General features: G+C 39.1%; 25 protein-coding genes and 2 pseudogenes across 38 annotated transcripts; 7 read left to right on the forward strand and 20 right to left on the reverse strand.

Annotated features, from left to right (window-relative positions):
• Positions 1-12,361: 12,361 nt before the first annotated feature.
• tyw1 (tRNA-yW synthesizing protein 1 homolog (S. cerevisiae)) lies at positions 12,362-63,803 on the reverse strand. The gene is given in 17 exon segments (XM_040037777.1): positions 12,362-13,927; positions 21,226-21,393; positions 31,626-31,736; positions 36,027-36,162; positions 38,267-38,444; positions 44,126-44,235; positions 46,275-46,354; positions 46,356-46,394; positions 46,514-46,566; positions 49,619-49,751; positions 57,373-57,489; positions 59,648-59,926; positions 60,092-60,286; positions 62,281-62,382; positions 62,993-63,125; positions 63,261-63,376; positions 63,646-63,803. Coding segments are annotated over 15 exon segments (2,040 nt in total). The 5' UTR covers positions 63,110-63,125; positions 63,261-63,376; positions 63,646-63,803; the 3' UTR covers positions 12,362-13,705.
• Positions 63,804-64,842: 1,039 nt separating this feature from the next.
• sbds (SBDS ribosome maturation factor) lies at positions 64,843-67,479 on the forward strand. The gene is made up of 5 exons (XM_040037785.1): positions 64,843-65,069; positions 65,237-65,366; positions 65,457-65,657; positions 66,624-66,788; positions 66,925-67,479. The coding sequence occupies exons 1-5, from the start codon at positions 64,942-64,944 to the stop codon at positions 67,048-67,050; spliced, it is 750 nt and encodes a 249-aa protein (XP_039893719.1). The 5' UTR covers positions 64,843-64,941; the 3' UTR covers positions 67,051-67,479.
• Positions 67,480-67,825: 346 nt separating this feature from the next.
• On the reverse strand, positions 67,826-69,794 carry LOC120737212 (claudin-4-like). The gene has a single exon (XM_040037787.1). The coding sequence runs from the start codon at positions 69,584-69,586 to the stop codon at positions 68,900-68,902; it is 687 nt and encodes a 228-aa protein (XP_039893721.1). The 5' UTR covers positions 69,587-69,794; the 3' UTR covers positions 67,826-68,899.
• A 257-nt stretch (positions 69,795-70,051) lies between these two features.
• cldnj (claudin j) lies at positions 70,052-88,204 on the reverse strand. 2 transcript variants are annotated; one of them, XM_040037789.1, is made up of 3 exons: positions 87,758-88,204; positions 87,456-87,569; positions 70,052-72,702 (listed from the first exon to the last, which is right to left on the reverse strand). In XM_040037789.1, the coding sequence occupies exon 3, from the start codon at positions 72,694-72,696 to the stop codon at positions 72,061-72,063; it is 636 nt and encodes a 211-aa protein (XP_039893723.1). In that variant the 5' UTR covers positions 72,697-72,702; positions 87,456-87,569; positions 87,758-88,204; the 3' UTR covers positions 70,052-72,060. The 2 variants fall into 2 exon arrangements, with proteins under 2 accessions (XP_039893723.1, XP_039893722.1); XM_040037788.1 differs by having other exon boundaries at positions 87,456-88,204.
• On the reverse strand, positions 74,466-75,699 carry LOC120737217 (annotated as a pseudogene).
• Positions 77,636-78,834, reverse strand: cldne (claudin e). Its single transcript, XM_040037794.1, has one exon. The coding sequence runs from the start codon at positions 78,735-78,737 to the stop codon at positions 78,105-78,107; it is 633 nt and encodes a 210-aa protein (XP_039893728.1). The 5' UTR covers positions 78,738-78,834; the 3' UTR covers positions 77,636-78,104.
• cldnf (claudin f) lies at positions 79,542-80,770 on the reverse strand. The gene has a single exon (XM_040037786.1). The coding sequence runs from the start codon at positions 80,656-80,658 to the stop codon at positions 79,912-79,914; it is 747 nt and encodes a 248-aa protein (XP_039893720.1). The 5' UTR covers positions 80,659-80,770; the 3' UTR covers positions 79,542-79,911.
• LOC120737214 (claudin-4-like) lies at positions 83,048-83,907 on the reverse strand. The gene has a single exon (XM_040037792.1). The coding sequence runs from the start codon at positions 83,714-83,716 to the stop codon at positions 83,081-83,083; it is 636 nt and encodes a 211-aa protein (XP_039893726.1). The 5' UTR covers positions 83,717-83,907; the 3' UTR covers positions 83,048-83,080.
• On the reverse strand, positions 85,517-86,639 carry LOC120737215 (claudin-4-like). Its single transcript, XM_040037793.1, has one exon. The coding sequence runs from the start codon at positions 86,539-86,541 to the stop codon at positions 85,909-85,911; it is 633 nt and encodes a 210-aa protein (XP_039893727.1). The 5' UTR covers positions 86,542-86,639; the 3' UTR covers positions 85,517-85,908.
• A 4,689-nt stretch (positions 88,205-92,893) lies between the features above and the next one.
• Positions 92,894-95,299, forward strand: LOC120737025 (claudin-4). Its single transcript, XM_040037463.1, has one exon. The coding sequence runs from the start codon at positions 93,165-93,167 to the stop codon at positions 93,831-93,833; it is 669 nt and encodes a 222-aa protein (XP_039893397.1). The 5' UTR covers positions 92,894-93,164; the 3' UTR covers positions 93,834-95,299.
• A 1,304-nt stretch (positions 95,300-96,603) lies between these two features.
• Positions 96,604-98,196, forward strand: LOC120737023 (claudin-4-like). Its single transcript, XM_040037445.1, has one exon. It carries the CDS (start codon positions 96,710-96,712, stop codon positions 97,352-97,354), a length of 645 nt encoding a protein of 214 aa, XP_039893379.1. The 5' UTR covers positions 96,604-96,709; the 3' UTR covers positions 97,355-98,196.
• A 1,138-nt stretch (positions 98,197-99,334) lies between these two features.
• Positions 99,335-101,298, forward strand: LOC120737270 (claudin-3-like). Its single transcript, XM_040037879.1, has one exon. It carries the CDS (start codon positions 99,495-99,497, stop codon positions 100,140-100,142), a length of 648 nt encoding a protein of 215 aa, XP_039893813.1. The 5' UTR covers positions 99,335-99,494; the 3' UTR covers positions 100,143-101,298.
• Positions 101,299-104,931: 3,633 nt separating this feature from the next.
• Positions 104,932-124,488, forward strand: gipr (gastric inhibitory polypeptide receptor). Of its 3 annotated transcripts, none has more exons than XM_040037630.1 (16): positions 104,932-105,111; positions 113,360-113,438; positions 115,586-115,681; positions 116,273-116,369; positions 116,574-116,681; positions 117,938-118,056; positions 118,326-118,432; positions 118,742-118,895; positions 119,235-119,394; positions 119,543-119,603; positions 119,921-119,990; positions 120,219-120,307; positions 121,143-121,281; positions 121,390-121,431; positions 121,927-122,019; positions 122,830-124,488. In XM_040037630.1, exons 3-16 carry the CDS (start codon positions 115,628-115,630, stop codon positions 123,013-123,015), a joined length of 1,479 nt encoding a protein of 492 aa, XP_039893564.1. In that variant the 5' UTR covers positions 104,932-105,111; positions 113,360-113,438; positions 115,586-115,627; the 3' UTR covers positions 123,016-124,488. The 3 variants fall into 3 exon arrangements, with proteins under 3 accessions (XP_039893564.1, XP_039893563.1, XP_039893565.1); XM_040037629.1 differs by having other exon boundaries at positions 113,360-113,433; XM_040037631.1 differs by lacking the exon at positions 113,360-113,438.
• Positions 124,489-125,224: 736 nt separating this feature from the next.
• LOC120737130 (THAP domain-containing protein 5-like) lies at positions 125,225-129,502 on the reverse strand. Its single transcript, XM_040037633.1, has 5 exons — positions 129,298-129,502; positions 127,245-127,428; positions 126,028-126,845; positions 125,724-125,910; positions 125,225-125,609 (listed from the first exon to the last, which is right to left on the reverse strand). Exons 1-5 carry the CDS (start codon positions 129,369-129,371, stop codon positions 125,490-125,492), a joined length of 1,383 nt encoding a protein of 460 aa, XP_039893567.1. The 5' UTR covers positions 129,372-129,502; the 3' UTR covers positions 125,225-125,489.
• Positions 129,503-130,691: 1,189 nt separating this feature from the next.
• On the reverse strand, positions 130,692-138,137 carry ppp5c (protein phosphatase 5, catalytic subunit). The gene is made up of 13 exons (XM_040037632.1): positions 138,011-138,137; positions 136,051-136,292; positions 135,281-135,428; positions 135,045-135,166; positions 134,870-134,935; positions 134,562-134,660; positions 134,310-134,415; positions 133,559-133,701; positions 133,159-133,246; positions 133,014-133,054; positions 132,716-132,894; positions 132,547-132,628; positions 130,692-131,831 (listed from the first exon to the last, which is right to left on the reverse strand). Exons 1-13 carry the CDS (start codon positions 138,105-138,107, stop codon positions 131,769-131,771), a joined length of 1,476 nt encoding a protein of 491 aa, XP_039893566.1. The 5' UTR covers positions 138,108-138,137; the 3' UTR covers positions 130,692-131,768.
• A 14,482-nt stretch (positions 138,138-152,619) lies between these two features.
• tgfb1a (transforming growth factor, beta 1a) lies at positions 152,620-163,283 on the reverse strand. The gene is made up of 7 exons (XM_040037611.1): positions 162,928-163,283; positions 161,267-161,685; positions 155,696-155,980; positions 155,330-155,561; positions 154,774-154,924; positions 153,959-154,069; positions 152,620-153,859 (listed from the first exon to the last, which is right to left on the reverse strand). The coding sequence occupies exons 2-7, from the start codon at positions 161,589-161,591 to the stop codon at positions 153,812-153,814; spliced, it is 1,152 nt and encodes a 383-aa protein (XP_039893545.1). The 5' UTR covers positions 161,592-161,685; positions 162,928-163,283; the 3' UTR covers positions 152,620-153,811.
• Positions 163,284-166,986: 3,703 nt separating this feature from the next.
• Positions 166,987-171,650, forward strand: LOC120737174 (cyclin-dependent kinase-like 1). Of its 6 annotated transcripts, XM_040037729.1 has the most exons (12): positions 166,991-167,112; positions 167,248-167,300; positions 167,385-167,473; positions 167,639-167,828; positions 168,019-168,140; positions 168,878-168,950; positions 169,877-169,967; positions 170,287-170,487; positions 170,813-170,895; positions 170,980-171,036; positions 171,215-171,367; positions 171,537-171,650. In XM_040037729.1, exons 4-12 carry the CDS (start codon positions 167,661-167,663, stop codon positions 171,630-171,632), a joined length of 1,044 nt encoding a protein of 347 aa, XP_039893663.1. In that variant the 5' UTR covers positions 166,991-167,112; positions 167,248-167,300; positions 167,385-167,473; positions 167,639-167,660; the 3' UTR covers positions 171,633-171,650. The 6 variants fall into 6 exon arrangements, with proteins under 6 accessions (XP_039893665.1, XP_039893663.1, XP_039893666.1 ...); XM_040037732.1 differs by lacking the exon at positions 167,385-167,473; XM_040037727.1 differs by having other exon boundaries at positions 166,998-167,300.
• A 956-nt stretch (positions 171,651-172,606) lies between these two features.
• On the reverse strand, positions 172,607-176,773 carry LOC120737181 (annotated as a pseudogene).
• Positions 176,774-180,293: 3,520 nt separating this feature from the next.
• Positions 180,294-182,234, reverse strand: LOC120737180 (cytochrome P450 2G1-like). The gene is made up of 3 exons (XM_040037740.1): positions 182,066-182,234; positions 181,775-181,924; positions 180,294-180,406 (listed from the first exon to the last, which is right to left on the reverse strand). The coding sequence occupies exons 1-3, from the start codon at positions 182,202-182,204 to the stop codon at positions 180,348-180,350; spliced, it is 348 nt and encodes a 115-aa protein (XP_039893674.1). The 5' UTR covers positions 182,205-182,234; the 3' UTR covers positions 180,294-180,347.
• A 1,165-nt stretch (positions 182,235-183,399) lies between these two features.
• LOC120737171 (cytochrome P450 2G1-like) lies at positions 183,400-190,011 on the reverse strand. The gene is made up of 9 exons (XM_040037723.1): positions 189,821-190,011; positions 189,489-189,651; positions 189,198-189,347; positions 186,200-186,360; positions 185,215-185,391; positions 184,873-185,014; positions 184,541-184,728; positions 184,273-184,414; positions 183,400-184,100 (listed from the first exon to the last, which is right to left on the reverse strand). Exons 1-9 carry the CDS (start codon positions 189,986-189,988, stop codon positions 183,919-183,921), a joined length of 1,473 nt encoding a protein of 490 aa, XP_039893657.1. The 5' UTR covers positions 189,989-190,011; the 3' UTR covers positions 183,400-183,918.
• A 6,279-nt stretch (positions 190,012-196,290) lies between these two features.
• Positions 196,291-217,174, reverse strand: LOC120737166 (cytochrome P450 2F3-like). Of its 3 annotated transcripts, none has more exons than XM_040037719.1 (9): positions 216,726-217,174; positions 216,383-216,545; positions 216,103-216,252; positions 202,448-202,608; positions 202,109-202,285; positions 197,471-197,612; positions 197,161-197,348; positions 196,913-197,054; positions 196,291-196,770 (listed from the first exon to the last, which is right to left on the reverse strand). In XM_040037719.1, the coding sequence occupies exons 1-9, from the start codon at positions 216,894-216,896 to the stop codon at positions 196,589-196,591; spliced, it is 1,476 nt and encodes a 491-aa protein (XP_039893653.1). In that variant the 5' UTR covers positions 216,897-217,174; the 3' UTR covers positions 196,291-196,588. The 3 variants fall into 3 exon arrangements, with proteins under 3 accessions (XP_039893653.1, XP_039893652.1, XP_039893651.1); XM_040037718.1 differs by lacking the exon at positions 216,103-216,252 and adding an exon at positions 203,043-203,192 and having other exon boundaries at positions 216,726-217,172; XM_040037717.1 differs by lacking the exons at positions 216,103-216,252; positions 216,383-216,545; positions 216,726-217,174 and adding exons at positions 203,043-203,192; positions 203,323-203,485; positions 204,064-204,549.
• A 192-nt stretch (positions 217,175-217,366) lies between these two features.
• Positions 217,367-225,365, reverse strand: LOC120737170 (cytochrome P450 2F5-like). Its single transcript, XM_040037722.1, has 9 exons — positions 224,537-225,365; positions 224,195-224,357; positions 223,915-224,064; positions 221,563-221,723; positions 221,207-221,383; positions 219,832-219,973; positions 219,517-219,704; positions 219,269-219,410; positions 217,367-217,993 (listed from the first exon to the last, which is right to left on the reverse strand). The coding sequence occupies exons 1-9, from the start codon at positions 224,705-224,707 to the stop codon at positions 217,812-217,814; spliced, it is 1,476 nt and encodes a 491-aa protein (XP_039893656.1). The 5' UTR covers positions 224,708-225,365; the 3' UTR covers positions 217,367-217,811.
• Positions 225,366-225,510: 145 nt separating this feature from the next.
• On the reverse strand, positions 225,511-232,959 carry LOC120737167 (cytochrome P450 2F5-like). Its single transcript, XM_040037720.1, has 9 exons — positions 231,885-232,959; positions 231,542-231,704; positions 231,262-231,411; positions 229,336-229,496; positions 228,980-229,156; positions 227,632-227,773; positions 227,317-227,504; positions 227,069-227,210; positions 225,511-225,805 (listed from the first exon to the last, which is right to left on the reverse strand). Exons 1-9 carry the CDS (start codon positions 232,053-232,055, stop codon positions 225,624-225,626), a joined length of 1,476 nt encoding a protein of 491 aa, XP_039893654.1. The 5' UTR covers positions 232,056-232,959; the 3' UTR covers positions 225,511-225,623.
• A 107-nt stretch (positions 232,960-233,066) lies between these two features.
• On the reverse strand, positions 233,067-240,947 carry LOC120737172 (cytochrome P450 2F5-like). The gene is made up of 9 exons (XM_040037724.1): positions 240,638-240,947; positions 240,295-240,457; positions 240,015-240,164; positions 236,700-236,860; positions 236,344-236,520; positions 234,986-235,127; positions 234,671-234,858; positions 234,423-234,564; positions 233,067-233,151 (listed from the first exon to the last, which is right to left on the reverse strand). The coding sequence occupies exons 1-9, from the start codon at positions 240,806-240,808 to the stop codon at positions 233,096-233,098; spliced, it is 1,350 nt and encodes a 449-aa protein (XP_039893658.1). The 5' UTR covers positions 240,809-240,947; the 3' UTR covers positions 233,067-233,095.
• Positions 240,948-241,595: 648 nt separating this feature from the next.
• Positions 241,596-248,198, reverse strand: LOC120737168 (cytochrome P450 2F3-like). Its single transcript, XM_040037721.1, has 9 exons — positions 247,925-248,198; positions 247,571-247,733; positions 247,291-247,440; positions 245,386-245,546; positions 245,030-245,206; positions 243,675-243,816; positions 243,360-243,547; positions 243,112-243,253; positions 241,596-241,907 (listed from the first exon to the last, which is right to left on the reverse strand). The coding sequence occupies exons 1-9, from the start codon at positions 248,093-248,095 to the stop codon at positions 241,726-241,728; spliced, it is 1,476 nt and encodes a 491-aa protein (XP_039893655.1). The 5' UTR covers positions 248,096-248,198; the 3' UTR covers positions 241,596-241,725.
• Positions 248,199-250,122: 1,924 nt separating this feature from the next.
• LOC120737175 lies at positions 250,123-254,807 on the reverse strand. Of its 2 annotated transcripts, XM_040037734.1 has the most exons (6): positions 254,514-254,572; positions 254,018-254,039; positions 252,330-252,588; positions 252,044-252,077; positions 251,713-251,899; positions 250,123-251,032 (listed from the first exon to the last, which is right to left on the reverse strand). In XM_040037734.1, exons 1-6 carry the CDS (start codon positions 254,514-254,516, stop codon positions 250,677-250,679), a joined length of 861 nt encoding a protein of 286 aa, XP_039893668.1. In that variant the 5' UTR covers positions 254,517-254,572; the 3' UTR covers positions 250,123-250,676. The 2 variants fall into 2 exon arrangements, with proteins under 2 accessions (XP_039893668.1, XP_039893667.1); XM_040037733.1 differs by lacking the exon at positions 254,018-254,039 and having other exon boundaries at positions 254,514-254,807.
• LOC120737165 (tyrosine-protein kinase receptor UFO) lies at positions 251,289-283,165 on the forward strand. 3 transcript variants are annotated; one of them, XM_040037715.1, is made up of 21 exons: positions 251,289-251,299; positions 258,304-258,896; positions 262,045-262,255; positions 262,660-262,760; positions 262,851-263,033; positions 265,799-265,879; positions 265,984-266,099; positions 267,873-268,068; positions 272,319-272,458; positions 272,559-272,703; positions 272,867-272,887; positions 273,676-273,805; positions 274,071-274,162; positions 275,939-276,034; positions 276,306-276,383; positions 276,832-276,924; positions 277,358-277,479; positions 278,052-278,161; positions 278,730-278,889; positions 279,516-279,652; positions 280,404-283,165. In XM_040037715.1, the coding sequence occupies exons 2-21, from the start codon at positions 258,734-258,736 to the stop codon at positions 280,849-280,851; spliced, it is 2,823 nt and encodes a 940-aa protein (XP_039893649.1). In that variant the 5' UTR covers positions 251,289-251,299; positions 258,304-258,733; the 3' UTR covers positions 280,852-283,165. The 3 variants fall into 3 exon arrangements, with proteins under 3 accessions (XP_039893649.1, XP_039893648.1, XP_039893650.1); XM_040037714.1 differs by lacking the exon at positions 251,289-251,299 and having other exon boundaries at positions 258,258-258,896; XM_040037716.1 differs by lacking the exon at positions 251,289-251,299 and having other exon boundaries at positions 258,258-258,896; positions 272,870-272,887.
• The last annotated feature ends 106 nt before the right edge of the window (positions 283,166-283,271 follow it).

Raw genomic sequence — 283,271 nt, forward strand, 5'->3', positions numbered from 1 at the left:
TGCCAGACAGTCATCTACCATACAGTATAATATGATGTGAAGAAAGAAAGACCCCTAAAAAGCCCATAAGAAACCAAATGGATGTATTTACTTCACATTGTGTCATTATTAGTCTTTTTTTATGATGTGTCTCATTAACTAAAAGGCTTCCCAGATTTTTTCCACCCCTCTGTTTATCACTACCACCACCACATTCCCAAATTACTTCTTTTTCACTGCACGCTGTTAAATGTCCATATTTGGTGCACTGATCATGTATATGATATATTGCCTTAAGGATATTTTGTCTTATTGGCGGACATGCAGGCAGATTCAAACAGAAACAGGGAATTAGTTTACCTTAATGAGGAGAAATACTGTGAGAGAACAGCCGTGAGCAAACCACGGACATCTCCCAGAAAGTCTGAGAGTATCTGGTACCTAATATGAGAAAGGAAGTTGTTTACCTCAACCTCCTTTACTATACCAGTTTGAGCGGAATACACTGCAGACCTCATTAGATAGGTGTTTCTCATGTTCTCATGTCTCAGCAGGCCCACGTGGCCCTTTGTTTAATATTGGTTGGGTGTGTCCTTCAGTTTGGTTGCTTTTTGTTCAAGGTTAACGTGAGAGTGATATATGTTTTACTTTTCAGTGTAACCAGTTCACGTTTTAATAGTTAATGAAAACTGTTCCCAGAAAATAAACTCTTCTTCAAAGGAATCAAAATACAGAGAGGTTTAGTATTTAATTGGTGATTTGCAGGTGAAAATACTTTTCAGTGTCTGTGTTTAAATATGAGGACTTTGTTTGCAATTAGCCAGCATTTCAGCAACCGGAGGCCCCAGCTTTGTTGCAATACAGTACGTGAAATGCTTTTTTGATGATTATTTGCAGCCTCTATGCATACAAATACAAAATTCTAACCAAATGTAATTTTACCTTGACATTTTTTTCAGTTCTGAGGCAGTGTTTATATACAGAAAGACTATAACAATGGGAACTTATCTCCAAATGAGTCGCTAAAGTCATTTAAAGAAGCTGACCATTAATGAAAATAATACGTGGTTTTCTGTTCAATAATGATTAGAAGTCAGCGGCTGTTTTCTGCTGAAGGCTACGAGGCTGACGGCAGAGCTCTTTCCACACACCCACTCACTTTCTTTATTCCTATTCCTGTCAGTTTAATCAAATGAATGCCTATGTCTAACAGAGTATTGTATGTTTAATAGTGGTATTCTAGATTCAGGGTAATGTGCCCACTAGGAATGCCAAAGGACAAAAAAGGTCCTGCCAAAAGTGCCACCCACGTTTATACTGTCAGGGTTGCAACAATTATTTTTCACATTTTAAGGCATTTGGAAGGAGTCACCCGGTCTGACTTGGAGTGAGTCAGCAGGCAGACAATTTGGTTACGGTGTAGTCTGAGAAACGCTGGATGTACTGCATATTGACTAATAACAGTTTTCTCCAATAAACATGAAATTCCTTTTATCAAGCGAGCACAAAACCCCGTGCGTTGCAAAGCTGCCACGCACTGCATGGGGTTATTAGAAGCAAGTGTACATGTGACTCTTGTTCAAGAAGGTCAAGGCAAAAACAAAGGTTTTATACACAGTCCATGATCTGTTACAGACTATCAAGAAACTACTTGTGAATATAAAAGATGGATGAGATCAACACATCTGTTAGTGAATCCTGTTTTCATGTCTTACGTTGAGTGGTTTCAATGTTGCCATATTGGTGTTTTGAATCCAGATGTGATGAGGGAGGAGCAATGTGAGGGACAGTGCTTGTTTTTAGGGTCACAGCTTGTCAGTAACACAGTATACCTGCCATGACTATAATGAGGACCAGAATTTGTAAAATTAATGTCTCATTATGTTCAGTAATGTTTCCTCAACACATAGCTACTGTGTTGCTGCTCTGGACTCTAGACATCAGCAACAGGCAGAAATGTTTTTATGAAACAGTTCATTTTTTTTTTTTTTTTACAGTGTCCTGTACATTGCAATCAGAGTAGAGAAATCACCCTGATCCAGCTGATTGTGGGTTCCGGTGAGGTCTATTATTTACCTGCAGATTGACTCTCATGCTGTTAGAAGTGCATACATAAATACTCTTTGGTAGGAACAGCCTGTAACTCCGTAGCTGCTTAAATACACTGTGACACCAGCATTAGAGGGTTACTGTTTGGATTTACGTGGATGTTGTGACGAAAATATATTCCATTGATTAAAAGGAGCTTATAGGATGGGAGTTATGCTGGTTCTGTGAATGTAAAAACAACAAGAGAAGACAAACAACTAATCCAACTCAAGATTATCTTTTGTTTGTCTTATAACTACTTGAAAAGGAGCTTCTCATTGAGGCTGTGCTATAAAGAAACCCCTATAATAGGTAAACAAGTAAGCTTGGTAGGTCATTAACCAAGAAATTTAGAGGAAGTATGTTTGAATAAATTGCAGTCTTAGCAGTTTTTTTCAGCTCTGGGCTTATGATACACCTCAAGCAGGCAGCGTTGAAAGATATTTTGATATTAGCTTTTCTGCACACACACATCCGAACATGCACATACAGCTACCATGCATCACGAAACCAATCTGTGCTTAGTTCAGCCAAAGAAAGCTCATCACCATGAGGTGTGTGTATGTGCATGTGTCAGTGGGACAGCATTTCTGAGCCTATGTGTGTGTGTGTGTGTGTGTGTGTGTGTTCTTGATGGAATGAGTCACAATGTCTCTGGTTTTGCTGTGGCTTCATGTAACTTTTCAAAATGGAATCTAATGCGTCAATTCATCTGCTCTGGATTTGCTGAAACAAAATTAAAGTCCTCAATGATGAGGCTTGACAGCAGCTGAAGACCACAAAGCTTCTCCCTGCTGCTTATCTCTGTAGGGGACAAAGAGGAGGACTGTCTTTTTAGAACTATGTGAATACTAAATGGCTATTGTCAGAGGCATGATTCTGAATATCTCATTCATTGCATTATGATTCGGTGAAATGGGAGCTTACCATCCATGTCTTTAAAGCAATGGTATGAGCTCTGGTTTAAAACCAAACTGAAATAACCAACGCTAATAACAATCCTTATGAATATGATTTTGGACTTCAGCACTAGGGAAAAATAGAGTTTGATCAACAGTATTTCTGTGACAATAATGTTATGACACGGTGGCAAAAAGACTTTCTCTGAATGTATTGGCAAAAGGCAGAGAACACCTAGAACAAGTTGCTGCTCCATCACACACAAGCAGTCCAACACATTCACACTGAGATTCACACTTCTGGCAGTTTAGAGCCTTTAGTGTCACTTTCCTCCCACAGTTCAAAGACAGGACCTGTTAACTAGCAGCTTTTCAAATTGCCTGCTTTCCAATTGTTGCTGTGAGGAAGTAGTACAAATAAATCTGATTAAGTAAATGCAAAAATACACCCTGGCGATTTTTATAATTCAGCAAGAGTTTAGATATTTTATTTATTTATTTTTCTGGAGAAAAAACCTTTCAGTTCAAGTTCAAGTCCTGTCTGAGGAACATAGTGCAGTCAGTTCACGGTTACCATGGTTTAGCCTGTTATTGACAGAAGGAGCTGTGGCTAAATATAATTGAGCAAGTCTCTTCTTCTGCACGGAGGTCAGATCCATGGCTTCTGAAAAATAAAAAACCATCACGCTGGGTGGTCAGGTATCTGGAGAGCAGACGAAATACAAATTTCAAAGCTGTGCTGTTGTCATGGATCAAGTGAGAGACAAGGTTATTCTAGTTAAAATATATGTGAACAAATGTTGTAGTTAACTAAGATTTAAAAAGAAAGAAAGAAAGCTTCTAAGAAAACGATGAAAAACCAACTAAAATTACTTTTAACTTGGAAAACTAACCAAAACAAAACAGAGGAAATATTCTTAGTTTTAGTATTTGTTAGTTTAGTTAGTTTTTAACTCAGATTTTTAAACAATAAGAATTAAACTAAAACCAGAAAACTTATTCTGGAAACTAAATGAAACTAAACTGATTTAAGAACAAAAGAATACTAACCCCGGTGAGAGACTGTGTCTGATTTAAGGCAAATGTCCTGCTTTAACAGACATATTTTAAAATAGCTCTACAATTGTTTACATTACATTAATATTTTTCACATTAAACCGATTCACTTACTCAACCTCAGCTTCTTAATCACCAAAAACTGCAGTGAACAGGCTGGAGTTACACATCACAGCAGCCTGTCTGTAAATGTGCCAAAATAACCTTATTGGATATGAATCATGAATGAAGGAGAACTGATCTAAAGAGAGGTGATTTAAAAAGGAGAGCATTTCATACGGTAATCTTCAGTTGGTGGTTACAGTATAAGAATATTTTAGAAAGATTTCTGTCCTAGAAATCTGTGTCTCTCTGTCTAAATTTTTCAGGGATATTTTGTTGCATTTTTGTTGGTAAAAGTTGCATTTGCATGTTTTCATTAAAATAGAATTATTTTCAGAGTTTGACAAAACTTCGTGCAAGTACTTCCAGAAAGTTACTACAGTGCCAACACTTCGGGGGTGGGGTGAAACCGCTGTGAGATCACTGAGGTCACCTGAGTCATCAAGGTGTGAGTTGGGTTTGAAGCACCTGGGATGGGATTTTAAGACTGCATTGTAGTTGACTGATAGATGGAGATGTAAGCCGACACCTCTATTCAATGATTATTCACAGCAGACATGCATGGCCTCCTTTGCTCCTCTTTCAAACCATCTGTCTTCTCACATGGCACATCATGGTAGAACCACCTCCACAGAACAAGACTCACCTGCATTTAAAGGACAAAGGAGACAGTGTTTAATTTTTTGGGCAAAGCAGACAGACTGTTAACACATTGTTAGCTAAAAACCGTCATCTTAAAGGTCAGTTTAAAAAATATCTCTCTTTAAGGGCAAGCACAATGGTGCAGTGGCCTCCCATTAAAAAGGTCCTGGGTTTGAATCTACCCGCCAGCTGGAGGGCCTCTGTCCAAGGCATGCATGGGGTTAGGCTTACTTGTGATTCTGAACTGGCCATAGGTGTGAGTGGTTGCTTATCGCTTAGCTTTTGTCTTATGACAGCTGGGAGAGGGTGTCAACTCCCCCTCCTGACCCTGAACTGGTTAAGCAGAAGAAGATGGATGGATGCTCCCTGATGGATGGAGCAAGTATCACAGGTCTTTATTTCAGTCACCTTGTGCAACCCAGGCTTGTTGTCTGCTAACCTGCCTCTCATCCATTCATCAGTCAAACTGAGCAGCAGATAGCGAACCACAGGACTTAAAGGTTACAGAATAATGTGCTCTAAACCCACCAATAGGCTCGCTGAGACGACACACAGTCTCCATGAGACAGAAACATATAAATAGCATATGACAACCTTTTTGAAATCCAGACTGTTACTGTGTCTCTCTTTCTCTCAATTTAAATGATAATATATTTAAAAGGAGATGTACTGAGAGCATTGTGTGCTCCCAGTACATGTACACTGACTCTTTGTTGCCACGTTGTTTATTCTAATGAGCATCCTTAAAGTCTTAATGCAAGATTTAGTGTACATACAGACACAGCCACCAACTGTAAGTGGATGAAAACAGGATAGAGCCAAGTCAATTATTCTTACATGAAATTGTGTTACATATGCTTCCTGGACATAGAACATTGAATGAACCATCTCTGGCTTTCTGGCTGAGATTGTAATTTAGCATATTTTTATGATGTGCACCAGTTCGTAGAAACTTTCTTACAGTGCCTTCAACTACAACAGCATCCTAACTTAATACATAACCATTTAAGTCACTTTATATAATGAAGAAGGTTTTGATGCTCAGAGAAGGAAGTTCAACTCTTTACAAATTGGATTTGCTTTTGATAGGATCTTGGAAACTTATTCTTCAGACCTAATCTACTCTGGAGCAGATTAGTTTAAGATAAAGGATCTATACATATAAAACAAAAACCTAATAACCAATAAAGCCTTGCACTGGAAGTCAGTCTGTGTTATGTTTTTAGATGTGCTTATTTTTTGCTCTCAGACAGTTTAACACTGATAAAGTTGAAGCTGAAAGAATATCTAAGAATAAGTTTTATGCAACATAGGAATTTCTTCATCGAACCAATTCATTAATTCAATGAAATACAGAAGTAATTATAGACGTCATTATGGCACCTCGGTGATGGGCAGTGAAGTTTGCTAAATGAGACGATCTCTTTTTCCTTAGATTGCCTTTTTTGGATTTAATTTTAGATTTTTTTTTTTTTAATGTAGAGCTTTTCTATTATTTGTGGCCACTCAAAAGTCTTGAAGTGCACCCATTAATACAGTGCTTTTCATACAGAGCTTTTACATGTGCACAGTCCCTCTTTCTGCTCTGCTCTCCTCCGCTTTAGCTCTAGGAGCTGTGTTGCTTTCAGACTGTATTATCAGCTTCATATTTTTCTAATATTATAGTTTCCTTCTTGTTTTTATGTTACTCTGTGGATTGGGCCTGCCCATGTTTGTGACTGATCATACTCACGGGTAGATTGATAGATTGATAGATTGGTAGATTATAGATTCCGGGTTATGTTAATGAGGTAACAAGTGGTAACCTCTGGAGCTGAAAAATGAAGCCAAGGCTTAAATGACGCAGTTCCTTTCATGGGACTTGAGGCTGGCTTCAAAAAATAAACAATCCTCATAGACTATCACATGAAAATAACAAACTTTACAGCAGAGAAGTTCATAACGTCTGCATATGTTTACATACTGGAGTGAGGGGATTGCTGTCTTAAGTGACAGGTGTGCTGACATGGGTAGTAGTATGAAATTTTGTTGAATGAAATTCTAGTATTTTATTATTTTGTTACCATCCATCCTCTTCCGCTTATCTAATTCAGGGTCACAGGGAGACTGGAGCCTATCCCAGCTGCCACGGCGTGAGAGCTGATATGTGTCTCTTGGGTTGGTACAGTATATGAATGAAGGTGACTCATGTGACTCTTATATTACAGTAGGTGAAGCCAGAAAAGGGAGATATAGCCTGGTCATTTTGTACTTTCTTCATACTTAATTTTGTGAAATTAGGTATTTTGACTTGGATACAACTTATTTTGCAGGTCAACATTAATGGTGCTCAAGAAAGCAAAAAAGAAAGTAAAGAAGTTTAACCTTCAGCTTGATTTTGCTAATTGCTTTTGATGGTGTCAAATGTTTGCATGGACGTTTCCCCTTTTATTCACTGAGTTGTGAAACAGACCATATGACAGCTGAGCCTGAGGAAAGAAACAATGATCCAGGACACACAGTAGGCAATTAGCACCTATCTCTCCTAATCAGTCTGCGCCCTGCATGCATTTCAGCACTCATTATTGAGACAGATTTTCTATGATTCATCGCATTGCTGTGTGATTTACCACCACTCAGCAGTCAGGCGAGAATTCATTACACCATTAGAATGCAAATCCTCCTTTGAAAATAAAGCATCAATATGCGGGGCGATGCCTTCATTAGACGGTCATTTGGTTAATTGAGTCACTTTGTTTTAAGAGGGGATTAGCATATGAGCTAAATCAAGGTCGTTCGCCCCACCTGTCTCATACAGACACGACACGCTACAACCAACCAATACAGCATCCCAATACTTCTGGGGGCAAATGTCAGTTTTTAAGCAGTTGCATCTTTGAGTAACGCACTATGACGACCCAGATGATAAATGAGTGAGCAAAGTTAATTTAGTCAACCAACAGGAGGTCAGGTGTATGTGTTGATAGAGCATTTGTGGGCTTGTACTAACAGTTGAGCTTCACTGCTGCTTCAAGTGATGTGACAAATGAATTTGAGCGCACGAGAAAGAAGCTGGAGCAGAACGATTCCCATCACACATTCTCGGGGTGTGATCTGTGCTCTCCTGCCACATTTGAACCACAGCAATCTGAACATGTAACATAAGAACTGAAGGAAAATGCATTAGCTTGTAATAAAGCATTATAATACCAGATATGGGTCCCTGTTTCAATTGTGCGAGGCTTTTATTTTTTTTCAGCAGTTTCCTCTTTGGCAGCAGGCATCTTAACATTTGGCTCCTGCTCCCTTGAAATCTGTTGATTTGACTGAGTGCCGACACACTCGCCCCTGCACGTCTGAATTCATTTATGTACAGACAGACAAGCAAAGCAGTCACAGAAGCTTCTGAATGTACAGGTACTATAGATATAAACACAGCTGGGTGTAAGCAGGCTTATAGGTCAGCCTTTTCAGACGATTTAGACCAAAGATGAACAATGAGCATGTCATTATTCAAAGCACAATACACCAAAGAAAGTATTCAGTAGAGTACACTATGTATATTTATTCTTTTTTTCATTTCTTGTCACAGCCCCACTAGAAAACCCCCCCACAAAATAATATTTAAAATAAGCCTCAGTTCACTCACATGACTCTGTTAACACTAATGCTGACATTCACATTACTAAAAAGATTAGTTTTGTTATATAATATTGTCATAAATCATGAGGAGACATACCTAAATCTACTGTCAGCAGGCAACTTAAAAGTGCGAAGGGTCACCTGACAACAGGAAGTCAAAGATTTGACTTACCACAATCCAGGAGCAGGTTTTTGAGACAGGTAAACCAACTAGGACTGATGGTCTGTTGCACGTGGACACAGACTGGATTAACTCAGGAACAGGAAGCTGCTTATAGTCCAGGTTCTTTGGACATCTGGCCCAAACAGGAAACACACAGATGCACAGTTATAAACATTATCTGCATATACCTACAAGTCTACACGCTGCCCACAAACGCTGAAGACGAAGAAGGGGCACTGAGTAATGGTTTGAAACAGGCTGTGAACACTCGCCAGTGAGGCAAACAGACATTTTTCTCTTCTGAAAACACGCAATCATGTCCTCCAACACATTTACCAGTCATCTGCAAATATCATTATCACTTTCACATTCCCATGAGGTCTGGGCACATTAGTTTAAAGGATGCTTCTAGACACACCCTTAAAAATGCCACCTTTATAAATACACAGTTTACTCCCAGGTTACAGTGCTGAGTGGATGCTGAAGGCAGAATGATCCATGGACTTGAAGACAAAGTGTTTACAGCCTCACAATCAGAAGCTACCTGTGAGCTTGTACACACTGGCAGCAGCTTTAAATGGATGTCCCTCTGAGACATAAACAGGAGAAAAAAAATGAACACCTAAAACAATTTTTAACCACGGCTGTAAAGGAGATGATTCATTGACAAATCCCCATAATGACCCTTGCTCGTACTCTTTTGGGCTCCAAAGAGACAGTGGACTCCACACCTACCTGGAAAATAATTAAAAGTGATTTCCTACTTGCCAAAAATAATATCCCTTGGTAGCCCCTGCTTTAAAATGGCACTTTACATCTGAACCTAACAAAGCATTTTGGATGAAATAAGTTGTGATGGCTGCAGTTACAGCCACACAGTGGTAATAGCCACCAAATATTAGAGGCTTACACATAACACTACACTCACATTTTTCTTTCTTTAAATATAGGATTTAATTTACAGGATAATAAATAACTGGTTTTGGTTTAGAATTAATTTACATATTCACATAATACTGTATTCTAAAATAAGTGCGCACATTTTAGTTTAGACTGTTATGTATGATTTAATCTTTGTTTTCTGAGTGACCTCAGTTGCAGCTGCTCCAGTCCCTTGATTGATGAGCCAAGAGGTGGAAAAGGGGAGGAGCAAGCCTATATGGAGACCAGCAAATTGGCACATACCATAACTCTGGATCAGGAGGGGAATTGGAAATTGTTATGCTAGTTTCAGTTAGGTTGTTTGTGTTCTACCCCTTTTTTGTGTTTTTGTGTGCTGATCAGCGACTACCGGTATTTAAATTTCCCCTTTGTTTAGGTAGGTCAGTTTGTTTGAGTTGCTAGTATTGTTTGAGAGATCAGAGCAGAGATCATCCTCCATCAGTCCTCCTAGAGCACATGGACACGACTTCTCTCTCATTTAAAAATGCTTTCACATTATAACAACAATAACAGTAATAGTAATAATAATAACAACAATTTCTCCATGCAAAGAAATACTTTCATTCAGTTAGATTTATCCTTGTGTATATTGGAATGGCCTTCTCTGGAAACAGTCTTGAACCCAGAACTGTCACCTGCAACTGCAACAACAAAAGTGCTTCACAGTATTACTGGATAAAACTCTTTTGGAGACATTTCAAAGTTACACTGACATTAAAGCTATTTGGTAAAAAGCACCCCTGAATCCAAAGTGACTTTGAGAGTGCACCAGTTTCCAGTCTTAATGGCAATAAACATTGCAAGCACACAAGGGGGAACGTGTCAGTCATGGGGAAATTATTATTTTGAATCCATTATTCCACTGTGGACGTAACAACATGCTTTCATTATGTTCCTTTTGACATTAGACATTTGTTTGCTTAATCACACAAACTCTTAAGAGTTGGCAGGAGGCAGTGCTGGTTAAATGTGTTGCACAATAACACAATAAAAATAACGGCCATGTTCGGCGGATAAATTTGCAGATTTAAGATTATATAATGAATAAAAAACTAAAATACACCAGTCCAGCCAGTAAGTGAAATGGGAATTTTTAGTATCTTGCCTATGGATATTTGGCATGCAGACCAAATATGCAGCAAGGGATCGAACCACCAACCTTCTAATTATTAGATGACCTCTATCTGCTGAGCTATTCTCTATTCACAAGGTTGTGAGTGAATCGATGATGAATAATCAATCAATCAACTGAAATTAGAGGTTTTAATAATCACCTTCAAATGAACCTTTGCCTCAATACAGTCAGACTTACCTACTGCACATAACACTTCATCAACCCAATGATGCATCAGTATCACGTTCTTTAAATGGGAGCTCTGTCTTCAAGGAGGCAAATAACTTAACAACAAAAAATGTGCATATCCTGCTCTCTTACCATGAGTCCCCTGTGGAAAAGGAGCTATTACCAGTAATTACCAGTCACTTAAACCGCAGGCAGGCAGATTCCCACTCCTGACGTGTCTGAGATTTCACTATAAACTACAGAGACAGGTACAGTTAAACCAATAAAGCCAGAAATAACCGTAAATTTGCAATGTGCTCTCATGCTTTACATGCATTCGGATTAAAAGTCACGTATGGCATTTTTACCTCAACTTTGTGAAGGACAGTATATATCGATTACAAATTACTGGTGCTTATTAATGTTTTACAGCTATTTTTGATATGTGCCCCACTATTTAAAAAAGAAAAAAAAGGAACTGCTTCTTGTTGATTGCAAAATGAAAGGAAAAAAAAATGCTATTATCTGTGGTAGAGCCATCCACCTACTCTTATATAGAAGTAGACAACCAGACAGCTTTCTTTTCTTTTGTCTGTGGTAATTGCAGACTGAAATAAAGATGAAGCCATGCAGCTCTACTTATTTAACCTTTCAGTTTACCCCACAATCTCCACACTCAAGAATCTCAACATTTCTTGCATCAGCAGGAACTATGAAGCCCTGCTTTCTTAGAAATAGCTAAATAGTGACTTTATGCCCGACCTGGCCATATATAATCTTAAAAACCTAACAATACTACAGCTCAAAGAATTTTCCAACTGCACGAAGACTCACAGTTTACATAAATTACTCCACACCTTGTGGAGTAAAAATGAGACACACAGTATTTTGAAAAGAACACAATTTCTGAACAGTTAAATGCCACCGTGAGTTTTATGTCCCTTGCTTCTAATTTATTGAAGCAATAGTTCCCCAGTCCCCAGATTTTGGACACTGGCTGCTTTTTGACTCATTTTCAATCCAGTCCCTTTTTGTTTTTTTGCTTGTTTGTTAAGCCACTTAACACTTATCTATGAATCATTCAAGCATAAAAAAGCCAATAAACTCAAGGGACAAATTAGTTTTGTGTCTACACATAACAAAAAAATAAAAAAAATAAAAAAATGAAAGTCCCCAAAAATACATAGCATTTTCTCTCTCTATTTATTAATATAAAGAAATGAAGGATGGCTTAATCCTTCATTTCCTTCACTTAATAATGCAAGTTTTCTGTAGAGGGTAGAGGATAATGTGTTTGTAAAAATGCCTAACTCACCACTACCATCACCTTTAATATTTTTATTTCTAAAGTGCCAAAGTTACATGTAGAAATTTAAAAAAGGGGCTACTGTATGTCTGAATCACTTTTGTTCGGATAGTGCTCTCCTTGTGGCCTCTAAGTGCAGCCTAGAAAGCTTTTGCCACAATCATTCCTTTGTTAAAATGTCAACTTCTCAGTACTGCTGCAAGTAAAAAGTCAACAAAAATCTGCGAGAAGTACAGTAAGTTATTGTTATTTGCTTTAAGATCTCGTTGAACTGTATGAAATTCACGAGTGAGAAAGAACTTTATTGCAAAGACATTTATTACAGTGATACATTAACACACCGCCACATCAGAGACCTGAGAAAACAAACCAAATTCATGTGATTCTGTAGATTTTCATCCATGTAAGAAAAGTTTTTTTACATATGGACTGAATAACAAACTAGTAGAGGTTCTGCATTGTTCTGACATGACAAACATTTGATGGTACATATGAATTTAACCAGCAAAAAGCAGCATTACAGTACCAATCCAATCTAAACTTGAACCTTAATCTGGTTCATCTTTGTACCCAGTGTTGTTTAAATTAAGCTATGACCTGTTATAGACTAAGATTCTGAGTTTTTGATGTAAAACAGTAAGAGAAGCATGCCTGCTTTATCATATTAAACATTTTAAACATTTCTTAGTTTAGCTCAAATGATCAAACACAAAATGTTGACTTTTTTTTTTTATGACTGCGATACTGAAATACTTCAAACACATGATTTTGTTTTTAATAAAACAGTCACATCATATGTTTGAAAAGCTACATATTTTCTATCATCCAGATACGAAGTGCTGAAACCAGTCAAAGGTGACAATGCGAGAAAAGAGAGAATGCAATGCATTGGAAGAAAACTGGAAAAAAAGAGAGCATCAAGAAGCATGTGCTGTAAAAAGACTCTCCCATGGAGGTGCAGCCTTGATGCACTTCTCTCACTGCTCAACTCTTTTCCTTCTAAATAAAAACAACCACAGTCCTAATGAGTAGGAGGAAGAGCAAAGGTGCCCGGGAAAGATGCGGCGCTCCCAAGGACAACATAAGGAGAAATATAGGCACTACTCCTTATGTGCTAATCTTGTCCTGTGCTGTGCAGTTGCATCACTAAAACCTGGATTTAAAAGCTTTAGAAATGAAGATAAGATCGTGCGAAAAACCCGTCAATGGCTTCAACAAAGTAAAATATTGCCACTGCCTTATTACAAGGATCAATGCCATTCATATTTATAATAATAATTTCAAAAAGTGGGGTATTTTAAAGATCTAGGCACACCTATGAAGAAAAAGAAGCAATAACCTGATGTTCCGGCAAATTCCTAGAAAATAGGAGTGAGTAAATTTCTTCTGGTCCATGGCTGATTTTAGAGGTTATGTCAAAAGAAATGAAATATAAGAAAAATTAAACCAGGGAGTCCACATGACAAGGAAGGCAGCTGTGGACATACAGACACACAAATAACTCTGAAGCTCCAAGAGGATAGCAATAAAAACAACAAACCCCAAATTTTCCGTTTTTTTATTTAAGTATTGGCGCTCACTATAGCAACTCTACCTCTGTCTGGTTTCTCTCGCTCGCTCATCTATCAGCATCCTGAGATGTCTTTGCTTTTGTTGCGTCGTTGGAAACGTGTCTCAGCAGGGTCGAAACCTTGTTCTTGGGCTCCAAACAGAGCCCAGCTGGGAGTCTTGGCTACGTAGTCCAAGGCAGAGAAAGTCTGCTGTCCTCCACTCTCATCATAAGCTTGGACCAGTTCCTGAAAGCGTTCGTAGTCGATCCATGTCCACCACTCGCCATCCACCTTGAACTAAAACCACAGAAACAAAAAGACAGAGAAACAAGGTTGCAGATGAGCAACAAGCAGTAATCCAAGTGGAGTTTAGGGATCTGTATGCGGAAACTCTGTGCTTTTGCAAATCTTTTGCTAAGCCTGTTTGCAATTCAACACTAATTTAAGGAGACGTCCACCTGACACCATGTCCACTGATGTCAGCCGTTTCCGTATCAGAAAATAATATCACCCATCAAATTTCATGCATCTGTCATTTCATGAAAGTAAAACAAGAGATGCACATATTTCATTTCTACAGGATATTTCACTGGAACTGAAGCAAAGCAGAAAGCAAAGGCTCTCAGCAAATTACCACACAAACACAAAAGTGTTGTGTGCTGTAAATTCAACAATAAAGAATTCACAGGTGTGAATTAAAGAGCTTCTTCCTCCACATTCACCACTGGCTAGAAGTTGAGCCTTTCTTTAAATGGTGTGGGATTCATCAACTCCACCACTTCCCTTCCAATCCCATCACTTGTTTTATCAATCACTGCTTCTTTCTTCGTCACCCAATTTGCCATCCATCTCACTAAAGAGAAAAAAAGAGCAGAGATAAATGGGCAGTGGAGCGTGGAGAAAGAATATGTGTGTGTGTGTGTGTGTGTGTGTGTGTGTGTGTGTGTGTGTGTGTGTGTGTGTGTGTGTTTATTGAGTGGGGCACACAAACTACCCGGGAAAGAGAGAACAGCTTGTGTGTTTGACAGTGAGGGAAGAGCCTCCATCATCATTCGCTAAGCCTGCCTGTTTTCCCTGACGAGCACAGTGGGTGAAGAGCGTGACCTCTACTTTCCCAGCATGCACCAGTGCTCTCTAGTTGATACAATACGATGTTTTCCTTGTTATCAGCAAAGGTGGGAAAGACTGAAAAGAAACAGGGGGCAGGCAAAGAAGCAAGCGTGTGTTATATAAACCAAACTTCTCTGAAGTTTGATGCTATTTATAGCAAACTCTACAGCAAAGCTTGAATTTCAAAGTGGTCCCTGAAGACTTGGAAGTTTTCTATAAGCTGTAACTGGATGCAAATTGTCACCATGTTGTCACTGGGGACAAACATTGTGCTTTTAGCATTTAAAATTAGTTTCAGGTTCACTGCTGCTTTAGCCTGACCCCCCCATGAGTGCACTTGGGCTCACCACTTTAATATTTTCACGCACCAAACTGCTTCTACCACTTTATTCATAAACAAGTGGAAAAGAGAGTAACATCACATCACTGACTTTCTTCTAAAAAGAAAAAAATATAGCAACTTGATGAATTTCTTTTTTACTCATGAATGCTGATTTGCCCCTTTAAAGACTAATGATGCCTCACTGAGGGAAAATGGCTTTTGAACGTTAGCCTGTTGATGACCCAGTGCCTTCGTAGGTCATTAGAGAAAATCTTTTTGCCACTTCTAACGAAGCCCAAGAAGAGTCAAAATAATGGAACCATCACCTGTTGGGAGTTGATGTTTGTTGTAATGAGGAAGGACTATATTTGCTTAGCTGGCATGTCGGTAAAGAATTACTGTCTCTGTGAGAGCAAAGCTGTGCCGTCTTAGAGGAGAACAGGCACCCAGTGGTTTTAACTAACTAAATGAGCTACTTTCATGTCAGAACATGTCACTGAGCTGTAGCTCTCAGCAACTGGATGGATGGAAGACCGCTCCAGCTTTTCTGTCTATAGATTATAATCAACTGGAGGTACAGTAAACTCGAAATAAGCACAGTGCTCTGAGTAGAGGGGAAAAAACAACTCTTCCAAGTTATGCTGGATTTACGTAGCTCTTTGGCTTTGCAGAGGGAGGTATTCAACCAGGAGAGGCACTTGTGTGCAGTCCTGTGTGTAGCCTGATAGAAGCCATGTAAATGTCAAACGCTAATATGTTAAAAAGTTATCTTGAACAGAAAGGAAACAGCAGAAGTTAATCACAGAAAGGAAAAAGCCTTAACCCTCCACCCTACAATGATTAAAAAAAAGGTATACATGAGATGCCGCGATAATAATTGGAGTGAACAATTTTAACACCTAACTACAAAGAAGTGCTTTGTCTATTAAGATTTAAGATTTGACGTTGTCGTGGGGCTAAAAGAGCAAAAACACCAGAAACAAACATAGCTCTTCATAGCACCTACAGGTTACCAATGCACTACCACGCTGAGTGCTTTGCACAGCCCGGTGCAAAAACAACCTTTCATAAAAGCAATCAAACGATAGCTTCAGGGCAGATAGTTAAAATATCTCACTCTGTGAGATGGATCACAGAAATGTCAAAAGACTACAGCACTGTCATTAAACTGGTTGAAAACTTGCAAAACCAAAGATAGAAATATTGAGGAGACATACTCTGCAATGTACCTGGCATAATTTGTATTAAAAGTAGACTCAAGATCTTTGAAAAATACATCTCTATGCAGGCACATGTAACACATACAGTAGCCCAGAAGGGACAAGGATGTTTTTGTTCCTACATTTATAATAAACGTTCAAACATTTGATGTAAGGTTTGACTTAATTTAGGCTTTGAAACAAAAACTAAACAAGTCTAGTGAAAGCACTGATGTGCAAGTCAGCTCGCCTTTCATAAAAACAAGGTTGGGTCTCAACTGTTTTTTCATTGCACCGTGCTCTTAGAGAAATGAAACCGAGAAGGATGAAAGAAGACTGAAAATAACAGAGAAAAGTCGAGGGAAGGGAAAGAGAGAAGAGATAAAAGAGAAAAAAGGGTGGCAGGAAAAGTAAAACGATGGATGAGAGAGGCAGAGATTCAAAGAGAAAGAAATGCCCAGCTATGGGAGGATCCCAGCAGTTGAAAAGTAACTAATGATGATGATGATGTGTCAGTGCAAGGAGGATCTATTGCTAGTTGCTATAGAGAAATAGACACACTCATAATACACACATCCACAAAATGAGACTGATGTGCTTCCCTGTGATGCATATTAAATTCTGCTGTTATGTAAGTTGACATAAAACCTGAAGGAATTCATATTCTGATTTCTCTTCCTGCTGCACAAAGACATTCAAAACCCTGAAGACCTGTAAGCAAAACAGTCTCATTCACAAGAGGAACCTAAAAGTGAATTCAATTCCCAAAGTTGCTGGATTATTGATGAATGCCCAAAGACAGCAGTGTGCCAGCACGCACACATTGGTAAATATTTACACAGAAATAACTGGGAGGCATTCAATCAGAGGTTCAAGTTTTCATTCAATTTTGATTTTCCTTTTATTTCTTTACTTTGGTCTATGTAGTTGCTCCAGTCACACTTTGGCATTGGCGCACCAATAGCGATTTCTTTTCCTCTGCCTAAAACTATAAATGTTGATGAACTCATCTATAAAGTACCAACTGAAACGGTGTAAATTTCACTGACCAATAATTTGTGTCACAGTCTTTGTCAGGGACCTTTATTTCCTGACCATAACTAGGACGATAACTAAATAAAAACTAATACACCAGGCCAAAAACTGATGAAATGCACTGACAATTTTGTTAAAAAATGAAAATGGGATGAAAATATCCTGGAGCAACCAGATCCAATCAGAACTAATTAACTTGTGTAAAAAGCAAAATGTCAACGTTTGGGTGGAAGAGAAGATTAGACATGCACATTTCACATTTGATGCCAGTAAAAGCATGACAAACTTTCAGACTTTACATTTTAGTCAACTAAATCAACTTTAGATTTAGTCTACTACAGTCTTATATTTTGTCGACTAAAACGAAAAAAATCTCGATGTCTAAGTTGATGTTTTATTCAAAAGACTATAGTTAAAACTAAATCAAAATTTGCAGTCGAAATTAACACTGCTCTGAGCATGTGTTAACAGCTGAATCACATTTCAACTTACAGTTAACTGTTAAATAGCATAACAAAAAACTGCATTATGTTTTCATGAGAAACTACAAAGCTTAAAGTAGCAAAAGGAAACATTTCACTCTGACTTCAGGGCACTTTTGGAGAGCACTGTAGAGATATATCTAAGGCAGGTACTGGCTTTAAACCTCTGTCAGTGCGCCCCAGGGCGGCTGTGGCTACACTGTAGCTTGCCATCACCAGTGTGTGAATGTGTGTGTGAATGGGTGGATGATTGTGTATAGTGTAAAGCGCTTTGGGGTCCTTAGGACCAAGTAAAGCGCTATACAAATACAGACCATTTACCATTTGGTGCTTTGGTATATTTAGAGATGATGGTGATCATCATCTCCTATGAAGTTGAATTATTATTAGCTTTAGATTTCATAGGGTGAATAAATAAAAGGCTTTACCTGACTCTTTTTGGTTAAGGAATTTGAGGGATTACTCCTCTTACTGCGGTGACCTTTCAATTAATGGTCCTTGACAGCTGAGTATTTTAACTTGTCGCTCAAATTTGAACATTGAATAGTATTTATGCACAATCAGTTTAAAATTAAGTGCTTCCATATTTGATTTTTCTTGCCTTTCTTGCTAATCCCACCTAAGATATAATTCAGTTTCTTATTAACGTTGCTCATTAGTTTCATTAATAATAACAACCTATAATAATCCAATTTCTCCCTGGCAGTTTTATAAATTGCAGTATGGTCTTAAATACAGACACAAAAACATATTCACGTTCTTTCAGTATGTGTGAGTTCAGGTGGATACAGACAAACACACAGATGGACTGTGTGATACAGGAAACAACATACTCGTGCAAGTGTGTGTCCGAAGAAAAACAGAAGAAAAAGATAAAAAGACACAAACAGCGAATAGTTATTGTGCACTTGTACCATCTATGGGCTTACATTCCAGTTTATCTCCATAAAGTCAAAACGCTTGTCTAATTATCAATAAATCTCACACGGAATTTGAGAACAGAACGACAGTCTTAACATATTCATATTATTAACATTCAGTGTCATGAGTACGCATTTTAAGATCCATCCAAAATATTCTAATCAGCAAAAAACACCCCAAACCATTTCTGCCTGATATGGCATCATATTATTATTCCTGTGAAAAATAACATGGAAACAGTTTCTGAAGAGCAAACATAAAACTTGTAAACCGTCTCCTGCAAGTGAATATACAAGTATTGCAGTGTAATTAATGTTTTGCTTTCTACAACATTAGAAACTTAATGATAATACGATGAACTACAAGGTCCACTAGATTCCCAGACCTAATAATTCGTCGCTAATGTTAAATAAACATTGCACCTCTTTGCTATCTCCGACAAGTTAATGATTGGTTACAGTATGTGGCATGGCTTCGATAAGCCTATGTAGTGTTACAATATTTATTCCCATCCAGAGTTTTATTAATTTTTTGTCAGGATCTAGTGCTGTTGGTGGGAGAGCTGGACCACGGCACAATCCCAGAGATTCTCACTGGGATTAAAGTCTGGACTCTGTGCTAATCTGTGTGAAAATGATGTCTCCTACTCCCTGGATCACCATTTCACAGTTTGAGCCTTATGACTCCTGGCATCGTGATGCTCCCACAGGTCAGTACTGTGGGCACTAAGCATGACGGCTCCATCACTTCATCCAGCTCTTTCCCTGATCATCAGTCAGGAACAGAATAAATCTGGACCTATCAGACCAGATGACCATTTTCCATTGCTCTAAAATCCAGACTTTATGCTATTTAACAACTGAACCTTTTTTATGACTAGCGTAATTAATAAGTGGTTTTCTTAAGGCTAAAGTGTTTAGTCCCAATCCCTTGAAATCCCCTCACAACACACTGTAGAACTGAGTTCTGAGTTCTACTGTTTTTCTACTGATTTTTCCAAATGTTTAAGTGACGTCCAATCATGATCATTCAGGATGCTTTTCGACCACATTTCTACCACAAAGATGATCATTCACCATTAACTTTCAAGATTGAATAATGTGTTTGACAGTTCTTAACTCAGTTTCAGTACTTTCAGCACATAAATAAACAATTTTAGCATTTAGAAATGCAATGTTTTCCACAACCACCATGATGGTATTTTAAGAAATGAGAAGCTATTCACTGCATCAGTTAAGGTTAAATGACCCGTTGCCAGCCAAAACACAATCACTGCAGTAATTATTCAGTGGAAGTCTCTAATCCATTTGCTTAGTGCAGTGCACATATTAAAAGTGTGTTTACATATATCAGTAGCGCTACTGATATTCAAGTCTGGAAAAGAATGGTCCCCATTAGCCAGGCTAACGTTTCCATCCACTCCATCCTTTGTGCAATGCTGCCAGCACTTCTAAAACTAAAGCTTATTTAGAATCATATCTCAAATCTTCCAAGACTCAAGAGATATGATGTTTACAGTATATGCAGTTTATATATATAGCTTCAAGCAATTGCATTTAAATGAAAAGAAGAAATCGGCAGTAGGAGTCAACAAACACACCACAGAGAGAAACACTTGGACCGTTGCCCCCAACCTGAAAAAAAAAATGTAAAAATGAAAATGAAAAAAGGAGGATAAGGAGCACTGGCACTCCCATAAATTGTGACTGTACATCAAACAGAGTTCCTACTATGTGTGTATGTGTTTTTGTGATAGGCAGGTGTGGGTGCCTTGCTTGCTGGCTGCCTTGAATTTCTCCTGTCAGAGAGAGCCAAGATGGCAATTAATCATCATTCATTAACTGCTGATGGACAGTCGCCTTGGCAGAACCCAACACTGACTGGAACTTTTTTGAGGGTTTGCCTCTGTAGAAGTAAATTCCTGCTGATGCTTGGACGTTTTCAAAAGACAGCAGACTAAACTATCTAAATTATGAAACAAGATAAAAATCAAAAAGCCAATTTGAAAACTAGGAACCTGCACTGGGCTGCCTGGAAAACAACCTTAGAAGAGAAAACAGATAAAAAGGCGTGTGTCTGGAAAATTCTAATGATAACATTAATTTTTTTTATTAATTTCAAGTTCATAGTTTTTACAAGGAATCAGAATTTTCCATCAGATGCATAGATGGTACTAACTTCCTGAAAATCTATTTCTTGTGGAATAATGTTTAAAAACGTACGTTTTCTAGATTATCTGTCAAAAAAGTCATATAATCTTGAGCAAAGCACGAGAATTAGACAATTATCTTCCTCACATTAAGTGACAGACCTTACTATAAGTTTAAAACCTTGAACCGACACTAATTGCATCAAATGTGTGGAATTACTTGGATCCCTGTGAGATCCAAGTAATTATCAATGATGAGAAGAAACTCCAAATAAATAATAACTGTGTATCAAATATTCTTTAGTTGTCAAAAACTTCAGATGTGCTACATTATGTAGTTTTGTACAAACCTTTGGAGGCTTAGTAGGAGTTATTACCTTGGTGTGTGCAATGAGCAGACAGTTTGAGTGCTCATGTTCGCAGGCAATCTCATATTCAGGCAACATGTCAGCTAGCTGCTGAACGAAGGTGACCACTTCCTGGTGCCAGGGAACATTTGCCATTGTCAGGCTGCTCGCAGAGCTTTCCCCGCAGTATGTCACCCCCTGGAGACACATGAGCAGACAATCAGAAACAGAGTACAGAAAAGAAAGATTTACAGATTTTAACAAACATATTTTTACCCCACAAAATACAGAAGAGAAACGATGCAAGTAAAGGACAAATAATTTCCTACACAAACTTCAGCAAAACAGCTTTTTGTCTCCATACAAAGGCCTTAGTTTGAGTGACAGAGTAATTTTTTTAGTGCCGCAGTGTCTGTCAGCAAGACTGCACGAACTACAAGGCCAACATTCATAAAAGATTTTTGAGATGTTGAGCAAAGGAAGAACTAGTTCGATTTTTAGATCATATCTGAATCGGTGTCTTTAAAATAGCAAAACAGCCATTGTAGAGCATTAAAACACATCCACTTGTAGTTGCTTAGTACTCCATTCGTTTTCTTTCTCTCTTTTTTAAACACATAAATAGATTTTCCAAGAAACATATTTTAACAGAAGTGGTTTTTTGATTGAACATCAGCTATTAAAAGCATAAATGCTTCTGTATTCATGCCTTCATCAAAAGATCAATACTGGAAAATGAAACTGAGTGAAATATCTAAGACTGGAAAATGCAGAGTCTTTTCTGGTGAGCTTGTACTTTGGATACTATGGACAGGTATGACTTTCAAATATTTACCAGACCAATAACATGTGTGAGATACTGTAAGATTAGATCAAATAATTTCCTCTGAAAACAAAGTATTATTGCTTAAAATTCTTTAGAGTACAGCAATCAAAAGTAGATTATCCTGAGGAGAAACTGAAAGACTAGACAGAAGTCCACAAAAACATAAAAAAAAGAAACTGGTAAACTAAACCAATATAGATCTAAAGGAACCACAAAGATGTTCAATGTAAAGCATAAAAATATCCAGATTGTAATTGATTGATCAAGTCAATTACAATCTAATTAAGCTGCAATGAGTTCCTTTTGTTGGCTCCATGAGGGCAATGACTGGCAACTGACCATTCACCTTTTACGTAGTGACTTTTATGATTCATTTGACCCTGATGTTTCTCACTCTAACTAATGCTCATTTTGTGAAATTGTTAAGACTTGATATACAGCAACGACTCTTCTGATCAATAGTGGCTCTTACTCTGCATTTAATCTTTAGTTGTTATTAATCACTGGCTCTGTTCCACAGTTTGTCATCCTCCCCTCATCTCCAACCAGTCAAGGCAGATGCCCACCCCTCCCTGAGCCTGGTTCTACTCGAGGTTTCTCTTCTGTTGTTGCCAAATTGCTTGCTCGTAAGGTTCATCTGATTGTTGGTGTTTTCTCTGTATTATTGTGGGGTCTTGAACTTGAACTGTTGTGATTTAGTGCTAGATAAAGAGAAACTTTTGCAGAGGAGAAAGCAATAAGGTGAATACACTTTTCACGAACTTTTGCCATTATCTGAAAGAATCTGCTGCAGACTAAAACCCCGTGTCAGACTGTCATTTGCTCTTACTGGAGGAGGCTTTGCATTATACACCAAAAAGATTGTGGAGGTCACAGACAACTGTTTTGTCGGAGCTTGAAGTTTTGGTATTTCTTAGTGAATAATCACTGAGCCAGCCTCTTAATAGTTCACTAAACCTCTCAAAGCAGTACAGAGGAAGAAGAAATCAGTGTATGCATCAGGATTTAAGGAATGTTTTCAGTAATACCTATTCAGATATGAGATTTTCAGAAAAAAAAAAACAAACAGTCCTGTACAACTGGAAAAATAGATGTATTTACACATGATTATTGATATGGCAAAAACTGGAAAGAGTCGGGGACCTTCACAAACAGAGATATTACCTAAAACCATTTAAGAAAACGATTTTACAGAGGAGTTAAAAGTAAGAATCCACAGCACACGACGTAACTGTCTTTTGAAGAAATCTTTACACAGACCCAGTCAGCCATTGCTTATTTTAATTAAAGCTTTACACATGAACCACTGCATCATGTTCCTGTAACGACTAACTGCATAAACTTTAAATAAAAGGTGTGATTCACAATAATCGTAATGTTTCTCACAAAGTTTAGTGACAGGCAGTGAAACCAATAAAGTTAATGCCTAAAGATAAAAATTTCATTAGCCACAAACCTTTGAATGGTTTTGTTAAATATACTGCTGTAGGTCATCTTCACAGCATAAAGCACACCTGAACAGTATTTTATAAGTTCTTATAAGCTTGAAGAAAATGAGCTGAAAGACCCTGTTTTACACAGTTCCTTCAGTATGATATATTGTTGTCAACATGTATTTCACAGTTTTCATTTTTCAGTTGTTGTTCCTTTAGCGCTCTCCTCATCTGCCTCCATCTCAGCCTCTCCCATCATCCTCCTCTATCACACCAATCCTCTGCTTGTCCTCTTTCACTACATTCAAAAATGTTCTCTGTGGTTTTCCTCTTTTCTTCATGACTGGCAGCTTCATATTTAACATCCTTTGCCCACTATATCCATTCTCTCTCCTCTGCCCATTACAATGCTCAATCCTAATCCTGTCCATAATGGTCACTCCCAATGGAAATCTTAACATCTTCAGCTCTGCCACCTCCAGTTTGGTGCCCCTACTTTTTGCTAGTGCCACCATCTGCAAACCATCATAGGACTCACTAAAAACTCAATTTGGCTGCTCAGATAATCACAGTAGATGAATCTGCATTGTTGATTTTTTATGTCATATGCCTTTCCTGAAACAACACTCCCAGGGATCTATGTCTCCTCTCATTCTCAAACGGAGGATCCTTTGCTTTTAGGCGAATACATTAACCACTGCACCACTAAGCACTGTAACTAAAGCTGTGAAAATCATCTCTTTCACTCTTGGTACAATCCACTATTTAAATACTGTACTGTGACTCTTTTTTTCTGAGTCTGCTTTTGTTATCTTTTAGATTCTTTGTTAAGTAAGACCCAAAGAAAAAGCCCCAAGTACTAATTTGTCTGTTAGAAATAATCTATTTGGCTTCAAACTCTGGAAGTTTGAAGACATGACATGTCCAGGGAAGTAAAAATAGTTGATGCTTCACCATTTCACAGAGCCACATTTAAAAAACAAACAAAGACAAAACACAAATCTGACAGATGAGGTAAAATTTCTTAATCCAATAAAAAATCATTTTCACCTAAGAAAGAATTGGTTGTCAAATGAAACAAACAGTTTCATTTCTCTGTTGGAGAATTTACTCCACTCCTCAGAGAGAGGCTACCCAAACAGCAGTTTTACAACTGATCTCTTTCTCGCACCGGTCCACCCATTTCAAGACTGCCATTCACATTTATTCTAGTCAATCTACTGAGGAGCTGTAGGGGATCTGTGAATCCAGTTGTGAGCTGCAGCCATTTCTACACTAATCCAACCTCATATGTCTTCTAAGACTGATTGAAAATTCACTGCACCAAAAAAAAAGTTAACACAGAGTGTAAAATTTCTTTGGGTTGGGTTTGAAAAGACAGAAATTGGGTGGCTGAGGGCAAACACAGTGGGAGCGCTGTACAAAATTGATGGGAGACCTTGGAGTTATCAGCCTTGCCCGGAGGCCTGCTGAATAAAGATCAACCATTCAGGACTCTGTATAAATCATCAGGAAGGGGCCTGGGCAGAAGGAGTGTGCAGCAGGAAGAGATGGGGAAAGATCTTTGAGATATATGGTAGAAGATATTGTACTATGTGGGAGAGATGGAGCAAAATAATAAGACTCCCTCACCTGTTCAAATAATCTATGTCTCTTACCTTTAATGGAAATCATAAATGTTGGTCATTGAGGCCTCACTCACGCTGTGCAACATATCCCTGTGATAAATTTTCACCAAATTTATCTCAATACGCTTACATGCTGGCCTGGCTCTTCTCTTTCTGTGTCTCTTTTGCTCTCAGTAATCCATTTCCTTTCAGACCAAGTGAGAGACTGTGGCAGAGTAAATGGTATTGATGCTGGACTAAGATGATAAATTAGGCACTGGGCAATTGGACAGAGGATGGTAAACTGTACAGGCAGAATGTGTTGTGCCACATAAGATGACGAACTAGTTATTAGTGGGTCAGTAATAAAGGTCTTGTTGCTGGTGATGGTGGACATGCACATAAGCATGCAATTCATCATTCTTAAAGAGCCACAATTCATCTTAATTAATGGATGCTATACGTACACACATACAGACTCAATGAACACTGAAGCTGTTCTGAAGGCTCATTTTTAACAACTGTTGAAAAAAAAATTGTTGTAATATACCACTGGGAAGGTAATTAAGTTGATTTTTTTCAGGTTTCCAGATGTTTCTGATCATAACTATGGTAACAATGTCATAAATTTTCCCACTTCTATATGTTCCTAGTCTGCTACCCGTAATCTCTCAAAAAAACTCTTAAACCTAGCATTTTGTCCTCATCCTATCCGCAAACCTTTGGACTTTTAGACTGAAGCATGTTTGTTAAGCCATTTATCACTGACCTATGAATTTATTCATGAGGAAAGAATGGCACCTAACTCAAGGGTTAACTAGTATTGTGTCTACAGATAACAGACAACTCGGGAAAGAACCAATTTAAAATACATAAACACCTAAGATAATTTCGTTTGATAATAAAATTGTATTTTTTGCTGAAACAAGGTGATTTCAAAAAAACTTAAAACTTGGCATATCTTGGCATGCTGTGCAGTGTGTCCTTAAAGATAAAATGAGGAAACTGGACAAATAAAGGACAAAAGAAAAAGAGAGTTCAGTCTTGAAGAATAAAGGTGGTCATACCAAATACTATTATTTTAATAGTATTTGGTATAGTACATGCAGACATAATATTTCCATGTCTGCATGTGTTTCAGTAAATCACTGCAACTCTTTCCCAATTTTCCTACCAAAATATAAAGAAACGAGGGGTGGTTTAAGACTGTTGGAAAGTACTGTAAATCTTAAAAAAAAAAGGACAAGTTAAGATTATTATAACTACTAAAGCCATTCACAGGCCCAAGCAACCCCACCGGTCAGCAGTAAAAGCCAATTTGAGAGCTAGCGATATGATGACAAAGGAATTTGCTCTATCATACTGTCATTAATCCATCCTGGGATGTACTAATTACTGGACCCATGATGCTGAAGTTGATAGCTTGCCCAGAGCTGCCAGTAGCCAGAGAAGTTTATCTGTTCAGTAAGGGACAATATACTCTTCATTGTGGAAACAGGGAAGAGGAGGACAAAGAGATAAGAGGGTGACAGAGAACGATAATTAAGGAAGAAAAGACACAAAAGCCTTTATAACATGAAGGAGAGTTCACCCTGAGAGTGACCTGTGCAAGAGAGACAGCTTAAATTATTAACTGTCAAGATGAGGCAGAGATTTCACTGTGATTTTCAGTGATCTGAAGGTCAGACTTTGAGAGACCAAAATTGTATAAAGACTGATAGATATATAATTACATATGTACAACTGAATATTGGACAAATGCTAGGGCAAATGTGGGCATTGAATAAAGCAATAAAGTACCGCTGTTTCCGCTACCACATAAAATGTGGCTGTATTTGTGAGGAAGTAAGCTAAAATTAGTGCTGTAGAAGTTATGACTTTCCAATATATTATTAAAAATATTGCTTAAATGTGATCAATAACAAAGAATTGTGTAAAATATCCTTAATAATTTGTCAGAGACAAAGTCATCTATGTTTTCAAATTAGTTTTGTCTTTATGTACCTTTGTACTTTATGGTAATCACTGTGCAGATACACTGCTGACAAGGAAACAGCAAATTGTACTATTTACAGCACAGGTGTGTATGTGATGGTCTCAAGTCCGTCAAGACAAAGCGGTTTGCTTATCATGCATCACATTTTAATTAAAGCCCTAATGCATTTACATACAGTATATCAGTGGTATCAATCCAACTGCTAGTCACTTCAAATGCTAGCTTCCAAGTTGAGATAAGGTCTCTGGATGCGGCATCGCTGTTAGTCTCCTGTACCAGAGGATGTGGTCTTTTATTGGCTGATGTTTTTACACACTCCAGAGCACAGGCAAAACTGTTAATGTGGGTTTGTAGTTTGCCTTCATTAAAGAAAGGCATATAAGAAAAGACAAGCCAAAAATATTTCAAGGTCTGACGTCCCATATTTGGTGGTTTCCTCTCCACTACAATGCTCCCCACTGTCTTGTTAGTGTTCTGCCTCTTCAATATAATAAAATGGCATGTAGTGTTGGGTCAATACAGAGTCCTGTGAGAGAACGTCAATAATAAACTGTCTCAGTAGACAACTTGGATTGAAAAAGGAGCACATCATAAACTCGATCAAGCAAAGACTTGCTTGAAGCACCACGCCGATTACTTGAGAGCAATAAAACACAGCAAGCAAAGCAAACTTAGTACGATGTACATAAAAGAACTGGGGGAGATACAGATGGGGATCCATTAATTACCACACAGGCGGTTGAATTTTTGCACACATGGCAAATTAAGTCCTTTTTCTTCTACAGCACCTACAAAGCAAGCTATAAAGGTATGTCACTACACAACTTTAGTAGAAATAAAGATCAGGTAAAAGGATGAATTGGTAACAAACAACTACAACTCACTATAAAGAATAAATTGGAATACTTCTATGGCTTAACGTGTGAGTATCTAGACAGGTAACTCAGTACATATGCCCAACCCTGCTAATCCCCAGCAGCTCTGTAAAAGACTACATTTAAAAAAGTCTAAGTACCAAAGTTGCATGTCATAGTTGAGACATCAAGTATTCTTTACAAGACTGAAGTCTTCCAATGTTATGGTAATTTTTCAATGCTCCCTTGGAAACGCTTGACAAGCCCGACATTAATGCTCTTAACCAATCCTTGCCATGCAGCCAGTTTCTAAAAGAGTCAGATTATAAGCTCAGAGCAAGACATGTTTAGAAATGATTTTTAACCTGTTGACAATTTCCATATGGCAACTTACTTCAATAGAATCTAGCTAGACACACAAAAAGAAAGCTCTACAAGGTTCAGTTTAGGTGAAAGATAGCTTATCCTACCAAGTTCTGTGCCAGAACCTGAGAGAAGTTTTGTCTTCCCAACCTGTCATCTAAATACAGAAAAAAGTTGATTTACCATGAAAGGATCCATGTTGTATTTGGAAATGATAAAAGACACAGTAGAACTACAGTGATTGATTTTGCTATGTTGAAAAAATACTTAAAAAAAAATTTGAAACAATATGTGCTTTAAAGTTACATAAAAGATCAAGGCTAAAGACATTTAAACTGAACATGTAGAACGCACTTGTGCCTTTTATATACTAACATGTTTGAACTAATGGCATGACATCCAGACAGTGCTACAATGTCTGGTGTGAACAGCAAAATGAAAAGACTGCTCAGGTCAACAACAATCTTACTTGTGGTCCTGCATAGATTGCTTATAACAAATTCTGTTGTGCGTGTCTGTGTGTCGTTGCACATTCAGCAACATGATGCAACATCAGAAGAGCAGAACATGAATGGGGAGAGGAGATGATTGCTGCTGAGTTCTGAAAAGTGTCATCTCACTTTCTCTCTGTGGAGTTTGCAGAAGTCAAGACTGTGAACCGAGATAGCAAAACAGGCACATTTCTACGGTCTTTTTAAGTGTCAGCAGTCTGCTCAAATATGCTATGGTGGGCTACAGAACACCTCAGTAAGCAGGAGCAGAATTACAGCAAACTATAGTCTAGAGCAGGGACATATAGTGAACAGGGCAAATCTTTGTGAGCATGTAGCAACAGTGAGCATGGAGTTAATGCAGGTGGGCAGAACAAGTGATTTAAAATAAATAAATTTCCACTTTGTAACTTAGATTAAAATTGCCATTAAATGTGTATAATGCAAAGGGAATGAACTAACAAACAAAACCTAGGAATTTCATTTTCTGAAAACACACAGAAGACAAACCCTCATCTTTAACAATGCTCTTGATTAAGACTTTTAACCCCCAAATGCTCCTGGCTGGCTGATAGATAACATTGTGCTTGTACAACTCAGCTCCCAGGTATGATTCAGTGTAATTGTGGGCAGCCTAGTACTAAAAAAAACCCTAAACTTCACTTCAGTAAACCTAGCCTGCGTGAACGAAGGTTAAAGAAAGTAATAGCTAAAATAACTGTGAGCAGTGAGATCCCAGCGGACACTGTGTCATAGTTGGACTCCTAAACTGTACTCTGGATTATGAATGAGAGGATGTGTGGAAGCATTGCCATGTGAGGCTCCGTGAAGACAGAGGCTCATGGTGAATATTAATTTTGACTTTGGAAACCTTGCACCTCTTCTTCTGCCTTTATATCAGGACACTGAAGATAAGGGACAAGTAATGGTGCACATGTAAGATGTGTCATGATGATGTGTCATTTATGTGTAAATGGATAAGGAAAGAAGTAAATGGTAAATGGCCTGTATTTATATAGCGCTTTACTAGTCCCTAAGGACCCCAAAGCGCTTTACATATCCAGTCATCCACCCATTCACACACACATTCACACACTGGTGATGGCAGCTACATTGTAGCCACAGCCACCCTGGGGCGCACTGACAGAGGCGAGGCTGCCGGACACTGGCGCCACCGGGCCCTCTGACCACCACCAGAGTAGAGCAAAACACTTCAGACCAATCAGATCACACCTCCACACTCAAGTTAGAGTAGAATCAACACAAGTAATACTCAACTTTGGTTTACTTTTTTAAAAATCTCTGTTTGACATAGTGTTTCTGCTGGCTTACTATTATAAGGAATATAAACTGTTTATAGTGTTATATTTCTCTTATGTTTCTCTTTTCTCTCTACATTATTTTTATATAGAAAGAATTAATTTAGTTAATTAATTAATCAACTAAAATTGCACAAGTCACAAAATCCTGTGTTTTGTCACTAAACCTGCCTCATTTGTCTATGTCTACATGTATGTACTTTTATAATTGACAGACCCTAAAAGAAATAATGAAATAATAGTAGAAGTGACAGAAGATGTGAATAAAGAAGTGAATATTTACATTTATGGTGTCTTTGCATGACAGAATAATCATAAGGCATATAGTGCTTTAATAAGATTTGTGTTTTTTGGGGAATATGGAAGAAAAAGAATTGGGAATTAAATAAACCTGCACTACAAGCGTGTGTTGACAGATCTTAAGACGCAATCTGACACAATAATTACAATTTAATGATACAACACTGACAATTAAGAACTTTCCAGTGGGACATCCCCTAACTAAAATGTCTGGACACTCCAGTCCGGAGGTTAGCAACCTCCAACCACAGGTTATAATTTGGATTAACCGTAATCTTGCTCTTTTTCTCCCATTGTTTGGTAGGAGGAGCTAAAATAGCTTGTTTGATGTTGAAGGTTGCTGACGCCTACCCCAGTCAAACCAAAAAATTTATATTATTATAGATAGATTCTATGTTTTATTTGGGAATAGAATGGTGTGTATGTGTGAGTTTGGTGATGGAGTTTTTATTATGGATGAATTATGATTTTTTTTATGAATTATTATGTATTTTTTTTATGTTTTATGGACAACAGATGGAAATTAGCCCTTGGCTATAATCTGGTATGTTTACATTCATGTAATTTTTTTACATTTATGTTCATTAACATGCACTGTCCTAAATAAATTAAATTAAATTAAATTAAGTGGAACAGTTACAATAGGAGCATAGAGCTGTCAAAAACTCTGATTATCATTAAAAAAATCTAAATTCATAGTTGTAGATTAACAATTGAGACAACGACTTTTTTTCAACATACTTCCACAAAAGCCTTCCTGTCAGGCAGGGGGCTTGTTTAATGTTAAGCATTCTCCAAACCTTTTCACCGAAGAGCAATATAGAAACTTTTTGGAGTCTTCACTGACAGAAAAGCCCCTTCCGACTACCTGTTAGTGTCTTTCTGACATGAACGGGAAAAAGACATCCAAGATGGGGCTCTATCACCAACACTACTTGATGTGGTGCACTTCATAATGAGCTCAAACTCTTGCACATTTTTCACTATGACAGCTGTAGCTCAGATTGCCACCAGGTGTCCCCTCCCACACTATTAATACCATATCCGCCAAATGACCGAGGATAAGGTCAGTGAATGTGGTACACAGCCCACCAGTTCAGTGAATTTATCCAATATATGTAGTAACAGGAACGGCACAAATGTTTTACACACTTCAGGCAATTAGGCAATCATGCTACACCACAATGATATATACATGAATATACATGCTGAGATAATAACGTAATGTTGTTAAATCCTACCTTGACCTCAATGAAGTCTGGCTGGCCCAATGCTATGAGCTCTGAGTAAGCCTGCATCTCCTCCACATTCCAGGATTTGACCAGCGTCAGTCTGTACACCGTCCTCTGTTTCTGTGGATGAATAAACAGATTTTTGGGAGTGATGTAAGAAGTCATAAGGTGTGGGAATAGCTATGATATCCAATAAAGAGATGCCATATGTATCAATCTTTTAGTTTACATTTCATCAGTAAGAACTTATAAACTTAAGTTCTTATTGCTACTCAAAAGATTCTGAAGTGACAATATATCTGCAAGACACTTACATATAGATTACAGAACACTGAAGGAAAAACTTCATTTTTAATTCGGTTTCTAAGCCACAGCTACCTTTGTGACTTGTGTATTATATAGAATATTCGTTCAAATTAGAAAGGACAAGCATGCATTATTTTCCTCTGGCACACATTGGTACACAAAGCTGATGAGTCATTTATAACTTTTGAACTTAACCACTTCGTTTTTTTTTTTTTCCAAATCACTTCCAGTGACAGTATGTCATCACCAACATCTGTTCACTGGAGGCAACACAGCTGCTCACAGATGTCAGCTGCCGTATTTCCTCCTAAATCAGTTAGCAAATGGTTGCTAACCCTCTGTTACAAAAGAGCTGCATGTTATATTATTTACTGTGTAACACTTTTTCAAATTCAATACTTTGCACTACAGACACAACACACAAAAATCTCCACAAAACACTGGGACTCCAGCAGCACTGTAAGCCAGTGAATAGTGGAGGGAATTGTGGACTGCATGTGGACTTTTAATGAATAAAAAGCTGCCAGCACCTTCAGTTGTTCGGCTTCAGTAAGCATAAGCTATGTGAGCAGAGGAGATAGAAGTATAAAAAGAAAACAACCGTGAGGCACACTACACAAATGAAATGATGTTTCGGGTAAACATCTTAAAATTTTAGAACTTTTTTTTTTCCCCTTTCAAGGATGAAGGAAGAGAATGACACAGTTCAGTGGTGTAGATACAGTAGAAACTGAATTGTTGTCAATATGACAGAGAGGAAGAGAAGCAAGGAAAGCCAAGAGATTGTAAGAACAGATGATATGACAAATGGTTGGTACAAAGACTCAAGCAAATAACATCGAGAAAAGAAAGCGCACTCTTTCCCTCATTTCCTCTCCATCTTCCTCTTGCACTCGAAGGTTATCTCTAACACTAGGTCCTTTCAGCCCAATAGGGAAGGGGATAATTGGCCAGTGGAAGCAGGGAGGTGAGGTATTTCAAGCTGTCTCTATTCCAAATCCAACACGAAGGCACAACTCTATCAATCCCAAGTGCACTGGCAGGGAGGCCAAGTGGGGGAGAGGAGGAGAGCTGTCAAACAGAGAGCATAAAGGATAAGCGCTCAAGAGGATGGAGAGAGAGCCCACCGTGAAATGAAGACTTACGAACAGGGAGGTGAATGGGATGGGAGGGGGATTGGCAACAGAAAGGTTATTTCTGGACACTGCACACAGACATGCTGTAGTGTTACAGTCAGATGTGCATATGCAAACACAGAAGTACAGGTACAACATCCATATTGAAGTGAATCACATGCCCTCTAATGCTAAATAAACATCTGTGTTCATGTACTGAACCATCAACCTTCCAATTAGTAGATGACCTGTTCTACCTCCTGAGCTCCAGCCAACCCTATGGACACACACACTACAATTCAAACTATTAAAAACAAACAATATGCAACATTCTCATGCCCCCCAGAATAGCACGGCATACTTAATTGCAAGGTCTGCAGATTTGACTTTTGCTGACATTTATGCAAAACAGATTGTGCGCATTAGGTGACATCGCTAGTATCACTAATATGCAATTTGCAAATGAAAATGCTTAGCCAAGAAAAACTGATATCAGATATTTCTGACAACTTCAGAAATAATTGTATTGATTGATGCCTCATCCGACTATCAGACAATGGAGCAATATTTACAATAATGAGATTGCAGGCAGAAATCAGTAAATATGCCACAGGGTAAAATTGTGTTTGCGCGTGTGTGTGTACATCTCATATGTGCAGTTACAGCACGTTCATATTTTCCTGCTGTGGTCAGGTTAAACTGGTGATATAGATCCAAATAGAGTGTGATGATCACTTGTAGTTTGCTTCAAGCCAAGCACTGAAAAACACCTCAAGCTGGGCAGCATTAATGAAGAAGTCCCAATATTAAAGGATTAAACATGAGGACACAGGCTCATCACAGATACAGCTGAGGAAGTATTTTTCAAATTTGTATGTTATGTTGCTGCTCCATAATAAATACGTTTTGATTTCTTTTGTAAATGTATTTATAATTCTAACCTGAAATATGTATATAATATTTTATATCAAAGCAAAAAACAAAAGTTTCACAGAAACTGCCTGCAATGCCAAGACACAGCTCCGTGTTGGGAATAAAAAAAAAATAGTGGCAGAGAATAAACCATGGTAAGAGAGCTGATGACCACTAAGCTTCAGAGATCCAATTTGGAAATGAAAAAGCTCCAGGAAAACAATCATAACCACACCTGTACAATACATTGATCTGACTTTCATGGTAGAGTGGGCAGACAGAAACCTGTATACAATATATAAGGGGCTATAATGGGCAAATACTGGCAAATATAAGCATGTTATGGTATCAATGAGATGTCGTAGGGCATCTCATTGAAAAAATAAGAAGTGTGTTGCAAAGCTCACTCCACGCCCTTTCATATGATATATTACTCAATGTGGTTTCTTGAATTTGAAGGTCAAGTTTGATCTTGGATACTAACAATGGAGGGGTCAAGGTCAAATGCTTAACCAGCCTAAGTACTCAAGACCTAGTGTAGTTTTAAGACTATCCATAAAAACTGTGGGTAATATATTTGGTGTGACCTTGACCATGATGCCATTGTCACCAAAATTAGATCAGCTCGAGCTACTATTGGGATCTACCATCACACAAAATTTGGAAATGATATCATGAAAACTGCATGAAAACAAACAGACAAACAAATTGAACCGATTATATACTCCCTTCCTTTTGGGGGGAGAAGGAGTGATTGCTCATGTCTTCTGTACAGTAATTTAATTATAAGTTAATATACAAGTTTAAAAAAAACAAACAACATAAATAATTCAGTGTTAGCTGAAGGAGGGTTGACATTACCAAGATGCTGCAACATAAAATGTGAAGAAAAAAAAAGTATCTACATACTTATTTAACAGGTTTTATTTGCAATAGAGACACTGCAGACTTTATCCTTCTCAAGGTCATTTGGTGGTTAATAGACCCATTTATTTATTTGGGGGGGGAAGCAGCCAGGTAGCAAGGTGGAGGTTGTGATAATGGATTTTCCCTCTTCTTGGAATGACAAAAACTTCTAAAAGCCTATTGAAAGCACTTTAAACCTGCTGAAATGAATCTATGAGCACAGATCACAAAGACAAGTCGATAAGGTCACTGTCACCACAATAAGAATGAAAACATAGGTCTCTGTTTCTCTTAAAGTTGCAAAAAGAACAGGCAGAATAGCAAGGCGACATTTCACACTTGAATAGCTGCTCCCTGTCATTTGTTGGGATCTCAGTGTCAATATATGGAAATGGGTAAACAGAGAAGACCCCTCCTTCTGAGGGTTCTACAAAGGTCGATCAAGCCAACAATCTTTAATTGCTTCTACGAGTTTAGCTCACAATCTGAGACAATGTTGTCGCAGGCTTTATTCTGTATACTAATGTGCTAGTGAATGTTTGTGAATTAGGTCCACACTTACACTAGGATATTAAAGCTAAGCAGTATTAGTCAAAGACTGCTGCTGTAAGCTGTTATGACCTGGGAAAAAAACATATCAGCAACTGTTTTATAGGCACTAAATTAATCATATTTACAGTGACATTCAGGTTAGTGAAATTCTGTAGGCTTTAACAGCAGCATAACATCCACTCATTAAAACTTTAATTGTGACTGACACAGTATAAAACTGATAATTATCACATCTGCGTTGCAGGTTTAAGAATGACTTCTTTCGTTCTTTTCAATTAAAATATGGTATTAAAATACTACATTGCCACTGCTAATTTTTGCTATATTTTTTTATGTAACCCAGGACAGTTATGTGGTTTGGCTCTGGGCCAAGATTTTTAGGACAGGAATAACAATGTGTGAATGTGTGAAAAACATTTTTACTTTTAATTTAGCGTCCCAATGGAAAGCAAGCACATTCTTTTTAGGGCTCAATACCATGCTATCGTAAAAGCCTGCAGATAATTTAATAATGCTAGTTTTTATCCAGTTGAATTTTACCGAGGAGTCAGATTCTTTATCAAACTGAACCCCACAGCCCAACCTGATCACTTGTCTAAGATCCTGGATGAAAGCTTACTTTTTCTCCCAGGGCCTTGAGGCTATCCAGGAAGCGCGGCCAGAAATCCTTGAAAAGTGGCCGGTCGATCTTCTTCAGACTGTCTTGGGTGCTGGCATCCACACTGACATACAACTGAGTAACTGGCACCAAACTCCTAAAAAGAATTTGGTTGAGAACAAAAGACAAGAATTATGTAGCTGCTGCAAAGTTTAAGACGCATTTAAAACAAAAATTACATTCTCCTAAGAATACACAGTTCTTTGATGCAGGCACTTATATCCTATTCAGACAACGTGATTAATTGCCAACTTGATTCAGTGACAAGAACATCAAGTCAAATACTCATTGTTGTTAAAGGAAAGGTTTTCTTTCTTTTTCTATAGATAATCAATAAACAAGGAGAATACTGAGCTGGAGCTGAGAAAGAAACTGTAAAAATAAAGAGTACCTATTATAAATATCAAGTAAGAAAAAAAAAACTTATTTGGGTGAAACTGAACTTTGGTCATATAAGTAATCAGAAAAGAGTAATAGAGCAGAAAGTACCACATGAAGAACGTTTATAATACTGGTGAAAGAACAAAAAATAAAAATAAAGCAAAAAACAAAAACACATTTCCCCTTGTTAAAAGAGCCGTGGGATAGATTCTCCAACCCAAAGTGCAACAGCTCATCTCCTATAAGGTAGCTCTGGCAGACAGGATAAATGGCTGATGCCTGGTGTCCTTGCCTTTAACTTGCTCGATGACTAAGCTTGATGTGATAAGCCTGTGACAGGCCAGTTAGCCACAATATTGGATATGTCAGTGTGTGTCGTGAAAACCGGTAAGTGGTTCTTGATAGAGAGGTCAATATCCTGTTCATTTCAAATGGCTCACGCAGCATTCATCCATTACAGTCTAGACTTATAGAAAGTGGCAGCAGTATTCTGTGTACTAAATGGGAACACATACAATATTTTTTTTCTTTTTTAAACAAGCAGCAGCATCTTCACTAAGAGTCTGTGTGGCTACAAAACCACTGAAAGATTAAAAGGCAATGATAAATTTAGTTTGTGCAGAAGTGGTAACTTTCCTCTTCGGAGTGAAGAATGACATAAAAATACAATAAAAATTTCTGTCTGCTGATCTAATCAAGAATTTAGCAGATTTATTCAACACTCATAGAATGGGCAATCGTGGCTCAAGAGTTGGCAGTTCGTCTTGTAATCGGAAGGTTGCTGGCTCGAGCCCCGGCTCCGACAGTCTCGGTCGTTGTGTCCTTGGGCAAGACACTTTAGCCGTTGCCTACTGGTGGTGGTCAGAGGGCCCGATGGCGCCAGTGTCCGGCAGCCTCGCCTCTGTCAGTGCGCTACAATGTATCTTGCCATCACCAGTGTGTGAATGACTGAATGTAGTGTAAAGTGCTTTGGGGTCCATTAGGGACTAAGTAAAGCGCTATACAAACAGGGCATTTACCAGTTACCAACACTCAATTGGAAAACTTATTCTTGAATAAAACATGTCTGCAAACAAAGTAACATTTGTGTTAGGTAACATTGTTAATAATACAACAGATGTGCACTTCAGCATGCTTTTTTGTAGCATGACAATGTTGCCCTGACAAAACCTTTGGTACTTCGTCTTACACTTCACATTACACTGAGTGTGACTCACAAAAACTTTTCATGTTGATGCTTACAGTCCTTCCTGAATCTAAGGCACATTTCACTTACTACACTTAGTATCTAACTGTGTTTGTGGTGAAGCTGTAGTGAAAGAAACATTAATAAAAACAATCGAGACCTTGATTCTTATCGTGGTTAGGAATTTTTTAGTAGGGGAAAAAATGGGTTTGGAATCTACAGTATGTCTTACGGATTAACTACAGAGACCTCACCTTCATAAGGAAAGTCAGAAAATAATATATGTTTACACACTCAGGCAAAGGTACCAACAATCAGCCATTATGGTTTAAATGGTTTTTTTTTAATATAATTATAGAAAAGCGTTCAAATTATCCCAGTACATGCAAACATTTAAGGTTTTTAAAAATCCATCAATTTAATGAAGGTTAATTGAAATTATGTGCTGCTCAAAGCACTGAAAAATGGATTATCTTCCCCCCCCCCCGCCGACTGACTCTTTAATCTTCTTGTTAGGGTTAGGTATGTTATTAAAGTATGAAAACAGATCAAACTTATTTTAAGATTACTTTAATAGTAAGAACAAAAAGATCATGTAACACACAAAGAAGATATTTTTTCATTTTGCTTGTACCTGATTTCCTGGGGGAACTGCGCATTGGTTACCAAGAAACTGGAGATCTGATGGTGGTGGAGGAGGCGAATGAAGTTGTTGATTTCAGGATACATGATTGGTTCACCAACCAAGGACAGGGCGCAGTGCTTGACTGCTAGGCCCTCCTCATACCTGTCAGGCTTTACTCCAGGGACACCTAGCAGGAGAGACATCAATGTCTGAGCAGATCATAGTTGTCAGACACAAAAAACAACTGTGTGAAGCAATAGACTGAGGTGAGGTTTTGAACTGAAGGCTGTTTTAGTGATTACCCATTGTAACAGGGCAGCCCTTAGCGGCTGGAAACACAGTGAGATGGACCAAGGCAAGTGTAGTGGAACAAAAAGTATTTATTTGCTATACAGCTCTCCTTACAACAATTAACTCGTCGAGCTTCTTCACAGCACAATCAACCCCTCTAATGACAACTGGCAGCCTTAAATATGTTCAGCTGTCACAGACTAAACCATTATTCCACTCTCAGGTAAATTATTAAATCCCAACCTTCCACCACAGCACACAATATATCAATTAGAATACATAAATACATAAATACATTTCACATTTTCATATTAATAAATAGTTCACACTTTAATTTTACACCAAACCCAATATTATAAAAACCCAGAAACCTCAAGCACAAAAAGATTCACCACACTCTCTTAACCCATGGTCTCTCCCGGAACCTTTAAATGGTGTCTGGACCCCTGGGGAAACATTTGCCCAAACACCTTGAAGAGGACACAGGCAAGAAAGGTGAGTAATCATTATCTTACAAACACTTATTTGCACCAGTTTTATTCCTAGATTTCACACACACACACACACATTTGCATTAGTGTTCCTTACTGGTAAACTTTAATCACAATCTCAATCACCATTCTTCTCTCCTCACAGACAACCACCACATTCCTTGATGACGGAGCAGCTGTGCAGGATCTGAAACAAGGCTACCAACTGATTTTAAAATTCCCAATAAATAGTCAATAAATAATTAAACTTCTTGTGTGTAAATGTTTTACTGTGCAAATCCAGGCTTAAAGTGCAATGCTAAATAAAGTGCTTGATAAGGTGCTTTTAATAAAGTGAAAGGTGTGCTCTAAAGTGCTATACAGATAATATAATATAAATAAATGTAGTAAGGGAGTCCTCTTCCTTACACCCATAACCAAAGAGTCACAAGAAATAGATGTGAAGATGAACAAGAGAGATCTAGGGCTTGACACATCTTCATTTCAACTCTTGATCCTAGGCTCTTAAACAGTTAATCCATTTCCTTCAAAGTGTTGCATAACAGAAGATCCATAGAATAAACTGCAAAAAAATAACCACAGTAATGGTTTTAAACATTCACCCAATAGACAGTTGCTCATTTGGTGTTTTGAGAGCATGGTGGAGAGCATTTTATAATAGATGGATCTAAAAACCTCCCATTCATTTTTCAGCTGTGTTGAGATCTCGAAGGACACAAACCATTCTAAAATCTATCCATCCACCTATTCATCTAAAATTGAAATAAGAATGTTAACGAATGAAATCAAAAACACTGAAAAGAGCAGGAGAGATAATGTGAAGTATGTAGGTATATAAATGATTTAATCAGGCCAAGTTTGCTTTTGGGATTCCAGACTGGAAATGGTATAAAGTATTAAAAGCAGTATGACACTGCAGGAATTTGTAATAAAGGGAATAAACAAACATGAAAATGGTATCAGAGAATATTCAAAGGGTTTAATGTGATATTTCTCAAGCCAGAACAGAAGACATTTTTTAGACTAAATTCAGGAAGTCTTACAGAAGATTTTGATATATGAATTATGAATATATATATATACACACACACACACACACACCGGTATATATATATATTTTTTAATAACTTGGTAGCTAGTAATGCAGAGAGCAAAAAAGAATCAGTATTTGTTGCTTTTAAACACTAATATGTGTGTCTACACACACTTTTTTTTTCAAGAGCTTTGAAAGACAGAAGATTCTTCAGCAGATTTAGGAACTCTTAGTTGCTTCTGTCTCTTCATGTAGCCTCAGATTGACTTGATGATGCTGATATCAGGTCTAGGGGGGGCACCATCTGTTCTAGGACCTCTGGTTATTCTTGTTGTTGAGAATAGTTTTTATGAGTCTGGCTGTATGTCTGGAGTCAATTTTATGACACTGCACAGTATCATATGCGAAATTCCATTAAATTCTCACATAATTAGAGAATTATGTGGATCACTCAGATTATAAAAAGTATATATAAAAATATATAAAAATATTTATAAAAAAATATATAAAAAAGTGGCATTAGCATTACAATTTAATTTGGTTATCTTTGCAGGCTTCTTTTCTGAGTTCAATTTGCATAAGAGTTGAGTATACTGAAGACTTTGTCATGATACTGTCCACTCAAATCAGTGCATCTGCAACTTTACATTATGAAAAGGGGTACAGGTTAGTTCAGTATGCATGAATGAAGAAAGACATTTCATGTACTGAAAGTGCCATGCTGTTGTAACAGGGAATGACATTACAAGATATTTAATTAATGTGCTGACTTGTCTGCCAAAGTAAACTTCACCAAGCTTCTGTTGCACAGTGACATAAATAATTGTGTGAATTGTAACAAACTGCCTAGAGTGTAGAATTAAGTGGGACAGTTAGATAAATACTGAATACAGGATACGTATCACTAATAGTTTGGGGTTCATTATGCTTGGTAATGAAAATGATTGAGATTAGATACTCATTTGCAACAGTATCTATATGAAAGTGCCCTCTTTGACTCCTGCAGTTGACACACAGCTTCACACAGCACTTGCAGATAGACAGTCACATAACCACTCCCCTCACTACTGGCTGAAGCAGTTGACATGAATTTTGAGAGGTCATCAAAGCTCCTACTTTAGAAACACTGAAGAATTAAACAGTTGTCACAAATGTTAACTTGCCTGGAGCATACGTAAATGTTAGACGCTTAATTATCGTCAATTACCCAATAGCCACTAACCTAGCCTCAGGGGGGTCATAAGCTAGTAGACTATGCAACTATGCATCCCATAACTGGGATGGTTGCATCAGGAAGTGTATCTGGTATAAAACCTTTGACAAATCAAAGGTACTTTCAGAACAGCCTTTGTCAAACAGCCACATAAGCTTCCTGTTAAGTCATCATTAAGGTAACAACTAGCAGCTATGCTCATCCATAACGTTATAATTAACAGTGTTAATTTAACAGCACAGAACAAATATTCGTGTCATGCATAGGTTGAAGCTGAGAAGCCTACCAGGAAGGAACTAGACAGAAATTGTTGCAGCCTACCTTTCTATTTGATCAGCAATAAAGGTTTGGTGCAACGCAACCAGCAACAGCACTACCTCAGACAAGCTAAAATGTTGGTGTCTGTTTGGGTTTTTTTTTTTTTTGGTACTATGTAAAGTAATCTTAAAATATCCCATTTACACACCTTATAGGTGTTTTGTTTTTTCAAATGGTATTGAGTATTTTCCTGGGTACTGATATCAAGCTTGAGATTCTAGTATCGTGGCAATCCTAATGCGTGAAGAACACAGATTTATTCCTAGATGCAGTCATCAAGACAACATTACAAAGAATACAAACAAATTCAACAAGCAGATCCCAGGGTAATAAGCTAACGTTTATGCTTTTAAACTACGAGTAATAGCTTTCATTATAAATTCATTATAAATTGTGCCTGACATTAAACTGCTACTTGAGACCTTTTATTCAGTAGCCCATCATGGAGTCAGAGCAGACACCAAGCTGCTTAATCACACTGAAGGTTTTGTGAGCCACTGTCTGGGGACTTCATTGTGCTAGAGAGAGTAAAATGTATCACTGTCAATTGTAAAAGAAGTTGAAGGCTGCATAATGTGGTCTTACAGTGCAACTGGAAAGATGATTATGGATGATGATGACAATAGAAGCTTGTGCCTTGCTTTAGTATGCCTCTAATTAGAATTGCAAAGTTGAAAATATACGTTTTCTATCATTTTACTGTAATGTCTTTTGTGAAATATTGGGGGGGTTAACTCTAAGAGAAATATGAAGGTGGCATTCAGGACAACCATTGGTATGCCATTGCTCTTTTGCAACCACATCAAGAAAAAAAATTATTAGATTTTCTATGATGATGTGCGTTATATATATCCTTAAACTCAGCTCTGAGAATCATATTAACTATAAAATAGCCCCTTTGAAGAAGATACGTCTCAGAAGTTTTTTGCATTTATATCATTTCACCAGCACAATGTCTGCAGTGTTTTATAATGGGATCAGCAGCAGCTTTGAGGTTAGAGAGGCAGCTCTCTGACCGTAAAGTTGCAGGATCAGGCCAGGCCTCAAGAATAGTTGGCTGGACCGAGGTCCTACATGCCGGCCTAGCAATCATGTGAATATTTTATTTATTAGCCATATAATATCATATTACATAATGCAGGTAAGTGTATGGTGTCAGTACTGACTTGTACATGAGCACAATAGAAAATAAGATGAAGAGTTTAACTGGAAAGATGCTGGTTTGGGCTTGATGGGAATGGTCTCTGCAAGTGTGTTTATGCTAACTAGAGTCACAACAGGCTGTACGGACAGAGTAACATCCAGTGTTGAGCAGAATGCAGTTTGGAATGGAATAATGTAAGACTGTATTTCTGTACCACAGCTGACACTCGAGAGCAAGAGTCTGAAAAACATTTGAAAACACTTTTGTCTTTAACAATATGGTAATGAATTTATCCGCATTTCTTTGAGCTTGTCACAAAACAAAACAGATGCAAACACATTCTTGACTATTAATTATTCACAATTGTTTTATCTAGAAAAATATAAAAAACATTCATACATTTAGCTTCTCAAATTGTTATTTTATATCACTGTAAATCAAATGGCCCACACATACATGAAAAACTTAAGACATCTTTTTGCTAGGCCTTTCCACTATATTTTGAATAATAAATAACTGTTTAACACAGACAATATAAAATATTCTTACATTTATGTGTAAGAACATTGCAGTATAAGCATTGTTTTATTCCTACAACTAATTAAGGAGTAACTTAGCCTGAACTCTAACCTAATTTTGCTGATTACCTTTAAATCCACACGAGGAACAAAATATTTCTGAATTAGTTTGCCTTACTTAACGTCTGATAAATTTGTCACCACTATGTTTTGACAACATTTCTGAAAACCTCAAAGAAAATCTGCTTGGGGCATACACACAGGATCAGTAAATTCTGTTTGGACTGAGCTTTGAGTGGCCAGCCAGCCGTTCTCAGCCAAAGCTGGTAGCAGCCAGAGAAAAAGTCCCAAATGCCAGCAATGTTAGTACAAGCAGTAGAAGCATAGTCCAGAAAACGGGAGTACAAATAGGTTTAAATCTTTGATTTCCAATTACTAACTTAGATACCTCAAATGTTGATAAGTTTTAAGAAAATAAAGAGTGGAGTTGTTACAAACAGGACTTTGAGGAGGTGGAAATCAAAGATTGCATGCACTGTGTGTCTGTGGATCTGCGATTGAAAAGTGATTTATGAGCGAGGAAAGCAACAATGTGATGAAACAGCTCATCAGCCCCACAGATCATCAGCACTTGCATGTGAACTTTACTTCATTAAGTTTAAAAGAATTCATAAGTTCCAAGCTGAAGACCTTAAGGAGAAAAAGTGCAAAACGGCTTATTCTTGCACACTTTTTATGTGACTATGTTCATTTTAACAAAGAGAAAGACAACCCAAACAGACAAATAGCCAGACAGACATTTAGAAAAAACATGCATGTTGCTGTTCATGTTTGCATGTGTCACCTGCTCAAAGCCTAACCTCTGAATTGTCGAATCATGTTCTGGTGCTTTTCCAGGGCATCCTCCAAGATTTTCTCTGCAGGATCCATTTTCCAGCGCCATTCAGTGCCGACAGGGTTGGTATGATGTCTGTTAGTGGAGCACAAACATGAATAAATAGGAACTAACAGCAGTCAAGATGTGACTGCTTCAGCAAGCACCAACCAAATGTAGCAATACAGCAAACTAAATATTAATCAAAGAGCAACCACTGTAGCCTTAGAGATGGTATTACCTTCTTTGGAGACATGCTTCTGGAGCATAAAAGGGAAAATGAACACTGCTTGTGGCTACAAATGGAATAAATGGCCTTAACAAACTGTAAATATGGGCTCCAAACCAGCTTCAGTACAAACAAAGGACATTACACCTCATCGGTGGTATTACTCCATGGTAATTCTGATTTAGAAAGTCCAAGACTATTAGACCGTTTGTTCAACACAAACATCACTTAAAAAGTTAAAGACATATTTCACTAGAATAAAAGGAGCATTTAACGAGGTGCCAAACACAGATTGAAAGTGAATTATGTGGGCGTGTGTATTATCACCCTATAAAAACATATTAAGTGAAAGAATGCATGCTACTGTAAAAAAAGTGCTCTCCCTTTGGGTGTTAATAACACGTTCCAACTATCCAAGTGTGATGTCTATGTGCAACACCAAATCCTGGGGCATCACAAATTTCTGTCAGATAAGTATGCACACTCTAACGTGACATATACTGATGGCGTCCATGAAAATCTTGATCCACCTGTTGCCATAAAGAGGTGGATGGTGGGGGCAGCAGGAACAAAGCAGCTGTGCCCCGAAATTGCATATTTCCTGTCATCCCACATAGCTGTAGTAAGGGAGACGGGCAGATCTGTGTTGACAGGGCAGCAGTTCACCACAGCACATTCTGACAGCGACCTTTCAGTGCTCAACACAGTCGCCTTTTCAAATGGAACTTGAAGTTAGTAAAAGGCCCAATCTCTCACTAATGCCATGATGAATCAGTGTCCACATTTAGGCCTTGCAGCTATGCAGACCATTATCCATCTGCACATAAAACATAAACTTCTATGGAACAGCGAGATCATCAACAGTGACTGGACTAAACCCTAAATGGGTTTGGTTTAAAAAACAAAACAAAAACCCTACAAGTTAGTAACCAAACAGGCTAAAACTAGTTAATATATAGCAAAATAAAAACACTCCTAAAAACAGGAAAACACATGTTGGAGTTATACCTTATATACAGTTGTGTAGCAATGGACAGTTAAAGTGATGGGAATAGGGCTGTTCAAAACGTCTATCGCTTCATTTTATGCTATCGTTTGTTTCGTGGTTTCGCAAAATAAACTGTTTACAGCAATATTTTTTTCATCGTTTTGATGTAGTGGCTATATTAATTTCTTAAAGTTCTCTCTTTCTCTTATATTTAATATAACCACACTACGGATGAACAAGCGCCTGTTTTTATGCGTTGTGGTTAGCAACAAGGACGGTAACAGCATCGCGTGTCCGCTTGTTTATGTTCCACATAAACCTTTCACAATAAAGCTCAAGATCCTGTTGAGACTTTTCAAAATAATCACAGTGAAAGAGCAGATTATTTACGGATGAGAATTTAAAAAAAAGAGCCGCCAGGTGCTAAAAAATAAACCTTAGACTCAAATGTTAGAACAGGCTTTTCCCCGCAGCACGCCGTGTAATAAATACTCACAAAGAAAACGGCGGCCTTTACAACTTATGTCTAAAAATGTATAGTTTCATGCATCGGTTAAAACACTCGACTCCAGCTACATGACGCGCAGCTGGAAACACTTCACGCAAGTGGAGCTGCCCGAGATTCACAGAATATGTTATATTTTTGTGATTTATATGGTTATCGGGACGATAAAATTCTTATATCGGGATATGAGATTTTGGTCATATTGCACAGCCCTAGATGGGAAGCATAAAGCCTGTACCCAGAAGGACTAGCATCTTAATTAAATCACAGTATAAATAAGACATGTACTCTACTAGGGTATTAATATTGAATCAATATTAATTGATAGGCTGAAAGATTAACTTTTATTTGGATCACTTAAGATTCTCCTTAATGATGGCAAACTAAAAGAGAAGAAGTTGAGAAGCACATACCTCCAGCAGAAGACACACTTGTTAGCACATGCGAGGCTGGGGGTAGTCTCCATGCACCGGTGGGACTCAATACCGTAGAAAGGTGTGCTTGTAACAACCTCCCCTTCCTCTCAACATAGACTAAAATAAATAACTGAATTACAATTCATGCATTCAGTTTGTCAAAGCTATAATAGAAATTTGAGATAATTTAAAGGAAGTGTTTTAACGGTTTATTTAAAAAGGGTTGATTTCGTTACCTTAGTCCATCGACAAAGCTTCACTCCTGAGTGACTCCCAATCAGTTTATATCCTTCACAAAAAGGTAAAAACACAACGTGTTATAAATACGGCATCAAATCAGTGAAACACTTCACAATGCAGAACTGCACAAGTCAAATTAAGCTGAAAGAAACATGGACAATATACTTTTTATAGCTTTACTTCAGTAAAGCCTTTCAACATTCACAAAGTCTGATTTTTTTAATGGCCCCATGCTAACAGCCACTGAACATCTCCAGCAAAGTGTCTACTGGCAGCTTGAAGCCATGTCATTGGGAGAAAGGAGAGAATGTTTCAGATTCCCTTTTTGCACAAAAAGGTCTGTGAGGAAAGTGTTTCAAATGCCCTTGAGGTGGGCCTCTCTATCCCTTTTAACACCATGGCCTCAAACCACTATGAACAGCCGGATGTGGATTTCTCCTCATTCTCCCTCATTAAAAAAAATAGAAAAGAAAAAAAACCCAGTCCCGCTCTATAATATCTGTCAGATGGAATCCTTTTATCCTCATGACTTGATGCATTCATGAAATCCCAGGAAAAAACACAAACAAACAAAAAAAAACGTGATAGATTAAAGAAGAAGGGCTGCCTTTCCTTTTCAAAATCATTTAAAATAGCTTTCTAGTAAGTACAGCAGTACAAAGCCACACAAAGAATGTAGGCAGCAAGTTTAAAAAACAAAGCCTCCTATTTTGGAAGCTTGTGTGTGTTGTAGCTGCTATTAAAACCTTCATGAAATATCTAAAACACAAAAACACAGCAGGACATCTGTACCGGGGTGTGTTTGTGCTCGAACTGCTCCCACAGATCTCAGGTTTGATGCAAGATTAGTCAAATACAAAATGTTCCTCATCGAGGCTGTTTGTGGGTATATTTGCAGGAAAGGCTGAATGAATGAAATACACTTTTTTGATTTTTACACTTCAATGTAACAGCTTACCACTGAATCATCTTTTCACAAGTAACAAAAAAAACTGAGTGCAGGTCTACAAGACTCTGGACAACACAGTAGTGAATCGGACCTGCTATTAGTGACTTTAACAAGAACAATGATTATCTTTGTGTTTGTGTCATCTCCATGCACTGGATATAAAAGATGGACATGTCTTCTGAATATGAAAAATGAAGTGATGCCATGTGTGCAGCGTCTCTCAGTTCTTCCAGTGAGAGCCTCCCCTCGCCATCGTGTCAGGTTTAAAACACAAGATGACGACGCTGAATATGCTCAATTCACATTAGACTTCACAAACCAACAGTTGATGTCACTGAGAATGTGTCCGTCTTTCTAATACACTCTATGATAACTGCACCATTTCAGAGAAACAGCATCGGAGAATATGAAAATTATAAAAACAGTTTACACTCATGTGATACTCTGTCTTTCACTCTTGAGCTGCTTGAGGGGAATGAAAGGAGCAGGGAGACAATGGCCTAACTGGTCTTCCACCAAGTAATGAAAGAGACGACTGCCAATTTACATATTAGAGTGACAATTGAAGCACAAAGATACCACAGATATCACCCCCACAACAGGTTTCACACTCTTGACTTTGTGCTTTTCTTGTCTGAACCAAACAGGCAAGCTTTACCTGGTGTGTGGCACAAAGAAGAAGCCAAACTCTGTGTGTTGCACACTACCGGAACTGACTGAAAGTGACATTGGTAAGCCACTTTAATAATTAATAATAATTTACTAATTAACCTCTACCTTCTAGTTATGACTTTCCCTGTCACTATTTTCTTGAAATAGGTTTCTCTTGAACCTCGCTGATGGAAAACTATTTTGCACACTGTGCAGCACTGTGTTAAAACTTTTTTGGACAATGCACAAGAGCAGTATGTGACACTGGCATCCAATCCATGCCAGGAAAAGACTATACAGGAAACATATCCTTCCAAGGCTGAAAACCATGAAGACAATGCCAAAACTTTCATCCTTCCTTCTAAATAAAACAAACTGCCCTCCAGGACTAATTGTTGCCAACATAAACACCATGAAATAGGTCAACATTTGGTCAAATGAAGTGAAGTCCTGTGTTCAGTGTCCTATTTATAGAGTGTTGTGTAAGCTAACTGTGGGGGGTATTGGCTGAAAATGACTCCTGGCTTGTGTTTTAATAGTGGGATAGTAGAAGAGTAGAATAGTAAAATCCAGACCTAATGAGTAAAAAAAAAAAAAAAATCAGCACATGGTGCACAGTGGAAAAAAATAGCAACAATATAAATAGTGATGGATTCACAGACCTTTCAAACAGAATATTTTGATGTTATTTCTACTAGATAATGTTAAACCTTAATACAACCGTCCAATTTTCAAATAGCCTCAGTTAAAAAGGACACTAGTTATACATTCATATTATTATTTAGACATTAAGTTAACATTAGATTAACATTTTAAGTTAATCTTTAGTCCTGAACTTACTATCTTAAACAAGCAACTGAAATGCACTGCACCCACCCACAGTTTCCATGTTGAACCTTTAAATAACAGCTCATCAGCAAGGTTAAAACGTAATGAAATTTCAGCAACTGATTAACCCAAATATACTCCAATGGTTTCAACTAATTTCTTCTTTCTGCATAGTACGCCAGAGCAATAAGCACTGAAAGCCATTAAATACTTAATGAATTGCAAAAAATACATCTTTAGCCATATGAGTTACATTAAATTGTTATGCAAATACCTTAAAGTACCACATAAATTTAAAAAAATGGCATAACTAACAATTTATGTTTAAAGTGAAAAAAACTTTGCTGCCCTCTGTGGAAAGATGAAGGTTAAACATATGCTGAGAGCAGCTGGTGCACTCTGTCTGTAATGAGATTTCTTTGGTTTACAATGCAAAGCAATGCAGCTAGATAACATGCATATATTATTCGCAGTCACAAGTGACACCCACCAGCTGTTCTTTTAGAAAGCGATATATAATTTTACAAATACACCTTGAAGAACCATAAAACTACCACTGACTGAGTCAGTAAGCTATCAGTGCTGGTAATTTGGCATTTTTGGTTTCTAATTTGCTTTTGTGACTTCTCTTTTGCTAATCCTCAAATTTTTTTTCTGAATCCTCTTTCCTCACCTTGCTTTGTCAGTGCTTCTCTGAGGGCAGGGGTGATCATCTCCCTTCTTTCCCCTTCGTCTTCAATCTTCTGCACTCCGTTTAATTTGGATAGCTTCACCATCTGGCCGTCTCTTTGACTCTCCTCTTTGCTCTGAGGCAGAAACAAAACTTTCAGTCTATTCTGGTCTACAGCCATATAAACATTTATATCTATACTAGGTAACAAAAGGAAACAGCTGGAGGGACATTTTGCAACTAATCAGGTTAACCGGCAACAAGTCCGTAACATCACCGAGTACAAAAAGAGCATCTTAGCGAGACGGGGTTTCTCAGAAGTAAAGATGGGCACAGGTTCTGCAAAAAAGGGGATCTAGATCTGCAAAGGATGACAATGTTTATTAATATTAAATTGTGAAGACTGAATGCAATGCTGTAGATGAGCCATCATCAAAAGATTCAGAGAAAAAGACATAATTAAATGATGTCTTATTTATAGTATTTGAAAAAGTTTTTCTGTTATGTTCTGTTGTGTGGGTAAAGAACAAAGTAAAGGCCACATAAATTGAGCATTTTGTTGTAAAGATGATCACGTCATCTTTTGCTTTCAAATGACCATCACAGGCTGCTTAAAAAGATGGACACTGCTGCAGACATCAACTGTTGTCTAAGAAAGTTGACTTTTGAAAACATGTCCAGGATCCATTTGGCAAAGTGATGACCAACTTTTATACAGCTCTCTGTATCACAACAGCTATTTTTTTTCTTTTTGCTGCATCATCATCAACATCTTATTTCATGCCAGGATTATAATACTGCAATGCAGTGATTTTGTGTATAATGCTAAATATCTTAGATATATTCTGTGGACAAATACAACAAGATTGATTAAATCCTGCAAGAAAACTTTGCCTGGGGACAGAGAAACAGGTGTTACTTTTCAGAAAGACGTGATGGATGACCAGCCTTTAACATTAACCATGGTAAATGACAGCTTCACCCAATTACTGCACCTTTGCCACTTCTTCAGTTTGTCTATAGGGATCTATATGTCACCCTGTCAGCACACCAGGGCCCTTTAGGTGCTAATACAGTGTCAGCAAATGCTGATAAATGTTCAACACACTTGTATTCTTCAAGAATGTACTGTAGATAGTTCACAGATTCCTTTGTAGCTCACCGTATGGTACTAACCCCCGTAGAACTGTGTGAAAAATACTTGTTAACATTGCACAAACCATTACTGCAAATCAATGAGATTCTTATAGAGTCCATTTTAATCTTTCCTCTCTTATCTCTGGAGTCAGTAGTCTTGAGAACATTTGTACTCTCTCTTACTTGCAAATTTGCAAAAACTTTGATCCTGCAGTAGCAGATTTCTTGGTTAAATGGCTCCAAATAAATGAAAATATTGCGCTATACCCAGTGGAAATTTAATTAAGTCCAGTACTCACTCCCCTTTTAACCCATATATTTGCTTCTTGCAAGTGTAAAAGGAAAGATCATGCTCTTTAAATGCTAAATGTTTTACTCATTTACACCAATTTGTCTCTAAATATGTCTGCTGCTTGGTGCTGAGCAGATAGAATACAGTGGGCTTCCACAGGATATAGCCAATTACTGCAGGCAAGTTTTCACCTCATGATAGTAAAACATCATTTGCATCAGGGCTAGAAATTATTGGTCAACTGCTATTTCCAATGTGGATTGTTACATGTGCTTCAGTGCACCAGCTTTTCTTTCTCAGTCATCCTGAGTAACCTGCTATCCAATTTATCTCCAGTGCTGACTGGCAGCAGAAGGCTCACCTGCACTCATATGACGCCTGAGAGTGGTTGTCAGGCTGATTCCTTCTCACTCTCCCTCACCTCCATCAGCACTTGCACTATTCCTCACATTTATTATAGGCTGAGTTGGGAATACCGGCATTCCAGATTTCAGGTTTGTTTTTTGTAGTCTAGTTTACTAACAGTCTAGTTTGGGGAGAAGCCTGAATATGACAGTCTATTGTGTCTGATTCATGATCTTCTTTCTCTTTTGTTTGGTGTTGTTGGTGCTCCCATTTCCCTTATTCAGGTCTGTTCATTGGAAGTAATTATATTCCAGTATTAAAAGCTTGTGAAACTATGTTTTGAGCATCTTTGAGCAATAGATTTAGAAATTGTAACATATTACCGTCCAACCCTCTTCAAGGCCTCGGTAGCTCCCAGCATGCACGTCCATGCCTTGGTGCTTCCCAGCCAAGTAGCTACCCCAGTATGTAACAGTAACACAGATTAACTGTTAAACTTAGAGTCTGTGTGAATTTTGCTTCTGTTCTTTGCTTTAACGTAGTTGCAATTAATGTCTTTGGGTGTGGATAAGAAATTATGAGGTCTGTTCTTTGTGAAACTCTTCAGTAAGTTTCTTGTTGCAAGCCTAGAAAATATTTTAATAACTATCTGATCAACTGGAAAAGAAACAAGACAAAGTCAACTTTTCCACAGTCTGTGAGCAATTGGTTAAATTATAATTGCCTCAATATTAATTCTGAATATAATTTTTGCCAGAATTGAGCAGCTGCTAATCCGTTTTAGTCTCCTAAAACCTTTGTTAAAAAACAGAGAGCAAGCTTCTCTCTAAATATACTGCCAATTTTATTTGTGAACCTATGCTTCAGGTGTTCACAGTCATCTGTATAAAACGGCACTCTTTCAACTTAAAACTGGAAGAATGCAAGCCCTTGTAGCTATCTAGTAGCACTATTTGCTCTGTGCATTTCCTCAACAATCATAGCCCCAAATACAGAGGAGGTTTCTCACACCTGACAGCAGCAGTGGTCCCCTAGAGCTCGGTTTTGATAGTAGATGCTGTGAACAAGGAAGCCACGCTGCTTTGTCAGAATACTGTCACATTTCTTTCTTAGATGGAAAAGAGATGGTGCTTGATGATATTTTTACGCGTCATTTATATCACTGCAAAATGTGTGGGTTGCATGTTTTACTCTGAGTGACTTAAAGCGATGATTTATTCTATTATAGGTGACTTTAAACTATGATCTATTCCAGTAATAAAGACAGGAGTACAAAAACAACCATACACTGTAAATCAGGGCGAGCAACAGCCATCCAGTGGTTCAATCATCGTGTGAATGGGCCTCAAGTCATTCTTAAAGTTCACCAAAAATCTAAACTGGGAGTGAAAACATGTACAGCCTACAATTTAACACTCAAGATTGGATAAGACTAGTTTGCCACTCAGCCGGCCCAAATGTCCACCTTCACTTAATGCATCTGTGACTCGTACAGTTCTGATAGCATACACAGCACGTAGCCAACGGTGAAACAATCTGTCCCTACGGTGTTTTCATGCAGCCTTGAAAATTTATCTGGCCCTAGTCTCTGGATCCCACTGATTGGCTTTCAGCCTTGACACCCAGTCATGCTTGGGCCAATCTGGGCTAACAGAAATGGGACATCTCACAGCATCGTGTTGTGCACGGGAACCATGACACAACATGGTGCTGCTGCAGATGAATGATGCAACAATAATACACTGATTGAGTAGCACATGTGAATAAGGGAAAAACATAAAAGTACGGGAGGCAAAAAAAAGCCCAAACCATGAACAAGTAGAAAATAAGAAAGACAAACACTCTAAGCTGGCAAAATGAATTCAATATTTTAAAGCTTAACCTTATTATCCAAATATTTTAATATATGTGAACAAGAGAAGCTATTTGTTACCAGTGTTTGCTCCGGCTCCAAAAGAGGATTGCACACCAAGAAAATTAGTCTATAAGTGCACTACTCTCTATACTGTAAAACAATAAAATAACAGTACTTGCTATTATTTTGTGCTTATAACAAGTGTAGTCATATTGTAACAGATATGTTGATGGAACAGCATAAATTCTAAATTTCGAATATTTATTTTTTTCTACATTTCTGTTTCTAAAACAGTTAGCAGACGTTAAAACTTAACAAAAAAATGTGATGATTTGCAAAAAATAAAAAATAAAAATCGAAATAAATAATAATAACAATAATAATGATAAAAATAAAAATTAAAAAGGCCTGCAGATGAATCAAAACTCCCCTGCACCCCTAAGAGCTCAAAATTGTTGTTTTCACTATGTAATCTGCCTGAGGACTTTTAACTAGGGTGCATTTTGCACACAGGAGGTTTAATAAAGCTAGTCCAGTCCAGAATCTGAACATGTTAATTTATGCCAATCAATGTTTCTGAATATATAGAATATACCTTAGTAGTAGTTATACTGGCATCTTATGTGTGCTTTTTTCCTTTGGCTAGTGAGCTGAAAACATAAAAACGGAGCCAAAATTGCTGCGTGCCAGCTCAGGTTAATGATGCGTTTTACACTAACTCCTAACTGGCAACAGTCCCACAACGTAAAATCGACCACTCTGGCAGAAATGGAAGACTCTTATGACAAAGTTTAGATGCCAATACTATAAACAATTGTACAAAATCAATTTAGGACAACAATGCAAAATGAATTTTGCAGGCACTTGCTAGAATAAAAATGGAACTACAGCCAAAGACTGATATAGATTAAGGCCACAGCCAATCACAGCCTGTCCATCACTGAAGGAAAAAAACAAAACATGTATTCATGAAATGTTTAGCAGTGATCAAGTCATCCTGATTCCATCTGGGATACAAGCCACATGGACACCAGTACAGACAAATCCTTCCAGTTTCAGTTTTTATCAGTCAATAAATGCAAACTTATATTTACTCTTACTGAGCACTCAAAGCTCATTTCACACTACAAGCCAAACTTACCAATTCACACAGTGTTTTATTAGTTTGAAGAAATATTTGGTGTCTTTAAACACCTTTTACCTCCCATGTCCACATTCATAGGTCAGTCAATGCATCTAAGGGGTAATGTGTGGTTTAGTATCTTGCACAGGGGCACCTACATCAACTTAATGGCAAAAAAAAGAGAAAGACAGGTTGGGCGAGGTAACCTACTTATCCAAGCACGAGGTGATTTGTGCGTGAATTATTCAGCTACTGACACTACACCATAATTGTAAACTAAAAACGAACAGGAGACTGATGTTTATTTCAGTGTAATGGGGTAGAGAGCATTAAATGCCACAAGGAAACTTGTGAAATCAGCGTGGGATATAAAACCTGTAAAAAACGAATTGAAAAAAAAATCCTCCCTTTCATCATTGTAATGGTATTTGTAAATCTGGTCCTCTTACAGTATTACAGATGTCAAATTTAAAGAAAATGTAATGTTTTACTAAAAATCACCATAAACAGCCAGAATTAAGCCTGAAGAGTGTAACAAGCCCCACAGATACAGCATTTTCTAGTCACAGTTTGATTACTCACAGAGTATTCAGCTTGGCTAAATACCTGCTGTCTCTTGACAATATTAATGCTCAAACTAATTACATCTTACACTGCTCGCTCTGTGTGAACAAATTATGCAAAAGCAACATAAATTTGTTACTACAGGAATCCAAGTCATCTCTGGCATCCACGTGTGATGGCACAAATCATCCCACAGCAGTTACAATTAAATCTTACATGACAGGTTAGGAATAAAGAAGACTGCCTTGGGTATCATAAACAAATAGTCTATGGGTATATCTTTGGGGAAAAGGACAACAGCAGCTTGATCATAAAAACTACATGAAAACACCTCATGAATTTAAAAAAGAAAAGAAAAAAGAAGTCTGACTCTTCTTACTGTGGAGGGCATAACTGAAGAGTACTGATCAACCCAGGCTCCTCAAGTCATAAACTAATGTCTCTTTAACTTCCCAGCTGTGCTGTATAAACACATTTGTGCTGTCCTTACAACGTAGCCTGTCCTAACCTCCAAGAGCGTCTACACTGTAATATTACTGTCACACAGGAAGAGATGAGCCTGGGAGAGCATGGACAGCACGAAGCATTTTGCATTCAGTGCATTAAGTCTCCTATGAACCGCAGTCAAATGAAGCATAATATTCAGTAACCCAAAGGAGCACATACAGCGAAAATAATAATTTCACATCTATCAAAACACAACAGAATAAAATACTTGTGTGCGTCTTCAGGACAGGAGCTGCCTCCACACTAAAAGTTTTCTGGATGTAAAGTCGACCGAGACAGAAGTTTGTGTTTTGACTGTGACAACATTAGTAAATAATTCTGTGAATGTCTTTTTATGATGTAACATTTCTGGTGAAAGAAGCTTAAAGTAGAGTGTGATCACTTCAAAATGTCAAATACTATAAAAGTAACAGTAAATGCATGGCACAGTAGTGCCGTGGTTAGCACCACGTATTAGAGCAAGAATGTTCAAGTTACCAATTAGTCGTCTGCCGCTATACCCAGGATGGAGGACCGATTTGCACATCAGGACTGCTACAGATCTTTACGACACTTTAAACACACAGCTCTGCTGTTAAAGCGATGAATGTATATTGTCTGCAAGTGACAGTCTATGGCTGTCTGTGTTTCTGTGTTAGCCCTGTGATGGACTGCTGATTTGTCCATCGTTTACCTCAATTCTGTCCCAGTCCCCCTGTGACCCCTCACTTCAATTAATAAAATGGATGTATAGAAATGATACAGTCACAACAACTATCATTATCAATTTAAAATAATAATAATGATACTTTCAGTTGCTCCCTTTTTGACAAAGAGCTGCCACATCGAGTTGCCAAATCATGTTGGATTTGATTTGGCAATTTCTTATTTGGAGGTTTTACACTGGATGCCCTTCCTGATGTGACCCCAAAGGACTTTGGTGTAGTGTGAATGGGCACAAGCGGTGAAACTGAAATTAGAGTTAAAAGTTCAAAATCTATGCACTCATTCACATTTTCTAAAGTGGGCCTACACTATGGAAAATTCCTGTACTGATACCAATCTATCTTGTGTTGTTGTTGTGTATTATGAATTTCATCTTTATCTGCCAACAAGCAGACTGAAGTCCAAAAAGGCTCATTTCTGCAGTGCATCAGTGCTTCCTGAACTGAGTACAGAGGTTTTAAGGTAAAGCATACTAACAAAAATGTCACGATGTACATAAAAAAAATAAGAGATTTATATCATTTGGCATTATTCATGATTAAAATCAATAAAAATGAAAATCTGCAATTGAATAAAGTAATTTCTCTTTTCTTGAATTTCCAATTTCTTCCATTTTTTTGAATGAAACTAATGAGCAGCTTACACTAATCTGCTACATTCAAAGAGGTACATTACAGGGTACTCGTCTGTCCACCTTATATAAGCGGTCATAAGATCTTTATAGGACAGCCTATAACAGCAGAGTGATAATGTCTCTTCTTTTTCAATTTTTTCTTGAGTCACTCATCTCTCGCAAGTCTGTGGAGTGGGCGTCCTAACTATTACGCAAGCCTCCACTCCTCGTCTGTCGGGGTCTGGTGTCTATCAAACCATCTGCCATTTCTCCTTTAATGATACCACTCTTATCTCTTTACTGAACGCACTTACACTGGATGAAGGTGGTGGGAGCTTAATGCCACAGTGATGCCTGCTTGCAGACCTTGAAATGGAAATGCTGAAAATAGAGCTGCTGGATGATGACATTGGAGTGACAGTTTAAAATGACTCAAGAATAACAAAAATGCAGGTTTATGAGGGGAATTGCTAAGTACTGTATACACAACTCATATTTACAAGTACAAATACTAAGCTCTGCTTAGTTCTAAGGGTTTCTGCTGTCAATGTGTGAAATAACACGAGCATATGTATTGCAAAAAGTGGTGCTAACATGTTGGCGGAGGAAGCCTGACCTTTGCTTTCTTAACGCTGTTCATAATATTTCCCAGATCCTCCACGTCGAGCACCGTTTTTTTCTCATCTGGCAGACCGGACTCATCTTCATCACTGCTGGATTCCACTAGATCATCCTGGGGAAAAAATGAAAGAAGAAATAAAGAAGCACAAAAAGTGGTTAAAAAACAAGGTCAAAATGGAAAGTCGGGGACACGGTGATAAAGATGAATGGCATGTAGTAAAGAAAGGCTCACATATGGTCCAATCCATAACAAATTAAAAAAAACGAAGTTGTGATTGAATGAGTGTGCTGATGTGGAACACATTTATTGAACATCGTTATGTCCTCCTGGGCTGCCTGATTAAATAAGAAAACTATGTACGCGTTTATGGCATTTCAGCAGATTTATCACGACACATGGCCGACATGTGCAGCAGGAGAATAAAATGCATGAGTGGTACAGCGGGTACATAAATCACCACGATGGTCCCCTCGCCACAGTTCTCAGCTCCTCTCGGTTCCGGCTGAATGTCACCTCTGCTGAGTGTTGCAGACAGAGGGGAGGAAGTCTCAGCTAGAGTTGGCTCTGAGGTCCCCGCTACCATGACAACTGATCATCTGTGTGTGCTGTGATGCATATGAAGGCTGTGTGCGCATGTGTGTACATAAAATGTCTTTTTGTACTTGTGAAATGTGTAATTTTAGAGAGCGGTGGGGGAAAAAAAAAAGTGCTATTTTCATATTTTCACATGATAGACCGGTGTTAAGTGAAATACAACAATTTTCATGCAGAACATTAAATAACGCCACGCTGCACCTGAAAGTGCACATCGCTGCTACTAAATAAGGACCTAATAAGCCAAGTATAACACTCCTGAGAAATTCAGGCGTCTGATCTGATTTTAATCACATTGTTGAACGAGTGCAACATGAAGCCATTAGCCTGGCCAGTCTGTTTCAGACTCCTGCTTGGAGTTCTAAAGTGCCCGTGTAATGTCATATTACATTATCCTAACCCAAAGGACAATTCTCCAACTAGATGTAAGCTGGACGCTTTCTCTATCTTTCTTTCTCCAGTTCTCTTTACCTGCTTCATTTAGAGTCGGTGGGACAAGCCTGGAGTCAAATAGTGAGGAAATAATATTACAACGTGTGGTATCGTATCCACAAAGCTGTTCTGATGATAGTTAACATTTTTATGTGGGTGTTTTTACTTTTATTTGTAGGCTGTCTATAAAAGATGACAGAGACACCCTGATGTCACCCATTAATTTGTGAACTCTTTTTTTTTTTTTTTAAAGCATTTTGGGCGTCCATCATAGCCTTTTGGTGAGAGAGAGAGAGAGATCAATATCACTGAGACATCGAGGACAGTTGTGCCACATGTACAGCAGTGGCTTATAAATCACATGCTAGGCCCACCCGAAAGCTTACCCTGGATTGATCCCCATTTCTTACTCTAAATGTAAACAGAATGATTTTCATGAAGTATTCAATAAGATGTGAATCACCTCTTGCTGGCCTTTAGAAACCACTTGGACATTTTTAAAAGCAGAACCCATGGCTATATTTCATATTCTGACTATAGTTTATAATCTCAGTCAGAAGCCAGAGAAATCAGCATTTTTTCACTCAGAAGCTTGCTTTCACTATTATATAAAAATAGAGACACGCTACCAAATCTTGGACAACTGGTGTGGACCAATAAATATTTTTTCTGTCTGTCACACAGCAGGTAGATGTTTGCTGTAAAATTTAAGAACAGCTGAATGAATGTTCAGAAACTAAATGGCTTATCAGCTAGTCATTTTAAGCACAAGGCCAGCCTTCACCCACAAAAGAACAGATTTGGTGATAATTAACATCGAGTATTCACAGCTTTGCCCATCAGCAGGGGCAAAAGGTGCGTTTGAACTACTGTTATAGATAATAATATTAAGATATACTATCTTAAAACAATCGCTCGGAGAGAATGACAGAAGCAAGAGGATGTCTCCTTTTCTCTGTCTGGGTGCTGGTTCCCTTCAAAAGTACAGGAAGAGACGTCCAATGGCAATTAAACACGGCTCCTAGAAAAGTTGCTAAACGTTGATACAAAGTTTAGCAAGTTGGCAATAATGAAGCGAACTGATGCGTGATAATGACAGCTGGAAGTGAGAGGCGTGTCAGGCTGCCAAGCTGAGACGGTACAGGCTCAAACATATTTAAAAGCAAATATCTGGATCCCAAAAAATGTGAATAATTGAATATTTTGATGAAGACTTTAATAAAAACAACTTTCCTGCCCTTACCTCAGAGCTGTTATTCTGTGGAGAGGCCTTCTTCTCTTCTTCCTGTCGCTCCTTCCTCTTGTTCTTACAGGAGCCCTCAGTCTTACACTTCCCACTGCAGCTCTTTTTCTCGCCCTTTGCCAGAGTCTTTAAGCGGTTCAGGAACTTGACCTTCCAGGTCAGGAAGTCTGCCTGGATGCTGCCATTAAGACTCTTCACCACATTACAGTCGCCTTCTCCCCTGGTCATGATTCGTCTGCCACTCAGCATCCACAGCCACTTGTCCACATTTTTACACACCTGTATGAAAAAAGCAGGTTGAATTCTTAGTAATTACTGAAAGCACTGAAGTGATTCAGGCTTAATAAACTGCTGAGCTACAGCCTTGAAGCTTTAGACATCCTCTGAATAGCTGACTATTATCAACCAGTGTCATTCTTCTCATTTTGTGAAAACCTTTCATACCGTGTTGTAATGGCCAACATAGACAGAGTTTCCAAGGCCAAACACTGCATATCTGAGTCCTTTCAAGTAGGTCTTCCCATATCTGAAGTCAGTGGATGCCTCTTCGAGCCACTTGCAGAACCACTCAGCATTTTCTGTGGGCTGTCCATCAGTGTAAGTTGCCACAAGAAACACGCACACCGACTTACTGATGCACTAATGGGAGAGGTAAACACAGCATGTAGGAAAGAGTTAAACAGGAGGGAAAAAGCTTAGTGTTTCTTCATTCAAGACTTTTTTTTGTCCAAATATGGAAACACTTGTCTCTGGGACTAACTAGGGACGAAATGCAGTGAGAGGTTGAGACACTAACACTGGACACTAACTGGATGTACTGCTGACACATAATTATGTACCAGGTAGTCCTAATTAATTAAGCAATTACTAACACCCTACTCTCGCCTGTGGCTACAAACTAAGCAGCAGTAGATGCAATAAAGAAGCCAGTTGAAGTGGTATAGGCATTCCTAGGTGTTTTCAGCATGTCCAAATGGAAGCAAACCCCAGGGCAGAACACCGTGAAGATGTTATTTTTCCCGAATGGCTTGGGAATCTATGTATCTGCATCTGGTGGAAGGGAAGTGCCAGAGAGAGAAGGAAGTCTGAGCAAGTCTGGTTAGACTGCTGCTGGAGAAGCAGTGGACAATGGATGGTGGATGTTTTTTGTTACTGAACCAACAGTAGCTCAAATCCACAAATAATGCAGTCATCTATTTTCTTCCGTTTACGTAACTCAGGGTCACAGATGGGGAGGAATCTATAAACAAGAGGCAGAGTACACCCTGGACAGGCAGATGGAAGCTGGAGTATCCAAAAAGGTTCATGGTACTCCAGGCACTCCGGCTTCCTCCCATCTCTCCAGGATGTACCCTGCTTCTCGCCCTATGACAGAAGGGACCGGTTCCAGCACAACCATAATTGTGTTATCTGGTGATGTGGTGCTGATTATACATAAATCATAAGCTAGCATATTTAAACTGAAGTAAAGTGTTTCATATTCAGTTTCAGCATTTTAGGCATTATGTTATTACATTATTTTGTAATGATTGTGAAAGCATATGTTTGAAATGTTTGAAATAAAATGAACTGAACTGAAACAGGGTCAAATGTGCCAAACAAAAAAGTTCCTTCCTCTGATGCCTGACCAGTAAATCAGTCGCACTGAAGGAGAGATGTCTGCAGACACATTTCACGTAGAGCTTTTCTGTCACTGAAAACTGCATCACTGTCCCTTTGAATAAATAGTTATTTTCCTTTTTCTGCTGTCAACCAGCCAACCAATCTCCTATTCATCTCGAAATGCAGCACAGAGGGACTGTGCTCACAAAAATAAAAAGACTGATGACAACAATCCATCTTTCTGCAGATGAGCAGGAACATGTTTGCTCTCTGCACCGGCCGTTTGAAGGCTCAAGCAGAAATGAAGCTTAAGCTGAGCTGGCAGTAATAGAACTTGAGGCTTATCACGCCAGTGTTTGCTGTCAAGCTTTGAAAATAAGAGTAACGATTTTTATTTTCCTTTGATTAATTCTGTTCTAATCAGGTCTTCCCTGGAAGTACACACAGGCAGGTCTTATGAGCTCACAGTTACATTTTAGAGATTTAATTAGCACCCAACAGCTGCTTCTGAGCATCCTGTAAACAGCATTTAATTGCTTACAGAGTACCCATCTGACAGCTGCATTAATCTTTCATTTATTCTCTATGATGCCACAGGTAGGGGTGATAAAGAAAAGTTTGCCAGGTCTCCTTAGAGGATCTGTGGAACCACCCTCAGTTATGCTGCCAGTGGCTCTGGACCTCTTGTGTTTTGTTGTGCAACTAGCCTCTGGTCACTTTCCCTCCATATGCACTTACATATCAACACCTTCTCCCTCCAGCGGTGTCTATGGTTTCCAAGATGCACGGTCCCTGTCTGGCTTCGCTGGTCCATCAACCAGCCAACTATGTCACTTGTGTGTTGTTTGTCATCTCTGTGCTAACCTTCTCTGTCTATACTTCCCCCATACTCCCCAACAGGACTTGGCAGACACCTAGCATTCCCCTGAGAAGTGTTTGCTCACAGGGTGAAACAGTACAGGGTCTCTACCTTACAGTATAAAGCAGTCTAATATGAAACTGAAGAGCATATTCTGCTTTGGTTGGCTTACCTCATCAGCAAGCTGATCATCTGGATCGTAGTCCTTCATGTCAATCACCTCGGCTGGTAAACCCAAAGACTTCACCTCCTCTGACAGCTCGTTCGCAAAGCCCTGAACATATGGAGAGTCTCAGATGGTGCTTTTAAGATGTCAGTAAAGACTAAATTACCACGTGCTGAGTACTTTTCAAAATACTATCGATTTAAATTTGAGTTGCGTTTAATGTGCTTGATTACATGTGTGTAAAATTTAGTGCTCAGAGTTTTTGACTCAGGAACTGGTTGATGAAATTTAGCTTAGCATTGCTGTATGCAACAAAAAGCTTTACTACCACTGTGCTTTGTGAGATGAGGAGTGCTACTGATGCATTAAAATGCAGTAACTTTACCACGCTAGAGCAAAAATATGCACAAGGGTAATGAATTGTTATTGCAGACTGTGAAAGTTACACATGAGCCTTGATACAGAAACTGATAATTAGTGTAGTGATTCAGGTTGTCAATGATCTGTAGAGTAATTATAATTACTAGTATTACTATTTTGTTTTATTTTTGAAAGGGTAAAGGGGTTTGCGTGCTTTGCTTATGTCAGTGGCACCCTGTGACAAAAGAGACAGGCTGGAAAACCAACAGCAGGTTTCTGATCAGTCGCTTTCTCTGTGTCTCATATTTTCTCTGCTCTCATCTGGTCACTTTAGATTTGCAGGAAACAACTTTTGTACCTTTGCAGTCCCGGTTTGTGAGCCATAGAAGATTTTGACTCCTGACACATGAACCTCCTTGGTCTCTCTGTCGTTCTTCTTTGCAGCTTTGTCAACTTTTCTTCTCTTTGCTGGCATCTTTAGAAACGCTTTTCTGAAAGCAGATCAGTGCAGAGATAAATGGAGCTGTTTCCGGTCAAGACAGCGAGACCTTAAGAAGCACTGCAGAGACCGTTTCGAGACTAAAACACATACACAAATTAGAGTAAGGTATGAGTAAGTGCCTCACCTTCTTCAGTAAGAACCAGAGCCCAAAAACAAGTGCAGCAGCTGAGTACAGGTATAACCTGCTGTGCCATAACCACATGAAATAGCTCTCAGTGGGACTGCGGGCATCCTGAGAGACTGGAGGGAGAAAACACATCAAACTGAGTCCTCAGATCCTGAACTGCTTTGATGAAGAAAACAGCCACATCATATATGTTTCTGCCAAACCACCGCTGACCACATGCAACAACAAAACAGAATTAAATCCCAACCTGAAGCTACCTGCGAAAAATAAAAGTCGGGGGACTGGCGAGCAACGCATGCTAGCTAGTAATGCTACCCTCCTTTAGCCAAAACACAGCTTGAAGAGAGTTTTCAGTTGCTTTAAATATTTAAAATAAACTCACCTTTTGAATCCGAGGCAGACACGCTGGAGGCCAAAAGCAATACAAATACGATAAAAGTTGGCATTGCTGCAAGTAACTACTTGCACACAGTCTTCAGCACCTGAAGCTCTGCGCAACCATATTCTTTGCCGATATGAATGCTGGGAAGTTGAGTTCGGATCGTCCAACGGCTTGAGTTTGTTTGCTTATGGACATTCAGACTTTTTAAAAAGCAGCTGAAGTTAAATTAAACGATGAAATTCATCTTCTTGGATTTAATTTTGAATATTTTACTCATTCATACCTATATGCTTTATTTTGAAAGTCTATAGAGGAAGTGGTTCTATTACACTATGTCTATTTTGATTTTCTTGTTGTTTCCAGAAGGATTTTTAATTTGTCATTTTTATTTTAATTCCTTTTAACGTTTTGTAAACTGACGCCAGATGAGGGGACCCGGACATTAAAAATAAAATGAATGCAATGTCAATTGATATTGAACAAATAACTGCACTTGTGCATTCTGGTAAGCTAGCTCGGTTACAAATACCCCTAGTCGTTTTTGTAGATCGCCCTCTTGTGGCCATATGGAGGAACTGCAATAGACCGATTAAAATATGCTAACGTTCAAATTAATTACAACACTGAGGCTTGAGAAAAGCTGTGAGCTATTTTCTGGTAGTTGTGTTAACTTCCGTGATAATGTGACAACTATTGTTAGGCGAAATCACTAACGTGCAGAGAAAAGTATGATAATGTAGGAAGAAAGAACTGCAGGTGGCTTTAAATTGAAACGGAATATTTTCTGCCCTCCAGTGGTCACAGCGGCGAACTGCACATAGAAATTCGTCAAACTTGCATTAATGCAGGCATGACAGCAGCATTAAGCACGTCCGATTATTCATTTCAAAATAAGACTTACACGTAGTTCAAAATGTTTTTAATACTTAACGCTGTCAATAACAATAAATAAGAATAGATTGTGCTGTCAGACAATTAAATATGATGTTATCTCATAACTCTGCAACCATTAATCTAACAGTGCCCAATTTATGTGGCGTTTTATTTCGAAAATAATAACAGTTTGAAAAGTTAAATTTCATAAATATGTATTTAATTATGCATATATGTATTTATTTAATTTATTAAACGAATAACAACAAAGGAAACAAAACTGACTCGGAACTGATGTTCGAAGTCACAGTTTCATACCGAACAGCCATTTAGGATACACTCGAAGAATACGGGTGGTGTTGTGATAGCGTACGTTTCTTGTCAGCGGCGCTTGCTTCGCAACTGTTTGTGGTAATCGCAAATATGTCGATATTTACGCCAACGAATCAAATCCGGCTGACCAACGTAGCGGTGGTGAGGATGAAGAAAGGCGGGAAGCGATTTGAAATCGCCTGTTACAAGAACAAAGTTATGAGCTGGAGATCAGGAGCGTGAGTACCAGGAGATGTTAACGCCTCCTGTGCCTGATTGCTGTTTTACTTCGTTGTTGCTAGAGGAAGCTTTGACAATTCATTTATCTTCCACTTTAAATCCTCTCGATGGTCGTTACATGCTAAATCAGCCAAAAATGCTCCAAAACGTCATGTTTTCATTACAGAGAGAAGGACCTGGACGAGGTTTTGCAGACGCACTCTGTTTTCGTCAATGTTTCCAAAGGCCAGGTGGCGAAGAAGGATGACTTAAGCAAAGCTTTTGGGACTGACGACCTTACAGAAATCTGTAAACAGGTATAAAACATCCCCATACGTACACATTGTAAGCATAAGCCATGCTATTTACTGCATGTGGGCTTGGTTGTTTTGTTTTTTCTCCTGAAGATCTTGGCCAAAGGAGAGCTCCAGGTGTCAGACAAAGAGAGGCAGACTCAGCTGGAGACCATGTTCCGGGATATAGCTACTATTGTGGCAGAGAAGTGCGTCAACCCTGAAACCAAGAGGCCGTACACAGTCAGTCTGATTGAGCGGGCCATGAAGGACATCCACTACTCTGTCAAGCCCAACAAGAGCACAAAGCAGCAGGTGAGGAGGATACCATGTGTTTCCCTTTCTTGTGTTGTGTTAGTAAATGGGCTGGTTCTTATTTAGCATCTTTCTACTTTACCTGAGCACTCAAAGCCCTTTAAGCAGATATCTGGAGAGCTCAGAGTAGAGGTGCTGCTCATTCATGTCAAAAGAGCCAGTTTAGATGGTTTGGTCATCTCAGGCCTGCTGGGCACCTCTATTTGGAGGTTTTCTGGGTATGTATGTATGGAGACCCTGTGGGGGGATGGAGAACCTGCTGCAGAGCTTAAGTTTCTTATCTGGCCTGAGAGCACCTCAGGATCTCCCAGGAGGAACTGGAGGCTTAGCATGGAGCCAACAGCAACTTCAGATGGAAAATAGTGCACGAATGGGTGTATTTTCCTGTAAAGTCATTAAAAATAATGTTAAATATATTTAAAAAAAATTCTAATTCATCCATCCATTTTCTTTAAAACTGGTTATATATACGGGTCTTGAGAGAGGTGGCTGGCGTCTACCCCATAGCACTAGGGCATTAGGGCATCCTGGCTAACACAGACAGATAACCTCAGGCTCTCATATTCACCTACTGCCAATTTTGAATCACCAGTTCCTCTGATAGTCCAAAGACTACGAGATGAACCTAGAGCACTTGGAGAAAACCCACACAGACACAGGAAGAACAAGCAGACCCCACTAGAAAGTTCAAGCCAGGAAGCTTCATATTTTTTCAGTAGTTTGAGTTTTGTGTCTAAAACAAATAAATAGACGAGAGTGAATTCAAAGTCTTTTGCCGGTGACAAGTAAACAAAGAGCAACTAAATGTTTGAAGCTCGGTGATCACGCATACTCTGCCCCTCCTGACTTCAGTTTGTTGGTGTGGAAGTTGTTGCAGTTATAATCTGTGTATTTCAGGCCTTCTCTGCAGTGAATGATGATGCTTTTTTACATCATTGATAAACAGATGTGTGCTGTTGTTTTCAGGCCCTGGAGGTGATTCGGCAGCTGAAGGAGAGCATGGAGATCCAGAGAGCCCACATGAGGCTGCGGTTGGTGCTGCCAGCCAAAGAGGCCAAGAGGCTGAAGGAGAAGCTGAAACCGCTCCTGCAGGTCGTGGAGAGTGAGGATTTTGATGAGGAGCTGGAAATGGTGAGCGGCGTTTAATGGTATTTGTGGTTGTGACTGAATAATCTCTACTTTCATTCAATAATATGAACAATTCCATGAAGCTCTGCAGATCAGCTTTGTGTTTTTAAACTGAAATGTGTGGGTGTGCGTCTGTCAGGTGTGTCTGGTGGATCCCGGCTGCTTCAGGGAGATCGATGAGCTGATCCGCTGTGAGACTAAAGGCCGAGGCTCTCTGGAGGTTCTCAGTCTCAAGGATGTGGAGGAGGGAGATGAGAAACTATAGTAACCCTGCCCGTCAGAACTCTGCACCTTATCCACACTAACACGCTTCATTAGGGCACACAGACTGCAAACTCATGAAAAAAAATCTATGTTTATGGTCTGATTTATCACAATTTCAGCCACTTTCACCCTGTAAGGATTAATTTGACTGAAAGAAGTTATAATTTGCTGAGTGGAATATATTTTGAAAGCAGGTTTGAGAATTTATGCCTGAACTTTAAAGTCGGTGCTTATTTCTGATGTTTTCTCTTTTATTTATTCACTTTTTTTTAAGTCGATTACTAATTTAGCAGAACGTCTACACAAAGTCGTGTGCCATGTAGTCGCGCTCAGTATCCCATCCTATTATCTGTGGATCATTTCTTTATCCTGGTAAATTCTATTTTATTATAATAAGTTTGGTCTGTAATAAACACTATACAAAATATTATCTCTTGGGGGATTTTTCTCATATACGCTGCTTTGCAGAGGCAGCGCAGTGGTTCGCACTGTCTGCTCACAGCAACAGGGTTCCTGTTGCCTTTTACCTAATGACAGCTGGGAGGGGCTCCAGGCCCCCAAGACCAAGAATTGGTAAAGCAATTAAGAGGATGGATAGTAAACCAGCACAGGGTAATGACAAATTTACCTCCGTTTTATTCTTTAAGAAAAAAAATAATGTACAGAATTCCATGGACTATCCTGTTTATCTTAAAGGTGTTCAGAAAAGTGACAATACAGCATTTGTAAATATCATTAGTAGAAGAAACTATAAAGTAAAAGTGAGATGCAGCCCAAAGAGTGATGCAACTGTTGTTGTTTTTTTTTTATCAGAAGTCAAACAAAAGAAATACAGCTGAGAAATCAGATCCTCGTTCACACATGAATATCAGAGACTGTCAAATTCAGAATGAGCATATTTTCCACAGTTTTCCTTTCTCACATGCAGCACACACAGGAAACGGTTCACTTCTGCTTGTTGGATTATAATCTGTGCTTTTGGCACATCGGCTTAATCCGATGTAACGCAGACTTTTTCCTGTCCAGCAGCGTCACACGTTTGAGCTCTCGTATGCACTCCTGCTGGGTGATGTTGGGTGAGGTTGTAGCACCTGATGTGGTGCTGGTAAACTTTAATCCGTGCAATGATATCCAGTTGCTGGCGTTCTTCTAGAAGACTGTAATTCATGCTTGTTTCCTGCTGCTTATTGTGTGAGTAGGATGAGTACGTTTATGGTCTTATTCGTCACTGGGCCACAAATATTCATCTATTCAGAGACTCTGGCTTTATTTCCATCAAACATTTTCAAAAGACTGAAAAACTGATGGTTATATGATTTTTAAATTGCCCCTCACACCTCTTCATCTGCTCAGTGGCATAACTAGTTAAAAGAAAAAAAGTCAAACAACTTTATTAAAACATGTTTCTGAATAATTTGCAGTGCTTTTCTGTGTCCAACAGTTCAGTCCATGTAAAGTTGTATTGCTTTATTTACACAGTAAAATGTATTTGTGCGATAAGTTTTGGGATCATTATTATCGGTCAGAATTGGTAATTTCATCAAGTAATGCAACAGACACCCAAAAGTATCACTTGAAAGTAATTTAAACTGTATAACAGTACTGCATTATGAACAGTTTGCTATCTTCACTGGAGGTGAAAACACTGCAAAGCAACATGCAAAGTTAAAGTCCTGCCCACATCCCTATCAGTGAAACTAGCCCCATGATAAATGACTTTCCAGTGCTGTGTTCATTACTTTTAAGCCAGTGCATCATTACCTAACCTGCAGCCACAAGTTTTCTTCAGCTCTTTGCTGATTTTCCAGTTTAATCCCTCACGCTCGGTTAAATATTGCATCACAGTCCTCTCAGATAGGCTCTGATCTGCGTTCGTACTGGCTGTGTGTGAACGTAGTCCTGTTGATCCTGCTCAGTGGGTGACTGGCCTCCTCCTCTAGATTTGGGTACCTGCTGTCTGAAGTCTGCTCCTCCTGCCTCTGAGCAGTTGGGCATCTGGTGGTAAGAAACACCCCACCGGCAAGCATCAAGCCAAAAGAGATCCATCCAAGGTAGAGAGCAGGTCCCCAGTCCCTTTGTAGACCCACAGCGCCCTCCAGTGGCTGACTGGTGTGGTGGCACGTCCAAGCTATGGGAACCAACAGTATGATCCCTGACAAAACAAAGAGACTACCAGAAAACACTTTGATCTGGCCTCGCTGAGGGAACCACACCATCCCCACTGTTCCGATCACTGAAGCAAAAGCCCCAGCGCCGATGGCTGCCAAAATCAGGGCTCTCCACGTCCGAAAACTTCCAGAAAGAGACATGAGAGACCGGTAAAAGGAGCAATGCAGGCTGCCATCGTGGGCCAAATCCCAATGATCCCATTCCAACCACACCCCGTCCCAGTAGGCAGGCAGAGTAGCTGTGGTGTTGTCCACGGTGCCGCTTACTTTCCACAAGGCTAGGCAGCGTGTGAGAATGGCACATAGCCACCCGATGGCGCCGAGGCCGAGGGCAGCGAGCTCCAGCTTCTGCTCCAGCTTCTGCTTCATGCCGGGTCCTCCTCTTCACTGCAGACCTGCCTGTGTAACCAGAAACAGCTGGCTGCAGAGCACAGTGGGGTGGGGTGTTATTTTAACGTGCATGTGCATGTGTGAGGCAGAGATCATTTGCTTGTGCGCCTGTTTGTTTTGCATACCGTGTTCAGAGAGAGGAAACCAGTTCTTTGGTATTCTTGAAAAGAAGGCACCGCGTGTCTACGGCTGGGTGGAGGAGGGAAATCCCTGTTTGCCCTACCATGGTTTCAAAACAATCGCTTTCTCACAGTTTCTCAGCAGAGGGGGAAAACAAAGCTTCTACTGTGCGCTCATGTTTAGCCACTGGCCCGTGTTTCTGGGAAGTAACTTGATCTAAAGAGCCACAAATTCTTGCTGATTCTGAGATTTCTCCCAACAGGTTACTAAATCTCTGTGGCAGTAAGAAAAGTGACAGCAAATATTGATTCAAATGACGCACGGTTACTCTGCAGTCTTTATTCTGAATACTAAGAAACAAGTCACAATCACAAAAGCTTTCAGCGTAGAAAACATTCTCTGTTTAAGTTCACAAAAACTTCAGACTAAACTACACGAACGCATGCACGTTAAGCTGAAAACACAATTACTTTTACAATTACTTCCAAATACTTTGAACATGTCATGGTTGTTGGTGATGGTGTAAATATTTCAGAAACTTCTAATCTACTGGGATTTTCACACACAGTCATCTTCAGGGTTTACAGAGAGCGATCTGTAAAAGAGAAGATATCCAGTGAGCATTAGTGTGTTGCTCTGTCTTGCGATGTCAGAGGTCAGAGGCAAAGACTCCTTCAAGCTGATAGGAAGGCAACAGTAACTCAAATAACAACTTGTTACAGCCAAGGAATGCAGAAGAGCATCTGCGAAAATATAAAACATGTTGAACTTGAAGCAGATTGGCTACAGCAGAGGACCTGTCCTGGAGAGTGTCATACCCATCAGCTAAGAACAGGAAAATGAGGTTACAAGTTGCAAAGGCTCACCAGAGTTAAGCTTTTCTGAGGCGTATCATTTGGACCAGCTTTGACAGGGTCAGAGAGTAGCGTGAACATGAAAACATGGATCCATCCTGCCTGATACTGAATATGCTTCAGTATTCGAGTGGTCGTGTAGTGGCACTTGGCCCCTTCACAACAGCTGATCATTGATTAAATGCCTCAGCCTGTCTCAGTACTATTGCTGTCAATCTCTGTCCCTGTATGACCACAATATACCAATCTTCTGATAGCTGCTTTCAGCAGAATAACATCCCCTGTCATAAAGCTTGAAGAAACAAGTTCATTTTTTGATTATTATGGGTACAATAAGTTCACTGTACTCCACAGTCACCAGATCTCAATCCAATAGAGCACCTTTGGGAAACAGTGGAACAGGAGGCTGCTGTCGATGATGTGCAGCTGACAAATCTGCAGCAACTGTGTAATGATGTTTTATCAACACATTCAAAATCTCAGAGGGATGTTTCCAGCACCTTGTTGGATCTATGTCATGAATAATTAAGGCAATTCTGAAGGCCAAGGTGGGGGGGGGCTGTTACTAGCAGGGCATGGTGAGTGCATGATAAACATTTCTGCTCTGATGGGATGAGTCTTTTATAGGATGACAACGATGCTCCCATCCATAGCTCAAGAGAGGTTTTTGAGTGATTTGATGGGTGTGAAATATGTGTTCATTCTGTGCAATTATGGTCACAATCACTAACTGAATGTGGGGACTGATAGCACTCTCACAATCAGCAGTACTCCAGAACTGGATACAACTACAAATATGTGTGTTTGTCTCACTGAATGGCAACTTTCAAGAGTTTTTCTCTTGATTGTTTTTTGTGTGTGTGTGTCTCTAATAAAGTTACATTTACAACTTATAGACATCAGACTGCTACACAAAAAAGACGCATAAGAAATAGGAATGTTCACTATTTTGTAGCCACACAATACAACGCATGCAGACTGGACAAGCCTGGGACTGAACCACTGACCTTCTGAGCAGTCACTGACCAACTCTGACACCTAAGCCAGATTCAACAGACACCTTCTTTGAGGTAGAGGTGAGAGTTGGGTAAGGAGTGAGGTGTGAAGCAAATGCACTACCTCTACTGGTGCAACCCTGTGCCACTTCAAAATATCTAGAAAAAAAGAAAAGATTTATGTGGTTCAAACAAAGTAAGTAAGTAAAATTTTCATACTTTTAAAGTTGATTTCCATATGATCAAACATGTATGATTTGACACTAAGACATAAATTATCTAATTATTTTACTTTACTACCAGAATAGATGGTTATCTTAAAAGTTGCTTCCATCTTTGAATTATTAAATGGCTAATAGGTTTTATCCAAAGAGTTCAAGACTGCAAGTTCAAGGAATTATTTTGTAAAGTGATAACATGTTGGTAGTGTATTTTATTCACTCAGACGCACCCTGACATGTGTGTTCAGTCTTCAATCTTATCTTCACACATAGTTCTTGATGGCGTAACTGCTACGTGTGGGTGTCTTGGCCAGTGTGTACCCACTAGAGGGGAACCTGTCTCTATGGGGTGGAGAGCTTGTGCACAAAATGGCTCCCCCACAGAACAACAGCCCAGATGTCACAAAACCTATGTATATGGCTGCTCCAAGCTCTCTCTTCATCACCTCAGGGACTCGAGGGTTGTGGAAATCCCTGATGATGGAGTTGGCTGTCCAAGAAACAGGAACTATAGAGGTGAGAGCTGCCAGGCAGAAGATGGCCCCAGAGCTCATCACCACCCTAGCTTTGATTTGTGGGTGGCCCAGGCAGTTGGTGCAGCGCGCCCCCAGAAGAAAGATAAGGAACGCCAGACATCCCAAAACCAGGCTGATGCAAATAAGGCCACGGGCTGCTTGGAGGTCTGGAGACAGGTCCAGAAGAGCATCGTAGAGCTTACACTGCATCTGACCTGTGTATTCACTGACACAGGTCATCCACAAACCCTCCCAGAACACCTGCATAACCACCAGATGAGTGCCAATGAATGCTGTCACCTTCCACATGGGCAGAGCACAGATCAGAATGGTCCCAGCGACACCGGTCATTGACAGGCTGATGCCAAGCTCCTGCAGACCCATGGAGAACTGCAGGAAACACAGAAGGTTGACAAGAATGAGAAGCTTCGTTTTTATTTGGAATAGATGTTTGCAACATTCTGTCATGTAACATGTACTCATGTGGATAAGGATCATCATACAGATACAGCTTTTAAATTTAAATTATAACTACTTGGAAACTGAAGAAATATGAAGCATTGTATGAAGTTTAAATTTCAAGTTATTTTCTCAAACATTTGAGTTAATAAGTCAAGATTCTGAGAGAGCTGACTCGGAATTTTGAGAGAATTTTTTAAATTAAGGCAAAAAAGCTCTTTTGTATAACAAAAAAATACATAATTTTTTAAGTTATTCATTTTCTACTGGCAAAAACAAGCCTCCACGGTTTCCTGTGTCTTTTATCCGAAAATCATTTTGGGGTTTTCTGGCCTTCTGGCTCACAGTCCACTAGATGGCAGTATTTCACTAAAGACGAACAAACATCTGTTAAGATGATTGCAGTTTCTTGGACTATGATCTATCATCTTATAAATAGCTGTTTCACAACGAACAGGTTCAGAGTTCGAGTTGTCACTGCTGAGTTAGTAATAACCTTATTTAAAAAAACAAAATGCGCTACGTCTGCTCTCTTTCTTTCCCCTTGCCCCAAACCAGTCACACCCGATTGATGCCCCACCCTGAGCCTGGTTCTGCTGTTCTCCCTTCCTGTTTCAAGGGAGTTTCTCCTTCACCTAGGGGGTTACAGTGTTTTTGCCCTGCAATATACAAACTGCTGTTGTGAGTTTGCGCTATATAAGTAAAATTGAGTTAGTATAAAATTTAATTCGATCGGAATCTTTATGGGATGTTGGAGAAGCTGATATCACCTTTTTGATCTTTTTTTTTAATCTGTGGTGCACACATTTACAACTGAATTTTCTTTAATGTTAAACAATGAGCTGTTAGCGCCCCACACTGCATTGGGTCTGTTAGTAAACTGATAATAAAGTCTATTGATACTAATAGCTATCTTTATTCCTCCGCTGTATCCATATAACCGGAAAGTGCCATTCGGGGGGTGGGCTGTGACCATAAACAACAGAGAAAGATAGGAACAGCAGTGAGAGGTGTTGTTTTGACCATCATTTGCCATTCACACACTTCCTGAACATCTAGTGATTCGACCCCGCCCACTGTCAGATCAGCAGCCTGATAACATGAGAAAACAGGTGCGGCTGAGCACAAACAACATAAGCATTTTAAAGGAAAATCAGTTAAAAGTTATTTTTTTATTCTGAGAAGAGAAATACACACAGTGGCACCAGTTTCAACACACGGAAACAGGTTTACACCCTTTCAGATAATACCTTTGAATTTTTGCGGTGCTGAGCAAACGCAGCATGACACAGTGTGATGAATGAAACCACTGAGGGTAAGTCATGGGTTACTAAACTCATCAGCCAACAGCGTTGTTGGTCCCTGAGTCACCATTTTTTGTTACTTGAGTAGTCGTTACTGGTAAGTACCGGACAAACAGGTTCTCTCCGTGTTTTTTTCACATCACTCCCAGGCCCCTTTTTCAAAAGTATGTAAACAAATATCATCAGAGGAAACAAACACAGAAGCAGAATTATTGTATTATTATTATTATTATTATTATTATTATTATTATTATTATTATTATTATTATTAATAATAATAATAATAATAATATAATAATAATAATAAAAATAAGAACTATATATATATAATATATTTTATATATATATATATATATATATATATAGAGAGAGAGAGAGAGAGAGAGAGAGAGATCTGAATGACTCCTCTGTGTTGTTTCCTACAGACTTGTTTAAGAAGTACTTCACAGATGGAGCATTATCTTTCTTAGGAGGGCAGTTGACACAACAGAGCCCCCCTCCTGAGATCAGTAGTCCCCCAGCCAATGTAAAGGGAAGCACCAAGCTCTCTTTTCTAGGCGTCTACTACCATGGGTTTGTAAAAGTCCCTTATGGTGATGCTGGCAGTCCAGGAAATATCAATAATGCAGAGTAGACCAATGATGATCAGCAGCACAACACCTGTCACTGAGGCCCTATCTTTGGCTCTCTCCTCTGGAATGAAGTTAGTACATTTCCCTCCAGCAGAAGCTGCGAGGAGCCCTGCAATACCTATGATGATGGAAACTACCACCAGAGCACAGGAACTTTGGAGGTCTGGGCTTAAAGCCAGCATGGAGTCGTAGACATACATGTATGCATGCAGCTCATCCAGATGCCCTCCCACATGACCTGCAAAGTTACAATGTTGCTGTCCATGAACGCTGTGACCCTCCACATGGGACTGGTGCAGACAAAGAGCACCAAATAAACCAATCCAACCAAACTAGATCAAGGGCACAGCCTGCCATCTCCAACCCCATAGAAGCCATTGTCTTCTCGCTCTGAATGTCACTAAAGTGTGCATGAAATCTAATAAAAAGAGGTATAAAAGCGAAGCTATTGTGGGCTCAGAAGCCCTGACAGAGAAGACTGGCTATGCTGGATTCTTTGTGTTTAAGAATATTAAACATTCAGGCTTCTATCATTTTTCAGAAGGACAAGGACTTTGGTAACTGAATGCTTTCCTCTTGTTCTGAACATCAAAAACCAAAACAAAATACATTTTTTCAACAAAAACAAAGGATAAAGGTGCGATATGTAAACTCCAAATCTGTAAACTCTGTAAACAGATTTTCAGCCGCAATAGAGCAGGTGGTATTGATTTCGCTTTGTGAGTCAGTGTGTGTCGAAGTGTATGTGCTGTCATGGTGAAATGTGGTCATAGTGAGAACTACCGTAAAAGGAACAAAACACAGACATCCAAGTACTGAGTAAAAGCTTCCGTAAACAGGGAGGGGCTCATTGTTTCTGCTTTGCTCTCATGTTCTCAGGCGTGTTTTCATTTTCAGTATATATTATTTGTAACCCCCATATGAAAAATTGTCTTTATATGTTTTATAAAATATATATATTTGTCTTCTCCAATATGTCTGGGGTCTGAGAAAACTTCAGCTTTGTTGTGAAGTGATCCTGTATCTAGCTTGATTCACAATGTCACTGATGAAGGTTTGGATAAATTACTTTTAAATAAATCAATATTGGATGTTAATTAGACAGAACTCTATTTTGTTGTTTAAAATGTGTCCTAATGATCCAAAACCTTGGATGAACGGTGCCAAAGCTTGTCTGTTCTCACACACGTTTCTCTAGGAAATGAGACACTGCATCAGTATTTCAGTTTGTTTGACATTTTGAAATGTTGATAAGATTTAGTTTTTCTTATTTTTTGTCTTTTTGTCAAAATGTCACATGTGTTAATTCAATTCTCCTGTCACTGTGCCCTTGATCAAGGCAATTGCTCACATCTGGACTCAATATACTGGCTGTTTGCTCTTCTAAATATTCAGGATGGGTTGAATAAATAGAATAAAATTCCCTGAGAGGATCAGTGAAATATATCTTAATCCCTCAATCTGAATACTAGTAGTGAGAAATCTATTCAACATAATGCCAAATTGATTTTGTTTTCATAAATATTTCCTTATATTTACATTTGTTCAAATGTCAACTATTTATTTCAAGACTACTACAAGTGTTTTATGTAGAATGGAAGTAGAAACAACACGTTGGAGTTTCTGTTAATTGAGTAACCAAAACCTAGTTGTTATTTTTCGTTCGTTCAGAGAAGAAGGCTGTGATGTCAGTGACATGTGACAGAGCTCAGAGTAATCAACCCAGCTGGTTTCAGCAGATTCACTGTCTAACCACAAAGAGAAACTCTGGAATGTGATACTAGATAACAATGGACAGACAGCATAACAGGTTGTGTGACTGTAGCGAGCACACCCTGAACACCAGGGTTAAAAATGGAATTCAGCAGCTTTGGAACCTTAAAATTGGTTGTAGTTATTCAGCGTGGGTAAAAGATTCACAACACAATCTCTACTGTTGTGCGTTCTAGTATACTTTCTTTGTGCACAGGCTTGATCAGCTGACCTGTGCTGCTGCTTTTGCTGAACTGAGGTTTACTGCTCTTTGTGGATGAAGTGAATTCAACAAGCTACCTTGGGTGATTTCCATCCCCTACACTGACAGCATACTGTTGATACTGTACTTATACACGGCAGTATACAGTTGGTGTGACGTAATCTAAGCATCACAAGCCCATTAAACTTACAATGACCTGAGGCTAGCATACCTCAGTTTGTTTTGCAGGAAATTTCGCTACATGAAAAAAATCGAATTTATCGAAACAGCATAAAAAGATGTAACACCTGATTTTTAATGAGCACATTACATGCTTCATGCCTTACTTTTAAACATAACCTCTCTTCTTTTTGTGCTGACGTGCCTTTCTTACATATTTCTTAATCTCTGGTTATCTCTCATTCTTTTCTCTTCCTGGGAGATGAATGAAACTGTTGTACCTTTATCTAGCAGACACACTGTGTGGCAAACAGTTTGTGTTAGCTGATATTCACTAAATACTTGCATTTAAAAGTTGCACAACATGTTACTCCCTTTATGCGTCTTTTAGCTAGAGACTGAAGTGCTGTGACTGTCACCTGTTTACCATATGGGCAACGAAACTAAATGCCTTTTAATTGACATTATTTTTAACTTGTAGTGTTTTATGGGTGTTATGGGTGTTCTATTTACTCACTGACTAACACACAAAACCAGTTTTATGAAAAGGGTATCGCTGGCAGTCATGGTGTGAAACTGGCTAAGCTTGTTAAAAGGTGCCACGAAGGAGCATTTAGCTTTTGTTGCCATGAAGGCGGCAACAAAAGCTAAATGTTTTAACTGCTTAGGCTCTGTGTAACGATAAATACATTATTGTCAAGATAAATAGGAAAAAAAGATGGAAAAAAGAAAAACACCTCATTTAAACCAGTAAACAAATTTCTGAGTGATCTAAAAGGACACCAACAAAATTATATAATTAGGTAAAATGTTTTATTACAAATCAGCTCAGTAAACAAAAGCAGTACTTTCATATTGCAGCTGAACAGAGATATTTCTAAATATTGTTTACAATAAATTCATAATATAACTGTAGTACAATACACATTGACTTGCATAGCATCCTTCAAGCACAGGTTTGATTTCCCACAAGACTTCAGAGGATAGTTAGGTTTGATACAAGCTCAGTATAAAATAGTTTCATTCAGTCCAGATTTGGGGCGTGCTGGAAGCTCTGTGATTCACACATCTTTGGACTTTTGATGTCTAAGAAACACAACCCTCATGTGTCTACCAAAGGATTCTGAATTTCACAGAAAGTCAGAATTGTTTGTTACCTTAACACAGAAAGTGACATACAAATTGTGGTATAATTAGACAATCAGAATGAAGGAGTGTTACTGAAGAAAATTAAAATAATTTATAGTCCTTCTCAGTAGGATTTCAGACATAGGCTCGGCTGGTGGCTGTGGACCTGGGACCGCCGTACTTCACTGGATACTCTGGGCTCTCTCTGGGTGGGCAGGAGCTGCAGAGGAGGGCACCACCCAGGATTAGAAGTGCAGCTGTGCCCCAGCCAATGTAGAGTGCAGCCCCAATCTCTCTCCTCTGGGCACTTATCAGGGTAGGGTTGTAGAAATCTTGGATGATGGAGTTGGCAGACCAGCATACAGGGATGAGAACAAGCACACCAGCACAGATGAAGATAGCTCCAGCAGCAATGGCCACTTTGGCTTTGGATCTTGGTTCCTCCACAAAGTTGGTGCACTTTCCTCCAATAATGCCGACGATAACCCCCATAAAAGAAACCAAGATAGCAATGACCACAAGAGCTCTGGCAGCCTGGAGATCTGGAGAAAGAGCCAGCAGAGAATCATAGATTTTGCACTGCATCTGGCCAGTGCTCTGCATGACACAGCTCATCCATAAACCTTCCCAGATAATCTGCGCCGTCACAATGTTGGCTCCAATGAAGGCGCTGACCCTCCACATAGGCAAGGCACAAGTGACGATGGTCCCCACGAAGCCAATGATTGCCAGGGCAAAGCCCAGCATCTGTCGTCCCATTGACACCATGATGAGGCTTGAGTCTCTTGGAGATGAACGAAGCAAAGGATTTAAAGGTTTCACAGGCACGTCCACTTAGGTTGTGAACTCTAACTAAGACCATGGCACATATAAAGGTGCTTCTACTCTCTTGAAGGTGGAGTCAAATGGTCCTTCCCTCTGACCTGAAACCACTACCAGGAATGATTTACCAGCCCAGCCAGATTCTTCACATTATCTGTACCAGACTAGACTTAGTTTCGATCAGATGCACGTCAGTATGTAAATGAGGGATGTAAAAATTCCTCATTCAAACAATCCTCTGCACTGGTCAACCATTGGTTGGGCAGGTTACTGGGACATCCGGTTCAGTCACTGGTTTCGGGCTTTACAAACAAACACGGGTGTTAGTTTCAATGGATGTCAAGGCATTCTCTAACAAGATGCCTTCCTACTTTAGGTGTCCTTAGACATAATAGAAATTGATCATAGCTTTGAGTCAATTTATTGTTTTGTATATTTTTATTTTCATTTTTTTAATTTATCAGAAATACTGTACCAATCGAGTTGATTTTTTTCCAATTTATTTTCCACTCTGTTGATATCACTATCAATATTTTACATTATTATCAAAGAATAAACCGCACTCCTTGTGATTTTTATTTTTATTTTGTGTTGTGGAATCAGACACTAATATCATTTGTTACCTATCAATTTCTTAAAGATTTTAGCAGAAAATTTACCTAGGTGTAGATCTAGGGATCTGAACTTATTTTTTTATGTAGATAATTGTTCATGATGTTTTAATAAACAATGACTCCGTAAACAGGCAGGTTACAGGTAAGACAAATGTTTTTATTGAAATTCATATGAAAATGTACAAGATAAAGTGGCAGTTACAGAAAAGAAGCACACTGCTAAATCTGTAGTTCATAACAGGGAAATAAATATATCAGACAGTGACTTCCTTGTGAAAAGCAATGCAATTTTCAGCACACACAAAGATTCCTTTTACATCATAGCTTCACAATCTTAAAGGTAAAAGTATGTGTAGAAGTCTAGTTGTTTTACATCCGTGTATCAGAATAATGCCGTCTGTACATCTGATATTTTCGTGTGATTGTATTTCCCAGTGGTCATTTCAAAGTCCAGCAGCTATCAGGGCAAGGTTTTCAGTCTCTGTCCTTGATCTCTTCCTTCATTTTTATAGATATTGTGAAGCAGGATATGAGGCTGGTGCTGCATATGGCTTGCTGGGAGCATAACCACCTGCGACTGTGTATGGTTGGTTGGATGGTGGAGCATACACACGGCCATATGCGGCTGAGTTTGGTCTTGAATAAGCATACACTGGTTGTTGGTAGCTAGGGTATCCATACATTTGTTTTTGGGGAGGACAGGAGGTGGTTAAGATGATCCCACCGATCAGAAGAAGTATAGTTGAGCCCCATCCAATGTAGATAGCAGATCCAATCTCCCTTTTCTGTGTTGCTACAGTCAAGGGGTTCTGAAAGTCTGAGATGGTGAAAGCTGCAGACCAGCAGACGGGGATTAAGATCAGGATAGCAGAGATAATGATGAGACAGCCACTTATGATCACCACATTTGCCATTGATGCATCTTTTTCCAGGCAGCTGGTACACTTGGCTCCAACAAACGAGATGATAAAGCCGATAAATCCAAAGAGAAGTGAGATGATGACTAGTGCTCGGCCAGCCTGCAGATCAGTCGTCAGGCTCAGGAGAGAGTCATTCAGCTTGCACTGCATCTGTCCAGTACTTTGCATCACACAGTTCATCCACAGACCATCCCATACAATCTGGCCTGTAACAATGTTGGCTCCAATGAAAGAGGTAACTCGCCACATGGGGATCCCACAGGCCACTGCCACCCCAATGACGCCTATGAAGCTTATGACCTGACCTGCCGTTTCCTTGCCAATCTTCCCCATTGTCTAGCAGCTTCGTCTACACCAGGAGAGAAAAGTCTTTCGGTGGACAGGTTCAATTGCAGAGTGACACAGCTCTGTTTTTTGCGAGAGAATGTGAAGGAGGAGGGCAGTCCTGTTGTCAGATGATTTCCTCTGGCCAAACAAGATTCCTCTGCTTCTAAAGCTGAAGGAGTGCCACAGATTTTTTTAAACAGTGCCTGCCTTTTGTTTTTAAATAGCACAGTTTCATATGCAGATCTCTTTTCATAATCATTATTGGCCTGTTGGTTGGTAACAATCCCTTATCAACTTTAACGTGCCTGAAACCAGCTTAAACTGTGATGCCCCCTCCCTGCCCTTCACTGGTGATCACACACACACACACACACACACACACACACACACACACACACACACACACACACACACACACACACACACACACACACACACAAGGATAATTAGCCTACAGCTGATTAGATAATCAGGCAATTGGTTAAATATAAAATCTAATATTAAACAAAATGTTTATAGTGCTTCCTTTTAAAACAAAACAAAACAAAACACAGTGTCATATGTGGATCTTTTTCTCACAGTGATAATAAGTGTTTTGGATGAAACAATCACTTGTCAAGTTTAAAGTACCTGAAACTGGGATAACCCGTCTCCATCCTTCACGCACTCACTAAAACTGAGTAACTTGAAGCTAAATAGATTTTTACTGGAAAATTTGTTTTAAATGTTTAGTTCTAAATTCAGACGGATTTGTGAGCTCAAGGTGGTATGGCCATAAGCTAAAACGAAACACATGGTTTAATTTTATTTATTTTCATCTATTTATTTTGTTTAACACACTCGCCAGTATTTCTTCATTTCATTTATTTAGGGAATAACAAAGCTGACATGCTGCTTCTCTCTGTGGTTCAGTAATTAAATTGTTAGCTGTCATTTTTTAAAATTAAAACTAAAATAAAAGCTTTTGAAAAAACGTGATGAGGTACAAAACAAACACATTTAGACTCACAATGTTTTCTCTGTAGCCTGCCTATAGTTATTTCTCTCATATACTTTATGCCAATCTGACAGGCGATCAAAGGTACATACAGAAACTGGATTATTTGTTTTCGTTTTGATAATAATCACATAAAAGGAATGGGATAAAATACAGCTGACGGTGATACTTTAAAGAAAACCCATAACATCCCATGACCGAGATGTCTGTTGGGTAAAAACAAAGTGCTCACATGTTATACCAGTTACCAGATACTGCTCTACCAACCACTTTCACACTTTCGCTTGTTAGCAGAACACACCTTTTTCTTACGGAGTGATATATGATTTATTTTTATAAAAATTTGAAACTAAAGCTTGTTAACACAACAATGGGTGCGTTTAAGTTATAAAAAAAATCCTCACTATGTCATATTACAGCTATTGCTCACGTTGATAGTTTTATTATACTATATTTCAGTATTGATCTATGGCATATTTTGAGACAAACTGGCATGCAAAATAGATTATCAGAGTAATGACGTACTTAATCTGCTCTTTAGTTACAGTAGAGGATTGTGTACTTGCCTCACCTTTTGCTTGACCTTCATTTTACTACTCCTCAACATTCACCTGTCTCCATAATATAGTTTATACACTAAAATTTGATCAAAATAAAAAAGCAAGAATGCAGAACAAAGTTCAGTTTATTTGCAGTGCTGAAATATTACAAGTGATCACCAACAGAAAAATGGAGAGAATTCTCTCCATCTGGGATTTTCAGGAAAATACATCAAAGGCAAGAAAGAGTGTTTTGCAAAAGAAAACAATTTTAAAGACACATTTCTTGAGTAGCAGTTATATATGTGCTGCTGGTTGTTTAGACAATATGTGAGAGAAGATATAAATATTAATCAATACAATTTGTCATTGACAGAAAACTGACTTAAAATTTATACCGATCATAATCATGCTACAAATAACAGAAATTCTGAACACAGCTACATTCCATTATAAATTAGACATTACAAAAGCCCCTTTCACAGAATACTTTGGTGTTTAAGGAAAGTATTTTACACCAATCCTTTTGAGAAATCACATAAGGAATAGTACAGCGGTAACAATAATAACATTTCATTTCATCCAGATGTGACAATGAATCAAATGACTCAGTCTCAAAGCCCTGCCGGTACCTCCAAATGGAATGCAGCCATTGTTTATGATATAAGCTTCACATGTTTGGCCAAACAAAACGTCCGATGTGGAAAAGATCACCTTGACAACCACACAAAGCACGACCAAACCTCATCGTTCAACAAGCAGTAGTTTTAAGCCATATTTACATTATCTCAAATATGTGGATAATTTGTATCTTAGTTTTAAAGCAATCTCCAGTTTGCTACCTTTGCTGTTTCTGTGACCTTGAGAGTCCATGTGGAAATGGAATACCACCTTAAACATATTCTCTTGATGTGGAGACTGACTTTCCAGGTGCATATTTGGGCACATAGTGGCGGCGCTCAGATTTAGGTGGGCAGTTCCAGCACAGGAGCCCCCCTCCCATTAAGAGCAACCCAGTAGCGGCCCAGCCAATATACAGTGCAGATCCCAGCTCATATTTCTGGAAATTCATCATCATTGGGTTATAGAAATTGGTGATGACGGCGTTGGCAGACCAACAGACTGGAATGAGACAGAGAAATCCCGAGATGATGAACAGAACCCCAGAACAGATGCAGACTTTTGCTTTGGATCGCTCCTCTTTGATGCAGTTAGTGCATTTTCCACCAGCAACTGACAAGATCAGTCCAAAGACTCCAACAAGGATCGCGATGATAATCATGGCACGAGCAGCCTGTAGGTCAGATTCCAAAGCCAGCATCGAGTCATACACCTTGCACTGCATCTGGCCTGTACTTTGCACCACACAGTCCATCCACAAGCCCTTCCAGAAGGTTTGAGCTGTGACGATGTTGGCACCAATAAAAGCACTGACCTTCCACATGGGTAAGCCGCATGCTGTGATCTCCAAGAGCCAGCCAACTATAGCCATTGTTATACCAGTGATCTGAATCCCCTGAGAAACCATCTTGTTGTCTTAATTTCTCCTACATTAAGGTCAAAAAGAGTGCAGAGGAAAAGCTGTAAGCTTGTGCTTAAAGTTTGTTGTGTGAAATAAAAGAGACACAGACATAAGGGAATGCGAAACCACAGTCGTCAACTGCCATTGGCCAGATGAGTTTACACACAAACAGACTTAGTGACCTTCATTATTGCTGACCAGCCAGAAATCCAGAGTTTCAAGGTTGGATAAAAAAATGAAAAAGCAAACAACAATAATTTTTTACTTCTGTGGTTTCTTTTATTTACAGATGTTTTGGGTTGCAATAGGAAGGACATTTGGTGTAAAAATATGCTGAAAATGCAGAATCAAATATGCTAAGCCACACTAAGCTGTTATTTTCTCTGACTTTTAAAAGAATATTCTTGGTTTATCATTGTGCAAGCAGAGTCTTATTTATTTCTATTATTGTTTAATTATGTTTCTAATATCTGACCAATAAACACTTTGGTAAGTTGATTTAAATATGCTATAAATGTCAGGGTCTTTCTGTCTGGGATCCAGAGTTTTGAGTTTTGGGAATATTTAAATTTTCTTTAGTTTTAGTCGGTATTGTTGATATTTAGATTTCTGTTATTTCTTAGTGTTTATTTTGATTTATTTGATTTGGCCTTGATTTGCTTACAACTGATACAAGTTCCTTTTGGTGCTAATTCATGCCTTTAGTTCTGTGTTCCTGTTCCAAAGTTCTTAATGTTTATTCTGTGTTTTGGGGGTTTATGACTTTCTTTTGGTTTTGAGATTGAATTTATGTTCGAGCTCCAAGTTAGCTTTACTTTCCTTGTGATATTGAAATCCGTGTTTTTACTGCTTGAATTTGGCTATAGGGTTTTAATCCTCTTTTGTGTTCCCATTCTGTTCCTGCTGTATTTGTATTTATCTCCTGTCTCTGGGACAAGTTCATATGTTTGAGTGTGTTAGCAATTTCCTGTTTTATTTGATGGTCTCTTGTCAAAAACTTACAGAAGTCCAGTCGCTTCTTTTTCAAGCTCCTTGGAATATCATGATCTGGATGACTGAGAACCTACACAGACATTATGCTAAATGTTTAAATCTTTAATCAGATAAGTGACTAACCTTGTTCATTTATACTATACTGATGTATTGAAGGTTCAGGTTTAACAGATTTTTTAAGGTTAAAATGCTACCGTTTGACTGTTGAATCAGTTTTTTTGTCTCACTCAGCAGTCAGACAAAAAACTGCAAAATGTGATATCTTCTTTGCAGCAAGAGGCAGTGTTGGCCAAGTAATGGCCAATGGAATGGCCAATGGAAAACTACTTTTGTAGTTACTTGAGTTTTTTGACTATTAGAAAAATTTATTTAATGATCTGAAAGTGTGACAAATATGCAAAAACCAATGAATCAGGGGCAAATACTTTTTCACGGCACTGTACTGTTCTTTTTAAAGTACATTATGGAAATCTTTAAGCTGCTCATGCATCTACTAAAGAATTTTTACATAAAAATTAGTCATGTTTCCTAGTAGTAATTTGATAAATATGTATCTTATATATCTACTAATCATATTTTTTTTAAATGTACTTAAATATATTATATTTAATTATATTCAATTATATTATAATATATTTAATAATTATATTGTTTTCTGATTTGTATTATATTTAGTTCTATAAACTCAAATATGGTTATGGGTGGTGTGTTGTAAGACAGAGGTGTTACCTCATATCCTCTTTTATAAGACTTCATTTAATCTTAACATTATACAGTTTTAATAAATAAAAAAAAGGATAAACTCACAAAATATGTTGGTTGAGCAGTGCTTAAAACGCATCTTTATTTACAGTTTAAAAACGTCCATGAATAAAAAACACACTGAACACACATGAAATGTTATGCAAAAAGATACAAATGGATAATATCAAAGGAAAATGAATGAATGAAAAATACAACAAATCCAAGTAGCATGATGAACTTTACAGCATTTTGTGACTCCACCGTATGGAACATTGTGTGCACCACGCCCAGTTTTGGGTGCGGTGGGCTTTTTTTCTTAGCAATTTTCAAACAAGCACGATAGAAATATTGAAATATTTAAAGTGTCAACATGAATCAATCAATAAGACCACAACGCATTTGATTCATGTCTTTTTTTTAGTCTCTTGGCTTTCTCAGCTTTTCCTTTTCCTTGTTTCTCCTCAAACGTAGCCCTTGTTTGCAGCTGGAGCAGATGAACGGGGAGCTGAGTACTTGGCAGAGTAGTTATCCTTGGGAGGACAGTTGGCACAGAGGAATGCACCACCGATGATGAGGAGGCCTCCTGCTCCCCAGCCAATGAACAGAGAAGCTCCCAGTTCCCTCTTCTGAGAAGCATTGAACATTGGACTGTAGAATTCCTGTATGACGGCGTTTGCTGTCCAGCACACTGGGACAAGGCACAAAACACCTGCAATGATGAAGACCACTCCAGCTGCAATGCCAATTTTGGTTTTTGAGCTCTCATCCTCCACACAGTTGGTGCATTTCCCTCCAGCCATGGCCAGTAGGATGCCAATGATACCAAGCAGGATCGCGATGATAGTAAGGGCTCGAGCAGCCTGGAGGTCTGAAGACAGGGCCAGCATTGAATCATAAACTTTGCACTGCATCTGGCCTGTGCTCTGGACTACACAGGTCATCCAGATGCCTTCCCATGTAGTTTGAGCTGTGACAATGTTCTGGCCGATGAAGGCTGTAACTTTCCACTGAGGTAAAGCACAGATAACAATGACCCCAATCCATCCAATAATGCACAGGGCAGTGCCCAGCATCTGAAAGCCAGCCGAAGCCATATTTCCTCAGAAAATTTCTTGCAGTATTTCAAAAAATGTCCAGAAAGTTAGTCTTGCTTGAGAGATCCCCAAGTGTAAATGTTTGAATAAGTCTGGAACGGGCCTTTTTTATACTTAACTGAGGAGGGGCTTGACACATGCAAAGTTACACAGAGCTGTGACGTCCTTACAGTTCTCATCCCTAATCTCAACCCCAAACGTGTATCATCATGTCAGTTTTGGTCTCAGTTGGGTAATCGTTGCAGGTGGAGAAGCTACCTTATGACTCACGGGTGTGGCAGAAGCATTACCCATAGAAGATATTTTTTTGTCCCATGTTTTTTGATGTGTTGCAGTAACAATGACTGAAACTACTTTACTGTTGTGAAGTAACAATCATGCATATTTAAAATGTCAGGTTTTGAGGAACTATGAAAAAAACAGCTTCTCCAACTGGTTCCTAAATATACAGATCGAATTGTTATACTTTTTTGTAGTATAGTTAACCTTTTTTTTGATTAACTATACAAGTCAGGATAACAGATCCACTGAAAACAAGTTATTTCTGAAATTCAATAATGCCTCAGTCTAGAGAAAGAAAATCCTGACTGTCCAAATAATATAAACTAATATTAATAATACTTAATCTGAATTGAATAGTTGTTTAAATGTACATTAGCTGAACCCAAATGTCTTCCAAAACAGCTTTTTAGAAAAGACTCTCATAAACTTTACACTGTGCAGGTGCACTCACACCATTCTTATCATTCACTGAAAGCACACATGCCCTGCTTGTCAGCAAATGTAAAGAGAATGCTATTTCATGCTGAAATGAATGAAAAAGAATGATAGATTTGTTGTCAACCTCCTTTACAGCCTCAAGAAAATAATTTATATTAGTTAGCATGAAAAGAGTAAAAAAGTTTAAAGCTGACCTTGCAGTGATGTCAGTCCTTAAATACTTGCAGCTCTTACAGGATGTCCTCAGAGAGAATGTATATTTTGCAGTCCAGATCCCACTTGACTTACAGATAGTTTTCCACAGTATTCTGAAGACATCAGGGTTGAGATGTTAGAGAAATAGCAAACACCAGGAACAGTGATTTCAGGTGACAGACTATTACTAAAAGAGGGAATAGTGAGTGGGGGCTAAGGGAGGTAGAGGGAGAATCAGATTGTCCCCGAAATGAATAGAGGCAGTGTTTTAGAGCCAGAACTGCGGTAAGGACCATAATACCTCTATTTTTTCCAAGGTAGGATCATTAAAGGTACTTGAGCCTGGCTATGGAGATTAGGTTCCAGACACAAGGAGGCTGGGAGGAATTTTCACAATTAAGACTCTGAGGAGAGATTTTTCAGGGCCAGATTACTCCTGATAGGCCTTATGCTGCAATCATTTACCTCACGACTCCTCGTGTCAAACTCGTGGGTAATAAGAAAATATTCACATACATGTAAGATCATTTTAAGATTCAGATGGTGAACAAAATTTAAATGTAACTGTTAAAAAATGTTACTTAAAAAACTGCCAAGACATGCGATCAAGTAATTAAACTGTGCTTAAAAAGCATAACGATGCGTAAGTATTCGCACTGAGGCATCCCTGCAAAAGCCAACAGTACAAATTTTGATACAACAGGTAAGAGACTTGAATGCTTGAGCTGTGGGAAAATGACAAAGGGAGTTGTCTGGAACAAGCTCAGACTTCACAGTAACGGCTGCCTTTGGTTGTTATTCAGTTGCCCAACCCTTTAGTCAAACTTGAAGGGTTACGATGCAAAGAAATAAACAAAATAAAACTGCAGATGAGGGGTTGTGTGTTATTTTACATGCTGTAAGGCCCATAAGCTTTGTATGTAAAACCTACCTGACCTATTTAATAGTTTTGCACCTGTTTATAAGTTATAAGTTGTCATATGCTCAAGGTATCTTCTTGTATATGAGATCAATGTTTTGTTGTTCCTATGGAAAAAGTTAGATTTTCTGATGTAAGGGAAATTGTTATACTGTCTAGGATTTTCATCAGATAAAACGGTGGTTTGTTTGTATCTGTATGATATCATCACTGGGGGCTGCGTGCCAGTTGCTCAGGTAGAGTCACAGTTTCAGTGGATGATTTAGGCACAACATGGTGTGTTGCTCAGTGACTCACTCATTTTTGCCGTGTCTTATTATCACATGACACCAACAGGAACCTGAAATCTTTCAGTCTGCCAAATAGGAGCTTCTTTAGACCCGAAATGATAACATCCTGTATAAAACACACCTGTTAATATTTACTCTCAGAGGGCAGTGGTTTAAAATCACACTCTTGGAAGATGTCTGTGTGTGTTTGTGCGTTGTTGTTCACAGTGGTCTTTTTCTTGTTTAATCTGTTATTTGGAGCTTATTGAAGTCAGGTCTGTTGACAGTAGCACTCCTAATAGCCCCTTAATGCATTCTATTAATATCTCTGTTCAAAGAGATGACAACAGGTTATTTAGTTTTTATACAATGATTCATTGAGCAATGCCGTTAAATACAAACCACCACATTACACACAAAATTAATTAACAGGTGTTCAAAAAGTACAGGCCACTTGCAACTTGTGTTAGAAAAACAGAAGGTGCTTGCTCTGTTTAGGTTGCCAAATAAACAAAAACATCCAGGGCATGAGGATGAACGCAAGTGCTAACCACCCAGCGCTACTAAACCTTAAATTTAAACTGCTTGATCAGATGTAATGCAATAAATAAAAGTACCATGCAAACTGTTTATGCCCAGTTTCAGTTTAGAGCAAACTGCATTTGTGGGCATGCATTGTAATGCCAAGAGGATGACATGTTAAGAACTAATCTCAAGGAGTACATCGATGTGCCCTTTAATGTTTCGCAACTTCAGAGACTAGTCTGCACGACACAACATAACAACGCACCAAATATGGATGTCTTTGTGACTGAACAGGTTTCAAGAAAACTTAAAACGACAGTTGGCCCGTTTTAGACGGATCTACTTTTGGCTTGCTAATTTACAACTTATGACGCTCATATGGTTGAGATGAGAGCTACACCCCCCCCCTTCTCAAAAAAAAATAAATACTGTTTGTTCTATGATAAATACAAGCCGGCAGGTGTTGTTTTGAATTCTATAAGAATTGTTGTCAGGTTGTATTTTGCCCTGGGGAAAGACTCGTAAAGTCCGTGTAGACCGTTACAGCTCTATACAGGAACAGCTTTTATTTCCTTTTATTTTACTATTTCCTTACATGATTCATGGTGCTTTCAATCACTGTAACAATGCTGATTGCACTAAGCTATATTAGCTTAAACTGGATTAGTTCACTACAGTATTTTTCAACAACAGACGCTTGTTTTTAAATAACAATTAAAAAGCAATCAAATCAAACAACAAAAGAAATTCTTCAGCTTAATGTTAACAATAATTGGTATACATTTATACTTAGGATTAGTACACTTTAGCGTACAGTGACAACAACCGGGAGCACCTTCATTGAACAGGTCAGACTGGTTCCCATAACAGGTAAATGTTGAGCAAGGTGTGCGAGTTGCTACATGTGTGATACCAAGAAATGGTCACCACAGCTGAGGCACGCAGGAAAGAACATCTTAAAGTTCCCATAAGATATTATCCACGCATGGTACTGTGCAAAAGTCTCCAGCCACTCCCCATTTCTTTTCATGTTTCCTCCATGGAACCGGACTTACCTGTAAATTTTAAAGTGATACTGAGTAGTGCTCCAGGCTTTCTGAGCTCTTTCACAGTGTTTATATGGAAACTGGCTGCTTTTTCACTGTTTTTCAATCCAGTCATTGTATCTGATAATATGAATCAGTCGAGCATAAAAACTTGTACAGAAGACACCTGAGTGAGTTTTATTTTTATACAAACATAAAAAGAGAACTCAGGGAGGAACCAGTGTTGTGTCTACACATAACAGGTAACTTAGGTATTTTGTTACTAACATACTATCAACCTGTTGTAACAACACGCAGCATTTCCTTACTTGAATCTCCGAAATATAATATATGATGCAAAACATAACACAGTTTGACAGCCATAAAATAATATTTTAATATTTTCACACCAACGAGGTGTTTACCAAATAGCTATTAGCCAAATAGTTACATTACTTAAAATAGTTGTGCATACCTTGGCATTGTGCGCAGGATATTTCTTAAAAGTTCTGAAGAAACTGGAAAAGTGTAGGACAAAAGTAGAAGCGAAAAGCCTAAAAAGAAACTACAGCAGATGAACAGTATTTTATAGTCAAGAAATAGGCCCTTCAGTTGAGTCTGTTCATTGAAGTACGATTACAAATGGTCTGAGGGAAAAGGTGTCTGTGAAGAAGACATTCTCAAGGAAGGACAAAAAATTTGTAAAAATTTGAACAAGGTAGGGGGGAAAAGTTGTACAAATTGTCAATCTTTACAGAAGAGGTAAGCAGAGGTACAACAGTGAGTCCCTACAGCCGTCTTTAGAACACAGAGGTGGTTTTGTCAAAATTGATGAAATAATAAATGGGGCAAAGTACTGTATGTACAAATTCTTTAGTTATTTCTTTATGTACTGTATTTCCATGTATGTTTGCATGTTTAGGTAAATCACTGCATCACCACTGTGCTACTATTGTTTCTAACCGATAAAGCTTTTGTATTTATTTATTCATATTTTAAGTCACATTATTAATACTTATTTGGCAACAAAGGGAGTACTATTCAGTATATTTCTGTTGACTAACAACAGACTTCTGGCAGGCATGTGTCATGATGATGAAAGACTGTGTGGTTGCAGAATGGAGAACTATTACTACTCCCAGCTTACAGTTGTGGCCAGACGTTTTCAGACACTGATGATGCACAAGAATTTCAAGGAGATTTTGGCCTCTTAATGATTTCTTTGAATTGTTCTTTTTCAGGGTGGAATGATTGCATAGCATACATCTTTACTGACTTATACTCCCCTATTAATTTTAGTTAAATTTAGTTAAATTGCACCTCAACCACATGCTTTTGGTAGCCATCAACAAGCTTCTGGGATAATTCTTTCTGGATATTTGAATTTAAACGGGTCCGTTTCCTGGCATAGGCCTGACTTTTAAGCAAAGTACACAAATTTTCATTAAGGTTGAGATCTGACATTCCAGTAGTTTACTGTTCATGGCAGGCCTGAGTCTTGGCAGTTACTTTCTTGTTCCTGAGCAACCTAACAAATTTCTTTCATCTGAGGGTAAGAGTTTGAGTGACACATCTGAATAACTTGTATTCATGTAAAATTATTTGAACCAAAGATTTTCAGATCTGCAGTTATTTAGAAATAGCCCCAAGAGACCCTCCCAGCTTGTGTAAACCTATGTTTCTCCTTCTTAAATCTTCAGTGAGTTCTTTGGACTCTTTGTTCTGAGCACTGGTCAATCTAATTAGTGCTGATAAACAAATCCTTTTAATGCTGTTGTAGCCAATCACTGACCCGATGTGACCTCTGTATATTAGTGGATTGCCTTTAATGACACAGAGTTCACTTATTAGCCAAGCCCCTATTCTCAAGAAGATGTGAAGACTTTTTAGAAGATATTCCTAACTGTTAGGCATTTTCTAGTCCTTTGACCAAAGTATTTACAGGACAGACAGTACCAAAGAAAAAAAAGACATAACAGCTGTGAGTGAATAATTTTTGAATGGGAAAATATCTGGGCATTACTACACCTTGATTTGTATTTTTTTTTTCTGGTCATTTAGATTATCAAGAGTTTAATTTGCCCATCACACTTTATTTCAGTATTACCTAGCCATCATTAAGGAAACTGGCTTAAAATGAGGTAATATAACTGGATAAAGTCATCCAAGAATCTCTAGATAGGTACAAGTCTCAAATGACATAAAGAGGACTCATAAGATGCCTGTTTCTTTTTCTTTTTTTGGCCAGTAGGTATTTTCTGTGCTATAAGGGATTGTGTGACTGGCCACCAAAAAACAAGGCTGGCATTGTTCCTCTTTTTTTCTTCATGGGTCTCATTCAGGGAATGATTCAGCGTTTTTCATCATTCTGTCACATGTCACAGAAATATGCACACATGGACTAAAATACTGTGTATCCAGTTTAAAAAAACAAACAAACTCCAAAACACTTAAAAGTATCTTTACTCGATTCAGTTTATGCATCTCAGTAAATAAATGTAAATGTTTAATTGGTGTAAAAATAGATAAAACTGTTTTTCAGGAAAAAAATCTACAGCATTTTACTATAAACTAACACTCCCTGGGTTCATGTACATTTCAGCATTGGACTATTCTATTAACAATGATATGTATTTTTGTGGTTGTCTCATATTACAAGACATCCTTTTGTATCAGATTTGAAAGAAAACTTTGATGTCTCCAGAAACCCAAGTTTAGTTTGGAGGTAGAAATGATGCCACCTTAAGCTGACTCCACCTTCAGTCATCTAAACTGAATAAAGAAGGTAGAATCTCTTTCTCCCTCTCTCTTCCTCTCTCGCTAAAAGCCTTGCACAGGCCTTTGAGCCACAGAGATCCAATGTCACCTTCATCTCAAGAGGGTTGAGCTCACCGACACAGAAGCCCTCCCATCTCACAGCGCACTGAAACAGAATTTTGTTCAGCTCCTTCCTCATCCCCTGCTCCAACTATGTATTCTACCGGTTTGGAGATCCTCGGGATCATTCTGGCTGTGGCTGGCTGGCTGGGAGTAATGGTGACCTGTGGCCTGCCTATGTGGAGAGTGGCTGCCTACATCGGCCAGAACATTGTCATCTCTCAGGTTATCTGGGAAGGATTGTGGATGAACTGTTCTGTACAGAGCACAGGACAGATGCACTGCAAGGTACATGACTCCATGCTGGGGCTTCCAGTTGACCTGCAAGCAGCTCGTGCCTTGGTCATCATCTCTCTGGTTCTTTGCATTGTGGGCATCATTTTGTCAGTGGCTGGTGCCAAGTGCACCAACTGTAGCCGGGATGTGAGCAGTAAACCTCGCCTCATGGTGGCTGCTGGGGTGACATTTGTGGTGGCTGGACTGCTGCTTCTGCTGGCTGTGTCCTGGACAGCTCACGCCATTGTCTTGGGCTTCTATGACCCCATGCTGGAGGAGACAGGGAAGAGGGAGTTTGGTAATGCTCTGTACTTTGGTTGGGCTGCTTCCTGCCTGCTGATTCTAGGGGGAGCCCTGCTCTGCTGCTCCTGCCCTCGCAGATCAACCACGGCACCAAGTGGTGGTGGTTCTGCACCTTCCCGCATTGACTACTCAGCTGTAAAAACCATATCAGTCAATGGATACACCAGAAGAGACTATGTATGACTGTGTGACATGAGGAAATGATGAACTGCATTTATAAATTTGTGGTTAGTAGATGCATGTTTGGTGCTAGCTTCAAATGTTTAAATGACTGATCCGTGTTTCATGTTTTAGTCGTGAACATTTTTTTTAAATGATGTGCATTTTTTTGTTTCTTTTGCAAGTATGAACACATTTTTTTCCCTCAAAAAGCTGAAATCAAGATGTTTCTAACCTTTAGAAATCTTCACACAATGTACTTGGAAGTAAATTCTGACAAGAGGAAGTTTCACAACTTCAGTTTAAAGTAAAACTTTTTTTTCAGTAACTGGTTTGTTATCAACTTTTCTTTATAGTGCACTTTGTGCTGTGCTTTTTATTCCAAAAGGTTTGCTGGTGTGCAGAGGCAGGGACATATACCGGCTATAGAGTTCAGCCATGTTTGACCAAGAAGTGCAGTTCAGGGGCATTCCAGCTTTAGATATTTTATTTCAATGTAGATGGAAGAAACTAACAATAGATGGCTTGTTTCAGAAGAGCACCTTGTGCTCCCTTTCTTTTGTAGCCTGCCCTCCATTTGCAAAGTGAAATTGAGTCGGAGATAACAGTCTCCATCTGCAGGGGATGTAACCTGTGCCGAGTCACAACTGAGCCACAAAGACTCTATTGATCAGCTAGTTTGCAACTAATTGCTGTGCACTTCTGCTTGGCATTGGATTCACAGACTCAAAATATAGTTTGAATGTTTAAAAGGGTATGTCAATTCTTTTTTTCTTTTTTTTAAAAAAGCAAACACTATATAAAAAAGATTTACTATGAAAAAAATTATGCTTAAATAGTACACTTTAACAATATAGACAGAAAAATAGTCGACTTGCTTAATTTAAGGTCAACCAACCCATGTGATTTAATCCGTTCGACAAACAAGAAGAGCTAAAAATCCACAAGAAACACAAATTAGAAAACATTTCATGTGTTCTTAACTTAGGCATTAGATACGAAGTTACATATATTTATTAGTATACAGTAAAGTATATTTACGAGCTTCTAAATATACTAGAAATTCCTTTTCAGTGGCCACAGAGCTGCTTACAAAATGTGTCATTCAGCACAACAGTGCAATCGGGTGCTAGTCAGAAGTGATGGAAAACATATTAGTACAAGCCAGCTCCCATTTCAAAGAAACTGCAGATGCAAGAGAGAAAAAAATGATGTTGTTGTTGGTTAAATGAGGTGTGGACAAAATATGAGTGCATCATTTCCCAGCAGCGAGTGACTCAGGATAAAATGTTAAGGCTTTTTATATTTTTACTGTTCTTATTCTGATGGGCCAAGGCTTGCTCAACAACTTCAAGAAAATATAAATTTCTTGAATAATGTTTGATTTAAGCCCAAGCATTCAAGTGTCTGAAGGCCATGCGTTTGACTGCTGTGGTCCTATGATCATGTCAATAATGTTTATGTTAGTAAAATGGTTTACAAAGTGAAAATGATGCCGTGCAGTTTGTGTTAGTGTGATGAGGAAGCTCTGCTAAATCTTGGAGGCCAGAGTGTAAGTTTTTCTCCACAGCACACTGAAATAAAAGTTGAAATAAATGATGCAATGATTTTCTGAAAAAGGACACTGATAATCCATTCCACCCACCCACAGGACACCTAAACAGACTATTTATGCATTTTCCAACACACTGGCCTATTATATAGTGTTTTCTTCTATTACGAGCACATGTGTGTACTGAGAGAAATACAGATGTTCCTAAAAGAGTTTCACGAAAGTAATATATTCAGTGCACACTGTATTATGTTAGAGGGGTTTTGTGTTGCATTGCAGTTCCACAAGTAGTGTTAGTCAAGAACTTCCCAGAAGGACAGATTAGTCATTTGAACAGATGCAGTGAAGCTGTTTTAGCAGTACATATCAGCACATTACACACCCTAATATGATGACATAATATCTAATAATTTAAGCTTTCTAAATTGAGGCTGCTTGAGTAACTCAGTGTGTGCTTTACACTAAGAGAAAAATAACTCGAACAACATTCTTATCAATCACCTGTCTTAAAAAGACATTTTTTAAATGATATTTCTATAAAAAGCAGAGAAAGAAACCTAGGCCTTGTCTTTTTTGTGGCCAGATGAAAGCGCTTTTTCCAAAACATTTATATCTCTAAACTTTTAAAGTTGAAACATTTTTAGGTGGAATTGTGAAAGCTTTCCATAGAACTTGGGATGATGTTTTTTTTAAATCAAATTTATCAGAGGTATGCAGAGGCTTTCGCATATATACAAATACAACCTTCACATAATCAGAGAACTCCCACTGGTTTCCAGAGAACTTCCCCCCCCATTTGCTTTTCACCACTTCCATCATGTTCGGGGTTCAGTGACTACTGTTTATCCAAATAAGGTGTAATAAAGTACTAAGGCCATTCACAAACCCATTTGTGCAACTTGCATTATTAATAAGCATTTTTAACAAATTTTCTTTCTGATTCATTTGCCACACACTACTACAATGATACTATTGCTGAAGTTGTCCTCTACTTTCAAGCGTTCATCCTTCGATCTTTACCTTTTCTGTTATTCTTTAACTACTGTAGACTTGAGAGAAAAAGCCACTGTTTACTCTCCCCTCACCCAAACAGGTGGGAGAGCTGCTAAGGCCGTGAAAGTTGAATCATTAAGCTGAGTCGGCTGTTTCTGGCAGTACAAATGAGGTGGGGCAGTTAACTATTTGAACTCCTCCAATCAATATCCATGTGACTCCACCTATTTAAAACCATCTGTTCTCGTATCAGCAATAATCTCAATAAATCACTCAGATCTCTTCAGACTACTCTGAGGACATCTGACACTTGACACTTGACAGTGGACACTTCGTATTTACACACAGTGCAGACATGCCTTCAATGGGATTAGAGATTCTTGGAGTGGCCCTGGCTTTCCTTGGATGGATCTTTGCCATTGCGTCTTGCGTCTTGCCCATGTGGAAAGTAACAGCTTTTAGTCAAAGTAATATCATCACTACTGAGATGAGCTGGGAGGGCATCTGGATGGCGTGCCGAATCCAGAGCACGGGTTACGTGGGGTGTAAAAATCATTACTCCATGTTGGATCTAAGTCCTGAGCTTCAGGCCGCGCGTGCCCTTACTATCCTCTCTATTCTTTTGGGAATTGTGGGGCTTCTTGCAGCCTTTGTGGGAGCAAAGTGTACCAACTGTGTGGATGAAAAGGCAACCAAGGCTCAAGTGATGATTGTTGCTGGTGTGAACTTTACCCTGGCATCTCTGAGCCAGATGATACCCGTGTCATGGTTTGCCCACAATATCATGATGGACTTCCAAAATTCAACGGAATTGGGGGAGAAGAAAGACTTCGGTGCAGCTTTGTACCTGGGCTGGGCAGCAGCTGCTTTTCTTCTCATAGGAGGGGCCATCCTCTTGTGCAGCCGGCCCCAGAAGCCTCAGAAAAAGCATGGGCCTCCATCAATGGTATACGCTCAACCTAAGTCCGTCATCCCCAGTGACAGGAAAGACTACGTCTGAAAAAACCATCTGCTCTTTTATCACATCTTTGCCATCATGGTTGAGGAGAAGAGCCATTTCTTAGAAATTGGTATCGCTCTGCTTTCATGTTCAGAAGGAAATTCCATGTTCTGTCTTGGTATATTGTCATGTCCTACATTTTAAGTGCAGACATGTTGCTGTTGGAGCTTAACAACTTTAAAGTTCTATTATTTGCAGTCCGAATTTAGAGAGTTTATTCATTTATATGCCTGAAGTTTAAATTGTGTTGATTACGCATTTTTAAATACACATAAATGCTTTGATTAGAATAAGGTGTCATTGTGTTCTATCTGTATCTATCTATATGCTTTTTTACATCTGTTTCTCTGGAATGTTTTCTTGGTTTACATGTTTTTAATGCCCTTTTTAAACAAACCTCTTGTGATCATTTTGACTGTTGACAATGACTGATTGCTAAGGCTTCAAGATAATCTATTTATCTGTCTATAAAGGATCCTGCGGTTAATGTAAAAAATAATCATTATGACTGTTTTAAGTGATTGCAAAAATTTAAGTTAAAAAGTATAAAGGGCAGGAAAAAAAGAGTGTAAGCAACAAATACATGAAATTAAATGTCAATCAAAATAATCGATGTCAGTGGGTTTTTGTTTTTTTTAAGAAATCCGAGGTGTACGATGATCTTTGGATGAATGTTACTGTCAGATAGGGTATGCAGTGTAAAATAAAATAAATAAAAAATAAGTGAATGTGAATAAGCGAACACCCAAAAGAAGCTTTTTCTTCCTTTTTACTTTTTTGAGAGTGAGCTATCTGGTATATCAACATTTGAGAAAAACCATGCAAAATACACACATTAATAATATTTTATAGCATCAACGAAGTAATGTATGTTTTGACTTTTTCAAAATCTAGTTGCTTCCATCATTGGCTGAGAAGCAGTGCTCTATTACACAGCAGTTATATAAACTAATGGTAATGATATAAAATTAACCAAGTCTCTGTTTGATGGTAGACTGGTCAATTATACTCTACTGTTCATACTAAAATGAGAATGTACTAATTTAGAACAAAAGTAGAATCTGTAAAATGTTCAAGCTTGATATTGTAGGGGTGTAAAGAAGAACAATGTCATTAATTTTGCACACTCAGCCATTCATTAGACAACTCAGAGTCTCTGTCACAGCACTTATTCATCTCCCTGTCTCCCATATGTCTGCAGGCTCTGTGATAACAAGAACCGCTACCTTGTCTTACACACAGTCAACTATCTGAACTCTCACTCCAAACAATGAACCCATTTTACTCCTGGGTTACAGAGTGCTGGGGGATGGGGGCATTCTTAGGGAGACAGTCTTGGACGAAAAGAAATTCAAGGACATTCTACAGACAGATGGATTCATTAAGACTCATAAAGGTTAACAGGACTGCCAGGTGAAAGCCAGCCTCATAACTCTACTCTTTGTATGTGTAAGGATTTAACTTCAACTGAGGTAGTCTGTGCTCTCGTAAAGCTGCAGAGAAGCAAGGGATTTTGCAGTGATTATCAGGAGAGTAACAGTTTGTTTCGGAAGTAGTGAGACCAGAGTTCTTCATTTATCAGGCATTTCAAAAAAAGCAACATGATCTCACAGAGGGAAGGCTGGGCTAAAGATTTATCAGCTTTAAGAGCAGCTGCAAAGTGAAAGGAAAGATTTCACTGGTTTCACAAAATTTCATTATATAAACGTTTTCTGAGAAGGTAAAATTCCATTTATATTCTTTTTTTTAATAAGTTTGCTTGACAACAAAGATCTTTTTTTCTTCCCATACTTTTGTACATTAAACTTACAACACTTTTAGCTGTAAAAGACCTCTTTGTGGTCAGGCCCATTGTGAAGTTGGCCATGTAAGCCGATAGCAGAAAGACTTGAGTGTCCAGGTAATTCCTCCCCTTTTAGTGATGTCAGCTTCATCACAGACTCCTCCCCTGCACCTGACCAGCCTTATAAAATCAGCTCTAGTGAAGTCGAGGTGAAAGATCATCACACACCAATGCGAGGCCTGAAATTAACCATACCTGGCTCTCTTCTCGGCTCTTCTCCTGTATTAGATTTCTTTTCTGGGATCTTACCTCAGGTGTGACATACCTTCAGCAGGAAAAGGAAAAAGGACCCTCAACATGTCTATAGGGCTGGAGTTGATTGGCATTTCCCTCTGCATTTTAGGATGGCTTATTGCCATTGTGTCTTGTGCCCTCCCGATGTGGAGGGTGACAGCCTTCATTGGCAGCAACATTGTGACAGCTCAGATCATCTGGGAGGGCCTGTGGATGACTTGCGTGGTCCAGAGCACTGGACAGATGCAGTGTAAGGTGTATGACTCTATGCTCGCCCTCTCCCAAGATCTTCAAGCTGCTCGAGCTCTCACAGTCATCTCCATCCTGTTAGCAATCCTGGCTTTGCTCATTGCTATTGCTGGGGCCAAGTGCACCAACTGCATTGAAGACGAGGCATCCAAGGCCAAAGTGATGATCATCTCTGGAGTCTTCTTCATTGTATCCGGTGTCATGCAGCTCATTCCTGTCTCCTGGTCTGCGAACACCATAATCAGGGATTTCTACAATCCGTTACTCACTGATGCTCAGCGGAGGGAGCTGGGGGCTGCAATGTATATTGGCTGGGGAGCCGCTGCACTCCTGATTCTGGGCGGTGGACTGCTCTGTTTCTCCTGTCCGCCTCGTGAGACACGATACAACCCTTCACGAATGGCTTATTCTGCCCCACGGTCTGTCGGTGGGCCAGGTTTAGAAAGGAAAGACTATGTATGAACCAAAAAGAAAAAGAAAAAAAAAACAGTACTCAATCTTGAACTTGCTCACCCCATCAAAGTGAGATTGTCTTTAGACGAAGAGCTCATAAAAAATGAGAACTGTTCAATGAAGGATGCATTTGATTTTGCCTGTAATATTAAGTATTTTTGTGATGGACCTTTTGCTTTTCAAGAGACTGAAAAAGGATGAAAGAGACATGTCTGTGCATATCTTAGTACTCCATCTTTTTCAGATTAATATTGTTCATTTTTTGTTACTGTTACATTTTATATGGTACCAACTTCTTTACATGTTTACAAAGAAAGTTTTTTCCCCACAAGCCACCACTGCCACATTCACACTGAAGCATCCCTCTGTAGAAAATTGAATGATTTGGTGTGTTGAATAGCACACAGAGGTAAATACTGTAGAAACAATATCAATAATGACCTGTACCAGCCAAGACAAATGTTAACATGCATTAAATGGAGTTTCTTTTACACTGTGGAAAGGGTGAAAGTCTGCTGAGAGACTGGAGGTTGCAGGACACACAGTGTCCACAGTGTGTACTGAGAATAAAAGAACATGGGTTCTGAGGCAACTTGTCACTGAGCTAATCATGCTGTATTACATGATGAATATGTATTTTTCAATGGCCTTTTTTTCTAAATAAAATGACTTTTTAAGATTTTACCCCTTTCTTTTAAAAAAAATGTTTTCATCAAGAACATAAAAAATGCTTTTGTTAATCTTTTAACAGCATACAGACTCTTACATGAGTCAGTAAACCAGTAACAAAAAAGGAAGGTGTGTGTTCATGAGAGTAACCCTGATATTCAATCCTGAGATATAAATTACCTCCAGCTGGCAGCTTTACCACATACGCTCTAAACAATTAGCCACAGGATCAGTTAACTGGCAGAGGTGAGAATGTGAGCACAAAACAGTGGAGTCATTCCAGGCAAGTTGCATTTCTTTTATTTCTTGTTGCTACACCTGTTTGCAGGTAGTACCCATTAACAACACACACCTTCACTATACGTCACGTAACAGGATGTAAAGAAATATCTTTGGTACAGCAGCTAAGACAAGTTAACTACAGCTAATAGCTTGAATAATTAAATAAAACAACGTCCTTCATGAAGTAAAATCAACTGAAATCAAAATAAATACTACAAAACAAAATAAAAATGCATGTATAACACTAAAACAAAGTAAAATATTTCAAATTTATGAAAGTAAAAACAAGATTTAAAAGTGTTCACCAATTGCAGTAAAACTTTAACTTCTCCTCAATCTTCTACTACCTAGTTTTTCATTTTGTCTCTTTATTTAATAAAAAACATGCAGCAAAGGAGCACATAGTGATCTTAACTCAGAAGCTTAAAAAAACTCCTACCAACTAGAATTTCCATGCAATGACAGACATCCTTTTCAGTGTAGTTTCAAAACGCATGCAAACACATCTGAGGAAGGCAGGAATGTTAAAAATTTATGAATATCTCACAGTAAATATGGAAGAGGTCCCTTGGTGCTGTATCATGTTACTGACTGCTGTCTCTTAGTCCTATCACATTCAACAATGGACAAGGAGCTGCTTGACATCTGGTCACGATCCCTGTAACCACAGGTTAGAGCTCATTTAAATTAAAAGTTCTTTTAAACTAATTGAGATTAACTTTTTGTATAACTGCATTATAATAGATGTGGGCATCCAAACACATCCCTCTCAAATGGCTAAAATATTAAAGTTTCAGACATTTACAAGAAATTTTCTTTAAACTTGAAAGTTTTAAATGAAATAAATATCAAATAAATAAAACAAATGAGCTCTTTTCTCAGACATGTGACAGAGGATCATCATCTAAAGTTGTTTACCACTGAGCACCATTTCCCGTGTGTTGTTCCAGTGACTGGTCTAGGAGCCTCGGGCATGTTTGGCTGCTGTTAATCGGTGATTTACACACAGGTGCACTTTAAACCATTCTAAGATCAGGTACCACACTTTAGCGAATGGAAAGAAGTGAAATGAAATTAATCATTTTCATTTGAAGGAGAATTATTATTGACGAGAAGTATAAAAGGAGTCAAGTATCAGCTTAAAATAATACTTATTACAAAATCAATTCTTTATTTGCTCTGCAAAATATAAAGTCCTACTAAGAGCCCTACTCCCAGCTGGTGAATTAAAACACAGAAACTTTATAAAACTAGTGATTAACTCAAAAAACTAATTCAAAATAATACCATAAATAAACAGTGAAAAACCCAAGGAGTTGGAATTGAGAAGCAAACGGGGACCAACCAACCCCAGAGTTCCTGAGGGTATAATAAAACTGTATCTAATCAAATACCTAAAGCTGGATGAGTGGGGGAAAAGAAGAAAGGGCAGTCTGTGAGTGTTTCTGGTCATGCTCTGCTGGCTCTAGCCAAACTCTGGTCACATGACCGAAACTGGGGAATGTGAAGGACAGTGAGGTTGCCTGGCACCTGGAGGCAGAAAAGGAAAACAGCCCCCTTCCCTGATAATTACACAGACTCACTGTGTCCACTCACTGTGAACAGAAACTCACCAAGATTCCTACCAGTAACAGCAAGAAATGCAAATCCAAAGCACAACAGATCCACATATAAATGATAAAACAATGAGGATAACAAAGTTAGTGAACCGACAAAAGAAATTCTGTTAATCTTCAAGAAACATTTCCTACCTAAATTTAACACTTTTTTATCAGCTAAATTTATTATTAACAATATGGCCAGGATGAGAAAGTTGCCAAAATCTTACTTTGCAGAAACAAGAGCAGGAATGGAAAAAAGGAGAGCAAAGCCACTAAATGTTTCCAGTACTGGAAGTAAACTTTACAAGTTTTAAATCAAATGTACTGTGGCTCCACTGGGCATAGCAGAAAGAGGACATTATCAAAGGCAGATCACGTGTGTGTCTGCAAAAGGAAAAACAAACACAGGACCTGGTGTTAGCAATCACTGAAGTTTCCGTTTAATGGATCAATGCTCAGCACAAAAACCTTGGCTGCAGTATTCTCAGGAGCGTCTAAGGCTACGTCCACACATACAAAACTAAGTTTTTCGGGTTTTGTTCTTAAAAAAATCCAGTGTAAATGTGCAGTTTTGAAAAAATATTGCTAAAGAACGCTAAAAACAAAATGTGTGCCGATCAGAAGTCTAGAAGTCTGGGAGGGAAAGACTGAACAGGGTTTTGTACCCTCACAAAACCTTAAGTACTTTTGAAAAGTTTTCCTGGAAAAGCAGTTAATTTTGTGTTACTTTTGTGTTACTTTTAAAGTGTCTTCAACATTTCAAATGTTAATGTTAATTAATGTTAATAACTAAAGACAGTATTTTGGTTGGTGTAGACTCACAACTTAGGAATGAACAAAATGCATACAGCATACATAAATTTAAAAAAAAGTAAAAAGTAAATTTATTCAAATTTTCTCCAGAACTGGAAACCCACATTGTATAACAGGGAAAATCCTGGAAGATAACATCATGCCATCAGTGAGCCAGCTGACTCTTGGGTTTTGACAGAACTGCCAACAGGAAAATGACCCCAAATAAATCCCAAAGTTTCACACTTTGTTTAAGTTGAGGGAAATCCTATTCATATAATTTAACAAAGATATTTGAACCACTCTTGTGTAAGTTGAAGTAAAGCTAGCAGAATGCAGAATCGGGTTTGAATAACTTTGTGTCTGCACATTCATGTGGCACTTTTTTGATGCTATCAGATCTATCTAAAGTTCAAGAATAGTGTCATAATTGTCTTGCTGTGTTATGATTGCACTGTGTGGAGTTTAGAGTGTTTATTTTGGGACCTATAGCAGAATCCAGGATATCAAAATAAAACCATAAACCAAGCCTTAAATGCTGGTAAGTTCAAGGAGTAAAAAAGAGAGTCCAAAAGTTACAAGGAGCAAATCCAATCCAAAATGACAGAAACCACTAGGAACATAGACAACACAGAGCTAGAGCACATACAGCTATGAGGACAACTCAACATTTAACAAAAAAAGACAGCGACAATATATACATTAGAGGTATTGATGGAAGTGGAAATAGGTGGGGAACTCAGCTGCAGACAATTAACATAACAAGACAGAGTCGACTCAACACAAGACAAAAGGGATCAAAATTACCAAGGTAAAACCTGTTTCCTCATTCAAACCACTGAATGAGGAAAAAAGCTTAACTTGACACAAAGGGACACTGAAAGACAAAGCACAACACAGAAATGAGACGGGAACCAAAATCAGACAAAGGGGAACTTAATACCTCCAGAAAGTCACAGTAGCTTTACAGAAGACTTTTAAACACAACTGAATAAAAACAATATGTTGATTAAAAGTAAACTAAATACAGACCAATATTCCAAAAGAAACAAACCTCACACATAAATCATTATCAAACCAAAAAACATGCTGTATTAAAAATTCCAACCCCTGATCTATGACGTGTAATGTGATTATCTTTTTTTTCTCAAAATAATTTAACTTTGATGCCTCATAATAACAATCTGCCATTAGTGTGATTGTTTCACTGTCATATGACAAAGGCCTAGAGCAGTGGTGGGCAATCTCAGTCCGCGAGGGCCGGTGTCCCTGCAGGTTTTAGATGTGTCCTCGAACCAACACAGCTGATTTAAATGACTAAATTAGCTCCTCAACATGTCCTGAAGTTCTCCAGAGGCCTGGTAATGAACTAATCATGTGATTCAGGTGTGTTGACCTAAGGTGAGATCTAAAACCTGCAGGGACACCGGCCCTCGTGGACTAAGATTGCCACCCCCTGGCCTAGAGCATGTAGATCCCACAGCACGACCTACATATTTGCACTATAATGATAATAATAATATATGAAAGGTCTTGTGGAATGAAACTCATAAAAGCTGCTGGAAATGAGGCTACCTTATTCAAAATAAGAAAACTCATGATCCACTCTGCAACAAATGGAGGAGGCCACCAAGGTGAGTGACAGGGAGAGCAATTTCACCCATAGTATTATATATTCTGCTAGATTAAAGACTGTTAAGGCCTTAGTTAAGTCAATATTTTTCTGGCTGTGCTGGTCCATGGTGAGTATCAGCAACCTGCTACCAGAAAGTCTCTGCCAGTCCTTGTTTGATGTGTGAAATTAAAATGGTGAACTCTATGATTAGTGTTACATGACAGAGTATTGCATTTAATAAGATCTATTGCAATGATCAGGGTTTGGTCAATGACCAGAAAACAATAAAATACACAAGTCTTGACTGTAAAGTGACATGAGGAGTCTATAAGAAAAATAAACTAAACCAAACCATATAACAAGAATCATCACCAGCACAACATATCATCAAAATGAGAATGCAAACACTAAATGATTGTCTTGAGGAAGTGAAAGCTTGGTTGGCTCTTAATTTTTTTAATTTGAATGAAAATAAGAGAGGTTTTGCCTTTTGGGCCAGGCCTTTCCTGTGGACATGAACCTTCTAACACAGCATGAGAAGCCCACTATCACCAATGTGGGTTTTAAAATAGATATTGAGCTTGACAGTCAAGTGAGAGTAGTAGTGAAATCCAGCTTTTATCAGCTGAGGCAACTGGCCAAAATTAAACCTATCTTGTCAAAAGATGATTCCAGAACAGTAATCCATGCTTTTATTATAACTCCGCTGGATTACTGTAACTCCTTGGTATTAGCCCGTCATCCTTGTTGGGTCTTCAGCAGGTGCAAAATGCTGCTGCACAGCTTTTAACTGGTGCACAAAGCATATTACTCCCGTTTTACCCTCACTACCTGCCTATTCATTTTAGAGTTAATTTTAGTCCTTTTATTTGTTTTTAAAGCCTTAAATGGTCTCGCCTCACTCTACCTATTTGAGCTACTGAACCTGGAAACCCTTTCTTGGTCTCTTAGATCAGCTGACCAGTTGTTGTTGGATGTGCCGAAGACGCAAGATTTTTAAATCTGGTTTGAAGGCCCGCTTTTTCAGTTTGGCTTTGAAGCCAGTGTAGAAATGTTCATTTTATTTGGATTTTATTGTTTTTCTGATGTTGGTGTTCTATATCATTTACGGTTGTTGTATTTTTATTTATACTATTTATATTAATATTTTTTCTTATTCTATTTTCAGCACATTGGTCTGCACTGGCTGAAGTGCTTTATAAAAATAGATTGCTTGGCTTTATTTGTTGAACACAGCTGAAAAAAGGAGGTTTAGGTCCATATAGCTGCACAGGATTTCTGAAGGGATTATAAGTAATACTGAGGTTTATCTTGACCAAGAAAGTTCCAATGAATTTGAGGGTGGATGGTTGTGCATAAAGGTACAGGGTACAATTCACTGGAATCTCGGCCTATTAGTTCATTGGTGAAGTTGATTTGAAATGGAGCAGATAAGAGGATTCCTCCCTTTTACATTCCAGGATAACCTCAGGCAGAGCAGAGATAAGCACTGCTCACTCCTCAGTTCTTTGGAAGAATAAAACAGGTTGAAGCCAGTTTGGCGTGGTAGTAGAATAACAACAGAGGAGAACAGTTATAGTTGCAAAAAAAAAAACTCAACCACAACAAGAATGGAGATGATTGGCTGAGAAAATGGGGAGTCTTTTTGATTAATAGACCAAGTAGCAAAGCACTTAAGAGTGATATCATGTCAGTAGACAGACTGCTACAAATCTGACACTCTCTGTGTGAGTCAGGAGATTGACTTAAGTTCTTCTCAGTTAGATTTGAGGATTCTGGTTTTACAGTTTAAAGGGGACTTTGACTCAACATATTCAGTCCTTATATATTGCTATTTCACTTTATGGTTCGGGTTAGTTTTGATAATAACTGTCTATACCAAATTTTGAATTATAGTTCTATTTAGAATGTATAAATAGCCTAATACTAAGTAAACATGGCAAGAACATTCTGAAATTTGGGGGATTTGTTATAATAACCATATATAACCATTAGAGCTGATAACAAGGCCCTTACTGCTTTATCATAAAAAATCATAATATCTCTAATTATCAATAACAATTCATGCAATTGCAATTAACACTTAAAACGTGCTTGTTTTAAAGTAGTCCTTTCAGTCAAATCAGTGGGAATCGTTGCATTTGTGGGACTTGCACATGTTTCCCACATCCTGCAGAATGGCAGTTTAGGTACCATTATAGCAGCAAGACCCCATCCCCCACACCTCTTTTGGTCTCTTTTTTTACTCTCAGTTATTTTTCAGGTAATTTAATCTCAGTTACCTCAGAGTAAATATTTTTAATTTGCTTGTTTTTAGATTATTTAGTTTCATTGCACGTGTTTGTACTTACAGGTGTAGCTCTACTCTCTGTGTCAAGGTTTTCTCAGTCAAGACACCGTCTAACATATTTATGACCTCTATTTCTTAGCTGCATGTGCACCACATATGAGTAAATTTGTGGCCTCTTCACAAAGAAAGTGATACAGGCTACACTGACAGCTAAGTTAAGCTGATGTGCTGTGCTCTGTGCCCTCATGGTCCTAAATGCTGATTTTATCTGTTGTCACGCTCTGTTTTGTAATTTTAACTTATTTTATGTATTTTATGACTATTGTTCCTTTTATTAATTGTGTTTTTGTAAGGTGACCTTGGGTTTCTGAAAGGCGCCCTCAAATAAAATGTATTATTATTATTATTATTATTATTATTATTAAATGCGCAAACTCCTTCTATTGCTCGAGCAAATGTGCTTCATAGAAATTGTGCCCCAGAGCACAGCATACTTGTTATGAGCTGCACTTTGCTTGACTCAGTGGCAAGTCATCGGACATAATGGATTTGCTGTTGTAGTTTTGTATGTGAGGGGCCCTTTATGCTGTTGAGATTCTCCCCCATGATCCTTCAAAGACCTGCAGGTGCCTTTCTCTCTGGGCATCTGGGGAAATGCAGTTTCTTCTCAAAACAGTATTTGTACTCTATATAAATTTGACCTGAATTGTATGGAAGGGTTACATTTTTGTTCTTCCTCGCTGTAAAATTACTGCAAAAATAAATCTGTCACATTTAAAAGTGTGTCCTGGACAAACACCTAGAGGGGAAAAAAAATAGAATTCTGCCCTCTGGTGGTTGAAAATAAAATTAGCAAGATTTGTCTTTATTTAAGAAAAAAATCAAAGTTGGTACACTACTCTCACCACTGGTTTTATTCTGTGCAGTAATTATGAATAGACTGTGTAAGTCAGTCAAAAAATTTAGGCATGCACATAATAAACGTAATAAAGTAAGATACACAATTCTTATAGTTTAATGTAAAGATATACAAGGTGTAAAAATGGCAGCATATAGAATAGAATAGAATAGAATAGAATTCAACTTTATTGTCATTGCACATGCACAGGTACAGGGCAACGAAATGCAGTTTGCATCCATCCAGAAGTGCTTTAGTGATATAGATATATTACAATATATATTAGCAATAATATAGATATGTGAGTATATTACAGAAATGGGTCTATTATGGTATGTTATAATGTACACGGTATGAAGTATGTTGTGAATATTCTATAACTATAAGTATGTACAGGCTGTAGTGAGTACAAGCTATGTACAGGATATGAACAGGATATAAATATGAAAAACTATACAGAATATGAAATAAATAACTTTACAGAATCTGAGATATACAGCTATACAGAAATGGGAACTATGCAAGTTGTAAACAGTTGTAGGATTAAAGATTATCGAATGTACAGAATGATTATTTACACAGAGCTATACAGTAGTGCAGTTAAGATAAGTGAGGGTGTAGATAGTTTCTACAGAGGTGCTAGTGCTAGTGGTTGTGAGTGGTGGTTCAGTCCATGTTATTATTGTGTGTTTGAGGGTACAGTTGTCCATTGTGTGTGTGTGTAGGTGGTTGTGGGTGTGTGTATGTTCAGTCCATGAGTTTAACGTGGGTCAGATGTCAGGAGGCAGAGTTCAGGAGTCTGACAGCTGTGGGGAAGAAGCTGTTCCGGTACCTGGTGGTCTTAGTCCGGAGGCTCCTGTGGCGCCTCCCAGAGGGCAGGAGGGTGAAGAGTCCATGCGATGGGTGACTGGGGTCTTTGATGATTTTCCCAGCCCTTTTCAGACACCGCTTCCTGTAGATGTCTTTTATGGCAGGAAGTGGTGCTCCGGCGATGCGCTGGGCAGTTTTCACGACCCTCTGCAACGCCTTCCGGTCCGAGGCAGAGCAGTTCCCGTACCAGACTGTTATACAGTTGGTCAGGATGCTCTCGATGGTGCAGCGATAGAAGTTCACCAGGATGTCTGAGGACAGGTGGTTCTTCCTCAGAGTCCTCAAGAAGAAGAGGCGCTGGTGAGCCTTCTTGACCAGCTTGGAGCAGTTGGTCGTCCAGGTGAGATCCTCGGAGATGTGGACTCCCAGGAACTTGAAGCTGCTCACACGCTCCACAGCCGTCCCCTTAATGTGGATGGGTGGATGTGGGTCAGCATTCCTCCTGTAGTCCACGATGAGCTCCTTGGTCTTCTCGGTGTTAAGCAGCAGGTTGTTTGTGTCGCACCACTCAGCCAGACGATCCACCTCTTCCCTGTAGGCGGCCTCATCGTTGTCACTGATGAGGCCAATCACCGTGGTGTCATCTGCAAACTTAATGATGGTGTTGGAACCATCAGCAGGTCTGCAGTCGTGGGTGAAGAGGGAGTAGAGGAAAGGGCTCATCACACAGCCTTGTGGTACACCGGTGTTCATTGTGATGGTAGATGAGCAGTGGTTATCCAGCCGGACATGTTGGGGGCGGTTGGTCAGGAAGTCCAGTAACCATTTGCAGATGAGGGAACTGATGCCCAGGTCTGTCAGTTTCCTGATGAGTTGTGAGGGGTGGATTGTATTGAATGCTGAACTGAAGTCTATAAACAGCATTCTGGCGTAGGTGTTGTTGTTGTCCAGGTGTGAGAGGACAGAGTGCATTGCGATGGAGACTGCATCCTCTGTGCTCCTGTTCTGGCGGTATGCGAATTGGTGGGGGTCCAGGGTGGGGGGGAGACAGGATTTGAAGTGTGATAGGACCAGTCGCTCTAAGCACTTAGTGATGATGGGGGTGAGTGCTACTGGGCGGTAATCATTGAGGCAAGATGGGTTGGAGTTTTTGGGTATCGGGACGATGGAGGTGGATTTGAAGCAGGCCGGTACCACAGCGTGGGCCAAGGACAGATTGAATATGTCTGTGAGCACTCCTGCAAGCTCCCCAGAACACGCTCTGAGAACACGCCCGGGGATGCCATCAGGGCCTGCAGCCTTGTGGACATTGATCCTGCTCAGCACCGCTCCTACATCGGTGGGGGAGAGAGTCAGAGGTTGGTGGTCTGGCGTCATGTCTGCTTTGGTTGTGGTTGTGGGGTTCCCTCGCTCAAAACGAGCATAAAAGTTGTTGAGCTCGTTGAGGAAGGAGACATCAGAGGATGCGGGGGAGGGTTTGGTGGTCCTGTAGTCTGTGATGGTCTGGAGTCCTTGCCACATGCGTCGGGGGTTGGAGTTGGAGAAGTGTTCTTCTACCTTCTTTTTGTAATGGTGTTTGGCTTTTTTGATGCCCTTCTTTAGATTAGCCCTGGCTGTACTGTAGGCGTGTGCATCTCCTGACCTAAAGGCAGTGTTGCGGGCCTTCAGGAGGAGACGAACATCCCGGTTCATCCAAGGCTTCTGGTTGGGGTACATGGTGATCCGTTTCTGGGTGGTGACACTGTCTGTGGTTTTGGAGATGTAATCCAGTACAGATGAGGCGTACTGGTCCAGGTCTGTGTGGGTGAACATATTCCAGTCTGTGTTTTTAAATCTGTCCTGGAGCACTGCGTCTGTCCCCTCTGGCCACACTTTAATTGTCCTCACAGCAGGTTTCACACGTTGGATGAGTGGTGAATACCGAGGTGACCGAGTGATATAGACCACTGTTAGCGCTTTTAAAATGTTTTATTTAGTCTATTAAAATATACCAGAATTATAAGTCCCCCAGTAAGACCATACCTTTTCAAAGAAGGACCTAGTTGGATCGCATCCAAGAAAAATGCCGGTCGAACAGAAAATGTTGTGTAATTGTCACGGTTCTGGGTCAGTTTTGACCCAGTATTTTGAGTTTTCATGTTTTGGTTTGATTTTGTATTTTTGGTTATCTTCTTGATGATGATGATGATGATGTTCTATGTTCCAGCTTATTCTGGTTAGGTTTAGTTCTGCCCGTGTAAAGTCCGTGTTTCTTAGTCTGCGTCCTTGTGTATTGTTTCCTGTTTTATTTTGAAGAATTGTATCTTATGTCAGTGCGTCCAGCTTCGCTCCCCCTGTCTCGTAAGCCCTGATCTCTCCCAGCTGTGTCTCCCTCCTGTCTTCCATTCCCTGATTACTTTCCTGTGTATATTAGCACTGTGTTTGCCCTTGCTCAGCGTTGCGTCGTACCCTCAGATTTATTCCTGTGTGTTCCAGTTTGTGTTTTCATGGTTTGGTTTCTGGTTTTGTTTGGTGCCAGCAATAAAACTGTGGTCTTCAGTTACATTTCTGTCTCGGAGTCCTGCATTTGGATCCACATCTCCACCTGCCCGCACACACAGCCCTGACAGTAATGTTTTCTATTAGAAAGGCTAAATGCAAACTATATATTACAGTTTTTACCAGCAATGGTGAGACTTTGAGCTTTGTTTGCGTAAGATTTTCAATAGTGAATGAACACTGCTTCATGTACAATATACAGCACATAGCTGACATTGCACATTTAATCCACCTTCACAACTGTAGACTTGAAGTCATTTCCTGAAAGCACTATCAGCTCACAGCACCCATTTATTTCATGTTGTTACAATGTTTCTGCGAGAAAATGCTATCACAGTTTAAATGTTTCTTACGTAGTAAACATCAAAGTGATTTATTGTAAAATCAGTCATTTCATTTTTGCTGATCTTTATAACACCACAGGCATTTTGTACTACATCCATGTTTCCATGTTCAAACCTTATACTGGATTGTCTGTGGTGCAGTTAAAACCAGGTGGCCTGCAGTTTTTAATGCAGTTCAATTATCTATCCGAGAAAGGCCCCAGCAGAGCCGTGGACGGTCTCCGACTCCGCTGAACACAGCAGACAAGAATAAACAGTTCAAACTTAAGACAAACATGTCAGGTGTACACAGTCTTCTAACTGAGCGGCCTCTTAAGACACAGCAGTCAAGACATACAATAAACTTATTGGATAATTGAAAATGTTTCAACAACTTTTTGCATTTTTCAGGAGCTGACATGACTGAATTTTGTGACAGGGGGTGCTGCAGCACTCCTACTTCCCACAGAGATGTGATTGATTAATTTTCAGTACATGCATTTATGACCTAATGCACAACCTTTGATAACCCAGGAAATTAAACACATGAGTTTCAACTTCTATTCAAGCTTCATTCCAACAACAGAAGCATTTGATGTAGAGTTTTCTCACAAAAACATGAAATGAACGGGTGTCATGAGCTGATAGTACTACTACTTAGTGGCTGCTGTTAAGGAATAATTGCTATAATCTCAATACATGTTCTTAATTGTAAATTAAGCTAGGCATTGTGTGCAAAAAACTTTCCCCAGCTAGCTAAAAACAGTACCTTTCTTTTTACAACTTCTATAGTTAAAACCACAAATGTTTCTTTCCTGTTTTTTTGTTGTTGTTGTTGTTGTTGTTGTTGTTGTTGTTGTTTTACAGTGACAGCTAGACTATCACGCCACATTACCCTGCATTAGAGTAATAAACAGTTTATCTCTCTTTATCTTTTAGGTTTAAATATTTTTCTTCAGATGTTTTGGCAGGAGTAGGTATACTTAATATAACACTTAATATATACCTCACAGGGTAAGTACACAATTTAATATAGTACAGTATTAATTAATATAGTTTAAGTAATATTTACTTGAAATTAACAAAAACTAAATGAAACCAGAATCAAGCAACCTCTTGATGACAACACGTGTGATAGCCTCCAGCCCCCTTTGGCTATTGGAAAGGCAGTTAAGGCAATGGATGTATTCATAGTTTCTAACATTCAGTCTGGGGGTTTGCTAGTGATCCCAATCTCTCCTCCAGGCTGGTAGGATACAAATTACCGAAGGTTAAGAAACAGAGAGAGAGATACAGAGCGAGGGAGAGAGGGAGAGAGAAAGGTGGGATTTGCTGGCAGTCATCAGAGGGAGGTCGTGTGTGCGCTGATTGGATATAAACACTGGCATAATATGATTTCTGCTTCAAGGAACAGTTCCCGCTGACTGATTTAGACCTGTTCAACATTCGTCTCTTTGACGGAGAAACGTGATTTTCCCAGAGGTGAGGTATGTTTCGACTTTTCAATTGCGTTTACACAAGACAAATCGTGCCTTGCGTTTTATTCTTTTTTTTTTGGGAGGGGGGCAGGAGGGACTGCGTCATATTTCTTTGTTTAATAGGTAGCTCCTAATAATTATCAATCCTTAATTATAATCGTCATGGCAATGTCAAATGACAAAATTATTTCAGAGTGTTGTGTGAGTGTTTCCATAACCAACAGCCTTATCTTGGCTTATGTCCACAGATCCTGTGTTGATTTGTTTTCTCAAAATTTCTCCTTCTAAAGTTGATTCTAATCAGTCTAATGGTTGTAGAAACCGATAAGCACACTGAGTTCCTGACCTCTGACCTCCATGGAGAGGAGTTGGAGTAATATCAAAAAAGACAATAATAGTTCATTAAATTCTCCAATGATCTCTCAGCCTTAGAGTCATATAAAATAACAAATGAATGCAGACGAGTTCACCAATTAAGAATTAATAGTATTTTTAGATGGTGATAGTTTAAAATCTTTTTGCCACAGTAATGACATAAAATATTATTAAGACTATTGTTTCAGTTCACAGTAACAGCATAGGGACCTTGGCTGGATATTCCTCAGGTCCTCTTGAAAGAATTCGTAGAGTTCCTTCAAATCAGTTGGTTTCCTGCAGAATCCAGGATCATCAGTTTTATTGGATGTGTCACCTCTTTCCTGTAAAGGTCTGGAAAAAACCCAAACTGTCACCCTCAGATGAGTCCAAATTGGTTAGGATGTTCAGGAACAACTCAAAACTCCTGGAACACCAGCATGACAGACAAAGATTGAGCTATTTCCTAAAAATGACAAGAGGTATTTTTATAGGAGTAGGGGTGAGCTCTTCAAACCAAAGAACACTGCATCAGCTATCAAGCACGATGTTGGTACAATCCAAAAAGTGGTTGAATAATAAAGAAGGAGAACTACCCCCAAATTCTTCAGCTTCACCTCAAATCAGCAGCCAGAAGGTCAAAACTTTGACACAACTGAATCTTCCAATGGGACAATGATCCCAAACACACATCAAAACTGGTGTTGGAATGGATAAAGTGGTTTAACATTAAATTTTTGCACCAGTCTTCCCAAAGCTCCAACCTCAACAATATTTAAAATTTGTTGACTGTACTTAAAGGCTGCTAGAGGTTAGGAAATCATTCAATTTAAATGAACTCTGCAAAGAAGAGTGGTCAAATATTTAGACAGAATTATGTCAGAAGGGTCTTGAAGGCAACCAAAACCATATGGTTTAGATGCAATTTTGTAAGGGATGTTTAACCAAATATTATTAGTGGGTGTATTGATACTTTTGTCTATGTGGATTGGAGAAAATCTAAAATAAATAAATAAACTTAAGCAACCAATTCTTGTTTTTTAAGTCATTAGAAATGTATGGTGTACAATCGTTTCAAAAAGTACAGTTCAAAGAAATTATTAAAAGCCTAAAATGACCATGATATGCATGATGAGTGTATGCGAGCTTTTGAACACAACTGTATGAGTTTCATCATGTGTGCAGTGAGAGAGAGAGAGAGCAAGCAAAAGCCTGCTAGTCCTGTTACATAAACTAAAACTTGTTGGGTGCAGCATTATGCGGGCTCATGTGTAGTTGTGTGGGTATTTCTGATGCTTTGGGGATCTTAATGTGTTTACTGAGTCACTTTATGGAGGCTCATCTCACTAATGAAGAAGAACAGCAAATTCCCACAGCTGAAATTACATGATGACAAGTTATTGTCATAGTTAAAAACTCTATAAATATAAATGAAAACACAACTATGCATTTGTGCCACAGCAAGGCAGAGCTCCACTAATATGTCTGTCAGTGGGGTTGACCACCACAGTTTTTTTTTTTTTTTCTATTTTGCTGTAAAATTGTCCACAGCTGGTTACGGTGTAAGAGCATGGAGTAAATGGAAATCACTTTCATTTTTAGTTCTTGTTAGTCTTTGCGTGCTGCTTCCACTTTTTAGATTTTTGGATGCAGATCAAATAGAAATTCATTTAAAATCGTTCATGGGGTCAAACTGTTTTCTCTGTATTTACAGGCAATATGGTAGAGAATAGAATATTTTACACCACATCCTGATTTAATCTTTGTTTACTCACTAATGACCTCTGAGTGACCTTCTGTAGCTTTCTGATGACCTATGCATGGCCAGCCTGGTGCACCTCTGAATGATGAAGACTTCTTACATATTCATCATCCTCTTTCTACTCGACAGGACTGTGGTAAAGTATTTTATTGTGCCAGCAATGACCAAACGATACCTGATACTTGAAAAAAAAAGTTCTGTAGCTGTAGAACTGCAGCTGTACAGCATCCAGTGAAATGCCAGTTTATTAGGCACTCTTTGCAAAAAGCCCTAGTGGGGATTACCAGAATGAATATAGATTGTGAACAGATAGTAAGCATTGGTCTAAGAGTATCCATAATAATGTTAAAAGTCTATAAAAGAAAAGCATGCAAAGGAAAAAAGTATATAGATGATTTTAAATCAGTCATTTGTAAGCCACAGAACTTGTGTCCTTTATCGTCATGTAATTTAAATGCAAGTGTTGACTAATGTAAAGCTAAAATATTGTCATATGTTCACTTTTGTATCTTAATGTACCAATTTGAAACCAAAAGGACATTTCTGTTAGTCCTCATTTTCACATTCCACATTCAAAGAGGTGTTTGTGGGTTTAGACCTGGTTTAAGGGTTAAAATTGGTATTAGGCTTAAGTGGTTGGGTCTGACTGAGGGTACAGGTTGGGTTTAGTATTTAGTGGCTATAAATGATCATTTCAGGTCATTTGTGTGTATATGTGTGTGTGTAGAGTATATCAGCGAGGACTGTTGAAGATATGGTGGCAGAATGGATCCGCTACAGAAATGAGTGTCTGGTCAGGATGAGCGCAGAACCCGGACCAGACGGTAATCCACACATATGCTCAATAATCATATTAATGCTAAAACATACATTAATTAGATTTAACGCTTAAATATAATCCATTAATTTAAGATTAAATCATTTAATTTAGAATAAATGTGCAAACATGGTGAAAGTTTTATAGAACATTCATCCATCTCACCGACTGATTATAAAACACAATTCATTCATTCTTATTCTGTCTCCAGAATTGGTATGCAGTCGTATGTTTGACGAATATGCTTGTTGGTCAGATGGACAACCCAACTCTACAGTCAAGGTGCCCTGCCCCTGGTACCTACCTTGGTACAACCAAGGTAGGTAACAGGTCGCAAACACACATATATAGATACATTTAGGTAAAGTTTTGGGTTTTTTTTTTTTTTTACAATTACACATTTTCCTGCATTTTTTCCCAGCACACCACAACAATGAGTTTTAAATGAAACAACTCAGATGTGACTATGTGACTTGCAAACCTTTAGCTTTTAGCGATTCAATTCAAATGGCTTAATAAAAAACTTTATTAACTGTTTTGGAATTAGTTAATAAAGAAGCTCAAAAAATAATTGGACTGACAAACACTTTCATGGCCATGTGAGAGCTGTTCCCTTGTTATGATGGGATAATTTAAGCCGATAAAAGACTTTAAGATTTTAAGTGTTGAACTTGTATTTGATAACTGTTCATTACGATTCTCAATATGAGGTCCAAAGAGATGAAGGTGTAGGCGACCTACAGTAGATAGAGAACCCACACAGACATGGTGGCCATCATTATGACAAAATAAAAAAATAAAAAACCCAAAATAAACCTTTAAGAAAGACAGCAAAACTCTAAGTGTGCCAAAAGAAGGAACACAGTATAGAACTCAACAACATTAAAAGGTCAGAAAGACCACAGAGCATAACTAAGCTGGATGAATGCAGATTAGGTACCGTTGTAAAAGTCTACAATTAAGAGACACCTTCTGATACAAACTGATACACATGAAAGAGCCTGCACAGTTTTGGAAAACCATTGATATTTGGAGAGATTAAACCAAGATTAATTTGTACCAGAATGATGGGAAAACAGAAACAGTTCAAAGCATACTGCATTATCTGTCAAATATGGGATATTCTTCAAGTCAATCGCCTCAACTAAACCCACCAGAGCAAAGCAGCTTTTCCGTTATTCAGTAAAAAACTGAATGCAAAAAGACCTGAAAACAGGCAGCAACTGAAGATGGCTGCAGTAAAAATCTGGCAGAGCATTTCAAGAAACAAAATCCACTATTTGGGCATGTCCATGGGTTCTAGACTTCGGTGACTTAAATGACTACAACTGATACTTATTCAAATATTCAAAACAATACTTCTATCCAATGTCCAAATAAGTGACTGTATTTTAAACCCATATTAAATATTTGATTTTAAAATCTGCTGTAGTGATGTACAGATAATAAATGATTAAAAAAAAAAATATCGCTATCCAAAAACACATGGACATAGCAACAGGCTATATACACACAGATAAAAGCATTGTTTTAATCACAGACATGTGTTTTAGCCTCTTTTCTGTTTTCCTGTAGTGCGTAGTGGCTTTGTGTTGCGTGAGTGTGGCCCTGATGGCAAATGGGCCACCAGAAACTCCAGTCAAACCTGGAGGGATCATTCTCAGTGCCAACCTGAGGACAGCCAACAGGAGGAGGTATGCCAGGAGCATATGGGGAAATTGGTCAGAAAATAATTAATCAGAAAACTGTCACCAAAGTAGAATTGATTTAAAATTAATTTAAAAAGTGTGAAACTGCAAAATCAGTAGAATCAATGCTTTATTTTTCCATTTGAAAGTGCACAACTATTCTGAATAACAGATTTTAAAACAATTAGGATTTAGTAAAAGGAAGTTACGTAGGTTCATATTTAGTGGCCTCACAGTACTAACCCACCCTTGTCTTTTTGTTTTATTCTGTGTAGGAGAAGCAAATTATTATTTATGCCTGCTTTCGGGTCATGTACACAGTGGGCTACTCTCTCAGTCTGGTCAGTCTCTGTGTGGCTCTGATTATTCTTCTCTTTTTCAGGTAGGTAATCTGTCTCATACTCTAACATTTCTCCAAGTAGCATTTAAGCAGACTTTCTTCTCAAAACCAACTTTTCTTAACTAGAGCTGTGAAGCTCTTGCGAGTGCAAATACCATAACAACAATAATCCATGAAACATGGGGAAATTACACAAGCCTTAGCACTGCAGCTATAAGCTCTGTTGTTACAAAAAATTAAAAACAAAAAGTGAAATCAATCTCACTCTCTATGAGCCACATGTTTAGCAGGCTGACTTTGTTTTGTGATTATTATGTTTTTAACATTATTTAACCTTTGTGAAACTTGCAGTAAGCTCCACTGTACCAGAAACTACATCCACAGCAACTTGTTTGCGTCGTTCATTCTGCGAGCTCTCTCCATCCTGACTAAAGATGCTCTACTGGGTAAAACCTACCTGGAGTTCGCAGACAACAGGGAAATCTTTGAAGTGAACAGTAACCAGGTTATAAGCATAAAAACTTGTATTATTTCAGTGATACTAATATATGTGTCATTTCACAGATGACATAGTTGAATATATTTAACACCCCTCCCTTGGACCGCTTCATCATTCATGCGAGATAACATATAGTAATACTAAGTGATAATTAGTTATTAATTTGACTTTATAAATTGTTACATTATAAAATAAAAGTGTTCATTACCCGGGCAGTTTTTTTAATTTCCTCATATAGACTTAAGTATAGCCAGGGACTCTGAAGATTCATAACTGTTAGAAGTGACGTATACTTCTTAATTCTACTTTTTTGTATCTCCTCCTAAAAACACACTTAAATATTAGGCATTGTCCAGCTGCCTTGTGGCTCAAGTGCTGATGCATTACTGTGTGGGAGCCAACTACTACTGGCTTCTCGTGGAAGGCCTGTATCTGCACAACTTGCTGGCGCTGATGGCTTTCTCTGAAAACTGCTTTTTTGGTGGATATCTGTTGATAGGCTGGGGTAAGCCAAGGACACCAGACAAAAGTAGCTACATACAACACAAAGGAAATGAAGTAGTTAAAGGCTTGGCTCACATTATGGCAAAATTGGTTAGGTCAATCTCACAATCCTGAATTTTCCCTGCTTACCTGAACTGTCGTTGTTTCAGGCACCCCAGTGTTATTTGTCTTTCCCTGGATTCTTGTACGTTACATGTATGAAGACACAAGGTGAACTTTTAGTCTGACTTCTTTAATAATTATTTTGCTGACTTTGTGCTGCCTTGTACCTATTTGTATTCTTTTCTCGTCTCTTCTTTAATCTCTTAACTACACTCTACATCATAGCTTTAGTATATGTATGCAGTAGTTTTAACACCATTTTGTTCTGTAGTAATTCTCCATGCTTTTACCGTGATAAAAAAAAGTGTTGATGTAATGGTAATATATACATAATGCATATGTTATTACAATGCATGAAGTCAGAATGGAGCACTTCAGTAAATAAAAACTGCTTATCATCTTCATGCAATGTCTGTGTTTTTCAGGTGTTGGGAAATAAATGAAAACATGGCTTACTGGTGTATAATCCGTATCCCTATTCTCCTGGCCATAATGGTAATAGACACAAATATAAAGGTTATAAAGTAAATTTGTCAGTATGAACAATCATGTGTGAGTTATGTGACCATAAACAGCCCTGTGACCTACAGGGGGCGGGGCAGTCTGTACATCATAGTCACCTACATATCACCTCCAGCTTTCAAATTAAAACTAAAATGACTAAAATAATAATTACAAAATAAATATACTAATGAGTCTGTTTCTCTTATTTTATCTTTTCAGGTTAACTTCTTCATCTTTATTCGCATCATTCTGATCCTTATATCTAAACTGAAAGCCCATCAGATGAGATATACTGACTATAAATTCAGGTATGTAGATAACAACAAAGTAATGAACACTGACAATGACAAAAGATACGGTTTTTCTCGATCGCCGCAATTCTCACAGCAGAAAAAGTCATTCTGGCATTTTTCATAACATGTTGTCACATGCACCTGTGACACAGACTGACAGTATGTATTTCTATGTGTTCCAAGTAAACCTGTGAGAGTGTGTAAACTTCTGACAGTATAAATATTTGAACAAAACTTGAAGTAACTTGACTGGAAATACTAATACAGTATCCAGAGAAGTGAGAGCTCCAGAGAGAGAGTGTGCTGATGAGTTTTTTAGATTCAAATTAGAAGTGCCTCAACACAGTAACAAATATCTTTAGTAGTGAAGTATGTATAGTAACCATAGCATTGTGTGTAAAAACGCCTGGAATGTCTAATGTGGGTGAGGAAAAGCGTTACTGATTTGAGAACTGCATTATGTATAGTGAGAATTTTTTATTAGCACTAAGATGAGTGGAGGTGCTTTCATCTCCTTGTTGTCTTGACATAATTATCTAATGTTTGACCTAATTTGCTCACCTATCTTTAATTTAGTTTAATTTTAGTTGTTTTTTTTTCCTTTCGTTTTTGCTTAGCAACTACAAAAATCAGGTGAAAATAAAACATGAATTAACTAATTGATAGACTTTTTTGTAAGAATCTTGTCTGTAAGTGTGAAGATCAAAACTCACACATATACAGACAGTAATTAAGAGAAGACAAGTGAGGGAACTCTGTTATATCGCTTGACATAACCTTTGCCTACGAGTTTAATAACAGTTTAACAAGTAAACACCAGGGAACATTTAATTCTCATGTTTCTCTCCAGACTGGCCAAATCCACATTGACCCTGATCCCTCTGCTGGGGATCCATGAAGTTGTGTTTGCGGTGTTGGCGAATGTGCAAACAGATGGAGTCTTTCACAATATCAGCCTCTTCTTCCAGCTCTTCTTGAACTCTTTTCAGGTATAATCAAGAATCTGCACCTAGCTTGATAATATTTACCATCATAATAATTTGTACATAAAAGTAGCAAAACACTACTAAATGACCTTTAATACAAACTCTTTACAGGGTTTACTTGTAGCCGTCCTGTACTGTTTTGTCAACAAGGAGGTATGTAGCATGTGATGTGGTGGACAAAACAAACTTCTCATAATATTAATCATTACATTTTTGAATGAAGCCTCAGTTTAAGGTTAGAGCGGGGCTTGTTTAAGGTCAGCGTACAGGTTATAGTTAGCTGAATTGAATGGTCAGCCGAGAAATTCATGTAAGTCAATGTAATGCCCATCTGGAGTGAAAAGGGACTAGGTGACACTAAAAAAGGTGCAGGCCCTCTTGGTCTTGATGTCGTTCATATGTTCTACAGTTTAAGAATCAAGACATGCGTCTCTTGTAAATGTTTTTCATGTTCAGCAGAGGATGTGTTACTCATTTTTTGCAGATTTTAGCTTTTGCATTTGAGATATTTCCCTTACTTGCAAACACTCTTTGCAATGTTTAGCCTCTTCCTTTTCTTAGTCGTTAACCCAGTTTCTAAGTCAAGTTTCCAAATTCAGTTCTCGTTATTATCCTATTTCAAGCTTCTTTTCCTCCCCTTTCTTACAGGTGCAAGCAGAAATAAAGGCTACATGGCAGAGGCTGAAGCTGTGGTTGACTTACCTAGATGAACTGAGAAATAGTGACAGTAACACACTGCAGGTGGGTGTCAATACAGTGTACATAGGAAGCAACCAGCATTTAGCTAATCAGCATCATATTTAATCGTTATTTCCCCTCTTCTCACCGCCATCTTGCTTTAGTTGGTTGTGCTTTTTGTGGCTTTTATTGTTGCTCTTTGGTTTGTTTAAATAGGATCATGCATGTCACTTGCCTCTGCAGTGAGTGGAGTCAGGGGTCCCCTTAGGGAAATAAGGTCTCTCCTACTGTCACTGAAAGCTTTCTATATTGCCACTGCCTCAATTTAAAGTTTGCCAGCCCTCAGATAAAGGATAAATTTTGACCTGGGTCCAGTGGCAACCAGTGCCAATAACATGCTGTAAATGTAATAATAATAATAATGTAAAAAAAACTTATTTTACAGTGGTTTTTGCTGTGTTATTTATATAATTTGTGCATTAAAGAGAAACTGAAAACTTGCATAAAGGCTAATAAAACAGGCAGAGCAAAAAACATATGATTTATATAGGAATTTCTGTTTTGTAAGAGAAGGTGGCTAGTTATCCTTTGATTAGGGGCTTGCCTGTACCTTCACACTGTGCTGGTAAGTTTCTAGAAATTTTAATAAAACTGATGTTTCTTCAAATGTGATTATCAGCTAATATTTGAAAATAATACGTGCTGTAATATAAATATTAGCCTAGTCCTTTCCCAAGGCCACACATTTTGATTATGTGCCCATTTGTAAGCTATTAATCAGCACGATACTTGTTCACTGACTCAGTGAAATAAAATTAATTAAAATGGTTTCTTCCTTTTTGTGCTTATAGTTGTGTTTACATTTTTATGCAGACTCCTGTCAGCATGCCTCCATCTTCCCAGTGTCACCATCTGTCTCTTTACAAGCTACCTGACGGCTGCCCAGAGGTCAGCCACCTCTCTCCTATGCCCCACACCTCTCTTTCACCAGCTCCTCACCCTCAGGTTCCCACTACTGACTGCTACGCCTACCACCAAGACAAGATGGGAGACAAATAGGTGAAAACTTCCTGGCATGTCGCTGCTCATACTAAGGATAGAGGAGAGGATGATGAGAAATTATATGAAATGTATTGCTAAAAAATTCAAAATGGTCTTAATATTTCTTAAATAATTTGAAACTATAAGTAATTAGCATGTCCAATCAAGACACTCTTTGACTAAGGTCAAGATTTCACAGCACAAATGGCTTTCACAATCAGAGGGTTACATTATGTTATCCTCTGTAGGTGGATCTGTATTTAGGCATCAGGCATTTTTTTTGACTGCTCTGTATTTCTTCAAGGCAACAGAGTGAATCTCAAGTATGACTCCCTTCTCTGAGCACTTGATTAAACATAAAATAAAACGGTGACATTGTCACTTTGTGGACAATTAAAGGGTCATATCCTGCAGCATAAAAAAGCAGTTCTCATTTTATTCACACAGAGGAAATAACTATTTTATTTCTTTTGCTATTCAAGCGGATGTGAATTTTTTTTCAATTAACAATATTATCTATCTTACTGTGCACGGTTGGATCTTAACTCTCCATGCAGCCATCCAAGGTACTTTTGCAAGTTATTATAATAGCTCATTCAATTCCCCACAGAACATATTTAGACATTCATTTCCACTTTTATAATGCAACTGATAAATGAGATCAATTAAGCAAAAAATGAATACTCAGAACAAGACTAATTGCATAAAAATATTACACTGGTAATGAAGGTAAAACCTGTTTGCAGTCATTTATTTAAAAAAGCAATGTGATGTGTTGGTCTTATTTGAACCACTTTGACTGTGTTAAATCCCTCTTTCAAAAAATAATCTGTCACTGTAAATGTGTGTAAAACTCTCTAACTTAAAATTGTAACAATCCAGATGAACAATCCAGTAAGGTTTTACTGGCACTGCCACCATCTAGTGACAGAAACAGAAAACACACTGTAAAAGGGAGAATTTCACACTCCTATGAAATCATGCAGGTTTAATGAACTGCTTATTTTGCTGGCAGTTCTACTGTTGAGTAATGCCTCAACTCTACATCATATACATAATTTGCTACAGGTTTTATTGAACAAAGTTATAGCATAGATTCTCTATTAGCATTATGTTCATTTCCATAGGGGAAAAAACAAAACAAAAACTACTTATGTTCTCTTTTTAAATACTAGTAAAGCAAATGTGGGGAAAAAATGTTAGCTCCCCTTCAAAAAAAGGGGAGTAGGTGAGGTAATGTACATTTAAATTGTCGTTGTCTAAAAGACAGATTTTGAAAGGTCAGTTAAATGTGACATTTGGCCTAAATATATACTTTTTGTTTTAGTCCAACTACTGCTGTGTTTTATGATATAAGATGTAACAGCGTTCGTGACTTTTCTTATCGATTTACTTTTAATAATATAGTGTTACTAGATATACTGTTTATATTCAAATGTGACAAACATACAGTGATTGTAACTGAAATAACATGAATAATAAAAAGACTAGTTGTAGAGTCTTGAGTGATGTGCTTATTGGACCAAGGAGTGAAAGGACGACCATTTTCAAAAAGAAGTGGTGGTTAACGACACCAGCTGTCAGCCACTTACAATGCAACCTTCAGAACCCTTCCAAGGGGATTAAAACCCCACTATAATTTTGACTTCTGAGACTCACATGACGAGGAAATGTCACCCAAAGGAGTCGCACGATGGCTCCTCTGACATAATGACCCACGCCTTGTGTCACACTTTGTCTCATGTGACAACACATGTGAGCTCAGAGTGGGTCAACAACAGTCAGGACCACCACCAAGGGGAAAACAAACTAGTTAAATACCTGGGGCTCTCTATCAGTTCTTTTAGACAGAAAGACACTTGAAATGAAGTGGGATTTGGGGCATCCTTCAATAAAGTGTAGCGACTTTAATCTCTGGGACAAAGGTAGGAGGAGACAAGCAGGCACATATTTACACATAAATATATAAGAAATGCCTTTTAGATCAAATCACTACATGGTGTTCTCGGTGTAATGGAAAATGAGAGTGAACTTCCAAGAACCAAAACTGCAATTCAGAAAACAGGGTGTGTTCTGCGTTGACTCATTTGTTTTGTTTCAGCCTGCCTTTCAGTGCCGTCAGTGATAATTATATCCAACTCCTTCTCATGAGATGCACTTCAGTGGTTGAATAATCTGTTTGTTTTTTTTAATAAATATGTGGACTCATAAAAACTACACAAACGGGAACCCAAACTGAAGTTACTTTAATTATATGTACATTACCACAAACCACACTGTCCCACTATTTATCCGTATTTGTTGAAAGTTCACAGCAGATGGACTAACCCACAGTCACATTTCATTTTTTTTTTTTTCTGGATTAGAGACAAAACTGAAAAGAACAAAATTGTGTAGCGTTTTGTTTTCAACAGCTTAAGCTCCATTATTCTTTCTTTCATTTATTTATTTGGCACAGACGCAGAGATGGGATATCCGCAGTCAGTCAGGCCTCACAGCTTTGCCTCTGTATCTATCAGTGGTGTATACAAGTAAGCAGCATCGTCCTCCTCATAGATGATGGTGACCGTCTCACCAGCATCAGACACTGCTCCGTTGGTCTGCATGTACGCCTGAGAAACAAAGAGACAAAAAATTATTTCAGTTAAATGAAAACTTAAATGACTTCAAGTGATATATTGGAAGACAGCTACAGCTGCCAGTCTGAACTTCATTCCAATAAATACCCTCTCCAGTAACTGCAGTCGCTCTTCATTCAGCAGATTGCTTTGTCTCAGCTGGCTGACCGTGTTCTCCAGTCCAACGAGTTTTTCCAGGTGTCTTCGGTGCCGCTGCTGCAGCACTTTGACCTTTTTCTGTAGCTCACACACAATTCCCTCCAGCTGCTCCTTACTCAAACTGTTCTTGTGGTAGCTGATGATGTAATAAAAATAGAGAGTCTAAAAACCATAATACTGCAAAGGGATATAAGAAAGACTCTTTCATTGAATGAACAAAAAAAGGAAATTTAAATTAAGCATCAGAACTCACCAGTGCTCCTCGAGCTGGTAATCTTGCTCTGTATCGTCGTCCTCCGACTTGCCTTCATCTCCCTCTCCTCCTTCAGAATCCAGTCTTTCCAAAGTGAGGACCAGGGATGTGGGGGGAGGTGCTGCGTGTTTGGACACTATAGGCAGAGTGGATGTGATGGGTGTGGAGCTCAGAGCCGATGATAGTACCGTTTCTGGTGAAAAGGTAAACTGGGTAAAGGTGTCTTTGGGTAAAACATTCGGTATCGTCTCGAAGTAGGCAATGACTTGAGTTTCATGGTTGCCGTCGTCGCCATCTGAGAACAACTCTGTGGTATGCGTCACATCTTCAACTCCACTTAAAGCCACAGCCTCATCTGTGCACTCAAGGGTGGAGTCATTCACTACCAGCCTGTGTCCCTGAGTTAAAATGGCCGCAGTTATTTCATTCATAAGCTCATCTTGCCCTTCCCCAGCAGGACATTCAGACATAAGTACAACCTCTGTCTTCTCCCCACTGTTACTTAGATGATCTATTGTGTGTAAAACAGTTAAAGGGAAGTTTACCCCCGTTTCTAATCTGTCTACTGTTGCCAGTGAGTCTAGTTCTGGCTCAAAAGAGCAGTCAGATTCTCCAACGTCACTCAGTTGCACCAAGCTGGTTTCTTCTTGTTGCGATGGGTCGACAGCAATCTGATACAGGTGCACAGTGTGCACTTTGTTTTGCATGTCTGCTGTGTCAAAAACCATGGTCTTGTCATCTGATACCGATACGCTTGGATTACAGATAGTTCGAAGACGCTTTGTTTTCTTCTCGCCATCGTCTGTGGCTTTCCGTTTCTAAAAAAGATAAATCAAAAAGCATAAAACAAGGTTTTATCTTAACTCTCCATGTTAAGATATAAGCTATAAAATAATGTATTTGTTATTGTATATTCTGGTACGCAACAAAAACTCCTGTATTAGCATTCTGTATGATTCTGGTTAGTTTTGTTCAAGAAAAAACAAATGCTGTGTGACTCTAGCATAGAATCTCCACAATTACAATAACACTATTACTACTTAAAATACTGCAAGAGTTGCTCTCTAGCCTTATGAACTAAGGTAAAATGCTTAAACTAAAACCCAGGTAGGAGAATGAAACTTTCCTGTGTTTTAAAACAAGACCTCAGCATTCAGTAAAATAATTGGCGATACTTTGCAACACTAAAAATCAAGTTTAGTTTCTTTTTGCTTTACCTCAGCCTCCTGAAACACAGTGGGCACAGCGTCTCTCTCAAGGTAACGGATCCCCCATCGCACTTTGAAGCATGAAGGTGCAAAATGTTCGTGGCAAATATACTGGTGCCGAGAGGGAGCCCAGTTCTCACGTCCCATGTTTCTCAGCCACTGCTGCAGCCTGACTGGGTCCTGAAGAGGGAACCTAGAAAACAATGAAAATTACACACGTAAAACACTGATCACGCTTCCTTCAAGTGAAATTGTTCATTTTAAATGTGCAACTAGAAAATAGCTTCCTAAAACTCAGTTTACATTGTGTGTGTCTCAGTGATTGGACAGTGCAAATCAGTGCATCTGATATGATCTGATCAGGTAACTGACTGACTCTGTGGACTCATCACATTTTGGCTTGCTCTGACCAACTACATCTTGCAGCAGCTTGCAGCTAGTGTAACTGTGTTCATATTTACTTTTGTTCTGAACCTGTGAACCTGTTGTAAAGTTGTGAAATCTGTGAAGTTGTTGCATGTTCTTTTAGACATTAACTGATACTGAAATTACACAGCCAAAAACAACAACAACAAAAATAAATAAATAAATAAATCCCCAAAACAGCCAAGGTGTTAGGCAATATTCTTGAAGTACTTTTATTATTGCTGAAAAGTTTATTTTATTCGTAGGATGTTTCATCTTTTGGCGACTTACACAATCTAGCGGTGGGCAGATTGATACTTTAACAGACATGCCAGCACATGTTGCCCCTCCCCCCTCCTGCTGCCATGTTTTGTTATTGTAAAGTCACGTGACCCAGACTGAGTAGACACGTGTAGGCTGTAGTGAGTAAGGCAGAGGAGCATCCCGTGGAGGTATTTTATGGCTGTAACTAAATATACTGCAAATATCCGTGTAGGAATTAATAAAGACCCAGACGAACATCATCATGGTGTGGTAAAAGTGATGTTTCAGTATCTTTGTGTCAGATATTTTTCAAAGTTTTCTTGGTCATCACAGATGTTACCAGAAGACTGATTACCATGGCAATGATATATATGAAATACTTTACTGGAACTTAACAAATGAAGTATGAACTAACTACGATAATAACGTAGTAATACCGTTTGTGTCAACTGTCAAGGCATTATTCACATATACAGCACAGTAGAAACCAACACAAAGTGCTTTCCAAGCAGGCACATTCAAAGTCTCCAGAATAAAATAAAATGTTTCAAAACAGGTGAAGCATTGTGAGATGTGTGTTTTTAGTCTAAAGGGCTTCTTTTCTTTTAGTCTGGACTTCTTTGAGTTGCTTGAAGACGTTTCAATTCTCATCCGAGAAGCTTCTTCGGTTCTGAACTGAAGCAACTCAAAGAAGTCCGGACTTTTTTCTTTCCAAGCTCCTTTAGACTACGATGACCTGGATGACTGAGAACCTTCACAGACATGTGTTTTAACTCAACTACTTAATTAAAAATATAAGGTGTAAAATAAATAAAATTAGCTGTCAAAGTATTCAGATTAAGCATATTGATCCACTGCTGTCCTCTACATAAGCTGCCTTTATAAGTTAAAAGTATCGTTGATACTGGCTGCAATATCGTACAATGGTTCTGCAGCTCTAGGAGTGCATCAGCTTAAAGATAAGGATGACACATCACTATTTCTGCCTGCTCTTCTGCACAACTTGTCAATATAACTTACTAACCAGAATACCTTAGAGCTACAAATCAGACAGCGTTGATATAAACAAAAATGTCTTGATTAAAAGTTTGCTTTAATCGAGACTTCACCGTGTTGACGGCCTGGCTTAAATCAAGTCAAGTGCTGTGTTGATTAAATGAAGGCTCCTTCAAAGTCAGAAGTAGAAGACACAAACTTATCAAACGTATAAAAAGCGTCTCCTGTGCGGAGATTTTCTAACCTCGGTTGTTATTTTCCGTCAGTAAAAACGAGATTGTGAGACTAACCCGTCGAACGGGAAAAAGTTGCTGGAAGTTGGATTGCGCCTCTACCTGTCTCATCTGAGCATCGCGTTTAGCTGGCCTGCTAACACCGCTTTAAAACACCTGCTCACCTGTAGAAGCTTTTCCTGTCGCTGTCGCTCGCGGAGTCATTCTTGCAGTTTGGGACCGAACAATATTTTGGCATCTCGGAGCGCTACGGTAACTTCTGCTGCTGTCTTCGTGTCCCGCTGAGTTCATAACAAGGTGAAACAGGTCTGTGAAACTCGTGCTGTGTTGTAAACTCGTGGCGCCTTAGGTGACGAAGGAGGATCAGCTGTTGGAGTCTGCGACGTCAAATGAGCGCGACCGCCACGCCCACAGGAAGCAGGTAGCTTTGCTTGAGGAGTCGCGGATGAGTTGGCAAACTGTTTGACTTTTTCTAGATGTATACATTTTAAACGTTGTTTCAGGAAATAAGCTGTTTCGTTGTTTTATGGGACCCCTTCGTTAGTTACCCCAAAAGTGATAGAATTACATAAATATACAGTACTGTGAAAAACGACGTCGTTTCTTTATATTTTGCTGGGGAAATGGGTTCAGGCTGTTATTCTTCAACACAGCCTGTTAGGCTGCTTTCTTTTCATTTCTTCAGGACTAGCTCCCAGTCATTGCTAGCTCCCCAGGCTTCGGAGCTCTTTTGATATTGTCTGCCGTTTGTTTCGTTCTCAGTGAAGATGGTGCATCAAACTCTGACTATATTCATATTTCCAGCATTTTGTTTCCAAACAATGCAGACCATGACAGAGCCATGCTTTACAGATGGCTGTAGACACCCAGTGTTGCACCTTTTTCCTGAGATCCTCCGTACAGAAGAGTTTCACATTTGGATTCATTACAATAGTAAACCTGTTACCACTGATATTTAGTTCAGTTCTTGTCTGACTCTTCAGATCTTCAGTAAGCCTGGATAAGTTATTTGCTCTAGTTCCTTGGAAGCAAAATATGATGCAATTAAGAGGGGTTCAAAACTTTTGCACAGTACTGTACACTGCTCTTTCTGCTAGCTTGTCCCCATCTATTTTTTTACATTTTGTTTTAAATATTAGCTAATGTATTTATAGCTAATAGCATCTCCTCCACTCTTGCTCTTTGCTACCCACGTATTGGCTTGAGTTTGGATCTGTGATTATTATTTACTTCATTTAGTCTCCAATTTAATACTCCTCGCCATCTTCCATATTTTCCATGGATATGAAATCAGAAACAAAATGAATAATTCTTGAAGAAAAAAAACTTATACAAACCTGCTGTCTTCCATTGCTTTTCCAGTCCTTTGTGATCTATACTTTCCATAGCATTCTTATTTGTAGCCTTTGCTGTTTCTGAAACATATATTAAGTATTTTATTGAAAAAACAATCTGATCATTGTAATTAAACAAAACAAGGTAATATTTTTGAAGCTTGTTGAAACTGCAAAGCTGCAAGCTTAGGCTATTAGCTGACATAAATAAAGATATAGGCATGTTTCTAAAATCACTGGACTGGCTTTTTTATTCAATATTTTTCTCCAAACATTACACAGAATCTTTAAATGATACAGTATATATACATACACATCAGTGTATTTCTTTATCTAAAAAGTTGAGGGCCACTGGACAATGCAGCTGTGCGTTTCAAGACAGGATTGCATTTCTGATGTTTGTGTACTGAAGAAATTCACATACGGGGTTAATAAGTCACTGGTAATTGAACATGTATTGGAGACTAGAGTGCCAACAGTGTTTGCTTTACAAGCTAGTTTGGAGAGAGTGGACTGTGCGGGAACCGCTGGGTCAGTGGCACAATGACGACCGAGGAGATGAACACATGGAGAGCAGCAGTATCTTCCTTACTGGGAAGCAGTGCACGTGACCGAACCAGCTAAATACACCACTAATGGCAAACAGCACCTTTCAGTGTGTACCCAGAGACTCAATATCTGTTTTTTAGACTGGAATCATACATGTAATAAGATTTTGGATTTGTGAGAAATAAACCGACATACTGCAGAGTGGTTTGAGAAACACTGATAGACATGCTGCTTTTCAACCAGTTTCCAAAGCTCTAATCTCTGTGTATGCAGGCCAACAGTATACAATGCTAGGTTTCAGAGTCACAAGATGCACCTTGCAAAAACTGAACAATCATTTTCATTACAGATCTTTGGTAAATACCAGCTATATGATGCCGTCTGATGAGCTCACATATTTAGAAACAAAGCAGCTTGAAGGAAACTCGTCAGAAAATGTTGTGGTTGTTTTTGTACCCACTGATGGAACACAAAAGCAGGCAAAGGGACAACGGAAATTGTAATTTTTCAGTTTTAGCCGGTAATGTGAAGGAGTATATCCAGGCCTGGACTGGGCTGGTCTAAGTGATCTCTTCCCATCCGAACTAAACCACACACTTTATGCGTACAACTAGCTGAAGTTTTTTAGGGAGAGGGATCCCTTAGGCTAAGCATGAACAACAGCATGTCCGAGCGCTGGAAGGAACGAGGTGGCTGGGATGGTTCGGATCCGATGAGAGGTCATCAGTGTCACAGACAGATTAGATGGGTCTCTACATCATCCCCAACTGCATTAGCGTGTTGGCATATGCCATGGGCTTGACATTCGGATGAGGCTGTAAAAGGAGATGAGAATTAGATTCGAATTTAAGAAGATTTTTAAAACTCTTAAGACACTACTAGCTAAACTTTTAGCAGTTAATAGTAGTTTAATGTTTTCGGCTTTATTCCACTTGGTTAGGATAATATATGACTCCACTGCTCATCTCAGGGTGTTATGATTTCTAATGCATCATTTTCACAAATTATTGTCAGATTACTTATAAATTAGGAATAGGGAAAAAAAAATGGCCTAAACATGAGGGAGAAGTTCAGATCAGTAGTCCAGCAGATGTCACTGTAACACTGTGCATTAAGCTAACCACATATTCAAAATTTGTATAGTGATGATCTTCATTAAAATATCCACTTAAGTGATATAATATCAATGTTGTTTCTAGGTTTCTTATCTTTAAAATCTTTGTTAATGAGAATGAAGTACTTTTAAGTTTTTGTTACACTTCAACCACTTTTCCATTAGCGCAATTCAATCCCTGTTTCATGTGGAAACATCTGAGATATCGCTTCTTTTAATTAAGGACCTGAAAGTGATGTACCTTACTGACTAAACCTCAACATGCACTTTATGTATTACGGGTAAATTTTTTATCTTTTAGAAGACACTGCCTGCACTGCTTTATTTATTAAATAACTATTTATTTCTATATCATCATTATTATTATTATTACTATTATATTGATTTTATTAAACTCAACATAACAGGACACTAACCACAGCTGTGAACTGGTGAAATTCTGGTTTGAGGTCTGATCCCCTGAGGTGGATATATGCTCCTTTGTTTCCCATCTGATCACTGAGGGGAAAAAAAGGAGAATACAACAGTTAAAATGTGCCACTTTTTTAACAGTCAACACTTAAGTTAGGTAACTTGATTACTTACCAGTAGTTGGGTGCTGAGAACACGGTGATGCACTTCCCTGAGTGAGTGACCTCGTACCCCTCAGCTTTGACCTCATGACTACGCACAATGAAATCCAGCTTGTTCTGCTCCAGGAAGCGCTCCGTCACATCGGGCCCAAACTGGCAACTCACCCCTCGCTTACTGATCGACCGGCCATTCTGTGTAAGAGGGAGAGAGAGAGACACAAACTATAAAGCAGGTACTGCCACAAATTACATCCAGATCTGTAGGAAGCACTGAATTATGCTTCAGTATAAACCTGTGGGTGAGAACTCACCTGTGGCTGTGGATCTGACCAGAGGAGGTCACACATAGGACCTGTGAACGCATGGGGAAAAGTGTTAAATTATACTTGTCATCCCTTTTAAAGGTTATTTCTTATAGCAATTTAAACTGATAATGACTTAAGAGTCTGGCCCCACCTGAGTCTGGAGGCTGTCTATTCCTGTCAATCTTCCTTAAGTCTTCCAATGTGACACCATCTTCACTGAACAGCCCACCGTGCATAACCTGACATGGAGAATTTAATTAGAACTGTGAGTACAGCAATAAAAACACATGAAACATTGTGCAAGAAAAGTGATGAATACAAAAAATAGTAATCAGTAAGTTATCTTAACAACACATACTATTTCAGAAGCATAACTGAGGTGACAGAAATTACATACATTAGCATACTCCTATATACTTTATATCTCATCATTTTGAATTAACTTCCACTTAAATGACAACCATAAGAATTAAATCAATACATATTCACACCTTAAGCACAGATAAATTACTCGCCAGTGTCCCCTTTTAGTTCACATTCTCAAAGCTTACCAGTACTTTATTGTTGATACACTGTGCAAGAGGAAGCCACTGGAAGACCTCGCTGAAAAGCTGAAACATCTGGGCTGTGTACTTGGCTTTGACCTCCCCTTCAAATCCATACATCTGGTTCATGTTGTCCGTCTCATGGTTACCTGCAGATTTAAAAGTGGTTACTGCGGATTACACAGGACACTTAAATATTTTAATCAGTCATTACTATGGAGGATCAATTATCCAGCAAATGACTTCTGGGTATCGCTCTTTAGAAGAGTTGTTTGCGATTACCTTCTGCAGAATTTAAACTTTCACCACTAGGTGGCAGCATTTCACCCCCTATTTAACAACCTCTGCAATTCACCACATTGCTGCTATGAATTAGAATTTACTCCCAGTTTCTTGTGTGGTTAAATAAATGTTGCACTGACATGTTGCACCATCTAATGGTACAAATTTGTGTGGTTAGTGGTCTGTATTCCATTAAAGTAAAACATGAACCTTTCTTGTTTAGTTGACTATTCTTCAAAACAATATTTTTACAATACATAGACTATTTGAACATAATGCCATAGCAGTTGTTGTTTGATATTCTATCAATATGTTCAGTTAATCATGAAAGGTGTTAAATTACTGATAAATTATAGGACTTTGCAGTAGATGCCTTTAAACCCAATGCCAACAGAGATATGTAGCTATCATGATGTACAATATGGCACGTTATAGCAGCCTGAGATCCATGCACAACACTCTTGAGCGCTCTCACCTCTAAGCAAGTGGAAGTTGTTGGGGTAGAGCAGCTTGAAGCCAAAAAGGGTAAGAATGACCTCAACAGAGAAAGAGCCACGATCCACAAAGTCACCATTGAACAGCTGAATGCTGTGGTTAAGCATTATGACGCACAAGTTCCGGACAAGTTTGTGGCATCTGACTGTTACAATTTTAGACACAGAAAAGTACTCCAGTGAACACAAATTTAAAACCAATGTGTGTGAGCGTCAGCAAAAACAAAGGATACATAAGGGTTGGTGTCAGAAGGTAAGCCGTTCAACTTGAAGATGTTGAGGAGATCGTAGTATTGGCCATGAGTGTCCCCACAAATAGTTATTTTTTCTGTCTGTGACAAAGAGAAACAGAACATCTTTAACAAAGAATGGAGAACTTTAAAAAAATGGCCATGTACAATCATCTACTACCTGTACTCCCATTATGGGTTTTGTTAGTGTTAGCACTTAGAGAATATGACCACGCTCTAATTTTGTACTCATTATTTGTGAACTAAAAAAACTTCACTTCATTCTTGAGCATATGAAGAAAAATCCTCACCTCTTTTAACGTGATTTCAACAAGACTTGGCAGTTTTGACAGAACATCTTTAACTTGCACCAAAATCTGGGAAAAAAAGAAATACATACATACATACCAGTTTAATTTGAAGCATACACATATTTCCATTTCCTTGTCTCACTCCACTATATGTCATATAAATAACTATGGTTACCTGATAAGCACACTTTCTGTGCAGTTTCTTCTGATCTTTGAACCAATCCATCATCTCTTTCATGAACTTCAATGTTACCTTCCCGTCTTCAAGTTTTGGGCCTGTATAGTCATCCTCAATCGCTGCACAGTCAAGAATAATATGGTTCACATCACATCTTTCACCTTAATACCTTCTGAATTAAATATTATTATATGACACTAATGTATATTCCTCAAATAAGAAAGCAAACATACTCATGTTTTCAATGTCCAAAGAGTCAACAACAGATTTCTTTGTCTCGTCGCTGGCAATGGCTCTCTCAAAAGCCTTCTGTTTCACAATCTTGTTACATTCTTGATACTTCATCCTTGCATCCTTGTCATTCGGTCGAACCCTCACTACCTATTATCAGGACAGAGACATGAAATAAACACCCTGGTTAACCTTTAACTGGCATTAAAGCATACATAGGGACAAGGACTTTGTATAGATGCAAAGCTGAGAATATAAATAGAAACAGAAACATAAAGGATCAAATCTCTCAATTAACATATGTAAAATGAACAATGGTTTTAGTCACATGATGTTCTGTCCCATATCTCTTAAGAGTTATACACATTTAAATCTAGCCCCAACCCTTCTTTGCTTACAGAAGCGTTGAATATGCTTTTTGAAATATCATGGTTAGTGGTCTGGTTTGTGCAATAAACTAGAGACTAAGACAGAACTTCAGAGATCCCTAAGGTCTATCGTTATATTTAAATTATATTGCTTATTATGAGGAAGGCACAAACCCCATTAACTGTGGTGTGAGAGCCTTCAAACTGGATCTAATTGGCATCATGACAGGATTACAGGATAATCCCCACTTTGTACTGTTAAGGCAACACAAAGAGCCTAACTGGTGGTGACAGAGCAACAGATGGAAGTGGAGAGCTCTGTACTTTGTTCTATTCAAGGTTAGACTGGATGGCAAGTGTACATGATGTGTCTTCTAATAATAAAAAATGCTATTGCTTCTTACCGTTTCGTAGTCTTTTAGTGCAGCTTTAAATTTGCCCAGTGCCATGTTGGAGGTGGCACGGCGGTAATATCCCTTAATGTAGTTTTTGTCTACTTCCAGGGCCTTTGTGGCATCCGCCAGGGCATAACCATAGCACTCTGTGCGTAGGTATGCCAGGCTTCGGTTGCTGTAGTATATGGCATTGGATGGATTGAGTTCCAAGGCTTCTGAGTAGTACTTGATCGCATTTTCATAGTCTTTTTCTGAATAAGGAAAAGAAAAAACAAAGTTGGAGTTTAACTGGACCTTGATCATACGCTCAAACATAACGTAATGAGTTACCCACTAGTGAAAGAAATTGTAAAAACTACAATGGTGTGTGTTTAGCTGTGTATATCACTGCCATGATACATGGTTTTCTTAATCATAGGACTGTTGAATTATAGCAAAAATAAATTGTTGATCATTTTGGTCAATCACGATTATTTAACATAACTATTTATACACACAGACACACACACAAACATAATATATACACATATATATTTAATGGGTTTATTTTGAAGGGCATAAACTATATGCAGACCAGTCACCAAACATATTAAGATTTTTTTTTTTTTTTTAATTCAGCATTGTTTATGAAGAAATCATATCCCCACCTTTACAAACAGACAACAAACTAAATCAGGTTTTACAAGTTTTGCAATATATACAACTAAGAAAATAAAACTGCCAAAACATACTAGTTCTAGACCATATTTGCTTTCTAATGTGTGCCATATATTTCTCTTGTTTATATATATCCCTCTTGATTGTATATATTTCTCCTGTTGGCTATTTATTCCTGCTATCTACCATTTATATTTCATTCCAGCACAGTTGGTGTGGAGCACCCACAATTTCATTGTACATGTAAAATGACAATTCTATTCTAAAATCTGACACCAGGAAAAAATGTGTCTTATATTAGGAAAGGTAATGGGACTGCAACCTCTGGGAGTGCATGTCTAACATGGTTATATGAATTATAAAGCAGAAAAATACCACCCCGTCCCTCACATAACAGTCTTTTCTTTGCACCTACTCTGACTCATCAGTATCAACCCCGCAGAAGTTTCCCAATTAACCAGCGACAGACAGACCTGTCGTGGGCGTGAAAAATACATCCTGGACAATGTACTTAATACAAAATGTGAATGACGGCTGATAACCTCATATGCATGTTTCACAGATCACCACTGTGTCCAAGCTGGATTTTATATGCTTTGATTTACTAAGGAATCTACCTAAATGAACTAGAAACCCTAGCGCCGGTTGCATAACAGACACTTTCATTATCTATGTGTTTTGAATGGAGGCGCAACGTGACTACCACGTTTCAATGCTAATCGTACGATATTAAAAGCGCCTCTTCAGTGACTTGAAATCTAACTGCATTTCAGATAAACGAATAAGAGTTGAGTTACATTGAAGATTTCGTAACTGCTGCCATGAGTTTAGGGAGCTCTGCCTCGCTGCTCTTCCTGTTCAAGCAGCCGCCGGCTAACAGAAAATTCTAGTTCTATGTGAACCTCACCTTAAACTACAATATTAACCCGCTGCGGCGGCTAAATGGAAACAAATCAGTGACTGTTAAACACAGCGCATGGTCATAAACCTTATAACTTCGAGACATTGGATAAATAGGGAAGTTGGTGGTGTAATATACACGACACGAGTGACGGCATGGGTTAACGTCGGTGCTGTCGCTGCTGAGTGTAGTGGCTACTAGCTAGCTGCTGTTACCCATCAGTGCCGCGGATCCCAATGAATGGGGTTTACCATTAGCATGCTCTCTGAGCAACACTAGCTTAGTATTTGCGACCGGCTTTGCTTGAGGTGTACTGCAACACAATCACGCCGCTGCTAACCAATGGTCACAGTGTCAAATTATAAAAAAATAATGAAAAAACACACTGACTTGACAGGTTTTAGAAATTACCTTTAAAGTACTTATTCGCCTTCTCCTTGAGTAGCTCGGCATCATTACCTCCCTCCGCCATCTTCTTCTCACTGCCGTTTTCCGATATGTGCGCCATTGGGATGGACTGTCGTAAAGGTCGCAAAGTTAGGTGTAGTTTTTACCATTTGTCATATATTGAAAGTAATTTTACGGGGTGATCATACGTGTGACATTACGAAACTACAACATGTAACCCTTGCACACTGTTCGGGTCAAAGTTAATAACATTGATGTTATACCCAATTTCAGATCCACCAGTGTGGGTTAAATTATTTCTGGAATAAATAATTCTGGATTTATTATGAGTTACATGTGTATTTCTATGGGAACAGTGGTGACAAGTGGTAGAGCTTGACACTGTCATGAGCGATATCTGTGTTCTCATCACATTTGCCCAGGTTTCTGCAGGGACAGACACCATCTGGTTTGACTGATCGTGGAAGAATTTCTAAACAGTAAAATACTAAAACAGCATAGCCGTTATCATATATGGTGCACCCAAGGAACCGAGCTCAGAGAGTGCCAGGAGATCTGAAACAGGTTAGCATAGTGGTGGAGTGGTTAGTGCTGTCCTTAGTTAAGAAGGCTTCTGGTTCAAATCCTGGCAGGGGGCTCGTTGTGTGGAGTTTGCATGTTTGACTCACTCTAAAGTACCCGTAGTGATTTCCTCTTAGTACTCTGTCTTTCTGCCAGGGTCCGAAGACATGTATGTTATAAGTGCATTATAAATATGTAAGTGCTATATATATTTGTGCTTTGCAAATGAAAGCAAAAATACCCACAATTTAAAAGATCCCAATAATAACCAAATTAGATTCCAATTATTCTGATTTATCTGAAATTAATATAATTTAGAGTCAGCTGAGATTCCAATAAAAATCAAAAGAGGAACTTGTGGGGTTATGAGATTAGTTACCTGAGCAGTGATTTCAGTGAGTGTGGAAAACACATGCAAATCCCATGCACACATGGTTTCCTACCACTGCTTTAGACTAGTTTGCAATAAGCACGTTTTGTGCTTTGAGTGCCTAAAAAAGTAAATGCATTTCATTGTTACATTAATATTTTGCTAGTTGGGTTTTTTGTGTTTTTCAGTGTCCACTAATAACTTCCTTTGGTGTCCTATCAGTAAATAGTGAAAGTATGGTTTTGTAATTGAGGTTCACATCCGTGATAAAAAATAAATAAATAAAAAGCCCCTTTAGTGTTTGTTCTCCCTTCTACAGTATTTAAAGTAGGATTTGGTAGCTGGGGAAACTGTGAGAGAATAGTCACCTGGAAATAAGTCGCATAGTGAATTGTTTTGTCACTTCAAGGAGATTTTTATATGTGTGCAGGCTGTGATCAGCTGTCTTGTGCTGCTACTCCAGTATTCCCTTAAAAAATAATGAGATAATCAGATGTTACATAAGCTGTCACAGATTCTTTTCATCCTTTAGACACTTTAAAGCTAATGTGACAGGTAGAATTCCCCTGAGTGAATGTAATCAGTATCATCACCTTCTATTTAAATTGGTTTGCTACCCTCAGTGTAACCTAAATTTCACCATGAACTTTAGGCAAGCAAAATTTGGCTTCAATTTGTTTTCCAAAATGTTGTGCAAAAGCAAAATTTCCGCAGTAATGTATAGATTCAATATCCGATAACTGATTTAAAAAACAAAACAAACAACAACTCTAAAATAAATGAGGATTTTATGCTTTAAGTTTCCCCTTTAAAAGATCTACTTCCTGGACAATCCTTACCTTTGAAAATAACCCTTTCTCACTCTCCCTTCCTCTCTTTCTTACATATTTCTCAATTTCTGAGTTTCACATATTAAAGTTAATTCTGCAGCTGTATTTAACTCAGCTGAGACACATTATGTAACAAACTGCACATAAACTGTGTGTTTGCTGATATTTGTTCAGCTCTTCATTTGACTTGCAAATCTAATTTCAATGTCAAATTGTATCCACGTTTGAGTTATTGTAGGTTATCAGCCAGCAGGGGTCAGTAAATACATTCACTGATATAGACATAAAACCGGTTTGTTTTGTAGGCAGCCTTAAGCCTCGCGTGAGGTTAACCATTGGAATTTTAAGATGATGAGTAATTTGTTTCAAAAGAATAATTAGTGAAAGACTGACTTAATGATTCATATGTGGGACAATTTGCCGTGGTCTGTCTGGATTAACTGCTTTAAATACCCTGTCTTTAAATATGCACCTGACTGAGCTACAGAAAATTCCCCATTTAATAAATTGTTGGCTCAATAACAAAAAAGTACAGCCTCTGGCACAGTTACTTTGTTTATGTTACGTATGCCTCCAGGCTATGTGGGGTTTACATTTCTCTCTGTCACTGTTGTATGCACACAACAAGACACACTAATGAGGGGACAAGGCACAGGTGCATAGCTCCACAATGTTTTCACTCACACATGACATCTGATGCACCTCAGTCTCATATAATTGGCTTGTAAAATGTCACATGAACCTAAATTTAAATAGAAACACCTTTCCTTTTCTAGTAGCAATGTACATAGTCACATATGTCTTGTGTACCAGAACATCAGCCCTTTCAGATATAGCTTTGCAGTTTGGTGTATTTGGGTTTTAACTGGTTAGGGTTAGAAGTTCAACAGAACTTGACATGGTGAAGAAAAGCATATGAAACAGAGTATACAACCCAGTCAAGTCTGTTGCAGTGACTCACAAGCGACATCCCACCATGAAGAATAAGAGGCCAAGTACTTGGGTGACTCACTGTCCGTGACCTCTGCCATACACTTACTAACCTCAGTGTGAGTTCACTTTCTCTTAGAAGATTACCAATGACTCGCCCGCCTTTCTGAGCCATGGCGTGTCTGTGATGGTTTTACTAGTAGCGCTTCAGGGGTGGAAAAAAAATATAAAAAAAAAAAACACGTCAAGATTGACTGAGCATGAGCTGACGTTATAGCGTCAGCCACACATGAGAGTAAACGCAGACAGTGAGTGGGAGAGACAGTGTGGGAGGGAGAGAGGTAGAGAAAGTCTGGCTTGGTGGGAGGAGGGAAGAGGGAAATTGCTGTCCTCTCGGGTGCACGATGCATGGGCGTTTTGGTGGTGGGGGGGTCCTGAGAAAGTTAAAACAAACACAAACGGAGGAGCACAGAGATATACGAGCAACCAGAGACAGACACTGATGAAGGTCAGTGGGAATGTGAGTGACATTCCAGGTCCACAAGCCAATAAATGATGAGGTCTCAGAGTGCTTGGAGTATATTGTTACATAGGCTTGTTCCAGACCTTCTTAGTATTTATTGTTTTGTAGCGCATAGTAGTAGCGATTGTGTGATTGTGCCCTACCCCCCAACTCTTTTACTATATCCCTTTAACCATCTTATCAGACCTGGCGAGTATTATGTATAAGTTGAGACAACAACAGTTTCTTCTGCTCTACTCTGTGAAAATAATTCACTAATGAGCGCTTGACTTCAGGGAGTCTGTGGGGGGTCACGTTTATTTGAACCACATGTTTTTCTAGTAGGCAGGGCACAGGACTTAAAGCCAAATTGAAGATAAGTTGTGATAAAAAAAAAAACCCCATGAGCTTCAGTTACCATCCTAGTTCTCATTTCCGTCATGGTTAGTTTAGACATTGGCTTTGACTGTAACCTGCTGCTTTTTTCTGACAGTGTGTGAGTCATAAATTGCAGGGATTGCCCACATTGTACAGCAGCATTACAAAGTCTCCTGTTGATTGGTGTAGCCATCAGCTAGTGTGTCAACCAACATCCCCAAATGACAAATTGCATGTTCACTTGTGCCTCAGGAAAAGTGTTGGAAATTTTATGTAAATGGAAAAGAAACGTGATGCATACCTGCTTAAAAAACACTGCTGTTTTACCTTTCCACATTAAAACCTCTTCTGTTTTTCTCCTGTGTTTCTTGGACTTGTAACCACAGTGGTTAGGGTGGAGACTGAAGGAGGGTATAGAAATCGTTAGTGTTTATATTCTGTTGAGCGTCTGTTTACATTTCTTGCAGTGCTCTTCTAAGTATAAAATACAAATTTTACCTTTCGGCTACAGTTTGAATTTAGATGACTAGAAATCCTTAAATGAGCATCTGATTTCATGTTGATGATGGTTTTTATTGCTTGTTTTATTTCTTAATTTGTAACTCTTCCATTCAAACACAGATTTTAAGTATGAAGTCATTCAAAAGGGCAAACATTTACTGGTAATTATTGTTCTTTCCTTACCTTGAAGATATATAAACACACAATGGTTGTAGCTGAGTTTATTTTTAGTTTTGATTTGTTTTTTAAGTTGTTTTTGTTGACTTTTTTTTTTTTTTTATCATTTTCTGATACATAGACAAAGAAAATCTATGTTTTGTTTTGTTTTTTGCAAAAAACCCGGCCATAAAAAATGAAAACGAATAGCAGAATAAATGGAAACTCTTTAACTTTGCATCAGGATTCCATTCGCTTTATTTCTTCACTTCAGTTTTTAAAAGCTGGGTTATAAGTTTAATATCAGATTTGGTGCTACAACGAATGACAGCATATTTTCCAGTAAAACAAGCAGTTTTGTCTCATGAAACAAATACACTACAGTTAGTTGCTTTAGCCACTGAAACCACTACTCCATACCTGAGTGTAAGCCCACACACAGCCCGAGTGGAATCAGTCCTTTATGATGGAAATGTGAAGCAGACTATGGGAAGCTGTATTTTTAATGGCTATAGCTCAGCAACCCCCTCCTGTTTGACTGGCACCACAGCCTTGTTAAAGGAAATTTGGAAAATGACTGACTAAACAGATAATTTGAGTAAATAAAAACAAATTGCACAGGGAAGTGAAATCAACCCAGATTCCTTATAAATTAGATAAAGATGAAACGTGATCTTACAGAATGAACAAAGCCTTTGACATGAGCCTGACCTTTTTTGAGGCATATCTGTGGATATTATAATTAACCGCTTTGTGTTTCCTACTCCTTTTTGGTTTTCCATTTGCTTTCTCTGACAGTGGTCAAGATTTTTCCTTTCCATTTTCCTGACATCTTCAGCCCGATTCCTTTCAAAGTCACCCTCTCCCATTCACCTCAAATTTTGCCACGATTCCCTCACTTATATACTTTCTGTGTGCCCTTCTTTCGGTCTCTTTTTCTCGCTTTGAGTGTTTGATGTGTGCTGGGCACGAGAACAAGGGATCGGATACACACCCCAAACAGGAAATGAGAAATTCAAGCAAATAGGGCAATGACTCTGCGCCTCAGAGAGAAAGACAGAAGCTCATGTGGAGGAATGCAGATAGATAGAGCATAGCAGACAGCGGAGGATGTGAAATAGACATGCTGAATCAACATGCTATGAATGTTTGAGGTGAAAAGTTTGTTATAGTCTGTATGTGAGCATGAAGAAAGGCAAGGAGAGGAACATCCTCAGTAAAAAGTATTTATACACAGTGACCACCCATGACGCTGCTCTTCATTGCCTTGTGATATCAACCATCATGGTGAACTTGGCAAGTTTTCATCTAACACACGCAGGCTTTCACCTTTTTAGAGTTCATTACCAGCTCGCCCATTTCACTTGGATGTGACGCCAACTCTTTGACAGACTTACATCTTAAATCTCACAATAACCTTCTATCGTAAAGCGAGAAAGAGCAAGAGGATAATCTATCAAAGCGAGAGTGGCACGTAAGCCGAGGAGTTGTGTGACCGGCTGCACCCCTTTGATCTGGCTCTGTGGTTGTTGTTTTCACGCTAGTTAGCGGTAGTGACAGCATGTTGTGGCGGCTAGTTTATTTTACATTGCAGGCTGTGCTCCTACTGTTTATGAGCAATGAGCGACTGAGCACAGCACACATGGTCACGCTTTCCCACAGAAAGGAACCGGCATCATAAGTGACTCAGGATGTCTGGGTACACACATTCTGACCATTAGATGACTATGGGACTTGAAAGGAAAGGAAGACTTCAATAGAACTCTGCAAATAAGGTGGAAAGAGGGACGGGTTGTTGAAAAATCTGCCCCAGACTTCTTCTAATGTGGTGGAATTATCTCAAGAGACTAGAATAGCTGTAACAAACAAGCAGCGGAGCAGACATTTAGAAGTATTCAAAACAAGCTGTAAATATCTGTCAGTAGAATAACATTACTTTGCCAACCACAGCATTATAGTGTACACACAGATGTTTGCAAATCACTAATTAGACATTATAACTTTGCCATGACAATACCAGCTATGAGGCACAAACAAAGACCCTGAACAATATCTGAAAATATTCAGTCACACATGGGCAGGCCATCCAGGATGTTGTGGGGGAGAGTTTCCTCTTCCTGTTGCTCTTACTGTTGGACTTTCCTGTCAGTTAGCATTGACTACTGACAGCACTTTGGGAGCCTTCCAGACTCATCCCTTAACTTTCTTTTTATATCTCTAGGGAGTAATTCATTACAGCAAAGTATTAGTTCACATCCTGAACTCTTGGGTGGCCAGTCAGAGGAGGCAGCATTAGATGTAGGTGCCTTTTGCACCAGATGGCCCTTTCTACCTATTTGCAGTGCAGACCAGCGGGTGTATCTAAAAGAAAATGAGGACCACACTCAGTCGTTTAGTCACATGTGTTCATCAGGTGCTGTGAACCAAAAATCAACCACAGATATCATCTTCCAATTTCTCACTGGACCTCAGTAGAGTGAGTCAGACTTTATGATCTTTGCCTTTATCATCAAGTAGTCGGCCTTCCAAATTAATTTAGTCACAAATACTACTATGGAAGGCACGGTGTGTGTGAAACTCTCGGCCATTCCAGTGCATTAAGGGTGAGTCTTGATGATTCAGCAGTGCCAGAGGGGCGGGACTGTGGTGCTGATGCTAGGATAGACTGGCTTGAATTAGGGCCTTCTTTCGCAGTCTGGGTTCTGTTATACCTCTCTGACAAAATGCCTTTTTTCCCCCCTGGTTGTGTGTTGAGCACGTGTGTATATGTGAGGATGCCAAAGCTGTTGTCGGGCCTGTGAGAGGAGAAATCTTGGTTGTTACAGGCTAAAAAGAAAGGACCAAACCAAAAGAACAAAAACAGAAGAAAAAGCTTTACTTAAAAAAAAGCAGCAAAATCATGTTATGGAAAACCCTTCACTCCTTTAGTTACGAATTATTTTAAAAATGAAAGCATCTTTTCAACATTTCTTTTTTTTTTTTTTTTTACTCAGACTGGACAGGGAACATCACCAACTGACTACTTCCATTGTTCAACACTGCCTGAACTCTGCTAGACAAGCTTTCTTATAATATTTAAGCAGTCTTCAGGAATAGTTTTCCAGGCTTCTTGAAGAACATTAAAAGCTCTTATTTTGATGTTGGCTGCCTTTTGTTCTGTTTTCTGTCTAAAGCCTTCCAGGTGATATTGCACAGTGCATCAAAATCTGACCGTACTTTTCAGCGTTCATTTCCATCCAAAAATCCCCAACACCACTAACTTAAATACAGCTTCAGACCTCCAGAGCCTCCAATGTGTTGCACCCTTTTTCTGATTTAGTCTATATAAGATGGCAATTTTAATTAAGGATTTCTAGTTTTGATTCATCGCAGTGTAAGATGCGTTGCTAATAATTTTCAGTACAATTATTGTGTCATTTCTCCCTGTTTCCCTTCCTTAAGAATGGTTTCTTGACAGCCACCATTCCCCTGAAGTCATTTCTCACGACACTCCAGCAAACAGTAGCTCAGCCGAAGGGCCATTTGTATCTCTCATGTCCTCTTTGCTGGATATTTTTTTCTTATTTTTCAAGAACATGACTTTCAGGTACTGCTTTCAGACTTCTTCTTCTGCCCTCTGCTTTTTTTTCTTTCTTTTTTTTTTTTTTTTTTGCCAATAGCTCTTTGGGAATCTCCCTGTTTTTTGTTGTTTTGTGTTGTTTAGCATTTTTTATAGATTGGGCAAAAGAAATGTGAACAAGTTATATGCTTTTGTGGTTGCTAGTAACAAAGTGTCTAATATAGAGTTTAAAATAGTTTCTTTGCCAAGTTGTGTGTTATGTGCAGATACAAGTCTAGTTTGAGTCTTTTTTTATGATTGAATGATGCATAGGTCATCTGGCTTAACATATCAAATAAACAGTGCTCTGAAAATGATTAGGTGCAAGAATTAGACTGAAAATGACAAAAAAAAACAACAAAAAAAAAAAAAAACGCTCCAAGAGCATTACAAGAGTTCTAACCTCTGAAAAGCAAAATATAAGGAAAAAGAAACGAGGAATGGCTCAAGGCTTTTGTTCAATATTTTATATTCAACTAAGTTAATATATCTTGTTAAATTTGTACTAATTTGCAAAAATATCAAGAACAAAAATGTAATCCAAGTTCAGAATCTTGTTTAGTTATAATGACATATTTAAGTTGAACTCTATAAAACTATTAAAACACAAAAGGTTTTGCCATGCTTTAAGATGTGGAATGTTGTTATTAATAAAAAATATAAAAACAAATATGATCTATAAAAAATTGGTATTTTTTTATATATCTGTTCCATTGCTGATTTCTAGAAACACTGACTTTTTTTTAGTTATGTTTAATCATGCAGCTAATAACATTTACTATTTTATACACATATTCAAACATACATCAAAGGTTTGGGACAAACTTTTGACTGATACTTTGTAAGGTTAGAACTCTATATAACAATATTACAAAGCTGCTATAAAATAGTGGAATAAAACTTTTATGAAGAAGACTTGTTATAAAAAGTGAAAAGATCTAAAAAAAAAAAAGAGAGAGAGAGAGAGAAAAGGCATTTTTTTGCATTTTCAGATGCACCTTCTATACATTTTCCAGGTCTACTCATCAATGTGTGCCTGAATAAAACATGGTAAATGTGTATTACCGTTGCGTGTCAGAGTGCATTGATTGGGAGGAAATGTGAGGAGGGTTTGCATAAACCACAAGTAATTTCTGCCCGCTCCTGAAGTACCCCAATCACAGGAAATGGGTGTTTTTAGAAATGACTCAGCTAGCTTTGACCTCTGCCCCCCCCCCCCCAGCTCCCTAACACCCCCACCCTCTCCTTTAGGGCTGCTTTAATTAGAAAAGCAACTCGTTTGTTTTTCTTTGTCTCAACACCCAGTTTTCCCCCCTCTCTCTCTGCCTTTTAAAATGAGCGCATCCCAAGTTTGGTGATGACTCACAGCTTTTTCCTCCACCCATTGCTCTCATGGACTCTCCATCTCAATGTGTAATTCAATTGGCCTAGATTCTAGATTTTGCCATCACTTGAGGGATGCAAGGAAACAGCTGTCACACAGATGTATGCCCTTATCATACCTGCTCAGGTGTTCCACAGAACACTTAGAACTTTATTAAACTCACAGTCCAGCTTTGTTATTGTCACGCTGGAACATTTATGTATTTACCAAGACTCAGCTGCTCAAGGCTGTGCACGCGCACACACACACACACACACACACACACACACACACACACACACACACACACACACACACACACACACACACACACACACTTGCACACCCATCTACTTACACGTACACAAACACTCACATGTTGCTTCAAAGGATACCGTGTCATAAACAGTGGTACTGGGAAGGAGGAATGTGTTGTTCATTGGGGAATTCAGAGCTAGTGGGGAGAGAAAGGAGGGGTGGGAGCGTGCTGACCAGTATCCCTCTGAGGGAAGGCAATGGAGGAACAGGCTGCCAAGTTTTTCTCTCTGCTGTCATAACCCTTGCACCCATCAATACAGCTGAGAGCTCCACTGACACAGTAGGCCACAGACCATGGCAGACTAATCTAAAACAGACCCTGTGCAGAGCTAACCTTGAAAACCTCACACCTCCCTAACCTCCCATTTATCCAATAAGAAGAGTCATATTACTGTGTGATTTAACCCAAATTTGTGTGTGCATGTTCTCGGGATGATATTTCTTTCTGTCCACCATGTCAGTTTAACACCAATGTGTGATTTGTGAGTTCAGTCACACCTCACTTAATAGGAGTCAGCAGCCTTGCCCGTGTTTTAGTGTGTGTGCGTGTGTGTGTGTCTATGTGGACGTGAGGGTGCGTGGATGAAGTGAAGTAGTAGGATGAGTAATAGTGTGTGAATGAACTTTTACGCCCAAGGTATGGGTCACAGCCTTGGTTCGGCCAAGCTTACTATGGGGTCTGTACGCTTTCCCAGCATGCCTCTATTCCACTGGATTCTGAAGCCGCATGGCTGCATCTGCCTAAAATCATTAACTTTTTACTTTACACAGGTGTGTTTTCATAGTGACTGTTTTCTCCAACTAAAAGGTGGTCATAAGGCAAAATGGTTAAAAAAAAAAAAACTCCAAAAGAAGTACTGGAACTGGGACAAGTGTTTTTATTTAAAAACTATATCAGGACAGTTGAGCTATTCAGTGAATGAACTAAACTAGTGGTTCATGGGAAAAGTGTCATTCAGAGTGGAAAATCCCCTGAAAATAGTGGCCAAAACATTGCTTTGCTTTCAATCAACCTTATGTCCAACAACAGCAGGCAGCTGTTTACCAAAATAAAAAGATTGCAGTGTTTATGCCGCTAGACTAGTAAGTCAAACGTCTTGCAAAAGCTAGATTTTTATACAGCAGATGGTGGTGAACAATACAGAGCTAGCAGAAGACTGAGTGTTAGACCTAAATTATTGTTAGAAATAAACATTTAGACTATATCAAGGCCATCTGGTCAACAGCTTGTTTGAGAATTATTCTTTTCCCAAGCAACCAAAACAACAACAACAACAACAACTGATATACAATTAAAATTACTGCTGTGTTCGGACTTTACAAGCCAGCCCAATACAGCAGGATATCTAGATCTAGATTAGAAGCGTTTAGTTTTTATAGAGCCCAGAATGATGTTTGGAGTTTTTCAATTATAAAGTCATTGAGCAACAGATGCTATTGCAATAAATGCTTGATAGTGATTCACCAGGGGAATTAAGGTTCCCTCAAACACCACCCCTCACCAATTCGTCTTCCCCATTGCCGTCACCATCACCCACTGGGGTATGTTCTTCAGTTGGGATTGTATGATTAAACTGCTATTTAGAGACTGCCTCTCCTCTGGGTGTAGATCCTGCTCGGACATTGTTGTTTTTTCAGAGCCATGAGCCAGGTCCTCTCCTCTGTTTATTACCCAGGGACATGGTAGCTGTTTATAGCGGCATATCTGTCCCTGTGTGTCCAGGGACACACACACACACACACACACAGAGGGAGAGAGAGAGAGAGGAGGAAGGAAGGAAACGGAGGGGCGGTGCCACGAGAAGGAGCCAGTCCAGAGATGTAATTGGTACCTTTCCTTTTTTAGAAAACATTTCTTACTTACAGAGGTCCAGCAAATGAGTCAGGGCCCAGCGTGCTTTATAACCACACTCACTGTCATATGGTTTATCATACTTTCCCTTTGTGGGCTTCACTTTGAAGAGGCTTCTTTTTGTTTTTCCTCAGTCTTTGATCCTTAGAATTTTAAGCTATGACGCTAGCTACTGGTTATTTACATGACAAAGGAGCACAGCGGCCATCTGGTGAAGTGGAAATTAACTACTCTCTTTTAAAAATGTTTGTTCTACCCTAGTTTCTTTTTAGCTTGTAGGGGGAAAAAAGGTAGAAAGAAAAACGTGTGTGGTATTTTATTCTGTCTCTGTCCCTCATTTAGTCACTCATCTTTTTTCATCCCCTATCACTTGCTTTGTGTCGTGCAGGTGATAACACAAAACTTTCAGGGAATCTTCAAAGAGCTGGCAGCGGCTAACAAAAAGATCAGAGAGAAAAGGAGAGAAAAGAGGAGGCGAAGCGAGCGATATGGGCGGCTGACTCAGACTGTGATAAACATCTACTGCAGGTGTGAAGGAAAAAGATGGCAATAAAAGCCTGACAGGTGGAGAAGGAAATCGCTGTCAGCTCATGTCTAACATGTTCCAGTAAACTTGTCAATATTCTGTTGATCTGTACACCCAGGTATTCTGGGGACTTATAAATCAAAGTTTAATTTATATGTATCAGAAACATTTTATTTAATAAAAATGCAGGTAGAGCAGTAACATATATATCTACACTAAAGTTATTTCAAATCCTGCCTGTACAGCGAAGCAAAAAATAAGTTAGGCATAAAAGTAAGTTAAAGATGTACAAAATTAAAGTCAGTACTGTGGTAAATTTGTTCAGCCTGACCCCTTATATCAGTAAGTATGGTAACATAATTACTCTGTTATTTTAAGAAAGAAATCTCCGATTTAATTACACTTGTGTAAAACTGATGCGAAAATAAAACCAAAATCTTACACTGCAAAACTGCGTCTTTAAACAGAAAGGCATGTTTGTTGATGTTTGTGTATTTGTGTGTGTTTGCACACAGATTCAGCACCTGGAGCAACAATGGATTTGCACAGCTGTGTGTTTGCAAGGCAGAGCTGAGCTGCAGCAGGACATCAGCGTCTGTTATTAAGGTCGCAGTCAGCTCCGTCTGAGTTCACAGGAATTATACCAGGTCGCTTTCCTGCTCCACTTTTAATGAACAGTTGTGCTGGAAGACTGGTGGACGTATAATCGCACATTTCATGGATGTTGTAATAAGACGCGAACCCAAAATAACATTTCAAGACCAGCGGCATGACGAATGAGCTCACATTTAGCATGACTGCATTATGAACCTAGATAAGTAGCATACAGGTAGAATGCTTCGAAAGTCATTACATCAACAGATATAAAAGGGTTAAACACTGCACTTGGATGTAATTAAAGGACCAGTTGTGTCAAAATTGATGAATAGCAACAACAGAACAATTTTCTTGTTACTCATGCAGTTGTATAAACTCAGCACATGGACTTAGCTGTAAAAGAACACCTGCTTGACCTTCAAAAGCTGCCGCCATCTGTCTTAAATCTTCTCTGTTGGGTTGAATTGTGTTCAGTTCAATCCTTTATTTTTCTTCGGGTGGGCCGTATTCTGCGATGTGCTTCATTTTTAGCAGGAGGTGTCAGCAGTTTAATTCAGTCCCATGAAAAGCCAGAGGGCTTGAAAGGAAGCAGCTGCTGAGAAATGAACATCACTTGGAGGAACAAGGCTACTTAAGTTTTACTTCCCCCATAGGGCTGTTCCATTAGCACCACAGATAGATTTATGAGTCTCTTGACATTCTTACTCTTTGTTTCATCTTTAGGAGGGAAAGTGAAAAAAGCAAAATTCAAGTTCAAGCACCTTTAGTGTCTAATGTTAATGATCTTGTCTCCTGCATCAGATCTTGGGTTTTCCTTGTTTAGGTTGGGCAATGATCCTGTTTTCTTGGTGAAAAAAACCCCCCATTAACATTCCAATTACATTTCCCCTGTCACGATAACACGGTACACATTGTACTTTGGCAAGATTATAACCTGGCAACAGATCACTCAGAATCATTTTGAGAGGTGAGACTGAAGAGGATTCAATTATTTTGATGATGTTTCATTATACTTTGTTTAGCTGCCTTTCCAAACAGGCGCTTTGTGTGTTCTTTCATTGGGGGAAAATTGCTGTGCTTTCTGGGTAACATGACCAGCCTTGGAACAAGATAGCACTGATCACTGTCACTTTGTTAACAGCACAAGCATCCCCCACACGAGTCACTAGCACAAAGCTTATGTAAGGCATTTGATGTTGGTGTGCTTGAGCTGTGTCTGTGTGTCAGTGGGTTCAGTGTTTTCATATGCATGTGCACAGTATGTGTGTTTAATTTTCCATGTAGTCACTGCCCTTAAGTCTGGGACTTACCAACGGGTCTGGACCTGCTCTCCTCATTCCCAATTCAGCCTCATGGGCTGACAATAATCCCTTGAGTACAGAGTGAGAGGGGTGGGGTTGGGACGGTGGGGGTGTGGTGTACAGAGATAGCATAAAAACTGGAAAGGCATCCATCCCTTCAGGTTAAGGCAGTGGAACTAAAGAAACTGTACATCCGAGCATTCTTTGCCACTGGTGAAGCCAAATAGGACTTGTTGCTGCTGTTCTTCAGTCATCCCATAATTGCCCTGCAGTTGGCCTGAAATAGTCCACATGGTGCTATAAGCCAAGCTTTTCCATCGGCCGATCTGTTCCCCGACACTGGAAAGCCATTGTACAAGTACACAAGTACAAGTAGTGTTTTAAAAAAACTGATTGTGAAAGACATCAAGAAAGAGAAGTAGTCACACACTGAAGTGTAGAAGGAAAAGGAGGTGCAAGGGGTGGGGTCCCAGTCTGTCAAGTACGGCAACGGCCCTGAACTTCAAATCACTCTTAGTTTCAAATTGAAGTCACAGTTTTATCTCAACTAGCGTTACATTTTCATCTTATTTTTTTTTACCTAACATGACTGTACTCTAAAAATGTTTTAGTTACAGTTTTTTGAGGAAAACCACGTCTAACAACACGACTCTTTTGAACTGTTTTTGTGATGACAAAGACAAGATGATGAAATTCACGTCTACATCACTTTAGGTGTGTTTCAGTTTATGCTTTCGTCAAGTCGGCTTACAGTTAAAACAGACGCATACATGCACTGACAAGTGCAACGCAAACCCACACACGCACACACCTAATCAAGGCAACTCTCTGCCAAGTGGAAACATCTCCTGTGGTTTATTTTGCTCATAAAATCTTCCACCATCACAACATAATTTAACATGTTTATTTCTTTTTTTTTTTTGAATATTTACAAATAGACATTATAAAAGCAGGTGCACCAGAAAAACATAGAAAGCTGAAATCATGTGTTGGTTTTATTCCTAATGCGAGTCATAGAAGCCAGACCAGTTCATGAGTTTGAAAGAAAAAACATCCTTGTGAAACGTCCTGAAATTAAAATAATTTACCATGATTTTAAAACAAAATAAAATAAAACAATAAGTATTAATAGCCTTACTCATATCAGCACTACCACCATGTGTCCATTAATAGAGAACATGTATGGCGGTAAGTCCCCAGAGGGATTAAAAACATGATGTCATCACTCTCAGCTGATAGTGCCTCTGGCTTTGAAAAACCAGTGGGGTTAAAGGACAATCTGACATTCAGTTATGAACATTATGAACAGAAACATACTGATAAAATGCATATTAGAAGTCACGTGGGTTGAAAAAAGAAAATAAAACTAATGGACGGTTCTTGTAAAATGAAAGTCCAGCCTTTCAGTCAAAAGGGATTTTCCCCAGGTTGGACTCTCCCTGTGTCTTTTTCTGTCCTTTATGATGTAGCCATGCAAAAACACCTACAGCCTTATCTTTGAGGAAAACCCCAACATCCCTGGTTTTCCACCTGTAATTTAGCACCTTTCACCAGGACCTGTTTTGGACGATGATGTGGTCATCTCAAATGTCCCACGTTTTCATCCCTGAATATGGATATTCTTCCATGAACGTTCATTATTGTCCTCGTGCTTTTTTGTCCAAATTTTATTGTCTCACACACTTCTTTTATGTACATTATTATTCTTTAGACACCTGTCAGTGCAACAAATAAATTAATTCATTTCAAGACCGACAATTTTACTACTGCAAGGTAAATGTACGTATAAAAACTATAATCGTTAATATGTAGAAGAAGAAAAAAAGAGGTCCATGGCTTAATGTGCATCAAATGTGACAACTGAAGGATTGTGGGAGAAAAGCTTTAAAATATTTTGTTCCCCATGTCCACATTATCTCAAATTCTCTGTCACTTGCTCTTATCTGTAGTCTCCAACACAACATCTTCTTTCCCTCTGTGTTTTGAGAGGAGGAGGCAGAGCTGTGTGCCATACTATATTTTTAGCTACACTTGCAGGACTTCACGATCATATTGGACAGCTGCTCCACCTGCAAGTAGAAAATAACAGTGATGTGATCAATTATATATTGTTTTCACATAAAATGTTCTGCAAACATTTGACCTGAAAGTGACTGCAGTATAGATACCTTGTGTTGCCTCCCCACATAGTAGATGATTGGCAGTGGCTCTAGTGTCTGTGGCGCACAGCAGGGCTGGGCAGAAGCTCCGGGGTTATGATGTTTGTACAGTGCCAGAATCTGTAGGCAAGATTTATGAGAATTTACTCACCAAGACAACATGGTCCGAAGCAAATGTAATACATAAGCACAACATTTCTAAGAATTTTCAGTGTGATTTTAGAAAAATCTTAATACAAACTACAATACTTTACTTTTTAAAGACATTTTTGCACAAATTTTTGAAAGACCCAGAGTTTCCTCAATGAGTGGAAAGTGTTAAAAGTATTAAGGGCCATAAAAAGGATATTTAGCTTTTTAAAAGAGTAAAAACAACCAGAGACAAAGTTTTTGTCATCATTTCAGCCCTAACCTAATCAGGTTTGGCACAAACAAAGCTCCTGCTCCTTTACTGACGAGGGGGCAACGCATGAGGTAGCTCTGTGTATACTGATTTTTGGCGGATTTTTCACACTACATCCCCTTCCTGCAACCTGCAAGGGATTTGTGTTTTTGTTTTTCTCATAAAACCATTGGTTTTCCTTCTGAGTGGGATTTGTCTCTACCAGAATTTTATATAACCGGTTAAATTCAGATAGTCCTAGTGCCGTAGTGCTTAGAGCTAAAATAATACAAGTAGTCTTTGCATTTTGGTTTATTTAAATCATCAAGAATTATTATGGCAACATATAAATACAACATTGCCATTAACATTTTTTCCAGACTTTAAGAAATTGCCTCCTGGGATTCGGGAGAAATAACACTCATGAAAATGCACACAGTACCTGAGAATATTTGTTTTCTGCATCCCAGATATAGGTGCAGGACCCCATGCAGTAGTTGGCATAGTAACCCGTTGGCTTATGGATCCACTTCCATCCTAGATCTTTCCTGAAGTCAATGTACAGTTTCTTCAAACAGCAGTTGTGTGATTGGCTGCAAAAGAGAAAACAGTGTGAAGATGAGATGGTGCAAAGAGTATTGAAATCAAGTCAGTTTTAAAGCTGTAGGAGGATAACTGTTATGTTGGGAGACAACATTACACTCCATTTAACCCTATGGCTGGGCCTTGGAGGTATACTCCATCTTGTGTATATGTGTGGGGGTAAATGAGAGGCACACTGTAATCTGTCTAAGATTATAAAACATTTTAAAGCTACAGTCCATTTATTATACAGCCACTAAAACGACCACAGAATTACAGCATGGATAAACAGGGATAGTTGATGTTTGTTGTTTCAGTGGTCTGTATTTTGAAGCTGCTCGTGGTTTAGTAGGTTACTATTGCAGCTTTAAAGCAGAAATGGAGTGGAATAAATCATTAAGGCTAGAATTGCTTACGTGCTGCAGCTGTCCGTCGTGTCAGTGGAACGTTTTGTGCGTAAACTCTTAGAGTGGTTGGTTTTAGGGATGGACATGGTAAAGATGTAGGGTAGCTGCTGGTTCAGCTTCTCTAATTCTTTAGTGTCTCCCCTCTTGCTCGTAGTCCCAGAGATGATAAAACTTAAAGTACCATCGTCATGCGTCATGCCGCATTCACAGTACCGCCGAAGTTCAAACTTCTGTTCATTCTCTAGTAACAGAAAAAAATCATGGAGGAGGGAAATATTACCTAGAAATTATATGATATCACACATGGGCTGAACTAAATAAATGGAAAGATTGACAAATACATGATGATGAAGTAAAAATAAATGCTTATCTCACCATTCCCTTGGAGCCAGGTCCGCAGAGGTTCAGTGACATCAAAGGACAGCCATTTGTCCTTCAGCATGTTTGTGACAAAGCGAGACGCATGGTAACGAGTCGAGGTCCCCTGGCTATAGTATAGCTCCACTCTCTCCTCAGACAAAATCATGGGCTCCTTGATGAGCATCCGTAGCTCTGCTCTGGTGAGTAGCAGATTGCCCCCGACGTTACTCCGTATCTGAGCGATGTTGAAGCTCATTGAGATGACCGTGGGCTTGTAGTTGGTGTTTGAGTTGTTTTTTTCTGTATGATGTAAGAAGAGGAAATTATGTTTTGATATTTTGACAAACAACCCATCTAAGTGCATTTAATGGGCAGATGTACATCTCATGTATATCTTGTGGTACAATATTTCAAAAGAACTTCATCCATCACGAAGGGAACCAACTTTCATGGTAGATGTACTTTAAACTGTCTTTTATTAAAAGCTAGTTGTAATGTGTTTTTAGTCTTTTAGGAGTTATTATTATATTTAAAAATGTAAAGAAAGCTAATGTGGAACAGTTTAAATGTTGGACCAGGACCAAATGTCAGTCAGCACAACATAGAACTTCCAAGAAATCTTTTCTTTGACTGTCTCAATAACTCCGTATCAAACTTGCTTTAAACATGGCATTTGTATTGCTGCAGACCCAAGTGGGTGCAGTGTTAAACTTGATGTTGTTCAGATGAGGGGTTCTCTGTGCTTTGTTCTCTGCTAACAGTCTTTCTCCTACAGTTACTGCTGCTCCACTCTGTATTTAGGGGGAGGGGCACATATGTACAAAAGAGGCATGTTTCTTTGGCTAACTTTGCCAACCCTTTGACCTCTCCGTTGAACCATTCCAACTAGGCCAAGTTTACCCTAACATGAATTTAATTATAACTTTAAGCATAAAGCCAGGAATGAACCCTCAAAGTGCCTTTTTGTAGGATGTGATAAAATAAGAATAAGCCACAATGTTACTAAATGTCATCACGCCTAGTTTAAAACTAAAAAGGCTCTCACAAAATACCTTTTTTCAATTTTCAATTTAACTTTATATGATGATTATTGTCTGTGGTTTCCTGTGACAGACAACTTCTTGGTACTTAAATGTGCAGTTCTCAAGAAAGCTGCAACCCACAATCTGCCTGTCTACCACATTTAAACGTATGCAATCATTCAAACACGTTCGAACCTTATAGCTGATCTCTTTTTAATACAGTAATGTTATGATGGTTTATGACCTACTTTAAAAGGCACTGCACTAGTATATTTAAATGCTTAGATGTGAGCTAGTCCCAAAAAACCTTCACTCTACACCTCTGCTGTTTCTCTGCTCTCCCTCATTTTGCCATTTTCCTCTGAATTCATTAACATTAGGCAAAGGCAACAAGTTTTGGCATTAAAACATTCTATTTGTGTTTAGGATTTACTCATTTTTCATTACACGTTTTGGTTATTTTTAATCATGAATCTTTACTTGTTTTTTTTTTTGTGAGACCACTCCTAGAGCTTATTTGGTAAGTCATCCTATCGTTACTGTATTTGGTAAATGGTATTTAATGTAAATGGTCTTTAGTGTAATATCTGTAAACACAAAGAAAAGAACTATGATTTTTAAAGGGATGACTGGGCATTGTAAGGTTAGAATTAATGGACATATGGCTCAAAAACATCAGGACTCTCGAATTAGCGGGTTCAGATTTTTCAAATCAAGCCAAGTTAATTACAACTTTTAACTTCTAAACTGTTAACAACACTGATATTTAGTAAACATTACAACACTTAGATGTATATCAATGTTTTTTATGAATAAAGTAAATGAAAGGCTTCTTTCATAAGTGCTTGTCAGGATTACACATTAATCAGATAAAATGGCTGAGCTCAGTGTTACTCAATAATCATAACTGCAGCCAAGTGTTCATCTCTTCCAGCTGTTGCTAAAGTTGACCAACATGAATATTTTGTTTTTTTACAGTTTTGCTGCCCATATGCGCAACTTTAATCATAGCATGAAGATGCCTAGAGGGCTTGATAAAAAACAGAGACAAGCTACTGGAGGCTTTAACACCATAAATGTATGAGTGTTACGATCGAAAAGATTACGTCGAACAGTGACATGCAAAGATAAGCACAGGAAGGCAGAAGATCAAGAGTGAAACACTATAGAAAGCGAGTGAGAGGCTCAGAGAGGGGCAATGTAACTGTTAAACACAATGGTAAGGAAACAGCACAGGGAAGAATGCACTCTTGAATATAACTCACAGTTGTGAGGGGTGAGAGGGTGTGAGTGGGGGTGTGGAGAAATTGGAGATGTGTATCAATGGAGCGCAAGTACTGGCCGGGACCCAAACCCTCTACTCTGTCTCAGCCTGCCAAAGCAAGGGTTCTCTGCTCTCAAGTCCGGGAATTACTCTCTGATAGGAATTGCAACCCAGCCTTGCATACTTGTGCTACATATTCAGCCCAGGCTGTACCAGGATACTCCATGTCACGGCTGCTTGTATATCATTTACCATCTGCATTGTGGGTGAGGTAGTGTTTCACCCCTTGCAGTGGGGCCGAACTGAAACCAAAAAGAACTGATGTGGAGTGTAACGGGAAATGAGATGACAGTTAACTGGTACCACCCAGAGCAGTCAAATATTTGGTTTGAAGCATATGAATGGAAACACAGACGGTCACAACAACGTACAGTATGTCAAGTGGAATTGGTGTGCCAGGCAAACGCATGCACGGAAAGTCAGAGTCTCCATCTAGTTTGAGAAAAGTGAGATAAATGTGTTAAGGGTTAGAGAAGTGTTTGCAAAACAGGAAATTAAGTCACTTCCCCTAAGAAGCATATTGGCTGCTGCACCATAATTACGTTGACGCTTTATCTTCACTTCTACTTTCTAATTAACAGAGTTTGCATTGTCTCTCCTTTCGCTGAAATGGCTCTGTGATCAAAATTAATCATTTAGAGTAGAAAGTGTAAGAAATGAGCTCCATGCTCAGCTAAAAAAAATCTCTCTCTCTGCTAGACGGGGTAGAGATAGCATCCTAGCCTGCATATAAATGTGGGTGTGGGGGGATTTGTGTGTTGAATCAAGGCCTATCCACAGGTAAGCCAGGGACAGCTGTTGTGACAGGTTGAGTAACAGCTCTATAATTACCAGTAGGAGGAACCAGATTCCAGCAACTGACTAAATATTGGCCTTCTTCCCTCTCAGCTCCACCTTCCCACAGCCCCCTCATCAATGTCTTGTTTCCCCACTTCACCCTATTTCACACTTGACTTTGGTCCCTTGTTGCTACTCCTTTCTACAATACAGCTTTAAGTTCATTTACTTGTAACTACAATAATTACTTCACAGAAGTGAACTAATTTCATCCCAGAATAGCACAAAGTGGCTAACTTCTAAATGAGAAAAGCGTTCCCTCGTGTAAATTGGACCAAAACTCCTTTTAATAGGAGGATAACTTGTGTGGGCTTCAAGGGAGATATATGAGTGCTAAACAGCAAAAGGAATTTAGCTTAATCTACCACACAATTACCACAATGAAGACTAAACCTATTATGTTCTAAATGCTCTGCACACAAATATGTTTCCCCCGTAGAATGATTTTGAGAGTCAGGAAAGTGTCTGCTGCCCAATAAAATTTAAATGTAGAAAAGAATTGTTAATGGAAATAAAAATATTTTTTTCCCCTGTATTCTATTTCTGTTGTTTCGTTCAAACAACTTATTACAGAAAAGCAGAAGCTGGATAAAATCCTTGCGTGTGTATGTGTGGCTTTTTTTTAAATTCCCAATTGCAAAGCAGTACTTGATGGCCTTAACATTTATCCTCATACATTTGTCATTCTCCTTTTTCAGTGTGCAGAGGTTGACTCAACAGTGGCTCCATAGTGTAATGGTTTACACATTCCCCTAGCAAGCGAACCTCCCAGGATTGAAACAGCAAAATCCCTAGCTTGATCCCAGGAGGAGACAAATCCCTTGTGTCTCCTCCCAGAAAGTCATCCGACATAAAAACCTGCCAAATCAAATACGTGGTTCTACATGCTGTTGTGACCCCTCGTGAGTAAGGGGGCAGCTACTTTCAGCTGTTCCCTTATTAGCTGATTCAAAACAAGGCAGCGGATAGTTAAGGCAGTGGATGGGTGTTCTGTGGCATTCCAGAGCTATAGGAAACACATGCTCCCCATGGGCACCGCTTGCACCGGACCTGAGTCATTCAAGATCTCAGTGGCCATCAGCCTGTCTTCCTTCCTGTCAAGCTGCCCTGTCACAAACACACTGCAAACACATTGATATAATAAGCTCAGGAAACCCGCAGATAGAGGAGTGCAAAGGAAAGAAGTGAGAGAGAGAGAGAGCGTGCAATATGGATAATCGTGGTTCAAGGGACACACTGAAACTAGTCAGTGACAAAGAGAAGCAAAAGTGATGGAGAACAAGTGACAGGTTAAGCAAGGGAGAACTCAATGCTCAAGTTACAGGAAAACCCCAATCCCTGAGGGTCAAAGTCAGAGAGAAAGAAAAAAGAGAAAATGAAAGAGAAAAAGAGCAAGCATGGGTGAAGGAGTTCATTTCATGTCTCTTCCTATTGCTTTTCTACTTTTTCATCCTGTTCTTTGGTTGTTACCTAAGCAGAACAAAATTGTGCTCTTCATTTTGAAGGTTGCTTTGTTCTCTCTTTGGTCTACACACTCCTGAGCATGGTCCATCCACTAAAGTGTGCTGTTTGAAGTGGTGGATAAAAGGGGGATAGTGTGGATGGCTGCCTGATAGGGTGATGAGTATAGACATGCAGAAAACAATGGAGCATAGAAGCAAAACTAGAAAATATGTTTATCGTAATAGTTTGGGAATCATTAGGCAATTACAGCCAGAAACCATTTGGCTGAACAAACATCATATGCAGCCTTGCCAGACAAAGAGCAGTAATAAAGCAGTAAAAATGCCATAGATATCATGTAAGCAACACAGCATCAGACCAGATGCTGCACAGAGTTCTGCTAACTTGTAATGCCTGTGATCTCTGAACCCCTGAAACTGCCTCAGGATCTTTGGTGGAGATCATAAGGGTTACACGTGTTGAGGGAATTTATGGTCAAGATTGGAACTGACACCAGCCATAAGGCATACAGTGAATGCTTGGGAGTGCAGCTTGAAACTTCTGGACAGCACTGTGTGCACTATATTTAATATTAGTGTTGATCAACCAGACAAAGAGCAGTAAGGACTGCACAGGGGGACTGTAAACAATGCTATTGTTGTGTTTCTGCTAGTAATAACAACATTATTACCGCAGTATTGCCATAGTGGAGGGATTAACAGCAGAACTTCCAGTGACTTCTGGACAATAACTATTTTTTCAGAGTGGAACGTGTCAGTGCAATGCTAGTGTTCACCTTGAATTATGTCTCAGCTTGCAAATGTAGTAGCATAAATAACAGTCATTACTTGGCATTCAACTATAGTTAAGCCACCAGGAATTGCCCCCTTTCTTAATATTCAATCAGGATTCACAGATTCAAGATTTATATATTGCTGCTAAGGGTAATTTTATACTCACCTTTCATGATGAACCTGTTAACCACCTTGGCAAAGTATTCCTCCTCCTTTTGTTCTGTGGGGATGTTTTCCTCTTCCAGAACCTGCTGCTCCTTCAGAATCTCACTGGTGCTGTTGTAGAGTGATAGCAAGTTGGCAGGGATCTCTTCCTTCTCCCCAGCCTCTTCTGGCGCCTTTTGCAAACGCAGTTTGGTGAGGATCTGGCTCCTAATGGCCTCGATGCGTTTTTTCTTCACCATCTCCAAGTCCACAGTGTTACATGTAGACAGATTGTGTACACTGCCCACCATGTACACTACCAGCAATATCAAGAACCACAATTTCATGTTGACAGCCTGTCTCTGCAGTCACTTGTGTTCTTTGGTTCTTAGTAAAAGCTCCTCCAACTTCCCTTTCAATGCCTTCGTCCAACCGGGGATCCTTTGGGAACAGTGAATCACTCAGTGGAGAGGTGTCACTGACGCAAAGTGTTTACACACGACAAAACAATTACAGCAGTGTGGAGAGTCCTGAAAATTCACCACCACGGCTGTCACTGCTGCTGTAAAAAGTACCTAACACATCTGTCTTATTTGCATAGAAACAGGTGGAAAGAATCCCAGTGAGCAGACAGACATCCAGTGATGACCCAGCCTCTGACTCAGCCAAACAGGTAACCCAGTTACGTCCCACAGGATGAAGCAAGTCCAGAACAGAGCTGTCAAATGCTAAAAGAGCCCATGCACACACTCAGTGCCCTTTTGTAAGTTTCTACAACACCTCTCGGTCCAAAACAAACTACTACCCATCAAGGATTCAGCAGATTTGTTTCTGTGCTCACAGACCAATGTTTGACTCATATGTTTTCAAACCTCCAAATCCAAGATTATATTATGTTATTATATAAACTGAATCCTGTCTATTTTAGAGCTAGCATATCATCCTCCACATGTCACCACAGTCTTTCTTACAGAGGCAACCTAAGTGAATGTGAAAAGAGTAGTATGGCACTCAGCAAAATGAAGACAGGTGTTTACAGAGCCTAAGTTACTTGTTATCTAAGACTAAGACGTTTAAATTGGCACAATTTCTTATTAGTGCTAATGGCAAATATTTCCCCTGTAATGTTCTGTAATAAAGAGAAAATATTAATAATAGTCTCTGCTTAAAAAGTTTGAAAATGATCTTCCTATTTTTTTTTAGGTTTGGTGAGATGACCTCAGCCTTTACAGTCCAGATAAAACTCTCAGGCGCTTTTAGTCAGTCCGGAGCTAATCAAATATCAATGGTTAAGAGACAGAAATTGTTCTCAAAGAAGTTACTTTCATCAACTTATTCAATACCAGTCACAAACCTGCACATGCCCCTATAGAAAAACATTTCACAAACATGTACTGCTCTTGGCTCTAACTACCTCTTTTTACTAGTAACAACATGTGATCTGTGTACAGCTGCACTACACCAGAAATTGCTTTCAACGCCTCTGTCTCATGCCTACTTCACAGACAGAGCAGCTGTCTCTCTATCCCTCTCCTCTCTCTCAAACATGATAATACGATAGTGTATGCTCTCTGGGTTCCACTTGTGAGATTAAATGTCTCAAGCGCGTTTGCTATCAGAAGATTAAAATGTCAGTCTCAATGAAACAGTGTCCTCCGGTAACAGATTTTAAGTTTGACACACCTTCTTTAAATGGTGATGTACCTTCCAGACACAGCGGCAGTAACAACAGCAGTAGCCGTCCCTCTTAACTTATGCTGTTTTGGGAACTGGATTTTAGTCTCGTCTCTCTTCTATCTTCCCTCTGTCCATCCAGCAGTATCGCCTCGTTATTTTCCTCTACAGTTTCTTCACACCTTCTTCCTTCGAGGCTCCACCGACAAGACTCCCTATTTGCACCTCTGTTTAACTCGGAGTCTCTGCTCGTACTCTTTCTCTCTCCTCCTGCTTGTCAGAGCTTGCTGGTGACAAAGTGATTTGTGGGAGCTCTGAGCTTAGATAACTTCTTTTGCCTTGCTCTGCCTCTTTCTCTCCCCCCCTCTAGCTCTTCTCTTTCTCTTGTTCCTGTTACTCTATTAGAGCGAGCAGCTCTCCGCCCAGGAAATGAGGGTAACGGCCGCAGTGTAAAACATCTGCTGTTTAACAGAGCTGACTTCTGTCCACATCAGGAAGCCAGGAACTGAACATGCTTAATAACTGACTTTAGAAGCATTACCTCTGTCACACTGCGATGTCTGCAACCGAGGCAGTGATGATATGTCAATAAAGTCTTATACAAATTTTTCACCGAATGCCCACCACATTTACCTGGTGGATAAAAAGGTGTAAGCCAAACCATGTCAAAGAACTGAGCCACTTGAGACAAGCTGGTTTAAAAATAGAAAAGTGAATTTCAAAGCATTGGGAGCCAACAGGGCAGGGCTGTGTGGTGCACTGTTCTGCGTCTGGGTGCTTTTTAGAGGTTAGATTGTATATTTTCAAAAGAAGGGCTAGACTAAAACAAACTGTTGATTATTTCAATCTTTTTGTCTCATTCTGATGGATGATTCAACGGAGAAGTAAAGATAGCAAACTATCGTTGCACAGTGGAGACTCTTGGAATTTTTTAAGGTTTAGCCAAATGTGCTCATGAATAAGCTGTTCATTACAAACTGAGAATAAATAGTGACATTCAGCACTGGGGAAAGTCAGGGCAAAATCCCCTTGTATTTCAGCAGTAATATAACAACAGTTGTCAGTTAAACAAGGAACCTAAAGGCTGTTTAAGTGTCAGCTTTTCCATGGCTCTGATTACCCTTAATGATAAGATAGTGAGAAAAAAACAAAAAAGGGTGATCAAATGTCAGCAGTCATTACTGTAAACCAGTCAGCCACAACATCAACACGATCTTATTTAGTGTTGTTAAATCCTCCATACACTGTCTGGGCATGGAGACAGGACCTCTGGGGCTGTCCGCCGATGCCTGGCACAAGTAGGGTCTTTGGGTCCATTGGGCCTTCACGGACTGGGCTTGTTCTATGGAATCCTGCGGTTGCTCAGTCTGACTGGGAGTATGGAAAACAAAGCCAAAGCCTGTGGATCTTGGCTGTGTTGTTGATCCATTTCTGAGCAGGTTTTTGCAGTGTGGCAGTGTGTTGTCCTGCTGGGGGAGGCCCCTGCCATCATGGAGTCCCTATGACATTGGGGGATCTACATTGGAATTTAGATAGGTGGTATATGTCAAAGTAAAAGTCATATGAATCCTAGGTCCCAAGGTTTCCCAGCACTGTAAACAGATTATGCTTTTATTGTTACCTGTGTGTCTGTTTTTAATGTTGTTGCTGATCTATGTCGTTTGTGTTGTGACACCTAAACTTTGATTGGCATACACTGCCATCTGGTGGGCAAATATGGTATAACGGTTATAGAAGTGACTTTCTTGTCGATAATAAGTTTGGTGGTATGGATATTTGGTGTGGATATTTCAAATTATTTCCCCTACAAAAATATCCATTACAAATGTATACTGCTGTTTTAACAATAGGAAAACAAGATAGACAAGAGTAACGATTGAAAATTACAAGAGGAAAAAATCTTACACACAGCCTTAAGAAGCAGACCTAATAAACACGCAAATCCAGAAGAAGTGCGATTGAAGACAAACGAGACAGACTGTTTTATAATGGCTAAAAAAGACCTTTTATGTCGTCATGCTTTTAACTGGATGTGTATTCTGTAATACAATTAAGAGTGTCACAGTGGATAGAGTATTTTGGGAAACCCCTGAACAGAAGTTGTGTGAAAGTTTGCTGTAGCAAGAAATCTCAGTTACATAAGTGCTTAAGAAGATGGCATCCATCTCTTACTGACACTGCACAGCCATCCTGTCTGACCAGTCTGCCATGGGGCATTTCATACCTGTCACCACATAGCCCGCATGGCAGTAGCTCAAGGTGTCTGTGTGTCTCTGAGCACAAGAGTGCAACTTGGACTGCTTTCCCATCATTCACATTGAAGAGCCAAATGATTCTCTGTGTTATTCTGCTAAAGATCCCACACAGCTGTGGTAAACACTGAAGTCTCTGAAAGAAGTGAGGTAAAAGATTCACAGTCAACAGAGAGAACAGATAGTATATGAATCATATCACCACATCAGATGTTGTAAGGTCTTACAAAGGTCTTTCCAACTGATGACAATATTGAGAACTGGCATGAAGTTTGCTCTGGGATTTGGTTTGGATAACAGCTTTTACTCTCAAAGCTGAGGTCATTCGTTTTTATGCTAAACGTTTTATAATAAATCATTGATGCTGACTGGGTGTTGTTGATTGTGTGATCTAAAACTTAATTAGAGGAAATTAATTTTAGCTGTCACAAGTCTTGGGGTTATTTTTGTACACTTTTCTAGCACTGGGTTGGACCTCATTTGCTTTCTGAATTGCCTTAATTCTTTATTGCGCAGATTCAACGAGGTACTGGAAGCATTCCTTAGAGGTTTTTGGCCCATATTTACATGATAACGTCACACAGTTGCTGCAGTTTTGTTGGGTGCACATCCATGATGCAAATCTCCTGTTCCATCACATCCAAAACCTGCACTGTTGGATTGGGACGTGGGTATAGATCAGGGGTGGGCAACTCCAGGCCCCGAGGGCCGATGTCCTGCAGGTTTTAGATGTGTCCTTGATCCAACACAGCTGATTTAAATGGCTAAATGACCTCCTCAACATGTCTAGAAGTTCTCCAGAGGCCTGGTAATGAACTAATCACTTGATTTAGGTGTGTTGACCCATGGTGAGATCTAAAACCTGCAGGACACCAGCCCTCGAGGCCTGAAGTTGCCCACCCCTGGTATAGATGGATGGACATGGTGAAGGTTCTTACTTGAAGCAACAATTGTCAAGTAGGATGTGGTGTTTAAATTATGCTCAGTTCTTCTAAGGGGCATAACATGTCACAAGAAATAATCCCCACACACTTTTACATCAGCAGCCTGACCCACTGATACAAGGCAGGATGGAACCATGCTTTCATGTTATATATGCAGAATTCTGACCCTTCCACCTGCATGTTCCAGCAGAAATCAAGACTGGTGAGAACAGGCAATGTTTTTATAACTTTCCAATTGCAGAAAATTGTACCCTCATTTTCCTGCTCTTAGCCTACAGGACTAGCTCTAAGTGTAGTCTTCTGCAGCCCATCTGCTTCAAGGTTCAAGACATTGTGCATTCAGATTTGCTCTTATGCATACCTTGGTTGTGACAAGTGGTTATTTGAGTTACTGTTGCCTTTCCCAGAGAACTGTAGTATGTTGGATACCTTCTTTTTTTTTTTGGACCAGTCTTTGTAAACTCAGGGGATGGTTTTGTAGGAATATCCCAGCAAATTATCACTTTTTGAAATACTTTTTGAAATCAGGCCATCTGCCACCAGCAACCATGCTATGTTCAAAGGCACTTAAATAACGTTTCTTCTCCATTCTGATCCTCAATTTGAACTTCAACATATCAGATTTTACTTATGTCTCCATGCCTAAATGCAATGGATTGCTGCTAATCACATTAAAACTTGAGCAAGCACCTGAACAAGTGTGCCTAATAAAGTGGCAGAGGGTTGTTTTTTTTTTTGGGGGGGGGGGGGGGGGGTTGTTAAGTTCCTTTTTGTATCTTCAATATGCACCAAAAATGTGCCATATAATACATATTTAAACTACTCATTAACTTTTTGCTACTACTTGCTTCTTCTCTTAGGCTAGTGTCACCTGTCTCCATAGTTACGACGAAAGTGTATACGTGCGTGTCTTACGCAGGCGGCTTTGTGAATTGATGTTCTGTGTTTGGGACGCATTTCTGCCCTTTTTGCGCATTTTGCCACAAGTAAGGTAAAAGGTGAGTTTATAGAAGTATTATTTCTGTGTCGACACGTTTCCGAGGCGTCGTTTTAAAGGGACACTGCGTTAAAAATGACTCGCACTGAGTTAGTGGACTGTGCCGATTGGAAATAATACCTGTGGGGTTACCAAGGTGGTGACGACGCATCGGGAGAGGAAACAGCAAATAGCAATGAAAGCGAGAAGGTGAGAGTCCTCTTTAGTGTGACATTAGTAAATTCAAGACCAAGGAGCCTGACAGGTAATACCAGAGATGGCTATTCTTTGTAGCTTTGCGGACGTTTGATGGACTCACTACTGACATAAAGACAGATTCTGGACCTGTGTGCCTCTCAGACGTTGAAAACGGTTAGGTCTCCGTGAGTTAATTTGGTCCTCAAACACACATATCTTGCCCTGTGACTTTTATTTGGGCCCACCTTTAAAAAAATATCTCCAGTAATGAAAGATTGCAGTGAAAACTGATGAAGTATGGCACCGATAGCGATTTTAAATAAAATGGGGAACATTTATTTTTTTGACAGGTGACAGTTTTCAGCTGCCATAATGGAGAAATACGAAAAGCTGTCCAAAATTGGTGAGGGTTCCTACGGTGTGGTGTTCAAATGCAGGCACAGAGATACTGGCCAAATAGTCGCCATCAAGAAGTTTGTGGAGTCTGAAGATGATCCAGTTATTAAGAAGATTGCATTGCGAGAAATACGTATGCTGAAGGTGAGAAGACATTAGTTCTGGTATCAAGTTTTCCACATGTCACACCACACGTGTACACTTGCACACACACACATGTGCATGCTACATGAATTGATGAAAGAGTTTAACAAAAAAAAAAATCCCTTTTTCAAACTTGTCAGGCTGTGAAGCACTGACACTGAAGTGTCTGTGATGTGTGCTCATCTTTTAGCAACTCAAACACGTGAATTTGGTCAACCTGCTCGAGGTGTTCAGGAGGAAAAGGCGGCTCCACTTGGTGTTTGAGTTCTGTGAACAGACAGTCCTAAATGAGCTTGACAAACATCCCCGAGGGTAAGTCAAAGCAGCACAGGAACAGCATGTGACAAATTAACTTTTTAAAATATCTGTTCACTCTTTGCCAGTTTGGGATTAGTGGTTATGTTTGTTGTGGTAGAGCTGCTGAAGGGTAACATACTTGGAAATTCAAATAATCATTCACTTCAACCTCCAGATGTGTTGATAAAGTAACATTATAACTAAGGAATTTAGGTTTAAGGAGTCATCTATTTGGCAAATAGTTTTCCAAAGAAGTATTTGGTATTTCTAACAGGAGAATGACAGAAGAAAGGAACAGGGTGAATTAGAAAGAGGGAGCAAGACTGTAGCTAAGAAATTCTGGTGACAGAAAATGCTGGCAGTAGAATGAGGGCGTAATAGGCAGTCTTAACATGAAGGATCAAAAAGTAGGAAAAAATAGCTCTTGTCTTTTCTCTGCACTTTGAGCAATGCATGGTCACAAGCCAAGATTTCAGTATAGCTTTTGTCACGTGAACTCACGTAAACCACAATGGCTATCTGTTGTCTTACCATTTTTCTTTTTCCCACGAGACTGTGCAGCAGAAACTCTAGCTGGTCTTGAAAACAAAGGCGCTGCTGCTTTTAAAGACAGGCCTAGGATTACCCGGGTGACCGCAGGGCCGAGTAAAACACCACTTCTTTTATTGAAATGGCTGGAATGACAGATGAGGACATTGTAATTTGTAAATAGTTTGTCTGTTTTTCCTTCCTTTGTCTCTTGTTGTCTCTAGGGTACCTGAGGCTCAGCTGAAAAGTATAGTATGGCAGACTCTGCAGGCTGTCAGCTTCTGCCACAAACACAATGTCAGTATATTTTATTATATGTTGCACTTCATCTAAATGATTTGCATATATTTATCTGATGCAGGTGAGCACATGCCTTATTTTTGTTAAATTACTCATTGCTGTAATACTTTCCTCTGTACTGGCATTTGACTTAGTGGCAAATGACTTACTGTGGAGGATGGTTGACGCATTCCTTTTTATATTAATCAAACCAAGTCTTTATTGATTTGATTTATATGAAAATGCAGTTTTGTTGTTTTTGGGGGTTTTTTTTGTGTTTTTTGTTTTTTACTCAGCAAAATCTCACGTATATAGTTATTTTATAAGTTAAATTATCTGATATCCGTAACATATTCATTTTTTAAATATATTTTTTCAGTGATTGTTATTTCCCAAACATTTATATCTGTTTTTAAATGTTATATATTGCTCTTTATGATACACAGTTCTGCTTAATTCTGTAGCTAAATCTAACTACCGACTATATAAGCACCTTTTTGTGCCTCATTGTAGCAAATATACTATTTCATAGTCATTTTTAATGTTCTCAAAGCTTTTATTGCAATGTTTGTTACACGTCATAATAGGTTCCCTTCTGAAATGTCAGTCTGTTAAACTAGTTGGTGCCTGTAGGGGGAGCAGTTCGCCTTATTGCTCCCTCCTATACATGCACACATACGCACACACATATATATATATATATATATAGAGAGAGAGAGATAGATAGACTGCCTATGCTTGTCTATCTATCTGGTAAATAAAAAATAAAATAAACTCTTAGCCATACAGTATTAAGTTAAAAGTGTGACGGTTTCTAATCTCTTGCTCTTGTTCTTCCCCATTCATTTTTAATTTGCCAGCCTTAACGTAAGCTTGTGGCTCTGACACAAAGAGACTGTATATCATGTTGCCTAAATCCCTGATAATGACTGTTTGTCTCACAGTGCATTCACCGTGATGTAAAGCCAGAGAACATCCTCCTCACTAAAACCGGAGTCATCAAGCTTTGTGACTTTGGCTTCGCCCGTATTCTGAGTAGGTCATTCAAGGAAGAGTGTTAATTTGTCTGTAATGACTTATTCAACACAGATCCTATATGTCAGCCCTGCTCATGGCCACCTCACTTTTAGAGTTCCAGTGAATGCATTGTACAGTGAAATGACACTGTACAGTCTCTCTTTACACCTGCTGCGTAACGTTTCAGTGTCATGTTACCATACATTAACATGTAATCTTTCACCATGTCTTGTAATCCCTCCCTCAATTATGTATGTGTTATTTAGTGTGCATTATTCAGTATATTAATGTTTATGTGTATAAGTTGTCACCATGTGTATTTGTGTTGGTATACTAGCGGGACCAGAGGATGACTATACAGACTATGTAGCAACCCGCTGGTACCGGGCTCCTGAGCTGCTGGTCGGGGATACTCAGTACGGGCCTCCTGTTGACGTGTGGGCTTTGGGCTGTGTCTTTGCCGAGCTCCTCAATGGGAACCCACTTTGGCCCGGGAAGTCTGACGTTGACCAGCTCTACCTCATCAGGAAAACTCTGGGTAGACTGAAGAGCTGTTTAAAACACTAATGACATCAGTAACATCAGCATAAATTTACATCTACAATCAGGAGAACTGTCTTCTGTCAGACAGTCTGGTAGCTTTTTTTTTTTAACTAGAGAACTAGTTGCTCAAAATAGGAGCTGTTTCCTCTTATTTAGTTGCTTGAAATTTTTTCACAGTATTGTTAGCTCATTGCACCCATTGCATGCAAATTGATATTTTGTGTGAACTGAGCCAAACTGGTTTAGGTCCGAACACACCCTCAGACAACAAGAAACTTTTCACAGACAGGCTGGGTTAATAATCAAATTTCTGACCGTAGGTGACCTGATCCCCCATCACCAGCAGGTCTTCCGCTCCAATGTTTTCTTCAGTGGAGTTAGCATTCCTGAGCCTGATACAATGGTATGAAAACTATTAAAACCAAATCTGTGTTCATAATGAAGTCATAATGAATGGGGTTATATACTTCTTTTTTTTTTGCTATAGGAACCTTTGGAAAAGCGCTTCCATGGAGTGTCTCCCCATGCCCTTCAGGTTATGAAGGTATATTTAGTGTAATACAGACTGGCTGATACAGCATCATGATTAATGCTACTGGACAATTTGTCAAAGACAATTTTTAACCAAATCAGTCCTTCAGGCCCAGCCAGTATAAGCGAGTCAGTGTTTGTCCACATATTTTGAAAAGCCTTTGCTTCATGCTAAGTCTCTGTGTTAACAGTCATCCCTGGTGATGGATCCTTCTTTGCGCCTGTCCTGTGAAGAGCTGCTAGAGCTGCCTTACTTCCAGGAGGAAGGAGGACTCAACTATGGCCGTGAGGGGGAGCGCCTAGGAAGACGACATGACAGAGGCTCCCGCCGCAGACAGGCTGGGGTCAGTGTGACACACAGGGGTTTAATCGTGCAAGAAAATGATCCAAAGCCCAAAGAGATTGTCCACACTGCTACAGCTACAAATGTCCTTAAACCGGTGAATGCAACTCTACGCAGGCTGACAAGGCATTATCCTAATACATTGTTTCCTTCTCTCTTTCACTCTCTAGGCTCAGTACCTCCCTCAGTTACCAAACAGTAACATCTCACCTGCACCAGAAGTCAAGAAACAAGTGAAGCAAAAATATCACCTGCCCAACATATAATAAATAAATTCATCTAGTGTTTAGTGGCTGAAATGTGTAAACGATGGAGTAAAGTTCTGCTTTGCGCAGTCATTTAAATAAGCTGATTTGAAGGAACATACGTTAATGTTGTGGTAAGTAAAATACGATTTTAATTCTGTGATTACTTATAGATATAAACGATATTCTTCATACAAAAAAAACAATAGTTTATATATTATGAGCTGAGATTAGGGCAAAGAATGCACAATCTGTTCGTATCATAGCTAAAGATACATCTACAAGATTGAAACAAATGTCTTGTAGTCACTACTGTGCCATTGCGAATTGGCTACAAGACTATACCGGTTTTCTGATACATCCAGTAATTACTAATCATACATTAAAATAGTTGAGCATTTTACCATATATAAGAGAAACAAATGCATCTATCTTCAGATTCTGTAAACATTGTTGATGTTGTTAATGTAAACCAAAAAAAGAGCATTTAGTACTGGATATTAGCCTGTATACTTGATGTTTAACTTCCTCACACAGTCTTAAGGTTTAATAAAAACCCACTACGAAAGCCAATACTTTAAATAATTTGATGGGTTCTTAATGTACTCCAGCCACTGTCTCAATGGCGATACCTAAGGTCAGATGCAGGCATCTACTGTTACTCAGCCATCCACTGGAGTACGCATCGATTCATCACCTGACCTCAAACTTATCAAATTACAGATTTAACTCCTTGTTATATAGTTCAGTGATCTGTGCTGTAGACAGACAGGGTTTACCATACACTATAAACAGCCCTACTTTTTTTTTTTTTTTCCTGGTCAAAGCAACTTTTCACATAATGATTAATAAAATTTCCCATTCATCAATGAAATTACTTCATATGGATCTCTTCTCGTGGTTTATTGTATGATTAGGATGCTTTCTTTAAAAACAAGAGATTTCATGGAAAGATAGGTGGGAAAAGAAAATATACCACACCGAACAACATTGGATATGCTGTAAACAAGATGATAGAATTTATATAGACAGAAAAACACACTGAAGCACGGGGCATGAAAATTGATCATAACAGCTAGTGATATCAGTCTTAAAAGTTTAGAAGATTGAAAACCCAGACTATAGTTTAAATCAGCATTACTACCGGGGTGTTGCAATAATTGTGTATCTGCGAGGCACATTGGCAAAGCCACTGTACTCAGGGCTGAGGTCTATGCTGTCAGGCCCGCCAGGGCAAGAGAAAGTGAAATGTTGCAGCAGTGACACCAGGAAGAGGAAAATCTCCATGCGAGCGAGAGACTCTCCAACGCAAGATCTCTTTCCTGGAAGAAGAGCATAAATAAGCCAATGAGAAAAACAATATACATCTAACTGTGATGGAAAAAAAGATTGTTTTATGATTCTTCTCTTCACAGAAAAATCTTACTCAGAATATTCCAGGAAAGGGCATAATGCCACAAAAATGTGTTAATAAAGTAGATCCAATGAGGAGCACATTTTCTAAAGGCGTGGAGGATAGAAGGAAATGTGCATCATTACCTGCAGAGAAGGGCAGAAATGCAGGGTTTTTCTTAAAGTTCCCATTGTTGTCCAGAAAGTGCTGGGGGTTAAAAGACCGTGGAGTTGCCCACCGTTTTTCATCTTTTAGCACAGAGTGCAACAAGGGAATAATTAGTGTATCCTGTTGAGAAAAGATGTTCAAACAGATGGGACATTTCTTATCTGGGAACATTCTGCATAAACAGCACTAAAATAGATTACATCAAAATACCTTGGGAATTGTGTAACCCCTGAAAGAAATGTCATGTAGTGCATAGTGAGGGATGCTCAAGGGGATAATATCTAGAAAACGTTGAATTTCATGGAGGACTGCGTCTGTATATGGAAGGGACTTCTTGTCTTCCATACAAGGGCAACGCTGTCCAACTAGAGTGTCAATTTCCTGCTGAATGGTCTCTTTGGAATGAGAAGAAAATTGCAACATAATTAGTGGAGAAAGCTCTAAAGTCAGTAGCAAATCAGCAAAAAATAAGATTAAATAAAGACTTTCAAATATTTTAGTGCTGCTTTACATAGATTTCTGGAGTGAACAATTAACACGAATTACCAATTATAATGTCATTCAGTCTGAAGTTTTATTTATTTTTAAGAGAAGAAAATCATCAGAGCAAGTGTGCAGAATTTCATTTGCTTTCTGTTTCTACCTTGTATTTGGGGGTATTTGATCAGAACATTTAATGCATATCTGATAGTTGAGCTGGTGGTTTCAGTTCCTGCCAGATAAAGATTCAACACTGTTGACACCAAGTTGTCATAGTGGAACTGGCTTGTAGGAATGTGCTTTTCCAGAAAGTAAAAACAATTTTATCAGTTTAACAATACAACCTCAAGATTAAAATTAAAGACTTTAAAATGCACTTGCAGGGGAATACCAATGCAAAGGAATTGTCTTATAATAGGGGGCATGCACATTTGTGAAAGAACAATTATCAGCAGTAAATAAAAGAAGCCTAAGTGAGGTAATTCACAAAGATTTAGTCTGGTTATTAAATTTAGTTCTGTCACACCTTATTGAGTCTTAGGAGGAAGCAGTCAATGTAATCTCTGGGTGAACTTGCGTCCAGTGTGTCCTGATGTTCTTGGATTTTATTCATAATAAATGCTCTCATCTCCTCAAGTTTGGCAAACACATTGTGATGTGAACCTGGCAACCACTCCATCAACCGTGGGAAGATATTATAGAGCTGTGATGAGAGAAAAAAAAAAAAGACTCGATTGCTGTGTTGCAATGTTGCTGAACTCTAGCTATTATTTGGGCACATTTGGTTTTTAATTGAATCACTCACCCGCCATGCCAGTTTCATGTTATTGTTACTTTAGCTTTTACCTGGCCCTGAGAACTGCTGCCAAATTTCAAGGTGTCTGAGATGATCTGCAGAAGGTATAGGAAGTGTTTATCATCATAACTGAAGCGCTGGCCAAACACCAAACAGCAGATAACATTGGACACGGTGCAGCTCAGGAAGAAGGTTGGATCAAAGGGTTTAGCTAAAAAAAAGAAAAGAAAGAAAGACATTCATCAGTGTCACCCATGAAACAACAAACCGACACTAGTCAGGAGTCAACAATTTTCATTATAGTCCTGTTTTATTATTATCAAGAATTATATGAATACTTAAAACAGTTGCAACAACGACACTCATTCAAAAATATATGTTTATTTGTGTTAAATGCTTTTTTTAAGTTTAAGGTACATTTTTAAATGTTAATAACTAATTTTGTATTTTATTTGAAGCAGTAGGGCATGCAAAGATTAAAATTGTAGAATCAGTATTCTAACAGAGACATTACAAAAAGTCCCTGTGTAAGAAAACGCCTGCAGATGATAGGAAATTGTCTTTTGTTACTCAGTAATCCAGCAGAAAACTAAAGAGCATCATGACAACTGACACGTACAACAGCCCTGAGAAACTGTGAACTTTAAAATTTACTGATATTTACTGGGAATTGGGCTTACCAGCAGTCAAAATCGCATCAAAAATATATGACACTGTTTTACCTGAGAGCTTTTAGGATGATGTAAAAATAGGCAACATTTACTTATATGTGTACAAAAACAGATCCAAAAATTACGGTGTTTCTGGAGCAACTTTTGATTTATTTACAACTTGATAATCACATGATTTGTGACTGCAAATCACTTAGTGTTGGTCAAAAAACAAACAGCAAGTCACAATGGACATGGTGCAAAAGCTCAAATGTACAACATCATTTAGTTTAGTTTATTTTGAATGTGTGAATATTTGTTTATAACTCTGTATATGACAAACTGAACACACAAGACAAGCACAGTCACCTTTCCATATTCTATACCAACCATTCATCTTTTTAATGCAGCCCACCAGATGACTGCTCTCCTCCTGGATCCACTCTTCCATTCCTTTACATCCCATCCCAAAGTCTTTCAAAGTTGTCAGGGTAAACCTTCGTAGCTGTTGCCAACACTCTCCATTGCTAACACCCAAACCTTTTGAAAGGTAGAAGTAACGCATAGTTTCATAAACATGACCTTCACAAAAAAGACACATTGTAACATTAAATCCTCTATATTACCGTAGCCTTTGGAAGCTTTGAAAAGTAACGGGATAGGTCCTCGGCCAGAGAAGTCATCTGCTTGGTCCACCAGCGCCTCCTTCACAGCATCATACCCCTAACAAAATCACTGTGCGTTGGGGGCCCAGATACATAGTCATCACCGAGCCATAATTATCACTGAGCTGAAGGGTTAAATGGAAAAATGAGTGAGCTTATACAGACATACCAATCCCTGGGACCTTTAACACCAAAGCATAATCCTATGCCACAAGCAATGAAATATTTTGACAATCAGTTGAGGCTGATGTCTGTAAATAAATAAATAATGGTTTACTGGTATACTATAATGCTGTCTTACACAATAAAAATAACAATCAGCTTAGCGGTTTTTCCATAAGAATGCACAAAAACATGCACATACATACTGCAATCAAAACAGTCAGAACATTGTGTTAAACATTATGTGGGGGTTTATGTGTTAAGAAGTAATTCAGTCACCTTTAGCATAGTTTTGAATGGGGCCCTTTTGTCCATTTGTAGCACATTTCCGATGATAGGCAGGGCAGAGGGTCCGGGAGGTAAGGCAAGTTGCCTATGACTCTTGATGCTGAAAAGCTACAGTAACGTCAAGACAGCCCCTATTAAAATCAACGTGCCAGAAAACTCCATGATTTTCCAGGACAGAAACTCTTGCTGTTCCCTGGAGTTGAAATGGCTGAGAGATCAAAAGAGAACTAATAGAAATGCAGCCATTTACGCTGCTTGTCAGGCGCTGGTCAACCTTTTGCGTGGATTTCACGCTGTGCTGCGGAATGCTGTTGAGCAATATGCTCAGCCTTGTAGTCATACTTGAATCTGTCGGTTACATGTTTAATTTCAGATTGGTGTGAGAACAGTAAGTCCTGAAGGAAAATCCCTTTTTTATGCTTCTGTTACTAAACACCCACATGAGAGCGAAGGAAATCAGCTCTGCAGAAAATGCCACTGTACTGCAAGGAATAACCTTTGTCTTAGAGACAGTGGCAGCAACATTTGCATTATTCCATAGTAAATACGAAGCACCTTTTTGTTTAGCCTCCAATCTGTCATATCATCTGGGTTTATTTGAAAAGGTTAAACAAACAGAAAAAAGAACAAGTTACATTAATAAATACAGACGTAATCAAATGATCAAATAATGAGTTTCAGTACAAGTATTAAAGACTTTGTCGTTTGTGTTTAAAAAATAATTTTGTTTTTAGACTTGTAAAAATACGAGTTAGTATTTTCATTGAATAATTAAGAAATGTGAAAAAATGTAAACAACAAAAATGGGCACAGTTGACATATGAAAAGTCAGCCCTTTACTGTATAATTGAGCTAACAACAAACACCTCTTTGTTAGACATAGTACTTCCAGTCATATTAAATTGAGTGGAGCATCAGCAAAGAGGCAGCAAGAAAATATAATTTTGTGGTATTAAATATTTATATACATGAGCTGTCTTATTTAAATTACAATTTCCTTTCACAAGGAAATGCACAAGAGCAAGAACAGAACACATTCAGCAGACAAAAACAATAGAAAAAGAAACAAGATTCCACTAAAAATCGTGGGCGATCGTGGCTCAAGAGTTGGCAGTTTGTCTTGTAATCGGAAGGTTGCCGGTTCGAGCCCCGGCTCGGACAGTCTCAGTCGTTGTGTTCTTGGGCAAGACACTTCACCCGTTGCCTACTGGTGGTGGTCAGAGGGCCCGGTGGCGCCAGTGTCCGGCAGCCTGGCCTCTGTCAGTGCGCCCCAGGGCAGCTGTGGCTACAATGTAGCTGCCATCACCAGTGTGTGAATGGGTGGATGACTGAACGTGTAAAGTGCTTTGGGGTCCTTAGGGACTATGTAAAGCGCTATACAAATACAGGCCATTTACAAAAACACATAATAAAGGAATCTAGACTGACCACAGTTTGTAGTTTGTACCTGAAGCCAGTTCTATCAGGTTTAGTTTGTACATCAAAGGTTAAGTATTACAGTTGTAGTAAATAAATGGAAGAACAGGGGCAAGTAGTTTAAATCCTTCTTTCTTCTTTATACAAGTGATGTCATTGATATCTGTCAATATTTTTTTCCTGTTTTTTTAATTTTTGAATCAGTTACTGAATGTTCAATCAAGGTCTGCTATGAAGCTATGGTTATCAGTATTTTTAAGCCAAGAGTGAGCAAGAATAATATGGGTTCAGGTTAACAATATTTCTACTGGGTTTAATAGTATGTTCAAACATACAACCATACAAACAAGTAGCATTAGTCCAAGAATTAACCTTTGGAACAAATATCTTCTATGGAAGTGGTAGAGGACGTTGTGTTTATACATAAGCAGTGTCACTGCAGTGTTGCACAATTATGGATTTATTTAGATAACATAGGAGTTACATATTTAATTCTTTGATGACCACAACAGAAAAGTTAAAAGTTATTCAGCTATGCCAAAGTTGTTTCTTCCTTAGAACTGTCTTGTTTTGTAGGCTAGAACTGGTGGATTCTCTTCCAGCCAAGATCCGGCTTTGCAGACAGCAAGCTGTCATAATGTCCTGAGAGGACAAATTGGTAACACTGCTTTGACACTCAAAATAGAGCCAAAATTCAAAATACTCACTTTATCTTTTTCCTCAAGTTTTGTGGTGTTGTGTTTTGAATTTTTATTTTTGTTCGGCCTTTGTGATTTTGGTTCCTCTCCCTATCTGTCTCCCATTGTCAGGTTTCTGCCATGTTATGTTAAATGAGAGTTTTGTAATTGTTAAGTGTGTCTTTTGTTGTTCCCTATCTTACTTTGTCAGATGGTCCAAAATTTTTATTTTTTTAAAGTCACATGGATTAGTGTTAGCCAGGGGACTGAAAGAGTCTAATTTGAGCAGTTTGCAGTTCATCTAGTTGAAGGGTTATATTTATCTAATATCTAATGTTAAGTATCAACTGGATCATGAAATGTACCTTTAAATGGAAGAATAGATGACAGGTATTCTAGAAGCTTTGTGAATAACAATTGATGTTTCTTTCTCCTTGATTAAAGTGAGACCCACTAGTCTTGTTATTAAGCAAATAATAAGTAATTATTGATATAACACAGTTACATATTACAAGTTAACTGCAGACTGCAGACATGGTGCTTCAGCAGCATGATGACAATGACAATGCAAAATGTCTTCATGGTGAAGACCAGAAATGAAGGTTTGACCATTTTGGGGATCGGCCCGAGTTTCGCCTTAATCGACAACAAAGTAAAGCTAGTTTTCGGCTACGAGCCCGACACGGAACCCGACGTATTAGCCAGAGGTCCCTTTACTACAGTTCGGAGCCGTGGACCTGTTTTATATACACGTGGAATAGTTTTCTATACGAGATTGCTGCAGAAAGTGCAGCCTTACCTAATGTCCACCTTATATTAACCTCCTAAGACCCGAACTCTTTCATGGCATGCATTTTTAATTTCTCTTTCCTATTTGGGCAGATTGGGACCTGATGAATGTAAAAACAAAGAATTTCCAGATTTTATTTTATTTTATTTTATTTTTTTTACATGATTTTTGTTTCTGAGAAAAATGAGATCCACATATGAGGACCCCAAAGCGCTTTACACAACCAGTCATCCACCCATTCACACACACATTCGCACACTGGTGATGGCAAGCTACATTGTAGCCACAGCCACCCTGGGGCGCAGTGACAGTATTCAGAATACGTTACTCTCATTGAGTAACGTAACGGAATATGTTACAAAATACATTTTGGGGCATGTATTCTGTAATCTGTAGTGGAATACATTTTAAAAGTAACCTTCCCAACACTACAAGTTGGTAATATTTTTTGTGTATTCCTACCCTGTATTTTGGGGTGTTTAATCAGCACAGTGAGAGCTCAGGGTGTAGCTGGTGGTCTCTGTTCCAGCAACAAACAGATTCAATACAGTAGAAACCAAGTTGTCGTAGTTGAACTCACTTGAGGGATTGTCCTTTTCCTAAGGAGACAAATTAGGAATATTGTTGTCTCAAAACAAATTACAAAAAAAAAATAAACTAAATGCCTTTTCAGCAGCAGGCAACAGACCCACTTGAAATATAGTTTGAATAAATAATACATATTTGAATGCATCATCTCTACTGAAAAAGTCCTAAGTGTCCTTAACAAAGCAACTGATCCTTCAGTTCTTTCCAACCTGATTAATTCTGATGAGGAAGCAGTCAGTGAAGCCTCTGGGGGAGCTGGAGTCCAGGGTCTCTTTGTGCTCTTGGATTTCCCTCTTGATAAAATCTCTGGCCTCCTTTACATGTCCAAAAATAGTTTGGTGGTAGCCAGGAAGATGGTCCATGATCCAGGGAAAGATGTTGTACATCTTCCGGGGAAAAACACAACAGCTTTATTTGTTTAAAGACGTGTGGAAACATGCAATAAATTTTATTGTGTATCAATTTTTTGGACAACACACTTCAGGTTTGTTGGTTTGGAGGTAATAATGCAGAACTATTCAATCAGTATGTTTGTCTTTTTTTTTTATTATGCCCACTGACCTGACCAAGAGGACTACTGTTAAACCTTGTGACCTTAGGCATGATGGTCAGAAGGTGCAGGAACTGCTTGTCTTCAAAACTGAAGCATTCCCCAAAAACCAGTCAGCAGATCACATTAGAAACAGTGCTGCTTAACAAAAATTGGGGGTCAAATGGTTTACCTGGAGAAAAAAGGAAAGTTGGAAATAGTTAGCAAAGTTACGAATTACAAATACAACTATGTGAAATCTTTATTTAAATAAATCATCTCATTTAGCTTATAGTTTCTCTTTGAAGAAAGATTTGACAATGAGAAACAGTCTCAACAATCAACACAAGAGAGCATTATGATTAACATAAGAAAAATATCCACCTTAATCAATTGAAGTCAACTAAAGCTAATTAACATATGATGATAACATGAAGTTCAATAATGAAGTCATCTGTCTGGATTTCTGGGCTTTTGGACTGCAACTCTTTTCTTTTTCTCACTTCCGCTTTCCTGTTTTTAAATCGAATTCTTTCATCATCACAATGATTCAATAATTTGATTTGTTTTTCTATAAATTTCTAATAAAAAAGTCTCTAATCAATGTGCTTTAAATCACAGTGTGTTTCTGTCATTTTACCTTTCGAATTCCCCCTCAGCCATGTCCATTTTATCATTGTTGCTGATCCAAATCTCCAGCTGTGTTATTATTCCACCAGCATCGAGGCCCATAGGTATTGTGCTATTTTCTGCCATTGCTGAATTTCCACCCTTCTATATTAGAATCTACTTGCCAAACATGTTGTTGTACTTCACTGTCTGCTATGGAGTAAATACTTAAGTATTTGTTTTGGATTGTTTGTTTCTAGAATGTACTCCAGTAGTAATAGGGTGAACGTCTAACACAAGGAGCCACACACACACCTACAGCCTGGTTAGGATCAACAAATACACTGACACACATTTGTTTGTACTGTGAGAGGACTCTGAGGCTGCAAACTCTTCACATAAAGTATATAACTGTAAATCAGCATGGGTAATTTAATCTTTTCCAAGCGCATCAGTCATGTCACAGCAAGCTGACGTTATAAATGATACTTTAGTGTTTTGGCAGGATATGCAATACTTTATGTTTTCTATGCAAAGATTAAAGAGTTCAGACAAAACAGGATTTGTACATGAATTACAAAATCTGATAGTTGTAGACTTCGCCATATGTTACTAAATTATTTGATGTATTTTATCAAAATGTTAATGCGTGATTGGTGCATTTTGTTACATATTTAGTTTTGTTTCCCTAGCCTCTCTTACTACCACAACCTATTTCTTGTGCAGGCACAAATGAAGAGTTTTGTAGTGTTTCCATGAAATGTTCTTGTTAATTATGTTTCCTTTTTTTCAAAGTGACAGTAACTTCTCCGGTAAATATTGAATTGAACATTTTTTGGTCATATTCAAGCTACTGTACTGGAAAAAGAGTGAAAGACTCGAGCAGTGATTGAGGGAAAAAGAAAAACAGCAGTCCTTTTTCAAATCCACCCTCAACATGTTGAAAACGCACCTTTAAATGTACGTATGTGAACCCTCAAGTGTTCGCTGACTTCTTGGATCCATTCTTCCATCCCCTTGCGTCCCATCCCAAAGTCTCTCAGGGTTGTGAGTGTGAAGCGTCGCAGCTGGCGCCAGCGCTCCCCATTACTGATTGCTAAACCTGAGAAGATGAAATGTCAAGATTAGGAAAAACTTTTACACAAACTGTTATTTGAAATTTCTTTATTTTCATGTAAAGTTGACTTAGAGTCATGCCAAAGAAATCACTCGTCTTGAAAAATGATATATGGTGTCTTGTTACCATAACCGTTGGTAGCTTTGAACAGAAATGGTACAGGCATTCTGCCTGTGAAGTCATCTGCCTGATCCACCAAGGCTTCTTTCACAGCATCATACCCCACCAGAACCACTGTCCGCTGCCAGCCCATGTACAGCGTCATCACAGGACCATAGGTTTCACTGAACTAAGACAAAGTTAAGAAGAAAAAAACCTTTTTTGTATTCATGCAACGTCAGCACACAGCTAAAATAAAAATCCAGAACAGTAATGGAGTGTGCCCTTGAGACTGAAGAAGTCACTTGGATGAGTGACGAAACGTTTCTCCCACAAAACGCTACGTCCAGATGAACAGAATCCACTTTTGGGGAGTGTGCCCTTGTTTATTCTTAAGTTACTGAACAATTTAACAATATGAAAAATCCTGGAGGTCCTGGAGGCAGGCGATACTTCCTTCTTTTTACACTAAACAGCCACAGCAGAGCTAAGATTAGCCCTGCCAAGATCACTGTGGCAGAAAACTCCATAACGTTGTATTTTGTATTTTTGTCCTTCCTTATATACCTACTTTCTCTCTGTGATTGGCTTCTGTAGCTAGTTTATATTTAACAGAGGTTTGGCTGGTTGGACACACATGATCAATGTGATGTTTTAATCTTGTGCACCTTAGCACACTTTTACCTCATTAACGATGCTCATTGACAAAAAGATGTTGCAACATTTGATTTGAATAGTCAAAAGTCAAAACATGTAAACCATCCTCATTTGTCAGTCTACACTGCCCTCTACTGGAATCAAGATTTGGCCCACACACTGCTCTGGCACCTGTTTGAACATTTACACGCTGTCTGCAACAGCATACGTAACTATTATAAAATAGGTTCAGTTTCTAATACAAATCTGCTCTCTTACCAAACCAATCAACTCTGTGAAATGAATCCAAGCAATCCAATACTGTGCTTCACTCGTAGAAACATAAAATATGTTTACAGTGAATGCTGTTAAAGTAGTAAATACTTATGATCTAAATTTGAAAGGAACATTTCACAAAAATCTTTGTCAGACTTTATTTGGATTGTTTATTTTCTTTTTCATATGAAACTGGGTTTACCTGCTCAGCACTAAGGAGAAACATAGTGATTACAATTTAATGTTCAAGACTAGGTGTTTACATAAAAACATATGCTTTGTTGACAGGCCTAAAGTAATTTGTACAAGCTATTAGTTAACTTATAAGAGAGTTGGCAGGAGCACCGCATTAGAGCACAGGTGAGCCATGTGATCTTCCTGTTCACCTTAGTACACCTATTTCTCATTTCATTGCCAAACAGCTATTACAACATTTGACCTGATTTCTATAATCAAAACATGTAAAACAGCTCCGTCCTCTTCACCAAGATTGCAGGTTAATGATTCACAGGAATGACTCAGGGCGTGGATATTCTTTATCATCAACTCTGGAAGACTTGTTGAAATTATTATATAAAACCTATGAGTAACTTTATCGTGTTTCTGTGTTTGTGTTTTGACAAAAAAAAAAATGAAAGAAACAAAAAAACAACAACAACAACAACAATTTGTCAGTAAATTCACTATTTAGTTTAAAACACTACAGAAACTCTTAGAACTTAGATTCAGCACATTATTTGAAATCATGCCTTCCCAGCTAAAACCCCACATCTCACTTATATTATTATTATTTCATGTCTTTTTTCTATATCACAGACATAACAGCAAAAATTGATTGCACATTCATTTAACTCTACTTTTAATTGTACATTTAATGTTACTGCACCACATTAACGCAATGCAGCATGTTGTAGAGATCCATGTCAGTCATAGTGCTGCAAATGATGACAGACTGAGTGGCTCTCATTTTAACGTGCTGTAGCTATGATTTGATGACTTCGAGGTAAATTGGCAAAGCTGCTGTACTCTGGATCGAGGTCTACACTGTCAGGGCCTCCTTCACAGGAAAAGGTGAAATCCTGCAGCAGTGAGACTACGAAGATAAAAAGCTCCATACGAGCAAGAGACTCGCCAACACACGCTCTCTTCCCTGTAAAGACACACAATCACAAATCACTCTATGGTAACCAAAATTGCTTGTACTTATTATTTTAGGGTTTCTACCTTACTATAATAAGTGCCTTGAGGCCAGGTTAGCTGATTTATATAGAGCTACAGCTGAAAATTGTATAATTTATCAACTGTGTCAGGACTTTATGTACCTGCAGAGAATGGCATGAATGCAGGATTTTTCTTGAAGTTGCCGTTATGGTCCAGGAAGTGCTGGGGATTGAAGAACCTGGGAGTGGCCCATTGCTTTTCCTCTTTCAGCACAGAGTGCAAGAAAGGAATAATTACAGTGTCCTGTTCAGAACAAATATGTTGTTAGTCTATTGATGCTTTTAATACTTTTGACATTAACCCCTGACATGATGCACGATGGACTTAATACTGACTGTAATACGTATAATGTCTTGGAATTAAGAATACCTTTGGGATTGTATAACCCCTGAAGGATATGTCATTCAGTGCGTAGTGAGGTATGCTGAAGGGCACAATGTCAAGAAAACGTTGGACCTCATGGATGACAGCATCTGAAAATGGGAGGGACTTCTTGTCGTGCATCCTGGGACAACGATCTTTTCCAATTACAGTGTCAATCTCTTGCTGCATTTTCTCTGGACAAAGCAAAACAAAAACTATAACCGCTCTGATCTGTTTGTAATGGCTGCTAAGTTTTAGATTCACAAACAGACTTATCCCTAACTATAATATATTTAGGGCTAAAAGCAAGTTGGTAATACTTTTTTCTGTACACCTACCCTGTATTTTGGGGTATTTAATCAGCACAGTGAGAGCATATCTCAGGGTGGAGCTGGTGGTCTCTGTTCCAGCAACAAACAGATTCAGTACAGTAGAAACCAAGTTGTCATAATTGAACTCACTTGAGGGATTGTCCTTTTCCTAAGGAGACAAATTAGGAATATTGTTGTCTCAACAGAAACCAAATTTAAAATACTCAAATGCCTTTTTAGCAGCACATAACAGACCAGCTCGAAATATAGTTTAAATAATTCCAACCTGTTTAATGCAAATACGGAAAAAAGAACGACACAATGCAAAGTGCCCTAAACAAAGCAACTGATCCTTCAGTTCTTTCCAACCTGATTAATTCTGATGAGGAAGCAGTCAATGTAGTCTCTGGGGGAGCTGGGGTCCAGTGTCTGTTTGTGCTCTTGGATTTTCCTCTCGATAAAATCTCTGGCCTCCTCTGCATGCCCAAAAATAGTTTGGTGGTAGCCAGGAAGATGCTCCATGATCCAGGGAAAGATGTTGTGCATCTTCAGGAGGGAAAAACACAGCAGCTTTATTTGTCTATAGACGTATGAAAATATGCAATCAGTATTACTGAGTATTAATTCTTTAGACAACACACTTCATGTCAGGGACCTGGATCTGAGCGACCCAGGGTCCATGAGCAGCTATGGACTGATATAATATATTATGTATGTTGGCTGCACTGTGCTGCTGTTCTTGTGTGGATGTGTCTGTGAGTGAGCACTGGGTTTCAGGCAGGCCTGGTGGGTGTGTCCCGTCTGGAGACTGGCCACACCTAAAGCAGATGATCACACACACCTGCAGCTAATGAAGCCTAGTCGGGGAGCTACTTAAGAGTGTGGCTGAGCGCGTCTTGGTGTGGGATCGTTGTGTGAGACTCCACGTTAGTGGGCTTCGTGAGCCAAGTTAAGTGAGTGCATGCCTGCAGTGGTTGAGTGTCCTGACAGGTTGCTTCTTTGTTATTTTCTCCAGGAAGGAGCATGGAAGACAAGAGCAGCAAGCACTGGGTGCGCGGACACACAGGAGCAGAAGAGCACGGGCTTGTGGGTGGAAGATACGACATGGGAGTCAAGGGAACACACTGGGATTTATTATTCTGTGTATTATTTACACCACTGTAAATAAAGGCACTGTTTATCATAAAGAGTCTAGCATTTGGGTCCTCCTTCCTCACATCCCCACGGTTGGCCAGTGCTAACTGTGACACTTCAGCTTTGTTGGTTTGGAGGTAAAAAATGCAGAACTATCTGATCAGTATGTTTGTTGTATTTTTTTTTATATGTTAATTTTTTTGTAATTATGTCCACTGACCTGACCAAGAGGACTACTGTTGAACTTTAAGATCTTAGATATGATGGTCAGAAGGTGCAGGAACTGCTTGTCTTCAAAACTGAAGCGTTCCCCGAAAACCAGGCAGCAGATCACATTAGAAACAGTGCTGCTTAACAAAAATTGGGGGTCAAATGGTTTACCTGGAGAAAAAAGGAAAAAGACAGCTGAAAATGGCTATCAAAGTTCCAAATTAAAAATGCAAATGTTAGGTTTTTATTTAAATAAATCATCGAATTTAGTTTAGTTTCTTTTGAAGAAAGATTTGACAGTTAGAAACTTTCTGTCAGTGCGCTGGGTCTGTGACCCAGCATTTTCGAGTTCATGGTCTTTTTGTGAATTTTTTGTTTGGAATGATGCATCCACCCATTCGCTTCCGCTTATCCTTTTCAGAGTCGCAGGAGCCTATCCCAGCTGTCATAGGGCGAGAGGCAGGGTACGCCCTGGACAGGTCACCAGTCTGTCGCAGGGCCAACACACAGAGACAGACAACCATTCGCTCTCACATTCACTCCAGCATTCACACCAATGGGCAATTTGGGTTAATCAATTAACCTATCCCCACAAACTGTATGTCTTTGGATGGTGGGAGGAAGCCAGAGTACCCGGAGGTAACCCACGCAAACACATGCAAGAACATGCAAACTGCACACAGAAAGATCCCGGCCTGATGATGGAATTGACCTTCCTGCTGTGTGGCAACAGCTGACCACCGTGCAACTGTGCTGCACCATGGATGGGTGGTTGGCACTAAATAAAAGAAAAATAGAAAACTTCATGGATGTAGTTTTCTATTATTTAGTATTAACTTATTCTTAGCATTGGCAGTATGCTTAGTTATATTTGCTCCCATGTTGTCTGGTCCAGGTGTCTCGTGTCCCCTTCCTGTCCCATGTCTGTCCTTTCTGTCATGTCTCGTTCCCTCTTTCTCAAGTGCCCCTTGTTTAAGTCTCCCTCTCTCTCTAGTGCTCCCTCACTCTTGTTCTCCCTCGGTCCCTCTGTCTGTCTCTCATGTTTGCTTTCTCTTGAACCTTGTGTCAAGCTTGTGCTTTCCAGTTTACATCTCTCCACGTTTCCTGCTTTATTTTGACAGTCTTGTGTTCCATGTTCAGTATTAGTTGTGCTTGCCCTTTGGTGTCATGTTGATTTGTGTCAGCTGTGTTCCCCATATGTTTCCACTTCCCACATTACCCTTCTGTGTATTTAACTCCTCTGTCTCCCTTTGTTCACTGTCAGGTCGTCTGTTTTCCTCGCCTTATGATCCATGGATTTAATGTTGTCTTTAGTCTCAGTTTTTGCACGCTCTTTTTCATGTTAATGTTTTTCTTGTCTAGTCTTAGTGTTTCCCAGTTTAGGTTATAGTTTAGTTTTTGCCTTTGCCTTTTGCTTTTGTGTTTTCATCAGCCAAAATAAACAACTCGCTTTTTGTTGTACTCCAGTCTTGTTTCTTGTTATTCTGCTTCTTTGTCTGCTCCACAAATATACTGGCCATTCGGCTATTTACACTTTCACAACAACCAACAAAAGAGAGCATTACGATAAACAAAAAAAGTTCTTCACATTAATCAACTGAAGTCCACTAAGGTTAATTATCATATGATGATATCATGAAGTTCAATAATGAAATCATCTGTCTGGATTTCTGGGCTTTTGGATTGCAATTCTTTTCTTTTTCTCACTTCTGCTTTCCTCTTTTTAAATCGAATTCTTTCATCATCACGCTGATTCTCTAATTTGATTTGATTTTCATAACAAAAAAATCTCTGCTCTGTGTGCTTTAAATCTCAGTGTTTTTCTGTCATTCTACCTTTCAAAATCTCCCTCAGCCATGTCCACTTTATCATTGTTGCTCATCCAAGTCTCCAGCTGTGTTATTATTACCACCAGCATGTGCTATCTCCTGCCATTGCTGAATTTCCACCCTTCTATGTTGCTTCATTGGAATCTACTTGCCAAATACTTTGTTGTACTTCACTGTCTGCTATGGAGTAAATACTTAAGTATTTTTTTGGATTGTTTGTTTCTAGCATGTACCCCAGTAGTCACAAGGTTAACACAAAGCTAACACAAAGAGGCAGACAAACACACACCTACAGCCAGGTTAGGATGAACAAATACATTGAAACCCATTTGTTTGTACTGTGACAGGACTCTGAGGCTGCAAACTCTTCACATAAAGGCCCAGACTGACCAGAGAGCAGCATTACTCCATTATAGTGCAATTACACTTTAAGTATTAACAGCAGCATAGTTCCTAGGCATGGCACAAAATTATCTGTGTGTTCACGCCTACTTACTCTCTGTTATATAGGCCACTCTGTATAAACTGCTTTTGCTCCAAACTTGTGGTTAGATCATTAACTTTTATTGATAATATTCTCCTGAGACCTAGCCTATTCAGTTAGCTCCTCTGCAGCTGACACACAAATCACAAAAAAAGTTTGACTGAAAGATCCATTTTTCCTCAGTTTTCAGGTGGATATGACAATTGAAAGTAAATAATTTTATTAAAACATATAACTGTAAATTGGCATGGATAAGTTTATCCTTTCCAAGTGCATCACTCATGTCACAGCAAGCAGACGCTATAAACGATACTTTAGTGTTTTAGCATGTTATGCAATATTCCATGTCTTCTGTTCAAACGTTAAAGAGTTCAGACAAAGCAGGATTTGTATGTTAATTGCAAAATCTGATAGACTTCAAATGTTACTGAATTATTTGACATATTTTATCAACATTTTTATGTGTATTTGGTGCATTTTGTTACATATTTATTTTTGCTTCTTACTACAGCCTATTTCTTGTGCAGGACTCAATGCAATTCTGAGGTAAATATTGAATTGAAATCTTTTTTGTCATAGTCAAGCTACTGTACTGGAAAAAAAGAGAGAGAAACTTAAGCAATGATTGAGCAATGAATGATTTTTCAAATCCACCCTGTATGTAATACGTGCCCACACAATAGCTGCAAACGCACCTTTAAATGTACGTATGTGAACCCTCAAGTGTTCGCTGACTTCTTGGATCCATTCTTCCATCCCTTTGCGTCCCATCCCAAAGTCTCTCAGGGTTGTGAGTGTGAAGCGTCGCAGCTGGCGCCAGCGCTCCCCATTACTGATTGCTAAACCTGAGAAGATGAAATGTCAAGATTAGGAAAAACTTTTACACAAACTGTTATTTGAAATTTCTTTATTTTCATGTAAAGTTGATTTGGAGTCATGCCAAAGAAATCACTGGTCTTGAAAAATGATATATGGTGTCTTGTTACCATAGCCCTTGGTAGCTTTGAACAGAAATGGTACGGGCATTCTGCCTGTGAAGTCATCTGCCTGATCCACCAAGGCTTCTTTCACAGCATCATACCCCACCAGAACCACTGTCCGCTGCCAGCCCATGTACAGCGTCATCACAGGACCATAGGTTTCACTGAACTAAGACAAAGTAAAAAACCTTGTTTATATTTATGCAACGTCAGCATGCAGCTAAAATAAAAATCCAGAACAGTAATGGAGGGTGCTCTTGTTTATTCTTACTGAACAATTTAACAATATAAAAAATGTTAAAAATTAATAAATAAATAAATAAAAATTCCAAACTCACCTTAAGTATGCTTTTAAAAGGTACATTTTTGTCTATTTGTGGCAGGTTTCCTAGAAGAGGAAGTGGAGCAGGTCCTGGAGGCAGACGATACTTCCTTCTTTTTACACTAAACAGCCACAGCAGAGCTAAGATTAGCCCTGCCAAGATCACTGTGGCAGAAAACTCCATAACGTTGTATCATTTTTGTATTTTTGTCCTTCCTTATATACCTACTTTCTCTCTGTGATTGGCTTCTGTAGCTAGTTTATATTTAACAGGGGTTTGACTGGTTGGACACACATGACCAATATGATGCTGTAATCTTGTGCACCTTAGCACACTTTTACCTCATTAATGATTCTCATTGACAAAATCCTTTGCAATACTTGATTTGAATAATAAAGATAAAAACTTTGCTAGATTTAAATAGAAAATTGGTGTAAAATATCCATAACAATAATTGGCAATAATGTAAATTTGCTGCACTACACAACAAACTTGATAATGATGCCAACTAACACAAAATATAACCAGACCTTGTTGATAAGAACAACTGATAATAAAATCTCACATGAACGACAGTTATTTGACAGTCTACACTGCCCCCTACTGGAATCAAGATTTGACCCACAAACTGCTCTGACACCTGTTTGAACAGTTATATGCTGTTATATGCAGCATAGGCACATATAAACTAATAGTGAATGCTGTTAAAGTAGCAAATACTCATGATCTAAAAGCAGCATTTCACTAAATTATTCAATATCAAGTCTTTTTCAGACTTTATTTGGATTGTTTATTTTCTTTTTCATATGAAACTGGGGTTACCTGCTCAGCACTAACGAGAAACATAGTTTTGTTAAGTTTAAACAGCAATTACAATTTGATGTTCAAAAAACCTTTATGCTTTGTTGACACGTCTAAAGTAATTTGTACTAGCTGTTAGTTAACTTATAACTGGAACACATACTGTTTATATTTCATGCCTGTGCTTATTGGTTTGGTTCAATTTTGACCCGAGTCAAAAATTCCCTCATAATGTGTCTATAGTAAATGTTGAACTATGTATCCATTTAGAAACCAGTAACAAGTTACCTGAATTTAGTAAATGGATAATTAATTAATAATCCATTGAGTTCAGAGAGCAGAGAGAATGTATTTATATAAATTATGACACAATCTGATGTTCTATTTTATATGAAAGGATAACACTGATTAATGATTTAAATATGTTTTTTTAAAGTGGAAATGATTATAACATTCTTAAACATTCATATAAAGTTATATAATCATTATGACTGTTAAAGACAGGTATAACTGAATTATCATTAAATAAAATCCTTGCAACTGCAATTTATAATTATTAACAGCGAATAATATTTAGAAAGAACTTGATTTTTGCAAACTAAACCATTCAATGTCATGGACACTGTGTTCTGTGCCCACATTTACAGTATTGTATTCTTTGCAGTCAGCAGAAAACGTCTGGTTGGTTTCTTTATGATTATGTTCTCAGTCTTATAGTTTTGTTACCGTTTGGAATCTACTTTCTGCTTGTGGTTCATATTTAATTCTTTGTTTTTCAGTGTTTTGTGCCTCTCCTGTGTTCTCTTGAATTATGTCAAGACTTTTTCTCTGTCTCTTATTTTTCCTTATCATGTTACTTCCTGTTTTATTTTGGTAGTCTTTTGTTCTTTGTGTCTTGTGGCTGTTTTACCTCCTTTTGTCATTATCAGTGACTAGTTCCACATGTTCCCATCTTATCCCTATTCCCCAGGCCCCTGTGTATATATAGCTCTGTCTTTGTTTTACTCCTTATAACTTCCTGAGAATAAACACCTTCAAATTTGAAACTATTGCGTTCAGAAGGAATACCTCCAAGTCAGGGATGCATTACAGCCAAGTGGAAGAGTTTAAATATCTTGGGCTCTTGTTCACAAGTAATATGTAATAGGCTTCTCGGTTTTCTGAAGGTTGATGTACTAGCACTGGCAAGGAATTTAATTTCATGGAGTGAACCTGTGTATACAACAGCCTATCCTGCAGCTATTCTCCAGTGCGGGACGCAGACCCATCATCTTCATCGGGTGGAAGTAAGCATCGCAAGTGTTTGGAAGCAGGGAGGGGGGTGAGTGTGTGTCTGTTTCAGTGCACATGCATATGTATGCATGTGTGTGTGTGTCCCGTGTTCAACTGAGAGAGACCGTCCTTTCACCTGGTTAAGCAAAAAGTCAACAGTCCTCCAGCCGATGCAGGTGGCCTTGAGCCTTGAAGGATAGGGTCAGAGAGTCAAAACACAGTCTTGTAATCTGGGAGAAATTGTTGTGCCAGCCAGCCATTCGGCCTTGGAGCCTTCTGGCTGGCCCTGGGCAGCCACATGAAGATAATGGTTGTTTGGGTTAGGTTTAGTGCAAACAAACTGCATCCAATTTCGCAGCTGATCTAATGTCCATCACTGGTCCCCAGACCTATCGATTCCCTGTTGCAGAGTCTTGAGCTTCTCCAAGATCTTATCCATATTGTGTTCAATAAGCACAGTCCGAGTACTCATGGCCTTGCCCATCGCATCACCCAGAATGCGTCCACAACTATTTTCAGTTGCGGATGATAAAGGATTCAGAAAGTTTATTCATGCAGTGAATCCTATGCAATTCCAGGCAGGAAAACACTCCCAAAAAATCATCCCAGGCCTAAATGACAGAGAATGTGCATCTTCATTTTGTTTTTCATATTTTAATTTATATTTGATTGTATTGTGGTTTGCAGTGTTTTATGTTGTTTCACTTTACATTTGTTTAAAAGGAAAAAGCTGAAAATTTAAATAGTTAAAAGCTGAAATGTAAATAATTGGCTTTTGAATTTTATAATTTATTTCTTAAATTTTATGTGGAGTGAATAAATAAAAGTTTAATATTTAAGGTGGCACCTAGAGACAAAGCAATTACAAACTCCAAAACACGAACAAATATAGATAGATAGATAAAGTTATTGAGAAATTTAAAGCAGGCTTAGGCTACAAAAAGATTTCCCAAGACTTGAACATCCCATGGAGCACTGTTCAAGCCATCATTCAGAAATGGAAGGAGTATGGTACAACTGTAAACCTACCAAGACAAGGCCGTCCTACCTAAACTCACAGGGCGAACAAGGAGAGCGCTGATCAGAAATGCAGCCAAGAGGCCCATGGTGACTCTGGACGAGCTGCAGAGATCTACAGCTCAGGTGGGGGAATCTGTCCATAGGACAACTATTAGTCGTGCACTGCACAAAGTTGGCCTTTATGGAAGAGTGGCAAGAAGAAAGCCATTGTTAACAGAAAACCATAAGAAGTCCCATTTGCAGTTTGCCACAAGCCATGTGGGGGACACAGCAATCATGTGGAAGAAGGTGCTCTGGTCAGATGAGACCAAAATGGAAATTTTGGGCCAAAATGCAAACCTCTATGTGTGTCGGAAAACTAACTCTGCACATCAGTCTGAACACACCATCCCCACTGTCAAATATGGTGGTGGCAGCATCATGCTCTGGGGGTGCTTCTCTTCAGCAGGGACAGGGAAGCTGGTCAGAGTTGATGGGAAGATGGATGGAGCCAAATACAGGGCAATCATGGAAGAAAACCTCTTGGAGTCTGCAAAAGACTTGAGACTGGGGTGGAGGTTCCCCTTCCAGCAGGACAACGACCCTAAACATAAAGCCAGGGCAACAATGGAGTGGTTTAAAACAAAACATATCCATGTGTTAGAATGGCCCAGTCAAAGTCCAGATCTAAATCCAATCGAGAGTCTGTGGCAAGATCTGAAAACTGCTGTTCACAAACGCTGTCCATCTAATCTGACTGAGCTGGAGCTGTTTTGCAAAGAATGGGCAAGGATTTCAGTCTGTAGATGTGCAAAGCTGGTAGAGACAGACCCTAAAAGACTGGCAGCTGTAATTGCAGCAAAAGGTGGTTCTACAAAGTATTGAATTACACACACCCCACTTTGTAGTTATTTATTTGTAAAAAAATGTTTGGAATCATGTATGATTTTCGTTCCACTTCTCACATGTGCATCACTTTGTGTTGGTCTTTCACGTGGAATTCCAATAAAATTGATTCATGTTTGTGGCTGTAATGCGACAAAATGTGGAAAAGTTCAAGGGGCCTGAATACTTTTGCAAGCCACTGTATATAGACGTATCTGACAACCTGGTGCCTGACCAAGAAGATCAAACCTATGGCTAAGGCTTAGGGGTCCTACTACCCATACCCGACTCCACTCAACCTGAACCTGCCTTTCTTATATATAATGACGCAGGTGAGTTGTTTTGTCAAAAAAATGTGTGCAATTGCAAGAAGCTCCTTGGGAAATTTATTTTTATTCTACACACTGTTAACATATCCAGAGGATTATTTAAGTTAAATTTGCCAATACTTACTAGATGAGAATTTAAATTCACAAAGGTAACATATATTTTATTTGTATTTGGTGTAAGATACCGATCAATGTAAATAAATTAAAATAAAATAAAAGTTATCATAAGAATATTAAAATGTAATGTAATTGCTTCCACATATCTCATAAATCTTGCATGAAATTGAAAAATATATTATCTAAGCAGAATACTGATCCACGGCTGTGCAGTGTTATATTTCCAAGGTTGGCATGGTTTGCAATATTAAAGTAAAGTTATATTTTTTTATGGAGCCCTGCTAACGCTTCTGCTTGTTAGCCATGCACTGCAAACAGTTTGGGTGTCTGGACTGTTAGGAATTATTGTTATATGCCACCTGTAAAAGATTTAAGTCCAATAAATTTAAAACAAAAACAAAAAAAACCTAAAAAAAAAAATCTAAATATAAAAAAGCAGGAGACAGTCATTTTGATAACTGCCAACAGAAATGCAATTATTGTTTAAAAAAGCAAGTTTGAGACATACAATAAAAACATAAATAATTAATTAATTATTTAACATTAATAATAATTGTACAATTTTAATAAGAGCTTAAAATAAATGTTAGTCAGTTTCCTTACTCGCAACTGATCTTGGTCATGTTGAATTCGACCATAAAAACTTGTGGTCACAACCATAACATTCAACAATACATGTTAAAAATGAGCAACTACAATGCTAAATACTCCAAATCCAAAAGAATAAACATAAATCTTTTGCCACAAGTTATTATTTACACCAGAATGAGTTCATCATCTTCTGGAATTTCCACAGAAGAGATGCTGACTCCCCCTTAGACACACTTCTTTTTCAAGACTCCTTCCCATTACACATCAGAAGCAAAGTAACAAATGAAAGCAAAAACATAAAAGCAAACTGTTACATGAGCAAGACAGCCAAGGAGGTAAAGGCTTGCAGACTTAGCAGTCTGGATGTTGGATGAGAGGTTGCGGGTTTGGTGGTCGGAGATAGATGTGGATGAGATGATAAACTTTGCCTGTTCTATTTTTAAAATAATTACTTAAAATGTGTTTCTTAAAGCTTTCAGCTTTGAGGTCGGTTTCACAGTGAGCGCTCTGTTTCTATACAGTCTTAAATTTAGCGCAACTAATCCCACAAGTTATCCACTTACTTTTTATAACCTTCTTCCATAAAAATGTAATTATTTAGAGCTGTTAGTTTTGGTGTTCATGAAAAAAAACTGAAACAATCAAACAATCAAAGAGTGAATGTAATAAAAGCTAATACTAAGATGTTAGTTTTGAAGCAACGTCTCACACAGGATAGCAATTTTAAATGAATTTACTTTGAAGTCCGTGTTAGACTTAATTAATGTATTTTTTTTCTGTACAGTTTTAACAACAATGATGAGACTGAGTGTTTACATAAAAGCTTTTACAATTTGTTGATTGATAGGTTTGTAGCATAAACCTATTCGCTGGAACGTTAAGGACAATTCAACTACACAGCAAAAAGCATTAAACACCAAGTAGGCAAAGTTCTTCGTGTTACTCATGCATGAGGGAGAGAACCACAACAAACGCCGTTCCTTCGCTTGACCCCAGTCGCTCTCGTCCGCTCCCCCGTAACACTGCTCTTTTATTCAGGTTACATGAATATACATAGGTTCATTAACATATGACGTCTGCATACACACAAAGAGTACCTTGCCTGTGCGTTGTGTAAGTATGTGTGTGTGCGTGTGTGTGTGTGTGGGGTCAGAGTGTGACCCCATAAATGACTTCCCTAAACCTGCTAGTCTGGAAGTCCAGTAGTTCATCTAAACAAAAGGCACTTAGCCTAAAACAGATATAGATACGTTTATCCGACCATAAAACAATAAGACAAGGTACGACCTCTCCCATGCTCCCAGAATGTGGGTGTGAAAGCCAGAGCACTCTGGAATGCACACAAAGCCTTTGCAGACTATTAAGGATCACACATCCTATCACTACACAATCGATTGTACACTTCTAAGCATATATGGTTAAATATTTCTAAGCATAAATGACAATAAACAATACAAATCTAACATTGATAGGTGTGTAGTTTTTTTTTTTAAGTAATTATTGGTTAAAATCAGTAGTAATCTTTATTGGATAGAGAAAAAAAAATCAAATTAATACAAGAAAAAAAAACTCACTAAAGAAAAGAAATACATGACCGAAAAAACACAAATTGCAATTGTGTTGAGGTAAAAGATTTACATGTGATGGTCTTGTGTTCTACATCAGTGAGGTACTAGCAAACTAACTGTAAAATAAACATCTAATCACTGTTTCACAAGAAGCTGATGAAGACATCCTTGTTCGAGTGCTTCAACCAGACTATAACTCTGTCTGAACAAATTCATCTCTTTTAACGAGGTGTGGCCATGATGTGGTATCTGCAGGGCAAATTAGTAAAACTGCTTTTTTCAGTAATGAGGTTTATACTGTCAGGGCCTCCAGCACAGGAAAAAGTGAAATCCTGCAGCAATGATACTATAAAGATAAAAAGCTCCGTACGGGCCAGAGACTCGCCAATACAGTTTCTCTTCCCTGTAGAGATACACAAAGGACTCTGATTAAAAATAATTGCTTTTCACTGTAAATATCAAGATATTTGGAAAAAAAATATTCTTTTGCATGATTTAACATGCAAAAGAACTGGATGATCAATAACTGTGTGTTGACTCTTTACCTGCAGAGAATGGCATGAATGCAGGACTTTTCTTAAAGTTGCCATTATTGTCCAAGAAGTGCTGGGGGTTGAAGGACCTGGGAGTGGCCCATTGCTTTTCCTCTTTTAGCACAGAGTGCAACAGCGGAATAATTACAGTGTCCTATTCAAAACATATATCTTGTTAGTGTTGCTGCTTTCAACATTATTCTCTGACTTGATATACAATAGATTCTGTAATACACATGAAATCTTGGAATTGAGAATACCTTTGGGATTGTATAACCCCTGAAGGATATGTCATTCAGTGTGTAGTGAGGGATGCTGAGAGGGACAAGGTCAAGAAAACGTTGCACTTCATGGATGACAGCAAGTGAAAAATGGAGGGACTTCCTGTCCTCCATCCTGGGACAACGGCCTTTTCCAATAACAGTGTCAATTTCTTGCTGCATTTTCTCTGGACACAGCAAAGCAGAAACTATTACCACTCTGATTTGTTTTATACGTCCACCAAGGGACGTATTCCTAACCATAATGTATTAGTATTGAAAGTATTATAAAGTAAATTCACAGTCTTACCTTGTTTTGGGGGGTATTTAATAAGCACATTAAGAGCATATCTCAGGGTGGAGCTGGTGGTCTGTGTTCCAGCCATAAACAGAGTCATTATTGTAGAGATCAAATTGTCATAGTGGAACTCAGTTGTGGAAATCTCCTTTTCCTGAGAGGAGAAAGTTGTCATTATTTTTCTGTGCTTCTCTGTACTTCAATCTGTCTCTCTTTATATTTTTTCTCTTTCTGTCTGTGTGAGTGTATATTTGTGTGTGCATCTTGATCCGTTCTGGCTTCTAGCCCTTTGTTTCTGCACACCTGAGGTGAATAATCTCATCTGTTTGTCATCAGTTATTATCTTACCGTCATATCTTACTTTAATAGACTTGACCCGTGTTCAGTGTCAATGTTCCCTCTAAGCAGCGCACGTGTGCAATTGCGCACTGCTGGCACGGTCTCTGCGCACAGAAATTCTGCGTTGCGCACAAAAAAATCTAACCTGAATTGAAATTAAAATTAATACTTTAACAATTCTGTTTTGCAGTGTTAGTCAGTAAGTGACTGGCTGCTCCCATATGGGAACGATGCCACGTTATCCCATAGTCCAGCCAATAATGCTTATATGCGCAGCCAATCAGCGTTGTTGACAGGCTATGACAGCATCCTTATGTGCCGACCCCGGGTTTTTTTAGCTGGCAAAGCGGCGTGGCTGATGTGGAGTGAAGCCACGTTAATGACAACATGTACAACCATTGGAGATGTGAGTGTGGCAGGATGAATGTTATTCCTCGGTTCAACCCACTTTCAGCCTGGCGCATTAGGGGCGCTAGTATAAATAGTGGCCATTTGTGTTATGGCCCGGGGCCTTGGAGGGAGTGAAACTGCCTTTTTGTTTATGCAAATCCAAGAGTGCTAGGACTCGTGGAGGATTGGCTGCTGGGAGTCTGGTGCCAGCCTTCTTTTATGCAGATCACAGTGTGTCAGACCTCACGGACGATTGGCTGCCGGGAGATCCCATGACCACTCCAAGACCAATTGACTGGCTGATTGTCTGCACCTGGGAGTATAAAAGGCTGAAGATCCCTCACATTATGGGGAACTGCTGCACTGAAGTGATATGCTGTGGCCTCCTTGTTGCTGTACACTTGAACGTTGTTTATTGAAACTGTTTGCTGTGTTGCTCTTTGTTTGCTAAACCAGCTGAACTTAGTTTCATTAGAGTTTTGTGATGCTGGCTTGCCTTAGTTAACCCTTAGCTTTTATTGTGTGTGCTGCCAGCTTGCCTTAGTTAACCTTTAGCTTTTACTCTTGACTGTTTTTTCTTTATGTAATAATTGTTTGCCCAGTGGTCAGTTGAACAGCCCTGTCGGTTTTCTGTTCAAAGTTTGAGATTAAAACCTTTTTCTTTACTCAGTTTTGTGTTGGGGGCTTGTGTATGTTACTCCTTCCCTGACGCCTAGCAGAGGGGGTCGTAACATTTGAGGTTTGTTTCCCCTTTGTCTGGTTATACAATACAATACAATCTTTATTTATAGAGCACATTTAAAAACCACTGTAAAATCTAATCAGATATAATTAGCTTTTCCTAATAAAAAGTCCTAAAAAAAACACACACACACACAAAGTAACTCCACCAGAGTGCCTATTTCGAGTCACTTTTGCCGGTCCAAGCCCGGTGTAACAACAGAACCCAGAGCCCCTGTCGATAGGGTGTTACAAATAAGTACTCTGAGTTCCTCCAAAATTACCGGATTCCTTCCTCTGTCTCAAAAAGGAGAAACCAGCCACCCTTTGAAGAAATGTCATTTTTGGTGCTTGTTTACACAATGGTCTTTTTTTTTTTTCAGTCACAACCCAGAGCTCATGAGCTCTGGGTAGTGGTCTATGGTTAGTCTGGTTAATCTATGTCCCTCGCATGATGTGAGGGACATAGATTAACCAGTAAATCAAGTAAATCAAAGGCCTTACTTTTATGCTCAGCTCTCTCTTCACCAGCTGGATATCATTTACATTACTGCAACTATCACCAATCCATCTGTCAATCTCCCATGTCCCTCTCCTCTCACTTGGGAATAAAACCCTGAGATACTTAAAGCTAACCACTAGCAGCACTTGGGTGCACTTTTCCAGCTGAGAACCTTGACCTTAAACTTGGAAGCGCTAATTCTCATTTCCACCACTTCACACTTGGCTACAAACCATTCCAGTTCAAGTTGAAGGTCATCACTTGATGTAACCAACAGAACCACATAATCTGTAAAGGTCAGGGAGATTGTGAGACCCCCAAAGTGGAATCCTTCCACCACTTTGCTACACCTAGAAATTCTGTCCATAAAAAAGTGGACAGAATGACACCGCAGCAATTAAAACAACAAACGGCTGCGCGCGCTCGGAGTGCACCAGTGAAGACAATGCATTCATCATCACAGAGCATGCCGTGAGGAACACCTTCAGGAGGGTGAACACCAGGAAGGCAGCAGGACCAGATGCAATCCCTGGCCGGGTCCTGAGAGCCTGCGCTGACCAGCTAGCATCGGTGTTCACGGAGATCTTCAACCTTTCACTGGCCCAAGCAGTGGTTCCCACGTGCTTCAAACAGTCCATCATTGTCCCTGTTCCAAAGAAACAACATCCCGCTTGCCACAATGACTACCGTGCAGTAGCACTGACTTCAGTTGTAATGAAGTGTTTTGAAAGACTGATAAGAGATCACATTACTTCTTCACTTCCTGCCACCATCGACTCACTTCAGTTTGCTTACCGGACTAATCGTTCCACAGACGATCCCATATCTCACCTGCTCCACACATCCCTGAGTCACCTGGACACTGGCAGAGGGAATTATGTTAGGATGCTGTTCGTGGACTACAGTTCAGCATTCAACACAATAATTCCCTCTAAGCTTTTCACCAAGTTGACGGATCTAGGACTCAGCTCATCACTGTGTCAGTGGATCCTCAACTTCCTCACAGACAGACCCCAATCAGTGAGGGTGGCAAAACAAGTCTCCCCCTCCATCTCACTCAGCACTGGAGTGCCTCAAGGCTGTGTTTTAAGCCCCCTGCTGTACTCACTGTACACTTATGACTGTGTAGCCACATCAGACACCACCTCCATTGTCAAGTTTGCTGACGACACTGCTGTTGTGGGCCTGATCTCCGACAACATCGAGACGGCCTACCTGGAGGAGATTAGGAACCTGGAGACCTGGTACCAGGAGAATAATCTCCTCCTAAACGTCAGCAAGACTAAGGAGCTGATCGTGGACTTCACTACAAAGCAGGCGAGGAATTACAAGCCCCTCATCATCAGTGGCACGCCAGTGGAGAGAGTGGACAGTTTCCGATACCTGGGTGTCCACATCACTCGGGACCTGTCATGGTCCTGTCACATCAACACCCTGGTTAAGAAAGCCCGTCAGCGTCTCTTCTTCCTCAGAAGACTTAGAGACTTCCATCTGCCACTGAAGGTGCTCAAGAACTTTTACTCCTGCACCATCGAGAGCATCCTGACGGGAAACGTCTGCACCTGGTTTGGGAACAGCACCAAGCAGGACAGACGAGATCTGCAAAGAGTGGTGCGCTCAGCCGAACGCATCATTCAATCAGAGCTCCCTGACCTGCTGTCCATCTACACCAAGCGGTGCAAGACCAAAGCTAGGAAGATTATGATGGACTTCTCCCATCCCAACAATGGACTCTTCTCACTGTTGAGGTCTGGGAAGCGCTTCCGCTCCCTTAAGGCCAAAACAGAGAGAATGAGGAGGAGCTTCTTCCCCCAGGCTATTCGGGCCCTGAACCAGGTGTAGGACTGGACTCTCCCACACACATCACATCACCACATGCACTCTGGTTTTTCTTCATGCACACTTCCTATAATTTATAATCTCTTTCTGCTATTTGCACATTTTTTTTACTGTAAATTTCTAAGTTAAATCTGTAAATTTTGTATAACCTGTAAATTGTAAATACTGTAAAACCACTGTCATTTAATGGTCGGGCATTGCATTGCACAGCTACAAGCATTTCACCTCATGTCATACTGTGTATGGTTGTGTGTGTGACAAATAAAATTTGAATTTGAATTTGAACTCTGAACTGTTGTTAAGCACATAAGTGCAAACGACTGTGAGTGCACAGTCCCCAACCGGAAGGAGCAGGGAAACAACTCACTTGTCCACCAGTGAAACTTCCAATGTGCAGTCGAAAAACTGAGGAGATACAAGTATACTGATTGAAACTCCAGATTGGCACTGAGTCCAGACCCTCAAAAGGAGTTTGGTTCCAGAGCCTGTGCAATGTGTTGAAATAAGCCTGACCACATCTAGCTGGGGGTCTTTTAATTTAACATCATGCTCCTTACCCACTAGAAAGATAATGTTCCTTGTCCCAAAACCCTTCTTCATAGGGATTATCTGAATCAGTTTTCATTTGGTCCCTTAGCCAGGACAAGTTTGCCTTAGGAGACTCTGTCACAAACAAATTCCTCCAACAACATGCAAACCTTTTCATCACAAGAAGGCAATTCACAGAGGAGTGTTTAAAATCATTCATAGCAAGATTAGGAAATTTTTAGCACTTTAAATTATATTAATTGCCTAGATTAATAAACACAGTATTTGTAGTTTTGAGCTTTCTTTGATAAATTATGCTTAAGTTTTCCAACCTGGTTCATTTGAATAAGGAAGGAGTCTATGTAGTCTCGTGGGGAGCTGGGGTCCAATGTGTCTTTGTGTTCTTGGATCTTCATCTTGATAAACTTTCTCACCTCTTGATACTCTGCAAAAACTTTTTGATGGGGGCCAGGAAGATGGTCCATGAGTTTCGGAAAGAGGTTGTACATCTGTTGTAAAGAAACATAGCAACATACATTCTTGTGAAGAGACAATGATACATCTACTGTGTTTGGATCATTTTTACAGTATGATTTTCAAAAGACGTATATACTCTTATACAAAATATGAAAACCAAATTAAAAAGCATTTCTATTTAATTTTTAATTTACCTGACCCACAGGGCTGTTGTTAACGTTTTCTATTTGAAAAAGTATGGTAAGAAGGCGTAAGAACTGCTTGTCTTCATGGCTGAACCGTTGACCAAAAACCAGGCAGCAGATCACGTTAGACACAGTACAGCTCAATAAGAATGTGGGGTCAAATGGTGCACCTGCAAGAGAAGGGGAATCATCTGTCAAATTAACTAAGGACTTCACTTTAGTTATGACATGCCCACACTTCCGACTTTCCCACTGTTTAGTCAGTTTTTTAAAGAGATTTAAAGAGTATGTTTGTTGGCACATGGCTTTCCCAAATAACAGTTTTCATGCATTTGAATGTGTTTTCTGAGATCAGTTGTTGTGCATCCTGATGTGTTAACAACCTGAAGCTCACAAAAACACTGTTTTAATAGATCATATTGTGTTTTTTGGGTGGCTGTGGTGGGTGTCAATTCAGTACTGGAAAATAATAGGTTAGTGGCATTAGCCCACTGTGGTATGTTTCTATCTTGCTAAACTTAAGACTGATTATATTCAATTAGTGTTATAGTGTCCTGTAATATTTAGGGCATGTGAAATGACCTTTCAGCACCTGAAATTATACCTTTTAATTTATGTATGTGAGCCCTCAGATGTTCACTCTCTTCTTGGATCCATTCTTCCATCCCCTTGCGTCCCATCCCAAAGTCTCTTAGAGTGGTCAGTGTGAAGCGTCGCAGCTGATGCCAGCGTTCCCCGTTACTGCTCCCTAAACCTGAAAGATTAAACCACTTACCAAAGTAATGGAAGAGAAGCCATGCTGGTTCATGAAATAATTAAAGCACTAGGAAACAAAATCACTTGTGCCTTGACAAAGACAACATATTTAAGTGATCACGCTTTACCATATTTCTTGTTAGGGTTATGTAGAAATGGAGTTGGTGCTCTGCCTGCGAAGTCATCTGCTTGATCCACCAAGGCTTCTTTCACAGCATCATATCCTACCAGAAGTACTGTCCGCTGCCAGCCTAGGTATACTGTCATCACTGGCCCATAGGTTTCACTGAACTAAAGATATGTAAAATGATTTATAATAAACTAATAATAATAAACTTTATTTATAAAGCACACTAAAAAACCAAGGGTATACCAAGGTGCTTGACAAAAAATAAAATAGGAAAAATGAGATGGGAGGGAAAAGAGAAAGGACCTGGCACGTATATATTATAAAACCTTGACAATTATAATATATAAAGTAGTTAACAAGCATAACGGATAAAAATGTACCAACGCACACCAAATGTTAACTAGGTGAAAAAGCAAGATTAAATAAATAAGTCTTCAGCCGTGATTTAAACAGTGGCATAGAGTCAGATGCCCGGATATCAACAGGAAGATTGTTCCATAAGACTGGGGCAGCTACAGCACGACAGCAGGGTCACCGCGAGATTTATTTGAATCATTTAAATTAAATAAATCATTTATTTAAATGAACATTCAGCTTAAGTTTTGTCTAAATGCCAACATGCTGTTAAAGTTAAATTTGGTGTGTTTATAAAAAGTGTGCCAGTCCCCTGAATTTACGAGAAAAAATATTGCACAACTTAAAAAACCACACACAAATATTTAAAAAAGTGAACTCTTACCTTAACAAAGCTTTTAAAAGGTGCTTTTTTGTCTATCTGTAGAAGGTTTCCTATGAGAGGAAGTGCAGTGGGTCCTGGAGGCAAATGCCAGTTCCTTTTGTGTTTTATATTAAACATCCACAGCAGAGCTAAGATTAAACCTGCTAAGATCACAGTTGCACAAGATTCCATCCTGCTCTATATAATATAAAAACTATAAAATAATACACAAAAATACAGCAGCAAGTCAAGGAACTAGAAGCAAAAAGAAATTTCAACAAGACTCAGGGTTATGAGAACTATGAAGTTCACACTACAACTACACAAATAAAGCAACAGAGAGCCCTGTTGAAAGAAGAACTCAAAGACAATATAAATTGGGATTAAGACTGCAAAGTCTAACTAAGAGTAAAACTATACTAATAGAACAGGATAAATCAAACTGTAATAAAAACAGAACTTAATATGCCAGCAACCCAAAAGCCTGGCTCCAAGACCCAGGACAGTCACACATAGGAGATCTGTTTATATTTAACAGGGAGTTTGCGTAAGCATAGAATAGGACACTGGTGAGCTTATTGATTAACCACTCTTCTTAGTTAACCTTTAATTTATTATGTTTTTTAGAATTTTTTTTAAAACTGTCAAATGTTTTATTGCAGCTCCAAAACCAACAGCAGCGGCAGGCTAGACGACACACAACAATAAACACATTAAATGCACTTCTGAGCTATTTGTTCTTGCAATCATTTTTGATAGGTCTTATCAATTGAGTTCTGTCTTGCTGGGGGTCACAGACTTCTGCAAAAACTGTCTAATAGAGCTCTGGGTTGGTTTAGGGTGGTATACTGTAAGATGCTATAGATGCAGCAGCAGAAGCAACAGTTACAGTGGACACACTGGCATCTTCATTAATATCACACTCAAGTGACGGCGTTTTATCTTCCCATTGCACTGATGGGTGGACAGTTCTCAGGTGCCTGTGCAGCTTGTTCTCACCCTATCTCCCTTAGAGATAGGGTGAGAAGTTCAGCCATCCGGGAGGGGCTCAGAGTAGAGCCGCTGCTGCTCCACATCGAAAGGAGCCAGCTGAGGTGGTTCAGGCATCTGACAAGGTCACAAGGATGCCTCCTGGGCGCCTCCTGGGTGAAGTGTTCCTTGCATGTCCCACCGGGAGGAGGCCCCGGGGCAGACCCAGGACACGCTGGACAGATTATATCTCTCGGCTGGCCTGGGAACGCCTTGGTGTTCCCCCGGATAAGCTAGAGGAGGTGGCTGGGGAGAGGGAGGTCTGGGCTTCTCTGCTTAGGCTGCTGCCCCCGCGACCCGGCCTCGGATAAAGCGGATGAAGATGGATGGATGGAGTTAAAGTTATAAATATGCACTTCTTTTCAGCACTTCTGCAGTCTCTTTGTTGACTTAAAAGTTGCTTTTCGCATTGTACAGTTCAGTGCATTCATCAGCAAGAGGAAAAAGTGTGTTTTCATTAAAAAAAAACTTTTTTCCTGTTCACCACATTTCTTGACAGCTCTTGTGATCCATACCATTTTGCTTTCATTATTGAGGATGGCTTGGATATTTTTGTTAATATGTACAATATGTTGTTTGTTTTTGTTAATATGTACAATCTGATTGTTAGATAAACTGATTGCATTCTATACAACTACATTTAAATTACATGTTGGGTTTTTTTCTTTTTTTCTCTCTCTCTTATAGACATGCCAGTGCACTTTCACTGCCCTGTCTGTAACATGACAGTCATACAGTGTGGGGATATGGCATGGCATTTATTGTCATGTCAGCATTCAGGACTGCTCCCCACTGAACTCTCCGAGGAGCCCCGCCTCTCTCCCGCTGCACTCTTCGTGGAGCCCCATCTCCCTCTCGATGTCTCCAGCATCTAAACCATTTTCTGAATTTTCGGTAGAACATTCATGTGTTCTACCCTCTGTGCTAAATGAAACTGCAGCTTGTGGAAAGTCCATGAAAATGAAATATCCTCACTGTGGTCTTAGTCTTCTTAAAAAAAAACACTTCAAAAGCATTTGCTCACAAAACACGCGATAACCTCAAATGAATGTCGTGTTTTTAATTCCGCTCCGGACTCGTGAATCTGAACCCAGCAGCAGCGGTAACGTTTGCATGTCCTCTCCCGTTAATACAGCAGGTAAATAATCAACTAACAGTGCATATTTGTTAGCGCGATCTGCCTTATTACAAAACCTGCCATTACTGTGCCTTTAGGTGACCATGATGAGAGAGACAGACAGAGTCTGGCTGGCTCAGATGCTGGCAGTTGTCGCTGCAGTCTACCGGTAGCGTCTCCTTTCAGGCCAGGATAGATGAATGTCACCGAGCAGTGACTAAGTTTATGGTAAAAGGCTTGCACCCATTTGCCACAGTAGATGCCCCCAATTTTCGGTAAGTGAATGTGTTTAATTGTAGGCAGGGACATTACTGCAGTGTTTTTGTGTAGAGGGACTTCTTCCTCTTTGTTTTTCAGTTTGCAGAGGACAGCATTGTTTATACTTGTAACTTCAAAGTAAAAAGCTTACAGTTGCTATTAACAATTGAAATGTATTACCCTGTAATCAATAATATTTTTATACATTTTACGCATTAACGCTCTGGGCTCTATCCTGGCCATTTGTGGCCACTTCACTTTTTTTTGACTACTACACTGCAGTGGACCAAAAGAATGACACAGGTTTGATCTTAAGGATCTAATAGTTGTGTGTGTTTGTGCATGACATTGCAACGCAAATATGTATTTGCAAGATAGACCGTAATAAATTATGACGCATCAAATATTACACAGGCTGCAGTGAATTTCTATTGATACGGGCTATTGAGCTTTAAGTTTCCCAGTCAAACTTGGCTTTGAAGCACGTGCTAAAAACACTTTTACTCTTGTACATTTCATAACAACACACCATAGCCAAAATATTAACTCTTAAAAAAAATTCAAAGCTGCAGCACACACAGCAAAAAACACTGTTAATAAATGTGTCCTGGAGTTTATGCAGGTGCAGAAAGTGCTGCTGCTATAAGTAAGCCTAACAGCTTCCAGATCACTTATTTTTCTGGAAAGATGGCAAGAAGGGCATTCCTGCTCATTTCTACAATCTCCCAGATCTTGGAATACAATGCCTTTGACCTATGAAAACCACTTCAAAGTACTAGGAGTCCTCTAAAACCTACAAATGAAGAGTGATCCTGGAAGAAATAGGGCGCACACTTGTGACCTCAACAACTGCAAGACAGCCTTGTCCCCGATGCTCAGATGAAAAAATAAAAAAATAGGAAGATTTATGAAACCATTAGGACTTTATCACCTTTTTATCTGAAAAGTTACTGGTAATACATAGCCTAACTGGCATTTAAAGTGTAAAAAAAAAAAAGAATGTAGATAAAATTTTGGTTTTTTTGATGAAAAGGACTGGTGCTAATATAAAGAGTCAAGTCGGTAAAAGTAGATAAATGTTTTAATAAATATACATTGTACAGCATTTTGTGAACATACACAAAAGTTGCCATTTTTGGCAACGAACAAGCTGAGAGAGTTTTATATGTTTTGCTCTCCTTGAACAAAAATAACACTGCATAATAATGTTGATGTTAATCAACATTGTCCCAGACTCTACTATTAATAATATAGTGGTCCCTCGTTTATCGCAGGAGTTACGTTCTAAAAGTAACCTGTGGTAGGTGAAATCCGCGAAGTAGCCAACTTTATTTTTTACAATTATTATAGATGTTTTAAGACTGTAAAACCCCTCACTACACGCTTTATACACTTTCCTCACACAGGCATGAACATTTTCACACTTTTCTCTTTTGTTTAAACACTCTTAAAGTTCAAACCTTCACAGAAACATAAGTCCAGTATTATGGAATGAAACCGTGCAAAATGTTTCGTCGGCATTGTTGTGTTTGTTGAGGAGAAAACTTACAAACATACAGTACAGCACTTCAGAGTCACACAGCTAGCGATCGAAGATTTATGTAAATTTGACAAGCTAAACATATTATGTACTGTACAGCAGCGGTCCCCAACCTTTTTTGCACCACGGTCCAGTTTAATGTCAGACAATATTTTCACAGACCGGCCTTTAAGGTGTTGCGGATAAATACAACAAAATAAAATGATACAGACAAAGACAAAAAACTGTGGTATTTTGTAAATATAGTAAACGCGAATTCAGCTGTGTAATTGTGTAACTTTATTAGCAGCGTACTCCTGAAATGTGCCAACAACATTGAGAGTAACATCCTCCTCTCTGCCCCTTAATGCTCTCTGGTCGCTATGGTATAATGCGTAAATAATCCTTTCAAAATAAAACACACAACTACAACACGGGAAAAGATCCAGGGAAACCGACTTAATGATTAAAAACCCTGAAAACCATACACTTCACACGCCTCAACTCTCGCGGCCCGGTACCAAACAACTCATGGACCGGTACCAGTCCGTGGCCTTGTTGGGGACCGCTGCTGTACAGGAGACACGGCACTAGATTGATTGACAATGGTCTACAGCATTCAGAATGCACAACACAATCTGCTGTAAAAATAAAATATCAGCGAAACAGTGAGTCCGCTAAAGGTGAACCGCGTTATAGCGAGGGACCACTGTACAATAATTTCCAGTAGCACTGTTGATATATGAAATGGTGTCTTGAGGTTGTCTTCAAACAAGTGCATTGTACTAGAAAAAGGTGTTTGAAGGATTAAAAATGTAAAAAGTAATGATTATTTTATATTTATTAAAAAACCTTTATGCAGAAAAAGTAACAAAGAAACAAAAACATAACACATGGACACTTTTGGTCACAAACGAGCTGAAGGGTGGTGATTTTTTTTTTTTAAATAAACCCAGAGTGTTAAAACACTTAGAACCAAATTTATTTATCAGCAGCATCAATAGTAACAACAACAACATTTAGTTTTCGCTGTCAAAGTCGATTTAACTGAAGTTACGTGTTTCCGGCTACTGTGGAGTTTGCAATATGGCGCTCCCCAGTGGCTGCAGCCAGGTGCTCTTGATAGCTGCAGCCAAGGTTCCCTTCATTGCTTTGATCCCATGGTGCTCATCAGTCTCCCTTGTTAAAAAAATGTGGAGCACAGTGACTGCTGGAATGACGTCTACGGCCATGGTATCTGAAGAGCTGACTTTTTGAATTAACTCCTGGAATGGACGAAAAACAGATATCACCTGCTCCAGCAGTGTTCACTGGTGAGCCATGAGCGTATCAGGGAGTCCATATTCAGACACAAATATTCCCAGAGCCCGTTTCTGCTTGATCAACGACTGTATCATATCAAAGGTGCTGTTCCAGCGGGTCTGAACGTTCTGCTGGAGCCGCTTGGCAGACTGGTTGATCTGTAATTGAATGTCCTTGAGACGGGAGCTGGCCAGAGCACAATGTTTAAAATGTCCAACTATTTTGCGGCCAATTGCCACCACATCAGCAACAGTCCTCTGTGACAGAAGGTCCTCATGAACAACCAGCTGGAGAGTGTGGGCAGTACAAGGTAGGCTGGGCAGCTCAGCATCACTCATGGCCTTTATCATATTTCTTGTGTTGTCCCTAAGCACTATGTGGACGGACGTCTTTGGTATATCCCAGGTCTGGAGCATGCTATCGAAAGCAGCTGCAATAGTTTGGCTGGTGTGCGAGCCCCTGAACGACTTTACATGTAGTCTGACTTGATGACGAACAAACTCCTCATCAATCCACTGCGCCGTTAAACTGAGGAGTGACATCAGGCACACACTGCTTGTCCAAATGTCTGTAGTGAAACTTAAGGCTGAAACCTCCTGCATGAGGTTTTGCACGTGTTTTTTTACCTCTTCAAAAAGTTTTGGCACCATTATGTCTGTGATGTATGGGCGGCTGGGAATCTCATATCGCGGCTCGAGTATGCTGAGAAGATGGCGAAATCCTACGTGTTCCACGACCGACAGTGGCTGATCATACATAGCGATAAAATGAGTCAGAGCCTCTGTTATGTTAACTGCCCATGGATTTTCTCTTGACATTCTTTCTCGCTTTTGCAAAACCTGAGTTAAAGTTGGCTGTTCTGGTCTTGCGTTAGCCTTAGCAAACTAGGTGTACTCCAGCGTATGATGTGTCTTCAAATGTTTTATTAAATTGCTTGTATTGAACAATGTACTCTCCTTTCTTCCCCTGGACACCTTACCAGTACACAGTTTGCTCTCGGCCTTGCTTCTGTCATCTTCACATATTATGAAGTAAGTCCACTGCTGACATTTTGTTTAGCATAGCTACAGCAGCCTCCAGTTTGTTTTTATCTGGACCCAGTCTCACTCACCTAACCCTGTTCCTGTTTAGCACGACTTGTCCCCCTAGTGGCCAGTCTAAAAAAATTACAACAGAAATGACAAGCCACCCTCTGACTCATGAAAAAGTTGGTATCGGTTCATGGTATCGGTTAACTTTTACAAGTATGAGTATGCACACATTTTACAGTATCGGCCACGATACCCAATACCAGTATCAGTATTGGTGCATCCCTAATGAGACTGTATAGGATGGGCAGATTAAAAAATGTTTCGACAGTCTTAAAACAGAAATCGGATATAACAAAATCCAGTTATAAAACAACTGGAAATTCTTCAATGCACTTCTTTCTACTGATTTATTTTTAAAACATTTTGAGTATTCAAACATTTAGTTCAAAGTTCTAATTTCAATTAATAAACAGGTGTCAAATGTTTTCTGTAGATGGGAACAAAACACCTGGTTTTTTTTGCATAAATGTCTCAGTCAATATATATATATATATATATATATATATATATAAAGAAAAGCAATATTACTTTTATAAAGCTCTTTGTAGTAAAAAGATATAATTAAAAAGGTGACATCCCAAAATCAACCAGATTGGGTTCAATTTCATTATAAAACACATAAGTAATCCCTTCTTTGTTTAAAAATAAAGGATACAAATTGGTTAAATATATTTAGACATTCATTTGCTATGATCCTGAACAGAAAATCAAAACAAAATAATAATAATTGTCTTTTCTATTGTCAGTAAAAATTCCCAAAGCCCAAATGTTTTATAGGTTTACAAGTCCTTCAGTATATAGGCTCCGAGGAGGGATTACAGTTCAATGGATTCATGGGCTGTGCTTGGTGGAAGTAAGAAGTTCTCTGACATTATCAGGCAACACAAGCTGAAAACTGTTCCATCACAGGTATAAGTTCCTTTTTGTTGGCATTCTTGCTTACAAGCATCCACTGCCTCCCGAGCAACCTTTTTCAATGGTCCTGTCCTCCAAAAAGATTAGGGATGGTGTACATGAGAATTGGACGTCCACTTGGAGCAACTGCATTTCTGCTTCTGCGCATTATGTGGGTGTTCCACAAATGTGCAACTTGTTGCAGCTCTTCCTGTTAAATATTAACAATTTTAAAAAAAATCAAATGAGAACACATTTCTTTTGGCTCAACATGTTGACCAAAAGCACCACACAGTATCAGTCAGAAAAACAGAAATACAAAAATACTCAACAAGTATAACAGTATATTGTGGAAAACTGAAAGTAATTACTGAACGTGACTTTTTTTAAACAGTGTGATTTTATGTTTCTGGCCAGTGAAATATGCATTTTTTTTCATATCCTGAACATAATGGTAATAAGCCTGGTTTATGTGCATGGTGGGTGTTAAAGCGAACTTTTTCTCTCTCTGTGTCTCTCTTTCTCTCTAACACACAGACACACACTGACTCAATAAAAGAATATAAATGTGGTTACATACCTCGATGACGTTCAGGCATGTAAACAATATGAGTTGTCCAAAAAACATCCAGAAAAACAGTCATTGTCTTTTAGTTCCTGGAAACGATTTATCCAGTGTTGACTCTCATAAAGGCTCACCAGCCTTGAATATGCTGATTGTGACTGCTGGACCCAGTAATAAAACTGTTTCGATCCATAATCCAATGCAAGAATCTTTGCATCTCTGCCATTATGACCCAAAACAGAGCGAATCCTGGCAGGTGTGCCCATCTTCTTTTCTACTTTTGCTATGAAATATTCAGCAATGACTTTGGGATCTTTGTTTGTTGAATAGGCTTGAAGCCAAATCGTAACTCTAGAAAAGCCGTCAATGGCTCCATTTATACAGATTCCAAAAGGCTTCAGTTTGTCATAGAAGTCAACATGCCATGAAATTTGGTCCAGGATTAACATACGTGCGTCACATTAGGTGATTTCTGCGTCATTGCTCAACCCCATAAGGGTCGAGATATTTCAGTAAATGTCTCGCAGTATATTCTGCGTGACAACATAACCTGTGTAAATGCAGTTCAGCTGGTGTAGTTTGTATCCATGGAGCCTCCCGTGTCCCTCCAGTTGATCAAAAAGAAATCGTGCCACCTCAGTCAGCTCAGACTCATTCTTTCTCCAGTACAGCCACATGCGTTTTAGGTTTCTTCTGAGTGTCTGCATGCTTATCACAATACTGTCCCACCCGCTCAGTAACAGAAAAATCTCCCCATGCCTCAATCCAAGCATAAAATAGAACTTAATTAATTCCGATAAACAAGCCATGTTCTCGCACTCTGATCTGCACTGCCATCCACTTCACTATGTTTTAAGGCAAACGAATATATCATGTTCAAACAATAAAAGATATGTTATAACGTGAAAACTTTATTGTTCAAACAATATAATTATCTCGTTCGTACGTTAAAGGTTTTTTGTTGTAACGTGATAATTATGTATATTGTAATAACGTAATATTTTGTCGTTCAAACGTGAAAGTATAATGTACTAACATGATAGTATATTGTACAAACATGAAAAGTATATTGTTAGAACAATAAAGTTTTCACGTGTAACGTGATATACCTCTATTGTTTTATTGCCTGGGTGTCAGCTCTACGCTTCCATAGCAAATACTATGATTTAAATTTTAAAGCAAAATTTCACACATGAGAACAATTTTTTTTAAATTTACTTTGTCCTTGTTAGGCTTTTTTGTTGGGGGGGGGGGTGTAAAGTTTTAACAGCCATGATGAGACTATTTACATAAAAACCTTAATGATTTGTTGATAGGTGTAAAGCCATTTACAGTAGTTATTGGTTAATAATAGTAGAAATATTTATTGCCTGTAGAGGAAAATTAGTCCAATTAATACAAGAAACAACTCATTTTTTTAAAAAAAAAGAAAAAAAGAAACAAAAAAAACAATACATGACAAAAAACAGAAAGCACAGTTATGACGAGATGAAAGATTTACATGTAATGGTTGTGTGTTCTACATCAGTGAGGTACTAGCAAACTACCTGTAAAATAAACATCAAATCACTGTTTCACAAGAAGCTGATGAAGACATCCTTGTTCGAGTGCTTCAAACAGACTATAACTCTGTCTGAACAAATCATCTTTTTCAACGAGGTGTGGCCATGATATGGTATCTACAGGGCACATTAATAAAACTGCTGTTTTCAGGAATGAGGTTTATACTGTCAGGGCCTCCAGGACAGGAAAAAGTGAAATCCTGCAGCAATGATACTATGAAAATAAAAAGTTCCATACGGGCCAGAGACTCGCCAACACAGTTTCTCTTCCCTGTAGAGATACACAAAGGACTCTGATTAAAAATAATTGCAGGGCTCTAGACTAACTTTTTGTCACGGTTGCACTTGTTTTCTAAGGTGCGCCAGCACAAAAGTTAGGTGCACCCAAATTTGTCAACCACATTGCTTGCCACCACAATTTTACATATTCACTTTTTTTCGGGGGGGGGGGGGGGGGGCAGCTGTCCACACAGACAGTATTGATTTGTAAATGACAATCTTGTCAACACAAAGTTCTTTATTTGGAGCACAGTTCTACAAGAAACATAAGTGACTGAAAAAGTGCTTGTGCTTTAAGTGCTTCACTGAGCTGAAATTGAAACTTAATACATCTCAAGATATATTAAAGAAAAGGAAATCTTAATTAAAAGGACCTCAAAGTGTCTGATAAGGCTTCAAACTGAACATCTCAATATCTGAACATCTAAACAGCTTGATATCCGTGGCTCAGGGGGTTGGGAAGCGGATCTGTAACCGCAAGGTCGCCGGTTCGATCCCCGGGCTCTCTGTCCTGGTCGCTGTGTCCTTGGGCAAGACACTTTACCCTACCGCCTACTGGTGTTGGCCAGAGGGGCCGATGGCGCGATATGGCAACCTCGCTTCTGTCAGTCTGCCCCAGGGCAGCTGTGGCTACAACCGTAGCTTGCCTCCACCAGTGTGTGAATGCGAGAGTGAATGAATAGTGGCATTGTAAAGCGCTTTGGGTGCCTTGAAAAGCGCTATATAAATCCAATCCATTATTATTATCATTTGTTGGCACTTCCGACTTTCCAGAAAATGGTGTTTTCATGCATTTGACTGTGATTTCTGATATCAGTTGTGCATCCTGATGTGTTAACAACCTGAAGCTCACAAAAACTCTCTGTTTTAGCAGATCATATTGTTTTTCTAGTAGTGGTGGTAGTTTAAGTCAATTCAGTAGTGGAGAATATTGGGTTAGTGGGATTAGCCTACTGTAATATGCTTCTGTTTTTCCAAAGTGAAGACTGATTATTTTCTGTTAGTATTGTAGTGTCCTGTTATGTTCATGGACAGCTTATTGTGTTTCCTTTTTGGTTATCTGGCATGATGTGTCAGTGACTTTAACACTGGTCCTTGTCTCTTTCTTTAGAGCATTCTCATGGCAAAGAGTGTGTACATTTGGGACAACCAGAGTTGTAGATGAAAATTGGTATATGGGTGTGGTCACTAGGGATGATAGTGTTCCATATAGTGTTTTATATATCAAAATATATATGTATTTGTTAGGGGTGCAACGATACGCAAAATTCATGGTTCGGTTCCGTTCGATACTTTGGTGTCACGGCTGGATATTTTTTCGATACAAAAAAATGTTCATGCTTTTTTAATTTGTCATTTATTAAAATTATAAATATATATTTTAACTCAAACGTACAGTTTTTAAATTTAATGTTGCTGAAACAACAAAGGGATAAAATAATAAATCTATCTGATCGAGAAATCACTCATCGTTGGAAAAGAGAGTTTATTACAGAGAAATGGTTCTTACCAAAATAAAAGCTATACTATACGCTTCTTCTGGAGTATATTCTCAGCAGCACATTAAACATATCAGGTCCCCATAAGGAGAATCCTGTGCTAACGGCTGTCTAAATGACTCAGGTAAAGTTTGTAGCATGCGTGCTTGTTGTTTTTGACTGCTTCCACTTGTCTTTGCACTAGGATGATGTCGGCGTAAATGTGCAGTCATATTCATTTTGTTCCCAATAGTGCTGTCAGCGTTAATCTGAAATGACGTTAACACCACAACACGGCAAATCTCCGTTAACGAGCTACCGCGGATCGGCCCGTGCGTGGGGCTGGACGGCGTCAACACGTTAACGAGCAAACTGCGCTAACGCAGTAGTTCCCACCCATGTAATTGAGCATTGCGTGGCACATCTGACATACTGTTTTACTTTTGTCCATGACGCGCTTAACTTCAGGGTCATACTTTACATGAAGACTACAATAGTTCCAAAGGCCAGATCTGAATGAGGGTGGGGGAGGTTCAATTTGCCATGTTGCAATGAGCTTAGCTTCTGTCTTGCTAGCTTGCGCTGCGCTCAGTGGATCTGCGCTCGACAGTGCAGCCTAGGCGGAGTAGTCGAATGCAGATCCACAGAGCTCTCAACACAGACAGCATAGTCAGAAGAAAAGTTGATAAAATAAATTAAAAATTTTGTATTGTTCGATACATATGCGTACCAAACCGAAAGAACTGTATCGAACAGTTCAATATCGATTAATTAAAAAATTTCAATGCTGATAAGTGAAAACAAATACTAGGGGTGCAGCGATACGTTGCACCCCTAGTATTTGTTTTCACTTATCAGCATTGAAATTTTTTAATATGTTATATACATATAGGTACCATGCTGTGCATAGTAAACGTAGCTTGGCATATTGCACAGTAGCCCTTTTCACATCAGCTGAAACTATACCTTTTAATTTATATATGTGAGCCCTCATATGTTCACTCTCTTCTTGGATCCATTCTTCCATCCCCTTGCGTCCCATCCCAAAGTCTCTTAGAGTGGTCAGTGTGAAGCGTCGCAGCTGACGCCAGCGTTCCCCGTTACTGCTCCCTATACCTGAAAGGTTAAACCACTTATCAAAGTAATGGAAGAGAAGCCATGCTGATTCATGAAATAATTAAAGCACTAGGAAACAAAATCACTTGTGCCTTGACAAAGACAACATATTTGAGTGATCACGCTATACCATATTTCTTGTTAGGGTTGTGTAGAACTGGAGTTGGTGCTCTGCCTGTGAAGTCATCTGCTTGATCCACCAAGGCTTCTTTCACAGCATCATATCCTACCAGAACTACTGTCCGCTGCCAGCCTAGGTATACTGTCATCACTGGCCCATAGGTTTCACTGAACTAAAGATATGTGAATTGTTTAAATGATCAACATTCATCTGAAGTTTTCTCTAAATCCCAACATACTGTTAAAGTTAAATTCAGTGTGTTTATTTAAAATGTGTCGGTCTCCTCAAATTACGAGAAAAATTATTGTACAACTTAAAAAACAGCACAATATTTTAAAAAGTGAACTCTTACCTTAACAAAGCTTTTAAAAGGTGCTTTTTTGTCTATCTGTAGAAGGTTTCCTATGAGAGGAAGTGCAGTGGGTCCTGGAGGCAAATGCCAGTTCCTTTTGTGTTTTATATTAAACATCCACAGCAGAGCTAAGATTAAACCTGCTAAGATCACAGTTGCACAAGATTCCATCCTGCTCTATATAATATAAAAACTATAAAAGAATACACAAAAATACAGCAGCAAGTCAAGGAACTAGAAGCAAAAAGAAATTTCAACAAGACTCAGGGTTATGAGAACTATGAAGTTCACACTACAACTACACAAATAAAGCAACAGAGAGCCCTGTTGAAAGAAGAACTCAAAGACAATATAATTTGGGATTAAGACTGCAAAGTCTAACTAAGAGTAAAACTATACTAATAGAACAGGATAAAATGAAAATGAAACGGTAATAAAAATAGAAATTAAGATGTCAACAACCCAAAAGCTTGGCTTCAACACCCAGGACAGTCACATATATATATAGTCACTGTTCTTTAAAAGATGTGTTTATGTTTAACAGGGAGTTTGCGTAAGCATGGAATATGACACTGGTGGGCTTACTGATTAACCACTCTTCTTAGTTAACCTTCAATTTATTATGTTTTTTTGTTGTGAAACTTTTTTTTTTTATTCAGCTTGGATATTATGGACAAACACATTAAATATACTTTATGTTTTCTGACGGTTGATGTACTAGAAATGCCAAGTGGGTCACCCCTTGCCATTTTAAAACCCCTTCATCTCATACTTCATGACTTTTCTCAAAATGGGCTTATTCATCAAAAGCTGAATTTTAGAGTGTGTGGCATCAAAAGAAAAAACTACATTTCATTTCTACCCCATATATTATTAGTTTATTATAGTTATTTGTTCAAGATAGTAGTAATATTAGAAACAATAACTCATTAAAAACAGAGTTACAGAAAACACAGTCATGATGAGATGAAAGATTTGCATGTAATGGTTGTGTGTTCTACATCAGCAAGGTACGAGCAAACTAACTGTTAAATAAACATCAAATCACTGTTTCACAAGAAGCTGATGAAGACTTCATCATCTTTTTCAACGAGGTGTGGCCATGATATGGTATCTACAGGGCACATTAAGAAAACTGCTGTATTCGGGAATGAGATTTATACTGCCAGGGCCTCCAGGACAGGAAAAAGTGAAATCCTGCAGCAATGATACTATGAAAATAAAAAGTTCCATACGGGCCAGAGACTCGCCAACACAGTTTCTCTTCCCTGTAGAGATACACAAAGGACTCTGATTAAAAATAATTGCAGGGCTCTAGACTAACTTTTTGTCACGGTTGCACTTGTTTTCTAAGGTGCGCCAGCACAAAAGTTAGGTGCACCCAAATTTTTCAACCACATTGCTTACCACCACAATTTTACATATTCACTTTTTTTCGGGGGGGGGGGGGGGGCAGCTGTCCACACAGACAGTATTGATTTGTAAATGACAATCTTGTCAACACAAAGTTCTTTATTTGGAGCACAGTTCTACAAGAAACATAAGTGACTGAAAAAGTGCTTGTGCTTTAAGTGAGCTGAAATTGAAACTTAATACATCTCAAGATATATTAAAGAAAAGGAAATCTTAATTAAAAGGACCTCAAAGTGTCTGATAAGGCTTCAAACTGAACATCTCAATATCTGAACATCTAAACAGCTTGATATCTTATAGACTATCCTCCACTGCAGTCACATGCCCCTCAGATGGCCAACTCCTGTAATTTGGCCTTTTTCCCATTTTTTTCTTGTGTGTTCGGGATGACACGTATAAACTTCACATACGCGACATCATTACTGCATGTAGGGTTTACGTTCAAGCCATTTTTCTTGTGAAGAATTATTTCGGACTAGGCATACAATAGGCATATTGTAACATTACATAGGCAATGTTAAACTTAATCATCATCTCGGCCTCCTCTGGTGACCTGTTTGCTGCAAACGTATGTGGCTCATTATCTTATGCCATCTCCTGATCAGTGTTAGACACAACCTGAGAGGTTGATGGCTCCGTGTCATAGCACTGGCTACGGACGGATCAGGCCTTAAGGAAAAAGTTATCAATCGTTCTTTTCATCTTTTATCATTACCCACAGCTATATCTACTTCTATCGGGCCTAGGCTACTCACACCTCTCTATTCGCCTGCACTTTCAAACGTACACACACGCAGGCCTACAGAAGTATGTGGACCACGGCTAATCAGAGAGGTCTCTAAATGGTTTAGACCATGATATGGGCATAGTGTGTGTCTGTTGTTGACCACACGGAGACTTTCAGAGTTGTAGGGACATTTTCTTTTACTCGAATGGCTGGTCACACCGGTGCAACCTAGGATTTTTTTAGTCACACCATTGAGAAATTAGGTTGCATGTGTGTCCAAACTGGTCACATTCTAGAGCCCTGAATTGCTTTTCACTGTAAATATCAAGATATTTGGAGAAAAAAAAATTACATCAACATGCAAAAGAACTGGATGATCAATAACTGTGTGTTGACTCTTTACCTGCAGAGAATGGCATGAATGCAGGACTTTTCTTAAAGTTGCCATTATTGTCCAAGAAGTGCTGGGGGTTGAAGGACCTGGGAGTGGCCCATTGCTTTTCCTCTTTTAGCACAGAGTGCAACAGCGGAATAATTACAGTGTCCTATTCAAAACATATATCTTGTTAGTGTTGCTGCTTTCAACATTATTCTCTGACTTGATATACAATAGATTCTGTAATACACATGGAATCTTGGAATTGAGAATACCTTTGGGATTGTATAACCCCTGAAGGATATGTCATTCAGTGTGTAGTGAGGGATGCTGAGAGGGACAAGGTCAAGAAAACGCTGCACTTCATGGATGACAGCAAGTGAAAAATGGAGGGACTTCCTGTCCTCCATCCTGGGACAACGGCCTTTTCCAATAACAGTGTCAATTTCTTGCTGCATTTTCTCTGGACACAGCAAAGCAGAAATGATTACCACTCTGATTTGTTTTATACGTCCACCAAGGGACGTATTCCTAACCATAATGTGTTAGGGCTCGTAAAGTAAATTCAAGGTCTTGTTTTGTAAACTTACCCTGTATTTTGGGGTATTTAATCAGCACGCTAAGAGCATATCTCAGGGTGGAGCTGGTGCTTTGCGTTCCAGCCAGAAACAGAGTCATTATTGTAGAGACCAAATTGTCATAGTGGAACTCAGTTGTGGAAATCTCCTTTTCCTGAGAGAAGAAAGTTGCCATTGTTCTCAGAATCAGAGAATCAGAATATCTTTATCGTCATTTTAACAAGTACAACAAAATAAATGCAGTCCCTGCCTTGTCAAGCAAAGTTTAAAATATAATTACAAATGAAATATAAAAAAAGAGGCAGAAGACTGTATTCAGTAATAATTAATAGAACCTTATTGCACATAAGCACTGTTGCACAGGATGTCACAGGATGTCATCCATTGCACAGTATTTGTCAGGCTAATTGTAGGTGATTACCTGTAATTCAGTACCCTAACAGCTGCAGGGTAGATGTTGCTATTTAGTCTATTAGTCTTTGTTCTGATGCTTTTATATCTATTGCCTGATGGGAGCAGTTCAAACTGGTTATGACAACTGAACAACTGAACATCTCACTGGTTAAGCTAGATCCACCCATTTCTGCCAAAGCCTTAAACGATGAAGGTTTTGCCCACATCAATCATTGCACTGCGCAATGATTGATGTGGGCAAAACATCAATCATTATTAATTTACTTGTAATTACATTACAAACCACGGAGAGACTCTCAACTTTTTCACATTTCATTCTCCAGATACACCACTCATCCTAGGTTTTCCTTGTTTGGAGGTTCACAATCCTCTCTTAGATTGGTCCAGCCAATCATTCAGTCATCTTCCTCCCCGATAGGGGCCAGGTTCTTTTTTGTTGACAAAAAGGATGGCTGTCTCTGGCCATGTATTGATTTTTGCAGCTTAAATGACATTACAGTTAAGAATAAATAACCTTTACACCTCATCAGCTCCGCGGTACAACTCCAAAGCGCCACAGTCTTCACCAAACTCAACCTTCTAAACCCATATCATCTGGTTCAGATCAAACATGGGGACAAGTGGAAGACAGCTTTTGAACACACACCTGGGACACTTCAAATATCTGGTCATGCCATTTGGTTTAACTAATACTCCAACATTATGTCCCCACAGCATGTTGCTTTGAGGCTGGCTGAAAATCTGCTCCATGGTCTCCCTAAACTCCCGCATGTTTTTTCTTCAGCTACTGCTGGTGCTACACTCTGCTGGTAGCCAAAAGTCCATACAGTTGCTTAGGCAATGTAGGTGCAGGACACAGCTAAATTAAGAATATAATTTTTAGCACTTTAGATTTTATTAATTACCTACATTAATAAACACAGTAGTTGTAGTTTTGTGTATTCTTTTATATATTATGCTCAAGTTTTCCAACCTGGTTGATTCGAATAAGGAAGGAGTCTATGTAGTCTCGTGGAGAGCTGGGGTCCAATGTGTCTTTGTGTTCTTGGATCTTCATCTTGATAAACTTTCTCACCTCTTCATACTCTGCAAAAACTTTGTGGTGGGGGCCAGGAAGATGGTCCATGAGTTTCGGAAAGAGGTTGTACATCTGTTGTAAGGAAGCATAGCACCTTACATTCTTGTAAAGCATGTACTGTGTTTGGATAATTTTTCCAGTATGATTTTCAAAAGATGCAGGACAGACTCTGATGTATATATTCTTAATCAAACTATGAAAACCAAATTTAAAAGCATTTAATTTTTAATTCTGCTCCCACTTTCAGTTACCTGACCCACAGGGCTGCTATTAAGCTTTCCTATATGAGAAAGTATGGTAAGGAGGCGCAAGAACTGCTTGTCTTCATGGCTGAAACGTTGACCAAAAACCAGGCAGCAGATCACGTTAGACGCAGTACGGCTCAATGAGAATGTGGGGTCAAATGGAGCACCTGCAAGAGAAGAGGAATCATTTGTCAGATTAACTAAGGACTTCACTTTAGTTATGACATGCCCACACTTCCGACTTTCCCATTGTTTAGTCTGCGCTTCTCCGTTTCAAACTATTACAAGTTTGGTCAATCAACTTTTAAAAAGATTCAAAGCGTATGTTTGTTGGGGGGCGACCGTGGCTCAGGGGGTTGGGAAGCATATCTGTAACCGGAAGGTCGCCGGTTCGATCCCCGGGCTCTCTGTCCTGGTCGCTGTGTCCTTGGGCAAGACACTTTACCCTACCGCCTACTGGTGTTGGCCAGAGGGGCCGATGGCGCGATATGGCAGCCTCGCTTCTGTCAGTCTGCCCCAGGGCAGCTGTGGCTACAACCGTAGCCTGCCTCCACCAGTGTGTGAATGTGAGAGTGAATGAATAGTGGCATTGTAAAGCACTTTGGGTGCCTTGAAAAGCGCTATATAAATCCAATCCATTATTATTATTATTATCATTTGTTGGCACACGGCTTTCCAGAAAATGGTGTTTTCATGCATTTGACTGTGATTTCTGATATCAGTTGTGCATCCTGATGTGTTAACAACCTGAAGCTCACAAAAACTCTCTGTTTTAGCAGATCATATTGTTTTTCTAGTAGTGGTGGTAGTTTAAGTCAATTCAGTAGTGGAGAATATTGGGTTAGTGGGATTAGCCTACTGTAATATGCTTCTGTTTTTCCAAAGTGAAGACTGATTATTTTCTGTTAGTATTGTAGTGTCCTGTTATGTTCATGGACAGCTTATTGTGTTTCCTTTTTGGTTATCTGGCATGATGTGTCAGTGACTTTAACACTGGTCCTTGTCTCTTTCTTTAGAGCATTCTCATGGCAAAGAGTGTGTACATTTGGGACAACCAGAGTTGTAGATGAAAATTGGTATATGGGTGTGGTCACTAGGGATGATAGTGTTCCATATAGTGTTTTATATATCAAAATATATATGTATTTGTTAGGGGTGCAACGATACGCAAAATTCATGGTTCGGTTCCGTTCGATACTTTGGTGTCACGGTGGGATATTTTTTCGATACAAAAAAATGTTCATGCTTTTTTAATTTGTCATTTATCAAATTTATAAATATATATTTTAACTCAAACGTACAGTTTTTAAATTTAATGTTGCTGAAACAACAAAGGGATAAAATAATAAATCTATCTGATCGAGAAATCACTCATCTTTGGAAAAGAGAGTTTATTACAGAGAAATGGTTCTTACCAAAATAAAAGCTATACTATACGCTTCTTCTGGAGTATATTCTCAGCAGCACATTAAACATATCAGGTCCCCATGAGGAGAATCATGTGCTAACGGCTGTCTAAATGACTCAGGTAAAGTTTGTAGCATGCGTGCTTGTTGTTTTTGACTGCTTCCACTTGTCTTTGCACTAGGATGATGTCGGCGTAAATGTGCAGTCATATTCATTTTGTTCCCAATAGTGCTGTCAGCGTTAATCTGAAATGACGTTAACACCACAACACGGCAAATCTCCGTTAACGAGCTACCGCGGATCGGCCCGTGCGTGTGGCTGGACGGCGTCAACACGTTAACGAGCAAACTGCGCTAACGCAGTAGTTCCCACCCATGTAATTGAGCATTGCGTGGCACATCTGACATACTGTTTTACTTTTGTCCATGACGCGCTTACCTTCAGGGTCATACGTCACATGAAGACCAAAATAGTTCCAAAGGCCAGATCTGAATGAGGGTGGGGGAGGTTCAATTTGCCATGTTGCAATGAGCTTAGCTTCTGTCTTGCTAGCTTGCGCTGCGCTCAGTGGATCTGCGCTCGACAGTGCAGCCTAGGCGGAGTAGTCGAATGCAGATCCACAGAGCTCTCAACACAGACAGCATAGTCAGAAGAAAAGTTGATAAAATAAATTAAAAATTTTGTATTGTTCGATACATATGCGTACCAAACCGAAAGCACTGTATCGAACGGTTCAATATCGATTAAATCGATTAATTAAAAAATTTCAATGCTGATAAGTGAAAACAAATACTAGGGGTGCAGCGATACGTTGCACCCCTAGTATTTGTTTTCACTTATCAGCATTGAAATTTTTTAATATGTTATATACATATAGGTACCATGCTGTGCATAGTAAACGTAGCTTGGCATATTGCACAGTAGCCCTTTTCACATCAGCTGAAACTATACCTTTTAATTTATATATGTGAGCCCTCATATGTTCACTCTCTTCTTGGATCCATTCTTCCATCCCCTTGCGTCCCATCCCAAAGTCTCTTAGAGTGGTCAGTGTGAAGCGTCGCAGCTGACGCCAGCGTTCCCCGTTACTGCTCCCTATACCTGAAAGGTTAAACCACTTATCAAAGTAATGGAAGAGAAGCCATGCTGATTCATGAAATAATTAAAGCACTAGGAAACAAAATCACTTGTGCCTTGACAAAGACAACATATTTAAGTGATCACGCTTTACCATATTTCTTGTTAGGGTTGTGTAGAACTGGAGTTGGTGCTCTGCCTGTGAAGTCATCTGCTTGATCCACCAAGGCTTCTTTCACAGCATCATATCCTACCAGAACTACTGTCCGCTGCCAGCCTAGGTATACTGTCATCACTGGCCCATAGGTTTCACTGAACTAAAGATATGTGAATTGTTTAAATGATCAACATTCATCTGAAGTTTTCTCTAAATCCCAACATACTGTTAAAGTTTAATTCAGTGTGTTTATTAAAGTGTGTCGGTCTCCTCAAATTACGAGAAAAATTATTGTACAACTTAAAAAACAGCACAATATTTTAAAAAGTGAACTCTTACCTTAACAAAGCTTTTAAAAGGTGCTTTTTTGTCTATCTGTAGAAGGTTTCCTATGAGAGGAAGTGCAGTGGGTCCTGGAGGCAAATGCCAGTTCCTTTTGTGTTTTATATTAAACATCCACAGCAGAGCTAAGATTAAACCTGCTAAGATCACAGTTGCACAAGATTCCATCCTGCTCTATATAATATAAAAACTATAAAATAATACACAAAAATACAGCAGCAAGTCAAGGAACTAGAAGCAAAAAGAAATTTCAACAAGACTCAGGGTTATGAGAACTATGAAGTTCACACTACAGCTACACAAATAAAGCAACAGAGAGCCCTGTTGAAAGAAGAACTCAAAGACAATATAAATTGGGATTAAGACTGCAAAGTCTAACTAAGAGTAAAACTATACTAATAGAACAGGATAAAATGAAAATGAAACGGTAATAAAAATAGAAATTAAGATGTCAACAACCCAAAAGCTTGGCTTCAAGACCCAGGACAGTCACATATATATATAGTCACTGTTCTTTAAAAGATGTGTTTATGTTTAACAGGGAGTTTGCGTAAGCATGGAATATGACACTGGTGGGCTTACTGATTAACCACTCTTCTTAGTTAACCTTCAATTTATTATGTTTTTTTGTTGTGAAACTTTTTTTTTTTTATTCGGCTTGGATATTATGGACAAAAACATTAAATATACTTTATGTTTTCTGACGGTTGATGTACTAGAAATGCCAAGTGGGTCACCCCTTGCCATTTTAAAACCCCTTCATCTCATACTTCATGACTTTTCTCAAAATGGGCTTATTCATCAAAAGCTGAATTTTAGAGTGTGTGGCATCAAAAGAAAAAACTAAATTTCATTTCTACCCCATATATTATTAGTTTATTATAGTTATTTGTTCAAGATAGTAGTAATATTAGAAACAATAACTCATTAAAAACAGAGTTACAGAAAACACAGTCATGATGAGATGAAAGATTTGCATGTAATGGTTGTGTGTTCTACATCAGCAAGGTATGAGCAAACTAACTGTTAAATAAACATCAAATCACTGTTTCACAAGAAGCTGATGAAGACTTCATCATCTTTTTCAACGAGGTGTGGCCATGATATGGTATCTACAGGGCACATTAAGAAAACTGCTGTATTCGGGAATGAGATTTATACTGTCAGGGCCTCCAGGACAGGAAAAAGTGAAATCCTGCAGCAATGATACTATGAAAATAAAAAGTTCCATACGGGCCAGAGACTCGCCAACACAGTTTCTCTTCCCTGCAGAGATACACAAAGGACTCTGATTAAAAATAATTGCAGGGCTCTAGACTAACTTTTTGTCACGGTTGCACTTGTTTTCTAAGGTGCGCCAGCACAAAAGTTAGGTGCGCCCAAATTTTTCAACCACATTGCTTACCACCACAATTTTACATATTCACTTTTTTGGGGGGGGGGAGGCAGCTGTCCACACAGACAGTATTGATTTGTAAATGACAATCTTGTCAACACAAAGTTCTTTATTTGGAGCACAGTTCTACAAGAAACATAAGTGACTGAAAAAGTGCTTGTGCTTTAAGTGAGCTGAAATTGAAACTTAATACATCTCAAGATATATTAAAGAAAAGGAAATCTTAATTAAAGGGACCTCAAAGTGTCTGATAAGGCTTCAAACTGAACATCTCAATATCTGAACATCTAAACAGCTTGATATCTTATAGACTATCCTCCACTGCAGTCACATGCCCCTCAGATGGCCAACTCCTGTAATTTGGCCTTTTTCCATTTTTTTCTTGTGTGTTCGGGATGACACCTATAAACTTCACATACGCGACATCATTACTGCATGTAGGGGTTACGTTCAAGCCATTTTTCTTGTGAAGAATTATTTCGGACTTACAATAGGCATATTGTAACATTACATAGGCAATGTTAAACTTAATCATCATCTCGGCCTCCCCTGGTGACCTGTTTGCTGCAAACGTATGTGGCTCATTATCTTATGCCATCTCCTGACCAGTGTTAGACACAACCTGAGAGGTTGATGGCTCCGTGTCATAGCACTGGCTACGGACGGATCAGGCCTTAAGGAAAAAGTTATCAATCGTTCTTTTCATCTTTTATCATTACCCACAGCTATATCTACTTCTATCGGGCCTAGGCTACTCACACCTCTCTATTCGCCTGCACTTTCAAACGTACACACACGCAGGCCTACAGAAATATGTGGACCACGGCTAATCAGAGAGGTCTCTAAATGGTTTAGACCATGATATGGGCATAGTGTGTGTCTGTTGTTGACCACACGGAGACTTTCAGCGTTGTAGGGACATTTTCTTTTACTCGAATGGCTGGTCACACCGGTGCGAACTAGGATTTTTTTAGTCACACCATTGAGAAATTAGGTTGCATGAGTGTCCAAACTGGTCACATTCTAGAGCCCTGAATTGCTTTTCACTGTAAATATCAAGATATTTGGGGGGAAAAAATTACGTCAACATGCAAAAGAACTGGATGATCAATAACTGTGTGTTGACTCTTTACCTGCAGAGAATGGCATGAATGCAGGACTTTTCTTAAAGTTGCCATTATTGTCCAAGAAGTGCTGGGGATTGAAGGACCTGGGAGTGGCCCATTGCTTTTCCTCTTTTAGCACAGAGTGCAACAGCGGAATAATTACAGTGTCCTATTCAAAACATATATCTTGTTAGTGTTGCTGCTTTCAACATTATTCTCTGACTTGATATACAATAGATTCTGTAATACACATGAAATCTTGGAATTGAGAATACCTTTGGGATTGTATAACCCCTGAAGGATATGTCATTCAGTGTGTAGTGAGGGATGCTGAGAGGGACAAGGTCAAGAAAACGCTGCACTTCATGGATAACAGCAAGTGAAAAATGGAGGGACTTCCTGTCCTCCATCCTGGGACAACGGCCTTTTCCAATAACAGTGTCAATTTCTTGCTGCATTTTCTCTGGACACAGCAAAGCAGAAACTATTACCACTCTGATTTGTTTTATATGTCCACCAAGGGACGTATTCCTAACCATAATGTATTAGGGCTCGTAAAGTAAATTCAAGGTCTTGTTTTGTAAACTTACCCTGTATTTTGGGGTATTTAATCAGCACGCTAAGAGCATATCTCAGGGTGGAGCTGGTGCTTTGCGTTCCAGCCAGAAACAGAGTCATTATTGTAGAGACCAAATTGTCATAGTGGAACTCAGTTGTGGAAATCTCCTTTTCCTGAGAGAACAAAGTTGCCATTGTTCTCAGAATCAGAGAATCAGAATATCTTTATCGTCATTTTAACAAGTACAACAAAATAAATGCAGTCCCTGCCTTGTCAAGCAAAGTTTAAAATATAATTACAAATGAAATATAAAAAAAGAGGCAGAAGACTGTATTCAGTAATAATTAATAGAACCTTATTGCACATAAGCACTGTTGCACAGGATGTCACAGGATGTCATCCATTGCACAGTATTTGTCAGGCTACTTGTAGGTGATTACCTGTAATTCAGTACCCTAACAGCTGCAGGGTAGATGTTGCTATTTAGTCTATTAGTCTTTGTTCTGATGCTTTTATATCTATTGCCTGATGGGAGCAGTTCAAACTGGTTATGACAACTGAACAACTGAACATCTCACTGGTTAAGCTAGATCCACCCATTCCTGCCAAAGCCTTAAACGATGAAGGTTTTTGCAGACATCAATCATTGCACTGCGCCCGTCGCATTATTAATTTACTTGTAATTACATTACAAACCACGGAGAGACTCTCAACTTTTTCACATTTCATTCTCCAGATACACCACTCATTCTAGGTTTTCCTTGTTTGGAGGTTCACAATCCTCTCTTAGATTGGTCCAGCCAATCATTCAACCATCTTCCTCCCCGATAGGGGCCAGGTTCTTTTTTGTTGGCAAAAAGGATGGCTCTCTCCAGCCATGTATTGATTTTTGCAGCTTAAATGACATTACAGTTAAGAATAAATAACCTTTACACCTCATCAGCTCCGCGGTACAACTCCAAAGCGCCACAGTCTTCACCAAACTCAACCTTCTAAACCCATATCATCTGGTTCAGATCAAACATGGGGACAAGTGGAAGACAGCTTTTGAACACACACCTGGGACACTTCAAATATCTGGTCATGCCATTTGGTTTAACTAATGCTCCAACATTATGTCCCCACAGCATGTTGCTTTGAGGCTGGCTGAAAATCTGCTTCATGGTCTCCCTAAACTCCCGCACGTTTTTTCTTTAGCTACTGCTGGTGCTACACTCTGCTGGTAGCCAAAAGTCCATACAGTTGCTTAGGCAATGTAGGTGCAGGACACAGCTAAATTAAGAATATAATTTTTAGCACTTTAGATTTTACCTACATTAATAAACACAGTAGTTGTAGTTTTGTGTATTCTTTTATATATTATGCTTCAGTTTTCCAACCTGGTTGATTCGAATAAGGAAGGAGTCTATGTAGTCTCGTGGGGAGCTGGGGTCCAATGTGTCTTTGTGTTCTTGGATCTTCATCTTGATAAACTTTCTCACCTCTTCATACTCTGCAAAAACTTTGTGGTGGGGGCCAGGAAGATGGTCCATGAGTTTCGGAAAGAGGTTGTACATCTGTTGTAAGGAAGCATAGCACCATACATTCTTGTAAAGCATGTACTGTGTTTGGATAATTTTTCCTGTATGATTTTCAAAAGATGCAGGACAGACTCTGATGTATATATTCTTAATCAAACTATGAAAACCAAATTTAAAAGCATTTAATTTTTAATTCTGCTCCCACTTTCAGTTACCTGACCCACAGGGCTGCTATTAAGCTTTCCTATATGAGAAAGTATGGTAAGGAGGCGCAAGAACTGCTTGTCTTCATGGCTGAAACGTTGACCAAAAACCAGGCAGCAGATCACGTTAGACACAGTACGGCTCAATAAGAATGTGGGGTCAAATGGAGCACCTGCAAGAGAACAGGAATCATCTGTCAGATTAACTAAGGACTTCACTTTAGTTATGACATGCCCACACTTCCGACTTTCCCATTGTTTAGTCTGCGCTTCTCCGTTTCAAACTATTACAAGTTTGGTCAATCAACTTTTAAAAAGATTCAAAGCGTATGTTTGTTGGGGGGCGACCGTGGCTCAGGGGGTTGGGAAGCGTATCTGTAACCGCAAGGTCGCCGGTTCGATCCCCGGGCTCTCTGTCCTGGTCGCTGTGTCCTTGGGCAAGACACTTTACCCTACCGCCTACTGGTGTTGGCCAGAGGGGCCGATGGCGCGATATGGCAACCTCGCTTCTGTCAGTCTGCCCCAGGGCAGCTGTGGCTACAACCGTAGCTTGCCTCCACCAGTGTGTGAACACTGGTCCTTGTCTCTTTCTTTAGAGCATTCTCATGGCAAAGAGTGTGTACATTTGGGACAACCAGAGTTGTAGATGAAAATTGGTATATGGGTGTGGTCACTAGGGATGATAGTGTTCCATATAGTGTTTTATATATCAAAATATATATGTATTTGTTAGGGGTGCAACGATACGCAAAATTCATGGTTCGGTTCCGTTCGATACTTTGGTGTCACGGTTCGATATTTTTTCGATACAAAAAAATGTTCATGCTTTTTTAATTTGTCATTTATCAAATTTATAAATATATATTTTAACTCAAACGTACAGTTTTTAAATTTAATGTTGCTGAAACAACAAAGGGATAAAATAATAAATCTATCTGATCGAGAAATCACTCATCTTTGGAAAAGAGAGTTTATTACAGAGAAATGGTTCTTACCAAAATAAAAGCTATACTATACGCTTCTTCTGGAGTATATTCTCAGCAGCACATTAAACATATCAGGTCCCCATAAGGAGAATCATGTGCTAACGGCTGTCTAAATGACTCAGGTAACGTTTGTAGCATGCGTGCTTGTTGTTTTTGACTGCTTCCACTTGTCTTTGCACTAGGATGATGTCGGCGTAAATGTGCAGTCATATTCATTTTGTTCCCACTAGTGCTGTCAGCGTTAATCTGAAATGACGTTAACACCACAACACGGCAAATCTCCGTTAACGAGCTACCGCGGATCGGCCCGTGCGTGTGGCTGGACGGCGTCAACACGTTAACGAGCAAACTGCGCTAACGCAGTAGTTCCCACCCATGTAATTGAGCATTGCGTGGCACATCTGACATACTGTTTTACTTTTGTCCATGACGCGCTTAACTTCAGGGTCATACTTTACATGAAGACCAAAATAGTTCCAAAGGCCAGATCTGAATGAGGGTGGGGGAGGTTCAATTTGCCATGTTGCAATGAGCTTAGCTTCTATCTTGCTAGCTTGCGCTGCGCTCAGTGGATCTGCGCTCGACAGTGCAGCCTAGGCGGAGTAGTCGAATGCAGATCCACAGAGCTCTCAACACAGACAGCATAGTCAGAAGAAAAGTTGATAAAATAAATTAAAAATTTTGTATTGTTCGATACATATGCGTACCAAACCGAAAGAACTGTATCGAACAGTTCAATATCGATTAAATCGATTAATTAAAAAATTTCAATGCTGATAAGTGAAAACAAATACTAGGGGTGCAGCGATACGTTGCACCCCTAGTATTTGTTTTCACTTATCAGCATTGAAATTTTTTAATATGTTATATACATATAGGTACCATGCTGTGCATAGTAAACGTAGCTTGGCATATTGCACAGTAGCCCTTTTCACATCAGCTGAAACTATACCTTTTAATTTATATATGTGAGCCCTCAGATGTTCACTCTCTTCTTGGATCCATTCTTCCATCCCCTTGCGTCCCATCCCAAAGTCTCTTAGAGTGGTCAGTGTGAAGCGTCGCAGCTGACGCCAGCGTTCCCCGTTACTGCTCCCTATACCTGAAAGGTTAAACCACTTATCAAAGTAATGGAAGAGAAGCCATGCTGATTCATGAAATAATTAAAGCACTAGGAAACAAAATCACTTGTGCCTTGACAAAGACAACATATTTGAGTGATCACGCTTTACCATATTTCTTGTTAGGGTTGTGTAGAACTGGAGTTGGTGCTCTGCCTGTGAAGTCATCTGCTTGGTCCACCAAGGCTTCTTTCACAGCATCATATCCTACCAGAACTACTGTCCGCTGCCAGCCTAGGTATACTGTCATCACTGGCCCATAGGTTTCACTGAACTAAAGATATGTGAATTGTTTAAATGATCAACATTCATCTGAAGTTTTGTCTAAATCCCAACATACTGTTAAAGTTAAATTCAGTGTGTTTATTAAAAGTGTGTCGGTCTCCTCAAATTACGAGAAAAATTATTGTACAACTTAAAAAACAGCACAATATTTTAAAAAGTGAACTCTTACCTTAACAAAGCTTTTAAAAGGTGCTTTTTTGTCTATCTGTAGAAGGTTTCCTATGAGAGGAAGTGCAGTGGGTCCTGGAGGCAAATGCCAGTTCCTTTTGTGTTTTATATTAAACATCCACAGCAGAGCTAAGATTAAACCTGCTAAGATCACAGTTGCACAAGATTCCATCCTGCTCTATATAATATAAAAACTATAAAAGAATACACAAAAATACAGCAGCAAGTCAAGGAACTAGAAGCAAAAAGAAATTTCAACAAGACTCAGGGTTATGAGAACTATGAAGTTCACACTACAACTACACAAATAAAGCAACAGAGAGCCCTGTTGAAAGAAGAACTCAAAGACAATATAAATTGGGATTAAGACTGCAAAGTCTAACTAAGAGTAAAACTATACTAATAGAACAGGATAAAATGAAAATGAAACGGTAATAAAAATAGAAATTAAGATGTCAACAACCCAAAAGCTTGGCTTCAAGACCCAGGACAGTCACATATATATATAGTCACTGTTCTTTAAAAGATGTGTTTATGTTTAACAGGGAGTTTGCGTAAGCATGGAATATGACACTGGTGGGCTTACTGATTAACCACTCTTCTTAGTTAACCTTCAATTTATTATGTTTTTTTGTTGTGAAACTTTTTTTTTTATTCAGCTTGGATATTATGGACAAAAACATTAAATATACTTTATGTTTTCTGACGGTTGATGTACTAGAAATGCCAAGTGGGTCACCCCTTGCCATTTTAAAACCCCTTCATCTCATACTTCATGACTTTTCTCAAAATGGGCTTATTCATCAAAAGCTGAATTTTAGAGTGTGTGGCATCAAAAGAAAAAACTAAATTTCATTTCTACCCCATATATTATTAGTTTATTATAGTTATTTGTTCAAGATAGTAGTAATATTAGAAACAATAACTCATTAAAAACAGAGTTACAGAAAACACAGTCATGATGAGATGAAAGATTTGCATGTAATGGTTGTGTGTTCTACATCAGCAAGGTACGAGCAAACTAACTGTTAAATAAACATCAAATCACTGTTTCACAAGAAGCTGATGAAGACTTCATCATCATATTTCAACGAGGTGTGGCCATGATATGGTATCTACAGGGAACATTAAGAAAACTGCTGTATTCGGGAATGAGATTTATACTGTCAGGGCCTCCAGGACAGGAAAAAGTGAAATCCTGCAGCAATGATACTATGAAATAAAAAGTTCCATACGGGCCAGAGACTCGCCAACACAGTTTCTCTTCCCTGTAGAGATACACAAAGGACTCTGATTAAAAATAATTGCAGGGCTCTAGACTAACTTTTTGTCACGGTTGCACTTGTTTTCTAAGGTGCGCCAGCACAAAAGTTAGGTGCACCCAAATTTGTCAACCACATTGCTTGCCACCACAATTTTACATATTCACTTTTTTTCGGGGGGGGGCAGCTGTCCATACAGACAGTATTGATTTGTAAATGACAATCTTGTCAACACAAAGTTCTTTATTTGGAGCACAGTTCTACAAGAAACATAAGTGACTGAAAAAGTGCTTGTGCTTTAAGTGCTTCACTGAGCTGAAATTGAAACTTAATACATCTCAAGATATATTAAAGAAAAGGAAATCTTAATTAAAAGGACCTCAAAGTGTCTGATAAGGCTTCAAACTGAACATCTCAATATCTGAACATCTAAACAGCTTGATATCTTATAGACTATCCTCCACTGCAGTCACATGCCCCTCAGATGGCCAACTCCTGTAATTTGGCCTTTTTCCCATTTTTTTCTTGTGTGTTCGGGATGACACCTATAAACTTCACATACGCGACATCATTACTGCATGTAGGGGTTACGTTCAAGCCATTTTTCTTGTGAAGAATTATTTCGGACTTACAATAGGCATATTGTAACATTACATAGGCAATGTTAAACTTAATCATCATCTCGGCCTCCTCTGGTGACCTGTTTGCTGCAAACGTATGTGGCTCATTATCTTATGCCATCTCCTGACCAGTGTTAGACACAACCTGAGAGGTTGATGGCTCCATGTCATAGCACTGGCTACGGACGGATCAGGCCTTAAGGAAAAAGTTATCAATCGTTCTTTTCATCTTTTATCATTACCCACAGCTATATCTACTTCTATCGGGCCTAGGCTACTCAGACCTCTCTATTCGCCTGCACTTTCAAACGTACACACACGCAGGCCTACAGAAATATGTGGACCACAGCTAATCAGAGAGGTCTCTAAATGGTTTAGACCATGATATGGGCATAGTGTGTGTCTGTTGTTGACCACACGGAGACTTTCAGAGTTGTAGGGACATTTTCTTTTACTCGAATGGCTGGTCACACCGGTGCGAACTAGGATTTTTTTAGTCACACCATTGGGAAATTAGGTTGCATGTGTGTCCAAACTGGTCACATTCTAGAGCCCTGAATTGCTTTTCACTGTAAATATCAAGATATTTGGAGAAAAAAAAATTACATCAACATGCAAAAGAACTGGATGATCAATAACTGTGTGTTGACTCTTTACCTGCAGAGAATGGCATGAATGCAGGACTTTTCTTAAAGTTGCCATTATTGTCCAAGAAGTGCTGGGGATTGAAGGACCTGGGAGTGGCCCATTGCTTTTCCTCTTTTAGCACAGAGTGCAACAGCGGAATAATTACAGTGTCCTATTCAAAACATATATCTTGTTAGTGTTGCTGCTTTCAACATTATTCTCTGACTTGATATACAATAGATTCTGTAATACACATGAAATCTTGGAATTGAGAATACCTTTGGGATTGTATAACCCCTGAAGGATATGTCATTCAGTGTGTAGTGAGGGATGCTGAGAGGGACAAGGTCAAGAAAACGCTGCACTTCATGGATAACAGCAAGTGAAAAATGGAGGGACTTCCTGTCCTCCATCCTGGGACAACGGCCTTTTCCAATAACAGTGTCAATTTCTTCCTGCATTTTCTCTGGACACAGCAAAGCAGAAATGATTACCACTCTGATTTGTTTTATACGTCCACCAAGGGACGTATTCCTAACCATAATGTATTAGGGCTCGTAAAGTAAATTCAAGGTCTTGTTTTGTAAACTTACCCTGTATTTTGGGGTATTTAATCAGCACGCTAAGAGCATATCTCAGGGTGGAGCTGGTGCTTTGCGTTCCAGCCATAAACAGAGTCATTATTGTAGAGACCAAATTGTCATAGTGGAACTCAGTTGTGGAAATCTCCTTTTCCTGAGAGAACAAAGTTGCCATTGTTCTCAGAATCAGAGAATCAGAATATCTTTATCGTCATTTTAACAAGTACAACAAAATAAATGCAGTCCCTGCCTTGTCAAGCAAAGTTTAAAATATAATTACAAATGAAAAATAAAAAAAGAGGCAGAAGACTGTATTCAGTAATAATTAATAGAACCTTATTGCACATAAGCACTGTTGCACAGGATGTCACAGGATGTCATCCATTGCACAGTATTTGTCAGGCTACTTGTAGGTGATTACCTGTAATTCAGTACCCTAACAGCTGCAGGGTAGATGTTGCTATTTAGTCTATTAGTCTTTGTTCTGATGCTTTTATATCTATTGCCTGATGGGAGCAGTTCAAACTGGTTATGACAACTGAACAACTGAACATCTCACTGGTTAAGCTAGATCCACCCATTCCTGCCAAAGCCTTAAACGATGAAGGTTTTTGCAGACATCAATCATTGCACTGCGCCCGTCGCATTATTAATTTACTTGTAATTACATTACAAACCACGGAGAGACTCTCAACTTTTTCACATTTCATTCTCCAGATACACCACTCATCCTAGGTTTTCCTTGTTTGGAGGTTCACAATCCTCTCTTAGATTAGTCCAGCCAATCATTCAGTCATCTTCCTCCCCGATAGGGGCCAGGTTCTTTTTTGTTGGCAAAAAGGATGGCTCTCTCCAGCCATGTATTGATTTTTGCAGCTTAAATGACATTACAGTTAAGAATAAATAACCTTTACACCTCATCAGCTCCGCAGTTGAACCACTCCAAAGCGCCACGGTCTTCACCAAACTCAACCTTCTAAACCCATATCATCTGGTTCAGATCAAACATGGGGACAAGTGGAAGACAGCTTTTGAACACACACCTGGGACACTTCAAATATCTGGTCATGCCATTTGGTTTAACTAATGCTCCAACATTATGTCCCCACAGCATGTTGCTTTGAGGCTGGCTGAAAATCTGCTCCATGGTCTCCCTAAACTCCCGCACGTTTTTTCTTTAGCTACTGCTGGTGCTACACTCTGCTGGTAGCCAAAAGTCCATACAGTTGCTTAGGCAATGTAGGTGCAGGACACAGCTAAATTAAGAATATAATTTTTAGCACTTTAGATTTTATTAATTACCTACATTAATAAACACAGTAGTTGTAGTTTTGTGTATTCTTTTATATATTATGCTTCAGTTTTCCAACCTGGTTGATTCGAATAAGGAAGGAGTCTATGTAGTCTCGTGGGGAGCTGGGGTCCAATGTGTCTTTGTGTTCTTGGATCTTCATCTTGATAAACTTTCTCACCTCTTCATACTCTGCAAAAACTTTGTGGTGGGGGCCAGGAAGATGGTCCATGAGTTTCGGAAAGAGGTTGTACATCTGTTGTAAGGAAGCATAGCACCTTACATTCTTGTAAAGCATGTACTGTGTTTGGATAATTTTTCCTGTATGATTTTCAAAAGATGCAGGACAGACACTGATGTATATATTCTTAATCAAACTATGAAAACCAAATTTAAAAGCATTTAATTTCTAATTCTGCTCCCACTTTCAGTTACCTGACCCACAGGGCTGCTATTAAGCTTTCCTATATGAGAAAGTATGGTAAGGAGGCGCAAGAACTGCTTGTCTTCATGGCTGAAACGTTGACCAAAAACCAGGCAGCAGATCACGTTAGACACAGTACGGCTCAATAAGAATGTGGGGTCAAATGGAGCACCTGCAAGAGAAGAGGAATCATTTGTCAGATTAACTAAGGACTTCACTTTAGTTATGACATGCCCACACTTCCGACTTTCCCATTGTTTAGTCTGCGCTTCTCCATTTCAAACTATTACAAGTTTGGTCAATCAACTTTTAAAAAGATTCAAAGCGTATGTTTGTTGGGGGGCGACCGTGGCTCAGGGGGTTGGGAAGCGTATCTGTAACCGGAAGGTCGCCGGTTCGATCCCCGGGCTCTCTGTCCTGGTCGCTGTGTCCTTGGGCAAGACACTTTACCCTACCGCCTACTGGTGTTGGCCAGAGGGGCCGATGGCGCGATATGGCAACCTCGCTTCTGTCAGTCTGCCCCAGGGCAGCTGTGGCTACAACCGTAGCTTGCCTCCACCAGTGTGTGAATGTGAGAGTGAATGAATAGTGGCATTGTAAAGCACTTTGGGTGCCTTGAAAAGCACTATATAAATCCAATCCATTATTATTATTATTATCATTTGTTGGCACACGGCTTTCCAGAAAATGGTGTTTTCATGCATTTGACTGTGATTTCTGATATCAGTTGTGCATCCTGATGTGTTAACAACCTGAAGCTCACAAAAACTCTCTGTTCTAGCAGATCATATTGTTTTTCTAGTAGTGGTGGTAGTTTAAGTCAATTCAGTAGTGGAGAATATTGGGTTAGTGAGATTAGCCTACTGTAATATGCCTCTGTTTTTCCAAAGTGAAGACTGATTATTTTCCGTTAGTATTGTAGTGTCCTGTTATGTTCATGGACAGCTTATTGTGTTTCCTTTTTGGTTATCTGGCATGATGTGTCAGTGACTTTAACACTGGTCCTTGTCTCTTTCTTTAGAGCATTCTCATGGCAAAGAGTGTGTACATTTGGGACAACCAGAGTTGTAGATGAAAATTGGTATATAGAATAGAATAGAATAGAATTCAACTTTATTGTCATTGCACATGCACAGGTACAGGGCAACGAAATGCAGTTTGCATCCATCCAGAAGTGCTTTAGTGATATAGATATATTACAATATATATTAGCAATAATATAGATATGTGAGTATATTACAGAAATGGGTCTATTATGGTATGTTATAATGTACACGGTATGAAGTATGTTGTGAATATTCTATAACTATAAGTATGTACAGGCTGTAGTGAGTACAAGCTATGTACAGGATATGAACAGGATATAAATATGAAAAACTATACAGAATATGAAATAAATAACTTTACAGAATCTGAGATATACAGCTATACAGAAATGGGAACTATGCAAGTTGTAAACAGTTGTAGGATTAAAGATTATCGAATGTACAGAATGATTATTTACACAGAGCTATACAGTAGTGCAGTTAAGATAAGTGAGGGTGTAGATAGTTTCTACAGAGGTGCTAGTGCTAGTGGTTGTGAGTGGTGGTTCAGTCCATGTTATTATTGTGTGTTTGAGGGTACAGTTGTCCATTGTGTGTGTGTGTAGGTGGTTGTGGGTGTGTGTATGTTCAGTCCATGAGTTTAACGTGGGTCAGATGTCAGGAGGCAGAGTTCAGGAGTCTGACAGCTGTGGGGAAGAAGCTGTTCCGGTACCTGGTGGTCTTAGTCCGGAGGCTCCTGTGGCGCCTCCCAGAGGGCAGGAGGGTGAAGAGTCCATGTGATGGGTGACTGGGGTCTTTGATGATTTTCCCAGCCCTTTTCAGACACCGCTTCCTGTAGATGTCTTTTATGGCAGGAAGTGGTGCTCCGGCGATGCGCTGGGCAGTTTTCACGACCCTCTGCAACGCCTTCCGGTCCGAGGCAGAGCAGTTCCCGTACCAGACTGTTATACAGTTGGTCAGGATGCTCTCGATGGTGCAGCGATAGAAGTTCACCAGGATGTCTGAGGACATATGGGTGTGGTCACTAGGGATGATAGTGTTCCATATAGTGTTTTATATATCAAAATATATATGTATTTGTTAGGGGTGCAACGATACGCAAAATTCATGGTTCGGTTCCGTTCGATACTTTGGTGTCACGGTTCGATATTTTTTCGATACAAAAAAATGTTCATGCTTTTTTAATTTGTCATTTATCAAATTTATAAATATATATTTTAACTCAAACGTACAGTTTTTAAATTTAATGTTGCTGAAACAACAAAGGGATAAAATAATAAATCTATCTGATCGAGAAATCACTCATCTTTGGAAAAGAGAGTTTATTACAGAGAAATGGTTCTTACCAAAATAAAAGCTATACTATACGCTTCTTCTGGAGTATATTCTCAGCAGCACATTAAACATATCAGGTCCCCATAAGGAGAATCATGTGCTAACGGCTGTCTAAATGACTCAGGTAACGTTTGTAGCATGCGTGCTTGTTGTTTTTGACTGCTTCCACTTGTCTTTGCACTAGGATGATGTCGGCGTAAATGTGCAGTCATATTCATTTTGTTCCCAATAGTGCTGTCAGCGTTAATCTGAAATGACGTTAACACCACAACACGGCAAATCTCCGTTAACGAGCTACCGCGGATCGCCCCGTGCGTGTGGCTGGACGGCGTCAACACGTTAACGAGCAAACTGCGCTAACGCAGTAGTTCCCACCCATGTAATTGAGCATTGCGTGGCACATCTGACATACTGTTTTACTTTTGTCCATGACGCGCTTAACTTCAGGGTCATACTTTACATGAAGACTACAATAGTTCCAAAGGCCAGATCTGAATGAGGGTGGGGGAGGTTCAATTTGCCATGTTGCAATGAGCTTAGCTTCTGTCTTGCTAGCTTGCGCTGCGCTCAGTGGATCTGCGCTCGACAGTGCAGCCTAGGCGGAGTAGTCGAATGCAGATCCACAGAGCTCTCAACACAGACAGCATAGTCAGAAGAAAAGTTGATAAAATAAATTAAAAATTTTGTATTGTTCGATACATATGCGTACCAAACCGAAAGAACTGTATCGAACAGTTCAATATCGATTAATTAAAAAATTTCAATGCTGATAAGTGAAAACAAATACTAGGGGTGCAGCGATACGTTGCACCCCTAGTATTTGTTTTCACTTATCAGCATTGAAATTTTTTAATATGTTATATACATATAGGTACCATGCTGTGCATAGTAAACGTAGCTTGGCATATTGCACAGTAGCCCTTTTCACATCAGCTGAAACTATACCTTTTAATTTATATATGTGAGCCCTCATATGTTCACTCTCTTCTTGGATCCATTCTTCCATCCCCTTGCGTCCCATCCCAAAGTCTCTTAGAGTGGTCAGTGTGAAGCGTCGCAGCTGACGCCAGCGTTCCCCGTTACTGCTCCCTATACCTGAAAGGTTAAACCACTTATCAAAGTAATGGAAGAGAAGCCATGCTGATTCATGAAATAATTAAAGCACTAGGAAACAAAATCACTTGTGCCTTGACAAAGACAACATATTTGAGTGATCACGCTATACCATATTTCTTGTTAGGGTTGTGTAGAACTGGAGTTGGTGCTCTGCCTGTGAAGTCATCTGCTTGATCCACCAAGGCTTCTTTCACAGCATCATATCCTACCAGAACTACTGTCCGCTGCCAGCCTAGGTATACTGTCATCACTGGCCCATAGGTTTCACTGAACTAAAGATATGTGAATTGTTTAAATGATCAACATTCATCTGAAGTTTTCTCTAAATCCCAACATACTGTTAAAGTTTAATTCAGTGTGTTTATTAAAAGTGTGTCGGTCTCCTCAAATTACGAGAAAAATTATTGTACAACTTAAAAAACAGCACAATATTTTAAAAAGTGAACTCTTACCTTAACAAAGCTTTTAAAAGGTGCTTTTTTGTCTATCTGTAGAAGGTTTCCTATGAGAGGAAGTGCAGTGGGTCCTGGAGGCAAATGCCAGTTCCTTTTGTGTTTTATATTAAACATCCACAGCAGAGCTAAGATTAAACCTGCTAAGATCACAGTTGCACAAGATTCCATCCTGCTCTATATAATATAAAAACTATAAAATAATACACAAAAATACAGCAGCAAGTCAAGGAACTAGAAGCAAAAAGAAATTTCAACAAGACTCAGGGTTATGAGAACTATGAAGTTCACACTACAACTACACAAATAAAGCAACAGAGAGCCCTGTTGAAAGAAGAACTCAAAGACAATATAAATTGGGATTAAGACTGCAAAGTCTAACTAAGAGTAAAACTATACTAATAGAACAGGATAAAATGAAAATGAAACGGTAATAAAAATAGAAATTAAGATGTCAACAACCCAAAAGCTTGGCTTCAAGACCCAGGACAGTCACATATATATATAGTCACTGTTCTTTAAAAGATGTGTTTATGTTTAACAGGGAGTTTGCGTAAGCATGGAATATGACACTGGTGGGCTTACTGATTAACCACTCTTCTTAGTTAACCTTCAATTTATTATGTTTTTTTGTTGTGAAACTTTTTTTTTTTTTATTCGGCTTGGATATTATGGACAAAAACATTAAATATACTTTATGTTTTCTGACGGTTGATGTACTAGAAATGCCAAGTGGGTCACCCCTTGCCATTTTAAAACCCCTTCATCTCATACTTTATGACTTTTCTCAAAATGGGCTTATTCATCAAAAGCTGAATTTTAGAGTGTGTGGCATCAAAAGAAAAAACTACATTTCATTTCTACCCCATATATTATTAGTTTATTATAGTTATTTGTTCAAGATAGTAGTAATATTAGAAACAATAACTCATTAAAAATAGAGTTACAGAAAACACAGTCATGATGAGATGAAAGATTTGCATGTAATGGTTGTGTGTTCTACATCAGCAAGGTACGAGCAAACTAACTGTTAAATAAACATCAAATCACTGTTTCACAAGAAGCTGATGAAGACTTCATCATCATATTCAACGAGGTGTGGCCATGATATGGTATCTACAGGGAACATTAAGAAAACTGCTGTATTCGGGAATGAGATTTATACTGTCAGGGCCTCCAGGACAGGAAAAAGTGAAATCCTGCAGCAATGATACTATGAAAATAAAAAGTTCCATACGGGCCAGAGACTCGCCAACACAGTTTCTCTTCCCTGTAGAGATACACAAAGGACTCTGATTAAAAATAATTGCAGGGCTCTAGACTAACTTTTTGTCACGGTTGCACTTGTTTTCTAAGGTGCGCCAGCACAAAAGTTAGGTGCACCCAAATTTGTCAACCACATTGCTTACCACCACAATTTTACATATTCACTTTTTTTGGGGGGGGGGGGCAGCTGTCCATACAGACAGTATTGATTTGTAAATGACAATCTTGTCAACACAAAGTTCTTTATTTGGAGCACAGTTCTACAAGAAACATAAGTGACTGAAAAAGTGCTTGTGCTTTAAGTGCTTCACTGAGCTGAAATTGAAACTTAATACATCTCAAGATATATTAAAGAAAAGGAAATCTTAATTAAAGGGACCTCAAAGTGTCTGATAAGGCTTCAAACTGAACATCTCAATATCTGAACATCTAAACAGCTTGATATCTTATAGACTATCCTCCACTGCAGTCACATGCCCCTCAGATGGCCAACTCCTGTAATTTGGCCTTTTTCCCATTTTTTTCTTGTGTGTTCGGGATGACACCTATAAACTTCACATACGCGACATCATTACTGTATGTAGGGGTTACGTTCAAGCCATTTTTCTTGTGAAGAATTATTTCGGACTTACAATAGGCATATTGTAACATTACATAGGCAATGTTAAACTTAATCATCATCTCGGCCTCCTCTGGTGACCTGTTTGCTGCAAACGTATGTGGCTCATTATCTTATGCCATCTCCTGATCAGTGTTAGACACAACCTGAGAGGTTGATGGCTCCGTGTCATAGCACTGGCTACGGATGGATCAGGCCTTAAGGAAAAAGTTATCAATCGTTCTTTTCATCTTTTATCATTACCCACAGCTATATCTACTTCTATCGGGCCTAGGCCACGGCTAATCAGAGAGGTCTCTAAATGGTTTAGACCATGATATGGGCATAGTGTGTGTCTGTTGTTGACCACACGGAGACTTTCAGAGTTGTAGGGACATTTTCTTTTACTCGAATGGCTGGTCACACCGGTGCGACCTAGGATTTTTTTAGTCACACCATTGAGAAATTAGGTTGCATGTGTGTCCAAACTGGTCACATTCTAGAGCCCTGAATTGCTTTTCACTGTAAATATCAAGATATTTGGAGAAAAAAAAATTACATCAACATGCAAAAGAACTGGATGATCAATAACTGTGTGTTGACTCTTTACCTGCAGAGAATGGCATGAATGCAGGACTTTTCTTAAAGTTGCCATTATTGTCCAAGAAGTGCTGGGGATTGAAGGACCTGGGAGTGGCCCATTGCTTTTCCTCTTTTAGCACAGAGTGCAACAGCGGAATAATTACAGTGTCCTATTCAAAACATATATCTTGTTAGTGTTGCTGCTTTCAACATTATTCTCTGACTTGATATACAATAGATTCTGTAATACACATGAAATCTTGGAATTGAGAATACCTTTGGGATTGTATAACCCCTGAAGGATATGTCATTCAGTGTGTAGTGAGGGATGCTGAGAGGGACAAGGTCAAGAAAACGCTGCACTTCATGGATGACAGCAAGTGAAAAATGGAGGGACTTCCTGTCCTCCATCCTGGGACAACGGCCTTTTCCAATAACAGTGTCAATTTCTTGCTGCATTTTCTCTGGACACAGCAAAGCAGAAATGATTACCACTCTGATTTGTTTTATACGTCCACCAAGGGACGTATTCCTAACCATAATGTATTAGGGCTCGTAAAGTAAATTCAAGGTCTTGTTTTGTAAACTTACCCTGTATTTTGGGGTATTTAATCAGCACGCTAAGAGCATATCTCAGGGTGGAGCTGGTGCTTTGCGTTCCAGCCAGAAACAGAGTCATTATTGTAGAGACCAAATTGTCATAGTGGAACTCAGTTGTGGAAATCTCCTTTTCCTGAGAGAACAAAGTTGCCATTGTTCTCAGAATCAGAGAATCAGAATATCTTTATCGTCATTTTAACAAGTACAACAAAATAAATGCAGTCCCTGCCTTGTCAAGCAAAGTTTAAAATATAATTACAAATGAAAAATAAAAAAAGAGGCAGAAGACTGTATTCAGTAATAATTAATAGAACCTTATTGCACATAAGCACTGTTGCACAGGATGTCACAGGATGTCATCCATTGCACAGTATTTGTCAGGCTAATTGTAGGTGATAACCTGTAATTCAGTACCCTAACAGCTGCAGGGTAGATGTTGCTATTTAGTCTATTAGTCTTTGTTCTGATGCTTTTATATCTATTGCCTGATGGGAGCAGTTCAGACAGGTTATGACAACTGAACAACTGAACATCTCACTGGTTAAGCTAGATCCACCCATTTCTGCCAAAGCCTTAAACGATGAAGGTTTTTGCAGACATCAATCATTGCACTGTGCCTGTCGCATTATTAATTTACTTGTAATTACATTACAAACCACGGAGAGACTCTCAACTTTTTCACATTTCATTCTCCAGATACACCACTCATCCTAGGTTTTCCTTGTTTGGAGGTTCACAATCCTCTCTTAGATTGATCCAGCCAAACATTCAGTCATCTTCCTCCCCGATAGGGGCCAGGTTCTTTTTTGTTGGCAAAAAGGATGGCTCTCTCCGGCCATGTATTGATTTTTGCAGCTTAAATGACATTACAGTTAAGAATAAATAACCTTTACACCTCATCAGCTCCGCGGTACAACTCCAAAGCGCCACAGTCTTCACCAAACTCAACCTTCTAAACCCATATCATCTGGTTCAGATCAAACATGGGGACAAGTGGAAGACAGCTTTTGAACACACACCTGGGACACTTCAAATATCTGGTCATGCCATTTGGTTTAACTAATGCTCCAACATTATGTCCCCACAGCATGTTGCTTTGAGGCTGGCTGAAAATCTGCTTCATGGTCTCCCTAAACTCCCGCACGTTTTTTCTTTAGCTACTGCTGGTGCTACACTCTGCTGGTAGCCAAAAGTCCATACAGTTGCTTAGGCAATGTAGGTGCAGGACACAGCTAAATTAAGAATATAATTTTTAGCACTTTAGATTTTATTAATTACCTACATTAATAAACACAGTAGTTGTAGTTTTGTGTATTCTTTTATATATTATGCTTAAGTTTTCCAACCTGGTTGATTCGAATAAGGAAGGAGTCTATGTAGTCTCGTGGAGAGCTGGGGTCCAATGTGTCTTTGTGTTCTTGGATCTTCATCTTGATAAACTTTCTCGCCTCTTCATACTCTGCAAAAACTTTGTGGTGGGGGCCAGGAAGATGGTCCATGAGTTTCGGAAAGAGGTTGTACATCTGTTGTAAGGAAGCATAGCACCATACATTCTTGTAAAGCATGTACTGTGTTTGGATAATTTTTCCAGTATGATTTTCAAAAGATGCAGGACAGACTCTGATGTATATATTCTTAATCAAAATATGAAAACCAAATTTAAAAGCATTTAATTTTTAATTCTCCTCCCACTTTCAGTTACCTGACCCACAGGGCTGCTATTAAGCTTTCCTATATGAGAAAGTATGGTAAGGAAGCGCAAGAACTGCTTGTCTTCATGGCTGAAACGTTGACCAAGAACCAGGCAGCAGATCACGTTAGACACAGTACGGCTCAATGAGAATGTGGGGTCAAATGGTGCACCTGCAAGAGAACAGGAATCATCTGTCAAATTAACTAAGGATTTCACTTTAGTTATGACATGCCCACACTTCCGACTTTCCCACTGTTTAGTCTGCGCTTCTCCGTTTCAAACTATTACAAGTTTGGTCAATCAACTTTTAAAAAGATTCAAAGCGTATGTTTGTTGGCTTTCCAGAAAATGGTGTTTTCATGCATTTGACTGTGATTTCTGATATCAGTTGTGCATCCTGATGTGTTAACAACCTGAAGCTCACAAAGGCTCTCTGTTTTAGCAGATCATATTGTTTTTTTGGTGGTGGTGGTGGTGGTGGTAGTGGATGTCAATTCAGTAGTGGAGAATATTGGGTTAGTGGGATTAGCCTACTGTAATATGCTTCTGTTTTTCCAAAGTGAAGACTGATTATTTTCTGTTAGTATTGTAGTGTCCTGTTATGTTCATGGACAGCTTATTGTGTTTCCTTTTTGGTTATCTGGCATGATGTGTCAGTGACTTTAACACTGGTCCTTGTCTCTTTCTTTAGAGCATTCTCATGGCAAAGAGTGTGTACATTTGGGACAACCAGAGTTGTAGATGAAAATTGGTATATGGGTGTGGTCACTAGGGATGATAGTGTTCCATATAGTGTTTTATATATCAAAATATATATGTATTTGTTAGGGGTGCAAAGATACGCAAAATTCATGGTTCGGTTCGGTACTTTGGTGTCACGGTTGGATATTTTTTCGATACAAAAAAATGTTCATGCTTTTTTAATTTGTCATTTATTAAAATTATAAATATATATTTTAACTCAAACGTACAGTTTTTAAATTTAATGTTGCTGAAACAACAAAGGGATAAAATAATAAATCTATCTGATCGAGAAATCACTCATCGTTGGAAAAGAGAGTTTATTACAGAGAAATGGTTCTTACCAAAATAAAAGCTATACTATACGCTTCTTCTGGAGTATATTCTCAGCAGCACATCAAACATATCAGGTCCCCATAAGGAGAATCATGTGCTAACGGCTGTCTAAATGACTCAGGTAAAGTTTGTAGCATGCGTGCTTGTTGTTTTTGACTGCTTCCACTTGTCTTTGCACTAGGATGATGTCGGCGTAAATGTGCAGTCATATTCATTTTGTTCCCACTAGTGCTGTCAGCGTTAATCTCAAATGACGTTAACGCCACAACACGGCAAATCTCCGTTAACGAGCTACCGCGGATCGCCCCGTGCGTGGGGCTGGACGGCGTCAACACGTTAACGAGCAAACTGCGCTAACGCAGTAGTTCCCACCCATGTAATTGAGCATTGCGTGGCACATCCGACATACTGTTTTACTTTTGTCCATGACGCGCTTAACTTCAGGGTCATACGTCACATGAAGACCAAAATAGTTCCAAAGGCCAGATCTGAATGAGGGTGGGGGAGGTTCAATTTGCCATGTTGCAACGAGCTTAGCTTCTGTCTTGCTAGCTTGCGCTGCGCTCAGTGGATCTGCGCTCGACAGTGCAGCCTAGGCAGAGTAGTCGAACGCAGATCCACTGAGCTCTCAACACAGACAGCATCGTCAGAAGAAAAGTTGATAAAATAAAGTAAAAAGTTTGTATTGTTCGATACACATGCACCCCTAGTATTTGTTTTCACTTATCGGCATTTCAATTTTTAATATGTTATATACATATAGGTACCATGCTGTGCATAGTAAACGTAGCTTAGCATATTGCACAGTAGACCTTTTCACATCAGCTGAAACTATACCTTTTAATTTATGTATGTGAGCCCTCATATGTTTACTCTCTTCTTGGATCCATTCTTCCATCCCCTTGCGTCCCATCCCAAAGTCTCTTAGAGTGGTCAGTGTGAAGCGTCGCAGCTGACGCCAGCGTTCCCCGTTACTGCTCCCTATACCTGAAAGGTTAAACCACTTATCAGAGTAATAGAAGAGAAGCCATGCTGATTCATGAAAGAATTAAAGCACTCGGAAACAAAATCACTTGTGCCTTGACAAAGAAAACATATTTGAGTGATCACGCTTTACCATATTTCTTGTTAGGGTTGTGTAGAACTGGAGTTGGTGCTCTGCCTGTGAAGTCATCTGCTTGATCCACCAAGGCTTCTTTCACAGCATCATATCCTACCAGAACTACTGTCCGCTGCCAGCCTAGGTATACTGTCATCACTGGCCCATAGGTTTCACTGAACTAATAAAAATTATTTGTTTTAATGATAAGCATTGAGCTTTTTATGAGTTTTATTCAAAAACACACTGCAGTAATTGCACACCCTTAATAAAGTATTCTGATTCTGAAATGTTAAGATGCTGTTAAATTTAGTCTGTTTGAAGACAGTTATTACTCTCCTCATATTACAAAATATACTATTGTAAACTTACCTTAAAAAGGCTTTTAAAGGGTGCTTTTTTGTCTATCTGTAGAAGGTTTCCTATGAAAGAAAGTGCAGTGGGTCCTGGAGGTAGACGCCTGTTTGTTTTGTTTTTGACAATAAATATCCACAGTAGAGCTAAGATTAGCCCTGCCAAGATCAAAGTTGTAGAAAATTCCATGATGCTGTATAAACTTTCTTATCTTAACTGTTATTATGTTGTCACTTGACAAGAAATAGTTTCAAATGCCAGACTCGAAGGCAAACAACTGAACTAACCCAGAAAATACGTCAGTCTAGATGCAAAAGTAAACAGAAAATGAACACTGACAGGGCACACACAAGGTAAATAAACAGACACTCTGACAGAGTTTGTAAAAACAATGACTTTCTTAACAATAATAATACATTTTAATTTAAAAAAGCACCTTTCAAAACACTCAAGGACACTGTACACAGCAGAATAGAGACAAGCAAAACAACAACAGGCATAACAATATACAAAATTATAAACATAAAACGTAGAGCAAATTTAAAATAGCAGAATGGAGAAGCTCATGTCGAGTAGGCTATTGTGAACGGGTGAGTTTTGAGTCTAGATTTAAAAAGAGAGAGGGAGGTGATATTTCTTATATGAGGGGATAGGGAATTGCAGAGTCGAGGAGCAGAGCAGCAAAAAGCCCTTTGCCCCATGGTGGCTAGCTGGGGGGAAGGGACAGATAATAAGCTCTGTAATAGGAGACTGTGAGCTATGTGATGTAAGGATTCCCAACTTCCTCTCTTTTCTGAAGATTGGTATTTAAAAAAAAAACTGTTAAGATTAGCTAAATGTCATTTTTTGCTTATTGACATAAATGTTTGTAAACCAGTTTTGCTGAAACTGTTTTTGTGTGAGAACACAATGCAAACCGTATGTAAGGTTCTAGAATGATTATAGGAACAAAATACCTGATCCCTGTGAAGCAAGAGAAGTTAGCAAAGCAAGTTTGCCTAGGAAATGGCAGCTGCCAGGGTGATGTGTAAGTAAGATCAAGAAAACTTTCTGAGAAAACTTGTGGGATTGCTAAAAATGCAAATCAAACACAAATCCCCAAAAAGCCTTCAGTTGATCCAAGATGCTCTTGGAATCATCCCTTAGTTATGCTGCAATACGCATAGTCTAATGGGGGCTTCCCATGATCCACTGAGCATTTCTTCTTCACTCACCTTTTTTACTCACTTTGTGTTTACACACCACTCTGCATTTAATCATTAGTCATTATTAATCCCCGGCTTTCTTCCACAGTGTGTCTTTCATCCTGCCTGCCTCCTTCAACCTCAGCCTTCAACCTGGCTGTTCCTTGATTAGCCTGTTTTTTTTTTTTTCCTGTCAAAAGGTAGTTTTTCCTTCCACTGTCAATTGCTTGCTCATAGAGAATCTTTTGATTGTGGGGGTTTTCTCTGTATTATTGTAGGGTCTTTAGCCTTACAACATAAAGCACCTTGAGGTGATTGTTGTTTTGATTTGTCATCCATCCATCCATTCGCTTCCATTTATCCTTTCCAGGGTTGCGGGGACGCTGGAGCCTATCCCAGCTGTCATAGGGCGAGAGGCGGGGTACACCCTGGACAGGTTGCCAGTCTGTCGCAGGGCTAACACATAGAGGCACAGACAACCATTCGCACTCACATTCACGCACAGATTCACACCTATGGGCAATTTAGATTAATCAATTAACCTGTCCCCACTAACTGCATGTTTTTGGACTGTGGGGGGAAGCCGGAGTACCCAGAGGGAACTTCAATGATAGAGATGTAATGACATTGCTATTTTAGCTGTTACTCAAACTGTTTTTTGTCCTTTCAGTCAGATTTATATCTACAAGAAATGGTACAACTTGTTCCTTTCAGTGTGGGTAACTCTAACAGGAAAAAGTTGTACTTTACTGTTTGTCCTGGCTGTCAAACAGTAAAGTAATGCCAAGCAGTAAGACTTTGGGTATTTTAAAGCAGTCATAATATAATTTTAAAAAAGTGATGCTTATGATAAAAAAAATGAATGGATGTCTTGACTATAATAATCTGCTTGATACACACATTAAGCATGTGCATTTTCAGGTTATGCATATCCCCCTCTTGTACAGATTTGCTTCAAAATCCCTCCTCCCCAGACCCTGGCCTATATCTGCACTACTGCAGTTTGTTTGTTCTAGAGAGACAAACACAAAGTCATGTTGACAAAAGGATTTAATGTGTTAACCTTTAAACTGCATTCTATGTATGATTACACTGTGCACACAGGTGAAAGGGTAATTTCCAAAAGCAGGGCAGAAGACACTGAGAGAAATGTGGACGAGAAAGAAAACATTCAGTGAGATCATCTTTTCTCAAATTTATGACACAAATCCAAATCTGAAAAAAAAAAGAAAAGAAAAAAAATACCCAATTTCCTTCGGGATCAACCTTCAGGATCAATAAAGTTTTATTGAATTGAACTGAAATCTGAGACTAATATGTTCTTATAAATGTCTGTGTGACTGGAATCAGACTGCTGACCCAGTTAATATCAAGTCATCATGGCATGGAAAAAGTGATACAACACAGACAGTGTTTACAGGAGTCGGGCTTATTTATGATTAACCTGAGGAGCATTGGCATAAAGCCAGGAAGCACACCTTTATTAATTGCTAAATTAGTCCTACAGATTACCCAACAGCTGATTAGTAAATAACAACATACTTATATTACAAACATCAATATAAGGAATTTGAAATCCCTGTCAACTAAAAAGCAAATCCTCCACAGTCAAATGCATCAAAGTCGGAGTCTCCTTCGAAGTCGAAGCTGTTAAAGTGTGGGGAATCGACATCCTGGCTGCAGGCATGGAAGGAGCCCCCAGCAGAAAGCTCAGAGAAGCCCCCTGTGCCGTGGGCAATTTCTGGGGGTCTTGTGGCAAGGGGAGAGGAAGGGGAGCAGGAATTGAGGTAGCCCAAAGCAGAGGAGGCTGCTGCCCCTCCCATCAGTAAGCATACTGCCCTCACTGCCCGGGCATCACTGCTGTTGCCATGGCGAAGACAGTCGGACACACGGTGAGGTGGTGCCACAGAAACACTACGCAGAGGCTGCCGTGACACATTTGCTGTAAAAGATGTAAATGTTGTTAAATTCACAAATTTATGTGTAGTTTGGCTTATTTACCAGCCAGACAGCATATATTATACTAACTGGCTATTATAATACTATTATACTACTACTGGCAATAGTGTATATGTGTGTACTAGACTTAGTATTCATAAACTACTTAAATTAAATGGGACACAGTAGAAATACAATTAAGCTATATTTTTCATTACTCAAAATTAGATCAAAACACAATTAACCCCAACTCTGCCTCTGTGTGCTCTTTGTTACGGCTTTGCAGGTGCTTAAGGACACCATCTGTCATGCTCAAAACAACAGAGCACTAAATTATAAAGGAAAAAACAGAAACATGAATTGTCCAAATGCATCACATTTAGCAAATTAAATTAGTCAGAGCTTCAGTAATTAAGATGCAGTTGTAACTGTAATAAAGCAACAGCTGTGTGACAGGTGTGATAATGTGTAGTTTTAGGCATAAATGCTTCAGAAATGTGTATTGTCAAATTTCTGAATGTGCTTCCCATTTGTTTTATTCACAAATCGTTTTATATCCATTTGTTCATTAATTAACCAGATTAGAGTTTTTGTTCATTTGTCTTGTTTTTTCTGTTTTGTGAAATTAATCAGCACCCTTCTTCAATCTACTGTCAAGTAATTACAAATGGCCTAAGAGCTGACCTTGGTTTTGCCCTCTCTCTCTGAAGGAGCCTCCCCGTTCAGTGACCCTAGTCAAAGGAGGGGTGCCCTCACCAACCCTTGGTGACCCGGGGTCTTTATCACTGGCAGAGTCGGGCAGGGGGTCTCTATCTGTGATGCAGGGAGTGAGGCTGCGTTGTCTCTGGAGTGTCAGGGGTGACATGACACCCTAGCAAATTGGAAAAAGTAAACGTTATTATATGACAGAAATAAACAGTCTACAATTGGAAGAGGAATCTAACAAATTAGCAGTGAGAAACGTAGAGAACACAATTTGTTTTAATATTAAATAAAACAGTGCTACCTAACTCACCTCTCTCACTTTCCTGATGACCTTCAGCCAGAGCCTGTGAGAGATAATGACATGTCATGATGTTTGAAACAGATCCAAAGTTTTATTTTTTATTTTTTCAACAGCAGAGAAGCCTGATAATCACGTGCAGTAAATTTATTTGGTAACAAGTAGAGCAAAGGAAACCTAAATTTCAGAATGTATGTGTGTGTAAATATGCCACCATGTGCAAAACAACTGATAGTGAATGGGTAAAGGACATCTGAGCTCCAGAGGGAAGGAGACAAAGAGAGAGCGTGAGACCTACGTGCAGTCGTCTGGGTTGTCTGAGAGCAGCAGCAGGAACTTGTTCTGTGGCAGGATAAGAGCAAAGCAGCAGTCCCTCCTGCCCCCTGGAGGCAACTTGGGCAGGTCAAGTATTTCTCGTCCCTCTGCAATTGACTCACAGCTGCTATGTAGTGCTACTACTTGGTCTGGAGGGGACTCTGCATCCCGGCACACCAGCAGGTTACCCTCTATGGTCAGCACAAGGTACTTCTCCTTCCACTGCTTAAACATGAAGCCGCCTCCAGAAAAAAGAAAACAGTACAAGTAGGCTCATAAATAGGAGATGAATCAAAAAGTGCCAGAACAGCCAAAACAAGCTGAACAGGAGGTCCTTCTGACTAATCAGACAAACAAGTCCCAGAAAAACAACTGTAAAAAAATAACTGTAGCAAAAGCACAGAGAAAATGTTATGTTATGTTCTGCCATTTATCATATCATCTGAAGTTGTTTTTTCTGAGGCTTTTCAGTCTGGTGCTGTTTAGTCAGAAGTCTCATGTGTTTTTCAATGGAATGTGATGTTTATTGTTTATGGTTTGACATCTGAGACCGTTTGATCTGATGTCTGACGATGGTTTCCTGAAACCTGAGGATGTCCTAAAATGTACACCATAGCACTGATCAATGACAGTTGATCTGATCTCACTCCCTTTGTTTGTCAGTGTTGTTAGTTTCGGTCATTACTGTTTATAAGGTTAGGGAAACTGGCATTCAGCTGACACTGAAGAAGTCACTTGGATGAGTGACGAAACATTTGTTGCACTGAAAATGTTACATCCAGATGAACAGAATCAACTTTTTGAGAATTCCTTACCTGGATGATTGAACATGAATCAAGATACTTCCGTATTAGTAGTAATGTTACTGCTGGCATTGTATGTCCAGAACTATAACGGTGTTGTTTGTTTGGTTGTATGCTTGTACTTTCACTAACTTAACTGAAAGTTTCACAAACAAATAACACAATTGTTTAATGAGCAGGTTCTTTGAGAGAAATGTTCTATTTTTGTCAGTTTCAGTGATATAATTGGATACTTATTGCAGTGGCATAAACACAACTATAACAATGTCCAATAAATTGTTTGGGGGGTTTTAAGAGCACAAACAGCAGCCTCAAAATCACACTGATCAAAAACTAAAACAGTCAGAGAAAGTCACAGGATCAACTTATGAAAACAACAACAACAATACCAATAATAATACAAAAATAATGATACCTTGTCCTTGAAACAAGGCAGATCCATAATATCAAAAATCAATAGAAACAGCTTGAGTCAAATGTAATGCGTTTTTGTATTAAAAAGAAACTGAAATATTCTCATTTTTGGAACAATGAGTTTTCAGGACAGGACGCACACGACGGTGTTAGACTGCAGACAGTAGAAGGTGAGCACATGTTGACAGACAAGATCTGCTTTATTTCTCCATACAGCGGATTAAAGCAGGTGGATTTGCAAGCGAGCAAGAGAGGGGGGTATAGGAATTTTTGATTGATTGTTTGTTATTATGGCGTCTACTATACCTGGGAATACTAATATGACAAGAACTACATTAATTTGACTGCAGATTTCAACCTTTAGATTAATATCCCTACATTTTATTAGCTCTATTAGTCTGCATAAGTCAAGAGAGGAAGAAAAACATTTGAAGTACCAAAGTAGCTACTTAACTGTTATCAACTGTGACACCACTCTGAAATGAAAACAAGGGCAATAAAAAACAGATGTAATATAAGGAAAGAGAGACGCTGGCCAAGAGCCGGTTCATGACTTGGCTTGAAAATCATACTGGCTGGCTCTTAGGCTGACATTGCTCATGTAAGAGTTGGATTGGTGTTCTGAGACAGTGTTGTTTTCCACCAATTGTGAAGTCAGCAGCCATATAATCTATACTGGCTTTAAAAGAATAAACACTAAGAATTTATTACACCTTGGAGAAAATAAGCATAAGACAATCAGAAAATCTAAATTAAAGACATAGTTTGGTCATATTTGACAGCAAAGCAACTGAGATCTTCAAAAAGCCTATATAGTTACTAACTTTGGCCTAATTTGCAGAATGAGCACAAAAGGACAGTAAACAAAATCAGACCAAAGCATTCACATCAAACTTTACATGACGACTGCAGAGGGGTTACTGTGGATAAAAGGATAGAAGCAGCCCTACCATATTTTTTGAGGAAGCCTCGATGAACACCTGCTGTGCTCATGTCTGTGGTCATCACAGCAACAGGAACTGAAATGAAAGGCAGAGCACTGATGCTGAAAAATAGGGTAAGAGAAAGAGGGAGAGGGAGAAGCGGGAGAGAGAATAATCCCCACTATTTAGGCCTTCCCTCTTTAAACCCATGCTGTTGTGAGTGGAATTGGACCCATGCCTGGTTATGCACATATAAACATCATATGAGCATAAGAGGCCCAAATAATCATCACAGCAAAGCATAAATCCCACCAAAAAGATGATTTATGGTTTATACTGCAACCATTACCAGATGTCATGTTGGACACCCTCCCTGAGCAACATACACACACACGCTTCAATTTCCAGTTCCACACAGAAAATATGAGAGGTGCATAATTGCTTATCATTAAACTGGTAAACCTGTCAAACCTGTATCTTAGCGCATCCCTGCGCCCTTGGATGGCTTCCGAACAAGGGCTCAGATCACCTCCTGCTCAGAGAGATTAAAACAGAGGGATTATTATTCTTGCACAGCTGGAAGCTTGTTGTTGCACTGCTGTGGATAGGCCCAACCAAGATTTTAATCTGTTCAAACCTGGAATATGTGGCCCCATCCAAGTAACCACCTCTAAGATATTACATGTCTTTCATCATCATATATCCAAGTGAGATTAAATGCTATTCACTTTGACATTCTGGGTTTGCTAATCGCTGTTAGAATGACGTTATGTAACAGGAGGGATCTTAGAGAGACGCTCTCATGCTTTGATGAAACTGGTCTTCAATAAATGGGTTGTAAGGTGGTGGTAGTCTGAAAGATGTGGGGGCTAAACACATGAAGCAGATTTCAGCAAGCAATGTGAAAATAAATGGGCAAAAATATTTACACACCTTCAGTGTACATTGTATATTGTACCTTTAACACCTTGAATACATGAGGCTTAAATCTTTGACCTCTGGTTTAGTGATCTGCCTACAGTAATGTGTAACATGCCACATGGGATCACCAACATGCCAAAGCATTTGTTTGAAATTGTTACTGCAGCCCTTGATGCGTGTCTCTAGGTTTTTGTTCACAGACATATCTGTCTCTGTTTAAAGTTTATGACAAGCAGAGCTATTGAGGAGTTAGTCAAAGCCAGGAGATGACATAAAATCAGATAATCCCACTGGAAATTTTATTTTCCCATCAGACAGCTCCCTTTGAACTCTATGTGTGACAGAAAAACAGGATCTTACACTGTAGCACATAGATATCATTTGCTTTGCTGTCTGTTGCTAATTCAGTGTTTCTATTACTGGCTAATTTCACCAGTGAGCTGAAAATAAAACAGCAGAAAGCTCTCATTGCGAGGTTTAATCTTGTTGCACACCTCTCCAAGCAAAGAACAAACATGAAGTAATAATATCTGGTGTTTTTGGCCTGGTTTAGTCAACTTTAAAATAAAAAACTGACATCAGTACTGATAGAAGGATGTTAATTAAATTGTGCTTTCAAATTATTTGGGAGTATAGAAAAAAATCATCATATTAAGTATTGAGTATAAAATCTTTTACACTCTATGGCTGAAGTAAACTTTCACCGTCTGCTTTTTGTTGAGTCCGTCTGTCTTCAGTCTGATGGAGTGCAGCTCAATTTGATTTAAATCAGGGGATTGACTCTACTATTTGAGGACATCGCCTTTTCACCCTGTTAAGCTTTTGTGTTGTTTTTGCACTATGTTAGGCATTGCTGCCCTGCTCAAATTAAATGTTTTCCCAATAGGTTTTGTACATTTGGCTGAATCTGAGCTCACACTCTTGTATAGCTCAGATTTATCAGCAAATGCCGGTGTTAGATCCATTGGCAGCTATACTCAAGTCATAACAAAAACACCAACGTGTTTGACCGATGAGGTCAGTTTGGGTCAGGAGCCTAAGCTGACCGCCTTCAAATGATCTTCATTTAGGTTTGTTCAGAGACTTTCTCAGGACTGATTGTTCTTCCATGAATTCAGTTGCAGTTTGAACAAAATCACCAGCAGGGGGCATAAGAGCCTTCAACTTCAGGCAGTCAGTCACTACAGTCCATTTTAATGAATCATCAGGGTTGAGTGGAGCAGTTTGGCTGTCAAGTCTGCAGTAAGGAGAAGGAAAAAGAAGAGGCCCTCAGCTCATTATCCGCACCACCGGGGGGATGTGTAGCTGGGAGAGTAGCAGGAAGGTGTTTCTCATGTCTTCCAGCCAATAGACACTCTTCTTCGAGACAGGTTGTTTTGTTAATAAGCATTTGAGATTATCAGGAATATGAGCTCAGCACTAGCCTACTACTCTGTGAGTAGCTGGGGCCCATATAGTTTGTTTTGCCGGTTAAAGTGTTTTATAACCTAGACCATTCGCTTTTAATTCTGTTAATCCACTTGAGCTTCGTGTAAAGGTCTTTAAATCTTTGGGTCTTGGTGTGTGATGAATCAGATTTTAGCGTGACTTGAACCTAAACACTCCTTGAGTCCTAGACCTGATGCCCCTCCCCCTTTATATCCAAACATTCACTCCTTCCAGGTCCAACTAGCCACGAAACTCTGTGTTTTGGAGTTGAACACCCCGCTTTCTTATGCAGGACCACCCTCTGCGACCCTCTTCCCTCCCTCCACTCTGTGCTTCTATCAGGGAGCAGTGAGAGCACCATTGCTCAGGCCCCGATTGAAAGGAGAGCATATACAATGGGGTCTTTCTCAGTGGCTCTCTGTCTCCATTAAAAACCCTGGGAACACAACACTGTCCGCAGAGCTACTCTTAAAGGGGCAGTCGGACTGAGTTCTTCGCAACCTGAGTTCCAGCCCATCTCATTGTTTTCAGAGAAGAAGAAAAAAAAACAAACAGAAATATACACAGCAGATCAATTCATTCATGAATGATATGAGAACCCTGCAGGGACTTCTCTCACGCAGCAAGAAGCATTTCCTCTCGCACACACAGAACACACTTCAGACATCGCCATCTACAACAGTAACTTAGATGTAAATCAAGGAAAGCCGCAGTTATTTAGACTACAGCTGAGAGTGCTTCAAATTGTTATGACTGAATCCGGATTTTCAAACAAATTCCCAGACATCGTGATGGTGACTCTGTTTGTGTAAAATGGAGTGAATGCAAACAAAAATAGTTTGAATATTTTTCTGTAATGCGTTAATGCATTTTTGCTGACATCACGTTTGCTTTTGACTGGTTGGAATAACAAATCGGCATGTTCAAATGTTTTAAACAGCAGCAAGATAATGAAGAATTAACAAAACCTGCTAAACCTGGATATGGTATTTTAATAGTAGTACTTTTAAACATTTATATGTTTTAATTATTATAAAACAGTATACAGAAAAACAATAGACGTGTATAAGCAATTAACTTTGATATATATTTTTCTTAGGAAAAAAAGAAAAAAGTTTATTATTAAAAAGGCAGGTCTGTAACATTATGTTTTCTTATTATATGTACATGATGCTGCCATGTTGCACACACTGAAATGCACAGGCTTGTGTTTTAAACAGTGTTTCAAGCGCGAAACGGTTGATTTACGGAGACATTTACAACTTCTGGGCATCCCTGTGTAATTAAAAAGCGAATGGGAGATTGGGCCGAGACAATCAGCATGCCGCAGAGTTTCTCACATCCTTTGAGAAAAGGAGGGAGACTGTGGAGAAGGGGGAGGAGGAGGAGGATGAGGAGGAGGGTGGAAAGAACTTGAGTTGAGGAATTTGAATCGTGTTTGAAAGGGGGAGAGGGATAAGAAAGCCAGGGGAATGTCTGGAGTCGCAGGGAACCTGTAGGCAGGATAGAGACTTTGGACAACCGGCTACAGGAAAGACTGGTTTAAAAATACGCTCTTGATCGCTAGAAATAGACTCTCGTTTGGACAGGAAAAGTTTAGAGCGTCGTTTGCTGTGCGCTTTTTCATGGTAGATGAAAGTTTTTGATGGAGACAGCCCTGCTCCGTTTGAAACCAACCAAAGCAACAGGATAAGGGAAACTCAAGAGTTTGTGGCAATTCAGAGACTTTTTTAACCGCATGTTTCATAAAATGGGGAACTGAAACGCTCGGATTCGCTTTGTTTGGGTCTTGATTTGTGGATACTCAACATTTTCAGCACCTGCCAAGTCAGAGAAATTTTTTCTTTTTCTTTAGAGCAAAACGTAACTTTGAATCTCTGAGCTGCTGCGATGCGGTAATGGAGTCTGGTGATGTTTCCAGGATGACTCTTCTCCTCATGAAGCTCTTTTTCCGAGGTCATTTGTTTTCGAGAGAAACTATGAATTTGTCTAAATGGTCGTTTGTGATTCTCACCGTCATGTTTTCGGTTTGGATACCAACATCTGCAGATTCGCTGACAGGTAAGGTTTAACTGAAACGGGGCGCTTTTTTATTTACCCAATATGCCTGTTAGTTGTGTGCAGGGGGAAACATCGTAAAGAGCAATTAGCACAGTCAGCTCTCTGCCTCGTTAACTCAATTTGTTTTTGGCTAACCACAGCTGCAGGGGCGTTCAACATCTGGCCAACATAAAAAAAACGTTATCAAAAGCAAGTAAAGGATTGATATTATTGTATACTATTATTATATTATAATACAATCAAAGTAAGTGAGGGGGAGTTTTATCTGACAGGTAACAACCAGTAACACTAACTGCTCAAGGGCAATGTTTCTGAAATCAGGTGATCAATGTTTATTCATGCTGGGAGTTCAAGCGAACAAGATTTGGAATTTGATAGATGTACTGAAACAAGTGAAAGGTGGGCATTTAATGTAAACATCTTGAGACATGGGTGAATCATGATCAGCAAAGAGAATGTTTGCTGAACGCCAAAGATGAAAGATGAAAGCCAAATTTCTGCTTTCTTAAGAAAATAGTCTTTCTACACTATACAGAATCATTTCAAAAGTATGTTAATTATCTTTTAAAACAAACTTTACTGACTGTTTGGGAACTTTCAATTGCACCCAGTTGATGAAAACAGTATCCCTACATGGACGTCCACCTGTCAGCTTATGTGTTTTGACAATTGCGGTCACTCTGTCTCTTGGGCAGCTGCCTTAAGTATATGTATGACTAGCAGGCAGGGAGATTACGAGACACCGATGTGAAGAATGGAGAATTTTATTCGGATGTCTCAGTTCCTATTTGGATGTGAGGATGTGAAGGATGAGGAGGGGTTCAGGGGGCCAAATGCTTTGGTTTGTGAGTCAGAGCTTGTCTGACTCAGACTCCAATCCAATGATGGATGGGGTACGAGGGCAAGAGTAGAGAGTTTGGAGGGGAGGTGGCAAAATGTGTAGTGATGAATGGCATGAAAAGGAGAAAGGGCAAAGGCGCGGCAGTGAATGGATTCCACACTGTTAAAAATGCAGGAGGATAAAGCAGGGAGGGAGAGGAGGATAAATGCTTAAGACTGTGTCAGACATTTTTGGTATGTGCACAACCAATGACATTTAACATCTGAGCATTCTCACAGAGTGGAGAGTAGGAGTAGAGGCAGGGTGGAAAGAAAAGATCAGGGAAAAAGTGGGGGACCTGAAGGGAATTCGGGGAACAATAGGGAGGCGATGAAGTAGTTAGGCACCAATGAATCAGTGGAGACAGGCCACACACAAACAGAGACACACAGTTTGTCTGTAGCCTCCCCTCTCTGTCTGTCTGCAATCTTGTAAAATGTTTACAAGGTTATTATTATATGAATTCAGCAAAAAAAAGATACAGAGAGAGAAAATGAGGCTTTTTTGGTTCAATGCACTGGAGGGGGAGGAGGGCAAAGCCAGGGTCATGTAGAATATTGAAAGAGCTCAGCCAAGCTTAAAAAATAAAGGGATGAATGACTTTTAATGCCAGAAAACACACAGAGACAAAGAGGTGGGGAAGCACACACTCTGTCAAGACATGTTATAGTTAAGAGTAAAATAAGTACTGCAAAAAGGTGCATTTTAAATCTGTTTTTGGTTGTTGAATTATGGCCATTTATGTGTTATAGTGAAATGGGTCTTTGGGGTCTTTGTAAAGGGTCAAAGGTTGAAAGGTGACCATGAAATAGACGAGGAGGGCGTGTTGACAAGCTTGAGAAAATCGTGCTTTTTCATTCTTGCTCTGAAAACCAAGTTTGCTCATCCTCAAATGATTTATGTTTTCTTTATCTACAAGGAGTTGCCTTGGCTTGGTTGGTTGAGTGGATGCTTTGCATTTTTATGTGATACTGCGAAAAAAAGAAAAGAATTCTTGTATCACAAATCTGTGCACATCTTATGTGCGCTTGCCAGTTTGATGGTTTAAAGAAAATCTGGGTTTTTAAGTTACGTATTCTAATTCATTATCATTGAAAGTTTCAGAAGGTAAAAAGAAAGAATGATCCTCCGTTTTCAACGTTTTTCTGACATCAGACATCTATAGGCTGCAGGTCTGTGAATACTGTTATGAAGAAGCTGTGATTATAATTACGTTTAGTTTGTGTTGGGCTCTCAGTTCTCAGACATTGTTTAAGCAACATAGGCAACCTTCCTCTAACAAGAAGCTTTTGTCTCAGTATCAGTGCTGCCCTTCTCAGGTCAGCCTCACTATCAGTAGGAGCACGAGATAACCAGAGTCTTTCAAAAGCTCGGGTTATCATATCCTGGCAACTGCAAAAGTAAGCCTGTCACAAGCAATAAATATTTATCAGACAGAACCAAGTGAAGACTTTAGTGCTGGACATATTAGCTGATTGATTAATAGGACAACAGCAATTCTGTTTATGATTTAATGTTCCAGACATTTATTAAACCAAAATTTGCTACTTGCTCCTTGTGGAGATTTACTACTTTTCTGTGTTTTGTGTCACTGTGATTTAAATATCTTTGGGTTTTGAATTGTTGTTTGGACTATTTCACCTTAATCTATGGGAGTTTGTCTCAGGCATTTTCTTTATTTTTGTTTTATATTGGATAGATGACATGATTAATGTAGCTAATCTAATTATGTGAATTAAACTACTGAAAGGTGTCATGCGCATGCATGCAGAACAATCACAGTTGAGTCAGGACCACTTTAGCCCAAAATCAGAAAAATTATGTCCTATGAAAGAAACAGCAAGACAAACATGTACAGCTCAAAGCAAGCATCAACAAAGTGACAACATACGTCACATTAAGGTCAAGCAGAAGATGAAATGAAGGCACTGGGGGTCACGGTGGGTTGCAAAGCAGCTTGCAGGAGCAGGACATGGTGTTGCCATATCTGCCTGAAGAATGCACAGAAGGGTACCATCTGAGCCAGCAGTAGGTTTTTTGGGCTGGACTGAGATCAGCTGTTATCAGTTGATGTAACAAGACTGCAGACAAAGCTAAACATTGTCTGAAGTAATGCTACGCTCAGTTTGTAGCTTCACAGATTCTATAGAAAAGAGAAGAGTGGGAAATCTTGTTCTTTGAAGATACGTTTTCAGTTGCAGTTGGACTGCAAAAAATTTGCATTTGAAAAATGCTAACCTGTTCTTCTGCTTCTTTCCTCTCTCAAAGATTTGGAGTTTGTAAAGAGTCCCACTACTGTCATCTCTTCACTGGGCAAACCTGTTACATTGCAGTGCAAATTGAATGGTAAAGGGAGTGAGGACGTGGAGTCCCCTGATGTGATCTGGCTGAAAGATGGTGTGCCACTGGAGCATGCAGAAAATAATCAATACCAAGTTCTCACTGGCAGCAACAGTAGGACTATCATAAGCACACTCAGGTAGGATGCAGTTTTGACTGCTAACATGCGGAAGTTTCTTTTCGTTTTAAGATTTAAGGATTATGTATTGTGAAGCAGTCACACCTGGTCTAAAAATGTGTTTATTTCCTGTTCTTCCACCCCGTCTTGTTTCTAGCTCAAACAGGGCTGTTGCTGGATTATGTCACCATGTTGACTTCCACTCTCAGTAGAGAACCAGAGAAATCAATTCTCAAAGAAATTATGCAATCCAAGGAAAATCAAATTTGTCTAATCTGCTGTAACTTGAAATATTTTATTCAGGCATGACTGAATGTTAAATTTAGAAAGGAAGTATACATCAGCTCCCTGTATTACCAGTTTGCTTTGACATTTTTTGCTCTTTACAAAACCTTTGAAAATATTCCTCTTTATATGCATAACAGAATTGAGAAAGTCCAGCTCCCAGACATGGGCTACTACAAATGCGCTGTTCGATCAGGAAGCAATGAGACCTTTTCTGATGAGGGTGGTATTCAGCTGGAAGGTGAGTTATTAAACAACCACAGCTACAGAAGTCTATAGATTTGGATTGTTTAAAGGAGTGGAGACCCTGACTCAGCTAAGTCTTTCTCAGGCCTTCCTCATTTTTCTTTGGAGCCCTACCACATGACTGTCGTGGCGAATGTCTCCTTCAGCCTTCACTGTGCAGCCCACGGGCCTCCTGAACCAGTCAGGGTCATCTGGCTACAGGATGGCCATCCTCTGAATGTTTTGACGGATCCAGTGGCCCTCTCACCCTCAACCCTCAACCTCACAGGTATCATGTTTTACTCAGTCAAGCACAACAGCCTAGTTAGTCCAGTTTAAACAAACAGATTTCTCAAATCCTCATTTTGCACTGACAGTGAAATGGACAGGAGAAAATAAAAACAATAACGAATGATCAAGTTAAAAAAAAGTTTTTAAAAAAAGAAAGAAAAAATTCTCCCCAAACTTGACACGTTGGCAAGAGAAGTGGGTCCTCACATTTTAAAAACTGAGAAGATTAATTACTTAAATGATTAATGAGTTACAAATGCTAATTTCTGCAGGTAAAAAAAAATTAATATGCAAATTAAATATTAGACGAGTAAAAAGTCCTCCTTCAAGAGGTTGTGGTTTAGAGTTGAGTTTTTGAATCTAATCTATTTAGACTGGTTATAATGACCTGCTTCAAAAACTGTATAGCAACTATCTCCTGTGTTTGAAAGACTTTCAAATCCTCCTTTCATGGCCAAAACAATACTACCGAATAACCACCCTCCCCAGAGAGAGCCAGGCTGGCACATTGCCAGTGAATCCATTGAGGACATGCCTTGTGGTTTTGTGGGTAAAAAGGAGCAGCAAGCACAGAAAGGACAATTGGGAAATTGGGAGATGGAAAATTGATGTGCAGAGGACATAAGGAGATAAAAGAAAGAAGGAGATAAAGGAGGGGGATTCTGTTGCTGCTTGAATGCAAACTACAGATGCCTGCCAGCTAGCCTACCAGTGGTAGGCTGAAAAACAGAGGAGGCTGAGTCAGAAGGAAAAAGGGAGGAGTAAGCAGCAGTTGAAGTTCAGTTGAAGGCTCTGGTTTGACTCATCGGAGCAGGCTGCATGGTGTTGACTAGGACCCGATTGATGGTAACCTACACTCACAACTCTGGTATGGACAGCTGGCCTGGCAGACCACAGATCCAAACCAAGGCAAACACAAATAATCTTTCAAGGAGCCCATAAAGAGAAATGGAATGAAGAACATTCCAACCAGCAAGAAACCAAGAGCCATACACGTGTGGCTTCATGATTTGAGAAGTCCTCATAAACTGTTCTTCCTTCTTCTTTTTCTTTTTTTATTGTGTCTTGGGCAAAAAAAATCTATTCATCAAAATAAATTTATGTTGCATATTTGGTTTACTCCCCTGCTAAAGTCAACGCTTTCAACTTCATTATCAGTTTCATTTCTCCTTCAGTTCTAAAGCATTTTGGTTATTCATGAACCATTAAAGTATTCACAATCCCAGTTCCTTTTAAGAAAGTTGAGAAATCTAATACTATTACTTTGTTCACAGAAAATGTTAGTCTAGCAAAAAAAAAAGTACCAAAGCCACGCACTGCCTTTCCCAGCTGACACTGTTGGTCAATACTGCACGGATCATGAGGTTCTTCCTAGTAACAGATAATGACATTTCCAGCTGTTAAAGGATGTTGTTTTGTGGTTTTCTGATGAGGAAGGAAGGAGACACGAGCAAGTGGCGCAATCTGGCTTGATGAGCAGTTCACTGTCGCACACAGCCAGTGGTCAGCTCACGCTCCCCTCCCTCCTTTTCCCCTCTCACAACCCCTCACTACAGCCAGCGAGGATCGTACCCCCTGTTCTTTTTCCGGCCACGGCACAATGGGGGCATGGTGCCGTCGGCGCAGGACAAACACACTGCATGATTCTGTCACTCTCAGCTTGTGGCTTATTGACAATGTTGGGGTGTTAGATAACAGTGATAAACTTGAATGTCACATGTTTCACTGTCTGTCTGTGTGTGTAGGCCTGTGTTGCATTACAAAATGCTCAATGTGTGAGCACGCTGTGAGTCACTTTGTCAGAGGACTCATTCTCTGCTGAATGTCAGTGTGTCATACTTGTTTTCCCCCTTCACGGGAGCCCCAGCTCCTCTTGAAGGCAGCAGCTCAGCATATTACACCTAGACTTCAGCTAGGCTGCACTCTTTGTTCTCCAGCCTACAAAGCAAAAAGCATTTGCAACTCCTGAAACTTTTGCTTTATCATGAAGCTGCAGTTTTGAAAAACCAAACCTCAAATTACGTCAAATAGCAGTTAAAACCAAAATGGTTTTTTTTGATGATCTTGTGGAAAATAATATTGGTTATAGTAGCCAATTGAGAAAAAAATTATTTAATCAAAGTCCTAAAAATATTATGATTTATACCAGAATAAGCACATTTTTGATGCCTTTCAACCTGAATATCAGCAAATCTCCACCTGTGCTTTATATGGCTTTTTATTGGCTTGATCAAACTTAATATTATAGTAACTTATATTCTATCATTGAAATTCATACTACACTTTTTTTATCCTGCTCTTTCTTCCTCTCTTTTATTTGTGTTAGTACACAGCTTTGGTCAACTCTTGTTGCTTAAACATGTGCAACAAGTAAACCTGATTTCTGCATGTATTTACTCACATTAAGATTCATTGTTCACAATGGAATAAAGTTAATTTCTTGAAATGTTTAGATAAGGTATAAACGTTTAACACTGTCTTGTCTTGCCAAAGCTGAAGCAGCTGCACATTTTTTCACTTTTTTACACCGCAAATCAAAATGTAAAATCTGTAAGTCTTTCCTGGATTAACGACCATTACACTCTCAGGAAGAAGCACCCTACTACCTAATACTACTGACAAACAGAGGATGTTACTGAATGGGAACTTTTACCCTCGTGCTATTCTCACTCTAGTTATATTTTTCTCACATTGACATCACATGCAACTCAGCACACTGAAGTGTTTCCTCCTCACACCTGCGTGTTTCATTTCTCTGTCCAGGCCTGAACAGGACCAGCACCTTCTCTTGTGAGGCCCAGAACCGTAAGGGTGTGGCCAGCTCCCGATCTGGTACCATCACTGGTAGGTGTCAGCCCATGCAAGCAGTGTCACTTCAGCCATTGCTAGTTTATCTGCATATAATTATGTTTACATCTTTAATTTTGGGGGTTGTTTTTGTTGTTTAGTTCTACCCAACAAACCTCAGGATGTGAGAGCTGTAGAGATCACTCAGTCCGCACTTCATTTATCGTGGGAACCTGGTTTCGGAGGTACTTACCAGATAGTCAACTGTTCTGTTCAGGTGAGAAAAACTAGACGTAAATGTGGGAGATGTGAATAGCGCAACTAGCTCAGAACCCTAGCTGGAATAACCACAGCAGCTGTTTGTTGTTTCTACCTGTTAACAATTGATCGTTGACTCCTCTGTTTGCTAATTCTCGAGCCTTTTGCTAGCCTAGTTTTCAAAGAAAAGAGATTTTGCTTTTCTTTTCTTGCCATAACTCATCCTCTACCCCTCCCTGCTTTATTCATGTACCAGTGGGTCATGTTTCACTCTGGGAAAGTGGCCTCTTGGACTTATGTAGGGCCGCTCCCTCCCTCTCTTTCTTTCTGTAAGTGTCTCTCTGCCACTATCATGCTTTGAGGCCGTTATAGCTCATAGCTGAGAGGAGGAAAATTTTCTCCCGGAGAAGGGAACACTGCAGCACCACCCCTAAACGTCTGGTTCTAATAAAGCTGCCCCTCATACCTCTTGATACTATTGCCCCCTCCCTTCCTCCATCTCTCTCTAACCCCTTTACCCTTGTAGGGGAAAAAGAAAAGGGGCCTACTTCAGGAGAATGGGGCAAAAAGCTGAATTTAACGGTTGTTTGTGTAGTGAAGAGAAACATGAAAAGGCAGTGGTTTAGAGAGGTGAAAGAAGGGAAGAAAGAAGGAAAGAAAGGCGTGGAGAAAGTTGTCAAAAGAAAACAGGAAAGGTCAGTGACAGCAGGTATTGTGGGTCTGAGCCATACAAGGGGGAATGCATGCTGGAGTGTGACTCAGGGCTGAGTTGTACTATTAGATTAAACACACTTGTTTTGCAGGCTGGACGGTGATTCATCGAGCTTTTACAAACCCACACACATTCATACAGTTCTCCTCATTCATGCAACTGAAGACGTCCTCAGATGTCTAACTCATGCCATAAGGAAAAAGACTTAAGCTTCCTATAGCACATGGCCTCTGACTGATCATGTTTTTTTTTTTGCTAATTCTCTAGTTCAGAGCCTTTTGCTAGCCTAGTTTTAAATGAAAGAGATTTTGCTTTTCTTTTCTTGCCATAACTCATCCTCTACCCATTCCTGCTTTATATGGTAAAACAGTACACATCAGCACCTGCTACAAACATATGTTTGTGTGGCTGCTCATTCTTAGGCATATTATTTATAATGTTTTTAACTCCACCTGTGAACTCCACCCATCTCAAACAAGTTTGTTGATAATGAACAATGCTGCAGAATAATGGCCTAGACCAGCAACTTTAATGTGGTTATAAAATTGCTGCAAAGAAGCTTTTGTTTTCTAGTGTTCCTCTTTAAATGTGTTTACCATAAAGACTTTGCAGAGACAGCAGGTTTCTGCCTGTGATGTCTGGTTGGCGGGTTCTGCTTTTAGTCTACCTTGCTGAGTTTGGCTTTTGTTCAGAGCAGCAAAGGAACATTTTACAGCATTGTTAAAAATTAACACTTAATGACCCCACCACCAGCAGCAGCAACAAATAATAGCTTAAGAAACTGCAGACAAGAATTCAGTTTTTTCCATTTTGTCTGCACAACCAATTTGCCTGTCTGTGAAGAAATTTAAATAAACAAGCAAAGCACAGAGATGCATACAGAAATTCCTTGATTTGTTAAAGAGATTGGCATGGCTCAAAGGGATTTTCTATTTTCTCCTTATATCGTTTTCAGTCATTGTTTGGACTCAAAAACAGCACATCATCTTCTTGTTTGCACGTAAACCAGTAAATCTGATTATTAGGAACCACTGTTTACAAAGTATACAAAGTATAATGTTTATCACCTTAATGTTCCAGGCCAAACATTCAGGAGAGTCCATCATAGCAGGCCCACATCAGCTGATCCATAATCAGACTGTGTCCATGCCACGATCCTCACACATCATCAAAGACCTGGAGCCTCACACCCTCTATGCTGTCAGAGTGGCCTGCCATAGCAGCCAAGGCCCATCTGATTGGTCTCCCTGGGTGGAGCTACGTACCAAAGAAGGAGGTTAGTTTTGCAGAGTTGTTTGTTTTCACCAAGGATGTCTTGTCCGGATGTGCGCATCTTTTTATGTCGCTGCGTGTGAGATTATTTCTTCATAAGTATTTCAAGGTCAAGGCTCTGTGAACTGTAACCAGACCAGGACAGAATCTACACAGTAACAAAAACACCACTGAGTTGCTTTTTATGGTTTTTTTGTTCTGTAGTAAGGGTCATTTTTCTATAAGTGCATTTCAAACAAATGCCAGCGGGATACTTTTACTGCTAAATGTGCAAGTATATGCTAACAGAATGATGTCCTCAGTCACACTGAACATGTGTTAGTGTTGTTTTCTCAGCTAAGCCTATTCAATGGGACTAAAACAGTAATAATAAAGATGATGGCTTCACAGGGCCTAGCTGGTCTGTTCCAGGATGACAAAGTAGATTAAAGCCCAATTCATAGGTCTGGAACTCTGACTTAAGTCTAATTCACTTATTAGGTCTGCATATCTGATACTATGTTATGTTTAAGATGTAGTTAATATACTCCAGCTGTGTTTCATTGCTGTCTTATGCTTTGGGCATGAGTCACTTTGACTGTTTTCTGTCTTGTCTAGAATTCAAGCTGGCAAAAGTTCCTCAGCAGCACTGCACTTTTACTGACTGAGTGTTTTAGCCCCACGACCCCTTTTTTCTGGATCTATTTTAAGGTGGATGTAATTCCCTGCAGAGTCTTTTGAATTATTTTCAACTTGGATCATTATAAGTCAAGACTTATTCTGAATTCTGATAACATGGAGTTAGGGAATTAGTTTACAGTGCACCATTAGTCATAATATTCCTTACTGTGCCCCTTTTCCTTAGTCTGTGTTTATGAAGGTTACCAGATGTGAGTGACTGTACCCTTGTGAACCCAGCTTTAAATATAAACTCTTGAAGTAGAAGGCTGACTGGCGCTGAGGGACAGAAAAGGCTGTGATGGGGAAAAGGAAGGTAGATGCTAAATTCTCCTGAAAGGCTTCAGTTAGGATTGCTGCACTCTGTCCAAACTCTAATGCTAGCCTGTGTTTGAGTTTAGACTGAGGTGGGATTTTCCATGCCAGCTCATGCTTTCTGTATCCCTGGATAAATAGGAATGGAGAGAGGAGACATGCCACAGGAGCAGTGATTGGGGGTTTCCATGAGGGAAGCTGCTTGTAATCTGTAAACACAGTATTTCTCATTTTCTCATAAATGGAAGACGCAAAAGGGAAGCAGTCCTCGAACAAGCAGAATTTTCAGTTCTTTTTTTGAGCTAAAGCAATCTTCATTTCGTTTCACAGGAAAAAAAATGACAACATATGAAACATAACATTTAGCTTTTGAGAAAAATAGTTCAGGAGGCATTAAGGGTAAACTGAGTTAGAGAACAATAGAGAGAGTTTGGCTGTTTACAGCACACCAATATTTTCCACATTTTCCACATTTTCCATGTGCTTCATTGCTGAAGTCTCTGACAAACTCCCACAAGGTTTTTCTCTCGAGCCTGAAGCCTTCTGTAGCTTTCTGCCTCCTTAAATCCTTCATAAATTGTGCATATATGCTGAACTCTCTCTCCCTTTATGTCTCGTGTCCTTCATCTGGTTCCTCCAGATGAACTGGGCTTGCTTTTACTCATTTATCTTTCAGCCAGTGTTTTCTACCTCATCCAACAAACATTGCTGAGGATGTGATTTCCTGCACCCCCGAACAAGCTGAACACGTTTTTCTGAATCCAGTTTTTCAGCTTGACTCCTTCATCTTTCATTCCCCCCCCCCCCCCCCTCTTTTTTTTTTTAACCTCAGTTGACTTATGATTTTCCTTTCCAGAACACAGAGCGAGGCACTGTGGGAAAAAGGGAAAAAAGTGGTGGTGGTGGTGGTGGTGGTGGTGAGAGTAGGGAAGGACTGGATGGAAGAGCAGAAAAAAAATGGGAGAAGCGGGTGCTTTGAGAAAACACTCATCTAGCTATTTTCCCAGTCTACTTTTTTCCCAGGAGGACGAGGGGGTAGGGCTGGTCAGAGGGAGAGGAAGCGAGTCGACCCATGTCACCCCGCTAATCCTAACGCTGCGATGAGATGAGATTTTACATTTATTGCGTTTCTTTACATACCACAAGTCTATTTTATTTGTCTGAAAAGAACCCCAGAATAAAATAAAAAAATCACAAACACACAGACAGAATAAACAAAGAATCAGTTACTAAGAAACTAAATGGCTGTTAATGGAGTCCTGATTCTCTGTACACACCTTGCATAACGTCAGTCTGTACCCCCAAAGAGATGTAATAAACAGTCACAGAACAGCCCGATTCACTGTCCCAATGGAAGTGAGTCATGATGACATACCCCAATGTGCACACGTGTCACGTTTAATCCTGCTTAATACTATTGCCAACAAAAATGCATTCTCAAGCATTAAATGACTCTTTTTCCCAGACAGACAGCAGTCGGTTGTGCTGTTAAATTGAAAGAAGGTGGATGGCCTTAAAAGTTAAGACATTTTTGATGACACTAACATTTGTGTTGCACATGTTTCCTGTGTTGAGCTTTCCTAGTTCTCATGCATGGGAACCAGTCAGTTTCTGGCTTAAGGATGACCTTTTTCCATACATATGTTCAACCACATAAAGGGCCTACAGCCTGTAAGAATGGAAAAAAGAATAAAGAATGAGGAAAGAGTCACATCCCTGCTTTCAAACAACTTTTCAAAATCTTCCAAATCTGATCATTTGACACTTTCTTCACCCCAACAGGATGTGAAACAGTAAGTCTGCTGTGGATTCAAATCTGAACCTTTGCTGTAGTGAACTAATTGTGGCTCAAGAGTTTCTTTCTCAATCTCTTGCCAAGTCAGGGCTTGCTTTTCATTCTTTCAGAAGAATAAAAAACACGAGGCATTTTTGAAAAAGCACAAATAAACATCTCATTTCCTTTTTTGAAGTTTGCAAATCTAATTATTTTTGTCCAAGGGAAACTCTTTTCTTCTTACATTTTACATCAACATGTCTGTTCACTTGAACTCGCCACTCCATGAACAAAGAACGGCATTAAAACAGGGCGAGCAATGAAGGAGAAGAAAACTTGGAGAGAAGATGATGGAATTGTGTTGGATAGAAGTCAGGGAAAGAGAGAAAATGAGAAGGAGAGTAAAAGAGTATGGGCAACAAAGAGGTGGAGAACGCAGAGAGAGAAAGTCCGACAGATGATTAAGCAAATGCGGAGCCGAACTGCTGGAACAAACTTGACTTAGAGTTTGCTTTTGTTGCCGCTGGCAGGAAGAATAAGGACCACATGTGGAAACAATCACCCGCCAAACGCTTCCTGATAACATCATCCATAGGGCTGGGCTGTGTTTCCCAAACGCACGGTGACTTAGCTCATGCGTGGGTGTGTGTGGGTGTCCAGCTTGTTTGTGTGACTTTGGGAGCATACCAAGAGTGAGAAGCAAACACAAAGTAAGCTTTAAACACTAACACAGGAAATAAGCCTTCACTTCTTCTTATTGAAAGTTTTCTGTCCTAAACAGTGCATCAGTCACATATGCGCACACACACACACACTAGACACACAGTGCATAAATTCCTCACACTATTTCTAGCATGTTATTCAGCTAGATTTTCTCTCCAGTGGGTATTTTGGTAGCCAGATGCCTTTTTTCCCCTCTCTTCTCCCAAATGCCAAAAACAACGCCAGATAAATATGAATAAAACAATAACAGGAATGGCCAACAGAAAAGGAACTGCGTGAAGTGAAGTAGACACAGGACTTTACTGAACCATAATGACAAAGAAAGACCCGAGCAGCTTCTGAACTTGACTAATCACCCCTGTCTGCGGTGCCCTCAGATGCCTTTTTGTCCTAATAAAGCCAAATTCTCCACATTCTTTGACATCTTCTCCCTCCAGCTGCTAGAGTTATCCACACCCTAGAGGCTCTAAGCTGTCAAAACAACACATGCCTGGCTAACTCCAGTCCGCCTGACACAGGCCACTTAGCACACAGTTAAAGTACTGATGGTACACTTACAATAATTATAAATAAAAATTGTTATGATTGTTTCCATGAGTCATTACAAATTGTGTGAAAGACACAAGTTAAGTGGACGGGTGCTCCCAGATGCACTGATTAATTCCACCTACCAGTGGGCAAGGTAACACAGAGGGATAAACAGGAAAACTGAGCAATCCTAGTCTGCAGGAGGGAGAGAGAAAACTGAGATGCTTCAGAGCTTCGTTGTTTTTTGTCTTTTTCAGTGCCTGAAAATCCACCAGCTAATGTGACTGCTAAGTTAAATGGGACGGAGGTACTAGTAATGTGGGAGCAGCCACCAGGAAAACTAAATGGGCAGCTGCAGGGTTACATGGTGGAGTACAGCACACCTGCTACTCAGCAGGTGAGGAACACATTCACAGTCAACAAAGTTGCTAAATTTACAAATGCATGGAGAAAATGTCCATTTTTCTTAATAATGACAGACCGATTTTTTCTTTCAGGTTGTCGTCAATACCGGATTGGGCACTGAGTTCGCAATCAATCTGTCTGTCCCCCTGTCCAATGTCTCTTTCCGAGTGTGTGCCTATACAGGGGCGGGTCAAGGACCCTGGGCACCCATTCAGACTCTGACACTCAACGTTCCTGGTGAGTAACAAAATCGTAATTCATTGCAACAGGTGTGATTAACGTATTATTCTTATAAAGCAATGATTTCGTTTGATGAAATTGTGGTTGCTAAAATATACTTGATATGATCTGTTTTAAAAAAGTCAAAATATTAACACGTGCTCTCTATTTTTTACACCAGCAGAAATGGGTGAATTTAGAGGTGAGCAATGACTGGATTTATGTACACATACAAACATTCTTCTGTCACCTCTCTGAGTAGCACACAATGACAGTGATAGTGGAAGTGAGCTCATGTTTCTTTCTCCATAACTGGACTACTTCTTCTTAGTCTGTTTCACTGTGTATTTTGAGAAAAAAGGGAACGAAGAGAAAAAAAAAAGAGAAGATGATCTCACAGAGAAGGGAAAGGGGAAGAGGGGTAAGGGGCTGAATGAGGAGAAGAATCATAAATATTTATAACTGGCAGGAGCAGTGAGAATCTCTGTTTGCTTTGTCTAACAGAGCTAGACAGACAGTTCAAACAACAAAATGGCAAATGAAAGGAGAAAAACAAGCAAGCAAAGTTGTGGAGGATGAGTATGAAAAGAAAGAGAAGTTGTAAACACTGGGTAGAGTTTGTGAGTGTTCAGCAGTAGATTGTGGCAGTGACTGGAGAGTAAATTTCAGTGTGGGAAATGGCACAGCAAAGTATTTCTAGAGTGAAGAAAATGACTATATTTATAGGAAAAGAAGGACTTTTTGATTTAGCTTAAAGAGTTTGCTTTGTCACTTTCTTCACTTGATTCATACCATTATTCCCAACAATTCAGCATGTATATTTTAGCATGCTTTTTGTCATCTAGCTAATATAACTTACACAAATCATGTCTTCTTTCTTCTTTGATAAAATAACTTAATTACTGCTTTAAACTCCTAAATCCCCACTCCAAATTACAAGACCTACACTACTAAACGCTCATCTGTCTCCATCCACACCCTTTCCTTCAGGTCCATCATCGCCCCCAGCCTTTTCCTGGCACTGGTTTTATGTGGTGATGGCCATTACCGGTGCTGTGTCCATAGCTGTGTTCCTGGCTGTTTACGTGGCCAAGCTGCGGCGCAAGGAGACGCGCTTTGGGTGCGTAGGGTGTTACTGCTCCTTGTGGCTGGAAGGGAGGGACTCAGTGACTGTGCCAAACCAAAAAGTTTCAATTTTTTCTGGGTCTCAGCCCGCTTGCCTCACTTGCACACTTCTAAAGCATTTATATAAAGCAATAACATTTGTTTTGAAAGACTAAAAATAGCTTCGTGAAATGTAGCCCAAATCCATCTTTTCACTTTTGTTCACTGGTGTGACCTGACTTTGTGTTTTGCTCTGTTTCTTGTGATGTATCCTTTCACAGAGAGGCGTTTGAACCCATGATGGAGAGTGGAGAGCTGGTGGTCAGGTACCGTGCTCGCCGCTCGTACAGCCGTAGGACTACAGAAGCAACATGTGAGTTCCTCTGTAGTCTGCCATGTTTGGCAGAAAGCTGATACTCTGTATTTGCATCCAGCTGTCCTTTTGGCAGAAATAGGTACTCTTTATTAACAGCATGCCCAAACATGCCCTTAAAGAAAGAGACATAACAGGAACCAGCAGTTCTGTGGAAGAAAAGCGTCAAACAATTACAGCTGTATTCTCATTATTTCAAAGCAAGAAAAACATCTTTAGTTTGTTTTGGTTGATCAAAGCCAGAAATGCACTGACAGGTAATTCATTTCCCACAGTAATAATAGCCCTGGAGAGTTCAGTCAGCTGACATACACCATAGCAACAGTGAGCATTTTATATCACATAAGGCAGTCTTTTAATAGGCCTATTAATTAGATGTGCAGGAAATGTAGTAATGAAGTTATGGCCTGTGCAATGAAGCATGAACATCAAAATTAAACTAGACTCTTCAGATAAGCAAATTAAAGTTACATTTAATTTGATACTGGAGATGTTAAAAACAAGTTAAAATAACCGCTCCACATTTCCAAATTGGGAAAAGGCATGTGGTGTTGGGAAATAAAGTAACAGTGCCATTTAACTCAAACTGGTAGCATCATAGAAAGCAGTAGTTTGTGTGCTTTCCCCAGCCAGCAGTCCCTGCGAGTCCTCGTGATTTGATATACCTGTCTTGCCATTGTAACCAGTACACACAGTATTTTAGTCCTCGTGGTCAAGTCTCAGCTTGCAATAGCCGCAAAGAGGCCAGGAGTAAGATAAAACTGCAGGGAAAAGAGAGAAAAAAACTATTCAGTGAGTAAAATAAGAGGGGCCAAGATACAGAGATGAAGAGATATTATAGACTCAGAGTGAATGAAGAAAGTTGCACTGGGTAAAAGGGAAAGGATCAGATTGGAGAGATTTGGACAGAATTAAAGCTGTGGACACTGACCGGTAATTTCAGCCAGTTCTCAGAGTGGAGTCAAACCCCGAACCTCTAGATGTTAGAAGCCTTGGCTAATAGCTGGTCACGCCAGCATGTGTTGGAACATGCCTGAAGACCGAGTAGATTGTTGTCCAATGCATGACAGATTGATGGTGTAGCAGCAGCTGGAGGGGATCTCTGAGCATGTTGTAGCCTTGTCACATCCTGGCCCAGATGTGAAAACAGAGCTAAAATGTGTAGCACAGTCAGCTTACCACTATTGCTCAATGACAGCCAGCTGTGGAGTGAGTATTTAAACCAGCCTAATCCTCTGACCTCGTGTCCCTCAACCCAACCTGGTCTCTGCAGGATCACATAGACTTATAGAAAAGGGTAATAAACAAAACTGGGGTCACATATTCCCAACAGAGCTTTTTAAAGAATATTGCACTTTTTTGCATTGTAATTGAAGCACTTTTACTTTCAGTATGTTATATTATTTATTAGGTCCTGGTAACATTTTGATTCACTTTTAATGGTTTTGTTTTGTCTTTTAGACATAAAACTATGTTAGACTTGCAACAAACACATGTACCTGAAAAAGTGCATAAAAAAGATAATGTACTATCTGAATGCAACTTCAAATAATGTTACTAACAAACTGATTAAAATTGGAAAGACTAATGCTCATTTTGGGGGAGTTTTACAAGTAAACACTTTGTTTTTGGCTTAGTGTCATGCATTGCGGTTTTGGGAAAGCTAGCGAGGCTGTTTGGCAAACTCAGGCTGTTATTCTCTCATTTCTGTGTTGTTAATTAAATTGCTTCAGGCAGCTAAGCAGCATTAAAATTCTTTTTCTCCCCTTTCTTCAGTGAACAGCTTGGGCATCAGCGACGAGCTGAAGCAGAAGCTCCAAGATGTGATGGTGGACAGACATAAATTAACCCTGGGAAAGACCTTGGGAGAAGGTAGTGCTCGATGTTTTGTTGTTTTTTTTAATATATATATATTTAATCACAGGCTTTGTTAACACTTCTTTATCAAAATTGGTACATGTTCATAGACTTGTCTGCCATAGCACCAATGCAGGTTTCTACTTATCTCCTGTCAGACAAATATGTTATATATTTGTATAGTAAAGCGGTTTGCTGTTTAATAGCTGTATAAACTGTTTACAGTTGAGAAATTAATGAGTGGCAATTTTCAATTGCTTTTTAAACTACGTTTTTCTGTCTTCAGGGGAGTTTGGCTCTGTGATGGAAGGGCTGCTGACTCAAGAAGAGTTTGTTCTCAAAGTCGCTGTCAAGACTATGAAAAGTGAGTAGACAGTAAAAGTACTCAGCAATCTCTACAATGAATCCCTTCATCTCTGGAACACAGGGCATTTGATAAGCAGCCTCTTAGGTCAAAAATTTACAAGTGTTCAGGGCAAAAATCTCAGTTTTCATCAGAAAACGGACAAAGTCAGCTTTTAGAAAATATTGGCAGAAGAGAAAGTTTTACCCTGTATAATTTTTTTTAGATATTTTTTTTCAAAACTAAATTATGGAGGGACTCTAGTTGAGAAATTTAAACAACCTCAGTGGTTAAAAATGCTGACATGCATAAACTCACAGTTAAATAAATCCGGGGAGTCAAAAGGCCTTCTCAAATAGTTTATTTCTTATTCTTGCAAACTGTCAACCTTTTGGTTTTAGTGCCATGCATTACCTACTGAGTAACACATGGGTGATGTGGCTTCACCTCTGTACCTTCTTCTCCCCAGTTGCTATATGCACACGCTCAGAGATGGAAGATTTTCTCCGAGAGGCTGCCTGCATGAAAGAGTTCGACCACCCCAATGTCATGAGGCTCCTTGGTGAGTTGGCATTTTTGCTGCTTGGCATGTCAAAAGTTGGCAATTTCGAATTGCAAAAGGTTGTGTTTTTTCTAATTTACACTTAATGATACATAGCCATTTAGGTTTTGAAATTTCTGTCTGCATCCAACTGAAAACGCTGGAGGCATTTGTTGCTCAATACAGCTGTTTTTTTAGGACGATCCAGAAAACTCACAGAGAAATGTTAGCGATATACTGTGTATTCTGTGTAAGAGCCAAAGAAAACAGAGCCATAGAATAAATCCTTTGTGTTGTAGTTATTGTGCGTTGTTTCTTCATAGATGAAGACGCTTATACACAGTCAAGACTTTGGGGATTAAAAGTAAAATGACGTTAATTTCTGAATAGACAGAACAGGCATGAAGTCTCTGTGCATACTAAGCTCTTTTTGTGTTTTGTTTTTTTTTAATAGGTGTGTGTCTACAGACTGTGGAGAGTGAAGGATATCCCTCCCCTGTGGTCATTCTGCCGTATATGAAACATGGAGATCTGCACAGTTATCTGCTATACTCAAGGCTGGGAGACTGTCCTGTGGTTAGTCTGATTACAGCAAACAAATGCACAAAATCAGCAACAGACATGCACACTCACAGTCACCTATGCATATGCACACGTACAGTCCCACACAGTTTAACAGCTTAATAGGTTCACATGTCTGTCAGCTAAATGGGTTCCAAAGTTCAACAGAGATTCAAAGATCTCTTAAACAAGTCTCCACCCATACTTTTTCCGGCAACACGTAGTCAGAGATTATGGAAACACAAGTCTTTATTTGAAGTGTTACGTATTAATACTTATTTTGGTTTTTTGTTTTGGTTTTTTAAACTGACTTACGCAGTAAGTCCCTGAAGAGCGAAGTTGAGTAACACAAGCCTAATCAAAACAAGATCCATACACAGTATTGAAACACCCATGCACAGTTTCCAAGAACACAGTGGAGCTGAACTCTATTGTTTCCACATGAGGAGTATCTGGAGCAAAGGAGTGCTCCATTCAGACTTGAAACACGATGGGCTCTGGTGCCCTCTATTGCACAGAAAGTACACATCAGCTTTGTTAGACAAAAAACAAAAACAAAACTTATTTCTCTCTGTATTATCCTGCAGTACCTCCCATCTCAAATGCTGGTTAAGTTCATGACCGATATTGCCAGGGGAATGGAATACCTCAGCAACAAGAACTTCATCCACAGAGACCTCGCTGCCCGCAACTGCATGTAAGCACAATCTCTGCTTCTGCATTTTGCTCTTTCACTTCCTGTGGGTGTTCTCGTTTGCTCTTTCTCTTTCCTTTTTTTTTATCCAACATACAATGGTTGGAGAAGATCTCGGTAAAGAAGTAAAGCAAGAACTACAGACTTTGCTTAATATTAAACATGACTATTAGATGTCAGTTTTAGGCATTAGTCTCTTTTTTGCTAGAATAAAAGACTAATGAAGCAAGCAAGCCTTGCCATCCACACTTTTAAGCTTAAATTTCAAAACTTATATTTTAACTACTGATTTTATCTACTGTTCTGATTTTATCTACTGTTTTTTTAATCAATTTTAAATCATGCTTTTTATTGTTTTTGTTTTTTAATGTCTCGGTAAAGCACTTTGAATCACCTTGTTGTTGAATTGTGCTATATAAATAAACTTGCCTTGCCAGTTTATGAGTGGTACAAAACAAATGTTTTGGATGTTAAACCTAAATAAGACTGTCGATATGTAGATACTGTTCAATATATATAGGACCAACACAAGTGTAATAACTCTAGCTCATGTCTAAATGCCCTTTTGCAGGCTGAATGAGAATATGAATGTATGTGTGGCTGACTTTGGCCTCTCCAAGAAGATCTACAATGGAGACTACTACAGACAGGGCAGGATCTCCAAGATGCCTGTAAAATGGATCGCCATTGAAAGCTTAGCTGACCGCGTCTACACCACAAAGAGTGATGTGGTAAGTTCATCTTCTGTGTGTTTGTTACTGTGTGCCCTACAATACAGAGCAAAGGCTTTCAGTATTAGAGAGGCTTGGGAACAAAAATACCCCTTCTCAAACAGTTAACAATGTGTTTTGGGAATTAAAGCTGTATAGTCAAATTTTTTTAGAAGACCTGAAGTACTCAGAAACAAGTACTTTATACATTGCTTAAGCATACCAGCTGGTCATGAAGACAAAATTATTTACCAAAATATCTGTAAATGTCAGTATAAATATGCATAAATATGTCCTGACCAACATCTGTGAGTGATATCAACTTTAGCAGCTGGTAAGCTAATGACATATACAGTATTTTTAAGGGCCTAAGTGTCCATGCACATGTGCAGTTGTGTTTATACAGTGCAGCACTTAAAATGATCTGCATTCTTTAGTGCTTGTTCATAAAGCAGGATGTCCAAAAATCCAAGACAAACATGACTGTGATATTTTTCCATAGCCAGTGTTTGACCAGTGTAGACTCATGTTTCACTAATGTGTGACAAGGTGTGTAAAGTCTACAGGAATTCATGCTAAACCCTTCCTCGCCCTCTCTCTCTTTATTTCCCTGTATGCCTCTCCATCTTTCTCTTGCTCCCTCTTAGTGGTCATTTGGAGTCACCATGTGGGAAATCGCCACTCGGGGTCAGACGCCATACCCTGGGGTCGAAAATAGTGAGATTTATGATTATTTGAGACAAGGAAACCGTCTCAAGCAGCCTCCAGACTGTCTGGACAGCATGTGAGTATCCTTGATAAAAAACACTTTGCTGATAATGAAATCTTTTCCCTTATCATTTCACTAGCTGGGCCCACGTCCTCATTTTAGGTTTGAGAGCGTTTTAGTAGGTAAAAGTGAATGTTTTGACATGAATTGAGCTGCGGTTTGGGGAAGGCCTCGAAGGGGCCTGGCAGATCCCCATGCACTAAATAGAAATGAAGAAGTTAAAGAATTGAGAACAAGGAGGGAGGGAGGGTGGGGCACGTGAACGAGAATGAACAGCTTGCAGAACTGGGGGAACCTATATAGATGACAACCGGAAGGAGCGTGTTTGGAGGCGTGGTCCCGCTCCAGAAATTCCGATACATAATCTCCAATAGAAGTACCCTGTTTCCATAACTCAACCAAGGCTACACGCTTAAAGACTTCTCCAGTCTTTCTGCTTTTACAGCAGTCACACTGACATTATACATAATTGCACAGAAAACTGAAGTGAGGAAAAAAGAGGATTTTAAACACGGAATGTATTAAAATATAAACCAAAATTTAACATGAGCCAAACGGACCTTTTAAGATCAAGTGGGAAATATAGAGCTTATTATTAGAAATTATCCGATATTTAAAAGTATTGTCCAGGAAAATAAATTACATAGAAATGCAGAACTGTTTATTTCTATAAAAACATTTGGTCACCATGGGATATTAAATGTCACTGTTCACTGTTATCATGCTAACAGTACATTCTCCACTAACATTCTTTTGTCTCCTCCAGCTATTCCCTGATGTTCTCCTGCTGGCTGCTGAGCCCAAAAGATCGTCCATCATTCGAGTCACTGCGCTGTGAGCTCGAAAAAGCCCTTGAGGATCTGCCAGACCCACAAGATCCAGATGAGATTCTATACGTGAACATGGACGAGTCCTCCATGGAGCTCGGAGCCGTTGGTGGTCGTGACCCCACTGGACGCTCATCCCCTCTCTGCTTGAAAGGCCTGGAGTCTGTGACCACAGTGGAGGTCCACCACCCCAACCGTTATGTCCTCTGTCCACAGCACGAAACCAACCGAACCCTTTCTGACTCCATGGAGAGCCTGGACATGCCAGTATCATCCTCCACAGCCACATTGCCTCTACAGTCATCATGCCACTCCACTCCCAATCGCACTCCAACTGTTGAGCTGCTCGAGGACAGGAATGGATCCAAGAAAATGCCCTGGCAGTGACAGACTCACTGCCTAAAAATGACAAGTCTGGTCACTGCCAAAGTGTGCTATCCCAGTACAAGTACAAAGAACATAATCCAGCCCGTCGCTGATTCCTTCTAACAGCAAGAAGAAACCTTATGTGGCTCTCTATATATAGTTTGCACAGACGTACTCATAAACAAGCAGCCAAATTCATTCCAAGGACGTGAAGGACTGATATTTTATTTTCAACCCCTTTCTTATAAGATGACGGGTTGAAAAAACGCCTTATAAGCCAACCTTGTCTTATGAAGTTTTATTACACTATCCAGAGCCAAGTGAGTGTAAAATTTCATTTGCTGTAGCAGCTGGGTACACCCTTACCAATAAGAGGGTGAAGAGGTGTACATTACATGTTACAATGCCACACACACTGCAGCAGAATCAGTGAAATGAATTCCCTTTTGCTTTAGCTGTAACATACCATTTCTGTTTAACTACCTGAATGCAAAAGAGTAATTAAGCTAAAAAAAAACAAAATAAATAAACCTCTTGGTAAAACCAGCTCAGACACTGCCAGACTAAACCCAAAAGCTTGAACTTTACAGTGAGTCAGCACTTGTATAGAGGACCTGTCACACCCAAGGAAACATTTTTTTAAGCAGAAAGTCCACTCATTCTTGGAACAAAGAAGCAGCAGAGCCTGTTTTACACAAGGTGAATTATCTGATCAGAAAACTTGTTGTTTTTAAGGTTATGTTAATACCTACAGTAAGAAAGTTTATGAAGAGGTTCAGAATGCCTTGCTTGATTCCCTTAACTGGACCCTATTTTTCATTATCTTACAAATTGTCAAAAGTGTCAAAATATGAACTTCATGGAGGAGGTTGTGCATGATGCTCAACCTCCACCATGGAGTGCAACCAACAGTTGCACAGTGTTGGCTGCACTCCATCTAAGGATTTATTCCCAATATACATCTTTAAAAAAAATTAAAAATAAATTGCAAATAAAAGTAAAGGTACTTCATTAAAAAACATAGTAATAATACAGGATTTGCATCGGAGCCCGGTGTGCCGCTGTAACAAAGTCTTGTATCTTCCCCAGGGTTTTTACTGTTGGTTGTGCATCAAGTACACTGAGCGATTCATAGTGTGAACAAAGCAAGTCTTTCCTCACTGACAGTTGTTACATGTGCATGTCCTGATTCACGTATGTATATATCTTTGCTATAACTCAGGAATCTGAGGATTTTCTAGAGGGACAGACGTACTAGTCAAATCAGGAGGACAGAGATGATTCAAGGTACAGGTGGATGGATGTAGGAAACGAATCCATTATCCATGACAATTGATGGGATAAACTCTTTACCTTTACTTTTTTATGTCAAGCACAGTGTTATTACACTTTTTTTAAAATGCTGATTTTTGTATTTCTACAACTTGCACTAATGTTTTTGTATCTGTGTGTGTTTATAATGTGTGTATCCTTTTTGTTTGGGGTTTTTTGTTGTATTTCAGTTATTTCCTATTCTTAGTAGCAGAAAACAAACCTGAGAGAACATGACACATTTGCAGTATTTTCTGTTGATGGGAAGAGTCTGGGAGACTGGAAAACATCACTAACCTCGTCATGTGACATCATCCTGCCACTTGTTTGGCGCTGTACATAGCAGAATCCAAGAGAAAGACACAGCATTATGCACTTATTTTTTATGTATTTGCATTAGTTTATAATTTTGTCATTGGAATGGCCTTGACAATAATCTGGCACACATTTCAGGATGAGAAAAATGTCAGTGAGGCGCTGTGTTTCTTAGTTGTATACATCAAAGGTACTTGTATATAAAATAGTATGTTATACTAGTAGCATTATGGAAATTTCTTGTTAAAAGTGTACATTTCTTGTAATAGCTTTGGTACTGTAGACTCAGTGGGAGTACCACATTGTTTCTGAACCACAAACAGTGGTGCTGAGGCTGAGGTACTGGTTTAAATTTCCATGTTCAGATGCTATACCACTTTGAATGCACATATGTCTCCTGTTTTATATCTGTGTCTTTGGAGTATTTTGGTCCAAAAATGAGCTTCCAACTGTATTCCAGCAAAAACTGAAACTCCATCTTACATTCAAAGCCTTAAATTTCATGATTTTACCAAGTGCCTTCACAGAGCCAGTATTTTGCATTACAGTGCATGTGTGTGTCGACTGCGATTTTTCCTGTTGTGTTTTTTTGAATTGGGAGAAAATTGTACTATAACTGCCTTATATTGACACTGTAATGAATTGTAAACAAATTTTTATACAGTATATACACTATTTTGCATAAGAAATAAATCAGTTAATTCATGAATGATTCATGATTTATTAATTCAGTTAACTGGTATAAACAATACAGCAGATACTGAGGTGACATTTGATCTTATTGAGATATCTGATCTCAAAGCAGGTAAGAAACT

Source organism: Simochromis diagramma, unplaced genomic scaffold (assembly GCF_900408965.1).
Source record: "Simochromis diagramma unplaced genomic scaffold, fSimDia1.1 OVJJ01000463.1, whole genome shotgun sequence".
NCBI classification, from domain to species: domain Eukaryota; kingdom Metazoa; phylum Chordata; class Actinopteri; order Cichliformes; family Cichlidae; genus Simochromis; species Simochromis diagramma.

Excerpts from the sequence above, each read along its gene's own strand:
- LOC120737165 (XM_040037715.1), top strand. The coding sequence starts at position 258,734 with ATGGAGTCTGGTGATGTTTCCAGGATGACTCTTCTCCTCATGAAGCTC. Across the intron at positions 262,761-262,850 it reads GGGTGGTATTCAGCTGGAAG|GCCTTCCTCATTTTTCTTTG; the intron begins GTGAGTTATTAA and ends AGTCTTTCTCAG. Across the intron at positions 272,704-272,866 it reads TCTGACACTCAACGTTCCTG|CAGAAATGGGTGAATTTAGA; the intron begins GTGAGTAACAAA and ends TTTTTACACCAG.
- LOC120737175 (XM_040037733.1), bottom strand. The coding sequence starts at position 254,568 with ATGACCACAGACATGAGCACAGCAGGTGTTCATCGAGGCTTCCTCAAA. Across the intron at positions 252,078-252,329 it reads GACAACCCAGACGACTGCAC|GCTCTGGCTGAAGGTCATCA; the intron begins GTAGGTCTCACG and ends TATCTCTCACAG. Across the intron at positions 251,033-251,712 it reads AGAGAGAGGGCAAAACCAAG|CAAATGTGTCACGGCAGCCT; the intron begins GTCAGCTCTTAG and ends CATCTTTTACAG.
- LOC120737167 (XM_040037720.1), bottom strand. The coding sequence starts at position 232,055 with ATGGAATCTTGTGCAACTGTGATCTTAGCAGGTTTAATCTTAGCTCTG. Across the intron at positions 227,774-228,979 it reads TCCTTATTCGAATCAACCAG|GAAAAGGAGATTTCCACAAC; the intron begins GTTGGAAAACTG and ends TTGTTCTCTCAG. Across the intron at positions 227,505-227,631 it reads TAAATACCCCAAAATACAGG|AGAAAATGCAGCAAGAAATT; the intron begins GTAAGTTTACAA and ends TGCTGTGTCCAG.
- LOC120737214 (XM_040037792.1), bottom strand. The coding sequence starts at position 83,716 with ATGGTTTCTCAGGGGATTCAGATCACTGGTATAACAATGGCTATAGTT.
- sbds (XM_040037785.1), top strand. The coding sequence starts at position 64,942 with ATGTCGATATTTACGCCAACGAATCAAATCCGGCTGACCAACGTAGCG. Across the intron at positions 65,070-65,236 it reads ATGAGCTGGAGATCAGGAGC|AGAGAAGGACCTGGACGAGG; the intron begins GTGAGTACCAGG and ends TTTTCATTACAG. Across the intron at positions 65,658-66,623 it reads ACAAGAGCACAAAGCAGCAG|GCCCTGGAGGTGATTCGGCA; the intron begins GTGAGGAGGATA and ends TGTTGTTTTCAG.
- LOC120737172 (XM_040037724.1), bottom strand. The coding sequence starts at position 240,808 with ATGGAATCTTGTGCAACTGTGATCTTAGCAGGTTTAATCTTAGCTCTG. Across the intron at positions 240,458-240,637 it reads CTTTTAAAAGCTTTGTTAAG|TTCAGTGAAACCTATGGGCC; the intron begins GTAAGAGTTCAC and ends ACATATCTTTAG. Across the intron at positions 235,128-236,343 it reads TCCTTATTCGAATCAACCAG|GAAAAGGAGATTTCCACAAC; the intron begins GTTGGAAAACTG and ends TTGTTCTCTCAG.
- cldne (XM_040037794.1), bottom strand. The coding sequence starts at position 78,737 with ATGGTGTCAATGGGACGACAGATGCTGGGCTTTGCCCTGGCAATCATT.
- LOC120737023 (XM_040037445.1), top strand. The coding sequence starts at position 96,710 with ATGCCTTCAATGGGATTAGAGATTCTTGGAGTGGCCCTGGCTTTCCTT.
- LOC120737171 (XM_040037723.1), bottom strand. The coding sequence starts at position 189,988 with ATGGAGTTTTCTGCCACAGTGATCTTGGCAGGGCTAATCTTAGCTCTG. Across the intron at positions 189,348-189,488 it reads CAAAGCTACCAAGGGCTATG|GTTTAGCAATCAGTAATGGG; the intron begins GTAACAAGACAC and ends TCATCTTCTCAG. Across the intron at positions 184,415-184,540 it reads GGGGTTATACAATCCCAAAG|GACACTGTAATTATTCCTTT; the intron begins GTATTCTTAATT and ends TGTTCTGAACAG.
- LOC120737270 (XM_040037879.1), top strand. The coding sequence starts at position 99,495 with ATGTCTATAGGGCTGGAGTTGATTGGCATTTCCCTCTGCATTTTAGGA.
- tgfb1a (XM_040037611.1), bottom strand. The coding sequence starts at position 161,591 with ATGAAATTGTGGTTCTTGATATTGCTGGTAGTGTACATGGTGGGCAGT. Across the intron at positions 155,981-161,266 it reads TAACAGGTTCATCATGAAAG|AAAAAAACAACTCAAACACC; the intron begins GTGAGTATAAAA and ends TACATCATACAG. Across the intron at positions 154,925-155,329 it reads ACGACGGACAGCTGCAGCAC|CCAATCACACAACTGCTGTT; the intron begins GTAAGCAATTCT and ends TCTCTTTTGCAG.
- ppp5c (XM_040037632.1), bottom strand. The coding sequence starts at position 138,107 with ATGGCGCACATATCGGAAAACGGCAGTGAGAAGAAGATGGCGGAGGGA. Across the intron at positions 136,293-138,010 it reads GGCGAATAAGTACTTTAAAG|AAAAAGACTATGAAAATGCG; the intron begins GTAATTTCTAAA and ends TTCCTTATTCAG. Across the intron at positions 132,895-133,013 it reads GGTCAGATCCACAGCCACAG|AATGGCCGGTCGATCAGTAA; the intron begins GTGAGTTCTCAC and ends CCTCTTACACAG.
- LOC120737180 (XM_040037740.1), bottom strand. The coding sequence starts at position 182,204 with ATGACGCTGTACATGGGCTGGCAGCGGACAGTGGTTCTGGTGGGGTAT. Across the intron at positions 181,925-182,065 it reads CAAAGCTACCAACGGTTATG|GTTTAGCAATCAGTAATGGG; the intron begins GTAACAAGACAC and ends TCATCTTCTCAG. Across the intron at positions 180,407-181,774 it reads TCACATACGTACATTTAAAG|GTAAACCATTTGACCCCCAA; the intron begins GTGCGTTTTCAA and ends TTTTTTCTCCAG.
- cldnf (XM_040037786.1), bottom strand. The coding sequence starts at position 80,658 with ATGGGGAAGATTGGCAAGGAAACGGCAGGTCAGGTCATAAGCTTCATA.
- cldnj (XM_040037789.1), bottom strand. The coding sequence starts at position 72,696 with ATGGGTCTGCAGGAGCTTGGCATCAGCCTGTCAATGACCGGTGTCGCT.
- LOC120737212 (XM_040037787.1), bottom strand. The coding sequence starts at position 69,586 with ATGAAGCAGAAGCTGGAGCAGAAGCTGGAGCTCGCTGCCCTCGGCCTC.
- LOC120737168 (XM_040037721.1), bottom strand. The coding sequence starts at position 248,095 with ATGGAATTTTCTACAACTTTGATCTTGGCAGGGCTAATCTTAGCTCTA. Across the intron at positions 243,548-243,674 it reads TAAATACCCCAAAATACAGG|AGAAAATGCAGCAAGAAATT; the intron begins GTAAGTTTACAA and ends TGCTGTGTCCAG. Across the intron at positions 241,908-243,111 it reads ATTCATGCCATTCTCTGCAG|GGAAGAGAAACTGTGTTGGC; the intron begins GTAAAGAGTCAA and ends GTATCTCTACAG.
- LOC120737174 (XM_040037731.1), top strand. The coding sequence starts at position 167,661 with ATGGAGAAATACGAAAAGCTGTCCAAAATTGGTGAGGGTTCCTACGGT. Across the intron at positions 169,968-170,286 it reads TGGCTTCGCCCGTATTCTGA|CGGGACCAGAGGATGACTAT; the intron begins GTAGGTCATTCA and ends TTGGTATACTAG. Across the intron at positions 171,037-171,214 it reads ATGCCCTTCAGGTTATGAAG|TCATCCCTGGTGATGGATCC; the intron begins GTATATTTAGTG and ends CTGTGTTAACAG.
- LOC120737170 (XM_040037722.1), bottom strand. The coding sequence starts at position 224,707 with ATGGAATCTTGTGCAACTGTGATCTTAGCAGGTTTAATCTTAGCTCTG. Across the intron at positions 224,358-224,536 it reads CTTTTAAAAGCTTTGTTAAG|TTCAGTGAAACCTATGGGCC; the intron begins GTAAGAGTTCAC and ends ACATATCTTTAG. Across the intron at positions 217,994-219,268 it reads ATTCATGCCATTCTCTGCAG|GGAAGAGAAACTGTGTTGGC; the intron begins GTAAAGAGTCAA and ends GTATCTCTACAG.
- LOC120737166 (XM_040037719.1), bottom strand. The coding sequence starts at position 216,896 with ATGGAATCTTGTGCAACTGTGATCTTAGCAGGTTTAATCTTAGCTCTG. Across the intron at positions 216,546-216,725 it reads CTTTTAAAAGCTTTGTTAAG|TTCAGTGAAACCTATGGGCC; the intron begins GTAAGAGTTCAC and ends ACATATCTTTAG. Across the intron at positions 197,055-197,160 it reads GGGGTTATACAATCCCAAAG|GACACTGTAATTATTCCGCT; the intron begins GTATTCTCAATT and ends TGTTTTGAATAG.
- LOC120737025 (XM_040037463.1), top strand. The coding sequence starts at position 93,165 with ATGTATTCTACCGGTTTGGAGATCCTCGGGATCATTCTGGCTGTGGCT.
- LOC120737130 (XM_040037633.1), bottom strand. The coding sequence starts at position 129,371 with ATGCCAAAATATTGTTCGGTCCCAAACTGCAAGAATGACTCCGCGAGC. Across the intron at positions 125,911-126,027 it reads TACCAGCTCGAGGAGCACTG|CTACCACAAGAACAGTTTGA; the intron begins GTGAGTTCTGAT and ends TTACATCATCAG. Across the intron at positions 125,610-125,723 it reads GACTGCAGTTACTGGAGAGG|GCGTACATGCAGACCAACGG; the intron begins GTATTTATTGGA and ends TTTGTTTCTCAG.
- LOC120737215 (XM_040037793.1), bottom strand. The coding sequence starts at position 86,541 with ATGGCTTCGGCTGGCTTTCAGATGCTGGGCACTGCCCTGTGCATTATT.
- gipr (XM_040037630.1), top strand. The coding sequence starts at position 115,628 with ATGATGAAGACTTCTTACATATTCATCATCCTCTTTCTACTCGACAGG. Across the intron at positions 118,896-119,234 it reads TTGAAGTGAACAGTAACCAG|GCATTGTCCAGCTGCCTTGT; the intron begins GTTATAAGCATA and ends CTTAAATATTAG. Across the intron at positions 120,308-121,142 it reads TATACTGACTATAAATTCAG|ACTGGCCAAATCCACATTGA; the intron begins GTATGTAGATAA and ends GTTTCTCTCCAG.